A 288,358-nucleotide genomic window follows, 5' to 3' on the forward strand; every position below is an offset into this window, starting at 1 on the left:
AAGTCAGACCGGCAGTGAGCGATGAGCCTGATTCTGGTTCAGCAGTCAAGGAAGTAATTGACTGAACAAACACTCCTTGCCAAGAACCTAATGTGCTATGCTTGGCCCTTGGGATACAAAGATAGAATATGGATCTGTCCTCGGCGTGGGGTGAGGGAAGAGGGGAGACCTACACGTGCTACTATATCCTGGCTTAAAGAAATTATCTGGGGGCGCCAGAGTGGCTCAGTCTGTTAAGCGTATGACTTTGGCTCAGGTCATGATCTCACGGTTCGTGGGTTCGAGCCCGGAGCCTGCTTCGGATTCTGTGTCTCCCTCTCTCTCTGCCCCTCCCTCGCTTGCACTGTGTCTCAAAAATGAATAAACGTTCAAAAAGAAAGAAATGATCTGGCAGGGAAGACACACATGTCAAGACCTGGCCATAAGCAGAATGAGGTGAGGTAGGCAGTAGGTCCTGGATGACAGAGGAGAAGGGATTCACAGGGAGGATTGGAGCAGGCTTCCTGGAGGCGGCAGCACTTGTTTGGGGGCTTATGGGATGAATAAGAGTTCAGGATGTAGAGCAGATGAGGGAAGGACATTTTGGGCACAGGAATCAGAGTGCAGGGTACGTTTGGGGAGGGTGGGGGGCTGCTGGAGTGCAAGGCATGTGGAGGGGGAAGGAGTGAGGAGGAGGCAGAAGTTAGAAAGGGCCAGAGAGTGGAGGCCTTCCTATGCTAAGGAGTTTGGATCTGATTCTGCGGGTGGCTATAGCTGCGACAGGTTCCTAAAAAGGGGAGAAGAACAGTGCCTATAATTTAGAAAAACGACTCAGGTGGCAAGGGGAAGAGTGGGTTGGAGAGGCAAGACATTAGATTTTCCAGATTTTAGGCAGCTCCTAGGGGTTGAATTGTGTTCCCCAAACACCCTAAAACTCTGTACCTGTCATTGTGGTCTCATTTGGAAGTAGGGTCTTTGTAGATGTGATCAAGTTAAGATGTGCCCCTCAGTGTGTATCCTAATCCAGCATGACAGGTGTCCCCAGAGGGGAATTTGGACACAGACACACACAGGGAGGGCGCCGTGTGACAACCATGGGGGCAGGGATCGCTGTTATGCAGCTGCTGCAAACCAAGGAGTGCCAAGGGTCTCCGGTGACAGGAGTTGTGAGAAAGGCCTGGAACGGACGGATCCTCCCCAGAGCCCTTGAGACAGTCTGTCCCCACCTACACCTTGGTTCTGTACGTCTGGCCTCCAGAACTGTGAGAGGGTAAGTTTCTGTTGTGCGAAGCTCCCGGGTGAGGTGATTTGTTATGGTGCCACAGGAGGGCTTCCTGAAAACCAGCCAGGCTGGGCCTCAGCCTTAGAGTCTCACACAGGTGTGGGCCCAACCGCAGGGAGGATTCAAACTCATACTTTCTCCGTCAAAGGAGGCAGTGAGGACCTTCCCCAAGTCAAGCAAGTCCTCACAAACGTGCTGCTGAAGGCGGTGGGGCCAGATCACCTTCTGCCTCAGCAGATGCCATGAAGCGCCCTCAGGAGTGAGGCTGGGAGAGACGATGCTCCCCTGAACCCCAAACTCGCTCCTGGTGCGCAGAGAAGAGTTATAATGGCAGCAGAACTTATGACGCGCTCCGGAAGCTTCTGAGACTTTATAGCCTGAGGGTTGGTCCCTGTGACAACTAAATTCGAATGGGCTTTGCCATGTGCCTTGCACGGGGAGGCTGCCGGTGGAGAGAGGAAGCTCTCGTCCTGCCTTTGGGTTTAAGCTGCCGCCTCCTGTCACTGACTCAGTGACAGTTTAAAAATGAAAGTGAGAACCTCACTCCATAATTAAAGAATGCAAATCAGAGCAACAAAGAGAGGCCATTGTTCATGCATTGAATTGGAGAGAAATTAAATTAAAGTGTTGGGGACAGGGGAGGGAGGTGGTGGGTGGCAGTCGGCCTCAGAATGTTGATGGCAATGAAAACGTTTGCAGCCTCTCGGGAGGATAATCTCATAATGTCTATCAAAATGCTTAATGCCCACACAGGGTCCTATACAGCGTAGGTAAGTTCCTGCCCTGCTACAAATCCACCCTACGATCATGTTCGCAAAAATTTGCCAATTGATATGTGCAAGGATGCTCACTGTAGCAGTTTGTAATGGAGAAAATAGAAGAAAAAAAAACTGGAAACAACTTGTGATGGCTAATTCTAGGGGTCAACATGACTAGACCAAGGGATGCCCAGAGAGCTGGTAAAACACTATTTCTGGGTGTGTCTGTGAGGGTGTTTCCAGAAAAGAATCACATTTTAATTGGTAGACTGAGTAAAGACCGATCTCACCAAAGTGGATGGGCCACATCCGGTCTGGTGAGAGCCTGAATGGAACCACAAGACCGGGGAAAGGTGGGTTTACTCTCCGCTTAACCTGGGACATCCATCTCCTGCCCTCAGACATTGGCGCTTCTGATCACTGAGCCTTCAGACTCAGACCAGGACTCGTGCCATTGACTGTCCTGGCTCTCAGGCCTTAGGAGTTAGTGCAAAACATGCCACCAGCTTTCCCGGGCCTCCAGCTTGCAAAGCAGGTGGTGGGACTTCTCAGTTTCCATAATTGCATGAGGCAAACCCTCAGAATAAGTCTCTTTCTATATATCTGTATAGATCCTGTTGGTTCTGTTTCTCTGGGGAACTCTAATATTCAACTTAATGTTTTTCAGTAGAAGACTGGGTAGTTCTATTATGTGCATCTATACAATGGATTGCTAAAACTAATTGGGAGACTATTCTGGGGTAACTGTTCTGGATGGAGTATAATTCGGTGCCATAACTTTTTTTATGTTTTAAATTAAAACTAACGATTTGAATTGAAAACACAATTCTACAATTTCGAAATCATTTATCAGCATCTACTGAGACTGAGCAGACGCATACCAATATAACCTAGCAGGTCTCCTCCTGCATGCGTTCTCTATAGATTTGCATCATATAATCAACAAAAGACATTAAGAATGCCCCCAGCAGCTCCATTTATAATAGCCCAGTCTGAAACAAGGTAAATACCCAAAAAGTGTAGACTAGGTCGGTAAATTGTGGAATAGGCATATTGCTGGAATACTATACAGCAACGGAAACCAACTGTGGCTCTATGCAACTATATAGGTAAATCTTGCAAGCACAATGTTGAGTTAAAGAAGCCAGACATAAAAGAGAGTATAGTAAGCTCTGAAGTGTCTGAAGCTCAAAGTCAGGGAAAATGAGTGAAATGAGTGATAGAAGTCCAGGTAGGGATGACCTTTGTTGGGGGTAATGACTGGGGTGAAACATGGAGTCCATTTCTTGGCATAGGTGGTGATTAGTTGAATGTGTTCACTTTGAAAATTCATCAAGCTCTACACTGATGACTTTGGCATTTATATATATGTAATACTTCAACTAAAGATTTACTTAAAAATAGATACAACTCAACAACAAAAAAGAACAAACAACCCAATTAAAAAATGGGCCAAGGTCTTGATAGACATTCCTCCAAAGCTATACGAATGCTCAATACACATGAACAGATACTCAATGTCACTAATCATTAGGGAAATGCAGATCAAAATTATAATGAGATACCACTTCATACTCCTTAGGATGGGAATGATTTTTTTTTTTTAAAAAGGGGAAAATGACAGGTGTTGGTGAGGATGTGGGGAAATTGGAACCCTTGTATATTCCTCGTGGAAATGCAAAATAGTGCAGCTGCTGTGGAAAATGGTCTGGTGGACCCTCACAAAGTTAAACATAGAATTACCATATGATCCAACACTTCTACGTCTAACCATACACCTCAAATAATTAAAAGCAGGGACTCAACAGTACTTTTACACCAATAGTCAAATGATGGAAGCAACACAAATGTCCTTCAAGAGACGAATGAATAAACAAAATGTGCTATATCCCCCAATGGAATATTACTCAGTCATAAAAAGGAATGAAATTCTGATACATGCTATAGCAAAGATGACCTCTGAAAACATGCTAAGTGACATAAGTCAGATGCAAAAGGATAAATATTGTATATGAATCCCCAGGTATGAAGTCACTGAAATGGACGAATTCGTCGAGACAGGAAGTAGAATAGCGGTTACCAAGGCCTGGTGGGAGGGAGAATGCGGAGTTATTTAACAGTGTAAAGTTTCAGTTTGGAATGATGAAAGTTCTGGAAATGAATAGTGCTGACGTTGCACATGGTTATGCATGCGACGGTTTGAATATACTTAATGTCACTGAGCTGCATGTAAAAGGGTAAACTTTATGTATATCTTATCACAAAAAAAGTAAAATATAATATACTTAAAAAATAGAGATCTATGTGATATGAAATAGCATACATGGAGAACGTAACCCTGATTAAATATTTTAAAAGAGCATGGAAATACATGCAGTCACATTAATATTTTAACCGAGAGGATATGCAAGAAAAGTTGATAGTGGTTATCTTTGCAGAGGACAGGAAGTAGCAGGGACAGTGAGGGGTCCTTTTTTATTTAAAACCTTTGTCTGTATCCTCTGAAATCTTCTTTCCCTGGACATGCATTGTCTTTATTCAAATTACTATAAAATCACAAGGGAAGGAGGCAGGGGGCGGAAGTTCCCTTGTACTCACTTTCTCCAGCTTGCAGGCCAGTCCCCTGGGGAGCAGTCCTGAGCCTGGGGTGGCAGACAGGCCAGCAGAGCCACTGGCTTGTGCGCCCCCGGTCCTCCCCAGGATGGCATGACACACGGCAGGCTGATCACTGCAGTTACTTCCTGGAAGGGGCAAAACCTGTTAGCCTGGGGTTCCAATTTATGGAAGACCCGGTCCATTTCATTTTTATAGGCCAAATTACAGAACGATTCACCTTTGTTTTATATAGTTGTTTCAATAATAGAAAAAGGGCATCGAACACGTAGTGAGGTAGCTTGCCCAAGAGAGTAGGGGAGAGGGAACTGGTTATGTCTTTGAACAATAACTGGTATATATTTAATGCCTGCAAATCACTGATGTTAGCAGAGTAGTTTCCTAGAGGAAGCGTCCATGCTTTGGACTCTCTAGAGACTCAATGGAGCTGTTTGCATTAGTATCACTGTGAAGGACAGTCATTATTCCATCTAATCTGTGACGATTGTGACCATGGAGTGGGGGCTTGCTATCCCCCTACTTGGCTTCCTAGTGAAAACAAATTTCTTGGGCCTGAGCTTTTTGGGCCAACGAGTTGTTTATTAAAGTGTATGACAACTGGACAGGAAAGAAATCCCACATTTTCCTAGAATTCAAGGAACATGGTTGTCACTTGCATCAAAGAGCTGTAGAATGGTTGTCCCCTAGAGCCTTCGAGCATTTTCACACTGTCAAGTGGTCCCAAGAGACAGGAGACAGACAACGCTCCAAAACCATGGGATGGGGTGGTAAAGAAATACCTCATTACTGAGAAGTTTCTAGTTGATTCAAAAGTTTAACTCCCCCTTGAAGGAGCACTGCTAGTTTAAAAAATTAAAGTGTAATCAGGTGGGAAAACAATCACGTTTTTCAGATTTCAAAGCTGGGTTTAGCAAGAAAAACATTGCTTAAACAGAAAGCCTTCCTTGTCCTCAACCAAGGATATTTCACAGCATAATTTTGCTTCTGTTTTATGACAAAGAAATCTCTGGGATATGATGTGGTGGCTTCCCTGAACAATCTCACCATAAAGTTAGTTCCAGCAAGATCCTAGTGTAGTCTCCAGCCGTGGTTCCACGGCTGCTTCCATTAGGTTGGTTAATAACGGAGCTCGCATCTGCTGAAAACCTAGTTTGCAGCTAATAACGCTCAGATGCGTAGGCTTTTCTGTGTGGAAGGAAATGCTCATTTGTTTCATTTGAGGAGGCATAAACACCAAGCAATTACGACTTCTCCAGTTCTGCTCCACAAGGAGAGTGTCTAATCATCATTAATCCCTCTGGGATGTGCACTGTGGCACCAGCCCTGTGATGAGCTGGTTTGGAATCAATCTGGACGTAACATGCCATCCTTATCATTTAGCATTGGTTAATCTCCTCTCTCACAGCCAGAAGCCCTGAGCACATGCGACTGTGGAACACAGAGGGAATGGACTAGGATCTACATCTGAGTGGATCCTGGAAGATACACAAAACAAAGACTCCGAGGATGTCCCAAGTGCAGGCTCGGACTTGCGTCATCCCCTCCTTATGAGTGAAGCCAAGATGGAATGGGAAGAAGGTACTTGATGACTGGGGTGGATGGGAGTGTCGTAGACTCTGGGTCTAGAGTTCTTTCTTGTCTAGCAAGAAATCAGGACGCAGGATTAAAATGTGAGAGATGGGGGTGCCTGGGTGGCTCAGTCGGTTGAGTGTCCAACTTCAGCTCATGTCCAACTTCAGGTCATGATCTTGTGGTTCACAAGTTTAAGCTCCACGTCAGGCTCTGTGCTGACAGCTCGGAGCTTGGAGCCTGCTTCAGATTCTGTGTCTCCCTCTCTCTCTGTCCCTCCCCCGCTCATGCCCTGTCTCTCTCCATCTCTCAAAAATAAATAAAAATGTTTAAAAAGATTAAAAAAAATGTGAGAGATGGCTAATGTCGGGGAGAAGACAAGAGCCCCGATTAAGGGTGATTGCTCTGTTTTTTATTAGGATCAGAAGGCTTACAAACATGGTGAGGGACGTGCACAAAAAGACAATGAAACTGTGAACGTGAGGGAAAAGTGGTCTTGAAGATATGCGGGGTTAGGGGTTTGGGTTAATACAGCCGGGAGGCCAGGAACAAGGTTGTTTACACCAGATTTGAGGCAACACCTCTGTTTATCTAAACTGGTCTAGGGGATGAGAAAGAGTGTGTAACCTCAGGGTGAACAAGGCACCTTTCTCTTTTGTTAATTAGCTCAGCTCTGGGCAACTTCACCCTGCAGAGTCTAGAGCCCTATTTACCTGTTTACCTAATTTGGTCCTTCCTTCCTGTGAAAGCAGATTTCTGCTTTAGTACTAAATTGGGGGGCATTACCGCCCTGGATACCTAATCTTGTTTCCTCATATATCTTTGTATAGGGCCTCAGCCCCAGCCTCTTGATCCTGGGGCCTGGCCCATCCTCTCTATACTTATTTACCTAATCTTGTTTACCCAAACTTGCGTGTGAGCATCCTATGGCTTTGTAATTCTTTTTGCCTTGTTAACCCATCAGTGCAGGCTCAGGGAATTTCAGAGCTTATTCCCCACATGGGAGGGCAGACAGACACTCTTGCTAACCAGACCTAGCCTGGCCTTCCCTGCCAGAGCCATGCAGGAGTTGATCTCATCTGGGATGAGAATGACACAATGAGCCTATTAGCGAGCATAACTTAGACTAACATGATAATGACTGTCTGCCAGTGCTTTTAGGAATTATACCACGAGAGAAGCATTATATCCTTGTTTTAGTAGAATAAGCTGGAGACAAATCATGATTCATTTTCATGTGCAGTTTCGTCAACTGTGAAGCTCCTTCCACCTTAAGCATCTCGTAAACTGTAATTTGCATCATTTCCTTGTTTTTATTAGCCTTATTTTACTTCAGACTGAGCAGGTTTGTTTGCTCACTGACTCAACATTTTCCCAAAAAAGAAAAATGGAAGAGCAGACACTTCTAAGGCTTAGATCCACAGGCTTGAGGCAGTGAGCAGTCTTCCCCATCAAGCTGTCCTGGGATCACCCTTCCTGATCCTACCCAGGTGCCTTTGCACCTGCTGATCTCCTGAACAGCCCTGTCATCAATTTGCACACCTGGGGATCCTGCTGTTCCTTCTGATGTCTTCTCTGCAAAGCCTTCCTTGCTCTCCCCAGCTGTCTATTCATTCAAAAAATAAAATGTTTGAAATTATGTGACAGTAGGGGCGCCTGGGTGGCTCAGTCGGTTAAGCGTCCGACTTCAGCTCAGGTCATGATCTCGCGGTCCGTGAGTTCGAGCCCCGCGTCGGGCTCTGGGCTGATGGCTCAGAGCCTGGAGCCTGCTTCCGATTCTGTGTCTCCCTCTCTCTCTGCCCCTCCCCCCCCGTTCATGCTCTGTCTCTCTCTGTCTCAAAAATAAATAAACGTTAAAAAAAAAAAAAAAAAAAAAAAAGAGGGGCGCCTGGGTGGCGCAGTCGGTTAAGCGTCCGACTTCAGCCAGGTCACGATCTCGCGGTCCGTGAGTTCGAGCCCCGCGTCAGGCTCTGGGCTGATGGCTCGGAGCCTGGAGCCTGTTTCCAATTCTGTGTCTCCCTCTCTCTCTGCCCCTCCCCCGTTCATGCTCTGTCTCTCTCTGTCCCAAAAATAAATAAAAAAAAAAAAAAAAAAAAAAAACGTTGAAAAAAAAAAAAATTTAAAAAAAAAAAAAAAAAAAAAAAAGAAATTATGTGACAGTCACTTGCTGGGGCACTGGAAATACCATGGTAGACATAGCAGATTTAGGATCTTAGAGTTTAGTGAGAATATAAGACAGAAAAATAAGCAAATAAGCAAACACAATTATTTCAGCAGTGGTAGGTTATATAAAGATAACCGGACACGAAAGATGGAAATGACAGAGGAACTCCCACGTAAGGAAGTGAGAAAAGCCCTCTTTGAAGAGGTGGCTTATAATTTGACCCTTGGAGGAAGAGAAGGAGCCAGTCAACCTTAGAGGAAGCGAAGATAATTTCAGAACACATCAAAACGCAAAGAAGGAGGAGGGCAAGTTTGAGGAAATGTAAAAAGCCAGCAGGACCGGGGAGAACATTGATTAAGGGCTCCCCATCTGTGCCCTCAAAACCTGTTGTGCATACTCCCGGTACAGGGTGCCTGTGGTTCTCTAAGTGGGGGTCTGGGTGTCTGTCTCCTGTCTCTGCTTTAATCATCTGCATCTCCAGCAACTTGGTCCCTGAGGGGCACGCAGTAGGTATACAGCATGTGTTTGTTGAATAGAGGAGTCAGCAACTCTGGTCTTGTCTGCACTGGGTGCTTGTTATGTGTCTCCGTGTAAGCTGGTACACGGGAAGGATGCTTGCAGGGTGTGAAGATTGGGCAATGGCATCAAGGGGCTGTGGGCCACGGTTTCCGATTGCTGGGATCTTCCCTGGGACTCTCTCTAGGCACAGAATTGCCCAGACTGTGTTTCATGGCTGGCATGTTGATATTTCCAGCTGTAGTCCTTGCTCTGGTTAATTCTGGCTGCTTGAATAACCAACGGCAATACCTTTAGCTTAATGCCATAAACGAACACCATAAACGAACACCATAGTCAGCGGGGTGGAGAGCCCAGGCTTTGAGGAGGGAACAGACATGAGAGATCATCAATCCAGTCTTCTCATTTTATGAGGATCAGAGGGAAAAACGACTTACCCAAGGTCACACAGCTAGCTAATGATTGGAAGGAGACTAGCTAGCACCTGCAGCCCTTGACTCCCAGGCTTTGTTATGTCCACTGTCCATCTGGTCTCCACTTATGTCTCACCCCTGTGGCTTCCTCCACATACCCAAGGCTAGGAGGGTGGAGTTGGGGCCGGGGCTCCAGAGTCAGGCTGCCCCACTGCAGATGTCAGCTTCACACATTGAGCAATGCCTCAGTTTCCCCATCTTCAAAATGGGGTAACAGCTAAATTTATCTTTTAGTGCAATGATAATTAAGATAAATTAAGTAATTCATGCAAAGAACTGGCACTTAGTAAGAACTTCATAAATGTCAACTCTTATTGTCTTTTCTCTGAATACTATTCTAGGGTCAGCACATGCTCAGCACACATTTTCAACAATCTTTTCCTTTATGTATTTTTTTTCTATTAGCTACTGAACTGGATTTTATTTATCCATCTCTCCCCAGACAAATGTCTCCACTGTTGGAGAAATTATAAATCCCAAGCTATTGTTTCCTTATTAAATTTTAGGAAACAACACCACAGCGCTTATGATGTGCTCTTGCCCAATGCTGACAGTGTCGGAGGGAGGCTTATTATGATTAGAGAAGTTAATTAGTCATGCACAAGCAATGCAAACAGTGTGGAGGAGAAGGGGCCTCTATGGGGAGGGAAATGGCTTGAATTGTGGTCTTGAAGATGAAATTATAAATGAGACAAGGGATTTCCATGCATAAAATACATCCTCATAATGAGAAATGGAGATGGAAATGAGAAAGTTTGGAAAGGCTTCAGTTGTCTAAATGAAACGCTAAGCTTCACGTCTTATATTTATCAGATGCTTACTGAGGATTTAAATGGAGGGGTAATTGGGTGAGTAGTAGGCGGATGGATGGACAGACAGGTGGATGGGGGAAGGGTAGGCAGGCAGCTGGATGCATGGGGGCTGTGGCTGGATTTGTGGGTGATTTGATGGATGGCAGGACAGATGGATGGGGGATGGATAGATGGAGAGGTGGGTAGGTGGATTAGAGCAAAAGCTTCACCTGAGTTTTCACATGCGCTCCTGTGGAGCTCCATGAAAAATTACAAATAGTATCTCTGTGTGAAGTTAAGTGTTTTATTTCTTCAACTATCAATAAGAAAAACACCAAGTACCAATCAGCCTTGTTAGAAGGAAGGTAGAATTATCCTTTTATTCTCTGTATAGAAAATATACAAAATAATTGTCACATGAATAGGCAATATACACACACACACACACACACACGTGTGTGTGTGTGTGTGTGTGTGTATATATATATATATATATATATATATATATATATATATGTATGTATATATATATTAGGAAAGAAAGTAATCCAAAGTTGTATCAGGCAGCTAATTAATAACAAATCATGTTACTCTTCTGGATTTTGTGATGTTAAAATGTATTTGTTATAATTTATTTTCTCATTCTAAAAAATATTTACCTTTAAAAATTTTTATTTTTTGTGATACTGTAAGCTTTTTCTTAAAGAGGGCACCCAGAAGTGTTTACATTTCAGACCCACAAAATGTGGATTGATGCCAAAGCGTAACTCTTTTTTTGTTTTAATTTGATATAAAGTGAAAGAAAGAGAGAGAGAGAGAGCTAGCAGGGGAGAGGGACAGAGGGAGAGAGAGAGAGAGAGAGAGAGAGAGAGAGAGAATCTTAAGCAGGTTCCATGCTCAGCGCAGAGCCCGACATGGGGCTCAATCCCACGACCCTGGGATCATGGCCTGAGCCAAAATCAAGAGTCTAATGGTTAACCAACTAAGCCACACAGGCGCCCCCAAAGCATAACTCCTAACTCTATGGTCCCCACTCTGCCCTTCTTCACTCACACTTGCCAATATTCCAGCCCTGATTAAACCAGAGCTCCTGTCTCTGACAACCCAAGCCCCTGAAGGTGGCTGGAAGAAGATATCCAACCAGGATGGCAGTTTCTGGTTTCAAAATGGATCCTTGGCACTGCTCTACCCTGTGCTGTTTTCTCAGTAAACACACCTTCCCATGATTCTCCACGACTCTTGTCACACCTGTGCTTTCCTCAGACCTCCAACATCTTACCCTGTCTACTCTCTTAGCTGATGACTTCTGTTATTTCACTGAGAAAATAGACAGGAACTGCCCACCTTCCCCAGTCTATCAGTCTGACTCCTCTGGTGCTCTTCTCTTCTTCCTCGGTCACAATGGCACTGTTCGTGTTACTCTGTAAGGCAGCCACCTCCCTGCCCTGGGCACCAGCCCCATCCCTTCTGGAAGATGCAAAGAACTGAGAGTAACAGGTGCTTGGGTGTCCCCACCCATTCCCCTTAGACCATCCTGGAGGCCACTGGGAACAGTTCTCTTTCATGCCAACTCCGCCTGGTCCTCTGCCCTAGGGGGTACTTTGCCCATGGGTCTGGGGGCTTCTGGAAGGGTTGAGGAGCCCTCAGTCAATAGAGGATGAGACTCAGTGGAGAAAGCTCACCCTTTGTGAAGCAGTTCCGATTCCTAGAGGTGCCAGCTGGACGGAGCCCCAGCGTCTACAGCAGCTAACGCATGCACCCTCTGACTTTCTTCCCTTTCCTGTCTCACTTTCCCACACCCGCACTGTGCTTCTTAGGATCCACCCCTCAAGTAAGCTGCTTGCTTCCGAATCTTTGCTCAGGGTCTCCTTAGTCTTCAAACCACATCCCAAACCCACTGGGTCCTTACCCTCTTCGCCGGTCTACCCCACCCTCACCTTGCACCTATAATTTCTTACAAAGCTCTCTCTTTCTCTGTTTCCACGGCTACTCCATGTGGTTATTCTACACAGAGCATCCCGAGGACCTTCTTTTTTTATTTATTTATTTATTTTTTAATTTTTTTTTTTCCAACGTTTTTTATTTATTTTTGGGACAGAGAGAGACAGAGCATGAACGGGGGAGGGGCAGAGAGAGAGGGAGACACAGAATCGGAAACAGGCTCCAGGCTCCGAGCCATCGGCCCAGAGCCTGATGCGGGGCTCGAACTCACGGACCGCGAGATCATGACCTGAGTCGAAGTCGGACGCTTAACCGACTGCGCCACCCAGGCGCCCCGAGGACCTTCTTTTTTTTAAAAAAATTTTTTTAATGTTTGATTTATTTTTGAGAGAGAGAGAGAGAGACAGAGCATGAGTGGGGGAGGGGCAGAGAGAGGGGGACACAGAATCCGAAGTAGGCTCCAGGCTCTGAGCTGTCAGCACAGAGCCCGATGCGGGGCTCGAACTCACGGACCGCGAGATCGTGACCTGAGCCGAAGTCGGCCGCTTAACCGACTGAGCCACCCAGGCACCCTGGGGATCTTGATCTTTCAAGTGCAAATCATGGGATGCCCCTGCTTAAAATCCTGTTGCCCATCAAATGTTGAGTAAAATCCAACCAGCTCCCCACGGCCCCTCCATCTCCTGTCTCTGCCTCATTCCCTGTCCCCGCCCCCAGCCAAGCTCTGTCCCCACGGGTCTTTGCTCCTGAATGCGCCGCACTCACTCCTGCCTCAGACCCTCTGCTTCTGCCTCTACCTCCCCACCTTCCTGTGGCTGACTCCATTGCAGAAGTCAAATCTCTGCTCAAGTGTTTCCTCCTCAGAAAGGTCGTCCCTCCGAGATAGCAGAAACAATGGTCCCCTAAAGGTGGCACATCCCAGTCCTCAGACACGGTGAATATTTACCTCACAGGGCAACAAGAGATTTGTAATTAAATTATGGATCTTGAGATGGAGATATTATCCTGAATTGTTTGGGTGGGTCAATGTAGTCACAATGTAATCCTTAGAAGAGTAGGCAGGAAGATCAGGGTAAGGACAGAAGAGAATGAGGGAGAGGGTAAAGGAGTGGGAGAAGCAGGAGCCAGGAGCCAGGAGAGAGGAGAGGGGAGGACGCTATGTTGCAGAGGATGAGGTCAGGAACCAAGGAAACGGATTCTTCCCTAGAGCCTCTGGAAGGAATGCGGCCCTGCCACCATTTTGATTTTTGGGCTTCTTTGCCCCGCCCCACACACACCCACAATGTAAGAGAACAAATTTGTGTTTATTTCAGCCACTAAGTTTGTGTCCATTCATTACAACAACAACAGGAAATGAGCACACACTTTGTGAATTGCCTTGTGTTTTTCTCCCCATTGTGAGCACAATCTGATTAGCGCCATTTATAATTTGTGTGCTGGTTTATTCCCTATGACCCCACCAGACGTAAGCTCCAGGAAGGCGGACACTCCGTTTTGGTTACTACTCTACGCCCAGCAGCACCGGAGGTGGCACCGTGCCTTTGTAAAGTCTGCGTGGTCCTGCAAACGGCCCTTCCCGTCCCATGCCTGACACTACTTGTATGTGTGATGACGACTGTTCCCCAACATGACCCTTGAAATACGCCTTTTCTTTACCGACAGAGACAGACTCTCCCTTGGCCGCACATGCATTTGAGTTGTTCTCCCCAGTATTGGTATGTTTGCCCGGAGCCAGCCATACCTGCTACCTGATTTTCTCATGGAGCCAATGGCACTGGAGGAGGTTTTACGCTTGACCAGACACATTCAGGTTATCCCCAATAATGGGAATGATTGGAAGTAAACTTCCCCAAATTAGATAAATCAGTGGTAGAGCTGGGCCCCATCGGGTGACCAAGAAGACATTTTCATTCTCAAGGCCTCATTATCACACCCCTCACTCAAGGGGGCCATTTGCCACTCCCTTCCCTGGAGCTCAACCCTCATGGTAACAATGCCTTCTGCCTATTTTTCTACCACAAACTTCCGTCTACCCTACCATTTCTGCTTCCTCATAGCTTCCGTGAACATGGAATTTTTACCAACTCCTGGTTTCTACTACCTTCTGATTGCTACACTCTGCCTTTCAGAGAGGAGTAAATGCTCGATTTATGTACCCCAAGCTGGTTCCTCGTTGCCAACAGTACAAGAAACATGGGTTTTGTAGGTTTGCAATGTAAACTACTTTTGATCAGATTAACCCATAAGTGACCGAGGCTGCGACCTGAACACCAAACAATTTACATGGGGGGGTCAGAAATTTATCCTAATTAAAGGAGAAGTTACCCTGAATAGCAGCCACAGGCTTCCCAATATTAGCATTTTAAAACAATTGAATGCATTCTTTCATCTTTTATGCTGTTATGGACTTTAATGGAGTAAACATAGCAGGGGGAAAAAAGTTAGTAAAATATGAAAGGGAGAAATTAGGCAGACTGCTAATCCTTTAGCAGAATTAAACACCAACGTCTCAAAGGTATTTCTGGGCTGCTTTACAGAAAACAGCTAAATAATTAATTCATTTTATGTATCCTCATGTGGCGGCAAATGCCAAATCTCTTTAAAATGTTGTTACATTTGTTTCTGAGTTTCCCTGGAAATTTACATGAGGAAGGGCTTTTAGGTGGTGGACTTCAGATTCTCTGAAAGGTTTTAGTGCCGTCATTCAGAGAGAGTAAAAATTATCCTGGCTGCCTAGGCAGCAATCCCTGGCTCTGGGGGGATTGGGAGGTCCAGGAGTGGAGAGCAGATTGCCATCACTCTAGTTCCTTGGGAGAAATGTCTTCCGATGACAGAAAGGAGAAGATGTGTTGAATCTCTGAAGCCATCAGCTTGGCTCTGGACACAGGGGTCTGTAGGTGGGGAGATGGGAGAGTTGCCAAAAGCAATCCCAGGGAGGGAGCGGGGCCCCCTTACCTGACCTGGGTCATTCACTTAGGGCAATGCAGTTGTTCATTGACAAACGTCTCTGTACCTGGTGTTGCGCAGAGTACTGGGGTCATGTGAGGGTCAGCAGGCCAGACCTGGTCCCGGCCCTTTGGGACCTGCATTCCTTTGGGACGATAACTGAGCCCAAAAAACACGTTTTGGGAAGTGCTGGGGAAACAAACTGTGTTGTGACAGACAGCAGCAAAAAGGACGCAAACATAATACCAGCATTATTATATACTGTGAATGGGCTTTTATTCACTAAAATAAGAAAGCCTCAGCCTCAGCTGTTTAAGAATTCCAGTTTTATTTTTTATTTTTATTAAAAATTTTAACGTTTATCTGTTTTTGAGAGACAGAAAGACAGAGTGTGAGCAGGGGAGGGGCAGAGAGAGGGAGACACAGGATCCCAAGCAGGCTTCAGGCTCGAAGCTGTCAGCACAGAGCCCAACGTGGGGCTTGAATTCATGAACCATGAGATCATAACCTGGGTCGAAGTTGGGGCTCAACTGACTGAGCCACCCATGTGCCCTGAGAATTTAAATTATTACATGGAAGTCATCCAAAATAGGTGATTTGATGAGGCGAAAAGCAAAAGGCTGAACAAAGATATTGAGCAAAGATTAGCAAATGGTACTAACATCACACGAGGTTGAATTCAAAGCGAAGGATTAAAACAAGGCAAAGGTAGCACTTTGTTATAAAGGATATTATTCACAATGGGACCATAATGATCACCCATCTGGATCTTCAGATTCCGTGGCAGGCAGAGCAGTGGTCCCCCCAAAGATGTCCGTGGACGATTCCTGGAACCTGTAAAAATGTGGCCATGATGAAAGGGACTTTATAGGCGTGTTTAAGTGAAGGATCTTGAGATAGGTTATCCTGGATTATCCCGGTAGGCCCAGTAATTACAAGAGAGCTCCTAAGTGAAACAGGGGGGCAGCAGAGTCAGAAAATGGGAATATAATGAGTGGTGGAGTTTCTGGCTTTGAAGATGGAAGAGGGTCACAAGCCAAGGAATGTGGCAGCCTCTGAAAAGAGGAAGGCCAGGAAGCAGATTCTGTCCTGGAGCCTTCAGGAGACATGCAGCCCTGCCAATTCTTTGATTCTAGACCAGTGAGTCTTCTGACTTCCAGAACTTGAATATACCACACGTGGGTTGTTTACGTGCTTACGTTTGTGGTCGTTTGTCACATCAGCCATAGGAAACTAATACATGTACCAAATGACAAAGTGTCAAGTTATGTAAAGAATAAAGGGCGGGGACTACAGTGAGAAATACATAGAATCATGAAAGAGATTTTAACTCGTTCACACAGAATTGGGTGTGAGATTGCACGATGTCCATCAGAATCTGTGTTCTTCTCTTCTTCCCAAGAACACTACTGGACTACATTTCCCAGCTTCTGTTGCAGCTAGATGTGGCCATGTGACAGTCCCAGCCAATGTGATGTAACACATTTCTGGGCCAAGACTTTTATGAAGCTCACTCTCCCCTCCCTCCCCCAAGGTAATGATGAGGCCTTGGGAGATGGAGAGGACTCGGGGTAGAAAGAGCTGGGTCCTTGAATCACCTTGTGACCAGTACAATTTATGAGAGTGAGAAAAAAACTTCCATTGCATTTAAGTCATTGTATATTTGGGGGTCTTTCTGATATAGTAGCCTAGTTGAAGGATCAGGAGATATGGAAAAAAATATCTAAGAATTAAAAAGGTTTTAAAAATTATAATTAAGCAAAGGAAACAATCAATAGAACTAAAAGGCAACCTACCGAATGGGAGAAGATATTTGCAAATAACATATCTGATAAAGGGTTAGTATCCAATACATATAATGAACTTATCAAACTCAAAACCCCAAAGCCAAATAATCCAATTTAAAAATGAGCAGAAGAGGGGCGCCTGGGTGGCTCAGTCGGTTAAGTGTCCGACTTCAGCTCAGGTCATGATCTCACGGTCTGTGAGTCCGTGAGTACGAGCACCGCGTCGGGCTCTGGGCTGATGGCTCAGAGCCTGGAGCCTGCTTCCGATTCTGTGTCTCCCTCTCTCTCTGCCCCTCCCCCATTCATGCTCTGTCTCTCTCTGTCTCAAAAATAAATAAACGTTAAAAAAAAAAATTTAAAAAAAATGAGCAGAAGACATGAACAGACAGTTCTTCAAAGACGACATACAGATGGCCAACAGACGTGAAAAGATGCTCAACATCACTCATCATCAGGGAATGCAAATCAAAACTACAATGAGATATCACCTCACACCTGTCAGAATGACTAAAAATAAAAAAGTGCAAGAAACAAGTGTTGGTGGGGATGTGGAGAAAAAGAAACCCCCTTGCACTATCGGTGGGAATGCAAATTGGTGCAGCCACTGTGGAAAACAGTGTGAACTTCCCTCAAAAAATTAAAAATAAAAGTACCCTATGATTTAGTAATTGCACTACTGGGTAATTACCCCCAAAATACAAAAACACTAATTCAAGGGGATATCTGCACCCCTATGTTTATTGCAGCATTATTTATAATAGCCAAACTATGGAAGCAGCCCAAGTGCCCATCAACCGATGAATGGATAAGGAAGAGTTGGCATATATATGGAATGGAATATTATTCGGCCATAAAAACGAATGAAATTTTGCCATTAGCAACAACATGGATGGAGCTAGAAAGTATAATGCTAAGTGAAATAAGCCAGTTAGAGAAAGACAAATACCATGTGATTTCACTCATGTATGGGATTTAAGAAACAAAACAAACAAAGGGAAAAAGAGAGAGAGAGAGGCAAACCAAGAAACAGACTCTTAACTACAGAGAACAAACTGATGGTTACTGGAGAGGAGGTGGGTGGGGGTATGGGGAAAATAGATGATGGGGACTTAAAAATATACTTACCATGATGAAAAAAATTAAATTTAATTAAATTTAATTTTAAAAAAGATCTAGGGGCACCTGGCTGGCTCAGTTGGTTAAGCCTCCAACTCTTGATTTCTGCTCAGGTCATGGTCTCATGGTTCATGAGATCGAGCCCCACGTCAGGCTCCACTCTGACAGTGCAGAGCCTGCTTGGGATTCTCTCTCTCCCTCTCTCTCTCTCTGCCTCTCCTCCCCTCTCAAAAAATAAAAAAGTTAAAAATTAGAAGATCCAAAAGTTATAATTAATATATAATTATAATTAGTTACTATTAATCAAAATAGAATTAATAAATTATAAGGAATAAGATTAATAATTATAACCTAATATACATTGGCATATCAGCTGATGGAGACTACTCCTTATTTTCAAATAGTTTTTTGACATTTATAAAAATTAACCGAATGAAAGTTCATGGAGAAAATCTCAATAAATTCTTCTTGGTCAAAAGTATAAGATGACGGGGCGCCTGGGTGGCTCAGTCGGTTAAGCGTCCGACTTCGGCTCAGGTCACGATCTCGCGGTCCGTGAGTTCGAGCCCCGCGTCGGGCTCTGGGCTGATGGCTCAGGGCCTGGAGCCTGTTTCCGGTTCTGTGTCTCCCTCTCTCTCTGCCCCTCCCCCGTTCATGCTCTGTCTCTCTCTATCTCAAAAATAAATAAATGTTAAAAAAAAAAATTAAAAAAAAAAAGTATAAGATGACATTTTCTAATCACAGTAAAATAAAAATAACTGACAGAAAAAATATATAGGCCTTCACTTTTCCTCCCAAGGCCAGTACCTTCACAAAGAAAGAGGAAAAGATTTCTTAAGTTACCCTTTATTTCTCCTCTCATACTTTGCCATAATATTTGAAATTTCTGACTTGATTCTTACATTATTTCTTAAGAATTGGGGCAATACAACTGTAGGGGTAGGAATCGAGTTGGTGATTGCCAGATGGAGGAAATTGACCCATAAAAGGCATGAGGGAACTTTTTGTGGTGATGAAAATGTTCTGTATCTCAATCATGGTGATGGTGACACAGCCTTACAAAGTGCCCTGATCCATAACACCCAACACAGCATAAACTTTACTGGTTGTAGACTATAACATAATAAAACTGAGTTAAAAAAAAAAAAAGTCAAAGTAAATTCAGAGAAAAGAGTAAACTTATGGGCAATAGAACCATGGATTATTTTCTTCTTCTTTTTTTTTTGTATGAAAAACGCACTCATGTGTTGGAGGATGCCTGTTTGTATCGAGTAGTGTGCTGAATCACCGGGTTTTTCAAATCCGGCTGTGTTGTACTTAGAATTACCACGCAAGTTGGAAAGTCATCCATCATATCAGTATCTGTCAGAACGCTGCCACACCAATACCCAGGCTGTCCTGCAAAATCCCAATACCAAGGAACATCTGGTCGTTCTCTCATTTGAAGAGAGAGACAAATCACGTCTGCAGTAGCACATTCCAAACACGAGATTCAGTAGAATCATCTCCAAGCTCTGCATGTACCTCCTTAGGACTGACAGCCGTGTCAGCATGCGGGAGGCTGCCCCTGAAAAGCAATCATCCTGGCAGTCATTACCTAGAACTTTCTAAAAGGGGACCCTTTTATTTTAGAGAAGAATGTCCACAAGGGTCAAATACAGTTGTTTTTTTTTTTTTTTAATTTTTTTTTTCAACGTTTTTTATTTATTTTTGGGACAGAGAGAGACAGAGCATGAACGGGGGAGGGGCAGAGAGAGAGGGAGACACAGAATCGGAAACAGGCTCCAGGCTCCGAGCCATCAGCCCAGAGCCCGACGCGGGGCTCGAACTCACGGACCGCGAGATCGTGACCTGGCTGAAGTCGGACGCTTAACCGACTGCGCCACCCAGGCGCCCCTCAAATACAGTTTTAACCAACACTTAACAAACGTGACATCTCCCTCCCCTGACCCATTTAAATGCAACAGGAGGTTGCTAAAAGGATACTCAGTGCTTTGGAGAGTCGGTACTGAAACGCCAGTTGGCAAGCTCGAATGCAGTGGAAATAGTGTGAGGTGGTGCTCTGGGCCTCTGTTGCTGGGTCCTGCCTGTCTCTCCTGTGCCATCTGCTCCCAGGGCCACATCGATTATCGCTAATGCTTAAGCGATGCCAACCTGCTGGCTTCACATCTCCATGCGTTGGCTCATGCTTCACCCTTGACATCCATAGCTTTGCCCGGATACCCTTACTCATCCATCTGCCTCCTCCGGGAAGCCTTCCCAGAATCTTCTGGCTAAGCTAGGACCCCTGATTTTTGTATTTATTTCCCTGTGCATATGACAATTTTTATCACTCACCAAACAGTACTGAGATTATGTGTTCCTGGGTCAATCTCCTAAGTTGGCTTGGAAGCCCCAAGAAGGCACGTTCTCTGTCTTACTGGCTTCGTCCTCCAGGCCTTAACACAGGTATGGCTCTCATCACCTTATTGAACAGGAATGGGAAATGCTTCTCTCTTCACTCCCAGCCTGTTCTTTTCCTCTCTTCTCGCTGACCATGTGGGATGGGCTCAGAGTTCCAGGTGCAAGTCCCAGATGCTGCTGGGACAGGTGAGGAGAGCAGGGGTCAGGGCACCGAGGGAAGGGTGAGCCTGAGAAGCAATCATGGCTTTGCCCAAATACCTTGTTAATTATTTTATCAATGCCACTAAAAATTTAACCAACCACAGGTGATTTTGCCCTCTTCTCTGTTGAGCTAATCTATTTTTGAATCTTGGAAAGAAAACTAAAACCACATGGACAATGCAGCGTGCATAACAGAATAAGGAGAGATTCCAGCATTAAGCTTGACGGTAATCTTGTCACCAGGTGATGCTATGAATATGCCCTTGTCTGGTCTATAGATATGCTGAGTTTCTTTTCAGCTCTGAGACCAAGGGGTTGAGGAGGACATTTTACCTTACTTCCCAATGAGGGAGTGAAGAAGCCTGTGGAGAAGGAAAACCAAACTACATTGGTTGAAAGCAGGTCCAAGGTTGAATGGTGGATATGCACAGGCAGGCGTCCTGAGCCTTGGATAAAGCCCATATCCAGAGTCAGGAGTAAGCTGAGAGTCAGAATCTGAGAACCACTGACCTGAGTGAATGAGGAAGCAAATTAGGGTAGGCTGGAAATTCTAGGAAGATGGTCCAGGTCGAGCTGTGGGGTTGGTAGGGTTTGCGGCAAGGTATATCAGAATCTTATTTCTATTCCTTGTCCCAAGATATCATGAATAAGAATCAGCTGAATGTTCTTTCAAAACATCCCAAACCTTTCAAAACGTGCATTTTGTATTTGTGTGTGTATATGTGTGTGTACCGTGTGCACACATGCATAGCTTCTGTTTCACCCCTTTTTTTAAAAAAATATATACATGGAATCATTTTTAAAGGATTTGTTTATTTATCTTGAGGAGGGTGAGGGGCAGAGAGAAAGGGAAAGAGAGAATCCCAAGCAGGGTCTGCACTGTGAGTGCAGAGCCCGACGTGGGGCTTGATCTCACAAACCTTGAGATCATGACCTGAACTGCAATCAAGAGTTGGAGGCTTAACTGACAGAGCCACCCAGGTGCCCCTAGGATCATTCTTGACACAATGAAGTGTTACTGGAATTTTTTTTCACTTGGCATTATGTCTTGTAGATCTTTATATGTCATTGCATCTTGATTGAAATCATTAAAAAAATTATTCCAGAATATTCCACATAACATGGTCTACCAAATGTATTTAACACATTCTCCTATCGATTAATATTTGGTTTTTTATTATCCAATTTTGGGCTATTTGCAGAGCTGCGTGTTTTATATACATACCTCTCTACAGCTGGGCAAGTATATTGGTAAGCAAGATAGTTAAAAGTGAAATCGTTGGGTTGAAAACAGGGTATATCTTAAGTTCTGCAAGGTGTTTACAGATAGCATGGAATCTGCAAATTGCCTTTGAAAACACTAATTTTCGCTCTTACCTTGGTCTCTACTCTGCCTGTTTCTCCACATCTTCACAAAGAGATATCATGCTGAACCTGAGGTCTGACACTTGTGTTCAGCCGGCCTTCTGTGTTTCCAGGGTTGCCAACACATTATCTGATGCATAACCTTCTTCTCCCACTGACTCCCCTCCTCCCTCCACCCTGTCGCTTAAATAAGTGTCTCTCTCTCAGGCGGGTCTCGCCGATGCTCCAAACGAGTCTTGATCTATTACATGCTTGCACCATAGCCTAGGCTTCCTCGTATTTATGGAGGTGTTAAATAATTATTCGTCTAATGTTTGTATTCCACCCTAGATTCCTTCATTCGTTCTTACATTTTTATTCACTCATTCATTCAAAATGCTGACTGATAAATCGAGTGCTGGTCTAGTGTAGGGGTTAAGAGCACAGACATTGGAATCAAACTTCTTGGGTTCGAAAACCAACCTTGTCTCTTACCACCTGTACGATCAAGTTATACGCTTTCTCTATGCCTCTACTAGTACTTCATAGGCTACAGGGATGGTTAATTGGGAAGGTGCACATAAAACACTCCAAAGGGCAACCGGTATACAGTGAGTGACAAATACATTCTATTATGTCTTATTATATGCCAGGCGGTGTGCAAGTGCTGGGGACCCAGCAGGGAAGGAGACAAAGAACTGTCGAAAAATTAGAATAATTTCACATTATCCATAAAGGAAAGAAATGCAGGGTGGACTGGGGAGGGGAGATTCCTCTTAAAAAGTGTGGTCATGGGAAGCCTCTCTATAAAGGTGACTGGTCAATTGAGGCCAGAAGGAAAGGGGAGGCATGAACGCTACAAAGAATCAGGGGAAGATCCTTTTAGGCAGAGGAAACAGTAAGTGCAAACGTCCTGGGGCAGGAAGATGGTGTAAGAACAGAACCTACATGATGGAATAATGGAGAGCAAAGGTGAGAGGTCAGGTCTGGGGCCTGTTGACCATGGTATTCCAGTGCTTAGTATATGGCATACTATTGTGTAGGTATTCAACACATTCATGGAATAAACAAATGAGTAATGAATGAGTGAAGAAAGGAAGCGATATGATATGAGTGTGTTAGAGGCTTTGTTTTGTTCTCAGGTACCATCTGCCCACATTTGTTCATTCCACCTTCTGGAGATGAAGCAAGTGAGTATGATTTTTGACATCCTTACCTGTTGGAGAGTGAGACAGGTAAGTGGGCACCTTAGTCTGAATGGGATTTGAAGATCACACACGGCACCCGGTACAGTCATTCCTGCCAAAAACCCGAGAGCTGTCTGAAAGAAGGAATTTCTGCAGATCAGGTATACAGGAAAGGTGACAATGGACATTTCAACCAGGGAAGCCTGGAAGAGTTTCCAAAGAAACCTTCCATTTCCAATAGTGGAGTCATTTACCCAGAGGTCAATGGCCAGGCTTTTGCTCACTGTGCTAGCCTGGACTGGCTTTTCCCCTCAGTGACAGGTGTCCTGAGGCCATGTTCACCCCCGCGTAACCACGTGCAGCCAAGTGCCCGTAAACATACCCACTGTACAAACTTCACACTGGTCTGACCCTCTGGTTCGATGGGATTGCCTAAGGCAGCAGAATAGGCATATTTAATACCCATGTAAAAGAGAAATAGGGTCCAAATGAGCAGAAACGTAAAAAACCTGGGTCTGGTGGGATGGGGTTAAAGAAACACCGCGAGCATTGGTTTACCACTGCAGCTTCTCAAAACTGTTCTTGGGGCGCCTGGGGGGGTCAGCCAGTTAAGCATCTGACTTCCGCTCAGGTCATGATCTTGCGGTCTGTGAGTTCGAGCCCTGCATCAGGCCCTGTGCTGACAGCTCAGAGCCTGGAGCCTGCTTTGGATTCTGTGTCTCCCTTTCTCTCTGCCCCTCCCCCACTCATGCTCTATCTCTCTCAAAAATAAATAAATGTTAAAAAAAAAAAACAACAACCTGTTCTTAAGCATAGACTGTTTTATTTATCATCATGACCATTCTCAAGTGAAAAAAAAATAGCTTACTAGTGGCATATGATCCTAGGCCAAAATCCCAAGCCTTTCCCTCTAGTCAGTGTTGATGTTCTAATCATAAATTACAGTGCGTTGGAAAATACAAACTTCAGAGCTGTTTTATTTTTCTAGGCGTTTTTATGGTGCAATGAAACACATCTATATCTATATTATATCTATAAAAGAAGTTGATTTTATTTTTAAAAGTTTTTTTCTTTATTCATATATTCAAAATATGTTTTTTGAACCAGCTGCGTCCCAGGGCAAAGGTTTCTGAGGGTCATAAATCCTGAATTAGTGCAGGTGAAAGTAGTTTTTGCTATTTTCCTGTTCATATTTAGCAGGCTTCAGAGTCTTTTTATCTTGTGGCTAGCTTTACAAGAGACGTCCTCCAAGGAAAGTATGCTCCCCCGGGGGGCTGAGTTGGCCTGGTTTTGTTGTTGTTGTTTGTTTTGTTTTTGGTTTTGTTTTGTTTTTTGTTTTCATGAAAAGGGTGATCTTATGCATGTAACTTTCCAAATTTGAAGGGCAAGGTTGCCATGGCAACTAGCGTAAACCGACAACTCCTATACCTGGATGTTCTAGCTGCCTAGAACATTCCTCCCACTGGGGGCTGCCTCGGCATCCCCAGCCCTGCAGCCATTGGCTTCTTGGGGTTTTGCAAGAGCTCAGGTCTATATTCCAACCCCAACAAAGGTCACACCCAAAGCCCCTGTCATTGGCAACCTTGGGACAAAATCTGTGAAAAGACTTATGCCTAGTGTCTTCACTACAGTTTTTACCGGCATCGTGATAGAACTTGCCGACAAGGTCAGAGACTTGCATGATGGCAGGATTAGTGTTCTACATAGAGAGATGGAAAGAAAATCTTTTCTAGACCTGTAGGAGTCTGAAGAACCGGAGAAAAAGAAGAGCAGAGGTCATATTTTCTTAGGCTTTACCTTTTACAAGATGGATGGTTCCAGAAACACTACCAACTCTACTTGCTGAGAGGTGGTATGGCGTAGGGGCAAGAGCATCACTACTCTCTTGGTTAAGTAACAATCACTCACTTAACAGGTACTCTTGATTGAGTAACAATCACTTAACAAATGTTTATTAAGCACCTACTACATGCTAGATGCTGGGGATTCAAGGTGCTGGAGTCTCCAGTTAGCACCTTGCTAACCATGTGCCAACAAGGATGCTTTATGACTTGCTCAGGGGAGAGCGTGCCCTGGAGTCTATCTTGCATGGCGTCCTGTACACAGTAGGTACTTAGCAAACGTTGTCAAGGGTGGGGAGCAGGAGGCTGAGATAGAAGGAGCAATGAATTTCAAACCGGGAGGCCTTGGGACCCCAGGCAAGTCACTTTGGCTTCTCTGAGCCTGCTTCGTTGCGAAAAAACGGGAATAGTAATATCTCCCTTGCAGAGAGGTGTTGAGAGAGTTTAATAAGATCGTGTCCCTGAAAGGGTCTAGTATGGTGGTTCGCATGGGTGAGTTCTCCGGAAGAACGTCTGGAAGGCTAGAGCAGGTGTGGGAGAGGAGGATGGAGAAGTAGCAGGGGCCACAGGCACCTGGGTGGCTCAGTGAGTTAAGCGTCTGACTCTTGATTTTGGCTCAGGCCATGATCTCATGGCTTGTGAGTTCAAGCCCTGCATCGGGCTCTGCGCCGACAGCACAGAGCCTGCTTGGGGTTCTCTCTCCCTCTCTCTCTGCCCCTCCCCTGCTCACTCGCTTTTTCTCTCTCTCAAAATAAATAAATAGACTTAAAAAAAAAAAGAAGTAGCAGGGGCCAGATTACACAGGCTGCCCAAAGGGTCGTATTAGCCATTTTGCTCTTTCTCCTGAAAGCAACAGGGAACCCCCAGAGGGCTCTAAGTGACAGGGACAGGCATGTCTCTGCCATTTTGGAAGCACCTTCTGGCTGGAGCCTGGACCTGGGAGGGCCAGCTGGCAGGCTTCTGCCCTGCTGCTGAGGAGTCGTGAGGCCGGCCTGAGCAGGGAGGTGTGGCCAGGGCCGGAAAGCAGCGGGTGTGTGTTCAGGGGGGTGCCCGGGGGGTGGAATTAGCGGGGCCTGGTGTCTGTTAGATGAGGTCGAGACGAAGGGGCTGTTTCACCGCCGAGGCGTCAGGCCGGCATCCTGACTTTTTGCTTGTACGACAGGCTGGAGGGGGGCGCTCCCAGTCCCAACCGCGGCATCGTGGAGGAGAAATGAGTTCGTTGGCAAAGCGTGCACGGAGCGCGAGGGGGCTGCAGGCTGGCCCGAGCGGGGGACCCTGGAGCTCACACCAAGCCTACGAGCCCTGAAGAGAATGTGCTTCTCCAGCGACTGTGGAGAAGCTGGTCGGTGCTGCTGTGGCTCAGTCACGTGCCTTACGGCCTCCTCGCCGGTGGTTCCAGACATACTCATTGAGCACCAAGCCCGGGGCCCACGCGGGTGAAGGGGACAGAGACAGACCCGCCAGTTTCCATTCCAGTGCGGGGGACGTACAGCAACCACGTGACCAGGATGTGGCCAGGATGATTTGCTTCCATTTGAGCAGCGGAGGTCAAGAGGCTGGAGTGGTTGACAGTAGCTGGTGTGGGTGGGTGGGTGGCTTTATGGAAGGTCGTCAGGGAAGACGCTTAATGTCAGGTCAGAAGATTGCAAGACGCTGGGCGAGTCACATTGTCTCCTGGAGCCTCAGTTTCGGCATCTTGCAGATGGGAATGCTGGCGCTTTCTTTCGGACCAAACGATACCATCCATCAATGCAACCTGAAGCTCCACAAATGTGAGGGGCTGTTACCAGGTAACAGTGGGGGCGTGGGAAGGTTTGGGCTCTGTCCTAATGTCCTTGACTAAGAAGAGAGAAGGGCATTTACTTACTGCCCAGCATTTTCCTTAGAATCAGAGGGTCCTAGCTTGGTGAAGGAGTCGGGCCTGGTGCTCAGGGCCCGGCCCCCAACTCCGCCTCCTCTGGGAATGGGGAGGGGTTTGGGGGTGGGAGTGGAGGGGTGGTCAAGACCTTGGCTGTACTGTGCCTTGTGGCCACAAGAGGGCTCACAGCCCACAAACTTTTCCTCCAATGAGTCCTTCATGTTTTCCTTTCTGACACAGTGGCTCACTGGATGGGGAGTGGGGCCCCATCCAGTAACATTTAAAATTGCTATTCAATTATGCACGGTTGCCAGACAATTATAAGCATTGCTGTAATAGCTGAACATTCATTTTAGCATCTTAATTTTATAAATGTTTAAATGTGTTTCTCATGCAGAGCTATTCAAATGCAGATGATGAAGTCAAATGATTGCATTTGTAATTTTCTGGAAGTTTTTCCTTTGAAATGAAATTTCCCCACTAAAAGTGTCCTTTCGTTGTACCCTCAATCAGCTGTTGGGTTCACGTTCACGGTGGAATTGTTGTATCTCGGCCACGTGCATGGTAGTGCCTTCCTTTCAGCTGCGGGATTTGTTTGGTACCGGGGCATGTGGCTGGAGCCCTGCTTAATGATTCACTGTCCGATCCGCCAGTGGCAGGCTGGAAACAGGCACGAAGGGGAATCTGCAATGGTAGGAACTTTCAAAGCTTAACAATGTGCTTCACCGTGTTAGAGTTCACAGTGAGATTTTCAGGTGGGCACAAGCATAGGCAGGGATAGTTGGATGCAGATCCAACCTTTGCTCACATGGAAAAAACATCCTATGTTCGTGGTGACTCCTTGTGTTGACAGGTCAGCAGACAGTTCATTAACTTCCCTCTCTCTCGAGCAGACTTTGCTGCGGTAGTTCCCCTGAGCGTCGGTCACACTGAGGGCTGGGCTCAAGGCAGTCATCAGGTGGAGAGGTTTCCAGCCCACTGACTCCAGGGCATCCGATCATCACTATCAGCCCCAAGACATCCATCACTTACAGTAAAGGGCCTTGTCATCTGGATGAGACCGGGACATCAAGGTCTCAGAATCCTCCCGAATAGAGGGGGCTTTTACGCAAGGCTGGTGACGCTGACCCCAAGGAAAAAGGCTTCAAGAGGAGATGTCTTTTTTTTTTTTTTAATTGAAGTATCGTTAACTTACGATGTCACATTAGTTTCAGGTGTGCAACACAGTGATTCGACAACTCTGTATACCCCAAGTGTAGTTCCCAATTGTTACCATAGGATGCTGCAACACACTGACTATATTCTCTCTACTCTACCTTTCATCTCCATGACTAAGTGTTCCATAATGGAGCCTGTACCTCTCATTTGGCCCATCCTCTCCCCCCCTCCCGCCCCGCCCCAGCAACTACCAGCTTGTCTTCTATATTTACGGGTCTGTTTCTACTTTTTTGTTTGCTTGTTGGCTTGTATTTTACATTCCGTATGTAAGTGAAACCAATCACTTATTTCACGTAGCATGATACTCTTTAGGTCCATCCATGTTTTTGCAAATGGATAGTTCGGTTACTTTCATATTTTGGCTACTATAAATAATGCTGCAATAAATATAGGGGTGAATATATCTTTTGGAATTCGTATTTTTGTTTTCTTTGGGTACATACCCACTGGTAGAATTACTGGGTTGTATCGTATTTTCAATTTAAAAATTTTATTTTATCTTATTTTATTTTATTTTATTTTATTTTATTTAGAGAGAGAGAGAGAAACAGAGAGAGGGAGAAAGAGAATCCCAAGCAGGCTCCATGGTCAGTGTGGCATCTGATTTGGGACTCGATCCCATGATTGTAGGATCATGACCTGAGCTGAATTCAGGAGTCAGGCACTTAACCAGCTGAGCCACGCAGGCATCCCAGCATTTCCATTGTTAATATTTTGAGGAACCTCCATTCTGTTTTCCACAGTAGTTGCACCAATCGACGTTACCATGAACAGTGCATGAGGGTTCCCTTTCCTTCACATCCTTGCCAACATGTGTCATTTCTTGTTGTTTTGGTAAGAGCCATTCTGACAGATGTAAGGTGACGGCTCACTGTGGTTTTCATTCCCATTTCCCTGGTGACTCAAGAGTCGAAGGTTCTGAAGTTAAACTATCTCATGAAAGAGGCTTGTTGGTACCCCTCTATCTTGGACACCTTGCTGGTTGTTTCTATTCTTGGGCACCCAGGCTAGCTAGTCTTCAGGACCTCTGTCGACCTGGCACAGTGGGGTATACTTGCTCAGGCTGGCCTCAGCAGCTCCTGCAGATGTTGTGGATTTGAAGGGGAAGGGAGACCATTGTGTGAATCATGCTGGCAGAGAAGATTCTGTCCCTGGCGTGCACCCAGCCAATCTGATACCCCCATGTGAAGTTCTGACACACCGAAGAAGGGACACTTTGAGGTAACTCACAGTCAGAGGCGGCTGAGTCAGGGATAGGGAGCCGTTAGGGGTCCAAGGACAGTGATTAGCCAGACTGTCCTTTGGGTGTGACAGTATGTTTTCCGATGCTTGGGTCTCATTTGTTCTTGCTTAGAATATTTTTTTATTTTTTTGAGCCTGGTCCTTTGTCTTTCCTGTCAGTGTTATAAACCCATCTAAAGAATTGCTTGTTAGGTTAGCTAACTTTGGTTTCTGTTCTTTGCAACCAAAACTCTTGATGTAGCTGGGGATAGAATACCGCATTTAAAAAAAGATCTTTTTTTTAACATTTATTTATTTTTGAGAGAGAGAGAGAGAGTGCATGCGCACGAGTGGGGGAGGGGCAGAGAGAGGGAGACACAGAATCTGAAGCAGGCTCCAGGCTCTGAGCTGTCAGCACGGAGCCCGATGCAGGGCTCAAACCCACTAACGTGAGATCATGACCTGAGCCGAAGTCCGACGCTTAACCGACTGAACCACCCAGGAGCTCCTTAGAACATCTCATTTTATTCACTTACCACTTTTTTTCTCATCTGAGACTGAGACTTCTTTTTCATCACCTGCTGCAGTCTCCAGGTTCTAGCCTCTTTTTGTCTCATGGAAGTCATTTCCTGACCCTAAAACCACAACACTTTCCCAGCCAACACCTGCCCCCTGGCTCTCCCTGGATAGCTGTTCATCTTCAGGCCTCTGTGCTCCCTCTTCCTAGAAACACAGTGCTTGGGAGGGTGGATTTTTAAGTCAGAGTCCCAGGGGTCATGTCCAGCTTCTGCTATTTCCTTCTGTGTGGTGTTGGGCCCAATTCTTAATTTCTTTTTATCTCAAAGCCCTCATCCGAATGATGGACAAAGTAATATGTAGCCCCTACAGTTGTAATAAGAATTAAATTCATGAAGACATATACAGTGTGTAGGACAGTACTTGGGACGCAGGAGCGCCCAACAACAATAGCTATTATTATTAACATTGCCTGTCAGTTTGTTGTGAGGATTAATGGAGGTGAGGGATGTGGCATTCAGCAGTTCCCGGAGGAGTCCTCAGTCATGGTTTAATTGTGATCATCCTTTATTTGATGGATCTTTCTCATCCTTCTGATGTGGTTCAAGTTATCTCTGTGCAAAGAGTCCTGACTTTACTTGCCACTGGTTGACTTAGCCCAAAGGAGCAAGTCGGAAGAAAAATAAAGAAATGGTGGTTTGGATCAGAAATTCAGATGACATAGGAAAAGACCCTGCCCATGAACTTGGGCTCCCTTTGGCTGATGATGTTTGTACAGAATCCAAAGTAGGCTCCAGGCTCTGAGCTGTCAGCACAGAGCCTGATGCAGGGCTTGAACTCACGAACCATGAGATCATGACCTGAGCTGAAGTCAGTCGCTTAACAGACTGAGTCACCCACGTACCCTGACATTTATCTTTAGATGGCCCTGTGATTCCATTTTAATGGAAAAAAGAAATCAGTTAGCAGGTGCATGTTGAACTGTTATTGAGCTGGGTTTTGGGGGTTTGTGTTTGTTTCTCTGTTTCCATCAAACTTATTTTCCTGTTTCTCCCACCTTCTCTGTCCTTTGGTTTTAGTACAATTTTGGTTGGAAAATTCCAGCCTGTGTAGAAGGATATAAGAGAAAGGTGTGTGTCTCGCAGCATGAGAGTAGCATATTTTAAAGGTCAGGTCAAGGTGCTATGGAAGGGCAGAGATGAGGAGCTTGGGGAGTGGTGGGGTTGGAGGGAGCGCTGGGATCTGCCTGGGAATCCTTCCTCGGCCCTGTCCTGTCTGAACCATTCTCCTTGCTCCCCCATGGCCTCCCCCACTGACTCTCTTCAAAGATTTCCTTGGTTGGAGAAGGATCTGGCTGGAAGTATCTACTGAGGGGGTCATCTCTACATTCTAGGGATCTTCAGAGCCAGGGATGGGGGTGCTCTAGGATAACAGTAGGTCTGTGAGAGGACGAGTTTGGGCAGTGGGCAGGCAGGAACACATTGTGAGCATGATGGGCTTGGTCTACAACCTTTGCCTAAGTACCCCCTGGCCTGCAGACTTGGAATACCTCTTTCTGTCTTAGAATTCCTACCTAGGACACAATCCTTTCCCTTTTAAATACTGCTGACCAAATGCTATTGTATCCATAAAAACAGTGGCAATAATAATACCAGCAGAGACCTATCCCGAGCATTCATCATGGTCTATGGACCGTCAATGTTCCAAATGTGCTTTCACTGTTTAGTCCAGGCAACACCCTATAAATTAGTCTTTGTATTCCCATTTTGCAGATGAGAAAACAGATTTCAAGAGATTCAGTGACTTGCCCAAGGCCCCATAGGCAGTAAATGGCAAAGCCAGGATTTGATCCCAGAAAGAATCTTGGAAGTCAGTCTAACTGATGGCATGGAATGGACATACAGTTTTTACTGTGGTGTATGCTGTATCCGGCTATTCTAGAAAGTAATTTTCTAGAATTTGGAGTTCTTGTTAAAGCACGGAATACCTGGCCCTAGTCCACAGTTTTAGATTCAGTAGATCTGGACTGGGCCAGAAAATGTGTGTTTCTTACAAGTCCTCAGCTGTGCCTGCTGGTCCAGAGACCACATGTTGAGAACCACTTCCTACAGCAATATCAACCCATGACTGTGTGTTGACTGGAAAATTCAACCATAAAGACATTGTCAATTTAGATCCGACTCATAGAGATTTTCCAATCATGTGACTAGGGCCAAGATGTCATTTTGTACAGAAAAAGTAAGGTCTTTTCAGTGAGTTCATAGCACACATGGTTATCAAGAAGAGGTTTAAAACGGTGAGAAAACAAATTGTCCTCTGGTATGCCTAGCCTAGGTGTGCTAAGCACAAAGCAAAAATGTGCCAACAGGTTGGTTTCCTAAAAGGAACCCTGATTATTCCTTTTGTGACATTAAGTGATATTGATCCACAAAGTAAGAAAGTTACTTCTTTTACAATCTCTTTCAGTTCTAGTGATGTCAGCGAGAAAGCTTCAGTTTTGTGCTATTTCCCTTGAACACTTTCAAAAAATCTTCCTTAATCTCCTGTTGCAACAAAGAGAGAGTTAAGCCTGAGGACAGGCAGTAGTAACCAGAAGTTAATACACAGTTTTTACTGATGTCCTTTATTTTGCCATTAACTCATACATACCCTATTTAAATAGCTTAGGAGAAATTATGAGCACAGACTGTGTTGGCCTGAATGGGCACTGCAATTTACCAACTGTGTAACTGTGGGCAAAGTTCTGAACCTCTCTGTGCTTCAGCTGTCTCAGTTTTTTTTTTTTTTTTTCAACGTTTTTTATTTATTTTTGGGACAGAGAGAGACAGAGCTGAACGGGGGAGGGGCAGAGAGAGAGAGGGAGACACAGAATCGGAAACAGGCTCCAGGCTCCGAGCCATCAGCCCAGAGCCTGACGCGGGGCTCGAACTCACGGACCGCGAGATCGTGACCTGGCTGAAGTCGGACGCTTAACCGACTGCGCCACCCAGGCGCCCCCAGCTGTCTCAGTTTTAAATGAGGATAAAAATAGTCTTGGCTTCAGTGTTGCTATAAGGATGAAATGGGTTAATATTCATAAAGCACTTAGAAGATTGTCTTGAACACAGAAGTGCTACATAAGTACTTGTAAATAACTAAATCGGTAAATAATTCATTGAGGCATGAAAAGCATTATCTTAAAACAATTTAAAGGCAGAGACCACATACTGGAAACCCAAGGCTGTCCGGCCCCTCTCAGCCCATGTCAGACACTAGAAATCCATGAAGGCAGGTCCCTGACTCAGTTTTTCCCTGGCCACAGCCATCAAGATATCCACAAACAATGGTTGATATTTAGCACCCAAGATGAAGATCCATTTGTCTAGCCTAGTCTGGCCAGTCTGGTGGACCTGGGATGGGGATTCTGGTCGAATGAGGGGTGAATTGGCAGACACTTTGGTCAGGGCAGCCCCCACGGTGGTGAGGTCAGAGAAGCTGAAGGAGGGCAGATGCCAGCATGAGGTTGGCCATTACTGTTTTGTCCTCATTAACGAAGGGTCCTGAGGGAGCAGTGATCTGCTGTGCCCCTCAAAGCCAACCAATGGGAGTGTCTAAGAGCACTGGAAGTGGGGAGTAGGGGCATGTTCACTTGTCACTTAGAGAGCCTTTTGGTATGTGACCCTACTGACCAAAAATGAACTTCGTCTTGTCCACCATCTTGCCTCAGTCAGGCCTTCCCTGACTGAGTTATTGAGTTATCCAGTTATTGAGGGGGCTTGTTTAATTCAAAAAAAAAAAAAAAAAAAAAAAGCAGATCCAGGGCCAGCTTTCCTAGAAATTCTGATAGTGTAGGGCATTTGCATCTTTAATAAGCACATTAGTGATTCTGATATAGGTACTTCATGGAACACACTTTCGAAAATCTTGCTTCTGTCTCTTTTTAAAAGGGAGCTATTCCTTTGTTTTTATTGTTTTAAAATCTTCTGTGTAATTCTTTGCTGGCACAAAAGACCCCTTTGAAAGGAAGAAAGTGAAAAAACGCTGCAAACAGATAAGAGTGATGACATCAAAACAAAGAATGAATGTATCGTGTGTAGATAACTCCAAAACATTGTACCTTTGTCTGATTGGCCTGTTCAATTAAATTGAATGCAATTAAATTGCTCTTTGGTTATTAGCAGAAAGTTACATGTGCCTAAAATCTTTCACTAACAGAAATCAGAGCTTTTATTATTCAGTATTAAAAAGTTCAACCCAATGAGTTTCTATGCCAAATTTTTCAATTAGGAAGCCTACAGTGTTGGAATATCATGCCCAGTTTTCGTTTTGATTTCCCCCTCTAACTTCTTACATCTAGTGCAAAGTCTGCTCTGTGGTGTTTCCAACTTAGAAAAAGTCAGTGGCCAAGAAGGGCAACTGTCGGCCACAGAAAAGAGGAGGTGAGTATGCAAATTAGAATGCAAATGAGTGCAAATAAGAATCTGAAAGATAAACAAGATGAGTTTTGGGAGATGCTGTGAATCATTGCTGTGCTTGGTTCTTTGGCTGATGTAAAGGCATTAAGACAGGAAGTTGTTCCCGCAGGGGATTTTTTTTTTTTTTTTACTGTGGTAAAATTTAAATTACACAAAATTTACTACTTAGATTCTTTTTAAGTGTACAGTTTTGTGGCATTGAGCATATTCACACTGTTGTACAACCATCACATTATCCGCTCCAGAACCTTTTCATCTCCCCAAACTGAAACTCCACACCCATTAAACACTGACTTCCTTTCCCCCACCTCAAGTCCCTGGAAACCACCATTCCTTATTATTTAAAAAAATTTTTTTATGTTTATTTTTTTTTTCAACGTTTTTTATTTATTTTTGGGACAGAGAGAGACATAGCATGAATAGGGGAGGGGCAGAGAGAGAGGGAGACACAGAATCGGAAACAGGCTCCAGGCTCCGAGCCATCAGCCCAGATCCTGACGCGGGGCTCGAACTCACGGACCGCGAGATCGTGACCTGGCTGAAGTCGGACGCTTAACCGACTGCGCCACCCAGGCGCCCCTTTTTTTTTTTTCAACGTTTTTAATTTATTTTTGGGACAGAGTATTTATTTTTGATAGAGGGACAGAGCGCAAGCAGGGGAGGGGCAGAGACAGAGGGAGACACAGAATCTGAAGCAGGCTCCAGGCTCCGAGCTGCCAGCACAGAGCCCCACACAGGGCTTGAACTCACAAACTATGAGATCATGATCTGAAGTCAGCCGCTTAACGACTGAGCCACCCAGGCACCCCTCTGGCAACCACCATTCATTCACTCATCTGAGTGGCATCAGATAACACTTATCCTTTTGTGTTGGCTTATTTCAGGTAGCTTTGTGCCCTCAAGGTCCATCCATGCTGTGGTGTGTGTATTTCCTTCTTTTGAAGGCTGCGTAATACCCCATGGTGCGTGTTCTATCCATTCATCCCTGTGTGGACACTTGGTTCCCTTCACCTTTTGGTTATTGCGAATAGTGCTGCTCCGGAAGATGCAAAGTCTTCTGGCAGTGGATTTTATTTTTTTGTTTTTAGTTTTTTTATACTTAATGTAGTTTTAATGAGTTAAGCACAGGGCTGTCCCATATCTTTCTACACATATGTTTATAAATATGTATATCTTAATGAAAGAAGATTTTACTTGCAAGATGGATCATATATAGTGTCATTTCAATGAGGTAAGCACACGACAATTTCCATATGCTTCTACACTTAAGTTTACGGACACTTATATCTCAATGAAAGAAGATGTTACCTGACACAATGATTATACACAGTGTAGTTTCAACGAGTTAAGCACAGGGCTATTCCCATATAGCAGGGGATTTGAATAATAAAAAGCAATGACCCTCTCCCACCTCCCTCTACTAAGTCTGGTCTGATATCCAGAGCTGGCAAGGGACTGTCTGTTGTTTGAGAGACACTTGGCAGGAGATGGGCTGAGCACATGGCTAAACTTCCAGCATCCCGAGCCACGCTCTTCATAATTTTTCTTGAGGCCACATCTTCTCATGAAGTCCATCATGTTAGAAACTCACACCTTCTCCCCCACAAGGAGACAGTTAACAAATCATGTCAATGGTGATTTTTTTTTCAATTGAATGATATCTAAAAATTCTAGCACGTGAGAAAAAGAATCCATCATATGACTTGAAACCCCAGAAAATAATAATAATGGGGGTGGAGACCATAATAGGGTGGGCATCACTCTTTTGCATTAAATGTCACTCCTTGTCTGCGTGTTGCATTTGCTTTGCTTACGGTATATACTCACAGCGAAACCATGGCAGAGTGGAAGACAACTTCTGGGAAATTTTATATGAAGTGCAAGAGGGAGGCATACGCTGCTTGCTAACTGTCTGACAGATTTATAATGTTGTAGAGATGAGAGTCGCTAGGTAGCTTGACCTGCATCCCAGAGGTGGGACTTGTTTCTGAGCAACAGGTAGGGATTTTCCCCTCCCAAATGCTCATTAATCTGAAGGAGCAAGAAATCAGATGGGAACCACAGCATTCTGTGCCTCCTGTTTTCAAGGCTGTGATGGAAGGGAATGGTCGTCAACCTATCCCCTTTGAAGGGCAGGTTTTCAAAGTTGTAGAACTCTCTGGAGCAGTGGTGGGTGGTCAGCCCAGAGGACCTGCTTTCAAAAATTATTTTCCTTCTGGTTTTGGCCCCTTAGGGTGCCTGGGCCTCATTCTTCCCTTTAAACACGCAGACAAAAGCCCCCCCCTAGACAGCACTGCCCAGGAGGCTGGCTGTTTTGGAATTCAGGTTTTGACAAGGGCTTTGAAGATAAAAGGAGGTACCTTCTCTTGCCTTGATTCAATCCCATCTTGCAGCCTCTCCCTAAAAGCAGCCTGTCTCTGCAGCTGAGATGCTGAAGGCCTATCCATGCAGCCCTCTGCCTGGCGTGGGGCTTGGCTAATCCAAGAGGCCAAAAGAGCCTTCCTCCCAAAAGGATCGGCTCAGCCCCCCAGACATTGCTTTGTATGGGTTCAGCTCATCCAGCTGACTTAGAGCTTCCGGAACGAGAGCAACCTAAGACCTCATTTCCCCAGCTCTGCCACGGCATGGATAATCCAGATCATTGAAATAGACTCTTCCAGAGAGCAAACCTGGACATCGCTCACGAAGCTTGTTGGAAGTCTTTCAGAAACCACATTACATGCTTATGTTCCTTTGAAAAGAGGAAGCGCTGAGCACAATGTAAGCTTTGTGCCATTATCTTTGTTGGACCTTCCTCAGTAGGCGGAGCGGTGCCACAGAGAGGTTGCACCTGCCGTCCCTGAGCGTGGAAACGTGGCTGCTGCGTATCTCTGGCATTTTCTTCGTCTAATCTGCCATGGGATTAAAAAAACAGAGTAACCGGTTAGTTAGCCTTGTACATGAGAATGAAGAAGACTGACATTTGCTGAAGCAACAAGGGCAGAGACTTGAAGTCCGGTAGCTCTGGGTTCAGGTGCGGGGTCTATCTATGGTCCATTGGATGGCCTCATGGGGCTAGTCATTCAACCTCTTGGAGCCGGTTTTTTCATCTGTAAAATGGGGATGAGGCTGGTGTGAGGATCACACGAGGTGTCGTGGGCAAAGTGTGTGGCACCCAGAACTGTTATTAAAATCAGTGGAGGAGGTGGGGAGCAGGTACCGTCCCGGCCCCGCCCACACCCCTGCATACCCATCACGTCTTATGTAGCCATCCCCCACCTTCCAGCTGCAGACACCTGCAACTTCGTGCTGAGGGCTTTCTCTGGTCATCGCCCCCTGCTTGGCTGGAGCTCAGAGAAGGCCAGAAGTTCCCAGAAGCATCCCCTTGGTGTCCCAGGAGTGATGCTCAACAACTGACAGACAGTAGAACCCCGGCTCCCAGCTGCAGTTGGGGTGGGGGTGACTGAGATGGGCTCTCCTTGTTCCCCAGTGGGACTGTCCACAATGTCACCTGCTTGATGGCACCCTTGTATTGGCTGTCCTTCCCATTCTGTCCCATGTCCTCACTTCTCCTGCAGGGCCTCCTGGGATCACTTCCTAAATAAACTACGAGTCCTCAGACCCTTGTCTTGGGTTGGCCTCTGGAGGAGCCCAGACCAAGCATTACGACCAGTAGGTGCTGCCTCGTGTTCTTCTCAGCTTCCCATTTTCACCCTGTGCTGTTTGGATTGCATGGAAAAGACAAAATTCTATTTTCACACAGGTACATAGTTAATTTGAAGATCTCACTGTGCAATCGCAGTACATATTCTTCAGTTAAACTTCCAGAACCATGAGATGGGCAGTACTTGTTTTCAGAACTGAGTCATTACCAAGAGCTAACAACCACTTGTTGGGGAAGGTCGTCGGGAGGCATGACCTCAGGCTCTCCCGAGAGCTGGGCCTAGAAGGCTCCTCACCCCCTCGCCTGTCCTTGGAATGCATGATCTGGCTGCCATCCTCACAGCGGGATCCATTCTCAAGAACACAGCCTTGAGAGAAACAGCATATGTGCCTGAACCCAGTTCAGGCCTCTATATAAACTTTTAAGATCCTGACGGGCAGGTCTGGAGATCTGCTCATCTTCCTGCAGCCAAGGCAAGCCCGTATGTAAGTTCCTTTGTTCATTACACCTGCCACCCATCAACCTGGAGTGGCCTGCCTCTTCCTTCTGTCTCTCCCAGCCCTCTGTGTATAGGGGCCAGTTTCAGGTGTCACTCTGGAAGCTCCCAAGCTTTAGGACCAGCACCACTTCCATCGCAGAAATCTTAGTCAAGCAAGAAGCCATAGAAGCTTTTGGAAAAATAGAAACCTACCACCAGCACCCAGTGTTCTCTCGATGGGACGGCTGCCCAGTTTGCGTGGTGTGAAGGCCCATACGTTCACCTGTCGCTGCACAGCAGACTGCTTCAAAGTGACAAGGGCATGCACTGGGCCGACAGTGGTGTCCTCGCTTGTGCATTTGATGCAAAGGAATGTACAGAGCCCAGAATCTGTAAAACGACCAGCACGGAGTGCAGCACTCCTAATCGTGGCCACCTTCACGTGAGGGTCAGGCCTATGCAGAGATGGGAGATAGGTTTTATTCCCCCAAAGTCTGCACAAAAATGAGCTTATGTGCCTGTACCCGTTCGCGCACTGGCAGTCTTAGATGTGTTAAGATTTAGTATGTCACCCAGGCAGGTGTATGTTCTTCTTTATTACGGCTTTTGAAGTGGTTAAAACATATTTGAAAACAATACCCATTTGACTACAGCCCCTGAAGCAGAGCCAGGTTTCAACCCCCGACATTCCGGCACGCAGCCCCTCCCCCACCTTCAGTCTGCAATACCTGCAGATTTTCCCAGGGGCCACGTGCCATCCACGCCACTCAGCGCCCACATGGTTCATCTCACTGGGCCCCCCAAATGCTCCACGAGGCGGCTATAATTACCATCACCATTTTCTTTTTTTTTTTTTTTTTGAATTTGTTTAAATGTTTATTCTCGAGAGAGAGACAGACAGAAGACAGAGTATGAGTGGGAGAGGGTCAGAGAGAGAGAGGGAGACACGGAATCCGAAGTAGGCTTCAGGCTCTAAGCTGTCAGCACAGAGCCCGATGCAGGGCTTGAACTCATAAACTGTGAGGTCATGACCTGAGCCGAAGTCGGACCGAGCCACCCAGGCGCCCCTACCGTCACCATTTTCTAAAGGCCGTAGCACAGACAGGTTAGGTCCCTTGCCCAAGGCCACACAGCAAAGGAGGGGCAGAGCTGAGGTTCAAACCCAGGTCTGTCCCATTCCAAGGATTTCACCAAAACCGCATCCCCAATGAGCCTAATTGCATAGGCTGTGCTCTTCCTCCTTCACCCCGGGAGTTTATTAACTGCTCCTAATGGCACAGATGACAAAAGGCTAAGGTGAGGGACTTTCTCTCCTGGGAACAGAGTGTCTTTCTGTCTACATAACTCTGGTAGGCGTTGGCAAACACTGGTAAAGAATTGTGTACAATGATGTTTCCATTTTTTAAAAACAAACCATTCCACGTGTCAGATGTATAGTGTCTGTCTCCTACAGAGGTCCAGTTTCCTCTAATTTTTGTCTATTACCAATAATTCTTTGGAACTGTAAGTGTTTACAATAAAAACAACAGGGCAGTTTTTGCTGGTGCAGGTACACCCCCTGTGAGGTGTTTCTGTTAGTGACCAGTGGCTGGTCTGCTCACCTGGCCACCCATTCCCCAAGGGCCCTCCTTTAGAGATGACCTTTGGTGGTTACAGTGATATTTGGCTACCCTTCCTGCTGGGACAGCTGGGACCTTTATAGACTTGCTTCAACTTACTAGGACAAGATCAAAGAAAACCTTCTGGGTTGTGGGCATCTCCATATTGCTTTTCCCTGCATAGATTAAAGAGTTGTTGGTGTTTATATCTAAAGATGTAATTTAACTTAAAAGAGAGGGAGGACTATCATCTTACTACTTGGACAAAGGTTGGGAAGAGGGGAGATATGGCACCCATTTTCATTAGCACCCTTTGCATAGAGACGGGGAAAACATCTTGTGAATATCACTTATTACTCAAGTGTCAGAACATCTCGTGTCCTGGAAAGTTATACAACAGACCTGTGAATTGAATGAGGAGATGAGGTTCAGGTAAAATGGGAAGGGGCCAGCTTTGTCCCGGCGACACCACTCTCTCCTACTGTCCTGTGCTGACAACTCCGGGTCGTGCACATGATCACTAGAGGCCAAGGAGGGATGGAGTCATTCTGGAATGGAATTTTATTCTATGGCTGGGGGGTGGACAGACAGAATGGCCACTTTCAACTATTGTCCCCAGTGTGTACCATTTAATACAGCACTTTAGTCATCAGCTTCTTGCTTTGTGAGTGGTGATCTTGCTTTCCTAACTAAACCCTCGTAGCCTCTATACCTTCTGTGTCCCCCGCATATCCCTCAATGGTGTTTGGCACGTGGCAGATATTTGGTAAACACTCTGTGATTGGCATATTAGATATAAGGATTCAGTCAGGTCTCAATGACAGAAAAAAATCCCAATGAAGCTGCCTTAAGCAAAACCAGGAAGGTAGTGGCCCATGTAACTGGGGGAGTCCAAGTGTCAATGGTAGTAGCCAAAGCTTGCCTCGGGGCGTCATACAATGGCAGTGGTGCCGGATTTGCCCAAATCTTACTTCTGCTTTCCTCCATTTCAACTTAATCCTCAGGATCTGTGTAATGGTGAGATGCCAGCTTTCTGAGAGTCAGGTAAAAATTATGTACCCTTATAGGAAAATCAACATATACCCCACACTTTGCAAACAACTTGTGGGAGTTTCACGTACCCACTAAAATCCCAGCATTATTAGGGAACTTTATAGCTTTGGGAGTCACATCTGGAGAAGTTAGTAGAAAGGCAGATAAGGCAACCTTTGTTCTCAGGACGGAGATAGTTTTATGTTCCATGTCTGAAAAGACTGTACATATATAGGGCAATAGCTCTGGAAATCCTGACGCCTGTGCTGTGGTCACAGGCAGAGAGTTGTCTGGGGCCACTGGGTCATGGCCTATGTTTATCTATCCATCACTGTTCCAAACACATTATCCACCTGCAGTAGACTCTTCTAATCTCTTTGAGGGAGAATGAAGAGTGGGAAGACTGTTTTTAGAAGCTAAGATCCAAAATGCAATATACATACATATATATATGTATGTATATATATATGTATGTATACGTATATATATGTATATATATACATATGCTAACTTGTAAAACTCATCAATGTCACCTATGCCATGCTAGACAATAACGTGTTGTCTCCTTTAAGCTCAAGTGGCAAATGGGCTTTGAGACAGGTGAGACAGGTATAGCTGCTGGATGTAGTTGTGGACCCAACTCTTTCCTAAAATCTTGTTTGGATGAAGGAAGAGACGAGCAAGACAAAATCACGTAATACCATTGTTAGCAGATTCCCCCAATGCTTAACGTTTCATTCACTATTTGTTCATACGACAAATACTAATATTTACTGAGTAGCTACTCTGGGCCAGGTATTTTTCAAGGGGACATAGCAGCAAATGTAAAAAACGGTCCCTTAGTAATAGTGATTATCTTCTAGTGAGATCCATGTGGCCGGCATCTTGTGTGGTGGGCATATGGTATTTGTCTTCCCAATATCTGTGCACCCAAAGTAACTGACTTTAGTTTAGGGCATGAATCCTTTTCCATTCTCGATCCTCTTGGTTTGAGAGATGGGTCTATGACCCAGAGTGATCCCAGTCAGCATAATTATACCCCAAATCCTCAGCCACAATGGTCACATGACCTATACTGGTCTGATCAGAGCAAATGTCAGGATTTTTACAGGAGCTATTGAATTGCACACACACACACACACACACACACACACACACACACACACTTTCTCTTTTATCTCTGCTGAACATGAAACTGAGAGGCTGTAAGTTGGAGCTATCAGTCAATTTGCACACAAAGAAGAATCTGAGCATGAAAGCAATAGAAATGTAGCATTGAGTGCTAGTGCCAAAGACATCGAGGCTTCATACGTTGTTTGAGTTCTTGATCAAGCTGAGCCTGACTCTAGAATTCCCCTCTGGGTACCATCATCCAGGTCAACTTGAGTGGGGTTTTCTACCAATTGCTGTTAGAGGAATCATAATTGATGCACCTGCTGACCTTGAAGACTTGATGTAGTTTCAGCTACAACCATGTTCTGAGTACCTGGCATATGCAAGGTTCTCTGAGAACAGATATGCCAACCTGTGGGGAAGGTGAAGGTGAGGTGGGCTTCATCGCCCCTTCCTTCCTATCATCAACCCCTACTACTCATGCCCCAATACTCCACCCCGGGCACCCTTCCTCCCTTCCCCAGGCACGGGTCCTGGGTTCCACGTCTGCTCTCCTAACGGTCAATCAATCCCTGGAGAGGGCAGGTCAGGGGTGTGTCATGCCAGGAAGGGCACTGAACTTTAATTGGAAGAGGCCCTTTGCTTCTACTCTGTGCCTTACCATCTAGATGGTCTGGGTGAGCCATGGAACTGTCTGAGCTTTATCTTCCCAAAAAAGCAGGGTGGATATAATAACAACAACAACGACAACAACAACAACAACAACCCCAAAACATTCTCTTCCCCATAAGCTCATGCTGAGGATCAAAGGAGTCGATGTAAGGGGCAGGGGCAGTGTGCTGTAAATAGCAGACTGACAGATGAAAAAGAAGACATCTTTGTTCACAAATTGCCTAACGTGTGAGTTCACCTGGGAGACTTTGCTCTTCAAAAGGGGATCTCTGAAGAGGAAAAAACTTCACTGCTGCACGAATTAAGCTGGAACCTGAAATGACAGCCCTCAGCAAGGGCTGATAAGGGTCAGAGGCCCTGCCTGCCTCCCCCGTCATCCTGTGCAGGCACCTCTTCCGCTGGTCCTTGCGGAGTGAGCCCTGAGACTGACTCCATCCCCAGGATAGTAGTTAATGACCTGGAGCACCTGGGTATTTAGAGAACATTTTCCTTTCCATTGGCGCATATTTCTGCAGCAGTGACAAAGCAGAGATGGCGTTGTGGGAAAAGGACCAATGAGGTGGACAGGTGGATTCCCCGGACCGGAGAAGACGGTGGTGGAGATGTGCTGTCCGTGCCCTCCTCTGAAGGTAGAAAGGCGGCCAGCACGGGAAGATACCAGGACGAGGATTTCCGGCTCTGGGGGCTAAGAGCTTGAAAATAAATGAGGAGTTTTCCCCAAAGAATGCCGGGGGAGTAGTGAGCTCACTGGTCCGATCTGATCAGCGGTGGGGAGGAAACAACTTTTACTGTTATCTGAGTGCCTCCTTGCAAGGAGCATTTGAGCAGCTTCCAGAGATTTCCTAGAAGTGACATTTCCGTTTGGGTCTTCGAGACACAACCTTTGCGGGGTTTGCTGAGTGCGTCTGACCCCATGGCAGGCAGCACACTTGGACAAATGAAGGGGTTGGCATGGTTTGCTTGAGGGTTCCCACGGAGAATTTCCTCCACATCCTGTGACCTGTTGTTTTTCTTTGGTCTTCCACTTAAAACAAAACAAAACAAAACAAAACAGAGCTGTAACGTACCCACGATTAAATAAGTACACAGACTTAAAGCATACAGTTGGATGGATACTGGCAGCTGTATGCACCCATGTGTCCAGCATTTCGGTTAAGTATAGAATGTTTGTAATACCTCAGAAAGTTCCCTTGTGCCTCTTTCTTGCCTCTACCCAGAGGTAACCACCAGGTGGAGAATAGAACCACCTATTCTAGAAGCTCATATAAATGGAATCCTATGGTATGCTCTCTCTTTTATGTCTGGTTTCTTCTGCTCAAAATTATGCTTTTGAGACTTACTCGTGTGTTTGCATGGATCAGTAGCCCCTTCCTTTTTATTGAATCATGAATATTCCCTCGCGTGAACATGCCACGATTTATCCATTCTCCTGTTAATGAACATTTGGGTTGTTCTCAGTGTTGGGTTATTGTGAATAAATCTGCTATGAGCATTTGCACACGTCCCTTGGGCTTGGCTAGCACAGAGCAAAGACCCCAAGGAGATAGAAGACATGGAGAAAATGAAAATGAAAAGAACCGAGGGGGCCCACACAAATCATCAGTTCTTGACAAAGCTGCCAAGGCAATTCAATGTGCAAAGATAGTATTCTGTACGAACGATGCTGGAGCAACCAGATAGCCTAAGGGGAAAAAGAACCTCAGCCCCTGCTCCTTGGCACGTGCAAAAATTAATTTGAGATAGAATATAGATCTAAATATAAAAGGCAGTATTATAAAGCTTCTGGAGGAGAACGTAGGAGAAAATCTTCACAGATGTGGAATAGGCAAAGATTTCTTTGGGTACAAAAGGAATAACCATAAAAGAGGAAGTTGATAAGCGGGTCTCTGTCAAAGCTAATAATGTGCACTCTTCGAAAGGTACAGCTAAGAAAATGCACAGTTTAGGCACAGATGGAGAGAAGATACTTGTAACATGTATAACTAACGAGGGACTAATATTCAGCCTATATTAAAAATTGCTTCAAATCAATAATCAAAAGGAAGAACCCAAGTTTAAGAATAGGCAACAGACACGCATAGGTACTTTACAAAAGAAGGTGGCAGAATGGCCCAGACATACATGAAGAGACGTTCAACATCATGAGCCACCAAAAAACCGGAAATCAAAACCACAATATGATTTCATCCAGGATGCAGGCAGGTGTCATCAGAAGGGCACAGGACTGTGAGTCAGGGACTTGAGTTCTGGTCCTGCCCCTGGCCCTGCCCCTGACTCCTGGGGTCTTGGCAAGGCCCTGGACTTCTGATGAGCAAGAGATAAGCAGCAGCTATGCACTGAGTACATAGGTTTCTTCATCTTCAATTTGTTTTCTTGCACTAATATTCCGGGATTCTGACTTGTGCCACAGCATTTACGCCAGTGAGAATCCTGCTGGTGGCCCCCGCACAAAGATTTCTCTTTGGATGAAGTAAAGGTAGCGATATTCTGACTTTTCACATGATGAGTTTGAACATAATAGACAAAGTCCTGCAGGGAAAAGAAAGTTCCTAGCTTAAATCCTCTTCTAAGAAGCGAAAGAACATTTTTATTTTCCTGAAAATGTCATAAATTCATATGTTTTCCTCCTTGGATGGAATAACAGCTAGTCTAAAGACATGAAGGGGTTAAATCATGTTCAATGTACTTTATACGTTTCCCAGAATCAGGAAAGTTGTTTTTTATTAGGTACAATTTGGCTTAATGTACTTCAGTGTGTTATCTATAGTGATATATCCTCAAAGGTCTTATAAATACTACAACTTGAAGAGGCGAAAGAACCGAGAATGCTTAGTTGGGAAAAGAGAAGCTTCTCTCTCTTTCTGCCTCTCTCTTTCCCTCCCTCATCCCACTCCGTCTCCATGTCTCCATTTCTTTTCAGTCCCAGAATAATTAAAGGACTGTTATAATGTAGAAGAATAGGCATTAAATATACTCTGTGGCCCATAAAACACAACTTGGACCTAGGGATATAGGCTACAGACAAACCTGTTTCTCCTTAAACAACAACAACAACAACAAATCTCTCCAAAAATGGAATGAGCAGTGAGTTCCACATCCCTGGAGGTGTTCAAGAAGACAGATACTTATTAACTATTTAGGAAGACATTCATGGACAAGGCTGAACTTGATGACCTCTCTTGAAATTTCTCTTGGATTTTGGTGTTTTAGGCACATCAGCAAGTTTGTACCAGGCAATCATGGTGGAAAGCCTGAATGTGTGGGTCTCGGAGGTTAAGGGTCACCATGCTGGCCACCTGTTGCCAGGTGACGCTCTTAGAGCACTTAGATGGGTGTCATTGAGATACAACGTGTAACTTTTGGAAATGAGATTATAAGAAATCGTTGCAAAGTTCCATTCTCCAAAGGTGGCTTTGGTTTTCGGAAATAGCTGAAAGTCTGGTCAATATGGGATCACCATACTGTACAATGCTGTCTGAGGATCAAAAAAATATCCAACAGCAGAGGCATGATTATGGAGGGATGACAGGGACTTTCTTGGCATGCTCATAAGCTTGGCATAAAATATGAGAGATTTTCCCAGAGTGGCACTTGGAAAATGTGTGCAACCACAGAAGCACTAGGGGAAGCTACAGTCATTTGAGTGTTTACATTCTGATGTGAGTTTTCAAAGATCAGTCTCGCGCATTACAGCTATGGTGCTCATTATGTCTCCGTGAGGGATGGACACGTTTATGTTATTTCTGATGACTGGGTGAGACTCCAGCGACTGCTCAAGTCTCTGAGCTTGCTGAAGCTCTGACCCCTGATTCCTTCCCTGGGGAACACGTCACATTCCACAAGAGTCTTACAAAGACCCAGTGGGAGCTGCCGAGCTGGACACCTGGGTGCTCTGGCTGGAGTGCTTTATCTACCCTGCTTTTATTTCTTCGCTCCCTCGTCAATTCATTTATCTGCTGGGGTAGCAATACAGCACTTCTGGAGAGCTCTGTTATTTGGCACGTGTTTACAGCTGCACCGCTTCTGGAGCCAACCACCTCCACACCCGTGGAAGTGGCTGTCTGCTCTGTGGGATTTGGGACACCAAGAATGTCCTCTTCAGTCCCCTTTCACTGGGAAGAGAACCCGCCTGCCCTTCAAGAGTGACCTCCCTTAAATTAGAAACTCTTCCGTGAGAGAGAGCCCACAAAATATCCTGATCCAGGTTTATACAGTAAAGAAGGCTAGAGCTTTCCCTGGAAGCCAAATCTGGTAAATGAAAAGGAACATCATTAGGGCAGATGACAGGCTTGCTGATCAGAGTAAAGAAGGACGAGGGGAAGAGACTGGATAGCAAAGGGCAAGCCTTGGGTGACATCACAGCTTTGTTTAAAGTCTTGCATATTTGTGTTGACAAAGTGGTGCTGTCTTACCAGGGAGTGCCCAGCATAACTCATTCACTGGTGAAAGACCTTGGGCGTAGACAAGAATTCGGTGGTAGGGGGTGGGGTACATGCCAGTTGTCTTCAGTCTGCCTGGGGGTGTCCTGGCCCTTGTTTGTTTGCTACACATCAAACAATTTCCCTACTCCAAAGTATCAGCCCCTATTTGTGGGGCTTTGGGTGAAGGTTTCATTCCCTGCTTAGGGATCAAGCATGTGACCCAGGCTTGAGACAGTCAGTCCATCAGGATTCCCTGGCCACAGTGATGGATTCATGTCCTGCAGTGCCACTGACATTCAATGACACTTTGGCTGGGAGCTCTGGGATCAAGATCAAGGTCGTTCCCGCCAGATTTGACTCTGAGAGCCTGCAAAGCTGGGATTCTTGCAGCCAACTTGCAACTACCAGGAACCTGAGACTGAAGCCAATACAGTGCAGACAGAACAGAGAGAAGGGAAGAACCAAGAGAATGGATTCAGGCAATCAGACAAGAAGTTGAACTGGGCAGCTCTTTAGATGTGTTTCAGAGTCACTTCTTAATGACTACAGCAATGAGATCACATGCCCTTTCAAACTCCCTCCCAAGGCATCTCTAATACAAGCAAAAATGATAAACACATTGTGGCACAAAGATTCTAATTCCGTAATCTTGGTAACAGACTCTGGTGGGCAGGGATATTAGAACTAGGTCTCTGCCATGAACCTACGCTTGGTTTTGCTCTTCCGGGAAGGTGGACCGACTGTGCCCTCCAAACCTCTTCCAACCTTCTGCACCTCCCCTCTTACCTTCACCCAGAATTTCCTCCCTTTGTGTTTTCCTACTCTGCCTTACAAGAACCAACTGTCCTCTACAAGGCTAGTCCCTGGCCATCCCAGACCAAAGGAATGACTCGAACTTCTGACCTCTGACTGATCCAGTTTTCTGAAGCACTACTTTGGACTTACTAAGACTGCTTTGCATGGCTTCTTGATGTTTCTTCACGACTCTTTGGCTCCCCATCCTCCCCATAATTATCCAGGTTATGAATCCTAACACCTAGCACACGGCTTTGCACAGGCTGCACTCAGTTGATGCTTATAACAAGGGATATTTTATTTTTTTATTTTATTTTAAAAAAAATTTTTTTTTAACGTTTATTTATTTTTGAGACAGAGAGAGACAGAGCATGAACGGGGGAGGGGCAGAGAGAGAGGGAGACACAGAATCGGAAGCAGGCTCCAGGCTCTGAGCCATCAGCCCAGAGCCCGACGCGGGGCTCGAACTCACAGACCATGAGATTGTGACCTGAGCCGAAGTCGGACGCTTAACCGACTGAGCCACCCAGGCGCCCCAACAAGGGATATTTTAATAACATGGGCTCTTGTTAGTGTCCCCTCCTGGAATATGGCCACCTGCCAGTCTCAGATCTGGGTCATTAGAATTCATTGGGTTGACTATAGGATCTCCTATACCACTTGGCCAACCTGCGTGAATCCAGTTGTGTTCAAGGCCCAAGACACAGAGGAGACGGAACCATACCTCTTTCCCCCAAGTTCTTCCTTCTCCACCACAGCCGACACCCCACATACCAACTGAGATACATAGTCCATTCATTAATTTGCCAAAAACTCATCAAGCACAGTGTGCCAGGCATTGGGTGTACAGAGATGGGCAAATCAGAGGAATTTGATTCCTCTGTGGGTTTTTTAAAAATTTATTTTTATTTATTTTGAGACAGAGAGAGAGAGAGAGAGACAGAGAGAGAGAGAGAGAGAGTGTCTCAGGCAGGCTCTGTGCTGGCGTGGGGCTCTATCTCAAAACTGTGAGATCATGACCTGAGCCGAAATCAAGAGTCAGATGCTTAACCGTTGACTGAGTCACTCAGGCACCCCACTGCCTGTGGTTTTGATGTGAAGCCTCTTCCACACAGAGCTAGGATTGTTCTTCCTCTGTCTGCCTCTCTGTCCCTAGACCCTGAGATGTCTGGGCTTAGGTATCTCGGGTCTGTCATGTGTCCCCTTGGAGGCAGGGTCTGTTTGTCCTTTGCTGGTGCCGAAGCCCTCCTCCAAAGCTCTTCTCTCCACCTACTCCCCCTTTTGTCCAAAATTGAGATATGGTTCCTCATTCCCAGGGACTACCCTCTAATCCGTTTCTCATACTCATAAAATCCTGGCTGGGTCTCTCCTAAAACCCATGAGATCTGGTCTCCCCAGGGACAAACTAATGGTTAGTGTGAGCTTTGTATCTTGAATGTCCATTTGGCTTAAGTTAATAAAGCTAAAGGAAATACTCGCAGTCCTGACAGGGGATGGGAAAAGCAAAGCCAAATCCCCTCTGGGCTCTGGCTTGAGGTCATGACCCCCAGGCCAGCAGCCAGTGGTGAAGGTCTGGCCTTTGACTGTGAACCCTAAGGATGACACTCCCGGTCTTACTGCCCCAGGGGCTCATGGCTGACCCCAAGGGCCTGTCCTTTTCGCTTTTCACAGCGCTGCAGCCCCAAAGCTGCTGAAGGTGGGGGTCGGAGGAAGCCCACCCCAGGGGCTGCCTGGCGCTGGTGGGTGGGTGAAGAGCCAGGCTCACCTTTGCCCTCAGTCCGTGTGCCAGGACTCTGGAGCCTGGCTGGCGGTTCCCGAGCGCAAAACGAAGCCTACTAGGGCTCTCGGGGTGGGTGGTGGGAAGGGGGCGGGGGCAACTTTATAGACAATAAAGGGAAGAATTTCAGGTTGGCAAAGGGTAGGGAGAGCAAAAAAGCGGGAGGGAGGGTGCGGGGCTCCGCAGGAGCAGAGGGTGCCGGGGCTGCCTGGGCCTGAGAATCCCCAGGCGCGTCTCCGCCACCTGCCCACGTGCGTGCGTGCGCCGGGAGCCCGAGGCCGGTCAGCGGGGGTCGGAGGCCGAGCCCGGAGCCGCAGAGCAGCCGCAGGCGGAGACCCAGCGAGCGCGCTGCCCCGGGAGCCGAGCGCAGGGGCCGCCCACTGGCGGAGGAGCCGGGGAGCGCGCAGGGGAGGCGGCGGCGGCCGCGGCGGCGGGGCTTCCCCGGGCTTCCCCTCCCCTCCCCGGGCCAGGGCGCGGAGGCGGCGCTCGGCGCCAGGGCGCGGGGAGTCCCCAGGGCGCCCCCAGCTCGGCGCGGGGCCGCGGGGCGGGGAGCGGCGGGCGCGGCGTCCGCGAGCCCCCGGGCCCCGCGGCGGGAGGTTCGGGCCGAGCCCTCCCCAGCGCCCGCCCGCCCCCGCCCGGCGCCCGCCTCCCGCCCCCGCCCGCGGCCTGGAGCGCGCCTCCCTCGCCGCCCCGGGTCTGGCGAGCCGGCGCCGGTCGAGCTGCGGGAGCCGCCGAGAGCACCAGCCGCCGCCGCCGCCGCCGCCGCCGCCGCCCCGGGAGCTGCTCCGGCCGCACCATGCGGGAGCTGGCCATCGAGATCGGGGTCCGGGCCCTGCTCTTCGGAGTGTTCGTGTAAGTAGTGGTGCGCCGCGGGCGGGGGCGCGCGGACGCGGGGACCCACGGACCGAGCGTGTCTGCGCCCCAACTTTGTTTGCGCCACCGCGTCCCTTCGGGGCCTGGATTCGAGGTCTCCTCCCCGCCCAGTGCCCGGGATGTGTCCTACGGGACCGTCCTGGTCCCCTTCCAGGGACCCTGGGCGCGGAGGGACCCACGTACGCCGGACCAAGACTCGCTCCCGCCACCCCCATCGCGCCAGGGAGCGGGACCGGCCGCCGCTCGGGTCCCCTCGCCTGCGCTTGTCGCCGGCTGCGCACCAGCTGCCCGGGGACTCAGGTTGCACCCCTGGAAGCGGGAGCGCAACCTCGCTCGCGCACTCGGGAAGTTTCTCTTTCTGTGCGATCTTCTGAGCCCGACGTTTGCAGTCCTTCCTCCTGGCCCATCTCCCGTCGCCGTGCGCAGGGCCAGGCTGGCTCTCCTTCCGTGGCCCTGGCCCTGGCTTTGGCGACCGGGTTTCAGGTGAGCGTTTCCCCCAGGAGACGTTTGCGGTACTTCTCTGGCTAGAAAACTGTTGCTGCGGAGGCTGGGGAAGTCGGGGGCCGCAGCCCGAGGTACGGGATCCGTACGCCCCGAGCTCAGTGCGGAGCCCTTGTCCGCGTAGGGTGCGGGCGGGCGCTAATGGGGATAGCAACGAAATGCCTCTGGTGGCTCCGAGCGGCTGGTACCTGGAAATAGCGATCTTGGAAAGGGGAGGGGGCTCCGGGCGCAGGCTCTTTTAGAGACGTCTGAACCCCAGGGCGCCTCAGGGACCCGCTACCCGCCGGCCCCCGAGGCCCAAGCAGCAGAGAGCTGTTCGCCGTCTCTGCCTTTCAGATCCGAGCCTTTTAACACCAGCTCAGACCCACTCCACAGCCCCCTGTGATCTCTTGCCAGGCAGGCGACGGCACCTGCGCTTGACCCTACGTTAGCTGGTCAGGTTCTCTTTGCCCCTCCACCCATGACTGTTTTCTGACACATTTGAAATATTAAAGTTGCATGAACTTTCTGGACTTGCCAGGTTCTTTTGAAAAGCCCATGCATGCAGCCATTCCAAACAGGAGGCCCCTCTCTGGATTTCTGCCCCAGTCTGGAGTCATTGATGGCAGGTGGGAGGCTGTGAGTTGACTTCTGTTTCGTGCAGCCCAGGGTATACACATGGAAAGAAAGACCCTTTCTTGCATGTTTTTCTTTACTAGGGATTAAATTCATCCAGAGTATTGATTCACACCATCATAAAGGGTGATGAGTTCCCCCAGATGCAGGCAAGCCCCCTCTCCCAGCTTCTGACTAAACACTGCTGTTATTCAGTGTGAAGAAGGAATTAGAAGAACTTCAGTTGGGTTTTGATGCATTTGGAAAAACAAAAAACACTTTTCCCTTCTCTTACTCCATCTTTCTACCTTTGGAACATATATTAAAACTAGAGATTGCTGTGTGATCAGATGGGGCCAGATCTGACTGGCAGATAGGCTAGTTCCATTATATTATTATATGATAGAAATGATAAAATAGTGTTCAGTGCACAGGATTTACCAGACGTTTGTTTGGTAAATGTGAGTGTGCGTAATGCTGAAATAAAGTGAGGTAGGCTGGTAGGCTTCCTGGTCTGATTGTTGCTGGAAATTGTCAGATAATGAAAGGGTCCAACGGTATGCAAATATTTATATTGTTTTCAGATTTCAAATAGCCCCCAAAACATTTATGAGATGTTTACAGATACATGACGCTCTGTGCAGTGGCTTTGAAAATGTGATAATTACTGCTTTGTGTGCTTTTTTGCTTCCTCAAGGAACGTTATGTAAAAATCAGGCAGTTTTATATTCTTTTCTCCAAAGTTCCCCTTTGTATTAATTAATGGGGGATCTGCCGTTACCCAAAGGGAAACATTTGGGCACTGATGGTGTTTTGGGGTGATTCCCTGATTTTCTATCAGTTGGAACCAGTACAGTGGATCCAACTTGTGGCTCTTTTACCTGCAAAGACCAGCTTTGGTATCGGTGTGAGACTGCCTGGGTGGGAATCTTGGATGTTCAGATGCTGTTATCATCAGGCAGAGATAACGACTTCCGGAAGGACAGGCTAGGCGCACATAGATACAGATGACCCTTTGTTTTCGTAGATAAGCTTCTGGTGGGATAACAGAGGCTGGATTTTGGGGGAAGGTTTGTTCTTCCTTTCTCCAGCGCTGGTCTGATGGCAAGATTTCAGAGGTTTGTACCCACCTGTGCTCATGAAGGTGGTGGTCTCCGTAGCAGAGTGGGCTGAGAAAATCCTTCTGGGCAAGCTGCATCCACTTTCTCTGCAGCTGGGTCCAGTGTAGCTGATAAAAGTCATCATCTGCTTCTGCTCGTTGTATGTACCCTATTTCTCAGGATAAGAGAACAATCTTTTTGGGGGGGAGGGGAGACACCTTGCTTCTTTGCGAACTTGTGCCTCTGGGAGGACGTCACCTGTAGATGCACCTGTTCTGTGATGATATTTTCTCTGAGTGAGAGCAAGACCCCACTGCCTGAGGCCCACATGCTCCTGTGGACTTGAAGTGAGTGCTAATGAAATGCAGTTTTGGACCTTGAGGTTGTAGGGTTATATGCTTTTCCTTTCTACTCAGGGAACCACTTCTCTGTCTCTAGGCCAGGTTTAGTGCTGAGGTTTGGCGATTCAGGATCCCAAGAGCATGCCCTCCAGGAACCCCCCCATAGACCATCCAAGAGGTGTGCAATGTCCTTTGGGCAGCCCTGACCAAGAAGTTCAAACCACCGGGAAGAAAATTAGTAACGAGTAACACAAATCAGGGCTGGCACAGCAGGCTTAACCGAACAGGGAATAAAACGGTTAGAGGAGGCCAGTGTTTAGGAAAAATCAAAGTACAATGTGTAGCTTTGAGGCTGCATTTAGTGCTCTGAAGCTTGCCCGGAGGCCCCTTTGCTCTTACTTATGGAGTGTGGGCAGAGCAGAGAGGAGGAGCTTCAGTGGGCTTCCTCCATTTTCCTGCCACCCAAGGCTCCGGCAGATTCTGTGAGCTCGCGTGTACCCGCAAAGCCAGCACCGGACCTCGGTGAGCAAACGCAGTGTGGATACAAGGTGGTCAGTCAACAGCCTTGCAGCCAGTGTCACAGTGTTGGTAGTATATTGCCTGCAGTTCTACTGCTGTCACCAGTACAGTAAGTGCCATTTATTGAAGGTTTATTACGTGCCAGGCAGTAATGAAGATGATCACACAGATTTAACCCTTACACACACTCCACGAAGCGGGAATGTTGGCATTTGTGTTCACGCATGAAGAGGCCGAAGCAAAGACAGGTTAAGGAACCGCCCAAGTCACAGAGCGAATATGGGAAGCCCCGAGATCCAAATCTAGATGGTCCTTCTGCGTCATCTGGACTCTCAGTCACCTCGCTATACTGCTTCAGGAAAAATAACAGCCGGTGCGCGGCTGTCAAGGGTTGACTATGCATAAGACATTCAAACAAAGAAAGCAAGATTTAGACAGGGTAAGTAGCTGGCCTGAGGACACTCAGGTAGCAGGAGGTATAATCTGGATCTGAACAGGCAGCTGAACCCCACGTCCCACGGCCATCAGCCGCTGAGATAGAATGTGTCTGGCACCAGACTTTGGAAACTAGAGCAAAAGTGACTGCATCCTAGAAGCGATCCCCTTACCGTGACCTATTGTCTCCAGAGAAACAAATGAATGGTAGAATGATGTGTGGGAAGAGGCGTCACTCTGGTTCTCCGAGCAGACTCTTAGGATGACATTTCAAAGGGGGTGGGGTGGTAGTTATGGGTCCCATGCCCTAAGAGATGGGATTAGGATATGTTACAGATTTTGCAGGGTCTCCCTTAGTCTCTGGAGCCCAGAGGGTGAGGTGTGGGGAGAGAAACTTGCAGGTCAGAACCTAATTGGTAGATTAAAGAACTGGAGGGTGTGTATACTCTCTCTTGCACCTTTTGGCCCTTGCCTCCAGGACATCAGTTCATCCGGAAAACCCTTTATTTATAGCGCTGCAGAAAGGGCTCTGGAAATAAGACAAACAATCAGAAATACAGGTGGAGGGGGAAGGCGATCTACCTGTTTCACCTGTGAGCCCAGGTTCCCTGGGGTCCTCAGTCCCTCTCTCCACTACCGGCTCTGAGTGGCCCCCTGTCTGGGATGTCCCTCTGGGAGCTGTGGGTTGCTCAGCGAGTGGATGACATTTGCCTCAATTCAGATCAATCCTGTGTCTTTCTTGGAGCACTTCCTGTGCAGGAGACCTGTGCTGGGTGCGGGGGGTGGGGGGGGGTTGTTTGAAGAAGGAAGGCTGGGGGGCCTCCTGGCAGCTCACAGGTTGGCCGAGCAAAAGCACACAGTGGACACTAGTGATTTTCCCCAGTGTAATCGCTTGCTTTGGAAGTTTTTCCTCCCAACGTTTTTATCATCCATCCAGGTGACAGATGCTTATTTGGCACCTTCTAGGGGCCAGCACTGTACGAGTGCTTTTCCTTCCCCTTCGTTGGTGCACTCTGGTTGGTATCATTCCAAACAGACACAGGGAAACTTGGCGCCTTTGCTGGTCCAGGTGATTTGCCTGAGGGCACTGGCTGTCAGGTAGGATTTTTGGAGTAGTGACGGAAACCCCGAAGAGTCCCGTCCGGGGCTCGAGGCCAAGGACAGTTGTGGTAGTTGGAGCAAAGCGCTCAGTTTACTGAGGAGGGGTTAATTAGCCCCGGGAGGGATGGGAAGATGGGGACAGGTGCCAGGGAAGGCTGCCCAGAACTGGCACCTCACCTGAGTCTTGAGTATCCAGAAGCAGGCCCGAGGACATTCCTGTGGACAGAGTGGCCTGGAGCAAAGGCCTAGAGGTCTGGAGGCACATTTTGGATGGGGATCAGGTCTCTGGGTGTGGCCTCAGCATGGAGTGTGGGTCTGGAGGTGGCTGGTAGGAGGGGCAGGAAGTGAGTCTGGGACAGCAATGTGGGTGGTCTCAGTGCCCTGCTGGGAAGCGTGGACATTCCTTTATAAGCAGTAACTGGGGAGCCCTGGGAGATTTGAAACAAAAAAGCATCATGGTAAGACACTTGCCTGGTGGTGGAAAGCGACAGCTCCCTCGGGCATGTAGGCCCTGTTTACGTTTGTAAGTGACAGTGCCCAGCTGCTGTGCCCCACGGTGTGTGCGCTCTGGGGGCCTGGGTTGCGGTCAGCTGTCTCCGTGGCTGGCTCCATACTGCCAGCTGTTGGATTGCGGGGGCCGGCACTGTATCATGGTCTCCTTTGCTTTCTCTGTATTCCCAGCCAGGCCTGGCCACCAGCGTGGTCTGTGCCTCTTGAGTGCTCACCAGATTGCGTTCGATTTCTGATGGCCGTTTCTGATGGTCACATAGACCCCAGGGCGATCTGCCTCAGTGCAGAATGAGGCTTCCTTAAAGGTTTGCTGACCACGTGCATCAGACTTTCCTGGGGCCCAGCTCAGACTTCACTGAATCAACATATGGAATGGAGCCCTGGGAATCTGCATTTTCAACAGGTGCGCCTTCTGTCCACCACATTTGGGAACTACTGACGTGCAGCCTACCCCTTCTTGTGCTGGAGGGTCTCCTCTGGTTCTTTTCTGGCTGCACAGACTACCCTTCCCCAACTCCTGCCGTCAGGTGGGGCCATATGGAACGTGGGTGTTCGACAGGTGGTGAGCTCCGGTTGGGGCAGCGTAAATTTAGTGGCCTTTAGTGGCCTGTCATTGTCCTCCTCTGCTGGGGACGAGCATGCAGCTGTGTGTTGAGATGGCAGAACTTCTCCACGTGAGCAGAGAGACAGCTTCCCTGGAGAGTCATAGCATTGGCAGTGGACTTTGTGGGCCAGAAGGAAACTTTTTGCGTTAATGGCGATTTTGGGGATTGATTAGCTACTGTAGCACAAGTCTGTTCCATCTGGCTAATACACTTGGAATAATTTTGCTTGCTCTCTAGAAACAAAGTCATTTGAGGCAAAGTGGTATGATGAAAGACCATGGACTTTGGAGCTAGACAGGTCTATGTTTGGATTTCGGCTCAGCCACTAACCAGCAAGTTGCCTAAAATCTCCGAACCTCGATTTCTTCATGTGGGAAAGAACAATACTTACCTCACTGGATGTTAGTAGATAAGATGCTTTTTTTTTTTTTTTTATAACCCCTGTCCTTAAAAAAAATTTTTTTTAAATGTTTACTCATTTATTTTTGAGAGAGTGTGTGAACGGGGGAGGGACAGGGAGAGAGACAAAGAATCTGAAGCAGGCTCCAGGTTCCGAGCTGTCAGCACAGAGGCCGATGCGGGGCTGGAATCCACAAACTGTGAGATCATGAGATCATGACCTGAGTCGAAGTTGGACGCTTAACCGACTGAGCCACCCAGGTGCCCTAGGAGATAAAGTGCTTTAAGCACCTACAGTACATGGAACAAAAATTAGATGCCTTCTCCCCACTCTTGTGAATCTCTATTATGTATAGTTGGTGTCTGAGAATAGCCGTGTAGCACAGTGGTCATGACCATGGCCTTTGGCATTGGTTGCTGAGGCTTGAATCCAGATTTTGACACTTATTAGTTGCATGAGCCTTTGGGGAAAGTATTTATCCAGCTTAGATCCTTGTTTCTCCCTCTGTTCCACAGAAAAAATAGCAGTACCCATGAACGTAAGGCTTGGGAGTATTAAATGAGAGAGTATTCGGCTCATCATGGGTGCTCAGTAAATGGAAATGTTATTACCATTGTCCTTTTGTTAAGATGAATCCATAATGTATGCTAAAGAGAAACGCTGTAGGTAGCTAGCAATACTCTGATTACAAATGATTTACTACGGGATTTCTATAAACTAGTAAACTTCTTTAAATACATTTCACATGATTCCTTTTAGTCCCCGTGAGGCAAGTATGTAACTTGAGCTCATGAATGAGCTCATTCAGTGAGCCGTACCCCCATAGAGCAGCGTGGCTGGCTCGCTGTCTAATGGACGGGTGGTCCCAGTACTGTCGTTTCTCATATGTGACTTACATTGCTGGCCGTTTACAACAGTGATTTTAGGACATCAAATCCGAAGGGGCATTAGCATAACTGCATTGGACCATGTGAAAGGAAAATGCTGCATTCCTATCATTTTCTTCCGACACCCAGTGTCCGAAGCCCTGTGCAGGGAGTTTTCCATCAGACACCCTCCCGGGGCCCTGTCCACCCCCAGTCGGGGTGGGTGGAGTGCGGTGAGCATCTCTTCCCTCCCTGGGGAGGCTTCTGCCTTGTCATCTGATCAATGGAGCAGCCTTCTGCTTGAAATATTATTTGCCACTGTAAAGTGAGTCTGCTGAACCCAGAATTCTGAGAATTGATGATGTTCTGCCACAGGGAGATAAATGCTTATAACACGACAAAAAGGAGATCATTAGTTTCATAACTTGTAGACAAAGTTATCTCAATTAGTTATAAAGATGATGCCTTTTATGACCCACACAAGGCTCATAAAAACACCATACCTCCCTCTATTTTCCTATGATAGTGTTCTTAAATATGAAAATCATCATAGTAATACTTGTTTCTTTAGTAAATATAACCTGTGGGCGAGTCAGAAGCACCGGTTGACAGTGCGGAGGTGGACTGACACAGAACCATACCCTCCAGTGCCATCATCAGCCAAAGGCACAAAGGTGTAGAGGGGCTTGGAGATGTCCCGGGATGGACGAGCAGGAGGCACAGAGAATCTGGGAGTCTTGAGCCCAGGGATGGCCGCATCACCAGCTTTCAATATGTGACCGAAAAACGGTCCTGCAAAGGTGAGAGACTAGTTGTGATTCGGTCTCCACTGCAGACAAAGGAGCAAGAAACAGGGTCAGAATCCGTAGGAGGAGCATTTAGGTTGGTTTTCAGAAAAGTAGGCAGTCTGCCAGTCACTGGGAGACATTTCTTTTCTCCTTTTCCGAAGGGTTTTAAAAACATTTTTATGAAAGTGTTAGTTCGAACCATATGCAGTGGCTGATATTTGACGGTTTTGACCTACAAAAGCAAGAGTTTCATTTAATTCAACCTAAAAATAAAATACACAAGGAAACAAATGCATGATTTATAATTGCACAGCTTCCCAGAATACCCTCTGCCCACCAAGCCCCATTTCCCCCGCCCCCAGGGTTCAGTTCTAAGCTCCATACAAATGGAATCATACAGCAGGTACTTTTTCATACGGCTGCTTTGCTCAGCGTGTTTTTGAGATTTATCCATGTTGTACTTAGTTGTAGTTTGTTAATTCTTATTGCCATAGAGCTTTCATGGCATGACTTGCCTCTTGCTTTACTCATTTTGCTGTTTATGGATATTGGGGTTATTTGTGATTTGGGCTAATGCCGTTATTGTCTGTCTGTCTTCTTTCTTTCTTTCTTTCTTCCTTTCTTTTTTTTTGTGAACATATTTGTAATTTCTGTTGGGTATATACCTAGGAGTGGAAATGCTAGGTTGTTATTCACTTGAGGTTTTTAAAGAAGGATTTGGCCTTTCTTTGTCTAGCTCCGCTTCTGAATTAGGGATGTGTGCTGCTTTAATCTCCATCTGTTGAGCAGTTACTTTGTGAAAGCCCGTGGTGGCCCCGAATGCCCCGAAGAAGCCACGAGCTGGGTCCCCACTCTACAGGCAGGCCGGCAGGCAGGCAGCCTGGCCACCGTAGTCAGTGCAAGGGCTTTGGAATTATTTTCTGACTGCTGATTGCAAGGGTGTGCCCTAGCTTCCTCATCCGTAAAGTGGGGGTAAGAAATAACACCTGCCAGGGGGCTGTAAGGATGAAATGATGTGTAACAGGTGCCGGCTACAAAGCTGGCACATAGTGGTAAAGCCACTCTGTGTCCCTGGCTCCATCATGCTTCCTGTGGGCAGGTGGAGATGAAGGTGAGTGAAACCCCCCCCTAATGTCACAACGTAATAAGAAGAAGAAGAATGCAGCTCTTAGCACCACAGGAGAGCTGCGCCTTGAACTAGGATTTCAGAAGTCTGGGGGAAGCATTCTGAATAATCATCCAAGAAATCACTGACAAAATGAAATGACCAATACCTATGTATGTGTCAGTATCTTTTCATTGACCTGTGTCTCCACTTTGGTTACAGAGGGAGGAAAGGAGACGAGCTTTAACACGTACTGTAGATCAGCTTTGTTCTTGGCACTTGTCACACCTTAGATGATTTCATCTTTGCAAGTCCCCCGGCCCCCCCCCCCACAAGAGGTGATATTGTTGTCCTGATTTACACAGTAAAGAGTTAACACTCCTCATATACAGAAAGCTCTTGCCAATCAATGAGAAAAGAGCAGAGCTCTTAAAGAGAAAAGTGGGCAGCAGAACTAACAGGGAACTAGTAATACAAATAGCCAATGCACCTTTATAAATCAGTGATTTCCATAGAAAGGCAAAATATCCATCTGAAAGCAGCAAAATGACATTGCATATAGATCAGCACACACTTTTTATTGTGCTGGGACCAAAGAATGTGGAGCCATTGAAATTAGTAACATAGACGACTATTTGTTGACTTGTGGAAGATACCCATAAATTGTGAAGTGGTAAAAAGTAGGTTATGTAAGTGTGCACGATGCTACTTTCATATGGTAATGTAATGAAATCAGTTTGTGTTGATATCTATAAGGAAAATGGCTATAAAGATATACAACAAAATTGTAACAGTGGTTATTTTAGCCGATGGAATGATCTAATATTTGCTTTTTTCTTCATGCTATTTATTGTCTACATTATTTTACAGTAAACATTTATTACCTTCATATAGAATCAGAAAAATCAATGTAGAAGTTTCCTGTTATGGGGAGGGGAAGAACCTAATGAAATATTCTTAGATGGGGCTGTGTGATCTTTTTGTGATTGCTTTAGACATATCTGTAGCGGGAATGTGTCAAAAATCAACCTTTCTGTATTTAATATCAACTAAAATATTGAAAGGAAAACCAGAAGGTAAAGATTAACACCCAGATGTGCAAGGTTGTGGTGAAACAGATGTGATCTGAGGCTGCAGGTGGAAATGTAAATGGACATAAGCCTTTAAAGACATTTTTTTTAACGTGTATTCATTTTTGATAGAGACAGAGCAGGAGTGGGGGAGGGGCAGGGAGAGAAGGAAACACAGAATCTGAAGCAGGTTCCAGGCTCTGAGCTGTCAGCACAGAGCCTGACGCAGGGCTTGAACCCACCCATGAGATGGTGACCTGAGCCGAAGTCAGCTGCTTAACCCACTGAGCCCCCCAGGCACCCTGGATATAAGCCTTTTGAAGAGTGGTATTTCAGTGCATAGACAGACAGACCTGAAATTATTCCTGTCCTTTGACTTAGAAGTGTTAGAAAAATATGTTGAGGCACTGATGTAGAGGTGCAAAAATATCCTCATGAATAAGATGTTCACTGCTGTGTTCCATAAAAGGAAATATATTTGTCAAGTAAAACTAAAATAAAAGTCAAATGGTCAACACTGGAAGAATAGTTTGATAAATTACGGACACGATAAATTGGCTATTAAAACGATAATTTTGAAAATTGGGAAGAAACATGGTAACATTTTATGATGTAGTAGTTAAAGGGAAAAAGGACTCTCCAAAAATAGATGTCAGAGTTAAACTGTGGGCAGCATGTTTGATTTGGGCAAATATTAGAAAGGATTTTACACAGAAGAGCATGTATGTAGTGGGAATGAATGTTTCTCTTCACTTAAACATTTTCTTTAAGATGATGAAATAGGGGCGCCTGGGTGGCTCAGTCGGCTGAGCGTCCGACTTCAGCTCAGGTCATGATCTCTCGGTGTGTGAGTTTGAGCCCCGTGTCGGGCTCTGTGCTGACAGCTCAGAACCTGGAGCCTGGTTTGAATTCTGTGTACCCACCTCTCTCTGCCCCTCCCATGCTCATGCTCTGTCTCTCCCTGTCTTTCAATAATAAGTAAACATTAAAAAATTTTTTTTTAAGATTATGAAATAGTTGGAAAAATTGAAACAACAGAGAAGGGTAAGGATGGCTTACCTCTCTCAGGACTGCTTCACCTCTCTGCCCGTTCATTCCCTTCACTTTTTAAAGTCAAACTTTTAAACAATGTGTACTCTTTTGTGGGACTATGTTGCCTGGCACGTTTCTGAGATTCATCTATGTTGTGCTCAGTTGTAGTTTGTGTGTGTGTGTGTGTGTGTGTGTACATAAAATATACATTTTGAATATATTATGTATTTACACATAATAAAAATATAGGTAAATATATTAAATAAAATATATAAAATAAAATAAAATATAAAATAAAATATAATATATAAATATATATAAATATATAAAATAAAATATATTAAATAAAATAAAATAAATAAAAGTTTAATAAAAACTGAGACATCCTGACAAAGTTTTTTTTTTTTTTTTACTTAATTTAGATCTACTTGATTCTTTTTATTGGCTGTGGGTATTTCATCATATTAACCTACTCAGGGAATTTTAGGGTATTTTCTTGTCTCAGTACAACAGACAACATTGCAATTGTGCTTACACTGTAGTGCACCTGTTAAAGTATTGCTGTGATAAGCTTTTGCAAACGAAATTTCATGGTCAAAGACCATGTGTGTTTTAAATTCTGATGGATGTTGCTCAGGTGTCCATCCAAAGGGCTGGCTGTCCATGTTTACATTCTGGTTTTCGACATCCTTGCCAATGCTGGGTGTTCGTAATGTTTTATATTTGTACCGTAGGACAGAATATAACATTTGCATCTTTTTATTGTGTATTGGCAATTTGTATTTCCTTTTTAAAATTAGGTTTTAATTTTGGGGTGCCTGGGTGGCTCAGTTGGTTAAGCATCCGACTTTGGCTCAGGTTATGGTCCCATAGTTCATGAGTTCAAGTCCCACATTTGGCTCTGTGCTGACAGCTCAGAGCCTGGAGCCTGCTTCAGATTCTGTGTCTCCTTCTCTCTCTGCCCCTCTCCTGTTCATGCTCTGTCTCTGTCTCTCTGTCTCTCAAGACTAAAGAAATGTTAAAAAAAATTTAAATTAATTTCAATTCCATTATGGTTAATATATAGTGTTATATTAGATGCAGGTATACAATATAGTGATTCAACAATTTCATATATCACCCAGTACTTATCAGGACAAGTGCACTTCTTAATCCCCATCACCCATTTCACCCATCCCCCACTCATCTTCCCTCTGGTGACCATCTGTTTGCTCTCTATAGTTAAACATCTGTTTCTCAGTTTGTCTCTCTCTCTCTCTCTCTCTTTTTCCTTTGCTTGTTTATTTTGTTTCTTAAATTCCACATGTATGTGAAATCATATGGTATATGTCATTCTCTGACTTATTTCACTTAGCATTATACTCTCTAGTTCCATCCACATTGTTGCAAATGGTGAGATTTCATTCCTTTTATGGCTGAATAATATTCCATTGTGTATGTGTATATATACACACACATATATAAACACACATACACACACACACACATCTTTTTCATCCAATTCATCTATTGATTGACACCTGGGTTGCTTCTATAATGTGGCTATTGTAAATAATGTTGCTATAAATGGGTACATGTATCCCTTTTCAGTTAGTGTTTTTATATTTTTTTGGGTAGATACCCGGTAGTGCAATTATTGGATCTGTTTTTAACTTTTTAAGGAACCTTCAGTCTATTCCACAGTGGCTGCACCAGTTTGCATTCCCACCAACAGTGCACAAGGGTTCCTTTTCCTCCACATCCTTGCCAACACTTGTTTCTTGTGTTTTTGAGTTTAACTATTCTGACAGGTGTGAGGTGATATCTCATTGTGGTTTTGATTTACATTTCCCTGACAGTGAGTGATGTTGAGCATCTTTTCATGTGTCTGCTGGCCAATTTGTATTTCTTTAGTGAAATATCATTTCCCTTAATCCATGCTTCATCTTACTGAAGTGTAGGAGTGCTTTATGCCTTAAAGATATGAATCTTTTCTTTCATATGTTGCAGCTATCTTCTCTGTGTCTGTGGTTGACTTTTAAATTTCTTTGCAGTTTCTATTATGCACACATTTTAATTTTTGTGTAGTTAAATCTGTCAGTCTTTCCCTTTATGGTTTCAGAGTTTCTGTCCTATTTAGAAAGTCCTCTTTCATCTAAAATAGAAACGTTCTGTATTGTCTAGTATTTGATGCTTTGTTCTTTAATTTTAATTCTTTAACGTATCGGAAATTTATTTTTATGTATGGAGTGAGGTAGAGGATTTTAAATTGCTGTTTCTGTATAGTTTTCAGTTGTGGAGTAGACATTGTCTTCTCCATGATACCGTTACCAGTTACAAATTCCCATATGTCCATGGAATTGCAAGTGAATCTTGTTGCAATTTCAATTCTAAGGTATATGGCGCCTTACCTCTGGGAACCAACATAGCATGGAGGTTAAGACTGCAAGCTCCAGAGTCAGGATGGCTGAGTTCAAAGCACTAATCTTCTGTTACTATCTGTGTGAACTTGGAAGTTGCTTTATCTCTCTGTGCTTTAGTTCCCTGGTCTTAATAATGATATGGATAATAGTGGATACTAATAATAATAATGGATAATGGTGCAGTAATTTCATTGTATTGAGATCAGAGAGAGCGGCTTGTGCGATTTTTGTGTTTCATAACTTGTTCTGATTTTCTGTGTGGCCACATATGTGGTCAATTTTTTGTAAATTTATATAGCTTGAACATAATGAATAGTTTGTGTTTGATAGGTACAAAGCTCTGAATATATTAAAGCAAGCTGACTATACTATTCAAATCCTCTATATTCTTACTATAAAAAAATTCATTCTTTATAATTTGGTCTTTTTTTTTTTAAAAGTAATCTCTACCCACAACATGAGGTTGAAACTCATGACCCTGAGATTAAGAGTAGCATGCTGTACCAACTGAGCCAGCCATGTGCCCCTAACTTGGTCTTTTTAATGTGAAGATATGCTATCTCTCAAACTATGGTAATTAAAGCATTTACATTTTTGGAAGAAGTAACTAATATTTTGTCATACTACTGCCAGCTTATTTTCTGTTTTATTTTTGTGGTGCTTCATTTTGCTTTTTTACCCCCTAATTTCTTGCGTTTAGCTGAATAGCTCAAGTTTTCTTTGCCACCCTTCTTTTTTTCCTTTAGTGATTTGGAGGTCAGAATTCCTATGTCTGCATTTCAGATTAGTATTCTTAAATTTTATCTCCCTCTGATAAACCTTTTATCATTAAGAAGTTTTCATCTTTGGGTTAATATTCCTTATCTTGAAGTACACTTTATCTAATACAAGATATAGCTAGCTACATTATCTTTTTTGAGGGTAATGCCTGAATAGAATATATTTTCCATCCTTCTACTTTCAACCTACCTGTATTTTATGTTTAATGTATGTGTCTTATAAACAACATTTAGTTGTACCTTTTAATTTTATCCAGTATGGCCAATCTCTGCCATATGGTCAATCTCTGCCATTTATTTCAAGTGGTTAAGCCATTTACATTTAATGCAATTATTGATGTGGTTGAGTTTAAGTCTACCATCTTATTTGTTTTTTATTTGTCCTGTTATTTGTTCCTTTTTTCTCTTTTCTTTAAAATTTTTTTAATGTTTATTTTTGGGAGAGAGAGAGAGAGAGAGAGAGAGAGAGACAGTGTGTGAGTTGGGGAGGGGCCGAGAGAGAGGGAGACACAGAATCAGAAGCAGACTCTAGGCTCTGAGCTGTCAGCACAGAGCCCGACGCGGGGCTCGAACCCAGGAACTGCAATCACCTGAACTGAAATTGGACGTTTAACAGACTGAACCACTCAGACACCTCTCTTTTCTTTTAGATTAACATTTGTTAATATTCCATTTTATCTCCTTTATTGTAGTTTTAGCTACACCTCTTCAAAAATTTTAGTAGTTTCTCTAGAGATTACAATATGCATTTTTTACTTGTCACCATTAAGTCAATATTTCAAACAGATTTCAAATACAGCATAAAATACAGCATAAAAACATTATGACAGCACACTTTCATTTCTTCCCTTATGCCTTTGAAATACTGTCATAGATTTCACTTCTATGTATGAATCACATAAAACATTTGTTTTTGTCTTAAACAGTCCATATACCTTTATAGAAATTACATTGAAAGTATTTACCCACATACTTAGCATTTCCAATGTTCTTTGTTATTTCTTTCAGATTTAGTGTTTTCCTTTAGGATTATATCCCTTCAGCCTGAAGAACTTCCTTTAGCTTTTCTTTTTTCTTTTTTAAATTTTTTTAACATTTACTTATTTTTGAGAAAGAGAGAGAGTGAGCGAGTGAATGGAGGAGGGATACAGAGAGAGGGAGACACAGAATCTGATGCAAGTTCCAGGCTGTAAGCTGTCAGCACAGAGCCCGATGCGGGGCTTGAACTCACAAACTGTGAGATCATAACCTGAGTCAAAGTCAGATGCCTAACCGACGGAGCCACCCAGGTGCCCCCCTTTAAGCTTTTCTTGCAGGGCAGATTTGCTAGAAATAGGTTCTCTTGGACTTTGTTCTATTGGGATTATCTTTATTTTACTTTATTTTTGAAAGATACTTTTGTTGGATGTAGAATTCTAGGTTAACAGTTTTCTTTCAGCTATTTAGAGATGGCTTTGATTGTAGATTCCATTCTTTCTGATGAGAAGTCAGCTGTCTTTGTTATTGTTGCTTTTCTGAATGTCATGTGTTTTCCCCTCTGGCTGCTTTTAAGAATTTCTCTTCACCTTTGGTCTTTTGCAGTTTGACTATGATGTGTCTAGGTTGGTCTCATTGTACATTTCCTGCTTGGGTTCATGGAGATTCTCAGAGCTATGGTTTGATGTCTTTCATCAGTTAAATATTGATAAGACATTAATATTTTTTCTGCCCCATTTTCTCTCTCTGTTTCTTTTGGTTTTTCATTTACACAGGTATTAGTTTTATTTTATTTTATTTTATTTTTATTAAAACTTTTTTTAATGTTTATTTTTGAGAGAGAGACAGAGTGTGAGTGGGGGAGGGGCAGAGAGAGAGGGAGACACAGAATCTGAAACAGGCTTCAGGCTCTGAGCTGTCAGCACGGAGCCGGATGCAGGGTTCAAACCCACAAACCACAAGATCATGACCTGAACTGAATTCTGACACTTAACTGACTGAGCCACTCAAGCACCCTTATTAGACAGTTTTATATTATTCCACAAGTCTTGGAATGCTGTGTTCTATTTTATTTTTGTTATTTCTTTCTTCCCTGTGGCTCAATTTAAGGTAGTTTCTATTGGTTTATCTTCAAATTCACCAATTCTTTATTTTCTACTATGTCTATTCTGCTGCTAAGCCCATGCAATAAATGCTTTATTTCAGTTCATTTTTTTCCAGTTTAGAATTTCCATTTGATTCTTTTTTAGAGTTTTAGTTTCTTTGCTGATGTTTTCCACTTGTTCATTCTATTCTTCTTTCCCTATAATCTTTTAATGTATTTATAACAGAAAGTCCTTTTCTGCTAATTGTAACATCAAGGTGATCTATGGTTCTGATTTTTTTTTCCTGATGATTATGGGTCACATTTTACTGCTTCTTTTGTATGTGTAGTAATTTTTTATTGCATATTGGAGCTTATGAATCATACATTATGGAGATGATAGATCATTATTGTCTGCCAAAGAGTGTTGAGGTTTGTTCTTGCATGAAGTTAATTTATTGCTGGGTCGCCTTCATCCTTAGAATCTTGGTTCTAGGCTATGTTTGTATAAGTCTATCTTGGTTTTGCCTTTGATCCTAGGGTACATCCTTTAGTTCTGGGAGGTGCTTTTTATTACTATAATTTGGCTCTTCTGAGGTTTCAGTAGAAAGGCGAACTTGGAAAAACTTCAACTCCAAACTCTTATCTCCTGGCACTGGCTAGCTGCTGGAATTTCCTGTTTTACTTTTAGACTGTGGCTGTTACTTTCCAATGGGATCCTTGGAGTCCTGTCCTGCACATTGCAATGTCTGAGTTACCCAGTAATTTGAAGGGAATTTGTACACAGAATTTTGGGTTTCCCTTCTCTGGCTAAACTCTTTTTCAGGGAGGTTTCATGTGTGTTGTATTATCCGGTATTTTATTTCCACTTGCTTTCTCTTTTCCATAGTTTTTCTCCCCCGCTCTTCTGCTTTACTGATGGACACTCCTGGAGGCTCTAAAACCTGGCTATGGATTTCTTAATGTTTTCTTTCTTTTCAGTTGTGTTTTTTGAGAGGGAAGAGAGACAAAGTGAATGGGTTGCATCAGCCATCTTGAATTAGATACCTCTTTAAATAGATTTTTCAATTTTTTCGTGGACACAATGTTTATGTTTTTTAGTATATAAAATTATATTTTAAAAATTCACTGATTCTTACTTTTACCTGTGAATATTTTTATGGCTTTTGGAGTCATCATTCAAGTGACCTCTCCTTTATGTATCTAAAGTCCTACCTATTTTCTAAGACTTGGCTCAGAATTTGCTTTTCTCTGTTACCTTGTCTGAGCATATCAGCCCTGAATGAATGTACGTGATATTGATGACAGTGTTATATAGAAGGTCCCTGCTTATCTTTTTATTTAATGACGGAAATACTTGGTTCCTGAATGTGTTGTGCTTTAATTCAGTTTTGTGGACCAGTGCAAAGATTTTCAGCCATGGAATGAGAACATATTAAATTGGACTTTAAACATATGAACAGCTTACTCACGGAAAATCGTGTGAAACACAGATGCCTTGCTTTGATTTTTTTCCTAACACAAAAGATCCTTTTACTGTTTGCTGGAAGTAGCAAACTGTGGTGGTTTGACGATGACGAAGATGACGATGATGTTAGTGATGATAATTCATATTTATTGACCACTTACTATATGCCAGGCACTTTGCTCCTGTGAGATAAGAATTTTATAATTTTTCATATTTTTGGATGAGAAAACCAAGGCTTAGAGAGGTTAAAGAATGTGCCCAGTGTCACACTGTTAATAAGCAAGATGAAATGCTTTCCGTGAAACATTTAAATTGAGTATTTTATGAGTTGGAACAATTCAGAGCAGATTTGGGTGGGGGTGGGGAAGAGGAGGGACTGGTAGTGAGGCTTCCTGATAATGAAATGACCCTGACAACCTCTGCAAAATCATGGACATGACGGGGATAGACACACGACGAGCAAATGGAATGTTGACATTTTACTGGAAGGCACCACCGAGTGAATTATATTATACCCAGTGTCTGGCCTGACCTGGCTCTAGGCGTTGTCTCATCCATCACCCTCTGCCTTGTTTCCCAGAGGTCCTTACTGAGATCCTCCTTGTTGTTCAGGGGCAGAGCTGAGTCTAGAACCTCCGTCTCTTGACTCCTGGCCCCACAGGCTGCTGTAGCAGGTGACTTCCTTTGCTTCTCTTGAGGCGTCAGTTCTGCACGTTAGGGCTCGTCCTTTCAAAATCCTGTTGGGATCATTTGAATGCAGCTCTGTTTCTAGACAGCCTCTGTAGGGCAGCTAGTGAGGAGAGCTGCTTTTTATCAAAACAAACTCTTGCTCAAAAGGAAATCCCAGCGTCTCCTCCTTTTCCTCACCAACGTCCAGGTATCAGAGGAATAAATTCTAGAAATCTAATGGACGGCATAGTGACTGTAATTAACAGTACTGTGTTATGTATCTGAAAGTTGCGAAGAGAGTAAATATTTTTTTAAGTTTGTTTATTTATTTTGAGAGAGAGAGAGAGAGCGCGAGTGCATGAGCAAGGGAGGGGCAGAGAAAGAGGGAGAGAGAATCCCAAGCAGGCTCCTTGCTGTCAGCCCAGAGCCTGATGCCGGGCTTGAACTCACAAACTGCAAGATCATGAGCTGAGCCAAAATCAAGAGTCGGACGCTTAACCAATAGAGCCACCCGGGCACCCTACAAAGAGAGTAAATCTTAAATCTTCTCATCACAAAAAAGCAATGGTGGTTGAGCGCCATGATGGAGGTGTTAACTCACACTGTGGCAGTAATCCCTTTGTAGTATTTAAGTGCATCACACCAGTACATCACACACCTTAAACATACACAGTGTCAATTAGATCTCAGTAAAGCTTTTCAAAAAAGAAGTCCTGACAGTTCTCCTACATGTATTTGCCACACCTCTGCACCACGTGTAGGAGAGACGTGTCCACAGGCCCAGAGCATGCGAGGTGACAGGTGAGTCCTGCCTTTGAGCGCTGTCCTCTCCTCGTGGTCTCTTTGACCTGCAGTTGCCTGTGGACGTTGTTTTAAGTATCAGGAAGAGGGATGGACCTGAAGTTCAGGGGTGGGTGTTTCTGGAGGGGTTTTCTTTGTAAAGCCCAGCTTTGAAAACTGGAGGGCAGCCCTTGTCACACTGAGAATACCTGCATTTGGGGCAGAATATTTGCGGATGGTGACACATCATTTTCCTTGGTCCCATTCCCTTGTCCTGGGAGCAGAGGTAGATGACTTGGGGGTGGAGACTCCACTCCCCTCCCTTAAGATGGTGCAGGAATCACCTCTACGCCTTCAGGAGCATTGGCAGTGCATTGACTATGTCCCATTGTGTGAGATGCCGAGCCGGGCCCGGGAACAAGAACCGAATGCCACAAGCCCGCCTCACTAGCCAGAGTCGCGTCAGCGGCAGAGAGCAGGGTCCTTGGAGATCGGGATGCCGTGGGGCCAGTCTTCTTGGCATGGAGGACTGGCAGAGCAGGAGGGCTTGCCAGGAGTTCGGGGTTCCAGTGGGGTTGGGGTTTGGGTGGTAAGAGCCACAGCACCCAGAGGTGGGACACAAAACTGAGTGGAGGACGTCGGGGAGCAGCTTTGTCTGGGGCCAGCTGTGCCCTCCTTTGTGCAGACCTTGCTTCTGGGTCTCCAGCCCCGGGGCCTGCCTTTTGAATTGATTTTGCAGGAATAGCTTCTTTCCTTTTGAATGCTTCCTCTGTGCCAGGTGAGATTCTTTTTTAAAAAAATTATGATTATTATAAGCCCATTTAATTCATCTTAAGAAAATCTAAAAAGTAAAAATTGATGCCTGAAATCAGAATATTCATGCTGAGTGTGACCTCATTAATGGATGTATTAAGAACTGTATTCTTCAACATCAGAGAGTGTATTTACCTTTGCAAAAAAAAAAAAAAAAAAAAAAAAGAAATTCAACAGGAGTAGCCTGAGAACAGCATAGTCTAATAATTTCACTGACTACATTTTTCATTGTCAAGTGAGTTTTGCAAAATATAGTCTACCTGTTATTGTTCCACATCACCGTTTTGGATGACCTAGAGAGTTCTCTTTGTAAAACAGTGGAATGGTCTGATATAGGATAGTTAAAAGAAAGGCAGTTTTGTTACTTTACGGAAATTCAGGAATAGCAATCCTAAATTCACACTGTGCACGCAGGTGAGTTTCTTATGCTTTGTGTGCAATGAGCTCGTCTGGTCCTTCCGACACCAGCATGAAGTGAATGCTGTTAACTTTCTCGCTTTCTGGGAGGGGAAGTGCAGGGAGGGGACAGTGATCTGTCTGTGGTCATTTCTATAGGTGGCAGAGGTAGAACGGGGGTCCAGGCCTGCCTGGCTCCATAGCTCTCTGTTCCCATTGCTGTCTTGCTGGGGTTGGGTGGGGGTGATCTCTTTGTCCCCAGCTGCCCACCCTCTGGCCTCCTGTGCACTGTGCCTGCAGTGGATCTTGGTCATAACAAACCCATGGTCAGGAGCAGTTGAGCCTAGTGCCTAGAGGATCCCAGGATCTGGAGCCCCAGACCCCCTGGCATCAGATGCTGCTCGACCTCTGCTTGAATTACTTCAACCTCTCCTTCCTCAGTTTATGAATCTGCAAAGTAGGGAGAAAAATCGTACCTGTTGGAAACTGTCAGAGAATAAATTCTAGCAGGGTGATGCCTGGCATACAGGGAGCTCTCCGTAAATAAAAGCCATCGTCATCAAAATGGCTGGTGTTCATCTAGAACTTTCCCTACCCTTCTTTTGGCCCCATCTTTACCCCCTCTTGCCTGTGAGAACCATGTGTTTATAAGGTAAACCTGTCTTCATTGACCATAATCCTTGTTTCTTTCTTGAACAAGTGGAACCTTTCTCTGGATGTTAGCAGGCAGTATTGGAAAGCAGTGCAGCTTTAGGAATAGCCAACATAAAAAGCATCAAGAGCCTTGGATGAAGCTTGATTAATTATCTGTGTACTTTATGCCTGAAATGCGAATCATGGTTTTCATTTTCCTCTCAAGAACGTGAGCTCCCTGCTTTGAATTAATCCAGGAGAGCAGTGTTTTAAAAAATTTCCCTACTGCTTTGTCAGCACTTAGAATTACTGCCTGAGGGTTTTCTTTTTCCCTTCTCAGAGAATCTAAAGGCAGGTTGAATACTTTTTGGATTAAATTTAATTAGTTTAAGTTTGGAAAAAAAAAAAAAAGAAAAAAAGAACAGAACTTTGTGAAGGTTGTGCTCCAGAAAGAAGTGTTTCCCTTGTCATTTTTTGTTTGTTTGTTTGTTTCTGAGGTGTTTTGAAAACCACTCTGGGTTTTTCTGCTGGCTGTGTTGGAAATCATGAGCTCCTGCTCACGGGAAATCGGAAAGCAGGTCTCACTCTGGAGTGAACCGTGTTCAGTTTCACAGTGAATGGAGTCAAATCCCAAGAACAAATCCATGTGAGATACAAATGAGTGCAGGTATAATTTTAGCATTTGTCTTGCTCCACTACAAGCATCGTGAGAGGAGGGCTTTGACTTTTGTGTTCACCACTCTCCCTCCCACTGCTGATGTGGCTAGCACATAGTAGGTGCTCAGGAAATAGTGAGCAAAAGACGTAGCTGTAGTGAGGTGACTTCAGATGACGGTCTGCCTACTAGAGGAAGGAGCTCTTCCAGTTGGCATATCCTGGGCCTACAGACAGGAAGATGAGGTCAAGGCTTGCCCTTTAGATGTACAGAGAAGCTCAGAGGAGAAGTCAGGGAAGACATGGGTCACTCAAGTTGGACAACTTTTCCTCCCCAGGAAGAAATGCAATAAGGAAAAGTCCAGGCATGATATTGAGATACCATGTGGGTTCGTGGCTCTGTCAGCTCCCCAGGAAGGGTGACTCCTGATCTTCTCCCATTGGGCTCTGGCATTTAGAGGCTGTGCAGGGTAGCACTGAGCAGGGAGGTGGCAAAGGTGGCAGTGTGATTCGTGTGGCCACGTGTGTGTTTGATTAAATGTTGAGACACACACCATGGTCTGCCAGGTCTCCATCTTCTTCGGGTCCACAACCTTCTTGTGACGGGTCCTCAGTGGGGTCAGGCCTATTTCCCAAGGCACAGACCCTCTGAGCGCTACCTCTGAGCTGAAGCGTACCTCTTTGAGAACCAGAGCTTTTTAAGAAAGTTATCTTTGTTAGAAGTTCTTTCTTTAAAAAAAAAATTAATGTTTATTTATTTTTGAGAGAGAGAGAGAGAGAGAGAGAGAGACAGAGTGCAAGCAGGGGAGGAGCAGAGAGAAAGGGAGGCACAGAACCCGAAGCAGGCTCCAGGCTCTGAGCTGTCAGCACAGAGCCTGACGCGGGGCTTGAACTCACGAACAGTGAGATCGTGACCTGAGTCAAAGTCGGATGCTCAACCGACTGAGCCACCCAGGCACCCCAGAAGTTTTTTTTTTATTTTAAAAAATCAGTGTTTTCAAATTATAAAACAATTGTAGGCTCAGTGTAGGACACTTGCACAATACAGAGAGAAAAATGGGAAAGAAAGTGAAATTATTTATGGTCCTACTAGCCAGAGAAAACCACAGTTAATATTTTGGTCTGTGTTCTTTTATTTTTTTTTCTCCAGTACTTTTCTACACAAAAGCTATGCCTTGTCTGAAAGGCAGTTTTGTAGCATGCCTTTTCCACTTGGCATAACACCCTCAATATTCTCCCTATGACAATAAACATTCCTCCCCAATATGTTTTTGTGAAAGTTGTGAAGGTTGGCAGAATACACCACCCCAAAATGTGCCACTTTGGCATAAGGATGATTTTGAGCTGACAGCAGTCAAGAGGAGGCAGATGAGGAAGTCTCCCTGCCTTCCTCCGCTTTGCCTAAAAGTGGAGCACAAATTTTCAAGTTGTCCCTCCTCCCTTCTGTACCAGGAAGGACAGAAATTGGTCAATGGAGACAACTTTGGACCCTATCAGCCTGGAGATGGCACTGGAGTAATTTGCAATAACAAACTTCACTGACTAGCCTTTATGTGCCATTAGTTTCCTCTCATATTTGACCTTCCCACAGTTAGCTACCCTTGGAAGTGCTAAAACTCTTCCTTTCTCCTGTCATTCCTTCACAGATTTATTATCCTTTACTGGGGATGCTGTATAAGCTGGAGTTCTAAGCCACTGCTTTGAGTTACTCATTTTTCCTTGGGTAGTTCCCATGTAACCATGTGGTACACCTGTTAATAAACTCTTATTTGTTCCTCTGAATCTGTCTTTTATTATAGGGATACAGTTAAGAACTCAGAAGGGTAGATGGGAAATAATTTTTCCTTTTCTACAGCTACAGTACATTAAATGAAGGCAAATACTTAGATGCAGTCAGCTTGCTGGTGTTGGACATTAGCAGGGCATCTCTGGGTTTTAGCTGATGTAAACAACACTGTGTTGAACATTCTGGCTCATGTGTTGCCATGAATATCTCTGATTATATTCTTAGACTTAATTCCTGGATGAGGGATTTCTGGGACAAAGCATTTTTTTCCCCTCTACTTCCTCCTAATAGCAGAAAGGTTGTACTTTCTGTACAGTGCCTGATTTGGCTGGTTCTTCTTATCCTTCCTGCTCAAATATCCCTTGCTGGAGAAACCTTTACTGAGGATTTTGTTCAATGTCTCATGCCCCACCATGCTGCATTACTTATCCCCCCTTTTTTGAATAGTTTTTGAATAATATTTATTTTATAATTTTTTAATGTTTATTTTTGAGATGAGAGAGAGAGAGAGAACAAGTGGAGAAGGGGCAGAAAGAGAGGGACACACAGAATCCTAAATAGGTTCCAGGCTCTGTGCTGTTAGCACAGAGCCTGATGTGGGGCTTGAACTCAGGAACCATGAGATCATAACCTGAGCCAAAGTCAGACATTTAACTGATTGAGCCACCCAGGTATCCCTTTAATAGTATTTATTTTAATCTCAACTGATGCTGTCTATTATTTATTGGCGTCTTTATTGTCTGTCCCCACTCAGCAGGTTGTAAGCTCTGTAAGTGCAGGAACCTTGCCTGTTGGGGTCACTGCTGTTGGGCAGAGCCTTTCCAGCATTCCATTTCAACCCTGCTTGTGCATCTTGGTGTGCAGGACAAGTTTACTGAGTGAATAAATGCTTACCCACACTGCTAATAACTTGCATTATGCATTTAAAAAAAACACTTGTTACCATTATTCTAAACTATTTTTTTAAATTTATTTGTTTTGAGAGATAGAGAAGGGCAAACAGGGGAAGGGCAGAGAGAGAGAGAGGGAGGGAGAGAGAGAATCCCAATCAGGCTCCACACTGTGAATGCAGAGCCCGATGCAGGGCTCTATCCCATGAACTGTGAGATCATGACCTGAGCTGAGATCAAGAGTCAGACGCTTTGACTTAGGCTCAGGTCGTGATCTTGTGGTCCATGAGTTCAAAGCCTGTGTCGGGATCTGTGCTGATGGTTGGAGCCTGGAGCCTGCTTTGGATTCTGTGTGTGTGTCTCTCTGTCTCTCAAAACTAAACAAACATCAAAAAAAATTTTTTGAAAAGTCAGGCACTTAACTGACTGAGCCACCCAGGCACCTCTCTAAAAATTGTTACCTTTATTCTAAAACAAAGAATGACAAACATGATTTAACTTACTGCTGGCAATCAGTGGCCCTCAGGTGGTCCTGTGATTCCTTTTGGTGTACTGAGGTGTAAGGAAGGCATCTTTCCCACGCACTGACTGGGGGTTTTAAGTATTGTGGTTTGTTTCTCATGGTTTAAATGCTTTTCTTTGTATGTAAGAGGCCATAGACGGTGGGCTTACTTAAAGCAAGTTGTGTTTCTACTACAGTTTGCAGCTGTTAATCTGTAGCGGGCCTTGAAAGGAGATAGTCGCCTTATTAGAATGGTGTGTGAAGTCAGAGTGAATAGGTTTTACTTGAGGGTCTGAGTAGCTGTCCTGTGTTTTGGTGCTTGAGTATGCTACATGCCTAGAGGCTTTTTAAATTGCTGACTGGTTCTTATAGAGGGGTGATGTTGATAGTTGAGTTCTGGATGAGCAGGGTATTACAATTCTTATTACTGAGTTAGTGTCCCCTTGAGTACAGCCGAAGACTATGTCATCAGGCTGCTGTAGCAGTCAGTCAGAGGCTGAACGAGTAGCTCATGTGGAGAATACTGGCAGTGGCCGTGCACCTGGGGCACAGCTGGGGGATGATGCCAAGGGCCATGCCTCAGGACTCTGAATCTGACCCCCTCTGTCCAAGGTTTTAGCAGCAACTTGGATAAAGACACAGACAGTAGGCTTATCAAATTTGTGCATGACACAAAACGGGGATGGAAGTCTAATACGTAGGATAATAGAATCAAGATTCATAAAAATCTTGGCAGGAATGATGGGTCTGAGACTAACAAGGTAAACCCTAACAGGATTACATGTGAAGTCTTGCAGCTCACTTAGGCAGAGCCAGCCAGCAGCTGCCAGCACTGGCCGAGGCCTGCGTTGGAGGTAGTTTGTGTACAAGAAACCAAGTAAGGCCTGTGGGCTTCCTCGAGGCTATTTTTTAAAATTAATTACGCCTTATATGCTTTTTAAAATTAATTACGCCTTATATGCTTTTTAAAATTAATTACGCCTTATATGCTATTGGTCACAGTAGGACCTCCAGATCTAGAGGATGCTAAATTGCTTCATAGCCCTTCTTTCCTGGAGCACGTCTTCCAGTGCCCCTCTCCCAACCTGGACTGATTTCCAGGCCCCAACTGAGCTCTTGCTTTCTCTGGGGAGCTTCTCCTGGGCATGCGAGCTGGCCAGCAGCCCTTCTCCCCCATCACAGTGCTCACCAAACTGTGTGGCTGTTGTCTGATCATCTGTCTTCTGCTTTGGACCCAAGACTCACAGGGCCTGTGTCTGCCTTAATAGGTGCCCCGCCCCGAGCAGTAACACGGTGACTGTCACACGACAGATGCCCAGTGGATGCCCTGCCTGGTGGTATGAGCACTCTCAGAGGATGGGGTAGGGTTCAGGACTCCATACCATTGGATCTTATACCTTCTTGCCGCCAGGCAGTGACAGGCTTGCAGACCCTGGGCTGTGGGGAGCAGGTGACTCAGTTGTGGATGCTCAGCCAGACCATGCCCAGGTGTGGATCGTCCCAGGGGGGCTCCAGGGCAGCCCGGGGGATGTCAGGAAGAAGACAGTGCAGTTCCTTGAATGAAAGAGCTTTAAACCAAGTGGAACTTTCTGACCACATTCGGACTGCTTGCTTGGCGGGAATCACCGCTTAACCGTGACAGCTGAATTCTGGAGAGGATTTTTTTTTTTTAAGTATATATTTTAAAATTTATTTTTGAGAGAGATAGAGAGCAAGCAGGGGAGGGGCAGAGACAGAGAGGGAGACAGAATCCCAAGCAGGCTCTGTACTGTCAGCACGGAGCCCGATGCAGAGCTTGGACTCAGGAACCGTGAGATCATGATGTGAGCTGAAGTCAAGAGTGAGACACTTAACCGACCCAGGTCCCCCCAGAGAGGATTTTTAAATGGAGGGGGAGGAGTTGAAAGCTAGTGAAACAATAGCCAGGGCTAACCCTGCCTAGGGCTCTCCCTGGATGCCAGGCTCTTTATGTAACAGCCCCTCCTCTCCCTCCCTCCCCCATCCGGTGGGGTTCCGTGCCCCTGTTGTCTCCCTTGGACACATCAGGACACTGAACTCTTCTTCTAAGTCAGCTAGTGAGCAGCTGATCACTAAAGTCTGTTCCTCCTCTAAGGGCCACCGATGCTACAATTCTGCTGTCTTGGGGTTTAGTGACAGCTCTTCCAGGGTCTGTAGGGTAGGAATTCAGTGGCCAGGGACTTTGTGCCTGCCTCGGAGAAGCTCTTTCTGCCTCCTTTGTCTGTTTGCGGGTCGGCAGCTGACCCATCGGTGCCTCTGTGTATGGCCCTGGGGACTCTGGTGGGGGAGTCTCCTCTTCTCCCAGGACAGCAAAGAGGCCAAGGTCGTCTGTGTGAACACGCAGACACGGGTCCTCTTCAGGCCTGGAGGTGGTGTGGGGTGGTGGGAGGCCTTCACGGGCTGGAAGTCAGACAGCCCCGGGTTCGAGTCCCCGCTGCCACTTATTGGCTGTGAGGCCGCCATCTGATTACTTAACCTCTCTGAACCTCAGCTGTGAAATGTAGCATTAGTCTCCAGGTCTGTAAAGCACTTGACCCAGGGGCCCCCTTGACAGGAGATGGCTGATGTCCTCATCTGCCTTCAGGGCCTCAGCTGTGTTGCCTGCGCTTGAGGCTGTTAGAAATCTGTTGCCCAGGTGAGCTGAGCATTTCTGTGAAAACCAACTGACTTTAGATTTCCACACGTGGAGGTGCTGGATCTTTCCTGCCTTATGGATGTCAGAGGCGGGGAAGGGGGAAGGGACAGAATCAAATCGTCAAACTCTCCCAGCCTCATGTGGCCTGGGGTGGGGTCTGTATCCAAGCCTCTCTGCCCTTGGTCATTCTGGCTGTGCTTGGCCTTCCCAGTTGTCTGGTGTGCCTGGTGTGTGTGTGTGTGTGTGTGTGTGTGTGTGTGAGTGATGACCCCTAACTCATTTTCTACAACTCTCTCCTGCAGCCAGAAATAGGATTACAGACCATTTGTTGGAGGGAGGGGATATCACTAAATGTATGTGTGGGTTTTTCCCCCAGAAATTATGCAAAGGGAGCATCCATTCCTCAACAAGTTCTTTTGAACCCCTTTTAGGCTTCAGGCACAGCTCAGGACCCCGGAGACACAGCAGTGACAAAATGGATAAAGTCCCTGCCCCCATCAAGCTGGTCCACCAGTCTGGTGAGAGAGGCTATAGAGAAGCACACAAATGAAAATACAGTCTGTTGGTGGTGACGCCCAGTAGGAAAAGATGTGGCCGAGAAGGAGAGGAAGGGCTGGTTTGGAATGAGGTTTTGCTATTTTATGTGGAAATAATTCGAGAACACCTGCCTGAAAAGATGCTGTTTGAGCAGAGGCCTGAAGCAAGAGAAGAGCGAGCCTTGCAGGTGTCTGGGAGGAACATTCCGGGTGGAGAGAATGGCAAGGACAAAATGCCCGGCGTGGAGGCACGCTTGGTGAGCTCAGGGCCCCTCGGGGGAGCCAGCGTGGCTGGGGTAGAGCGAGAGAGTCCCATACGGTAGCGATGCGAGTGGCCGGGCGGTGGATTCCAGGCCCCGGGCCGAGCTGCTCACCTCCTCCAGTTCTCACTGCTCAGAGACCCTGGTCCCCGAGGGAGACCCAGGCTGGGTGCGTGGCACCTCCAGGGATCACAGCTCCAAGACGCAGGTTATATTCTGGTACAGATCCACGTGGCTCCGAAGTCCTCGCGCTCCCACTGGGCTGGGCTGGTGGAGATCTCCCCCGTCCGTGTCCCTGTCCCTGTGTCCATCCTCACTGTCCTGGCGCCCTGCACCCCTGCCTCCAGCCTACAGAGGGGTCCACTGGCACTGACCGGGAACAGAGCCCTGCTCCCTTCTTTCCTGGGGCGGGAGGGGGGGGGTCCTCCCTGCCAGGCTTCTGCCTCATCTTCGTTGAGGTCAGAAGCGAGATAAATGAGAAATTGCTGTTTGGGTTCAGGATACGGAGTCGGTGCGGGTCTTCATCGGCCGAGGAGGATGAAAGTGCCAGTGACCTTTCCAGGGTCCCTGGGGGGTGGCTTTGAGCGAGGTGGCCTGGAGGAGCTCGCTCCGGTGCAAACAGTGGAGCTTAAAATAACACTGACCTCCGTGGAGCCTCGCGAGGACCGAGTTAACGCGTGTAAAGCACTTAGAATGTGCTAGCCCACCTGGGAGTCCTCTGTCAGTGTCCACCATGGTCACCACTGTGAGCCAGGGATGGAGGGAGAAAGACAGACTCTGTTCATGCCGCTTCCGGCCTGGCGGGCTCCTCAGCGGTCCCTGTGTGGTGCTAAGTGTCCGTGGGAAGGTGTACACATGTGACTGAGCAGATACAACCAGTGTTAACGTTTTGGGGATTTTCTTCCCGCCTTTTTGCCCACTGTATGTTTGCATGTAAACACCACCAACAGCCACAACACAGGAGAGCCCAGGATTGTCCCTTCACCTAACAGCGTGTCCTCACAGCCAGTCACTGTAAGTGGTCAGCGTGCGGCAGAATGATGTCCCGCAGGGACGTCCGCATCCGGATCCCTGGGATCTGTGGACGTGTCGCCTTGTGTCGCAAGGGGGTTTAAGGTCCCAGAGGTAACTAAGGTTGCTCATCGGGGAGGTTATCCCGGATTATCTGGGTGGGATCAGTGGAATCACGGGAGTCTTTGAACTCGCTCTGAAAGTGGAGGAAGGAGAGGCAGGAGAGGGGGCCAGAGAGATGCAGGGTGGACAGATCCAGACTTACTCTTGCCGGCTGTGAAGTTGAAGGGGGTCACGAGTCAAAGAATGAGGGACACCTCTAGAAGCTGGAAAAGGCAAGGACGGATTCTCTCCCAGAGCTTCTAGAAGGGAATGTAGCTTTGCTACACTTTGATCTGAGCCCAGTGAAATGTGCATCAGACCTTTGACCTCTGGAACTAGTGTTGCTAAAGCCACTTGCCGTTTGTTACGACAGCAATAGGAAATTAATACAGCGGCTTTTTAGGCTTGTGCCTCCCCCTCTCCCCACCTCCCTCCCACCAGCCACGCTGGGCTCCCTGGGACACGGGCTGTGCCTTGTTCGCTCTGGCTGGATCCCTGCATCTGGCACTACTTCAGGCTCAACGGACATGTATTAAACTCTTTGCACCTGCTCAGGACTGGCGCTTCCAAGTTCAGGGCTGGAGTGGTATCGTCTCCCTCTTTCCAAATCCAAATGGTTCTTCATGCTGCCCATTGGGAGTGGCGTCCAAGGCTGAGGGACCTGCGGCCAGCCCAGGCTAATCTCGGCCGAGGCCAGGCGGCACAGACACGGAGTGCTGGCCACCGGCCTTGCCCACAACTGGCGAGGCCTTCGGAGGGGAGTCCCTGTGAAGTAGGACTCGTGGGCAGAACACAAAACAAGCACATGTTTTTCGATGCCAGATGCTATGGGTTCCTTGTCGCATTTTAGAAAGGACCACTTTTGATTCATTCATCAGGGAAAGGAATAAGAGAGGTGAAGACACAAATCAAAGGGAAAATCCACATGAAAGAGAAAAGAACAGAAGCGGAAAGAGAAGTGTCCTGTTGACCCCAGAGCAGGAGTACCGCACCCGGGACGCCCAGGGATCCACACTTGTTTGGTCCGGGGCAGGGCAAGGGCAGTGATATTTTTAAAAGTGTCTCCAGTGAGTGTGCTGTGCAGCTAGGATTGAGAAGCGCGGTCCCAGGGCATTCTTGGCCCTGCTCTGTTCTCACGTTAGAAGCCCTTCAAACCCTACAAGTCACCGGTATTGCGTAGGGCCGACCCACGCCTTTTACAAGTGGAGAAACTGAGGGTCAGAGACACAGGTGTCATCTGCAAAGTCATGAGGCACGTGGTGGCCCAGTTGAGACCGGGACCTCCACCCGTGGACTTTCCTACAGGCACTGCCAACGGCCTCAAATCAAGATGGCCCCCCCCCCCCCCAGCCTGCATCTGTGGGTGGCTTCCTTTCCGTTTCTTTAAAGTTTTCCTGTTTCTTCCCAAATCCCCCTGTAAAAGATGAGCTGATCCTTCGATGTGAAGATAAACCTCTCTGTCTCCACCTGCTCTTTGTTGAGTCGGGACCCCTCAGTGAGTATGAGCACAGCGCACAGGCTCGGAAGGCTCTGGGATCTGGCTACGCTGTTACTATGCGGCCTCTGAGGGCCTCAGTTCGACCGTCTGTAAAATGGTCGTAATGCCAGTAATACTCCGTAGGGTTTGTGAAGTAGAAGAGGTACGTGGTGCATGGAGAGTGTCCAGAACAACATGTGGCTCGAGAATGCCAGATGGTACAATACTGTTTCAAATTACTATTGATATAGGCAGGGGGGTCGCCGTTCAAGTGTCGGAGCCGGTAGCAACCCTCAGTGGCTGCGTTTTCCACTGTTGAATTTGGACTTGCTTTGGAATGCGCCTGGTGGTGGTCAGCCGCGTCCACTGGTTGACCTGACAGGGAGCCAGTCCTCTCTCAGAGGGTGCTAAGTGTGAGTTTCCAAGTTAGGGTTCAAGGAACACTAGCTTTGGAGCAGAGGCTCTTTGGGCATTAGCGCCTCATTTACACTACCTGCCTTGAGGTCAGCCTGCCTGGGGCCGCCTCCTGGAGGGGCCCAGGGTCCTTGGGAAGAGCTGAGCCCCTCGCTCACTGCGGGATTCAGGGGATCCGCTGCCTTTGCCTGCATGTCTCTATTACATAAAAATTTTCCATGCAAGTAATTGCAGAATGGGGTAACAAGGAGGATAATAGGGGGAGATAATTGTGGATAAATCAGCTTGATTACACTTTTTTTCCAAACTCGATTATCCAAATTCGCAGTGCTGTGCAAAATCGCGAAAGCCAATTAAGACCTTCCCGTAATGACTGCAGAATCGGGGGAAGCCTCTCTGATAAGTCCAGCTGGCTGTCTGACAGGTTGAGGGTGGCAAGTATAAGCCTTCTGCTTCTGCTTTGTTATATTTTAGAGACAGCCAGGGGGGTTCACTGTTACGTTTTTAAACAAAGGTATTGTGTCTACAGGGGAGAAGGTACCGTCCCTGCTGCTGATTGTGTAGATGGCGATTGAGAGGCACCTTTAGTATTCTGCAAGGGGGTCATTCTGATTGGTAATGTTGCCAGTCGCACTGGGTACGGATTCATTTGGAGACGCGATACCACTTATAAAATCACAAGTTAAAGGACTCTGGGGAATCATTTAAGGCAGAGAAGCAACGATTGACTTCTTTAGCAGCATCCTGTTAGCCTCCTTTTACCAGTATTACTTGATTTTTATACCCAGTTGTGTGTTTTTTTTTTTTTTCCCCCAGCTCTATTGGGACATAACTGACATATAACATTGTGTAAATTTAGGGGCGCCTGGGTGGCTCGGTCAGTTAGGCGTCCGACTTCGGCTCAGGTCATGATCTCGCGGTTTGTGGGTTCGAGCCCTGCGTCGGGCTCTGTGCTGACAGCTCAGACCCTGGAGGCTGTTTCGGATTCTGTGTCTCCCTCTCTCTCTGACCCTCCCCCGTTCATGCTCTGTCTCTCTTTGTCTCAAAAATAAATAAACGTTAAAAAAAAATTTAAAAAAAACATTGTGTAAATTTAAGGTATATAATATGTTGATCTGATGCACTTGTATACTGAGAAATGATTATCACTGTAGCATCAGCTAACACCTGCAGCGTGTCACAGAGTTAATATATCTTTTTTTGTGGTAGGAACATTGAAGGTCTGTTTTGGAAAACTTCAAGTGTAGGATACAGTGTTACTAACTGTAGTCACCATGCCATATATACATTCGGTCTCTGGAGCTTACTCATCTTATAGCTGGAAGTTGCTACACTTTGACCACTATCTCCCCATTTTTCCTCCTTTCCACCTGCAGCCCATGCTGGCCACCATTCTAGTCTCTGTTTCTATGAGTTTGCTTGTTTAGATTCCACATAGAAGTGAGATCATACAGTATCTGTCTCTGTCTGACTTCATTTAGCAGAATGTCCTCAAGGTCTATCCATATTGTCACAAATGGCAGATGTCCTTCTTTCTTACGGCTGAATAATTTTCCATTGTATGTATACAGCACCTCTTCGTTATCCATTCATCCACTGATGGACACTTAGGGTTGTTCCTGTATCATGCGTTTGGTGAATAACGCTTGAAATGAACACGGGCATGTAGGCATTAGGGATGGGGATGTCAATTTGGAAAGGCCGGAAGTTGGGCTGATGGGGCCCTGAGAACACAATGTGGTCCCCACTGTTTCAGCTCCAGTCGTAGGATGGGCTCTTGGGCCAACATTATTTAAAAAAAAAAAAAGTTTTTTTTAATGTTTATTCATTTTTGAGAGACAGAGAGAGACAGAGCATGAAGGGGGAAGGGGCAGAGAGAGAGAGGGAGACACAGAATCTGAAACAGGCTCCAGGCTCCGAGCTGTCAGCACAGAGCCCGACGCGGGGCTTGAACTCACGAACCGTGAGAGCATGACCTGAGCCAAAGTCGGACGCTGAACCGACTGAGCCACCCAGGCACCCCCCAACATTATTTATGAAGGGTCTGGAGGCAGGGAGAGGAGCTTAAGAAAGACAAAGTGAGCAAGGAGAGGGATCAGAGAGCAGGAAGACGGTGCCCCAGGAGCCCAGGATCAACACTAGCCCCTTTTGAGTAGGGTGTTGGCGGATGTCAGTGCTTGTTGAACACATGACTGCATGAATGAATGAATGAGGAGAAAAACTGAGCATTTATCAGGCTTGCTTACTATGTGCCAGTTATCTCATGGATAGTAATCCTTTTACAGATGAGAAACAGGCACACAGAAGTAAAGTGATTGGGCCAAGGTCCTTTTACTGCCTTGCTCTACTGCAGATGAATGAATGAGACAGCGAATGAATTTGCATTATACTGATCAGGAAGTAACAACACTGAAGGACCGATTTTCCTGTGGTCACAAGGTAATCAGTGGCCGCTAGCTGGCTCCGGTCCAGTGAGCTGCTGTCCAGCACCAGCCTGCATCCCTGTACTACCCGGGCAGACCCCGGATCCTCCCACCGCTGCCTGTACCGAGTGGAGTTGTCTGCAGCCCACCCGTGGTTTTGCTGTCACTTCAGTGTACCCTTGCCCACCCTCCCAGAAACGGGGGCTGTGGAAATAGCCCAGGGTTATGGTTAGAAGACCTGGGTTTGAGCTTCAGTTTTGCTGTTTGTCCTGCTGAGTGAATTTGGGCAGGTCAAAAACAAAAACAAAAACAAAAACACAACACCCTCTGAGCCTCAGTTTCCCTCCCTGGACATTGGGGACGGCAGTGCCTACCTTTTCGTTGTGAGGAGTGATTGAGGGAAGCTGTAACATGTGCCTAGCAGGCTCCTGGCCTATAGGAAGCACTCAGAAAGCGATCAGCTGACCCATCTTCCCTCACTCTGCTTCCTCTCTCCCCACTTCTCTTCCTCTCCCCTTCTCTTCCTTCTGGATGTCTCTGAAGATGACATCTCATTTACTGTGTTACTAAGGAGCCATTGAGATGACCGGGGACGCATCAAACCCAGTTCTCAGCAGTGCCTCGGGGCTGGGGGGTCTCTTGTCACTTGGGACAGAGTTGAGAGCAAGGTTTGCAGGGGTGGGTAGGTGCCTCCAGTGCTGCTGGAGGGGAGCACCCAAGTGCTGTGGGCCGATGCGTCCTAACAAACCAGGCAGCAGACGAGCTGTCTGCAAAGCCATGCTCCCTGAGAAGAGAGAGGTGCACTCGTCCACTGGGGGCGCTGGCCTCATAGACTGGGGGGGTCCTGGAGACTGTTAAGTGCCCCCCACTCCTGGGCCAGCCAGCAGCCAGGCTGCAGCAGCCACAGAGAAGAGCATGTGTCATATTGCACGGTCTAGCCGGGGGATTCACAAGCACAACGGGCGTGGCCAGACCCGAGGCAGGACTTGTCCCTCCCAGGCGGGCGGCCCTTTCCTCGCTCCTTCATCAGTTTGCTGCCCTGGCGGGATGTGGGCCTGAGGTTTCCAGACCAAATTCTTCAACGGAACCCAGAGATGCAGATTGTGCAGTAAGAGCTCCTGGTTTTTAAACATTGGCCATGAATTATACATTAAAAAAAAAAAAAAAAAAAAAAAACCAACAGCCAAAAAACACAAAACACCGAGCAGCCCAAAGCAAATGTAGTAGCAAGAAGCTGCTTTCAGTCCAAGGGCGGCCAGCTGCCAGCCGCCGACTGAAGATTCCATGTGGCAGAAGATCCCATCTTTGTTGAAATAGCGGCCGTGGATTTGTTTAGTCTTGGTGCAGTAGGTATTTATTGAGCACTTGCTTCATGCCAGGCACTGCTCTAAGCCCTGGGGCTATGGCTCCGATCGAAAGCAGACAAAAGTCCCTGGTGCCCATTTGGAGCTGGTGTTTGGTTGTGGCCCTTGCATTCAGCCTTGAGATCATCACTGTGTCTTTGCGGCCGTGGTGGTATGACCTGGCTTATCCTTGATTCTTTTCCTAGGAAGATTTCAAGTCAGCAGACGGATCCCAGCCACAGAGCCTAGTCGTACCAACAGGCAGCCATTGCTGGGTCCTTCACTCGGGAGCTGGCTGTCACTGGGGCCACGGAAACCGGCCCAGGGAGCCTGCAGTTACGCACGGCCTAACCCGGGTCCACGGGACTGTGTCCCAACTTGACTTTGCATTAAGGGGTTGAGGGCTTGTAGTGCCGGTGATGCCGACAGCAAAAAACTTTGGGGGCAAAAATGAGGGTTCTTGATCTGCTTGAAAACCACAGGCCTGGCCATTCCTCAGGGTAGAAGGGGGGAAACTTCTGCCTCCTCCAGACCTTGGCTGCTGAGCAGGTTTTCATGCCAAGGGGAGATGTACCCCAGCGTCTTGTCTCACATCCACATGCTCTCAGCCCTGACCTGGCCCCTGCCCATCAGCCTCTTGTCTGATCATGGCCGTCCCTGGCCCTGGGCCTTCTGATCTGTGGCTGTGCAGTCTCAGGAATCTGCCTCCTCTCACCTACCAGCCCAACTGAAGATCATTCTAGAACATGGAAAAATAAGTCATGGAGAAAATGATCAGGGGCTTCATTCAGGTCAGGGCTTTGCTGATATCTGCCAAGGACTCGGGGAAGAAGGGCCTGTTGCTAGCTGGACCCCTGCTAACTGCCACCGGGGAAATTCAGATGAGGCTATAAGGGAGCAAGATCTCGAAGACACTTGAGGGCCCCATTTGGGAACAAGTGCTCTCTCTGGCTGATGTGTTTTAATTAAAATTATAGCTCAGAAACCCCTTCAAATTAAGTTCTGTCTTCACTGTGTTTTGTCCTAAGCATTGAGTGGCATTCTGTGCTGCCCCAGGACTCTGCTCAGTGGTGTATTCTGGGGTCTTTATGTGGCCTGGTGTGGCCACATACCACATATTCCAGGTGTGGGTACGTAGAATGTTCCAGAGTGCTTTCAGCTGTGGCTAACTTCCTAAAGACTTATTTAATCCAGGAATGAATGGTTCCCTGGGCATTCTAGAGCCAAAGATTAATTGGAGACTGAGGTCTGTTAGCAAAGAGATACGAACTTTCCTCCCTCGTCCCCTTTCACTACATTTTTTTTTTTCCTTTGGAGTGGTTTTTGTTTGCTTGTGGCTCAGAGACAGTCTGGTGGTCCCTGCAACGTTTTCTGCTGGGAGATGTGTCTGGCCCAGAGGGCTCTGCATTGCCGGCCCTGCTGGGAGAGCTTTTCTGAGCCTGGGCCTGGGCTCTGAGCTCTGGGAGGCCCGACAGCCAGTGGGAGGCAGATTCCATAGGTTTCTCAGCTGCCTGGCTCTGCCCATAGTCACCTGTCACCCACATGTCACCGCCTTAGTTATGAAGCACTTGCTTTCCGAGGCGTCCAGTCTGGGCAGCATCTGAGCCCGGGAGAGGACTCCTCATCGCCTCAGGCTCTGAGGCGACCTCGGGGTCTTGACCTGAGGGTCTTCAGAGAGGTCTAGGTGTGCAGGTTTTGGAAGGGAACTCCTTCTGTGAGTCAGCTGACCTCTTCCCTTGTCTCTCCTTTCTTCTTGCTGACTTTTATTCATTCCTCTTTCTGTCTGTACACTTGACTGAAATAATACTTTCCAAGAGCATCAGTTGCTTTGGCTGAGAAAACACTTAATTTTGGAGTATCTTTCTGGCCAGTGAGCAAAGTCATTTAAAAACAAACAAACAAACGAACTTCATGTTGTGGAAATTGTCACAAACCCTCCACCAGTTATCAGGACTTTGATTTCATCTGGTCCCCTCTCCCCCTTTATTGGTGGAGTATTTTTCCTTACTATTTATTTCTTTACTTACTTACTTACATTTACTTACTTACATTTATTCCTTTTTGAGAGACACAGAGTGCAAGTGGAGGAGGGGCAGAGAGAGAGGGAGACACAGAATCCGAAACAGGCTCCACGCTCTGAGCTGTCAGCACAGAGACCGACGCGGGCTCAGACCCACAAACCGTGAGATCATGACCTGAGCCAAGTTGGATGCTTAACCGACTCAGCCACCCAGGTGCCCCTATTTATTTATTTTGAGAGAGAGAGAGAGCAAGAGAGCATACAAGTGGAGAGGGGCAGAGAGAGGGGGAGAGAGAGAATCCCAAGCAGGCTCCACGCCATTAGTGTGGAGCCCAATGCAGGGCTCGAACTCACAAACCATGAGATCGTGATATGAGACAAAATCAAGAGTTGGGTGCTTAACCAACTGAGCCACCCAGGTGCCCCTATTGATGGAGTATTTTAAAGCAAAGCCCAGTCATAACATCATTTCATATGCCAATACTTCAAAAACTTTAACCGATGAGAACTGAAGAAAAACAAAAACAATGAAACAAAAAACTGAACAAGCCCCCCCGAAGAGCACAACACCACTTGTAAACCCCAATCAAATGAACACCTAATTTCTTTGAATCAGGATCTAGATAAGGTCCCCACGTTGTTTTGTGGGATGCATATTCTTAGGATTTTTTTTTTTTTTTAATTTGTGATTTTTCAGTGAATAGTAGCATTAATGGCAGTTGTTGGGTGCTTCTGATGGACCCTGACTGAACTCAGATTCTTACATTTCAGCAGGGGTGCTTCCCATTTTACAGATGGGAAGGGGACTTCGCCAGCTTGCCCCCGGTCACAAAGTCCTAGCTGGACCTGATGCATTGGCTTTTGCAGCCCACGTGTCTGTAGACCAGGATTTTCTGTTTGAAGTCAGACAGTGAAATGTTTTCAGGCTTCCGTTGACTTCCAAAGGGAAGGCACCCTCTGTAGAGATGTTCAGAAATTGTTGGATTAAATGTTTGGACTTTTGGGCTGATGCACATGATTTTGAACGTGGTGCTGCTGCGAAATATGCTTCCGGGTACGCCCCCGCCCCACTGCAGGCATGTTTGGGTGTGTCCTGCTTTTTCTGTGTGGTGGTTTGAATATGCCGTTGGCTGCAGGAGCTGCCTGATGGGGAGGGGGCATCTACTGAGCGTCGCACAGCCTGCTCTGTGCTGAGTCCATTATGCGTTTCCTCCCCATCCATTCCTCACCACGGCCCTGAAGGTAGTTTGTGTGGTTATCTCCACTCGTGGACAAGGCAACCAGGGCTCAGAGAGGAGGCGTAACTTGCCCAGGGTCACACGGCTTGTAAGTGGCAAGGGTAGAACATAGCCTTTTCAACTCCACAGCTGTGGCTGCCAACACTTTACTTTCATGGCCAACATTACCTTCTGTCCTAGTCCCCCCACTTTAGGGGCTCCTGCTCCTGGACCTCACTGTACCGACATCTCATCCTGGACATTTTCAAATATGCGGAAAAGTAGAAACAGCAAAATGATTCCCCCGTATACTCCGCCTAGACTTAGCAATTAACATTTTAACTTATTTGCTTTATTTCTGTATTTATATGCTTTATGTATAATTTTCTGAACTATTTGAGAGTAAATTGCTGGTGATTATCCTAAGCTCCCTAAATGCTTCTCCAAAAAATAAGGCATTCTTCTAGATATCCATGTTCTTACCACACTGAAGGAAATGAGTACCTTATTATCACCTGATGTCTAGTCCGTTCCCGTCCCTGTACTGCCCTGCTCATCCCCCAAGTTTCTTTTTAATGGCTTTTTAATTTTTTTGACCCAAGAGCCAGTCAAATGCATGTTACATTTGGTTGTCTTGTCTCTTCAGAGTCTTGCAATCTGGAACATTCCATCTAGCTTTATTCCTAGACTTGTCTAATTCGTTGCTGGAGGGCATTTGACTTATTCCTCTGCCCCTGTGTTTCCTATAAGCTAGAAGTTGGATCCAAAGGCTTGATTAAGTTCAGAGTATACATGTTTGGGAAGACCAAACATCCATGGATCCATCCGTGGTTGGAGGTGTCGTGTACTTCATGGAGCATGTGTCAGAGGTCCGTGTGTGTCTGTGGTCCCAGTATTGGTGACCACAGGTATAGGGGAGGCAGGTTGGGGCTGTTCTTTTTCTTTTTTTTAATTTTTTGTTGACGTTTTATTTATTTTTGAGAGACAGAGAGAGACAGAGCATGAGCAGGGGAGGGACAGAAAGAGAGGGAGGCACAGAATCCGAAGCAGGCTCCAGGCTCTGAGCTGTCAGCCCGGAGCCCGACGCGGGGCTTGAACCCACGAACCGGGAGATCGTGACCTGAGCTGAAGTCAGACGCTTAACCGACTGAGCCACCCAGGCACCCCTAGGGCCGTTTTTCTAAATGCTGAAGAAGAGCCAGTGTGAGCAGGTAGTCTTTGGGTCGGCAGCTTTGTTTTATCCACACTGCCCACCCCTGGTCCTTTCTCTTCCTTCCTGGAGCTGGATAGATTGAAGACATTTCCAGGCTCGGCCCAGATGTTTCCACCCCTGTCCCACCCCATCATGTACAGAGGGCCTGGCCAAGGAGTACATGCTCTGATCGTCCTATCTTCACACCCTTGGTGAGGAGGGATTCCTTCCCTAGGGGCCATGGGGGTGGCCATACATGGAGGTTGGGACAGAGAGATGGATGGAAGTTTATTAGTCACATATGCGCACAGCAGGGGAGGAGGAGACTGCCAGCCAGCAGGGCCTGTGGGAGGCAGGCTGTGTAGCTCCAAGAGGGAGGGGTGGCCCTGGTTCCTACAGGAGGATGTGATCGGCCTGTTTGTGGGCTGGTAGGGGACCAAAACCCCATACTCAGGGATAATAAGCAATAATTTCACCTGGCCCCTTGATAAAGAGGGTTGTTTGGCCAGGGGATCTCCCCTGAGGGGGCAGAGCAGGGAAGGGAGCTTGTGGTCAGGCTGGTCGAAGCCTGTGTGGTTTCAGACGCGAGGGCAGGACCCAGCGTTAGGCTGTAATTTGAGGCTTTTGGCTGCAGCGCGGTAACACACGTACAGAACGCGTGCTATTCGCAGGTGCCCTTCTAAGAACTTCACACCATCACCTTAATATTCACACCAGCCCTCTGACGGAAGTGTGTAGGTGTCATCATCAGCAGTAGTTTGCAGATGAGGAAATCAAGGCCCAGGAAGGGAAGCGTCTTGCCCAAGGTCACGCAGTCAGTGAGGGTGAGTGCAAATCCAACCCAGGCTGTCCCTCCGGAGTCAGTGCCCACAGAGTTGGGAGGGCATGAGGGCTGGAACCGGGGGAGGAGGAGTGGAGCCCGCCTGTGCCTGTGCCTCGGCCCCCGGGGCACGGCCACCCTCGCTAAGCCTGCCTTCCCATCCTTTGTGAAGCTTGCTGCAGAGAAGAGGGGCCATCCCCAGGATGGGGTGGGGGCCATGGGAGCTGTTCCTCATCTGGTCCAGGGCTGGTCTCCTGGATACAGTGCAGGTGAGCGGCCGACAGCTTTGCTGCACGGCACCTGCTTCTCTGGGGGGCGGGGAGGAGGGGGATGGTGGGGGCAACTTCTTGGGGTCTTCACTTCTCTTGCCACCTCCTTCTCTGTGCATTGTTTCTTCCCTTCCCTCCTTCACAACAAACATCCGACTGCCCTCTGCAAGAATCTGATTTTAGCCTTCACAGTGAGAACTGAGATCAACATGTTGCATTTCCCAAGAGCAAGGTTATATTTCTAATTGTGGAAAATTGTGTCTCTTATTCAAATAATTTCAGTTGCCACTACACTGGTGGGCAGTGTGTGTGTGTGTGTGTGTGTGTGTGTGTGTGTGTGTGTGTGTATTTGCATGTTCTTTCCTTAAAGTTCCAGACTATGTGCTGAGGAGGATGTGCATTAGTGGACATTTCCAAGGCACATAGAGCTGTGACGACTTAGGCAAGAGACCCTTTGTCTTGTAGCCTCAGTGTTCTTGTCTATAAAATGGGAATAACAGCAATTTCTATCTCATAGGCTCTTATGAAAATTAAATGAAATAATGTTGGAAAGCACCAGGTCAAGGGCATGGCACAAGATGGCTCCAAATGTAATAACCAGTTATTATGAAATTTGTTACTCTTGTCTTTGGGATGGCCAACCACCGAACTCAGGAGAAGGCTGTATGTTCAGAGACAGGTCACGGGCTTGCTGGCTCACAGAGATAATTCATCAGTACATTCTGTCCGTGGCCTCATCCCACCCTTTGCCCTAGGACTAACAGTAAGTCTGACACACCTCCTCCCTGCCGGGCCTGGAGCGACTTGCCTGTCTACTGACCGCATCCAGTGCCCATTTGTAAGTGTTTTCCCTCTCTCATGGGAGACGCCCACCCGTGGGGCAAGTCAATAGTTCAGTTAAGGAACAGGCTTTACTTTTTGCTCTTGCCTGGAAAACTTCTTTATCACACTGCAAGGTTCAAAAGGGACTTCCTGGGCCATTGTCGCTCACAGAATGGTCAGATGATGAGTGACAGTTGTCATCGTTGTCTGTCTGACCCTCTTCCCCCGGCATGCAACCTCCCTGCCCCAAGGTTGGGGAGAATGGGGGTGGGGAGTCCTTCTCAGACCCACTTTGTGTCCTCAGCAGTGTTGATGTTCACATTGGAGGAACAGCAGCCACCTTTGATGGAGGCCTTCAGTGCCCTAGACACTTGCCAGACCCTAACTTTTCTTACTGCTGATGATTGCAGTATTATTACTGCTTTGGAAGGTGTAGCCATCCTGGGGGTGGGGTGGGGGGAAAGATACGAAGTCTCAGAGAGGTTAAGTGACTTTTCTCAAGCCCCTCAGCTGGCAAATGCCAAAGCAGGGATTTGAACCAAGTTTAATGGTCTGGTTAGGTTCATATTTCAGTACAATCTTGTGTTATTTTTGGTTGTGGGAAAAGGAGGTAGAAATTTGTGTCTAGTATGTGACTGAAGTGTTAACCTATTTTGAAAAAGCTATGCCATCAACGTATGTGATATGATTAAAGGGGGGAGATTGCAGAGCTTTGAGAACTTGGCTTTGAGTTAGAAGAAGCATGGGGGACAGAGGCTTCACTGTTCCTTGCTAGTGTGATGTCAAGATGGGCCATTCTTCTGGGTTCCTAATTCTGAATGTTGCCCCATTCAGCATGTGGACAGTGATAGGTCCACACCCTGTGACATTTCCGGGGGTTAGGATCCTCATAAGCAGCCCTAGATTAGAGGCCATCTCATGGGTCCACCTACTGGAACACTCCTAACCCGACATCTCCTGAAAGCAGAGTGGGCTGGTGATCTGTGTAGACAGCTCTGACACCTGTAACCGAAGACCTTGACGTCTCATTCCCCAGTCAGTTGGCACTTCACGGTCCCTTGACTGTAATCTCTGCAAGAGGGGGACCACGTGTGTTTTATTCCCCAGGGTTCATAGGGCAGTGCCTGGCACATCGCAGGCACTCAGTACGTGATTGTTGAATGAATAAGCAGAAGGCAAAGGTGATGATGGTCCACTGCCTCTCCCCTACTGCACCCTTCCTATATAAGCAGATACCGTATGCTGCTTAAGAGTCAGGCTGGGCTGTGAAAACAGGACTGGCCATGAGGAGACAGAGAGACAGAGACGGAGAAAGAGAGTATGGATAGGAACCCAGCCTCAGGAGGATTTATGCATGAATTAAAAAGAATTGCTCAGCATAGAGTTAGAATAATGTCTCTGAATTTTCATTGTGTATGTTTTCCAAGTTCTTCGAACCGCACCGTCGGAAAACTTCGGGAGAAAACAAGAACACTCTTCCTCCTTTGCGAGGAAGAAATCGGTATATGGTTAGATTGAGACAGTTGTGCGATTCGAGCAGCAGAGAAATTAAAGAAGCCTATCTCAGATCTAGATCCAACAGCAAGCCAAGTCACCTGGCTCTGGGCAGGTACAGTTTTCACAAAAGAAAAGCTAGGTTGCCTTTAGTGGGAACTCTATCCTTTCTGCATCAAAACGTTTTGACCTGCTTCCACGACAGCAGCGGTGCTTAGAGATGATTTTAGGGGCTGTGCGATGTGCGCTTAGGTTACACACAGGTGAGAGCCCCCAACTCCGCAGTCACGGAGAGGGTCGCTCACCCCCCTCCCCGTTTCCCCTTCTGTCTTTCCCCGCCTTGCAGGGGACGGACAGACCAAGGCGATGGACAGGGGACAGACGCTCCCTGGGCCTTCACAGGGAGGGTGGGCTCCTCTCAGAGGCAGTGGCACCAAAGAATTTAATAACGGTCTTTTGTTTTCATTGCGTTTATGTTGACATTTACCGGATATTGACGGAGGGAATGTTGACTTTGTAATTAAGCAGTGACATGAAGTTTCTTCTAGGCTTTTAGTTTACCAAGTCTCAAGGAAAGTCACAGTAGGGGAGGAAGGGGGGATAAGGCAAAACTTGGCCAACTTGGTTCTTTTTTTTTTTAATCGTTACTTATTTTGAATGAGAGACAGAGAGAGAGAGAGAGAGACAGGGGAGGGGCAGAGAGAGAGGGAGAGAGAGAATCCCAAGCAGGCTCCTAATGGTTAGTATGGAGCCTGGACGCAGGGCTCGAACCCATGAACCGTGAGATCATGGCCTGTGGCAACACCCAGAGTCAGACGCTTAACCAGCTGGGCCCCGCAGGTGCCCCTTGGTTCTCAAATGGCTGAAGCTGGGAAGCACCGGCTTTCCGTCCCTGGGAGCCTGTGTGTCCACCCTTAGTGCTCACATGAATCCCCTGGGGCTCCTGCTGAAAATGAAGATTCTGATTCAGTAGATCTGGGTGAGGCCCCGGGACTCTGCGTGGTTAATAGGCTCCCTCCCTTTGATGCCAGTGCCTCGGCCCCTTGCGAATCGCGGTTTGATTGACAGGTGGGCAGCGTGGCACCACCTGGAAGCTTGCTGGGGATGCCAGCTCTCTGGCCCCACCCAGGACTGGTTGTTCCTGTTAGCACAAGACCCCAAAGTGGATCCTGGCCACGTTAATGTTTGGGAAGCACTGATCTAGTGCCACTGGGCTGGGGGGGGGGTCCCCAGTGCCTAGTGAGCCCTGGTGAGCAGGTAATTGGAGGTCGTGCTTGACCTGCTCAGCAGAAACCGGGTTTCCACTTCCTGGCTCCCAAACCACCTACAGAGAGCTCATGGAAGGGGGTTTCTGGGCCTGGGCTGCCCTTTCTTGGAAATACCCTGTCTTGTCTCCAGACCTGTCCGTTCTGCCTCACGCCCACCTCTGCCCCCATTTGCCCTCTGAGACCCACGGTCCTCTGCGTAGCTGCCTTGCTGTCTGGAATCTCAGGGGCAGGCACTGGTGGCTGGAGCGTGGCTGGAGAAGGGACATCTATCTCTCTAGGCTCTGCTGCTCCCAGGGAATATAATTTGCTTGATAGATGTGTTCTGGCTGCAGCTCCTCGGGGTGGGGTGTGGAATTGTGCAAAAGGCTGATTGCAGGCTTTAAAAAATCGCCATGATGGTTGTAACACGCGGGGGACAAACGAGGTGAGGCGGGACGGTGCCGGCTGCGTGGGGAAGAAACGGGGATCAAGGTTCTGGGGCCTCTGAGAGCGGGGCTGTGGGCACATTAACACTGCTGATGGCCCGTGGGTGGCAGGTTGTTATTTTAAAGCCACCTGTGTCATCTTACTGGCTTCTTTCTGACGGGACCTTGTCACATCCCTGCCGAGAGGCGGAGTCCAGGCCCCTCCCTGGAACCCAGGCTTGACTTTCGGACTCTTGTGTAACCAGATAAGACCACAAGACTCTGAGACTAGGTCAGAAAAGACAGTCAGCCTCAGCCTGGCTCTGTCGGACCCCCATCCTGAACTGAGTTCACCAGGTACAGGACCGGGTCCGGAGGGTCCGGAGGTGGCCTGATGGCCGTGAGCTGACAAAGCAAACCATATCCCCGCGGACTCAGCCCCCTTGCTCCCCGTCTTTCTCTCGGTGATGACTGGGTTCCGTCCGCCTGGGTGTTGTGGGCTCCCAGGGTGTGGGAGGGTTTGGGAGGCTGACAAGGTGAGGAGGGGAAGCGGTCTGGTTTCCTCGCAGCAGCCCCAGGATGCACCTCACTGCCCCCCGCTTTCCCTCCCTGCCTGCCTTTCTCTCTGCTTTCCTCCTGCCCAACCTTCTGTCTTCTCTCAGAAGCTTTTCTTGCTCACTCTGCCCCCTACTGGTGGCGAGGTGTCAGCACGCCGTCCGGGGTAAGGGAGGGGAGGGAAGAACCCGACGTTTTCCCCCTGGTGCTGCCCCGGTGGCTCTTCAACCTTTGTTCCTTCTCCAGCCTGCTTCCTCCCCGGAGCCGGCTGCCGGCCTGGCCTCGCCCCACTCCGAGCCCCCATTCTGCCCTTCGGTTTTCAGTTCACTTCGGAGCCCCAACTTCCTAGGGTCTTTACAACTATTCTTTTATGCCCAGAATTGGTCCTCGGTGGCAGAAAGTTGTACAGTGTCTACCATGTCTCGGTAATTCTTTCGATCCATTTTACCCTGTCATCCCCTTCTCCTTCCCCAGAGGCTGGATTCTCCACCGAGGGCGTGAAGGAGTGGCCTTCTCGGGAAATACAGGCAACAGATGAGAGCGCTCACACATCTTTCTTTGTTTTGTTTCAGTTTCACAGAGTTTTTGGACCCATTCCAGAGAGTCATCCAGCCAGAAGAGATCTGGCTCTACAAAAATCCTTTGGTGCAATCAGACAACATACCTACCCGCCTCATGTTCGTAAGTACCACGATTTCATGGCTGATTTGACCACTCTCCCAAGTATGAACCAAATGGGTTTCCATTTCTGCTTTGCCAACCCCTGCTGAAGACAGTGAGCAGTCTCAGAGAAAGAGGAGGTGAGCAGCCCATGGCATTAAAACTCCATTCCAGATCATGACGGGCGCTGCTTGGCCCTATGGAACCAGTAATTGCCTGACACCGTGGAAAGAGGAGGGACTGGCTTACGTGAGCTGTGCCGAGTTGTTTCCATATACTTACAGTAAAATAAGACCAGAAACGGATTTTCCTGCTCCATCTCCTTCTGGAATAAACCTGTTTTGCCAAACTCAGGCCGTATATAGATAGCTCTGTCAACCACTCGTCTGGTTCTAGCAGGTCCGTTGACTACTGATGCGATACCTCGTATGACTCAATCCCCAGATAGTGTTTTGTGCCTTTCTACTTCTAGAATAAATGGGCCAGCATCCAAATAGCTGGTGGATATAGCAGGATTATTTTTACCTCTTCACCCTTCCCCGTGGCTATTGAAGCCATTTACATTTCACTTCCTATGTGCCGGCCCGGCCCGGTGCTGAGAGCTTAAGAAAGGATTATCTCATTTAATCCCACCCAACATTACAGTGAGAAAAATGTCCGTCTTGTTCACATTTGCAGATGCAGAATCACATTCTGGAGAAAGGAGGGAACTTGCCCAAATCCACACAGCAAGTGAGTGGTAGAGCCAGGATTGAGATCCAAGCAGCCTGCTCTGAGCCCAGGCTCATCCCTGAGGCTGCCATGTAGGTTGGGAGCTGAGTGTCCAAGACTCCTTGCTGATGCTAACGGCCTCCTGGGGAATTGCCATCAGGCCTTTCTGTAGCAGAGGAAATATTTAAGCTCCTCCTTGTCACGGAACAGTAATGTAATTTTTGGTTGAGCTAGTCTTCTAGCTTGAAGGCTATTCCTGTTGACCAGCCATTGTGTCTTTGTGCCTCTGGAAACTTACGTGATTGTTCTAAAGATTTCATAGAGCACATGAAGAATATTTTTGCATCTTGAAAGAAATCCCTCTGATTTTATGAAAGAAATCTTAATTCGTGATGATTAGAAAGATCTTTGTCTGAAAACATCCCGAAATGCCCAGCACATTACAAGAGCTTTGAAATCTTATTTTATTTGCCTTTTAATAATTGCTTTTCCACCGGAAACTAAACTGGATTTTTGTAAATTTCAGGGGGGGAATTGAAGGGTTCAGGCTTTACCTAACACTTGAGTATTAAAATTAGACTTTTTCCATTTCTGCTCTAACTCAAATCTTCCATAAACCCTAGAAATAAAGGAACTAGTGTGTGTCTGGCTAGTTTATGCCATGGTTTTGAAAGGGAGAAGCTCTTATCACTTATCCCCACTCTTCAAAGATTTCACATTTTACGTGCTGTAAGACACAATTTGGAGATGAATGCTCGTATGGGATATTGTGAGAAATTTGTGGCTGTGTCCTAGATTTGTGAACAATGGATTGTTTTGAAGTCTAGATACAAATGCCACAAATACCCTGGCTGCAGACACACATAGGAGGGGGTACATTTGCATGTTGGCAGAGGTGGATAGGAGGCAGTAAAGGAGTTATTCAGTGCTGTGAGTCTCAGAGAATAGAAGTGTATTCAGCCTCAGATCCTGATTCCTACCCTCGAATCTCCTAAGGAGATAAGTTCAACCTTTTGTTTTGTTAGTGGTAGTTGATGTATTTCATTCATTTGGTCACAAGATTTAATGCAGGCTCCATAATAACATGAGGAAAGCAGCAGATACATTTATAATACACGTAACACAAAGAGGAAAAATATTTTGTCACCACATAAATCAGATTTTTTTTTTCTTCTGGATTTTATTAAGAGTTTAATATAAAATATCATCTGTTTGCTTTGATCCATTAAAACCTTCAGGTGTTTATGGAAGACTGTAATAAAATATATATTTTCAATGTTTTTTAAAACAAAGTTGGTTTCTTTAGAAGGCTCAAGTTTTATTGTTTAATACATAAAAAAAATCTTGGGGTCTGTTTTACTTATGGTTGGAGTGGGTTTTTTGTTTTGTTTTGTTTTTGAGAGAGAGTGCATGTGCATGTGTGTGAGTGGAGGAGGGGCAGAGAGAGAGAGAGAGAGAGAGAGAGAGAGAGAGAGAATCTCAAGCAGGCTTCATGCCCAGCATGGAGACTGTTGGGGCTCAATCTCATGAATCGTGAGGTCATGACCTGAACTGAAATCAAGAGTCGGTCAGACACTTACCCAACTGAGCCACCCAGGTGCCCCTTGGTTGGAGTGTTTTAATCTAAAGGCAAACTTTTTAACTTCCTAACCAAAGTGTTATTTAAAGACAGCTTGTAATAAACCACATGTCTTTTGATTGGGAAATTAGTGCCTCTGGAGCGGTGTGTGTGTGTGTGTGTGTGTGTGTGTGTGTGTGTGCGTGTGCGCACACGCATGTATGTTTTAGAGGAGCCACTTGGTCAGAGGTCACAAAAACAGTATTAAAATGGTAGGGGATTGAGTTAAGTACAGAGTCAATGGTGATAACATCACCAGGAAGCCCCTCTCATTTTCTCTGTCTTTGGCACTTTCAGCTACGGTGACGATGGAACTTCTACCTGGAAGTTGGGTGTGGTTGGATTGTTTGATTCTGAGAGTTTGTATCCCTTGATGACTCTGGGCTCCTGTTGACCAGAGAGACAGGCTGAGAATTCTTTTCACATATACTGAGTCTTGAATTAACATTTCTGGGAAGTTCCCAAACTTTTAGCTGTCTTTATGGAAAGCTGCTTCCTTATTCAGAAGACGTCATGGTTCCCTCCTGAGTGTGTGGGGTTTATCATAGCATCTTTGAAAACCTGCTTTTTGCTGTAGGAAGACTTAGTTTGTGTTGTTTTTTGCTTTTTAGTATACTCTTTGTTTCTGTCTTAGTAGTTGTGTCTTTGTAGATTCAAGGAACATTTCCAGCCTGCTGTGGGTAAGAAAAGCCATAGGAGCTTCAGGTGATGGGAAGTCAAATCAGATCTGGGGGGTATATCCTGCATATAGGGGTCCTACAAGCTTCTGGTGGAGATGGTACTCTAAAGAAAAATAGAATCTAGAAAGGGCTAGAGGCTTGGGTAAACTTGCAGGGAGCTTCCTCATCGCCATCATCACCATCACCATCATCATCATCATCATCATCATCATCATGATGGCAGTACCAACAACAAGTAACATCTCTGGAATACAGGAGTTGTGCTCACCACTTTACAGTGGCATCTGAGATAATCCCTGTCACAATCTGTTGAGGTCATCACTTTTGGAATCCCATAATTTCAATGGAGAAAATGGCAACTGCAATGAGATTCAGGAACTTGTCCAAGGTTATACAACCAGCAGTTGCTAGACCCCGATTTGAATGCCAGCTGCCAGAGGCTAGACCCTCATGGACCCACTCAACTGTGATGTCTCCTTCGGGGCTCAGGTGATGTGGAAAGGTGGTGAGAAGCCGATCGCATGCACAAGAGCTGGTGTGTCAAGGCACAGACACAAGCAAGCAGGGGCCATGTGGGCCCAGTGAACAGGGCCCAGGGACACAGACATGAACATGATTGGATGGACCCAGGAAAGCTCTTGATAGGTAAGCTCAGGTAGTGAGTTGATGGGATGATTGGTGTTCCCCAGTTGCTTTACTTGGCTTAAACAAACAAACAAACAAACAAACAAACAAACCCTACCCAACACCTGTCCTTTGCCCTTGTTCTTTCTGCCCTGGCCACAATGAGTCCAGAAGATTTACTTCTGTAAAATATTACTGATACCGTGTTGATTCGATAACAGTGTTTCCTATTCTAGTATAGAATGCTTCTAGGGAAGACAGAAAGTTAATTTTGGGGGGAGGAGGGAAGGAAAAGAGACAAAGCTGGCTCATGATAGACAGTTTAATTTTTAGACTCTTTGCAAAAGTCGTAGACAGCTCTTTTCTCCGTGATGGGCTGTAATTTCTTACCCACAGCAAGGCCCTTTCCAGGTGTCTGCACTGCATGTCCTGGGTTGTCTCTATAAGCACTTTTCAGCACATCTGTCAAGTTCCAGAAATTAAGGCACTCGGCGCCTGTTGTTTGTCTGATATGAATGAACTCCGGTGACAAGCTCTTCTCTGGTTAACATCCTGACATCAGAGTTTGAGCCCTTTCGTTGTTAAAAGTTCTCGGTATACTTGTGCCCCTCCCACGTCAGACACACTGGGCCTGCTTTGTCATTTTCCAGAAGCATCCTGGAAGTACCGTGTCTTGTATCAGTGCCGCAGGTGACCCACCTTCTGGAGCAGCAGTGGCCGGGAACTGACAGTACTTCCTGTGTTGGTTTCATTGGTGGACGCACAAGGCCGGTTCCCCGGTGGAGACTCTGGTCGCTGGTCGTGTAGGCAGTGGCAGGTTGCCTGGATGAATTAGGCTCTTCCCTGTTCCTGACTTCCTCCCGGCACTGCTCAGACTCAGGGCATAGGGGACGGGAGCTTCAAACCGCTTTGTTCCCAGTAGTGTGGTCACGGGATCCTGGTACTCCTTTACTGGTTTGGGTCATTTGTTAACACTTTTCCCTGGGGAAATAATGACATCGCAGCATCCAGTGGATGCTGGATGCTAACTGCTGGATTCTCTGGGTCGGGCTTCTCTGTACATTCCAGACTGGATTGCCTCAGATCCCCTTTCTAGCCATGTGACTTGGAAGAATCACCTACCCTCTCAGTGCCTCAGTTTCCTTACTTGTTTAAAGGGCCTTTGATAACACTCTTCTCCCCCTCCTGCAGTGTTGAGAGCATCAAGTGGGGTGATAGACTTCCAGTGCTTTGTTTAGTGTGTGGTACAGAAGAAGCATTCAATAACTGCTGGTGAATTTAAATCCCAGTAGCAATATTTATTATGGATGGTATTGTTGCACCCATCTTAGAGATGAGAAAACTGAGATCCAAAGGTGAAGAGGTTGAGTGACTTGGTCATGGCCACAGAGCTGGTAAGCGTCAGAGCTGGAGCTTGAACCCAGCTCTCCTTAATCGGAGTCTGTTCTGCACATTGTGTTTCTCAGCCTGTATAATAGCACCAGGCAAAACCAGCCACAAACTGGACCCTGCCTGATGAGATATATTATCTTGATATTTGGGTTCTGTGCACTACAGTTAATTAGTAGCTGACAAAGCCATTCTTTAATGCAAGAATGATCTCAGCCTCAGTTTCCTCACCTGTAAGATGAGGCATTTGGACCAAGGTGATCGCTGCAATTCAAGACTCCAGCCCAGGCAGCATATGGAAGTGCAGGTTGGGGTTTCTAGGCCCACCGGGTGCGTGCCTTTGAGAATTCATTTCTTTCTTGGTTTTGTTACCTGTGCGAGGAGGATGTTTCCCCCAGGAGAGTAGTTAGAAGATTAGACAAATGTGAGGAAAGCCCGGCACACATAGTAGGTGCTGAATCCATGACAGCTGTCCCTAACATTTCTGTGACTTACCCATGTTCCTGGATGTGAGCCCCCTTACTTCCCCCTCCAGCTCCAGAGAAAAGGCATTTACCATGTTTTATTAATGCTTCTTACTTCTAAGGTGAGAACTGCTATAACACCATGGCTAAAATCCCAGAGCTTGATATAAAAACAGTCTGGGTATAAATCTCCACTTTACCACTCAGTAGCTGTGTGCCTTTCAGCAGGTTGCTTAACCTCTCTGTGCCTTAGTTTCCTATCCATAAAGTAAACGTGTGTTAATATGTTAATTTGCATGAAATGCCCAGAACATACCATGGTCCTAATTAAGTTTTCAGAGCACGTTAGTGCTGTTTATCACCCTTACGTCCGTACGCGGGGCAGCCCTGTTCTCGTAACTAGTGAGGGAAACTCAAGCATGGAGAAGGGTTCAGTCTGTTTTCCGCGTCCTGCAGTAGTGGTTGGCTGGAATTCATCATTATGGTCTCTCTCCGGTCCCTCTTAATAAGCACTCAGCGTTCACTGTCTTTCCACTGGGCTCATTCCCAGAATTTAAAAAACATTCAAAGCTTGGAAAAGTTAACCTAAGGGAAAACAATAGCAGGGGAAATTTTGCCTGCCTTTGTCCTACATGTCCACATCTGTTTGGAAGTAGAAGTGGTCACCCCCACTTCCTGTCTGTGTGTCTTTGTCTCCAAGGGCTCAGGCAGTGGAGCAGCCGCCTTTAAAGGCTTTTGCAGGAGCGGTGGAAGGGGTGTGCCCTGGATTTCATTCAGTCTGGTTTGTTGGGTGAAAGGGGGGTACCCATTCTTGTTTCCACTCCTCTTACTCAGTTCGGGGGTGCTTCCGCCCAGAAGGAAGTTGTTTTCCTAATGGGTTGGCTTCTGGGGCTTAATCTCTTAAATCTACCTTTTAGTTGGAAAATCTTGGTAAAAAGGGGGAGAGATGACACATGTAAATATGTCTCCGGCTATGCTGACTTGAAGACTGTGCTGTCCAAGGATATGGCAGATATGTTTCCAGGAAGAAGAAGTGGGATCGGAGCCCAAGTGTCATTAGGATGAGGGGAGGAAAGAAAGATGGCTACACCCTCAGGCACAGACATTTCTGTGGCCGCCTGGGTGATGGGTGCTGTGGTTCTTCCTCTGATGCATTCCCTCATGTGAAGCTCATGAGCTGGGGAGCCCTCGCCCTCCTGGGTGACTAGCATAGGCCTAGGAAGTAGTTTCCTGGTGGTTCTAGAAAACAGACCAATGTGCATCTACGTAGGAAAGTTGTAGAAGGGGTGAAATTAAGTGATGGCTCTGGTTGGGCCATCAGAGTTGGGGGGGGTGCTGTTGGAAGTAGGGGAGCTGAGACAGGAAGCGGTGCTCAGGGAGATCCCCTTGGCCATCAGGCTGCGAGCCTGGAGCCACTGGGTGGTCCTGATGCCTTCTCCGGCTCCTGCTCACGGGCCTGGAGCTATCGGTCTCCCCTGTGGTGTCCCTGTCTCCTCTTGGTTGGTACACTCCGGCTCAGGATCTCCTGTAGGCAGCCTCTGAGGTAGGCGAGGTCTTGCCAACTCGTATTTTTTCTGGGGTTTTATGTCAGTCTTACCTTAGAGTATTCCATCCGGGATTGCCTTGTAATGTTGTCTCTAGTCCTGCGCTATTCTGGTACTTAAGGTTGAATATCAGTGGGGTCACTGTGCGCCATTCACTGTTGAGTGAGCTGCTTTTCCCTATTGGGGAGTGTGTGGCCTCGTCTGCGTGTCTGATGTGAGAGGAAACAGGGAGCTAAGGACTTCTTGGACCTTGACTGTAACTTTGGACTTAAGTAAGCAGGGGCTTCCATCATCACTCTTGAAACACTAAATGCGTGAGTCAAACCTCTGACACCAGCATCAGTATCATTTGAGACACCTGGTACAAAATGTAGATTCCCAGATGTGTCTTGTAAGGCTACTTGAGCTTTGTAATGAACCCGACTGTTATTCAAGTGTGAGAGCCACCCAGGCACCCCTGGGAACTTCCACAGATGTCGCTGGAGGTATTAATGCCCAAGTGAGCATTGCCTTTTCCAGTCGCCCTTGGGGAAATCTTCTGCTTCTCTGCTCTAGTTCTGAATCTCCTCTTACACAGCTGCCCTTAGACTGGTGCCACATTCTTCTGAATACCTTCCATGGTGATAGGACTTGCTGATTTGGTGTTTAAACAGCTAAGTCATTCAGGGCCACAGCTGATAAGGAGGCGCATCCAGCTGGTTACTGCCATTGTAATGGGAAAGAAACCAGCCAGCAAGGGGAGGGGTTTTCTCATGTCTCGTGAGCTGCCTCTGAAGACGGTTCCCAGAGAGGAGACCCCAGGATGTGCCGAGCTCTTGCAATCTAGTTGTAGCAAGTGTGTAGAGCATCTCCGGTCGTTTTGAAAGACTGTGTTCATTTGGGTGAATTGTTTTTATAAAAGAAAAGTGTCTTCTAGCCAAGCCTATCCCCATTAGAAAGTCCCTTTCCAAAAAGTGGCATTACATTACAGGTGGAGATTTCCAAAGGTGTGACCACTATAGTCAATAGTCACCAAACCCCACCCTTCCTACCACTGTGTATTAGGTCAGTTGTGAATTTGTGAGATAATTAGTCCCTTCTGATATTGTTTTCCTGAGATGTTATAATCAGTAAGGAAGTAACTTCAATACTGTTCTCCTGGTTGTTGGAATGTTGAAAACAACTAATTGTAGAATGCTGAATAAAGGCTAGATATGGCAGGCAGAAAACCTGGTCTCCAAAGCCTGGCCTTGCTACTCACCAGCTGTATGTCCTTGGGCACATCATTTAGTCCCCAAGCCTGGCAAAGATAGTCACAGAGTCATCATGAGGATTTAAGAGACGCCGGTGCCTGATGCTACCCAAACATAGTTCCTGCCTCATAGAGTGCTCTGTAATCAATGTTGCTTGCATCTGAATCCCACCAGCTTGATTCATTAAACACTTATTGTACTCTTCTGTGTGCTTTGGGCCAAGGCAGGGGAGGAGATGGAAGAAAGGAAGGGAGACGGTAAGCAAAAGTATTAAACTCTGCTTTGTGGAGGAAATGAAATTCAGTAAAAGAACACCAAAGAAAATGAATCGATTGACTCTAAGCAAGTCCAGTGTGTTGCCAGAGAGATGGGGATGGGAGGCCAAGGGTTCTTTCTGCAGTGGAGGGTGTGAGGGGGTCCTCTGGCAAAGATGAGTCATCATTATAGGCTATTCTTTCCTGTTTAAAAAGCCACCACTCTGGGGCACCTGGGTGGCTCAGTCAGTTGGGTGTCCAACTTCGGTTCAGGTCACGATCTCTCAGCTCGTGGGTTCGAGCCCCACGGTGGGCTCCGTGCTCACAGCTCAGAGCCTGGAGTCTGCTTCGGATTCTGTGTCTCCCTCTTTGCCCCTCCCCTGCTCACACTCTGTGTCTCCCTCCCTCTCTCTCTCAGAAATAAACATTTTAAAAAAAATTAAAAAAAAAAAAACAAACTAAAAAGCCACCACTTTAAAGGTGGCTCCCAGCAATTGCAAATCAATTATAACCCACAATCAGACCTCCAGTTTTTTTTTTTTTAAGTCGTCAGAGCCTCTAAGTATAGATATAAATCCTCCTTCTTTGAGGTCAGGAGTTCAGTAACATCATTCAACTAGTGAGTCTAAATGAAACTAACTTGAACTAATTACCAATCAGCCCTCTGATAGCAAACTGCTGTCCTCATAAGGGATTATTTGTTATTTTTTCCAGGCAATTTCTTTCCTCACACCCCTGGCTGTTATTTGTGTGGTGAAAATTATCCGGCGAACAGACAAGACTGAAATTAAGGAAGCCTTCTTAGGTAGAGTATTCACAGTTCTTGCTCTAGGGGATGGGGCTGAACTTAATTAGATCAGTAGATTTAAAAAATCTCTGTTGGACCCAGCTGATTTTTCTCTTGGTTAAATTAAACTTGGGAGAAACAAGAGAAGGTAAACTTTTAGCCCTAAGAAGAGCCAATTCGCAGATGGTAAAAAACATCTTAACCTTCAGTGGCAGCCTGGCTGCTGTCCATTGTGCTGAATGTGAATGTCCGTCTGTACATCCCAGATCTGTGCTACTCAGGCACAGGAGCAGAGTAGCTCTTAGTGGTAAGGCAAAGATGATCTGAAACTGTCACTATTGACTGCCAAATCCCACATTTGTGACTAATAAATTACAGGCAATTCAGAAATCAGGCACAGATTTCTTGACCTGTCACCATTGGCTGGAGGCACAAATGGGCAAAAGCAGATGTAAAATATAACAGAATTCGGAAATAAACTCTATAACTCATCTTTTTGGGGACATTTCTAAAATTAAGCAATTTTTATTGTATAGAGAGTGTCGTAGTCTTTGCCATCTTTTATAAGACCGTTGTAACAAATTCTCCCCAAGCTAAGCTGTATCTGCATGTGACGCAAGTTTGACATTTTTAAGATTAAATCCGTTTTTATGATCTGCATATTAGTTAAAGGACTGAGTAAATGACAATATTAAGAGAAAGCAAAGGTAATTGGCTTGCTGAGTAACCCAAATAAACTTGCCAACAGCCAGGTTTTCAGCTTTCTGATCCTTAGGAAAACTGAATTATGTTTATTTTTTGACACCTCATAAAAGCTCTCCAAACTCTTACATAAACTGTGTTTTTGATGTGTTGTATGGACTTTATTATTCAGTTAGATAATATATCTGGAAAAATGAGATATTGCCCCTCTGAGGGTATGTTTGTAAATTATTAGGCTTTGAGGAAATGAAAAGGTAGCAAAACATGGTCTTCTCTTTTCTTGGTACAAGAATGAGTATAAGGGCAAAATCTTGGCTAGGCAGAACAGTTAAGGGGCTTTGTGCTCTGACACAGGACAGGAAACATTTCTTACATAACCAGGCTTTGGTTAGGCTCTAATTGAACAGAACAGAATCTCTCTCCAATTAGCTCATATAAATTAGGGGTTTAGTTACAGGGTTATATCAGCAATCTCACAGATAGCCACGAATAGGGGGAAAAGGGACAGAGGAACAGTATGGGAACTAGAATAGGGAGCCGGGCCATCGGGGCGGGAATATAGACATGCTTCTCTCTGTAATGTGCCTTCCCTCTACTTCTCAAATGTCCTGCCTAATCCTCCAGTGGGCCCATCATTTCTGCTGCCCCATACTTTTGGTTTCTATGGGGTTCGAGCTTGCAGCGGTAGGCGCTCCTGCCCCACACCCATAGGACTGTCACCTCCAATGCCTACCTCCAAGTACCTCTGCATCTAATGGACCAGACTTCCTGGGCAGACCCTCTGGCTCAGCCCATTTTTCTTACCCGGACACAAAAGTCATGAGTCCCTGGCCAGCCTATAGGTGCCCTATCTCAGGTCAAGTGTTTACCCGGCTGCTTATCTGTGGATTGGGGATTTGGCAGTCATATGATCTCAGTCCCCTCAGCTGATGTGGCAGAAAGGTCAGTTTTTCCAAGGAGGGCATAGTGCCCTCCACATGGGGGTGGAGCAGCCAGGGCAGTGTTTGGATAAATATTCCCATGGTCCCTGAAACGTCCTACTGGGAGTCGTCTCAGTTGACCTGGCAATCCTTTGCCTTACTTTTTATTCTAGTTGTTCCCCTGGAACCGAGTCCCAAGGTAATATGACTGTGGGTAAGACCTGTCTCTCATGGTTATGGTTATAATTTACTGCCAGCTTTTGGAGTTGTGTGTTGTTATGGCAGTAAGTGACTTCTCTAGACCTTTTCATTTTCTGCTAAATCTCCCTTAGAGTGACATTTAGAAATTGCACACCATATCCTGCCTCCTATATGTTAACACAGAAGGTGGAGTTATTGGATGTTCTGTTTGCCTAAATAAATGAGAGCTTGCCCTGTAAAAATGATAAAGAGCCTCCTGTTGTACACAGGTGTTTTTTTTTTTTAAATAACTTCTTTTAGGAAGCCTTGGAAGTAGGGGGCTGGAAGAGTAATCTTTAAAAACCAAGGACAGAAAATCACGTGTAGTGTTTCCAGTGTTATCTGGAGTTCAGGACTTTCTCAGTGAGAGTGGTTTAGTGTTCAGGTCCCTTCTTTAGCAGACCTGAATCCCGAGTCCTTCCTTTATCTGCATGTCCACAGTGGCCACCTTTGTGCGTGTGCCGTGGAACAAGATGGGTGAGGGTTGCCCCCATGCAGCATCCAGCTTTTAGGGGTTTGGCTGCAGAACAGCCGATTGGTATAACAGAGACCCCTGTTATGGAAATACCACAGTGCTGAATTCCCAACAAGCAAAGTAACAGCAAAAGCCCTCTAATCCTTTGGGATGCATATAAGCAGTATTGTTCTCAATACAGGCCTCTCGGAGGCTAACTCACTGGATACTTCACTTTGAATTTCTTTATCGGACATAGTCTGGTTTTTCTTTGGTTTTGTTTGCGTAATTCTCTCAAACCCACTGTGCTGTGGGATGTTGTAAACACAGCCCTTATGAAACAGACCCACTGGGTTATTGTTAGTCAACAAACATCCCTGATTGGGGCCATTCATTTCCTGCTCAGCCAGCCTTTCATGCGTCTGATCTGGGCGCAGCCTACCCTCTGGTATCAGTGAGAGGCCCCCATATTGGTCCCCCAGGGGTTGTACTATTCAGACAAAAATAATCAGTTCAGTTTACTTCCAGAATGCTGAGATGACTTTCACCCTAAATAGCACCAGTTAGGAGCCCGATTGTCTTCTGTCTCCTTCAGGCTTTTAGATCAGAGAGTGAAGTTGCCAGCTGTTGGTGGTTACATCTCATCTACACATTTTCTAGTTCAGCTACTTGAAACTTTTCAAAGAACTGCCCTGTGTTACAATAAACCCAGCCGGTGCTGAGGCTGGGGACATGTATGGTGTTCTGGATCCATGAAATTCCCTAAGGGCGTTGGGAGATCAGCTAGCAATGCTTGTTTCCGGAGACCTCCTCGGTGCTGAGGCCATGCTAGGACCCGAATAAGAAGGAGTCTGACCCAGCTGGGAAAACCCAGCAGTGAGTCTGCCAAACCAGCTCTAGCAGGAAAAGATCCCAGTCCTGCAGGGTGATCCCACAGCCTGTGAATTGTTATAGCTCTGGGGAGAATACATCAGTGAAGATAGCTCAGGGCATTTTCCCTCCTCTCTGCAAAGGAGACCTCTCAGCAGTGTTCTGAGGTGGCAAGAGAGGAGGGAAGCCAGCATTTCAGAAGGAAGGGTCTGTGTGTACAGGATGTAATCAGCGGGATCTCTCTGAATTCCCCCATGCCCGGTTCCGATTTATACATCCCAGTTGCCTGCTTGGTGTGTTAATGGCAGTGCGGGGCTGTCACTCTTGCTCTTCACACTGGTGGCCCATCCGTCCTTTGCTGCCACACTCAGACATGGCCAGTTGTTGCATGTCTCGCTCTTAGGTAATTTGTTTCCCTTTGACAAAAGTATTCATTTGAACCGGTCCCTCCCATTCTCTCTGCTTCCCATGACTTGTTAAAAGCAGATAGGTTTTGTATCAATCTCCGTGGCCGGTGCCCTCAGTGACTGTGTCAGCCATCCCATAGTACTTTCTGCTTGTAGAACACATTTGTCTCCCTTGATGACCATGAACTGGTCCAGGCAGTTCCTTCCTGGAAATGTCCCGCCACTGCTATTTTCTTCCATAAATCTCAGCTACTGTTGAACAGTTAATATTTGCCAAAGGGAAACGGTAGCTTATATGTTTTATTATTCAACAAAACAATGGAATGGGGGCATCAATAGGTTTTTATTGCTTATGCACGGTATTTGACCTTCCATTATGTTGACTTGCCTTTTGTGAGGTCTTGATAAATATGGGAGAGACCTGGGAGGTCCTTGCAGGGAAAGCTCTCTCCCTTTGGATGATCTGTACTTCAGCCAGCAAAATCCTTCCAAGCCACTTAGAGAAAGTTTCCATGCTGTATATTTTTTAAATAATGTATTCCAGAAGTTCCTACTGCCTTAGATGGCAAAAAGGTACCACCTGGCCAACCTTCTCAAAACCCAGTGAGGTGTTGGGACTGTTTACTTTCTCAGAAAGTGATTTGTTTGATAACGAATGGACAGCTGTCAGCAGGTGAAGAGTCAACAAAGAGATAATCACCAAGTGGGAATGTCCCACTCCGAAGACGGATACCAGCAGATGCTGTGATTAGAATTATGTTTGAGAAGATTGCCAGAAAGAAAGAAAAATGTTAGTTTCTTGCTACCACTAAGAGGAATTCTATATGCTGTAGTATTAAATCTGTTCCTATCAGGCCAGAACATAATGGATGTGTTCCTTTCCAATATTAAAAATATTAAAAAGTCAGGGAGGAGAGATAAATTTCATGTCATAGGGGCTTGGCATTTTATGAGTCACTCTCCGGAGTCTTGTCTTAATTATATTTTACTCTAGCCATGCAGACTTACCTCTGTTTTTTTAAAGTATTGGTTCATATTTCTATGGTCGTAAATCGAATAGTATTATCATGGAACGGTGATGTTGATGATGATGTTGATGATGATGAGGATGATGATTGTGATTGGGAACCAGCTCATTATTTTTCTGTCTGTTGGTTTTGTTTTGTAGCAGTATCCTTGGCTCTTGCTTTGAATGGAGTCTGCACAAACACTATTAAGTTGATAGTGGGAAGGTAAGTTGCAAAAAGAAACAAATGGCTTAGACTCTCAAGGTCATCTGTGGATTGGCACATGGGAAGCGATTCCTCTTCTCCATTATCTTGCCTCTCTATTGACTGCTCCAGCAGTGAGCTAGTCTCCATAGAGGTGAACGGTCGAAAGACCTGAATTTGAGGCCTGACTTCAGCCTTGACTAGCTGTTGGCCTTGGACAGGTTAGCTCCCCTCTCAGAACCTCAGCATTTACTGATTATCTACCTGGTGGAGGGTGCTGGCCAGGTAGCAAGAGGGCAGAAGGTAGATACAGATTGGGCCATGCATCACCTGGGGCTGTGGTATTCTTCCAACTTTCTGTTTAGAGTTGCTGTGAGGCCCCGATAAAATGCTGGCTCCCAGGCCTTGTCTGCTCTAAGGTTCTGGTTTAGTAGGTGAATAACTACATTTGGAGAACATGAGCCGATAAGGGGAGAGAGAGTACGCCAGCAGCTCTGATAGATTATTGATTCTGATTATTGATAGGTTATAGATATTGATAGACTATTATTGGGCCTAGATCCGAGAGCTGGGAAGATCAGGAAGTCAGAGTGACCCAATATGTGCAGAAAAGGGCCCTAGCGTTTATAGAACTAGCAGAGCCTTGCCCATGGCTGGCCTTCAGCAAATATTAGTTGAATTAATGGGAAATGATCGGCTATCACCCATCTGTGTAAAACTCCTCACCTGAGGGAGACAAAAAAACATGGGGTGAAGTGTGTTGGTGCAAGAATCCAATTGCTTGCTTTTGCCACTTACTGGTTGTATGTGACCTTGGGCAGGAGCATTACGTTTCTCAACCTTCATTTTTGCAGCTATAAGATGAAGGAAGTCCCGGGGATGGCATAAGAATCATACGTTATGATGCTCATGCAGTGCCCAGCACTGTGCGTGGTCCCCAGGAAGGGCTCAGTCAATGCTGGCTATGTCTGCGACAGGTGGCTTGACCTCAGGGGGCCAGCTTCCGCCCACTTCCTGTGAGGTCTGCCTCCCTTGATGTGGGCCAGAGAGGCCAGCCTGGATGGCCATGAGCTGTGCATCATGGAGCTGAGTTGTAGGGTCCTCCCTCTCAGTGAGGTTAGGTGAAGCCTGCTATTCAATGAGGGGCAATTGGCCATCCAAATTCAAGATGTAGGGATGTGAGAAACCTGGAGTCTGGGGTCCTGAGAGCAGCCTCTGAATGGGAGCTGTGGATGGAGGCAGGAACCACCTTCTATTTCTCTGGCACTGTGCTTAGGGCCTCCTATCTAGTCATCTCCTCTGAACCTCACGACCTCACCTCTGGGTGGGTATCGATCTCCCCCTTTTACAGATGTGGAAACTGAGGCTGGGAGAGGCTACACCGCCTTCCCAAGGTCAGAAAACTAGTAAGTGGCCAAGCGGGAGTTCCAACTCAGAGCTTTCTGACCCTGAAGCCTGAGCTTCTCCCAAGACCCCCGTGGTCCATGGGGAGCTCTGTTGTCAGTGACAGGAGGAGCTGGGGGCAGCAGGGAGTGGTGGGGGTCAGCTTGGGGTTCATTTGTGACGGCAGCATTTTATATTGAAAATGTCCATGGTGTCTTTTGTAGACCTCGCCCCGATTTCTTTTACCGCTGCTTTCCAGATGGAGTGATGAACTCGGAAATGCACTGCACGGGTGACCCCGACCTGGTGTCCGAGGGCCGCAAAAGCTTCCCCAGCATCCATTCCTCCTGTAAGTTCACGGTGGCTGGGACCCTCTTTAATTCCGGGTCGTGTTTCCTGACCACTTGCCTTGAGATTTTCGGTCGAGAGGAAAATGCCGGGACATGAATGTTGAGCACAGTTCATTCTTCTTCCTTGTAGGCTTAGAAACAAGAATTTGCCAGCAAGTAATAAGCCTGTGGACGAGGCTCTAGAGTTTACAAGACATTGTATGTGTTGCTTTTATGAGCTCAGCAGAGTGTGACATGTGACACTTTACCCTTTGGCAGTGCGATTCAGGAGCCTGACAGTGCAAGGGAATTTATCATGTTCTCTGGGACCTTAAGCTTTTCAGCTCTGTGTTCTTATCTAGCTCATTCTTTCAGTGATGGTATTGTGTGTGTACCAATCTATAGCCCATACATACACATATACAAACACATAAACACACACACACACACACACACACACCAATATATAGTCTGGTTATAGATATGCAAGCTGGGACCAGCCTTAAAGCCAACACTAAGTAATACGAATCAGGTGCAGGGCGGTGTAGTGCAGAGCACATAGGTCTTTGAAGTGTGACAAACCCTGGTTCAGTCAGATATTAGCTCTGTGATTGGCCCTCTCCTGCCTCAGTTCCCGCTGTGTAAAATGGGGATGATAATGCTTCCATGATTGGTTGGAACGAGAGTTAAAATAAGTAATGATGATTGCTGTCATTTCTGGAGCAGCCACCAGGACAAAATGTGTAGGTGCGTTATCTTATTGAATCCACTCAACGTATACGTGAAGTACTCAGTACATGCGTTAAATCAACGGTACTCATCCATATTATTGTTTGTAGCCAGAGCTGAGGTTCCAGAATACGCGGGCTCATTCCGGCAATGTTTACGGAATGACTAAGTGCCAGGCACTGTGCCAGGTGTGGGGGACACAGAGGTAAATAAGACACAGCTCGTGTCCCGGGGAGTCCGGAGGCAGTGGCATGCTGTATATTTAGGTTGGTGATCCTGGGATCATTGGAGAAGCACTGTGGCCACCGGTGACCACTTGAGAGAGGCCACTCTTGTTACCCGAAGTCCTCGATTCCTTACAGGTCTGATGTTACTTGCCTTTGGCAGGTCTGTTACCTTAATCTTTCCTGTTTTCTCTAAGTACTTAAGACTGAGTACTTCTCCCTGATAGTGGCTGGATCAAGGAGTAACTATCCTGAGGTGCTTGTGGACATTTTGCTCAGAGCCCTTAGAGGCGAGAGCCCTGCCAACAAGATACTGGGGTTCCAGACACTCTAAGTGAGTTGCTGTTAACCTGTATAGTGGCCCCCCCACCCCAGGTCGGATTATCCCCATTTTACGCATAAGGACAGTGAAGCTCAGACAGGCTCAGTAACTTGTTCAAGAACCCTTTGTTGACCTTCATGCCAGCCTCTGACTCCATAGTGTCTCAGGGCTTTCAGTGTTTAAATACAATGAAGATTTATGTATGTATGTATGTATGTATGTATGTATGTATGTATGTATGTATTTATGTATTTGGCATAAATGAGTGAGGGACAGAGAGTCAGAGAGAGGGAGAGGGAGAGGGAGAGGGAGAGAGAGAGAGAGAGAGAGAGAGAGAGAGAGAGAGAGAGAGAGAGAGAAGAGGGGCTCACCAAAAGTGGGGCTTGAGCTCATCCAATGGGGAACATGAACTCAGGAACCACGAGATCATGACCTGAGCCGAAGTCAGATGCTTCACCGACTGAGCCACTCAGATGCCCTCCATGTTCATTTAAATAAATAACTCGTACTCTTGTCTGGTTTGTTGGAGACTACAGTGGGTTGAATAATGTTCCCCCAGAAGATATGTCCAAGTCTTAGCCCACAGAACCTGTGAACATGACCTTATTTGGAAAATAGTCTTAGCAGAGGTAATTAAGGATCTGGAGATGGGCTCATCCTGCATTTAGGGTGGCCCTAAGTCCAATGACAAATGTTCCCATTAGAGAAAGACAGAGGAATATTTGAGACACAGAGACACAGGTGAGAAGGCCACGTAAAGTTGGGGGCAGAGATCAGAGTGACACAGGGAGCCACCTGGAGCCACCAAATGCTGGAGAAGGCAAGGGAGGATCCTCTCCTGGAGGCTTCATGGGGAGCATGACCCTGCCACACCTGTTTGGGCTCCAGAACGTGAGAGAACACATTGCTGTTGTCGTTAGCCATCAGGCTGGTGGTCATCAGTAAGGGCAGCCCTGGGAAAAGAATACAGAGGCTGAGACTGAACACTTACCAGTTAATGGAAGGGGTTTGGCTATAGAGTCTCGGGGGAGATTGAGAGAAAACGCCTACTGAGTGTGCTTCCCTAGAATGCCCATAGTGAGGGCCCCACGGTGCATGAAGGTGGAGGGCCCAAGCTTCTCTGAGGCTACTTAAGGCAAAACATCCATTTGTAATCACTTCCCGCTCTGAGTTTATTTGTCCTTCTGAAGTCTCATTTTTTTTTTTTATGTTTATTTGAGAGAGAGAGAGAGAGAGAGAGAGAGACAGAATGTGAAGCAGGCTCCAGGCTCCAAGCTGTTAGCACAGAGCCCAACGTGGGGCTCGAACTCACGAACTGTGAGATCATGACCTGAGCTGAAGTCAGGCACTTAACTGACTAAGCCTCCCAGGCGCTCCCTCTGAAAGTCTCATTTTAAGTGAGCGTCTGTTTTGGAGGACTTGTGGTGCCAGTGGAGGAATGCCCCACCACATGGTTACCGTCTGCTCGTCATCTGGCATTCTGATGCCAGCCACTGTGTACAGGGCCCTGGAACAGCATGCACCTGGGCTTGACCCCTGTCTGCTCTCCATCTCTGTCCCTGTAGTGTCACTCGAGTTCTCTATTGTTTTAGGGCATGTTCTGTCCTCCCAAAGACTGAGCTTTAAGGGGCTTCCAATGCTAAAAGCAGAAAGAAGTGAACCCCTGTGGGAAAACCTGAACCCTGGCTTTCCGATGGTTGACCAAGGACAGCGGCACAATTTAGTATCCCGTGTTGCATTTGACCTTGGGAAGGAAATAGCTCTGGGTGTGAAGAAATCAACCCAGAAGACCGCTGGTCCTCGAGAGTGGGGGCCAGGCCCCACAAAAGTGCTCATTTTAGAAGCACACCTTCCCTATCAGATGCATTTGTTGACAGAGCTGTCCGCCAGGTGCCCTGTCAAATGCATGGCTGATGTCGCATCTGTGGGAGACCAGCTTTTTGACAGAGGCTGTTACTATCTTTTGCTTAAGACACTACTTAAAAAGTTACAGGTTTTTACTACTTGGCAGACACAGAATCCTACCCTGTGTCTAGGCGTTGATGATAGTATTTTTATCTGCTCTCTTTCTTTGTTGTGACAGGTCAGTGATTGCCTTACAGGGAACTGCCACATCCACTTAGAAAAACCATCAGTGCTGTTCTTTGGATTTCTTACTGTGGCTAACAGGAAGCCTCGTGGTTGGCATGACTCTTGGCTTTCAGAGGAGGTGCTGGGCCTTAGTGGGGTGACGTTAGTGGACCCCAGTTGTGGCACACACACTCCTTCTCCCTTCAGTAAAATCAACTTTGTAGGTTGCACTGGAGTGAGTAGACACAGGCGTTCTGGAGCATGGGATCTCCCGAGATGAATTTTCCAGGCTAGGTAACCATGGCTTTGCTTCTGCTCTGTTTATAGATAATCAGTTGACTAGAAGGTGGTCGATGTCCACATATCATCCCGCAGGAGAGTTGGTTTTCTTCGAACATAAGAGCAAACGGTTTCTTTTGGAAATAAAAGATCTTGTTCCCAATTTACCATAAACAAGTCAGCGCTCCGCTGAAGTGCTCAGCTGGCAAACAGCATGTCCCACGGCAGCCTTCGTATGGGACTCGCTCCGTAAGGCAGCCCCGGCCACCCTTCTGGGCAAAACAGAGATCACAGTTTCAAAGAGCAAGTGTTCCCTCCAGAGTTACCAGAAATTTGGGATTTAAAGCAGAGAAAGGCAAGGGAGCTTCAAAGCAGGGATATTCTGAAAAGGGAATTGTCTTTCACTGCAGTCTCTGCTTCTGACCGGGTATTGTTTCAGGGTTAGGTTTCAGACAGAAAATAGAAGTAAATTATTAATGCCACGTGAAGCTATTAAGAAACTTCGTTCTTGTAAAAATGGTGAGAATCTATCAAGTGACATGGTTGTCAGGCTGTCAGCAAACAACAGCCCGTGGGCCAAATCCAGTGCCTGCTTGTTTTTGTAAATAAAGTTTTATTGGAACGCAGGGATGCCCATTTGTTTATATATTGTCTATGGAGGTCTTCACATTCTAATGGCAGAGTTGTACAGTTGCAAGGGAGACATGGCCCAGAAAACCGAAAACCTGTTGCTTATTCTCCAAACAAGTAGTATGAAAAAGCATTACCATGAGGGCTGGGGTTGGGTGGGGATAAATAGGGAGAGAATAGAGGAGTTTGGGGGCAGTGAAACCTACTCTCTATCATACTTGAATAGTGGATATGTATCATTGTGCATTTGTCAAAACTCATAGAACACACAACAGCAAGAGTGACCCCTAATGTGAACTGTGGACTTCGGGTGATTTGTCCGTGTAGGTCCATCAGTTGGAACAGATGACGGGGGATGTTGATAGTGAGGGGGCCTGTGCGTGTGTGGGGCTGGGGGTCCTGTGGGAAGTCTCTGTGTACCTTCTTCATTTTGCTGTGAACCTAAAACTGCTCTAAGAAACTTAAATTAAAAAAAAAAATTACTAAAGCAAGACCAGGGCACTGTAATTGTGCACACAGATGTTTCAGTTTTTAAACAACTATTACATTTTTTAAAGGGGGCATTTATAGGATAATCGGTGCTCGTGGGATACAGTTCTTTACATGACAGACAAGATTCAAAAGGTGTATTTGGCTGATGGTGATCTAACAGATTCTTCTTGAGCACTGACTGTTTTGTAGGTACTGGGTTAGCTCCTGGGGAGGGTACAGGATGGTCAGACGTGGTGGTGTCTTCTTTAGGGAAAGAACAAATACCAGGTGCATTGCCACGGTGCTGTGGAATTGGGGAGCTGGAAATTCCAAGCCAGGGACAGGGAGAACTCTGGGAGGAAAAGCACCTGTTCCTATCATTTCCCAGCAGAAGACATTGGAGCTGAACGTTTTGAGATATTTATACCAGAAGTGCCTTTATCTGACTCTTTAGCTGGGTGCGGAATTCTAGGTAGAAAATCACTTCTGCACAGGATTCTGGTTTACAGTGCGTTTGAGACAAGCCTTGTAGTCTTCCCTTCCTTGGTTTTGTTTTTCTTTCCCTGTCTGGAAGCTCTTAGAATCCTTTCTCCGTGTCTGGCCATCTGAAGTTTCACATGATGTACCTTACTGGGATTCTTATTTAAGGTGGAAACACTAAGCTAACTGGGCAGACCTCGTTAATTAATCTTCACTGAAGGATGACTGGGGAGCGAGCTGGGTTTTCACTGGTTGATTCTGAGTGCTGCCTTCTGGCCTTTACTTTGAGCTCTTCCATTTCCCAGGGAGGCGCCTCTGGCTCTCGCCGGGTGTACCTGAGCCTGGCGTTCTGGGTGCCAGGCTGAGGGGCTTGGGTTCTTACAGTGACCTTGCAGACATCCCCTTAGCCCCCTGGTTCTCAGCCTGGTTGTTTGGCCCTGTTCTCTACTTGCCTGCTTTTCCTTCGCCGGGTGTACCTGAGCCTGGCGTTCTGGGTGCCAGACTGAGGGGCTTGGGTTCTTACAGTGACCTTGCAGACATCCCCTTAGCCCCCTGGTTCTCAGCCTGGTTGTTTGGCCCTGTTCTCTACTTGCCTGCTTTTCCTAAGTGCAGAGCCTCAGATAGTTGAACTATCTTCTTCAAGAGTCAAGGATGTGATGTTTCCTTTCTGGTTTGTAGGTTGGGGTGGAGACTTAACTGCTCTTAATAAGGTCTTTCCACCTGTTCCCTGTTTCCATCCCGTGCCTTCCCCCTGCCTCCTGTAGTACCTGGGGCCTCCAGTTCAGAGCTTTGCAGGCTCTTGTTGGTGGGTAAGCGGCTTCTCGTCAGCACCGCCCTCCGCAGATCGTAGACTTGGCTTTCCTGGCTCTGAGAGGTATTCTTTCTGCCACCTGCTTTTTCATTGGCATACGGTGTGGACTTAAATGGACTAGCTCCATTTAAGGTAGAATCTATGTTCCTGTTTTCATTAGTCATGGTTTTCCAGAGAAACAGAACCAGCAGTGTGTGTGTGTGTGTGTGTGTGTGTGTGTGTGTGTGTAGAGGGAGCAGTTATTTTAACGAACTGGTTTGCATGGGTGTGGGTCTGGCAAGCCTGAAATTTGTAGGGCCAGCCCGCAGGTTAGAAGCTCAGGTATCCGGTGACGTTGCAGTCTTGAGTTTAAAAAGGGCAGAGCAAGCCAGCAGCCTGGAAAGTCAAGCAGGATTTCCATGTTTCAGTCTTGAGGTAGGATTTTATTTGGGAAACTTCAGTCTTTGCTCTTAAAGCCTTCAACGGATTGGGCGAGGCCCAGCCACATTGGGGAGGGTGAGCTCCTTGACTTAAAGATGGTAAATGGTCATCACATCTAAAAATATCTTGAGAGTAACATTTAGACTGAGGTTGACAGAACAGCTGGGCCCCCTGGCCTATCCATGATGACACATGAAATTAGCCATTGCACTGTTGTTCTATCCTTCTGCTATGATTTTAAAATCAGAAACAACCACTCTAATGCTCCAATACCTTAGCTGCAGAGGTATCCCGTGTTCGAAGGTTCTTGCTCAGCCTCAGTGTTCGTCTGCTGACAAGTCCTTGAGTGTGGCATGCACCTGTTGAAGGGTCTTTGTAAGGCTGAATGTCTGGGAGTTTGCTTTCACTGAACAAATCTAAATGCGTTTTAACTACAGATTGAGAACTGGTCACAAGATCCCATGTATGCTAACTGGCCAGGTGTGACCCTGTCCAGCATGAATATTCAGTATTATAAACCAGCTGGTTGTTAAATGTTAGGCAAGCTTTTGCGTAAAGAAACAGGAAAATGAAAACAGGAAATTGTAAGGTTTGGTCCTTTCGCATCATTGAGTTAATTGAAATTGCTGTCCGGGGGTTTTGCTGAATGGGTTTTGGTAGATGAGCAACTTGAAACGTACTACCTTCTTCTGGTAAAAATGCTATTGGGTGGCGGGGCGCCTGGGTGGCTCAGTCGGTTAAGCGTCCGACTTCGGCTCAGGTCGTGATCTCACGGTCCGTGAGTTCGAGCCCCGCGTCAGGCTCTGTGCTGCCGGCTCAGAGCCTGGAGCCTGTTTCCGATTCTGTGTCTCCCTCTCTCTCTGCCCCTCCCCCGTTCATGCTCTGTCTCTCTCTGTCTCAGAAATAAATAAACATTGGGGCGCCTGGGTGGCGCAGTCGGTTAAGCGTCCGACTTCAGCCAGGTCACAATCTCGCGGTCCGTGAGTTCGAGCCCCGCGTCAGGCTCTGGGCCGATGGCTCGGAGCCCGGAGCCTGTTTCCGATTCTGCGTCTCCCTCTCTCTCTGCCCCTCCCCCGTTCATGCTCTGTCTCTCTCTGTCCCAAAAATAAAATAAAAAATGTTGAAAAAAAAAATTAAAAAAAAAATAAATAAACATTAAAAAAAAATTTAAAAATGCTATTGGGTGGCTCAGTCAGTTAGGCGTCTGAGTCCCTGATTTGGGCTCAGGTCACGATCTCACGGTTCGTGGGTTCGAGCCCCGTATTGGGCTCTGTGCTGACAGTGTGGAGTCTGCTTGGGATTCTCTGTCTCCCTCTCTCTGCTCCCACCTGCTTGCTCTCTCTTTCTTGCTCTCTCTCTCTCAAGATGAATAAATGAACTTAAAAAAATGCTATAAAATGGCAGTTTCGGCTGCTGAGGTCATTGGTTCAGCCAGGGCACACTGGTGGTCATTTGTCTGGGGTCAGCTCAATTAGTGTGGTTTCTAGAACTTAGAGGAAAACGTCCAGTCTCACTAGTGTGTAGAGGGACGGCATCAGATTTGGCAAGAGCCCCTTACAGCTTTTCTCCTAAATCTGTATCATCCTCCATCTCAAGCTTCAAAGACAACTTGCGAGGTTCTGGGAAGCAACTGTGGTTATTTTGCCACATCTTTCTCAAGCAAACAAAGACTCCCCTGCACATTGGAAAGCCTTGCTCTCGGGTTGCCAAACGTGGGGAGGGAATGCTTGCCTTAAGCAGAATCCTAGAGCTCTTCATAGGAGGGCACCTCTTCATCTTTCACAATCACCCCTCCTCCTTGTCTCAGACATCCCCCCCCCATAATTGCTCCTTTCCACTGTGAAATTTTAATGCCAACAATATTCTGTATCTCTGCGTGTGTGTACTGTGACCCTTTGCAGGGCCACAAGCAATTATAATACCTAAGACTTTTTCATCTCCCCAAGAACCAGTTTTCATTCCCCTTGGTTGGGGGGCGGGTGATGCTGTCCTGTTTGAGGATGCATGTTTTGGGGTGGTAGTTCTCAACTGGACGGTTTTGCCTCCTGGGGGACAGTTAGCAATGTCTCGAAGGAAGTTTCGGTTGTCACAAATCGGGGGGCAGACTACTGGCATCTAGTACATAGAGGTCACCGATGCTGCCGTGAACAGCCTGCAGGGCTCGGGACAGCCCCGCAACACAGAGCTATCTTGCCCCAGATGTCAACTGTGTCCAGGCCGAGCAACCCTGTTTAGGGTAATTAGGCAGATGTGTGGAAGAAGTTGATCACTCGTGTGTTAAGTTCATCCACTCTCCAAGTTCCCGGTTTGACCAAATAGGATTGATTGATTGATTGATTGATTGATACAGTTTATTTATTTATTTTGGGAGAGAGAGAGAGAGAGAGAGCAAGCGAGCATGAGCGGGGGAGGTGCAAAGAGAGAGGGAGAGAGAGAGAATCCTAAGCAGGCTCCACACTGTCAGTGCAGAGCCCGATGAGAAGCTCGAACCCACAAAACCGTGAGATTGTGACCTGAGCTGAAACTGAGTCAGATGCTTAACCAGCTGAGCCACCCAGGCGCCCCTCAAATAGGATATATTTAAAATTGATACAGTTCGGGGCACCTGGATGACTCAGTCGGTTCAGTGTCCAACTTTGGCTCAGGTCATGATCTCATGGTTCATGAGTTCGAGCCACACACCGGGCTCCGTACTGGCAGTGCGGAGCCTGCTTGGGATTCTCGCTCTCTCCTCTCTCTCTGCCCCTCCCCTTCCTGTTCTTTCTCTCTCCCTCAAGATAAATAAATAAACTTCTTAAAAAAATAAATAAAATGGATACTGTTTAATTAATATAAAATACTCTCCCTCAAAAACTCAACTCACTATTTGCTTTCTGTGAAGAAAGCACCAGGGTAAGGTTAAAGGTTATACATGAGACTAACGCCTTTTTCCGTCTTTCTTTTTCAACTGTTTATTATGAAAAGTTTCAGACATATAACCCAAACCAGGAACCTACTGAATACCCGTGGCCCAGGTACAACACCTTGCCCTTCTTGCTTCTTATGTTTCTCTGCCCATTTCCTACCACCATTCAGTACTGACAGTGCTTTTTAAAAAATTATTTTGGTATTTTAAGGTAAAATTTGTATCAAAACACATAAATCGTTGTCATTCAGTTCCGATACATGCACATACTATGTAACCCGTGTTCCTGTCACAATATAGAGTATCTCCTTAACCCCAGAAGGTTCATTATGTCCCCGAGTCAGTCTTCAGTTCCTCAGGAGAGCCGCTATTCAGGTTTTTTGCTTTTGTTTTTGTTCAGATTCTTTAGTTTTATCTCGTTAGCTACCATACAGTGTAGTCTTGGCTTCAGGAGTAGATTCCGGTGACTCATCACTTACAGGTAACACTCAGTGCTCATCCCAACAACTGCCCTCCTCAGTGCCCATCACCCCTTCCCACCCCCATCCCCCCCCCCCCCCCCCCCCCCCCCCCCCCCCCCCGTCAACCCTCAGTTGGTCCTCATATTTAAGAGTCTCTTATGGTTTGCCTCCCTCTCTGTATTCCATTGTCATGGGTATTCCCCAAATCATTTATCCATTCTCTCTTTGCTAAACAGATCATTGCCAGTGTTTTCAGTCGTTAATAAAAGCCACTGGGAGCATTGATGTGCCAGAATGCCGTTTATCTTGGTTAAATAGCTGTGAGTGACGTTGGGGGGTAAAAGCGTAGTATGTATTTAACATCGGAAGAAACCGCCAAATATTTTTGCCGAACACTTGTGTCAGTTCGCATTCCCACGGGCGGCGCGTGAAAATTACAAGCGCTCCTTGATCTTCACCAACGTTTGGGTGTCATCAGGCTCTTGCAGTTGAAGCGTGTGGGCACGTGTGCGGTAGTATCTCATTGTACTTGTAATTTGCATCTCCCTGATGACTAACGATGCCGTGTATACTCGCATTTACCTATTGGCTCTTCGCATGTCTTCCTTGGTGCAGGGTCTGAACAAAGTCCTTCGGCCACTAAAAGTTTTTGGGTTTTTTTGGTCTGTTTGTGATTAGTTGGTGAAGCTTCCTCCTATTCTCTTCACAAGCCTTTGTGAAAGAAATGTCTTGTGAATATTTTCTTCCATCACTGGCTTCCCACTTTATATTCATAACGGTGTCTTTTGGGAAGCAATAGTTTTTAATTTTGATTAAGTCTAATTTGCCATTTTTTTTTCTTTCATCATTATTGCTTTCTGTGTCCCGTTTAAGAAATCTTTTCTCAAAAACAAAAAGGGGGAGGGGCGCCTGGGTAGCTCAGTTGGTTAAGCGTCCCACTGCAGCTCAGGTCATGATCTCACAGTTTGTGAGTTCGAGCCCCACATCAGACTCTGTGCTGACAGCTCAGAGCCTGAAGTCTGCTTCAGATTCTGTGTCTCCCTCTCTCTCTGTTCTTCCCCCACTCATGCTGTCTCTCTCCTACGAAAATAAACATTAAAAAAAAATCTTTTCTCACCCTCCAGTTGCGAAGATAACCTTCATATGTTTTTTTCAAAAACGCTGTGGTTTTTGTTTTATATCTAGGCTTTTCTCAAATTGACTTTTGTTCACTGTGCAAGGTAGAGTTTGAAGGTCAGGTTCTTCTGTATTGATATTCATTTTTTCTAGCCCCATTTATTGAAAAGGCTTTCCATTTATCATCCAATAGCCTTGGTACCTTTGTGAAAACTAATACACTGTGTAAGTGTGGGTCTATTTCTGCGCTTTGTATACTGGTCATTAATCTCTGTGCCTATCCTGATGCCAGAACCTCACTGTACTGATTGCTGTAGTTTTCTGGTAGGTATTGAAGTCAGGCGGTTTGAGTTCTTCATCTTTGTGTTCTTTTTCCCGAGGTTGTTTTGGCGATTACAGGTCTCTGCAGCTGGGGCCAGGGACAGTGGCAGGTTCCCCCTCAATGACACCCATATCCCAGGACTTGGGTGATAGAGGGAGGGGACCATACTAGCCTCTGGTCCTCTTGGGGGGTTAAGAAATGCTGATAGCCTGCCTCTCCCAAGAGGGTCCCATTGCCCTTGACTAGGAAGAGGAAGAGGAAGAGGAGGAGGGGGCCCTGTGTTCGGGCTATATCCACCTGGGATGGAGCTTCATCATAGTAGGCTGTGATTGAGGAAGGAAGGAATGGGTCAGGTTCAAATGCCACAGATTCTTACTGTTCTTACCGAGTTTTAGTGCATTTTTTTTCATGTTAAAAATTTTACGTATGTATGTATGTATGTATGTATGTATGTATGTATTTATTTTTAAGTTTATATCCAAGTTAGCATATAATGCAATAATGATTTCAAGAGTAGATTCCAATGTTTCATCCCCTATGTATAACACCCAGTGTTCATCCCAACAAGTGTCTTCCTTAATGCCCTTTACCCATTTAGCCCACCCCCCAACCCTTCCAGCAACCCTCAACTTGTTCTCTGTATTTAAGAGTCTCTTACATATTGTCCCCTCCCTATGTTTATATTATTTTTGCTTCCCTTCCCTTATGTTCATCTGTTCTGTATCTTAAATTCCACATATGAGTGAAGTCCTATATCTGTCTTTCTCTGACTAATTTCACTTAGCATAATACCCTCAAGTTCTATCCACGTAGTTGCAGATGGCAAGATTTCATGCTTTTTGATTGTTGAGTAATACTCCATTATATCTGTCTGTATCTATACCTATATCTATATCTATATCTATATCTATCTATATCTATATCTATCTATATACCACATCTTCTTTATCCATTCATCCGTCGATGGGCGTTTGGGCTCTTTCCAGACTTTGGCTATTGTTGATAGCACTGCTATAAACACTGGGGTGCATGTGCCCCTTTGAATCAACAGCCCTGTATCCTTTGGATAAATACCTAGTAGTGCAATTGCTGGGTTGTAGAGTAGTTCTATTTTTAATTTTTTGAGGAACCTCCATACTGTTTTCCAGAGCGGCTGCACCAGTTTGCATTCCCAGCAACCGTGCAAAAGGGTTCCCCTTTCTCTGCATCCTCGCCTACATCTGTTGTTGCCTGAGTTGTTAACGTGAGCCATTCTGACAGGTGTGAAGTGATATCTCCTTGTGGTTCTGATATGTTTTTCCCTGATGAGTGATGTTGAGCATCTTTTCATTGTGTCTATTAGCCATCTGGATGTGGCTCTTTTCTTTGGAAAAGTGTCTATTCATGTCTTCTGCCCATTTCTTCACTGCATTATTTGTTTTTTGGGTGTTGAGTTTGGTAAGATCTTTATAGATTTTGGATACTAACCTTTTATCTAATATATCATTTGCAAATATCTTCTCCCATTCCATCGGTTACCTTTTAGTTTTGTTGATTGTTTCCTTCAGTGTGCAGACGCTTTTTATCTGGATGAGATCCCAATAGTTGATTTTTGCTTTTATTTCCCTTACGTCCAGAGCCATGTCAAGTAAGAAGCTGCTGCAGCCTGGGTCGAAGAGGTTGCTGCCTGTGTTCTCCTGTAGGATGTGATGGTTTCCTGTCTCACATTTAGGTCTTCCATCCATTTTGAATTTCTTTTTGTGTATGGTATCAGAAAGTGGTCCAGTTTCATTCTTCGGCATGTCGCAGTCCAGTTTTCCCAGCACCACTTGTGAAGAGACTGTCTTTATTCCATTGGATATTCTTTCCTGCTTTGTCAAAGATTAGTTGGCCATACATTTGTGGGTCCATTTCTGGGTTCTCTACCCTATTCCATTGATCTGAGTGTCTGTTTTTGTGCCAGTACCATGCTGTCTTGTTGATTACAGCTTTGTAATGCATCTTGAAGACCAGGATTGTGATACCTCAAAAGCTTTGGTTTTGTTTTTCAGGATTGCTGTGGCTATTCTGGGTCTTTTCTGGTTCCATACACCTTTTAGGATTGTTTGTTCTAGCTCTGTGAAGAATGATGATGTTATTTTGACAGGGATTGAAATGTGCATTTTTTTGTATGCTCTAAGGACCATCCAGAGACTTAAAAAAGTTTTTTTTTTTAAATAATTTTTCCTAGTTTTGCTTTGGAGTGGGTCCACATAGCTCCTAGGGTCACATTGCCATCCTAGGAGTAGAATTACCTTATGTCCGTTTTGATGAATTGTATTTTTAAGGAATTTGTACATTTCTTCTAGGTTGTTGGATGTATTAGTATGAAGTTGTTTGTACTATTCTATGGACTTTGTGATGTCTGTAAGATCAGTGGTAATAGTGCCTCTTCCATTTCTGTTATAGTTATTTGTATTTTCTGTACTTTTTTTTTATTATTTTTACTTGGGGTTTATCAGTTTTACTAATCTTTTCAAGAAAAACAACTTTCATGTTTATTTCTTTTCTCTCTCTATATTTTTTCTATACCATTGATTTTGGCTCTTCTTTGTATTGTTTCCTTATTTTTTAGGATACCTTTTATTTATTTATTTATCTAAATTTTTTTTAACATTTATTATTAATTTTTGAGAGACAGAGCATGAGCGGGGGGTGGGATGGGGAGCAGAGAGAGAGGCAGACACGGAATCCCAAGCAAGCTCCAGGCTCCGAGCTGTCAGCACGGAGCCTGATACGGGGCTTGAACCCACGAACCATGAGAACATGACCGGAGCCAAAGTGGGATGCTTGACCAACAGAGCCACCCAGGAGCCTCTATCTATCTGTCTGTCTGTCTATCTGTCTGTCTATCTATCTATCTATCTATCTATCTATCTATTTAAATTTAAATTCAAGTTAGTTAACATACAGTGTAGTCTTGGTTTCAGGAGTAGAACTCAGTGATTCATCTCTTACATATGACGCCCAGTGCCTATTCCTAAAAGTGCCCTCCTTGCCCATCACCCACTTATCCCATCCCCCACTCCTCCCTCCCTTCCAGCAACCCTCAGTCTGTTCTCTATATTTAAGAGTACATAAGAGTATGGTTTGCCTCCCTCTCTGTTTTTATCTTACTTTTCCTTACCTTCCCCTGTGTTCATCTGCTGTGTTTTTTTAAATTCAATAGATGAGTCAGAGAAAGACAAATATCTTATTTTCTTATTTTTGAGTTTTGTTTAATTTGCTCATAATTTTCTAGTTTTCTAAGTTGGAAATTTATATCATAGGTTTTTTTAAAAGACGTTTTGCTTTCTCATGTAGCATTTATAGCAATAACTTTCCCTTAAGCCCTGTATTAGCTGTTTGGTATGTTGTACTTTTATTCCTATTATGTTCAAAATATTTTCCAACTTCCCTTGTTATTTCTTCTTTGATCTTTGATTCTGTCTTTGACTTTCCTATTTAGAAGTGAATTGTTTCACTTTCCAAATGGCTTTTCTAGCTATCTTAATGTTTTGAATTTTTAACTTAGTTTTATTGTGAACAGAGAACAGCATATTCAGTATTTTGAAATGTGTTGAGATTTGTTTGTTGCCTAGTGAATACTTTATCTTAGTGGACCTTCCATGTACACCTGAAAATGTAATTATGTATTTTTTGGGCGTGGCATTCCGTATGTGTTAAGATGCTGTCATTCAGAAATTGTTGATCTTTGCTTTTGTAATTTTTGTCTTAATGTTCTGTCATGACTACGAGTAGGGCTTGATGGCATTCAACTATGACTTTTGTCTCTTTTTCCTTTTAGTTCTGTTTCACGTATTTGGAAGGTTTGTTTATAGGCACATACACATTTATGATTGCTGTGTATTCTTGATATTTCAACTTTTTTTATCATTAGGAAATGTCCTCTGTTCCTCATTTTACCTCTTCCTATATCATGCAATGACTTCTTGTGGATACAAGGCTCTTGGGTCCATCAACCGTGAAAAAAAGTTTATAACCGAGATCTTCCGCACTGTTTGTGATGGAGTGGATTTAAATTGCAAAGGAATTGTTGGCTAGACACCTATTTTGTGTGGGTTCCTTTTACCTCTGTATCAAATGATGGGCTTTTGACACAGTCTTCCAAATATGGGCCCAGAGATCATTCAAGATGGTAGATGTGTTCCAAAACTAGACGTTCAGATTATTGCATGTGGTCTGTAATGAACATCTTTTGGGATGTGTATGTATGAATGGAAAGACACAAAGGGAAAGGGAAAGAAAAAAGGAAAGAAAGAATCAACCAATCAGTCATGAGCCAACACTGCTCCCCAGTCCCCTTCTCTGAAAACTGTCCCAGTCCTCAGGGATGACCCATCTTCAGATGGGGCCCTGCCATAGAAACATTGCCTTTATGGGTTCAGAGCCACTGGCCTTTTTCTTTGTATTTTCTCAGATTCATATCTAGCATGCATATCCTTAGTATCCGTGTATTTTCTTTTCCTTTTTGGGGAGAACTCCTAGAAGTACATACGTTCTTCCCACGGGGGTCTCCACAGCAAACATTTCATTCCGGGCTTGCTTCCTGATGTCTCCCGGTGAGTCGGGCGGCCGCCTCTCCCACCTCTCTTGGCATCTACTTGGGAAATGCAAAGTCATTTGAATGTTAGCGGGAGCCAACTTAATTAGGAAGTTAAGTCTGCCGAAGGAAAATGAAGCAGATCATTCTACAGCCAAATCTGTGCAATCTTTGGATGATTCAGACCAGCGTTTCTTTGCTCCCATCAGTCTCTGGAGTCTGCTAATTAGTGCTAAATAGCACCTTCCTTCTATGCCAACAGTGGATTCAGCTCTGGGGATGTGGAAGTAGAAAAGACATTTCAAGCCTTTGAAGAGTATGGCATTCTAGAATGGTGATGTCAGGACACTCTACAGCTTAAAACCCTTCAGTGGCTTCCAGTGTACCTTAAGGTTAACCCAGCCCCTTCGAGATAGTCTTCAGACGCTTGCATATGCTCTGGCCCCTGCTGCCTCTTCAGCCTCGTGTCCTGCTCCCTGACCCAACCGTGCTTCCTGCGTTCCAGCCACTCTGTCCTTGTGATGACACTGCAAACAGCTATCATTGATCCAAAATGGGAAATGGGGCAGGGACTGTGTTAACGGCTTCCAAGGACTTATCCCATTGAATCCCCACAACATACCTGTGAGGTCGGTACTGTTATTAGTCCTCTTGTCCAGATGAGGAAACTGAGGCTGAGGGGGGATAATTATTGGCTCCAACACCACACAGCCAGCATGTCACGGAGCTGGCATTTGGACCCAGATCATGTGACTTCAGAGCCTAACTTTTGACAGCTCCCTCAATGTGAGATGTTCTTTCCTTCCTTGGCCTTTGCACGTGCCCTGCTCTCTCTTCTCAGGGGCTGTCAGGAGCCTGCCTGTCCTCCTTCAGCACCCACTGTGTCACGTGTACCAATCCAGTTCCAGCCACCAGCCCCCACTTCTCTTGGTGCGCTTGGCACCTGGGCGTGCAGAGAATGGACGCGTGTATGTCCCCTGGAGCAGCCCTCAACCAGAAACTAACGGGGCTGCTGTATAAATATCCCAGGTCCCTTGCTGCTTATGTAGAATGTGTCTGAGAAGTGTATTTTACAAGCCCTAGTGGGGTTGGTCTCTTGCCTCCGACAGTGATAACTGGATATTGTGCCTCACTGGCTTCCTTCCTATCTCTGTCTCACCTCCCCACTGGATTTTCTGGAATCATTTTCCTAATAAACTGTTTGCAGCTGAATCTATCTCAGGGTCTCACCCTGAGGGAACCGGAACTGAGGCCTTACCCTGGCTAACTCCTACTACTTCCTTGAGTTTCAGCCTCTATGTGGCCTTATTAAAGCAGCCATCCTGAACACCCCACATGCCCCTGCCACTATTTTTGGTTGTAGCACTTAGTTGCGTCTATAATCATTCTGGTTGTTTACTTGTTTTTGTCTGCTTCTCCTCCTTGAGGGCAGGGACCTTGACTATCTCCAGCACTGGTGTATTTCTGGTGCCCATCATAGTGACTGGCTCATTAGAGGTGCCCCAAATGTTTCTTGAACAAATTTGTTAACTGAAAAAAGACTTTCACTGAAGCTATGTTTAGGCTATAACTGTGTGATCGGGACCCCAAATTCACCATTGATGCTCAGTTCCGAAAACAACCCCCACCTTCCTCTGTTTAGAGGAAGAAAGAGAGACCCGAGCTGTCAGGGTGACATGCTCAGCTGTCCTGCTCCCTCTCAGGGAAGTCTAGCAGCAAACGCTTGACTTCTCAGTCTTCCCCTTGACTCTTAGAACATGAAGGGATCTGGTTGGGCTAGGGTCTCATCGCTTACTCTGACTTAGGAAGCTCTGTGGTTCTGCCGTGAAGTCTTCAGTTTTGTAAGAGGGTTTAAAATCCCAAGCAGAGAAGTTCTTGCGAGAATTGAAAGGCATACAGGTGGGGAAGCACCTTGCATGGTGCCAGGCTCTTAGTCGGTGCTTTGTCAATGCCTGGAAAGACCAAGACGACACCTTGAGTTAGGATCCCTTGTGCCTGGAAGCCTGAGTGGGGCCTGGGGACTTGAGTGTCTGTTGCACGGGGAGTGCGGGAGACAAGCTAGCTGCTGGAGCTTTGACATTCATGAGTCTTTTTTAATAAGCAGGCATTCAGAGGTTAAAAGTTTTTGGGAAGCCTCTTTATGTTCATTTCCACCAGTAAATGGATTCAGTTTCAGGCCACAACTTGTTCTCTTCCATAGGATTATCTCCCTTGGTTTTCTAGGTTATGAGGAGCTCTGCAAGATTTTGTTAGGAAGGAAGGAAGGAAGGAAGGAAGGAAGGAAGGAAGGAAGGAAGGAAGGAAGGAAGGAGGGAAGGAAGGGGAAGGGGAAGGGGAGAAAGGAAGGAAGGAAGGAAGGAAGGAAGGAAGGAAGGAAGGAAGGAAGGAAGGAAGGAAGGGGGAGAAGGAAGGAAAGAAAGAGGCAGTGTTCTTGAGAACCTCCACCTGAGCCCCTCCAGATCCCATGGTGATTAGTAACCTTGTAAAAAGTACGGATCGTATTTTTGTCCTTTACTAATACGGCCTTTTGGTCAAATGTTAGAATATTTTGGCCTGGATATTTACCACACCTTACAAATAAAACCAGATTCCATTTATTAAATCCTTTCAAAATTACTTCCTTTTGGACAAGAAAAGTGACTGGCACTTGCTGACTCTGGCTAGAGCAGGGAAGCCCTACGAACAGCTGTCTTTTTCTCCCGTTTCTCCCCGTTTCTCCATGTGGCTTGGTTCTGTGAACCTGGGCGTTGTCTCCTCCTGCTGTCATACCTACTGTCGTACCTGCTATGACAAGTGAGATGCCGCCATATAGCTCACAATTGGGACTTTGTCATCACATTGCAGGTAAAACTTCCAGGGTTCTCTAAATGCTTTAAAAAGTTTTCACTCACTCATTTCTTTAGAAATTCAGTCATTTATTCCACACACTTTGATCGCATGCCTACTGTGTGCCAGGCTTTTGTGCGTGGTGTGGGAAGAGGCGGTGGTGGATAAGACAGACACAATGCCTGTCCCGGTGGAGTTCACAGGGCAGGGCCACTGCAAGGCCATGGAGGATTCGTGCCAGTTAGGAGAAGGTATCTCTTCCAGCAGGTGCAACACAAGGTACAGGGCATAGTGAACAGAGAGCCTCCCTCCCTTGTCGGCTGGGCACCCTGGGGCCACGAGTGTCCTCAACAGCCATTCTTGGTAGCCCTGATGGACGGCAATGGACACGAAACAAATAGCCATTACAACCCTGGCATATGCTACCAGGAAAAATATATAATACCTAGTAATTAAAGTGGTGTCTCTTACATAATCGGAGGCATGTGAGACAGTTCATTCTAAAGGAATGGTGGGGCAAGACTGGAGAAGAGGGGCCGGGAGCATTTCTGACCAGAAGGATGCTATGCCTACCCATCCCTCATCACAGCACACGTGGAGGAGGGGGACATCTGCCAGCGGGTGATGGAGAAGAGGGCCGGGACACATAGATCTTTTTGTGACTTTTGGATTGCGGCTCAAAATCCCATGAGCATTCATTTATTTCTTTTTTCTTCATATGTTCAGAAGTATGTATTGTTGGTGTCAAAAGAATGTCATTTTAAGACCTAGCCTGGGACTAAACATGATACATTTGCCTTTGTCATCATTAGCTTGCTCTACATAGATAAATAATTTTGTGTCCGCCATTTATGTGTTGACTATGTAGAGAGAGAAGAATTATTTTCAGACTCAGACCTGACTTTGGCCTGGCCCCATTACTTCAGGGATGCAGTCTTGGACAGGTCGCTTCATGACTGTGTGCCTCAGTTTACTTATCTGTAAACACAGTCCCAATCCCTACCTTTCAAGGTGTCAGGGCAGCGGGGGAGGGGGTAATGAGATCATTTATTGCCATTCTGCCTTGAACTCTGACTCTGGGGAAGATCAGACAAAGTCTGGTCTCTATCCCCTTTGACAGATGAGAGAACAAGGAAGAAACAAAATCTCCTGTGCCTACAACAGGTATCCATTTGAACGCGTTTGTGTCTAAGGCAGCATGACAGCAGGCTGCAAATGTGTCACTCAAGTTTATTTCCCTATCTAAAGGTACGTGTTTGATGATTATATTATGAATGATTTCCTTCGTGCCATGCGTTTTGCCGAGAGGGTTGTGGGATAAATTCAGTCAACATATTCCTTTTGTGTTGGTTCTCACGTTTACACCCGCAGTGTTAATTTGATTCTAAGCACAGATACCTGTGCTTCAGAAAGTCAGCGTCTTATAATTTTTCAAAGCAAAACTCAAACATTGAAAAGATCTTTCTCTCAGCACGGTCCCGCTTCGCATTTAAGAATCACAGCGTGCCATTTTTAGATTATTCTCGAACACCATTGTGTGCTTCAGAGAGCCTCCCCTGGGCTGGGCTTCCGGACACGGCACAGCATGGTGCCCTTGCCTGCCAGCCTCAGGCTGAGAGGTCGGGAGGTCTGCTGGAGGTTCATGGCCAAGAACGTCGGTTGACAGTTGTACCCACGCCTAGCAAGGTCACTGAGGTGGGGATACCCAGAGTGAGGTCTGTCCGTGTGTTGGCCGGCGTGGGCCCAGACACAAACTGCCAGAGTCATAGCCTGACCTTAGACAGTGGAGTTCAAAGTCATTATCTGCTGTTCTTCCATCGTGTTTGCTCACTGGCTGTGGCTAAAGCCCAAGAACAGAATTAACAGTCAATTCCCTAAGTGAATAACATCATTTATCAAGGTAGTTTCTGGAGACGCAAAGGAAGCCTCCGGGTACAGCTAGGATGGTTGTCCTCAAAACTTAAAGGCAACTTGGGAACCACGGTTTACTGGACCTCCCTCAGTGTTTGTGAGGCGGGATTTGGAGCAGTGGGGACATGGTGGCCGTGAGCCCTTCGCCGAGGAGCTGGCTGCCTGCCCCAGCAAAGAAGGTGCTGGTGAAGGGCTGCGGCCAACGTAGGGGGCCGTGTACACCTCTGCAAAATGTGATTTTTCTAAAAGTATGCTCAGTTCCTTTCCCCCATCTGGCACACGCACTCATTCCTCAGTTGCTGGGAGAAGTTAACCTGTAGAAGCTTTCCCGTGACAACCACCACAAAACCCACTGTCGCGTGACTCTCAAGGACGCTTCCTTCTTGTCCTGGGCACATGGAACAATTGGACGCCTGATTATTGGTAAATGACACCCTCGTTTTTCAAAGTTGTCAAAAATTCTCCCACGCGTTGGCAACACTCACTGGGATGGAGTTTTTCTTCCTCTAGAGGCAGTCCGTGTGCTGTGTCTTAAGAGAGGCTGCCACAGGCAATGTCCCCCGGACACTGGACCAGTGTGGCTGTGGGCGGGAGGGCTGGGCCCCCTTGCTGGGAAGCTGTGAGGAGCGGCCGAGGGGGCCCCACCAGCACCAAGGACTGCCTGCCACGAGCTGAGTGAGTAATGTCACAGAGTCGTAGAAGCCGCGAGGCTCCAGGGACACCCGGGAAACTGGAGTCCCCGTCTTCAGCACCGTTTTAGAGCCTTCCTGTTCAAGCAGCATTGTCCTTGCCTGTAGATGGTGAGGTGGAAGAGGGCAGAGCCCAGCTGACCCTGGCACCCTCACAGCTGCCTGTCACAGGGTGCCCTGCCTGTGTGGTCAGCCTGTGGTCCCCTACCAAGCTCCAGTGGGAGGGCCAGAGCCTGCGAGGCCCATGAGGCCCAGGAGCGGGTCCCCGGATGTCGTCTCTTTCCCTCCCTCTGCCCTGGAAGTGGCAGTGTGGCACAAAGGTGGGCTGGATGAAGGCTTGGCTTGTCGACAACTCCAGCGTTTCATTTAACTCCTTCCTCCAAATATCAGCCTGGATGCTGCCCCTCCCCCAACCTCCAGAAGCCCTGTATGGGCTTCCTCTTCCATTCCCTCACCCATGGTGGCTCCAGAAGCCCTAAATGCTCCTCATGGTGGCCTGGTGGCACTGCCTTGGGAACATGGGGACCTATATCACTCGCAGTCACTCACCAATTTCTGTAATAATTCCTTGGAGAATTCTAACCTGGGGATTTTCCTAAACCGTGCTTGAACCAATTTGAGCTTCCTCTCTGTATTAGGGTTTTCCAGAGAAACAGAACCAGTGTGTGTATATAATGAGAACTGGCTTTTGTGATCATGGTGTCTGAGGGGTCCCGTTCTGCCGTCTACAAACTGCAGGTCCGTGAAAGCTGGCGATGTAAAATCTAGTCTGAGTTGGGAGGCCAGAGACTAGGACTGATGGTGTGTGTCCTTGTCCGAGTGAAGGAGCAAACTGGTGTCTTCGCTCAAGCTGTCAGGCGGAGAGAAGGCGAATCCCCTCTTGCTCTCTCTTTTATTCTATTCAGACCCTCAGATTGGATGGTGCCCACTGACACTGCAGAGAGCACCCCGCCAATGCAAATGCTAAATCAGAAAGCAGACACACCCAGAAATAATCTTTAGCCAAATATCTGGGCACCTTGTGATCCGATCAAGTTGACACATAGAATTCACCACCACACTCTCCTACCCTCTTTGGGAAGAGCACATTTCTCTCCTCTCCAGTACATACCCTTTAAACCAAGCAGCCTCAAGCCCCCACAATCACTGCCCTAGCCTATGGCTCACTGTCTTCTTCCCGAAATGCCTTCCTGGCTCTTCGCTGTAGCCGCCTCCCCCCACCCCCACCCCCCTCTGGCACAGAATAGTATCGAGAAAGTGAATATACGCCCTACCTACCCATCTTTCGAGGTTGGACTCATTTTCCCAACTCTTCCTGCAAGCCACCTGTGGCGATAAAGACCCTCATTCCCTTCTCCATATCATTTACCTTGTTCCTCCTGGCAGTGTGGTTGGATGGCTAAGGCCAGAGAGTGCACAAGGACACTGTTGTCCACAGTAAATTCAGACGTAAAGGAGAATACAAAAGCACAGTTTTCCGTTTTTAGCCTGGAATAGTTGATACTATGCATTGAATAACAGGTGAAACGAATAGCAGAAGTTCACAAGGAATAGGTCTACCATGTATGTTCAGTTCTTTTTTATTTTGTTATTTTTTTTAAACGTGTTTTTATTATTGAGAGACAGAGCATGAATGGGGGAGAGCAGAGCGAGGAGGAAACACAAAATCCGAAGCAGGCTCCAGGCTCTGAGCCATCAGCACAGAGCCTGATGTGGGACTCAAACTCACAAACTGTGAGATCATGACCTGACCTGAGCTGAAGTCAGATGCTTAACCGACTGAGCCACCCAGGCGCCCCTGTCCAGTTTCTTACTAGAGTTCAGGGATGCTAGGAAGTATGTTCTTTTTTCCTAAAATCGATGTTCCTGAAATAATTTCCTTTAAAAAAAAATCCTTAGGAGTGTTGAGCAAAGATAATGGAAAGGAAAATTATTTTTCTCTCTTTTCTAAAATAAAGAGCTCAATAAGAACAAGTACTGAAATGAGTATTTATAGTTAATCCCTAGTATTTTTTAACTAAGAGGAAATAAATGCCTTTTGAAGAAATGTCTAGAAATTAGAAGGCAAAGCATAACTCAATGAGGGCCTGTTATTAAATAAGCAGAGATGGCATTATTTTGATTAGACATAGCCTGTCATATGCTTGCAAGTGACATTTCCCATTTTCACCAATCATAAGGTTTGAAGTGAAAGTTGAAAATTGTATTTAAAAAAATAATTGGTAAAATGGAGGAAGAAACCCAGAAGAATGATTGATTATCAAAAAGTCAAAAAAGAGCCACGATCATTCAGACTTGGCCGAAGTGTTGCTTTCTGTAATTTCCATCAACAATGGCATTTTACTTAGTACAGTGTGACCCTTCTTGGCCATGTGAAGAAACTGAGGGACATCTTTTCTTTTCATGTTCCTTTTTCCAGCTGCACTTAGCATAGTTTCATGGAGGTTCTATACCTTTCCAAAGCCAGGCTGTTCAGGTCCTGGTAACATGATCCTGAATCATTTACTCATGGAAACTTACTGGGTGAGTGGAAATTACACAGGTGTTGGAATCCAGAGGACATGAGTGTGAATCCATAATTTAGCTTTTGTGACTTTGGTAGCTGCTCATCTCTCTAAGCTTTGGTTTTCTCATCTTTGAAATAGATATAATGCTATTTCACATTATTGTGAGGATTATATCACTGAACTTTCAAATTGTACTAATATTTTTTCATTCGGTTTAGTCACATGCCGGTGAATTTCTTAAGGATAATGACTGCGTATGGACCAAAATGATTGGCGTTAGATTTGGGGGATTGATTTTCATGGCAACAGTTGTTTGGAATACCAAAAGTTTAAGGTAAAGGACTTCCAATTCCACTGGATTTGCCCTTGTTGTTAGTTCTTAAGATTAATAGAATTGATAAACTCCTAGCAAGACTGATCAAGGGAAAAAAGAGAGAACACATAGATTACCAATACCAGGGAGGAAAGCAGAGCTTCTCTTAAGTATCCTAAGTAAATCAAAAAGACTATAATAAGGGCATTTGTGAAAAGTTTCATGCCAACAGTTCAACAATGGATGTGGAATGGTCAAATTCCTTGCAAACCACTGCTCACCAGAACGGATATCGATGGAGTAGAAATATAATTTGTAATTAAAAACCTTTGTAGAAAGAAATTGCTAGGCTCAGATGGTTTCACTTAAAACCATCTTCAAACGTTTATCTTAAATATATAAATAAGTAAATAATCTTAAATAAATAAATAAATAAATAAATAAAACTCAAGTAATTTTTAAATAAGTTATTTCAATAAAACTTTCAATAAAATAAACTTACTTAAATTTATTTTAAATAAATAAACAAAACTTAAATAAATAAAACTTTCAAAAATATAAAAGGGTGCCTGCCTGGGTGGCTCAGTCAGTTGAACGTCCGACTTTGGCTCAGGTCATGACCTCACCGTTTGTGAGTTTGAGACCCATATCTGGCTTTGTGCAGACAGCTCAGAGCCTGGAGCCTGCTTTGGATTCTGTGTCCCCCTCTGTCTCTGCCCCTCCCCTGCTCATGCTCTGTCTCTTTCTCTCTCTCTCTCAAAAGTAAATAAACATTAAAAAAATTTTTTTTAAATATAAAAGAGAAGGGAACACTTTCCAACAAATTCTGTAAGACTATACAGATAAGGTTATAGAATAATCCTGATAACAACATTTGGAAAGATATTACAGAGAAGAAAAATTGCAGGCCAATATCTGTCATAAATATAGACACAAAATCCTTTAATAATTTAGCAAGTTGAGTCCAGAAATACATACAGAGGAATTGGAATTTATCTCAGGAATGCAAAGTTGATTGAAAAATTAAAAAGCAATCATTACGATTTCCCAAATTAACAGAATGTTGGGGAAAATCATATTATCATGTCAGTAGATGTAGAAAAACAACACTCACTCATGATAAAATCTCTTATTAAACTGGAATAAAATGGAACTTCTTCAGTTTGATAAAAGACATCTATGAAAAACCTACTGCTAACTTCATACCTAATGGCGAAAGATTTAATACTTTCCCCTTTAGATTGTGAATATCCTACAAGGTTGTCCATTTTCCCTGTATCTATTAAAAGTTGTATGGTGGTTTTAGTCAGTGCAATTAAACAAACAAACAAAAGACAACAAGTGAAGTTATTTTTATTTGTAGATGGCACGATTATTTAGAAAATCTTAGACAATCTACAAAACATAGTCGGATTAATAAGCAATTTTTAAAATCCTAGGTACAAGGCCAATATAAAATTCAACGTTATTTCTATATAATAGCAAGAAACAATTAGAAAGTACAAATTTTAAAAATACCATTTACAGTAGCATCAACTTATGAATACATAAGAATAAACAACAAAAACTGAAAAACCTCGGGGCGCCTGGGTGGGTCAGCTGGTTAAGCATCCAACTCTTAGTTTCGGCTCAGGTCATGATCTCACAGTTGATGAGTTCGAGCCCCACATCGGGCTCTGTGCTGACAGTGTGGAGCCTTCTTGGGATTCTCTGTCTCCCTCTCTCTGTGCCCCTCCCCCACTTGTGCACACACACTCTCTCAAATAAATAAACTAAAAAACAAGAACAAGAAGAAGAAGAAGAAGAAGGAGAAAAACGTGTATGTTGGTTTTTCTTAAATAGAACCATAGATTCAAAACAATCCTATATAAATTTTTTTTGGTAGGGATTGAAAGTTGATTATAAAATTTATGGGAAAATTCAAAGGACCTAAAATAACAAAATCATTTTGAAGAAGATAAAAATTTGAAGTACTGACAGAACTTGACTTCAAGACTTCATCTAACACTACAGTGATCAAGCTAGTATGGCTTAAGGATAGATAAATAGATTAATAGAGCAGAATAGAGCCAAGAAATAGACTCACACATATATGGTCAAGGTGCTAAGGTAATTTAGTGGTGTAAGAAAAGATTGAAATCAGTGGTACTAGAAAGCCTGAATAAAGTATGAAAAATAAATTAACCTTGACTCCTACCTCATACAGTATGTAAAAATTAAAGTGAATCATCTACTAAAAGTTAAATCTGCAAATCACCTAGAAGGTAATGTAGAGGAATATATATTGGTACTTTGGGATTGTCAAAAATTTCTTAGAAGGAACACAAAAGCACCAATAATAAAAATAATAACTTGAACTTCACCAAAATTTAGAAGTTTCATTCTTCAGAATACGTCATTATGAAAAGAAAAAGGCAAGTCACAGACTGATAGAAAACGCTTGGAGTTCATATATCTTACAAAGGATTTGTATGCCTATATCCACAATACATGAAGAGTTCCTACAGATCAATGATAAAAAGATAACCTAATAAAAACACAAGCAAAAGGCTTGAACAGAGACTGCATAAAGAAAGGTGTGTGAATGGTCAATAAACACATGAAGAGGTGCTCAATTATTGCTTATTAGGGAAATGTAAATTAAAACCACGAGATACCGCTTCATAGCAATGAGCTAATAGTTAAGTTTAGAAAGACTGATAGCGCCAAATGTCGATGTTGAAGGTGCAAGAAGAACTCTCATATATTGCTGGTGGAAATTGGTATAACCGCTTTGTAAACCGGTGGTCAGTTTTTTTATAAAATTAATCATATACTTACCCTGTGACTCAGCAGGCCCATCCTGATGTGTTTACCCAAGAGAAATAACACATGTCCAAGAAAGGACTGACACAAAGTATTGTAGCAGTTTCATTTCCTAATCAGCCCAAACTAGAAACAATACAAGTGTTTACCCTAGGAGGAGAGACAGCAATGAACAGGGATAAACCACTGTGATCACCATATGTGGATTTCAGAAACACTGTATTGAGATGAGGAAGCCACACACAGAGGAGTACGTACTGTGCGTAGTATCCTGTTTAAGTGAAGTTCCAGAACAGTTACAACTAGTCTGTGGAGTAGAAATCAGAGTGGTTTGTTCTGAGCGGGGCATCGCAGACTGGGGAAGAACTGACTAGAAATGGTTGTAAAATCTTTTGGGAGATTTTCCTTACATGAGTATCTGTGTTTTTCAGGGTTTAAGATTTGTGCATTTCACCGTGTGTAAGTTTTATCTCAATAAAAGAAAAGCTAGACCAAAAGCAAAAATTCTCAGAAATGTAAGAGGTACCGTCCAGGTATGAGTGAATCTCAAGGATATTTCAGAACAGCTTGATAATTGATGAAGACATCACATCGTACTTGTTTTAACTTGAAAGGCAAGCAGGCTCTAAATTGTGATTGCATTTAAGTGGTATTTGAAATGACCTTGGGAAATAATAGGGTAACCTGAGTTCAGTGTTGTCCACTGATACAGTGATTCAGACCAGTGGGCTCTTACTGTCTTCCTTCTTCTACTTTGGCTTATCTCCCGGCCATTCACTTAGTAGCCAATTGATTTTTGATTGCACTTCTCTTTAAAAGTCTTGGGATAAAAGTCAAACTCTTAGAATAACCGTGTTCCACAAAACCCTGTAAAAATCTGGCCCTTGCCTAATCCTCTAGCTTCCTCTCGAGCCATGATCTACTCCAGCCATGCTGACCTGACACTCCTGATTGTATCCAGCTCTCTGTCTTTCGGGGCTCCACTGCTATTCCCTACTGTGGACACTCTTCCCAATGCTCTTTGCGTATGTAGTTCTTTCTTGTCTTTCAGATTTATATAAAATGGTGCCCACCTGGCCCCATCAATCACTCTCTTTCAAAAGCCTATTCCTTTTCTTACACGTTCACAGTTTATAATTATTTTTATCTCTAGATCCATAAGACCAAGAACCAAGTCGGTCTCATTGTTCCCCCAAGCTGAGCATAATACCTAGTCAAGCATGTAGCAGGAACTAAATAACTATTTGTTGAATAGCTTCATAATAAAACTCTCAACCTTATAACCCCAGGTGGTGTTGGTGATCGTTATTTAAAGTAATTGTGTGTGTGTGTGCGCATGTGTGTGTCTTGGGAAGTCCACACATTTTTCTAAATCTAGACCAGATTGTTGTTCATTGACAAACACTTGTATTGTCATAGGGAATAAAGTCATTTTTCTTTAAATCCAGACATTTAGCTGCCCACGGTTAGGTGACCTTTCACTGAATTGCGGCGTCTGTATTTAATTGATGAAACATTGACGTTAAAATCAGGGCAATATGTCATTGTCTCTCCTCTGAGCAGAAAGTTGGAATCTGATTTGATTGCAGGGTTTGACACTTTGCATTTTTATTCTGTCACCAATGACCATCAAAGATTGTCTTGGGAAGACTCAGGAACTTTATCATTTCCTGTATTCTGCACGTACATACCTATGCTTATCCCCAGGAAAGCAGTCTGGCTGGTAGACCAGATGAACCATTTGACTGAATTGACAAGTAGCTGCTACTGCTTCTCTGCCTCTTTTTTTTTTTTTCCCTTTATTTTTCTTTCTTAACTGAACTGACTGAATCCATGACCTACTTTGGCACTTCAGAACAAAAACAAGCTTCCACCTCTGGGCCTCATTTCCCCAAAGCCATTGGCTTGCGTCAGTGATTGGCAAGGAATATCAGCTATGCTGATTTCCAGATCTCTTCAAGGAGCTGAGTGACAAGGACTAGAGCTGATGGAATCAGTGCAGGAAAAAGCTGGGGCCCCTGCCCCCAAATCCTCTTCTGGTATTTGGTACAGCATAGACGGAGCACACTGCATTTGGGAAGGGCGCAGACATCAGCGCTCTCAACATCCGGATAATTGTTATCTCATCCTCTGCAATGCTGAGATTTCATGGGGAAGGTAGAGTCAACAAGCCATGAAAGGAAATATACAGTAAGAATCAACCGCCTTTGCAGGTGATCTGCTCTCCAGCATCTACGCCTGCTTCTGGGGCTTCCCTGCCACCCTTGCCCAGGTCTCACTGGTTATTGGGGGTTTTGACACGATGGTACAACGCCCGCGCATGCTGTAAGGTGGTGACCAACGGAAAATCTTTGACATCTGGACAAAGATTCAGGATTTCATGAAGTCAGTGAAAGTGATGTTGCAGAACTGCTGGACCAAAGACTTAGGCCAGTGTTACAATTAAAAAGAAGCAAACCCACTAGGATGAGGCCAGCGGACTTGCTTCAGAAGAGACTGATTTGAGTATCAAAGGATTATGAGATGTAATTGAAAAATGATGAAGACTACTGATATTTCTGTATTTATATATATAAAAAGAAGGATCCTAGTGATTTTGAAGGCAAAATGTCCAGTGTTGCCTCACCCTCTTATGTTTACATTATGTCAAAAACAGTTGGGGCGCCTGATGGCTCAGTCAGTAAGTGTTCAACTTCAGCTCAGGTCACCATCTTACAGTTTGTGGGTTCAAGCCCCGCATCAGGCTCCGTGCTGACAGCTCAGAGCCTGGAGCCTGCTTCAGATCCTGTGTCTCCCTCTCTCTCTCTCCCCCTCCCTCACTCATGCTCTGTCTCTTTCTCTCTCTCAAAAAAAAAATTAAATTTAAAAAAAACATCAAAACTTGATTTATTCTTTGTTCTAGAAATTAGCTTCATTGCCATTGTAACCCATATTGTGTAAAATACAAGATAAAATAAAGTTTCACAAGTTTTAGTTTAATTTTTTGACCTGGCATCTCAATGAAAGATTTTTTTGCAGTATTTAATGTAAAGAGTGGCTTTCTCTTTTAAATAGATTCACTTTAAGTAACTGTTTGCTGTCTGTGAGATTGCCTGTCCTGAGAGTAAGCTGGGTTCCATGGGCCTGGGGCCTCCTGATGCCCATGGGGGCCTGAAACCCCTCGAGAATCAGAGAGAGGTAGAGGGGCAGGTCAGAGAGGCCCAGTGCCATGGCTTGAACTGCTCTCCAGACTTGGCCACTCCTCTCTGTGTTCCCAGCACCTGCTCACCCGTGGATCTGTGTGGCAGCAGGTTCTGGCCTCCCACTCTGGGCGGCATATGACTCCTTGCCTGCCCCCAAACTTGCTTTAGGAAATTTTGGGAGTGCTGATAATTTCCCAGAGGCTGTTGGTTAAACCGAGTGCCAAATTTGGGAAGTAGGGTTGGAAGGGAATGGAGAATAGTGCCAGCGAGGGAGTAATAAACCCAAAACGCCAAAACAAGCAGACCCTAAATAGCAAAGCCCTTATTTTTGCCTCTAGAGAAAAAAAGGAAAACCTGGCTTTTTTGTCATTTACGAAAATAGCACCCCACACCTCCCCCCCCCCCCCCCCCCCAGTCTCTTGCTCAGTCTGGTAAAATTCTCAGGTGAGGTTTTGGCAAATGCCTTAGTGAAATTCAGACTCCCTGAGAGTGTTCTTGTGCGAGGCAGAAAGCATGGGACCTGGGAGGTCTGACTGGCTTCAAGCCTGTTTGAATGAATGAATGAATGAATGAATGAAATTTGGGTCTTATGTCTATCACTTTCGGTGGTGACCTTGAGGAGGATGACGTATCATTCATTCACCTAACTACCATTTATGTCAGGTTGCTTCTTAAGTTCCAGGCACTAAATTGTGTGTTGAGGCTGGAAAGGTGAGTGAGACAGCATCTGTCCTCAAGGAACTCAGTCGGGTAAGGAAGTCAAGACCGTAAAGGAGGGATTCTTCCAGGAGGCTAACCGGCTGTATGTACTCTGAGACCAAAACTGTAGGCGTGGGTATCCCCTTGATCTATTATTTTTGCAGACTAGTGGCTTGTGTGACTAACTCCCTCTCTTCCCTGCCTTGGGAAAATGGTGAGCGCTGTTAGGAGATCACCCTCCACTCCATGAATATTCTCAGAGACTGACAGCAGATGTTTCGGTCTTTAATTTCCAAAATTCCAATTTTCTCTTAAAAAATTTTTTTTTAAATTAAGATATTTTCTTGTCCTCAGGCTTCTGGCACCTCTTTTGTTTTCCATGTTTTTGCATCGATTCCTGGAAGTAATTTTTGATCTCATGAGGAAAGGCTCTCAGTGTCCTGGGGAGTAATTGTTCTCTTTCTCATGTTGGAAATCACAGTGGGAACAGAACAGTTAAATTATTTCTGGCCCAGGCATCTGTTTGTAGGTACAGGTTGTGTTCAAATTTCATGGGTAGGATGTCAAGTGGTGTGGACATGGGCATAACATTTAAGCTTGCGATTCACAACAGAAGGGACACAGGGCAAGTTCGGTCTCCTGTGGAGTATATTGAACAAAAGCATAGAAGCTTTCTACTGACTGTGTATAGCTAACATTTATTGAGCATTTACTATATTCTGGGAATGCACCAAATTGTCTTGTAAATGCATTGTCTTGTTTAATCCTCAGAAACAGTCTATGAGGTAGATATTCTTATAAATCGTATTTTGCAGGTGAGACCCAGAGGGTTAAGTATCTTGTCCAAGGTCACACAACTAGTAAATAGTGAAACTAGTATTTAAACCCAGGCATTTAGGTGTTCCTTTGCATCAATATCTGCCTGTCTTCTATTTCGTTTAAGATGCTAGTGAAGAAAACTCCAGTTTGATCATGTATGCACAGAGTAGCTATTTCCTTCTGAAAACTTTGTAACAAAAGTATTTTATGTTCATGTTTGTGGGGCATGCTTCATTGCTAATAATTTTTAAAGAAAAGAAACAATCCAAGTCCTGATATTTCTTAGCCTGTGCAAATCACACAAAACATGACAAATGACACAGGATTGCAAGTTGTGTGTTGCAATGAACAGGAAAAAAAGGGACGAGGTGTTTCACCCTTAAGAAATAGTTACATTAGAAAAATAAAGTAGCAATGAAGCTTGAAAAACATCCTAGTGTAAAATCTGTAACAGTCAACCTGGCCAGTTTCATTTATTCTGTATTTATTCTCATGACAAGCTTTGAGTGCGCCCTGGTTAAATCAGTGTTTTCAGAATTCTCAGTGGCTTGAATTTTATAATCTGAGAAATCAATCAAGTGCCTCCGGAGAATGCCATGTCTTATTTACTTGCAGCCTCCAAACGCCTCTTGTAATTAAGTATTAGTTGGAGTTCATTGCACTTGAATAATAAGGTGATGTTTGGGTAGGCTTCCTTTGTTGTTTTTTCTTCAGGAGCATTGCTTCTGTTCTCTGGTTAAGCAGATTACTGTCGTCATAAAAATGCACTTTAAAGTCTCCGTAATTATGATTCTTAGCGTCTCCTGAAACCAAAGCCGGTGCTTTGTGTTCATTAGTGTGTTGCTGCAGCTGGCGTGCGTAGCCCCGATGTGCACACTGCCTGCCCTGGGATCATGGAGCTTTTACAGTCAACCTTTACGATGAACGAAGACCAGCGCTGGGGGACTTGAACTTGGTGTTCTTTTATTTAAGGGGCCTGACTTGCTCGATGACCTAATGAATGGCTGAAAACTCCCTGATATAGGTAGGGCAAACAGTTTGGTGACTGTCTCTATCTAACCTGCACTTCCTCCTGGACTATATCATTTTCTTACTGCTTTTTTTTTTTTTTAACAGGGACAGGGACAGTTAGTTAACAGTGAAATATATGTACAAAATCACATATGAAACATATCTGTATGGTTTACATAATAATACTATTAAAGTAAATAATGGTAATAGTTATAACAGTAGTAGGAATAGTTAAATAATAGTATTAATAATAGTATTAAATAATAGTTAAATAATAATATTAAATAATAACAGAAAACAGACCCTCATGTACCCACTACTTGGATCAAGATAAATTAGAATGTAAATATACTCTTAGAAATCCTAAATAACCTTCCATGGTGACTGTTCTCTCTTCCACTGTTGCCATTATGTTGAGTTTTTATTTTATTTTAAATTTTTTAAATTATTTTTTTAATCCTTGTTTTTGAGAAAGAGAGCAGAAGCAGGGGAAGGGCAGAGAGAGAGGGAGACACAGCATCTGAAGCAGGCTGCAGGTTCCGAGCTATCATCACAGAGCCTGACACGGGCTCAGACTCACGAACTGTGAGATCCTGACCTGAGCTGAAGTCAGACACTTAACTGACTGAGCCACCCAGGTGCCTGCATTATCTTGAATTTTCTTTTTAATTTTTTTAAATGTTTATTTGTTTTTGACAGAGAGAGAGAGAGACAGGGTATGAGCGGGGGAGGGGCAGAGAGAGAGGGAGACACAGAATTCAAATCAGGCTCCAGGCTCTGAGCTGTCAGCACAGAGCCCGATGTGGGGCTTGAACTCACAGACTGCGAGATCATGACCTGAGCCAAAGTCAGACGCTCAACCTACTGAGCCACCCGGGCATACCCTTGAATTTTTAAAAATAAGTTATTTGCTTTTGTGAGTAGTCTTACACACACACACACACACACACACACACCTAAACAAAATATTGGTAAGTTTTGCCTATTTTTAAAATTTTTTAAATGTTTTTGCTTTTGTGAGTAGTCTTACACACACACACACACACACACACACACACACACACACCCCTATACAAAATATTGGTAAGTTTTGCCTATTTTAAAAATTTTTTAAATTTTTTATTTTTGAGAGAGAGAGAGCGAGCGAGCAGGGGAGGGGCATAGAGAGAGGGAGACATAGAATCCAAAGCAGGCTCCAGACTCCGAGCTGTCAGCACAGAGCCTGACGCAGGGCTCCAACTCATGAACCGTGAGATCATGGTCTGAGCTGAAGTCAGACACTTAACCGACTGAGCCATCCAGGCGCCCCTGGTTTTGCCTATTTTTGAACTTTACATAAGTGGCTCATATCCAGTCATACTGAGTATATTTTTGTCATTTGATACTTTTGCTTACCATTGTTTTTGAGATCTGTTTATTAATGTATATGGCAGAAATTCATTCATTTTTATTGCTGCATAATATTCCAAGGCATGACTATACCAGTTTTAAAAACAATCATTCTGGGGGCGCCTGGGTGGCGCAGTTGGTTAAGCGTCCGACTTCAGCCAGGTCACGATCTCGCGGTCCGTGAGTTCGAGCCCCGCGTCAGGCTCTGGGCTGATGGCTCGGAGCCTGGAGCCTGTTTCCGATTCTGTGTCTCCCTCTCTCTCTGCCCCTCCCCTGTTCATGCTCTGTCTCTCTCTGTCCCAAAAATAAATAAAAAACGTTGAAAAAAAAAATTTAAAAAACAATCATTCTGTTAATGGACACTTCGGTCATCTCCAACTTGTACCAGTTATGAAGAGTGTTGCTATGGACTTCTGGTGCACTTATTGCAAAACCAATTCTCAGATGTGTTTCCTGGCAGTAAGAGTTCTGGGCATTTGCTTATTTTCAACTTTAAGAAATAATGCCCAACTGTTCTTATATGGTCTCACCAGCAAGTTATGAGGGTTCCTATTGCCTACAGCCTTGCTGGCACTTGGGGTCATCAGGATTTAGTTTTTGCTGGTCTGGAGGGTGCAATGGCAGCCTCAGTTATGTATGGTCTGTGTCTTCCTGATGACTACTGAGCTGGACCTTGTTCTCATGAGTTTAATGGAGTTTAGGTTTCTGCTTTATAGGACATTACCGTTGCGTCTTTTGCCTATTCGGTTAGGTTGCCTGTTTTAATTTTGCTTACTTACAGGTTTTTTTAAAAAATATTCTGGATATTAGTTCCTTGTTGGCTATTTGTGCAGCAGACATTTTCCTCTTGGCGCTTGTCTTTTTCATTATCTTTACGTTTGTTTGGTTTTGCCTCCCACGTTGAATTTGTGTATTCATTCTCTTATTTATTCATTCATTTATTTTAATAACTGTTTTATCCTCATAGAAGTGTTACTTCCTACTGCCCAGAAGTCACCAGCATGAACACCTTAGTGCATATTCTTCTGGGTTGGACGATTTGTGTGTGTGAGCGTGAGAGTCGGAGTTTGTGTATGTGACTCTGTGTGTGTGATCAAACTGAAAATTCAGTCAATAATTTCCACCTTTCCATCTGAGTAAATTTTCATCACATGATGTATACAAACCATCTCCAGATTTTCCCAATGTTCCTCTTACAGCTGTTGTCAAGCCAGTATCCAATGCAGGATTTATTGTGTATTTGGGTGAACCAAATTCTCATTAATAAATGCAGTCAGTTTCATCAGTCCTTTCTTTATGGTTAGTACTTTTGGTGTCTATAAAAATATGTCTCCCAACCTCAAGGCTGTGTTACCTTCCAATTGCTCTAAAATTTCATTGTCTCTTTTAGGTCTGTAATGTATCTGGACTTGATTTCTGGGTATGGTATATGCTATACAGTAGATGCCCAATTTTATTTTTTTTCCAAATGGATATCCATCTTTCCCAGCACTATTTATTGACTTACACTGATCTGTAACATGACCTCTGCCATATCGCCTGTCCACACAAGGATGGGTCTTCTCCTTGGCTCTCTCTATTCTGATCTATTTGATAAGCAAATGGATCTAATTTGTTTGTTCCTGTAGCAATGCTGCAGTGTTCTAATCATTATAGCTTAATAATAACTTGAGATTAAGTAGAGCAAATCCCCATGTTAGCCAGGCTAGACTGGGCTATCTTTCAGTGGCTTAAAACTTTTTTTAAAAAGTTGTGTCTTGCTTATTACATGTGTAATTGTAGTCCCTTGGGGGCTCTGTTGGGTCATCTCAACATGTGCTTCCCCGGAGGGAGAAGAGAGTATGAAGAATCACACATCATCCTTAAATGCTTAGAAGTGACACAAGTCAGTTCTCATATTTCATTGGCAGAACTAGTCACATGACCACACCTAGTTTCAAGGGTGTTGGGGAATATAATTCTTTTATCAGTAGAATTAGATGGTCGCCTACCACATCTCTGACCTTGTTCTTCAGTAATGTTTTGTCTCTTCTCAGCCCTTTGCTTTTCCATATGTAGTTTAGAATCAGCTGGTCAAGTTGCATGAAAATCCTAATTGACATTTTGATTGACATTTTATTGAATCTATGGTTCAGTTTGGAGAGACATAATATCTTCCTATCCCAGTGCACGGTATAGTTGTCTGTTTAGGTCTTAATGTCTTTTAGTAGCTTTATACTTCTATATTTAAAGAATTTCCACGTTATTCAGCACATTAATTTTAGATACTTTATATTCATGTTATAACTATAAATTCTATTTTTAAATTATATTTTCTATCAGATTGTTTTCTGGTATCCAGGAATATAATTGACTTTGGTATATTATGGTATATTAATTTTTTTAATGCAGAAATTTTCCTAAACTCCTTAGTAATTCTGATTACTTATCTGTAAATTATTTTGGGTTTTCTACAAAGAAAATTCTATTACATACAAATAATGACAGTTTTGTTTTTTCCTTTCCAATTCTTAAAAGTTTTTATTTCCTTCCCTTACTTCACGAGCTAGGACCTCCCATACAATGTTCTAGAAGTGGGATAGAGGCGTCCATGCCTTGTTACTGATATAAAGGGGATGTTTTAAACATTTTCCCATTAAACATGATGTTTTGGGTAGACATTTTTAAAATCAGGTTCCTTTTATTTCTAGTTTCTAAGAATGAATTTGGTGCATCTACGAGTTGGAGTTTTTCCCCTCTACTGTGTTAATGTAGTGATTTATAGTCCTTAATTATTACAATATGAAACAGGTGTTAATTGCTGTAATTAACTCGCTTTGGTTAAGCTGTTTTCCCCCTTTTTACTTCATGCTAGATTTCATTAATAGTATCCTGTTTAAGATATTTATCAATATTTTTTGAGTGATGTTGGCCAATAATTCTCATTTTTGTAATCACTGGTTTTGTAATCACTTATCAAAGTCAGACAGAAGTACACAAAAGAAACACAAGACCTACATAATCCACCAAAATGGTTGGAAACATTATTTATTTCAGTGGCTGACAGATCAAACATAAGTGGGAAAATATAGAAGATTGAAATAACAAAGTTAAGCTTCATACGATGAGTGTTGCCTCATTTTTAATCCTTTGTAAAGAGTCTGTGTAAGATGGTTTATCTCCTTTTGGGATGTCTGGCAGGTATGCCTGTAAAATATTTGGTCTTAGAATTTAAAATACTGAATCAATTTAAAGTTACAAAGCTCTTGTGTTTTAATTTTTTTTCTTGAGGTATTTTTGGTAATTTGTATTTATTTTTAGAGCTTAGTTCTTTTAGGTGAACTTTCAAATGTATTGATATAAAGTATTTTGTAATATCCATTTGTTCTCAATTTAATATCTGCATTACTCAGTTTTTTATTGTTTATAGGCACCTTCTCTCTCCCTCTGTCCTGAATTTTTTTGTTTATCTTGCCAGAGCTTAATCTGTTACTCTTTTCAATATGCCCTCTTTTGCTGGAAGCCTCTGTGCTGTGTATTTGTTTTACCTTATTTCTGTTGCTATCTTTATTATTTCCCTCTTTCAACTTTGAATTTATTCTGTTCTCTTTTTTTAAACTTATTGAGCGAATTTAAATGCATTGCTCAATAATGCTATTCTCTCTTTTTTTTCTAACTGGAACAATTTGAGCTGTAAATTTTCCCGCAAATGTGGCTTTGAGCTGCATTCTGTAAGTTTAAACACATATGTTTTCATTAAATTTACTTTTGAAAATTTTCTAATTTTCTTTTTTTTCCTGTGACTCCTCTAAGTTGATTAGAAGAGTCTTAAAAAAAGAAGAAATCCTAAACATAGGATATCTTTCTTGTTATAGTTTTGAAATGACTTACAGTGTAATTCCGTGGTGGTCAGATAATGTGATATGAAAATTACCACTCTTTTGATCTTGAGGCTAGCTTTATGGCTTAGCATGTGGCCTGTTTTCCTAAATATTTCTCATAGCTTCAAAAGGATGTAAATTTTAAAATTGCAGGACATAAAGTTGTACATATGTCCATTAGGCCAAACTTGTTGTGCTGTCCAAATCTTAATATATTTAACCATTTTCTGTTTATGCTTAATTTATCAATTATGAAAATGTGTGTTAAAGTGTTTCACCCTTATTAGATGACATAGTTCCATGGCCTTTGTAACTTTGTTCATTTTTGATTCATATAATTTTGAAGTGATGTGTAAACACAGTTTAGAATTATCATACTTCCTAATGTATCTTCTACTATCTTTATAAATAAGTCATGAGCATCTTTATTTCTAACGCTGTTTTTACAATAAAGAATATCTGATTTTACTACTAAAACCAGCTTTCTATTGGTTAATATTTGCTACTTATATCTTTTCCTATTCTCTGTGCTCTGTGTTTTATGTATGTATTTCTTGAACTTTTAGCCGGAGCTAATTTTAATTACAGTTGTTGCCATTACTCATATGTGAGGGTTTATTTTTATCATTCATTATGTACTGTTTTCTCTTCCCTTCCTGCATGATTTTTTGTTATGATTTTTCATTATTTTCCTCTTTTCTGTTTAGAAGGTCTATCAGATCTCTAGTTTAGCACACACAGTGAGCACAGTCTCAAGTTATTTAATATCTTTGTTTTTCCCATCTGAACGTTTATTTCTATTATTTTTTTAATGTTTATTTATTTATTTTGAGAGAGAGAGAGCATGAGCAGGAGGGGGGGCAGAGAGAGAGAGGGAGAGAGAATCCCAAGTAGGCTCCACTCTGTCAGACCCGAGCCTGATGTGGGGCTTGATCTCACAAACCATGAGATCATGACCCGAGCTGAAATCAAGAGTCGGATGCTCAACCAACTGAGCCACCCAGGTGCATTTCTGTTCTCAACATTGAATGTGAAAACCCTGAATGTTTTTCCTCTGATAAATGGATTCTCATTTATCTGGTAGATCTTTGGTCTTCACTCTAGCTTGAGTCCTTTTCTCTCTCCCCCAGCAGAACCACCAACCCATGCATGTGTAACCCATGTACAACCTGTGCATGTGTAACCCCTGTGCATACCAGCACCTCTGCTCACCGTCGATTTTCTGTCTCAGCCTGTCCACCTTCTGCCTCAATGAGAACCTTTAAATGTCCTTCTCTGATATTCTTTTTTTGGTAAATGCCCTATTTTTTATTTTTCTAAATTTTCTTCGTTTGATCTCGTTCTCGGAAGATGGCTTTACCAACAGTGGAATTCTAAGTTGACGGTTCCTGTCTCTCGGAACTCTGAAGGCACCATTTTGCTGTTATCTCGCTGCGGTGCCTCTGGCATGTTTGAAGTCAGTTGTAAGTCGTACTGCTGCTTCTGTGTTAGTATTGTTTTTCCTTTCTGGGTGCTTTTAGCCTCTTGCTTTTCTTCTGTGTCACCAAGTTTTATTATTCTGTGTGTTGGCATGGGTTTCCTTTCACGTATCTTGTGTGAGATTCACCGGGCTCCCTAAATCTCAGGCTTGTGTCTGTCACCATTCTGAGATACTCCAGCCATTATCTGGTTGAATATCTCTCCTCCCTTTTGCTCTGTTGTCTTCTTCTCCACTCTGGAACTCTGGTTAGACTTTCTCACCGTATTAGCCACATCATGTGACCTCTCCATATTTTGCCTGCCTTCTTCTAATGGCACTTTGGAAAAGTTTTGAATCTGTCTTCCAATTTATGGATTCTCTATTCAGTGTTGTCTCACATGTGTATTTAATCTATTGAGCGTTTAAGTTCAATTACTCTATTTTTTTATTTATAGAATTCTATTTGGTCTTAAGAAATCTGCTTCATTATTTTTTATGGTGCGTGTTCTTTGTCCTTATTTTCATGCCTCCCTATGATTTCCTTAAACACATCGCAAATAATTATTTTATATTCTGTGCCATATATTATCTGAAGTTGTTATGAGTCAGCTTTTCCTCCAGAGGCTCTGAAATCTTTTCGTGTTTAGAGCTTCCTTAGTCTGGGCTTTTAATTTTTCCTAGAGCTTTGTTTAGGGGAATATTTTCATGTCTGGGTTGAGGACGAATTTTGCCAAAGAGCCCTACCTGCTCCGGGGCCATCCAGAATCAATTCTCCACTTCAGGTTTTGTGGGGGCCATATGAGGAGCGTGAATTAGGCAGCAGAGATCTGTGAGAGAGGTGTTAGAGTTGTGAGATCTCGCCACACGGCACAAAGATGAAGACAGGGAAGTCTTACTGTTTTCCTCCTTATTTACTCTTAAGCCTTTGAGATCTAAGGTTCATCCAGGAGGCTGCTGTTATGTTCTCTACCTCAGATAAGCCTGAGACCATGTCCCTTCACCCCTGTGCCTCATGGCAACATCAGAGCAGAGGCTCGAGGTCTGCAGGTTTCCGTGAACACATTCAGGACACAGGCTGGCTTTACTGTATCTAACGTATCTTGTATCTAAGACCCGGGCTTTCCTGGCATTTGGGGGAACCTTGCTTTCATTAATTCTCTTTGCGTCAACTCGGTGATAGGTTTAAAAGATTGTTGCCTTGTCCTTGTATTTCATTCAACATGGAGTTATTTCAGTCAGGATATATAGTCTGCCACACTACTGGAAATAAAATCCTGGACTTGGGAAGTGTTAGCTATTTCTGTACCGGTAAAGGAGACCGAAGTCGGGCTGACAAGCAGACAGATCTGGGTCCGAGGCCAGCTGCGAGTTTTCTCATCTGTTTCCTCAGCGTTTCTAATTCTCCCTTTCATTTGTACATGGAATTTGTGTTTACGAGGTACTTTTGCAAAAGTCATGGTTTTGAGACTCGGGTGAGGCAGATCTTGTCCCCATTTGGCAAATGGGAAAGACCACTGTGGGGGACACCACTCTGCCCTGGTAACACCTGGCAGAGTTCTATTTTAGTTCTATTTTGTGCTGTCTTGGATTAAATCACCTAAAAGAAGCCAGCTACTGGATTTCAATTTGTTGCATGGGGCGAGTTGGTACTTGGACAGGTGTCTTCAGGAAGATCCTGAGCCCCACGCTGGCTTCTTGATAGAGTCCCTTGATCAGTTAGCAGTGTCTGCTAAGGTCACAGGAGATGAAAAATCAGCATTTTTGCTTTCCCGAATTTAAATGGCCCTTTTAGCTTAATAATAATAAAAAAAGAACCCACAATTCTTGTATGAACATAAACAAATCTTTTTAATTTGGATGGGGCCAGCAACAGGGGGACAGCCTTTGCATACATCAAATAAATGAGGCTCTTGCCATATTTATGGTCAGTTTCCTTAGGGATGTAAGTGAGAAATTAACATGGATCGTGATGGAGGCTTGTTGTCAGGGAAACCAGGACATGAGGGAAGCTTGGGAAGCCATCTCCTCCGGTACCCAGTCACTTCTTCGGCCCTGAGTCTGGGAGGGGCTGCAGTGTTCTTTAGTAACCAGAACAACACCCTTGCCGGGCACAGGATGTCACATGAGGTCCATGTGCCTTCCCCTCGCCCCTCTCCTGCAGGGCTGAGAAGATTCAGTTGGTCGTGGTCAGCACCCATCATGGCCAGTCTGCGGGGCAGCATTTGAGCCAAACACCTCGGGGCCTGCAGATCTTAACGCGGAGCCCATTTGGGCCTGTTCTGTGTACAAAACCCAGGTCTTTCCTCCTGCGTCCCCACTCTTCTTGCTCTGCTGTCATGCTCACGGCACTGCTGGTACCAGATGTGGGGGGGTCTTCCCCAGCCAAGCAGTTCTCTGCCAGGGGGCTCCGATTTAAGTCAGTTCTGACACTCTACCTGCAGATTGCCTCTGATCCCGTGGGTTAAGGGCTCGGTCTCACAAAACTGTCCCCACCCAACTTCAGATGCCAGTCACTAATCCAGGTTGTCGCTATGCTCCTGGCCGATTGGCCACGAATCTGAGGGTCCCATGGTCTGCTCCTTGGCTTTGATTGATTTGCTAGAGCGGCTCACAGAACTCAAGGAAACACTGAACATTTACCAGTTTATTAAAGGATATGATAGAGGTTACAGACGAACAGCCAGATGAAGAGATGAGGCAAGGTCTGGAACGCCCAGTGCCCAGGAGCTTCTGTCTCCATGGAGTTGGGGTCATCCTCCTGGTACAATCACCAGCCTGGAAGCTCCCTGAACCTTGGACTTTGGGGATTTTTGTGGAGGCTTCATTACACAGGCATGATCGATCATTGACTCTGTTTCCAGCGTCTCTGGAGAATGCGAGATGGGGCTGAAAATCCCAAGGTTCTGATCATGGCTTGGTCTTTCTGGTGACCAGCCCCCATCCAGGAGCCCGCCCAGAGTTGCCTCAATAGAACAGAAGACACTCTTGGTACTTATCACTTAGGGATTTACAAGGGCTTTAGGGGCTATGTGCTCGGAACCAGAGGCAGAGACCAATGTGTACGTTTTCTTTTGTCTCACACATTGTCCTCCTGTGTGGACTGAGCTCCCCAGTCAGAGCTAGTGGTGGGGGCAGGTTAGAAGGGTTGTTTTTCCCTAACAAATCATATGCAGGTGGTATAACAACTCGTAGAAGGTCACTTCCTTAAGCGTGGCTGGGCGGTAGCCATCATTCAGACTTCAGAGGCTTCCCCTGAAGCCCGTGCACCCCACAGAGAGGCTGGTCAGACGGACGCACTGGGCATATTCATGGCCACTGCCTACTTAGTTGCTTGTCAAACCATGCACGTTACTACTGAAATTTCACCCTCAAATTTCTGTGCTGCCAAGGCCTTGGGAGGGAAAGTAAAATGATTTCTCATTGAAATGTTATCTTCATCTGGCCCATGTTTTTATCAGCTTCCCTAATGGTATTATGGCAAGAAGTGATCTCTCCCTTTTGAGGGCGTATTTTCATATTCATGTTTCAGATCATTGTGGCGTGTATAATCACGACTGAAAAAAGCAAAAGTTGTCTTGGCGATTTAGACCTTCTGGAGATTAGGATGCTGTGGTAGGCAAACCACTTCCATCGTGGTAACTCCTCATAGCTCTCTCTAGGGCGAGGAGTAGCATTTATGATTCCTAACGAGACCTGGTCATCAAGCAGCGTGGGGTGGGGGGTCGGGGAGCCAGAGTGGCTTTTGTCACCTAAAAAATCCTTAATCCTCCTCTGCGGATGCTTTCCCTGTTCCCGGGATCTTGTCTCCAGGGACTGACTGAAGAACCATCACCTTCTTCCCCCAAAGCCACTTTCTTAGGAGCTCCCTCTGTACCTTTTTTGCACATTGTGCCTGAGCTGGCTGTTGATTCTTTCTTTCTTTCTTTCTTTCTTTCTTTCTTTCTTTCTTTCTTTCTTTCTTTCTTTCTTTCTTTCTTTCTTTCTTTCTTTCTTTCTTTCTTTCTTTCCTTCCTTCCTTCCTTCCTTCCTTCCTTCCTTCCTTCCTTCTTTTTTTTTTTTTTTTTTTTTTTTTCCCAGAACAGAATCCTATTTGAAGATGCAGACTGGGGTTTTGCAAGGAGCTTACAGTCTGCCTTTTCTGTTTGCCTTTCCTGCCTCTGACATTTGCTTTACAGACTAATTATGAGCTTTGTGATTCCCTTTCCTTTTCCCCATCGCTCAGCCTCAAACAAAGCTGCACACTCATTTCTACCGTGAGATGGAAATCTTGTCTGGCTCAGGAAGCTTGAGTATCACCCTGCTTAGAAGTAGGGGATGGAGGGCATGACCTTTCATGGCCATGATGTTTTTCTGTCCCCAAGGACCTTGGCCTGTTGCCAGAGTACCTAATAGAGTCCAGTTACATTTGTGAAGTGAATAAATGGTCTCTACCATTTACATATTCATTCAGTTACTATGTATTGGTTACTTTTCTCACCAGGCGACATGCTGGGTCCTAGGGCTTCCGTGGTGACCCTGAAAGGTACATGCCTACAGGGGGTGTGAAACACAAATAGGCAGTTAACAGTGCCATGACCGCAATTATGCTAAGAAACTCTGTGGTTTCTTGCTCTATTTAGAAATAATTCACTGTTTCTAAGGGCTGCCTTAACCTTCAGTAAATATTTCGACCTAGCTGAGCCTCCATTTCTCATCCATGAAATGGGCCGATTACCTATGTCTCTGTGTTGTTCTGGGGATGAGGTAAGGCTAGATACTGAACACTTCTAGTGCAGTGCCTGGCAGATGGAGGCATCCCACGCCTGAGCGTCTTGCTGTCCTTCTGATAGAACATTCCTAGTGCCTGCTCAAGTCCTCACTATTTCCTCTTTCCTTCTTCTCTAGTTTATGGAGACACCACTCTGCCTGTCCATCCTTCAGGCCCTTGGAATCTCATGTTGCTTCCCTTTCTAGAGCTTCACCTCTATCTGAGAACTCTGCGAGCATCCGAGCATTCCCGGTGTTCCCTGGAATCCAGCCCGGATATCTGGGGGCTGGGTGTCAGTCCCTGGGGAAGAGAGGGGCTTCTATTCTGAAGATCCCAGGAGGATTCTGGGGCCACTCTTGTAGGATGAACCTTGTAGGAAGTATGCATGTGCGCTCATGCGTGTGTGCAGGCGTGCGTGTGTTTGAGGGGAGGGGGGGTGCTAACTGTGGATATGTCTGGAGGGTGGGATGTGGCAAGAATGAACACCCCAGCTCATCTCCACCCCATATGTTATTCTGAGCCAGTGCCTGACTCTACCCCTTCTGTCAGTGGGCACATCCCTCCCTTCTTTGTGAAACCTTCCCTGCTTATCAGATCTTCAGCCATTCATTCACTATGCACATTTGTTGAACATCTGGTGAGTGCAGGTGTGGGGAACACAGCCTCTGTCCCCATAAAGCTTAGGATCTAGTAGAAGGGAGATAGATGCTAAACAGTCACAAGAATAAGCATATTGGGTTAAGTGTTATGAAGGGCAGGTACAAGGTACAGTAAGAGCCTGTTACACCTGCTGGTGGGGCTAGGGAGGGCCTCTGAGGAAGTGACATTTAAACTGAGACATGAGCGAGTAGGAGTTAGCTAGGCAGAAAAGGGATGCTCATCATTGCGTTCCCATAGCGCCCCCGAGAATATACATCATCTGGTCTAGCTTCCATAACACCACCGTTTCTTCCTTTCATTAATTTGTTCATTCACGTGTATTTATTGAGCACCCGTGACTCGTCTGGCGCTATTCTTGGTGTGGGGCATATAATGGCAATGGATCAGACACCATCGTGTTCGTGGAACCACTGAGTTTGCATCTTCGTTATCTTTGCACGTGTGTCTGTTTCATTTCCTCCTCCACACTTTCAGGTTCACTTTGCGGGGAGGCAGCAGCATTTTGAGAAGAGCGTTAAGTAGGAAAGGAGAGGGAGGGTAAAAGGGACCAGACCATCGTCGACAGCCTAATGCACGCCGGGCACTTTGCCCAACGTATCATGGACACTCTATCGTTGGTTCTCCCAATCACTCTATTGGACAGCTGCTGGCATGTCCATTTTCTAGATGGCAAGCCTGAGTTTTAGAAGTTAGGCACCTTGTCCTAGATCACACACATAGGAGGTGGTGGGGTCAGAATGCCCATCTAGGTCCACCCGGCTGTGCTACAGAGCACTTCTCACCTGCGTTTATTAGATCCTACCTCCATCTCTGATCTGCTATAGGTTCTCAGTTAATTTCATATTTCTGGAGTCTCAGGTCCGCTTGGCCACCTGGCTCCCTACAGTGGGTCAAGATGGTTTTCTCCATCCCTCTGGAGCAGTCCAGTGGTGTTGACTTCAACAGTCCCAGGCTCAGCCTACCTTCCGCAAGGTGGTTAGGGTCTACCCAGTCTCCTCTGGTCTAACAGACAGCTTTCAGTTTCTCATCAGCACACTAATTCTTGTTAAGTCTTAGGGCTGATGGTGCTAGAGTTAGCAATTCTGTCTGAAGCTGACAGGCACTGTGATCATGCCTAGTCACAGACAGTTCTACCACAGGGTTGAATGACTTGAAGCCCTGGATTGCAGATAACTGAGGCGGTTTTTACAGCCCAGTTCTATTTCCTCCTTGGAGCTTCCCTTGTTTTTCCCAGTTTTCCTCTCACAAATAAAACTTCTCCAGGGCAAGAACGGGGTCTTGTGCATCTTCCTATCGCTATGGCCCAGCAAAGTCCCTGGATCCGAGAGGCCATTAATAAATATGCGTTGAGAGAGTTAATGAAGGAATGGATGGCAATAACATACCTTTGGGCTCAGTCCTTTCTTCATTCAGCGCATGTCTATTGGGGCCAGTCAGTTTGTAAGAGTATACAGATGTGAGGGTGAAGAAGGTATTGTAAGTCCTGCCCTCATGGAGGTCATAGTCTAGTGGGATCTATGTCTACCGGGTTATAAAAGCAAAGCAAAGCACTTATGTATAGATGCTTCCTAAGATAAATCAGGACCTAAGTCTTTTCACCTAAGTCATCTAGTTGAGCTGATTGATACTTTTGAGGCTCTGTTGAATTATATTTGTCATGATGAACTCTTGTTCTTAAAAGAAATTTTAGAAGAATCGTTGATTGATGTAAGATTCAAAAGATTTCAGGGATTTTGAGAGTTCTCTTTCTTCCAGCAAAAATAGACTTTTTTGTTGCCTCCTGCATCAGAGCAGAGTAATCTCAGTTGTTCCTGAACTGGGGAGAGGCAGGCTGTTTTAAAAATCACAGTGTGTCCTGAGTCTCTTCTGTGGTTTTCATCAAAATTGACCCTTGAAATTGTAACTCTGGTTGGGTTGTTAAATCAGACGCGAATGATCATCTGCCAATAATTTCAGGCGAAATAAATAGCTGTCATTCCTTAAACTCTGCGGAATGGTTTTAGGCTACAGATGCACTCTCGATCCACATTCTCACAAAGATTTGTGGTGATCTTCTTTCTTCTTTTTTTTTTTAAGTAAAATCTCTTAACCAATAGCTTAGAATATTAATGAATCTCACTTGTCCTAAAATAGAAAACAGAGCAGGCATCTTGGCTAGGCTGAACTGTAAATTGAGAAACTAGGGATTTGGGGCCATGGGGACATTAGAGCAGATTCTAACACAGTGAAGCTTGTTACTGTGGAATCCTAGGAAAAAAGCTACATGATGGGTCACTTAGCATGGGGGCATGGCCTCCTGGCTCTCCGATCCTCTCATCTGAGAGCTTCAGGCATTCCTCAAAGTGGGATCAGAAAGATATATCCACTGACTCATCTCACTGAGTCTTCAGGTTTGTTCATCTTACCAGCTAAGATCATTTTATCTCCGCTGAGAGCCTTGGAGGCTGCAGAATTGTAACAGCCTGAATACCCAGCCCCAGAATTCTCTCCAAGCAAGCATGCAGTTATATAACTAAAGAGCTGCAGATGACAAAGTAGACTTGGGGAAGGCTTCTCTTGCAGAATGGACCATTCCTGTGCAAGGCAATGCACAGCAGCTGCTGCTGTAGCCAGCAGGCTTAGGCAGGAGATGGCTTGGGGGCAGGTGCTACACGAAGCATGTTACAGTTCCTCGTTAACTGACTTGCAAGATCACTTTGTAAGTCGAGTGCTGCAAATCCTATTGCACAAACAAGGAACCGGAGACCCCAAGAGGTGAGCTTCTATGGGAGTTAAGTGGCAGAGCCGAACACCACATGGGTTTGCCTCAAAAGCCCGCACTCTTCAACAGCACACAATACAGCCTTTCCTTAACTTATGATGGGCTTATGTCACGATAAGCCCGTGGTAAGTTGAAAATACCATTAAGTTGAAAATGCACTGAATGCACCTGACTTAGTAAAACCTCATAGCTTAGCCTAGACCCCCCCCTCCCCACTCCACTCCCCTTGAATGTGCTCAGAACACTTATATTAGTCTACAGCTGGACAAAATCATCTAACACAAAGCGTATTTTGTAATCAAGTGTTGAATATCTCCCGGGATTTGTTGAACACTGCACTGAAAGTGAAGAACAGGATGGCCGTGTGCCGGTTGCTTGCTCTGGGGAGCGCTGGGCTGACCGGGCGGCGAGCATCACGAGGGAAGATCATATCGCATGTCACAAACATGGGGAAAGGACAACATTGAAAAATCAAAGTACAGTTTCTACTGAATGCATATCTCTTTCCCACCATTATAAAGTCAAAAAAATATAAGTTGAACCATTGTAAGTCGGGGACTGTCTGTAGTCCCTGCTGTTGAATGGATTGTCTAGTCCCCAAATCCCCTGCCTAGCTTAAAATGGTGTTGCTGTTGGTTTAAACGAAAATCATTGCGGGGCGCCTGGGTGGCTCAGTCGGTTAAGCGTCCGACTCCGGCTCAGGTCATGATCTCGGGGTTTGTGAGTTCGAGCCTCGCATCGGGCTCTGTGCTGACAGCTCAGAGCCTGGAGCCTGTTTCAGATTCTGTGTCTCCCTCTCTCTCTGACCCTCCCCCGTTCATGCTCTATCTCTCCCTGTCTCAAAAATAAATAAACGTTAAAAAAAAATAAACAAAAATCATCGCAAACTCAAGTGCTTCTTTGCTGTGGTGTGGGGAGCAGGGACAAGTTGACTTGTAATTTTCAGCTCAGGCTTCGAGGGTCATTTAACAGTAGACCACTGGTGCTGGAAGGCAGCGGTCAGGTGAGCCATCAGACCAGTAGTCTGTGGATCCTGCCCTGTTGGCCCACACACCAGGCTCACTTGGTCTGCACCGTCGTAATTTTTGATGAGTTGTTCATATTTTAAAATGGAGACATTTACCGTCAACTTCGGGATTTCCCTCCTGTGCTAGAAGATCGAAACTTCTAGGAACACAGAGCCCACGTCTCTACGTGGCAGACACCGGCTGCTGTACAGGGAAGGCTGCATCTCTAAACAGGCAGGTGTTCTCCCATTTTCTCCAGTCCTCCCCACTCCCAATTGTCGCTCAGTAGTGAGGCCAGGTGTTAGTTGGCATTCACCATCACAATGAGCCGTTGATTTTTTCAGAAAGTGAAGTGTTTCTTATCTGAGTATCTAGCAACAGTAGAATAATAAAAGACAGACCAGGAAGGTTTTCTGCTGCACAAAGTCACCTCTAATATCCAACTACTTTACTCATGTTTCCTCTCTGACCTGGTGGCCCCTGTGGTTCAGTCTCTCATTTTACAGAGCAAACCGAGGCCCAGAGAGGGAAAGTGACTTGCCCAGGCTCGTGTATTCAGTTAATGGCAGAGCCACGGTGAGAACCCAGATCTCTGCCAGCTGCACTGTCCTGCTTGTAAGGAGTGTGCAGGTTTGTTCCCACGTGCTGCTTTTGGATGGTCTTGTAGAGATGGTCTTGTAGGGGTGCATTCTCCTCAAAGCACCTTTCAGTATTAAGATTTATTCAGCCACCTGGTCTTGCCCTTCTCTGTCTTGAAAAAGAAAATACTAACACTTTGAGCATCATAAAATGGAAAATTTGTACAGATGACCTCATCAGGGTGCAATTCCATTTTTGGTGCCAGGAATGATCAGTTTGGGAGAAATTTATTAAAAAGGGCACAAATGGAAAGCACAACATGAAAAGCAGGATCTGTCCCCTTGCTTCTTATCTCATTTATTTTGAAAGATTTTTCTTTTTTTTTTTGGGGGGGTGCCAGTTTTATTTCTTGCAATCATTGGGGTCCAAAGGTCTTCCACTTGGTTTAAAAGTCAACTGGGGAGGAAAGGCAAGCCACATTATTTCATCTAAGCTAGCTAAATAAATAGAACTTTCTTTGCAAAGGGAGACTTATAAACCTATGGCAATTCACCTGTGTAGCCTGGGAGAAGAATCAGTGATTCCTTTTCAAAATCACCAGGCAGGCAGAGAGCCCTGTTCAGGGGATGTGCCTCGCGTCACGTCCTGGACGGGCAGCTTGTATTGTGACGCTTTGCTTATCTCCTCTCATTGACCACAGCCAAGCGAGCATTGAAAGCGCCAGAAACAGGGTCGGGAAATCATCCTCTCTCATCTGCTTCCTAGTTTAGAGGCTCCAAGAACATCTTTGCTTTTCACAGCCAGATCAACATATAAATATTTACAATCGACTATTTCCAGCTAAGAAAACCCGCCACGGGCTCTGAAAGCAAGGGGTGTATGCTCTATCCCATAGATTGCTCTGTGTGTGTGTGTGTGTGTGTGTGTGTGTGTGTGTGTGTGTGTGTGTGTTCAGACTTTGGAAAGTGAATCAATTCAGAGCCCCCAAGGACAGGTAGAGTCTCAGTATCCCCTTGCCCACTGGCTTGGGAGTGTTCTGATCATATTTCTGTTATCCATAATGTTAGCAAAATATGAACGCATTTACCCTATTCTATGATCGTCATCTTCTGAAATGTCCACAGCCTTGAAAGCTCTGTTCTCAGCTCCATTCCTTAATCATGCTAGAAATGGGGGCGATGTCCAAGGGGAAGGGCAGACAGAATGCACAGGGTGTCACCTGTTCCACATGAGCACGAAAGGCTGTCCAGCCCTGCAGTGTCTCAAAAGTGCACGTTTCTTTGAGAGAATAGGGTGTTGGTTGCTTGGCTAGCCTTGGAAAGCATTTCTTTAAAAACTTCCCAGTTTTGTTTTTCTCCCAGTCAAATTGAATCTGAGCCTTGGGGAGCCCCAGGATCTCAGGGCTGGAAGGCTCCCAGAAGATTACATTCTCATCACAAACCCCCAGCCTCACAGGAGGCAGTGCAGAACAAAATGTGGGATCACATGAGTTCAGTGTGATTTCGCAGAACCTGGTTCTTATCCAGACAACTTTTGGAAAAGCAGGAATGCAAAGTGGCCATAGTGTCCGTGGTTCAGATGGGCCTCCCTGGCCGCAAGGTGGAGCCCCAGAAGCTCTCTGCCAAAGGACGTTCTACTGGCTCAACCGCTGTATAAATGTCACTGAGAAAGCGACAAGCATAAAAGGTTTAGCATGAAATTGGAGCCTGCCATGTCACCTAGCAAAGCAATGGCACACAGCGCTGCTTTAAAAATACTGCCCGGGGGCGCCTGGGTGGCTCGGTCGGTTAAGCGTCCAACATCGGCTCAGGTCATGATCTCACAGTTCATGAGTTCAAGCCCCGCGTCAGGCTCTGTGCTGGCAGCTCGGAGCCTGGAGCCTGCTTCGGATTCTGTGTCTCCCTCTCTCTGTGCCCCTCCCTCACTTGCACTCTGTCTCTCTGTTTCTCAAAAATAAATAAACGTTAAAAAAATTTTTTTTAATTAAAAAAAAATACTGCCCAAAGGCCCAGTAGGATGTGTGGAAGAAGAGCAGAGGCTGCTGGGTGGCCAAGGATCTGGACTGTGGAGCCCAGCCTTTAACGATATGCCTTGGAATGGCTGCTCCTTTTCAGAGACGCAGACACTCCAGCACTCCCGAGGGCTGTAGCATGAGTCCCATGACATGGGACAGAGGTCATTTTACCTGCCTGCCGAAGACTGGGTCCCAGCCCACCACTGCTGAAGCTGGCCAAATTTGAGTTCCTGGGGGACAGGGAGGTGGTCCAGTGTAGGCTGAGGGTCTGGCCTAGAGCCACCCACCCCAGTTCTTGACCTTGGAGGGTTTTCAGCAGCCCCTTCCCTTGCCCATCTTGTGCCTCGAGGCATTGACTGCCTGAGCTGGGACATGTCCGTCGTAAAGTCTCCAAACCAGTTTTTTTTTATGGAGACACATACAAACTCCTGCTCATCATTCCCCTCGTACTCGTTGACTTTTTTGTTTTCCGTTTCTTTTCCCAAGAGATGCCAGTTTGGCAGCACGTAGAGCTGCCTCTCTGATTGAAATCTTGGAGACTTTCATCCGTAACTTCACACAGCCCCAGGGCAGTTCTTTTAGGCTCCTGCGCTCAGTGTAATCAGCCAGATAGACTTGCTACACTGTCTGGTTTGAATAAAGTCCATTACTCGCCTGTAAGAATTCAGGATGAGGCCAGTACCCACCAGAGACAACTGTCCAGCATCTCCCTCCTACTCTGGGACCTCAGGGGAGAGTATAAATGAATAGAAGAAACAGCAGTGTGGGCAAGGACAGGAAATTAAGAACCCATTGTGCTTGAGAGAATGGTAGCCAAATGGGGCCACCTTGGAATGTCCATGAATCACTTAAAAACCTTCCACCCCAGCAAAAATGTAGAACAGGCCTGGACAGTGAAGCCCCTTACGTATTCTCATTTCAAACAGAATATTCAGTATGTATTGGCACTGCTTTGTTGTTTATTTAAGTGCTAATCATTATTCAGAAATGTTTAAGTGCTTCATTTTTATTCCTGAGATAAATCTGATTTAATAGTATGTTTAAAAGGGGGGGGACCCTCTTCCCTTCTTTAATTTGGTTGAAAACATTCTGCTTTGGCATAGGCTTGCGTTCGTACCTGGGGGATCCCTTTTAAGAAGACACATTGTTATCAGAGATAATTTGGTAAAGCTGCCGTTCATTTATTTTTACGTGATTATCTTGAACCTACAATTGGAGGTCCTGCTTTTTTCATTTAATGTACCATAAGTGTCGTCTGTGGTGCTGTATTAGTGCCGTGATTTCCTGGGTGCATCGTAGTCCACTGAGTGGAGGTATCTCGGTTTGCTTATCTGTGCTTCTGTGTTCATCACCTTCTCCTTTTCTATAATTATGAGTAACTCGACCAGAATATCTTCTAGAACACTCCATATTCTTGTATGACTCTTAGAGATGTGTTATAAAGAGGATGACTGTGTTTCAGGCCAGGCCTTCTCAGACTTGAGGGTGCACGTAGGTCACTTATGGACCTTACAAAATGCAGAGTCTGGCTCAGCGGGTCTGGGCAGGCCTGATGTTCTGCATCCGTAACAAACTCAGGGCTTCTGCTCGGGCTTCGGGCAGTCTCTCAAAGTCACCGGCATCCTGGCATCCGGAGTGTTTGCAAGTCCCGGTTTTACCAAGTCCCTGTGTGGGCTAGTTACCAAGGAGCTCTGCCCCCCAGGAACATTGTCCCAGCAAGAGGAACGTTTTGATTAGGCTGGTGTCTGGAGAAGGCAGGGGCTGCGGCTTCCACGATAGCGCCCTAAGCACAATCCTGGCTGACGTTAGAATGACTTGGGGAGTATGCACGTACACACTCCCACACTCACGTTTACTCACACACATACTCATACGTATATATACATACACACTCACATTCACATATACACACGTATATATACACACACTCATAATATACACATATACCCCTACTGACATGCACACACTTACACAACACACACACACAGTTGCACACGTGCACACATACACCCTCGTACATATACACATACATGTTTGTATACACTCACACACTTACACTCACATATTCACACGATTCACATATACGCACACACTAATACATACACACATATGTACATACATCCTCACACACAGCACCTATACGTACACACTCATATATATGCATACACTCCCACCTACACATGCACTCTTGCACACTCACACTCATACACATGCTCCAGACCAGTAGACCATCACCAACAGGATATCTGGCAGCAAGACCTGGCGACCAGTATTTTGTAAAGCTTCCTAAGTTTTTCAGGTGACTCCATGAACAGCCAGGGGGTGAGGGCCATTCTTGTAAACCCACAGAAGACCCCCTCTAAACCTCACTGAGTTCCAACTGTGTTTTAAACCTGGCTGGATGAAAAGTTTGGGGATTATATATGCTACACCCGACCTCCACGCTTTTGACCATGGGCTTGGCATAGTCAGGAGTGGTCTTTGCAATTCTAAGTATCAATAACCCTAATTTCTAGACGAAAACAAGGCATTTCTCATCGCCGTCTTCTCCATCAGACGCATCCCACGCAGCTCCATCTCAGTGAACGCCACCAAGCCCCAAATCCCTTCCTTTTCCTCACCCTTCCGATCCAAGCAACCATCACGGTCTTGTGTTCCATGCACCATGTTTTCCTTATGGAACTCAACGCATTATATTAAAATTCTCTCTTAACATGGCTATGTCTTTCAACCAGACCGTGAGCCCCTTGACACGGAGAAAGGATCTGATGCGCTTTGTTGTTCCGCCACCTAGAGTAGTGCTCATCTAGCACACAGTAGATGCCCATTAAATCATTGTTGAGTGAGAGGAAGAGAAAGAAAGAAAGAAAGAAAGAAAGAAAGAAAGAAAGAAAGAAAGAAAGAAAGAAAGAAAGAAAGAAAAAGAAAAGAAAGAAAACAAAAAGAAAGAAAGAGAGAGAGAAAGAAAAGGAAAAGATTTTGATCGCACACAAGCCTGGAAAGCCACTCTGGTTGTTAAAAGTTTCATACCAGCGTGGTTCTAGCAAGAGCACAGATTGCCTAGATGGTGCCTGGTGCCAGCATGCCTTGGCCCTGGGGCGCACAAGATGGTAGATAGGATGCCCGGTGTGTGCCGCGTCCCTGCCACCGTTACCGCCCGCTGGAGTAACACCTGCTGTTTCTCTTTGGCAGTTGCCTTTTCTGGCCTTGGCTTCACGACGTTCTACTTGGCTGGCAAGCTGCACTGCTTCACTGAGAGTGGGCGGGGGAAGAGCTGGCGGCTCTGTGCCGCCATCTTGCCCCTATACTGCGCCATGATGATTGCCCTGTCCCGCATGTGTGACTACAAGCATCACTGGCAAGGTGAGTCCCTGCCCGGGGCCCGTCCCCATGGTTGTCTGACACCGTCCTGCAGGGATGGGTATAGCAAGGCACCTATTCAGGGAGAACCAAGCTCCCACCGTCAGACCAGAGGAGGCTGAAGTAACAGGAGCTGCAGTTTTCAAGAAAACCTGCCTGTTCAAAGGAGCTCTGACCTTCATGCTGCCCTTGCTGGGTACAGACTCGGAGCCCCACCATCTCCTCCGTGCTCAGGTCCTGCCGGGACGGCAGACCCGCGGCCTCAGACCCAACTGTGATTTCCCTGCCAGATCACTTGCCTCAGCCTGCAGACTTAGTGCCAGGTGATTTGGGGCTCCCGTCACATCTCACATCTGTCACGCAAGGACGTATTTCTCACCACGGTGACACTTCCAAAAGATGTGTCCAGCCCGGGCATCCGTGCCAGCCACGTTCTGAGCAGCTGCTCCAAGGATGTGGTGAAGCTTACCTATACATACGACTCCTGAAATACCCGAGAAGAGTGAAAATGACACAAAACAGGTGAGGGACTGGAATAAGACTAAACCACGCCGTCTCCTCCTACAGATAAGCTGCAGCTCACAGCCTACACCTGCCACCGCAAACAGGGAGCAGACACAGAGGTGATGTCCAGAGGACGTGGGGTGGCCAGGAGCGCAGGATCTAGGGCCGTGTTTCCTGCCGGGCAATCCTCACACCACCTGGAGCAGGCCACCCTGAGTTGGGAGGCCGACTCTGGGGGTAGGTCTTTTTTTTTTTTTTTTTTTTTTTAATTTTTTTTTTTTCAACGTTTTTTATTTATTTTTGGGACAGAGAGAGACAGAGCGTGAACGGGGGAGGGGCAGAGAGAGAGGGAGACACAGAATCGGAAACAGGCTCCAGGCTCCGAGCCATCAGCCCGGAGCCCGACGCGGGGCTCGAACTCACGGACCGCGAGATCGTGACCTGGCTGAAGTCGGACGCTTAACCGACTGCGCCACCCAGGCGCCCCTGGGGGTAGGTCTTGAGTGGTGGCCAGGAGTCTGCGTTAGCATGCAAGTCTGTTGTTTCTGATGAAGTCTGAGGAGCTTTGGGGAGGAGCGCCAGTGTGTCAGCTTTAAGCAAACTGAATTATATGTGCCCCAAACCAGATTCCCCATCCGTGTGGCTTTCCACGATTGGCCTGGGGCTTGTCCCTCCTCTTCTTGCCCGGTTCCTGCTGCCACCAGGCGGTTCCCCTCCTCCTCCTTTTCTGTCTCTGCTGCCTGTGGTTCTGTGCCCTCCTCACCTCATCTAGCTATTCATTCCAGTGGTCCTGAGGCAGCAGATGAGGCCAGAGGTGAGGGGGGCTCCTAAATGGACATCTTCTCTGGATTCTCTTGCTCCTTCCCCAACCTCAGCTCCACCCACCACCCTCCTAGAGCTCGCACTCTGGGCTTCATGAGCCTCTAGCAGCAGCTTGGAGCTGGGAGTGAAGAGTGTAGGGGAAACAGAGGCTGATGCGTGGTCTGGACAGGTAGATGCATCAAGTGCAGTTCAGGGTCTTGAGGCCCTCCTGATGGGGAAGCCACTAGGAGCCATAATGCTGGGTCCTGCGCCCTCCCTTGTGGTCTACTTTTATCGATGACTCGGATGAAGTTCTGGATAGCACAGAGCTACATCATGGAAGGGAAACAGAGAGAGAGAGTCGCTGAGTCAACAGCAGAAGGGCATGCCCACGGCGCCCGGGAATATTTTCCAACAGAATCATTGTTGTCCAGATGATGAGGGCATTTCCCCAGGGTCCTTGTGGGTCAAGAACATCATGGCCTGGATGGTGTCTTATGGACTGCTTTTCATTTATATCCCTTGCAAACTGAAGTTTCTTCTTCTGAACTTGGAAACAATAACCCCCAAATATTTCACATGCTATTTCACAGACTGAATGAAATAATGAATCTGAATGTACTTTGTAAGTGAAAACATATTACACAAATGCAAATTGGTATTGTTGTCTCTTCGTGCATTGTTTCTAAAGAAGGATATGTTGTGTTGCCCAAACAAGTGATTTAGAGGCAGATGTATTTTTGGAACATGGTCTATTTCTTTTAAAATTTAAATCCAAGTTAGTTAACATATAGCATAATAATGGTTTCAGGAGTAGAATTTAGTGATTCATCACTTACCATGTAACACCCAGTGCTCATCCCAACAAGTGCCCTCCTTAATGGCCATCACCCATTTAGCCTATCCCCCCAGCCAACACCCTTCCAGCAATGCTGTTTGTTCTCTGTATTTAAGAGTCTCTAATGGCTTGCCTGCCTCTCTGTTTTTCTTATTTTTCCTTTTCTTCCCCTATGTTCATCTGGCATGTTTCTTAAATCCCACAAATGATACTTATCTTTCTCGGACTGACTTATTTCGCTTAGCATAATACATGCTAGTTCCATCCACATTGTTGTAAATGGCAAGATTTCATTCTTTTTCATCACTGAGTAGTATTCCATTGTGTGTATGTGTATGTATACACACACACACACACACACACACACACACACACACACTGCATCTTCTTTATCCATTCATCAGTTGATGGCCATTTGGGCTCATTCCATAATTTGGCTATTGTTGATAGTGCTGCTATAAACATTGGGGTGCGTGTGCCCCTTTGAGTCAGCATTTTTATATCCTTTGGAATGTGCCCAATCCTGTCTGATCTCAGAAGCTAAGCAGGGTCAGGCCTGGTTGTGCTTGGAAGGGAACGTGGTCTATTTGTAAGCTATGAATCCTTGGCGTGCACGTTTATTCAGTCACTTTGGATTTGAGAAACAATTAAGGGTTTCATGATGGAATAGACCGCTGCTTCATCTTGGAAGGCAGGAAGAGCCTTCATGCAGCAATCTTGTCCTGAAACCCGAAGACGTGAGGTTGGCCTCTCTGAAATAGTTTTGGTCCTCATGACCTTGGTATGGCTGGTGCGTCATGGAAGGATGAAGACTCACAGTCCTAGGCTTTGTCAAAGTGGTAGACTCATGACGCAGCTGGTGCATCGAAGGCCTGCTGGCATCAGGGCTTCAGACCCATCTCATCCACCTGGCACACAGAGGGACTTGGAGCAGTAGAAGGAGGATATTAATGCTCTGTGGGCTGATGGGCAAGTGAAGCAATAGAATTTACGTTCCACGACGTTTAGGGCCACACCTGAGGGGCAAAGCAACCTGTCATGGTAGACCTCCATGGCAGTCAGGCAAAACTGAGTGTACATGGTACATCGATGTCCATTGGTACAGGTCATTGCTGTGGGTCAAGTACCAGTTCACCTGTGCCATCATCTGTTCAACTGCTACCCCTAGAATTAGCCAGGAGAGGACTGTGCCCTTCCTTGGATTCTTTAATGGGCTCTGAAACAAGTCCGGTTCATTTTACCTGAACTCCCCTTTATGAGGCCATCTGTCACTCTCTACACCAGTGGTCTCAACAGAGGGGTGACTGCTGTACCTCCCAGGGAACACTTAGCAATGTGTGGAAGTTTCTTTTTGTACAGCTGGGGGTGGTGGTAATGGTGATTGCTCCTGGCACCTAGTGGGGGGAGGCCAGGGACGCTACTAAACATCTTACAATGTACAAGATCATGTCTTCCTCACAACAAAGACCTATCCAGCCCCAGATGGCTGCTGCTGAGGTCGAGAACCCCTCATCTACGGTGTACCTCAGCCCCCTGCTTTTTCCCCCTTATTATATGTTAAGAAGCAGTAGTGTTCGAGGTGCCTGCATGACTCAGTCAGTTGAGCATCCAACTCAGGCTCCATGCTGAGGGTGGAGCCTGCTTAAGATCCATTCATTCTCTCTCTCTCTCTCTCTCTCTCCCTCCCTCTCTCTCCCTTCTTCCCTCCCTCCTTCTGTCTTTCTCCTCCTCTCACACACACACTCCCTCTCCCCGCTCTGTCTCTCTAAAAAATAAAGTAGCAGTGTTCAATGAGTGGGAAATTTTATTCAGTAAACACTCACTTATTAAGGGAGTAATCAAGGAGGCCTCCAAGGTTTCCAGCTTGGAGAAGGGATAGACAGTGTGGGGGTGGCTGTTTGAGGCAGGATTCCTGATGGAGATAAATAGGTTGTTGTTTTTCTTCACAGACTGAGCCTGCCCAGTGACCATGGGCAGGGGCCGTCCATTATGATGGGAATTCACATGGAGCCCCATAGGCACCAGCAAAACATGAATTTCTCTCATTATAGACTTTAGTTAACAACATTAGTATGATGAGATTTTTACGAGTCCATTTCAATTTTGATTTATACAACCGTGCCTAATGGAGAAGTACGTCCAGTTACTCAATTACATATTCTTATCCAATATAGCTCATAATCCCAAATGCCTTACTCTTTTCATCATCATTGTTGTTTTCTGTTGTCAACACCCTTCTTGTCTTTTCTGTCTTCCCAGCTGCACTCTAAATATACCAGCCTGTTGTTTTATTAAGTGAAGAAAATGGAGGGCACGGGCCATGGCAGGAAGGGGCACGTGAAACATTTAGCAGGACTTTTTCAGAAATAAAACCAGCTAGATGGGTAGCAAATCTGTGTGTGGCTGAAGTTCTCCGTGTTTTGTGACATGCTGGCTTCCAGGTCAACTGGAAGCTACAGAGTTTTGTGGGTGATGCTAACTATAAAACCCAGCACCTCGTAAAGAGGTTTACCTTTGTGATTAGTCATGTGTTTTCAAGAGTTAAAATTTATGGAATTCCCATGCTAAGAAAAATATATGTGGAAAAAAATATAAAGAAGGAGAAGAGCATCTTACTGAACTTCCTTCTGCCTCAACTCATAGTGTTGTGTGTTCATGTTTTCTAGTCAGTGAAGTATGACAGCTGGGAGTGGCAGGAATTATAGTTTGTTATGTGAATGGGCATAATACGCTGCCCTCAAATTCCTGTATCTGGATCCAGGCTTTCCTTATGTGACTCCACCTTTGGGGGTAACCGACACTGGTTTCTTTAGTTGTAATGTCATTCTCAGCAGCCCTGCTTACTTGTATGGTGTTTCGTTCTAAGAAAGAGCATCTCCCTCTGAATGAAATACAGGAAAATGGGTCTCCAGGGGAGAAAGGGCCCTTCATTCCCAACCAGCCCAAGTTAGAAAGCATCCTTGTCAGTCACGGATGCCATATTTGAGCGGGCTGAAGTTTTCAAGATGGCTGCCACTGCCTTCACGACATTTCCCTTACTGGGCTGTGAAGCGTCTGTGATTTGAAATGAATTTTTGTGTAGTTACCAGACTTGAGGTTATTAGATGTGAAGATGAGGTGGTTGGGAGGTGGGGGCACTTTGCTGGACTATTCAGGTGTCACACTAAAAAGTGAGGCAGAGGCTGCTACCTCTGCCCCCCATCCCCCACATACACATAGTTGAGGGATACACGCTCTTAACCATTTGTTTCCTTGGGCTGTCAGAAGCAGTCTCTGAGCAAAGTGACTTGAAAAGGACCCCTTGGAACTATATTACTATTCCTACCAGAACCCCACCAGCCTTCCATAGGACAGAAGCACTGATACTCTCCCATGCGTATCCTTGGTCTGGAGTGAACTGATCTCAGCTCCTTTTCCCTCCACTGTCGGCTACCCTCTGTAGTGGGGTCTGCATTCACATTCCTCATCAGCTGCTGAACGTTGGTCGGGGTCTGGGAGCCTCCAATCCTCAATGGCTTATGAGTCTGCCCATCTCTGTCTTCCTACCCTCGCTGCCCCGTAGGAGGGCTGGGCAGTCTGCAGCCCCAAGTCACCCTGCTCCCTCCCATCAGAACCCACTGGACAGCGTTTGGGCCAGGCCAAAGGGAGTGTGAGTCAGGGCCTCCAGGTTAGCCCTGGCCTTCCCCTGTTGTTCAGGTCCCGGGGAAGATGGATGGTGGCTGCTCAAAAAGGCTCACTGATAACCTTGCTTTACTTCACTCCAAGGAATTCTTCCCCCCTCTGCTTTCTCTCACTGTCTCTGGTTTCTCTTATGGGCTCTGTCTTCAAAATATTTCTAGAATCCAACTTCCTCTGTAGATGTGGCTTGTTCCCTTCCCCCTCCTGACCTTGACTCAAGCATTACATTCTGGCTGAGGACGTCTTGTGATGGTCACTCTGGTGATTTGGCAGCCCTTCCTCCGAGCTTCCTAGCGCTCTCATCTTGCTCATTTATCACTGCCTGATGAACTAAGTAGTTTATTATGTATTGATTATTGTCTGTCCTTATCCACTAGACCAGAAGTCTGCAGACTTTTTCTGTAAAGGGTCAGATAGTAAATATCTTAGGCTTTAAGTAGGCCATACACTCTCTGTCCCAGCTCCTGGATTTGGCTGTAGCAGTGTGGAAGCAGCTATGGACAATATATAACTAAATAGTTGCCCTAGTTTGTGGACTCTGCACTGGAGTCTGATCTCCATGTGGGCAGAGATTTTTGTCTCTTTCGTTGGCATGGCACATGGTGGGTACTTGTGTTAGGTTCCTAGGACTCTTGTAACAAAGTGCCATAAACTGAGTGGCTTAGAACAATAGAAAGTGTCTCACAGTTCTTTCTGGAGGCTAGAAGTCCAAAATCAGGGTGTGAGAAGGGCCACACTCCTGCTGACACCGGTAGGGTAAGATCCTTCCCCTCTTCCGGCTTCTGGTAGCCCCAGATGCACCTTGGCTTATGGCAGCATAATTCCAATCTGTGCCCCCAGTGTTTTCCTTGTGTTTCTTCACACTCTCTTCCCTTCTGTGTGTCTGTCTTTGTGTCCAAATTTACCCTTTTACCAGAACACCAGTCATATTAGGTTAGGGCCCGCCCTCATGATCTCCTTTTAACTTGATGACCCCTACACGGACTCTGTATCCAAATAAAGTCACATTCTGAAAACTGCAATGAGGACTTCAACATATCTTTTTTTTTTCCCGCAGGGTGGGGAGCCACCAGTTCAGCTCATAACAGTGTCCAGTAAATGTGTTGAATGAATGAATGAATGAATGAATGATATTAACTAAATCATGTTCCTTTCTTACCAGTACCATGTTTTTCTTCACACTGGTTTTATTAAAATTAACCTTTCCTCTGCAAGTTCTTTTCCTTTAAAAATTAACCAAACAATTACACCTTAAACATTCACTCATTCATTCATCCGGCCTCTTGTGCCTGTGTGCTGGGCATGTCCCCCACGGGAGGTGTGGTACTGAGGGAGACCACACCGCGGCTGTCAGCATACGGATGGAACACGCATCCTCTGTGCTCTGAAAGTTCTTTCTTAGAGACTCAAAGTCACAAAAACGGGAAACTTCATTCCACAAGTCCATTGTGGCAGAATGGCAGAAATTGTCATGTGGGCTTGTTGAGTTTGTCAGAGCTAATTTTTACCCTGGTATCCTGGGTCATACAGCCCAAGGCATACAAGGGCCCAAGTGAGGCCAGCTTAGTGAGCTTGGATGTTGCCATGGCAACAGAGAGATGTGTTTGCTCCCCCAGGGGGCTTGACAGTGCATCTTCAGAAGCCTTTCTGCTTATTTGTGCCAGACCAAGTGAGCACGGCCAGGATGTCCTGGCACTTCCATTTGCCAGACCCAGAGAGAGCCTGTCCTGTTCTTTGACCTCATGAGAAGGGGGTGGGGGCCCATTTTATGAGTGGGAATCATATCCAGGTTGCCTGATTTCTACCACCGTTGGAGCCCATCTGGTGTTGCTTCCCTCCCCCGACTTTCTAAAGAGTTTTGTTGACGTATGATTCATAACTTGTAGTTCATTCCCTTTAAAGTGATTTTTAGTATGTTCAGAGTTGTGCAGCCATCACCACTATCTAATTCCAGGAAATTTTCTTCACCCCAGAAAGAAACCCCTACCCCAGCTTCTGGCAACCACTAATCTTCCTTTTTTTTCGATGGACTTCCTTATTCTGGGCATTGTGCATTCATAGAACCACAGTATATGTGGCTTTTTGTGGCTGGTCATGTCGATTCTCTAGTGCGTCTTGTCAGTGCTGTTCAGCACATGTCCATTCACCAAACATTTACTAAGAACTGCTGGCCCCTTGGAAACGAAGATGAGGGAGGTTGTCAAGGGGAAGTCAATACTGGGTGGTGGGTATAGGTTAAGAAGTATGCACACACGGCAGCCCAGAAAGCCCGTGGGGTCCCCGCTCCTTGCTGAGTGTCCGTATTACCTGAGGGTATGTGAATACCTCACGGTCAACTTAGTTTTTTTTTTTTTTTTTTTTTTTAATTTTTTTTTTTAATGTTTATTAATTTTTTGAGATAGAGAGAGACAGAGCATGAATGGGGGAGGGGCAGAGAGAGAGGGAGACACAGAATTGATAGCAGGCTCCAGGCTCTGAGCTGTCAGCACAGAGCCCGACGTGGGGCTCGAACTCACGGACCGCAAGATCGTGACCTGGCTGAAGTTGGACGCTTAACCGACTGCTCCACCCAGGCGCCCCTCAACTTAGTTTTCTTAATATTTGTTTTTGTGAGAGAGACAGAGCACCAGTGGCGGAGGAGCAGAGAGAGAGGGAGACAGAATCTGAAGCAGGCTCCAGGCTCCGAGCTGTCAGCACAGAGCCCAACGTGGGGCTCGAACCCATGAACCGTGAAATCATGACCTGAGCCGAAGTCGGACGCTTAACCGACTGAGCCACCCAGGCGCCCCTTATTCTTTTTAAGTTTATTTATTTATTTTGAGAGAGCAAGTGTGAGCTGAGAGGGGCAGAGAGAGGGAGAGAGAGAATCCCAAGCAGGCTCCATGCTGTGAGCATGGAGCTGGACACAGGGCTCGAACTCACAAACCGTGAGATCATGACCTGAGCCAAGATCAAGAGTCAGTCACTTAACCAACTGAGCCACCCCCCAGACACCTTCCTGCCTTTTTTTTTTTTTTTTTTTTTTTGAAGTTGGAATACCTCATGGTCGTATGTCCTGCAGGATTACGAAGACACCACCAGGTAAAAGATAATCCTTCTCTCAGGTACCCAAATTTGCCAAGCCCCTTCCTTCTTTCCTCTGCCTGGAAGACTGCAGGTGCCCTCCCTGTCTCCACTGCCCACTTCCCCCCGGGTCACGCCTACTTATCCTGCACGGCTGGCCCGTGGGCCATGTCCTTGGTGAGACTCCCCCGGTCCAGACCAGCCCAGGCTACTCCACTGGGCGATCTCACAGACCCTCACTTCTCCTTCATGGCATATGGCACAGCGGCAGCTCACTGATAAGGCTGTCACTGTTTAGTGTCCATCCGGCTCCTTAGGACTGTGGATGTGTACATTGTATTCAACCTCGTGCCCTGGGACCAGACGTCACGCCTGACCCCTGATACCTGTGCAGCACATACACATGACATTGATGCTGAGTAAAGAGACTCCAGTATTTCGTACTTCAGGGACATGGAGATTCATGCATTCCCCTTTCGAACCCTCTGGTCCCGTGCTACCATAGTTAGGGTAAAATCCATCCCAAGTGGTTTTTCCCTTAATAAAGGCCTGTTTGTCTGCTGCCCGCTTTTCTGTCAGCACATGCCCTACAGGACGTGAGTGTTGATTTCATCAAAATACCAATAACCCACTCGAGGCACTTGATGTCAGTCTCCCTCATAAAGTAAGTCCTTTTTTGGCCCTTGTTCACCACCTTTGTAATAAAGCCCCAGATGGCTTGGCTGAGAAGGCGGCTTGGCTGAGAAGGCGGCTTGCCTAGACCTTGCGTTGCCCTTATTTTTTCTAATGACTCTGGCGGACCTGTGATACCCCTGTCCGCTCTTTCAACGAAATGGGAAGACAGCATGGCCGGGACTTGCCACTCGCCTTGCCGTCAGCCTAGGGCACCCATACTCAGAACGATTCGATGTCCTGTGGACAATGGTGTACCCAGGGGGATGCTGCGCCCCGGAAAATGGAAAGCCAAATGACATTATCTGTGGGTTTTGTTATTTGGTCCGTTCAGCAGTCAGAGGCTCAAATGCAGATGTCCTGGGTCATTTCAGACCCTGATAAAAATAATGCCCCCGCGGGGCTCTTCCCTGGGGTTAGAGGAAACACAAAACAATAGTGCCAACTCTCTGACCTTGAGCCCTTGAGTCCTGGCACATTTTTAGAGGCTGCCGGTCACAGGCAATGTGAAGAGCTTCTCCTTTTGAGGAACTTGATTTAATTCCGTTAATTATGCCTTGTGACCCCACTCAGGAATTCACGATGCTGTCTGCCTATAGGAGGTGTGTGCAGTCCAACAAGATGGTAAACGCGGAAGTGGAAACCCCCAGGCAGCCTCCGGAAGGGTCTGGGGTCTTTTTGGCAAGAATAATCTATAGACACAGTTTAAAGTGCAACGCACATGCATACACACACCAAATGAGGGTTGTTGGGGTGGGCTGCATTCATGGGGTCGCTGTGGATCATCAGCTGAATGCCTTCTTTTTTTTTTAATTTTTAAAAAAATTCTCATGTTTATTTTTGAAGGAGAGAGAGAGACAGTGCGAGCAGGGGAGGGGCAGAGAGAGAGGGAGGCACGGAATCCCAAGCAGGCTCCAGGTTCCGAGCTGGTCAGCACAGAGCCCGACATGGGGCTCGAACTCATGAACCAAGAGATCGTGACCTGAGCCGAAGTGGGACGCTTAACTGACTGAGCCACCCAGGCACCCCCAGCTGAATGCCTTCTTAGCAAGGGGGCTGCCCCAATCGTGTAGGTACCTGTTCTGCCTGTAGATGGTTTTTTGTGGGGTTTTTTTTTTTTTTTTTTTGCCTCCTCTGTCCCCCTCGGCCCCTCAACTTGACGAGATGTTAGGGGGATTGGGATTCTCACACCAGAGATCTGTTGAGTCGGCGATCCTGGTGTGTCATAAAATGTTTTCTTCACTTTGTGACTCAGAAGGTTCATTTCTTCCCTGGAAAATCACTTCCCACGAGGCAGAGACTGCCTGCTCGACGGGTGTCTGTAACACGCCAGCGATTCTGCAGGTCTCTAGTGGAAACTTGCAGAAGAACCAGAAATCACAGGTATCTAGATCCTGTAGAGGTGGCTGGACTCCTTCCAGAATCTAGAATTGATTTCGAAATTCGAGAATGCAAATCTGAGTTCCTGCGGTGCTCAAACGCATATTAAAGACATCGGAAGGAATCAAGTGAACATTTTAAAGGGATCTTTAAGTTCTAGATGTGAAAAGATCTGGAGAGGCCACCAAGATCTGTACCTCTAGCATGATTTCTCTTTCTTGTGGTCTTTCAGGGGGTCCGGCAAGCAAACCAGTCACCGCAGCAGGTGGGAAAAGCGCTTTCTGGAAAACGTAACTGGCCACATACGAATGAATCGTAACACGTGTCTCCCGTTTTGCTCTTTCTGCCTAGATTCTTTTGTGGGTGGAGTCATTGGCCTCATTTTTGCGTACATTTGCTACAGACAGCACTACCCCCCTCTGGCCAACACAGCTTGTCACAAACCGTACGTCAGCCTCCGAGTCCCGACGTCGCTGAAGAAAGATGAGCGGCCCACAGGGGACAGCGCGCCCAGCATGCCTCTGGAGGGCATCACCGAAGGCCCCGTATGACTGCGGTCTCGGGAGGATGGACGCTGAGCCCAGGGCACACTCTTCCACCCCGGCATCACAACGCAGTAGGAGAGGTTTTCTGTAGTGTGTTTTTCATCAACTGTTCCTCAAAGTTATCCCTCTGCTTCCATCTGGCCGATGGCATTCCTGCTACTTTCAATGTCTCCTTTCAACTTTCTTGAGTTTGCAAAGGAAGGACGCAGGGACAGTCTCTGAGAGACGTGGGGAAGGAGGCTGCCAGGGGAGGGTGGGTGCAACTCGGTCCATTCCTTTGTCCTCAGTGTTTGCTGTAATAGCCACCGTCCTGTGTTTTCATGGTCGTGAAACGTAATAAAGCCTCCAAGCTGGAAGACGTGGTGTCAGCTGTCCAGGGCAGCAAAAGTCATTCCAAGACGTGGTGTGTTTCACAACTGAGGCCAGCGTGGGCAGCTGGTCCAAAGCCAGCTCTGGCTGTAGGTCATTCCAGGTGCTGAACTTGGAAACTTTCTGAAAGGTCAGCCTATCATAGCAGACGTCTCTGAAATGGAGCTGAAGCTTAGGGCTCCTGTCTTAGTCTTTCCAGGGTTCTTCTTCTTCTTTTATTTTTTTTAAGTTTATTTATGTATTTTTGAGAGAGAGAGAGAGAGAGAGGGAGCAAGCAAGCAAGGAGCAGAGAGAGGGAGAGAGAGAGAATCCCAAGCAGGCTCCACGCCCTCAGTGCAGAGCCTGGTGCGGGGCTCGAACTCACGAATCGTGAGATCATGACCTGAGCCGGAGTTGGATGCTTAAAGGACTGAGCCACCCGGGCGCCCCTCCTGGGTTCTTAAATCATTGAATTTAGAAGGAAATGAGGTGAACGGCTTCACACAAGTGACTTCACCCAGTATAGTGAAAACAGAGATGCCTGAGCGCCAATATGGAGAGGGGGTCGCTGCAGTTGTCTGAGGGCTGGCGAGCACCAGATCCTTTCCAGGGGATGGCCGGGTGACCTCTGGCAGTAAGAAGCAGCTTCAGGGTAGGACCTTTCCCCTTGAGGACCCGAGTGTGGCAGGACTCTGCCAGAAGGTCTTCTTTAAACAGCGGCGTGTTCCCCCCTCCTGTCTGGCAGGTGGCATTTCCACATGACGGGGCTCCGGTAGAAAGCACCGGAACAGAGTCAAGAATGCCCTGTTTTAGCTCAGCCAGCCGAGGACCTTGGCCATCCGAGGGCAGACCGTGCTGCTCCTTGGCCAGTTTGTTCTTTTCAAAGCAGTGAGCCTTCCCTCCATTCGGTTCTGCTCAGACGCACCCCGCAGTTCTCCCGGTTCCTGGGCCTGCTGCGAAGGGGTGCGTCTTTGATGACTAAAGACTGACACTTTGCAGCAGTTGCAGTAACAGACTGCCTCTGTCTGCAAAGACTCGAGTGGCTGTACAAATTATCACCCGAGCAGCTCTGGGCTGAGTGTGCCAGTTAGAACCATCAGGATGTTTTCGATTAGCTGTCTATACTGTGAGCTCAGCCCCCGGGTGCACATACCGCCTTGTGAAGACCTTTTACAAATGAGCCCCTGTGCAGCCCTCTCCAGCTGCGGTCCTTCCAAATTGGGGTCAGCACAGAGCCGTGGGGTGACCCTCCCGTTGTGAGGTGGGGTGGGGGTAGGGAAGGCTTGAGTTGCCTTTCATCCACAGCCAGACTCTTGATTTCTAAAAACCACGGCAGCTACGCTCACAAGCAACTCAGAAAACACATGCGATATACTTTAGAAGCGAAACCATAGCAATCTATATGACATGATTTAAAATCCGGGGCTAAAATTCATGTAAAATTAGGAAATCAAATAATCTGATTCAACTAAGTGTTTACAATCTTCAAAAATATAGTCACAAATAACAGTGCAAGAGAAGGATCCTTTGATGCTATTAAAAAAAAAGTTATGGTTCATATATATATATTTTTTAACGTTTTATTTATTTTTGAGACAGAGAGAGACAGAGCATGAACAGGGGAGGGGCAGAGAGAGAGGGAGACACAGAATCTGAAACAGGCTCCAGGCTCCGAGCCATCAGCCCAGAGCCTGACGCGGGGCTCGAACTCACGGACCGTGAGATCGTGACCTGAGCTGAAGTCGGATGCTTAACCGACTGAGCCACCCAGGTGCCCCTCATATACTTCTTTGATTCTGTAGTTACCAGAGCTCTGCTTAACAGGTGGGACAAAAGTGAGAGTTACACTTTACTACTGATGACTTCAAATGCTGGGCCATGAAATGGAAATTTAATGTAAATAACTTACATTTACAGATAAATGGAAGGATTCTGAAAAGTAACAAAGAACAGAGCACTGTTAATGCTGGTAATTGAAGGGAAAGTCCTACCCCAGGCCGTGTAAAAGCTTTCATGAAATTATAAAGTTACAAAGGACGTAATGATGTGAAGCTGTGGCAGGATTCTTAGAAGCCATAACGAACCGCGTACGTTCACAAAAGGCCGGTGTTTTTGTGGATCCACACATTTTAATTTCATGCTCTATTAACATGAAGGAAAAATAACACCATAAGGCACTAACGAAGTGGCCGTGAATGAAGGCACTTCTGCGTGCCCCTGACCCCTTCTGGGTGTGAGGGGTTACTAATGTAGGCGCTCTGGCAAAGCAGGTCGCACACAGCGCAAGCAGTCAGAACCCATCCTGGCGGCCGTGGTCTGTGAGACCTTTCCTTCCTTCCCTAGTGAACCTGCTCAAAGTCCAATTAGAGATCAGCAGGCACAAGGTCAGACACCTGGAGGCAACAGGGGAGGGAATGGAGTGAGCAGGGCAGGAGGGAGGCAGGGGAGGAAGCCGAGCCCAGCTGAAGAGCACCCACCCCAGGTAGAAGGTGGCAGGGTCTCTTTAGTTCCAGATTGCTGCCAGGTAGGAAGGCGAGCCCACTGCCGGATCTTCTGATTTTTCAAGAGAAGTTCGGAATCTGCCTTCTTATCTAAAAATGCTTGATTTTACATCACATAGCTGTGTCTGCTGAGATCCTTTAAGATGCAAATAATAAAATACCCAGTTGAAAGCAAGTTGACCAAAGAGGGTTTATTAATATTATAGATAATAAGAAATTGGGAAGTAGGTGGTCTCAAAGGCCTCCAGCCCTTTCCATCCTCCTGGTCCACTATCTTCAGGATGTCGGCGATACCCCCCTCATGATCACAAGGTGGCTGCTGTATCCCCAGGAATCACATCTTCATTGAATCATGCTGGAATGCAGGAGTAAAGGAATCCAATCGTGTGACGAAGTAAATGCACTCCGGGAGTCTCTCTTTATAAGGAAGTAAGTGTTTCCCAGTACCCCTGAAGAATTCTCTTTGCCCACCTTGGCTAGAACTATGTCACATGGCAATCCCTGGGAGTAAGGGGGGCTTGGGAGGGAGAGTAAGCAGCATTTTCAGCCTCTGGGGTGCTGGGAGACACACTTTTTTTTCCCACTAGGGTTGTTTTCTGTTACTTATGACCAAAACTGCTTCTGAAGAACTTTTCATCACCTCACTACTCTCCAGAATTGGAGGGACAATTTACAAGGACTTTACAGATATTGTACGGATGACACCAGGCTTCAAATTCCACTCCCTACTTTCAAAAAACTGCATTCTTCAAAGGTGAGCCCGTCCATCATGCAAACCCCAGCCGGAAATTTCAGAGACTTCCTGGCAGGTAGTAATCTCAACTGGAATGTTCCCCCAAGTCTCTAGTGGCCAGTGGTTCCAAACTCCGGTGAACACATCGAACAAAGTACCCAGCACAGCAGCTAAGACAAGGAAGGACTGATGGGGTGCTTTGATCTTGCTCTCAGTCCCCAGTTTAAAACAAAACAAAAGCCACCAGCTTCCTCAGTTTTAAAAAGTGAATTGCTAATTTCAGTGTAAAATTTACATGAATTTTTAAAGATAATGGTGCTTCTCTGGGGAGTCTCCTTTCCCTTGAATGTGTGTATTTTTGCCTTCAGAACTTTGATGGGCAGGGGCTAGCTCTTCCCAGCATGCCTCTTGCTTGGGGACATGGTGACCCTGCTTTTGTCAAACAGAACTATTAACATACTGGAAAATGACCTTGCCGCCTGTGACTATAACCATCCTAGTGCAAAGGAATCCATCTTAATTAGGGTTAAAAGTCAGTGTGGTTTGCACCAGTGCTGCTATCTGGGGAGTAGAGATTTAGTACTGGAATTTCAGGGGAAATTCTTTTGTGAGGGGAGAAAAAGAGGAGAGACGAGCTTATACTAGTGTTTCCCAAGGAGACTTTCCCAGAACCTGTCTGGCTTTGCAAAAATACAATCTGATACGATAATGCAATATAGTACAGTATAATACAGTGCCGTGCAATACAGGACAAGACCGTATAGCACAGTACAATGTAATATACGGTATATAGTGTAGTACCATGTACTATGTATTATACTATACATATTGGATATGTACAGTATAGTATAATACAGTGTAATGCAGTACAGTATGATACAATGTAGTAAAGTATGATACAATATGATATAGTTAGGTATAGTACAATGTAATATACCGTGTGCAGTATAGTATAATGCAATGTAGTACATAGTATAATAAAGTACGGTATGATACAATATGGTAAAGTATAATGTAATACAGTATAATACAGTATACTATGTGTATATGCAGGTGGCTAGCATATTCTAAACTCCCCTCTTAGAGATCCAAAATGCACAATAACATACTAAAGGCTCTGAGAAGTCCTGCACTAAAGGAACGGACCCATTTTCATTCTCGGAGACATTTTTTATTTCCAGTTCTTCCTGCCATGCTACCATGACTGTCTGCCAATGGATTTCTGCCGATAATCAGGAATACTAGTGCTCCCCGGGACAATGCGGGTGACACCTTCAGACGATGAATGCTGTGTGGTGGGTGAGCCCCGGCGATGGCCCTGCTACTCTGGTACAGCGTCTTCTCTCGATCTGCCCTAGAACGTTCCCCAGGCTGATAACAGACCACCGTCTCGGGTGGTCTTGGGTGCCTTGCACACTGTGATGCTGGACACCTGCTTTTGTCCACATACTTGTGCTTAGTCATCAACAGACGCTCACTCCTCAGGGTGCTGCAGGGAGAGTGGGAAACACGCAGAACGGGGCCAGGCAGCCCTTGAGCAAATGGGTTCCTCCCCATGAGCCTCATTGTCTGCATCTGCAAAGTGAGGACAACCGCGACCTTGTAGGACCTTGTAGGACTGCTTGGTAATCAAGAAGGTAAGATGTGGGGCCATGACAGTTGTAGTTACTGCAGAAATCCTGGGGTGTCTGAGCAAGCACTCTGGGACTACAGAACTCCCTGAAGACTATAGGATCATTCTAATGCAAATAAGGAGAGTTTCTCCCGGAACACTGTGATGATAATCTACTATTAAAGCCCCGACTTATGATCCCTCCACTAATTGCTGCCACCAGAAGGCAGTGATATAGTTTATCCTCTTAGGGGAGCCCAGATCCTCACTCTAAGAAGTTAGAATTAATATTACAGTAAATTTCACTGTTGACTTTTATAAGAATTAATATCTCAGAGAGGTGCTCGCAATAAGCCAGATGTTGCTGCAGTGGGAGAGGGGGGCCTGACTGTGGCCAAGGCAGCACCGGGTGGTAGGGTGTGAGAGGCTTGTGGGGCCCCCCGAGAAGGGAGAGGAATCAGAAGGGGCCAGGAGGACCTCCTACTACCCAAGGAAGAGGAAGCAGCGGAACTGACAAAGCTGGTGGAATTATTGGGAAAAAAAAGTGTGGAATCGGAAAAAGCCATGAAAAGGCTCAGAGACTCAGGAGCTTCTTAAGGCCTGTGGAATGTGAATCAGAATCTAGTGCGCATGGAGACAAATGGTGCTTGTACCTGTGTGTCAGGTACCAGGTGCAAAGGGTAACCTGGAGCTATAGAGGGTGATGTGTCTGCAGAGAGGGCAGCGCTGGCTTCAGTGAAAGGGGAGTTTTGTGAGATGGCCAGCCCAGGCTTATTTTAAAATAAGAGTCAGACCCCCTTTACGGTGCATTTGGGCACCCCGCCACACACACACACACACACACACACACACACACACACACACACACTCACACTGGAGATTGCCTGCAGGTGTGACATTTTCGTATGCCTCACCTGGGCCTGCCACTGCCTGAGGCAGACTTTACAGAACATTCTGATCTTTGGTTGGTCACCCTGGCCTGCCTTGTGACCCTGCATCTGCCCCCTGGACCCAAGAAGGACACTTGAACTTCTGGCTCATGGCCGACAGCTCGGAGGGGAAACTGAAACCAAAGCAAGGGTTGCCTTATGAGGCCGACTTGATGAACAGGTGCCGTCTCAACACTGTATTGAGTTCCACGCACGTGGCAGGTAAGAGTCGGCTCTGGGCTGTGCTTGGCTTCCCATCTAGCTTGAGCACCTCCTTGAACAGGTCACAGACCCCTTTGAAGACTCCGTGTCCTCCCGTGTAAGATGGGGGTTTTGTGAGGAAAGCGTGTACAGAGAGTGCTTACTGAGCCCAGGGCTTGGTACATAGTAGGTACTCAGTAATGTCAGCTGCTTTTGTTCATGTCATCCGGCATTGTGTTGTGGAGGACAGGATATTCCACGGGAGTGGATTTTCCTGAAAAATTGCATCAGAAGCCTTTCTCACATGTTGACCATTTTCATTTAAAATCTTTGATAGATGAGACGCCCCTGGGTGGCTCAGTTGCTTGAGTGTCTGACTCTTGATTTCATCTCAGGTCATGATCTCATGGTTTGTGGGATTGAGCCCCGAGTTGGGGTCTGCACTGACCATGCAGAGCCTGCTTGGGATTCTCCCTCTCCCGCTGTCTTCCCCTCCCTCACTTGTGCGCATTTGCTTTCTCTCTCTCTCTCTCTCTCAAAACAAACTTTAATAAAAAGCTTTGATGAGGCGCCTGGGTGGCTCAGTCAGTGAAGCGTCCGACTTCAGCTCAGGTCATGATCTTGAGGTTTGTGAGTTCAAGCCCCGCGTCGGGCTCTGTGCTGACAGCTCGGAGCCTGGAGCCTGCTTGGGATTCTGTGTCTCCCTCTCTCTCTGCCCTTTCCCACTTGCACTCTCTCTCTCTCTCTCAAAAATAATAAACATTAAAAAAAAAAAAAAGAATACCAAAGACACTTAACATCAGCGATCTTTGAGGAGGGAAAGCAGGTAGCTGGGAACAGAAGCGAGAGGAGACTCTTCAAGGAAAGCCACTCTATTTGTTTTAAATCTTGAACCACACATAGGATAACCTATGCAAAAATATGTAATTTTTTTTAACCTAAACTACATAATACACATATCTGTATACACCTGCACATGGAGGGAAGATCTCTGGGAAGATACACAAGAAAAGGACGACAGGAGTTCCTCCAGCGAGGGAAGGAGACGTGTGACTGGGCGACAGGGACGGGGGACAGTTACTGTCACTGCTTTAAAAATTAAACACACGGGCGCCTGCGCGGCTCAGTCGGTTGGGCATCCGACTTCCGCTCAGGTTATGCTCTCACAGTCCATGAGTTCGAGACCCGCATCGGGCTCTGTGCTGACAGCTCAGGGCCTGGAGCCTGCTTTGGATTCTGTGTCTCCCTCTCTCTCTGCCCCTCCCCCACTCATGCGTCTTTCTCTCTCTCTCTCTCTCTCAAAGGTAAATGAACATTAAAAAATAATTTAAAAAAAAGCTTTGATAGATGAGTTCTATACCCCAAACTCTCCTTGCCCAGAAATTGCTTCCTAGAATATTACCTTCGTTTGAAGAACCCAGTGCCATGATTTTAAAGACTACATAATGGGTAATGGGGTCAGTCGTATAATTTCTATTTTATAGATGAACAAACTAGGGATCAGAGAAGGCAAGCCATCCACCCAGGGTCACACAGCTTGCAAAAGGAAGACACTGGCATCCAGGCCTGTGTGGCGGCTTCCTGCGGCTCTGCGGGAGCAAGTGCAGGGTTGTATCTCTGGTGGGGGTTTGTTGTCTTCCCCCTCAGTGTCAGGAGGAAGGGCCAGGCCCCTGGGTCCCAGTCCCCTCAGATTCCAGGAGGAGCAGAGAAAGCAGAGATGGTCTGGAGGCCCCGGGAGGCCCCAGGGGCTGGGCTGGCAAGTGCCTTCTTTCCCCGGAAGCCTCCAAGTTTGCCAAATGTACTTCCAGAGAGGGCCAGCCGCGGGCGGATGACCAGAGGGAGGGGAGGAAGCAGGTTCCGGGTCTCATCAGCCCAAAGAGCTGAGCCGGGATTCCTCAGCATAGAAGTCGGGGGCCTTGTCCAGCCTAAACTCTGCACTCAGGAAAGGCCGTCCAGCCGGCGACAGCCGCACACCCCTGTGTCCAGCGCTGCCCCGCCCCCTGCCGCCGCGTTCCCCCAGTCACAGGTGCAACCGCTTTGTGGGAGAGGCACTGTCCCCACTCTCCGGGGGCTGGTGGGGAACGGGAGGCACAGAGAGGTTCGGACACTCGGATGTGTCACACAGCAGTGAGGACGGGAGCCCAGCAGCCTGCCCCAGAGCCTGCACGTTTCCTCCCTACACCCACTGTGGCCTGCGGCAGATCTGCCTGTCCTTCTCCCCGGCTGGCCAGTGAATTCGCAAGCCTTTCCCGGGTCCTCGTCAGCTGCTGCCATGCAGGCACCCAAGGGAGCACAGAAAGCTGAAGCTGTCTTCTGTCTGAGTGGTGAGCTTTCAAATGACTGCTGAGCTCCACCTTCCTGCGCTGTCTCCTCCTCTCCCGCTTCCTCCCACGGTGGCTGGTCTGGGACTTTGCTCTCATGGTCGTGGAGGTTCGGGAGGGAGCGGGGTAAGCACAGCTGCCCAGCTGCGGTGCGTCCCGGGAGCAGCCTTAGTACAGGCCGTCCACAGCCTCTGCTTGACTCCTCTGTGTCCCCTGCTCTGGAAGGCACCTGGCACAGGGGACAGGCTCAGGTAGTGTTAACTGAGTGGATGAAACCGAATAGAAACAGCAGACAGCTCCCTTCCTTCATCGCCTCTCCTTCTTCACGTTCTGCAGCCCATTAGAGCCTCGTCAGTAGATTTTTGTTCCAGAAGCAGAAGGACGTGTTCTTTCTAGGACAGTGATATGTAGGGGAAAGGGAAGTTGGGAAATCACTAGGGATGGAGATTTGGGGAGAAGGGGGGGTGCTGGGAGGAAAAACAGCTGGGATGGGGGAGCCAGGAGGGAGCGTTCCAGGCTACGGCTGATTGGCCCTGGCCCAAGGGCTCCCAGCCCACCAGGCGCTACCTCTCTCCCCCCTTGGAGCACAGCTGGGCATCGGGGACTCACCAGTTGGTGGCCCAGGGCTCAAGACCCTGCTGGAAGGAAAAACAGTATCTGGGCATCCACCCCAGTCATCCCCCCAGGGAAGAGGCTGAAATCCTGTCCTGGGGGACTGAGGGCCCCTCGTTCTGGGCTCCACGCCACCATTTCCAGCCTCAGCTTACAGCCTTGCATCCGGATTTCCTGGGTCCTAACCATACGCTCGGGCTGGGGTGCTGTGCTGCAGCCTCACACTCGGGGCGCCTCTCTGATGGTCCCTTGGGGCAGAGGCGCATGTCCCGAAGGACCAGTGACCCCCACGGGCAGCCTGTGTGTTCTCAGCAGGAAGGCTGAGCACCCGATATGGGGAAATGGTTCAGCGCATCCGGACCAGAGAGGCACTGGGGGTTCGAGGCCTCCCAGCCCCCTGGCTTCAGGTGAAGACAGAGCCCGAGACTGATCCCAGGTTCAGCCGTAGGTTGAAGGTTCAGCATGACAGGGGTGTACAGGGACAGGGGCCACTGTTCCCTTTCTCCGGGTCCTCAGGTTACCTGGGCCCAGGGTTGTGGGTGAGTGTGGATGGTTTCTTTTTCCTCTGATTGCCGATTGCTAGGGGTTACCCCGGAGCTCCCGAAGTACACGGTGCAGTGGACACGCACCTGGGAGCAGTCCTTGGGTGCCCCCCACCCCCGGCCAAACCCCTGCTTCTGTCTCCTTTCTCCCTCATGGACAGAATGGAGAAGAGGCTAGTGTGTAGAGCTCTTCTTGGGGTGTCTTCCACCCAGGGAGGGAAGGGTCTCAGAAATGGTGATGTCTGGGGCGCCGCCTGGGTGGCTCAGTCGGTTAAGCATCCGACTTCGGCTCAGGTCATGATCTCGCGGTTCGTGAGTTCGGGCCCCGCGTCGGGCTCTGTGCTGACAGCTTGGAGCCTGGAGCCTGCTTCGGATGCTGTGCCTCCCTCTCTCTCTCTTTCCCTCCCCTGCTCGTAATCTGTCTCTCTCCCTCTCTCCTTCAAAAATAAATGAACATTAAGAAAAAGAAAAAGAAATGATGTTTGGTTGGGGTTGATATTTCGCAGGCAGTGCTGTGTACTTATACTGTGTGACCACTATCGGCTCGTCTGCCTAAGCCAGACTCCCAGACATCGCCCCTCCCGGTCTGTCTCCTCGGGTTCCCTTCATCAGATCCGTCGGCCGCTCCCCTTGGACCCACCTGCAAAATACAGCCCACATCCACTCCTCCCCCCTGTGCTATTGTCACCTTACCGCAAGCTGCCACCTTCTCTCTCCTAAAGCACTGTGACATCCCTAGTCACGTTTCCCCTCTGTCCCCAGCCCATGTTCCGTTTAGGAGCCAAGCGCGCACCTGTGTGTGTGGGTGCGTGTGTGAGTGTGTGGGCACGGGCAGTCCTTTTTATTAAGGTATTATTTACATAGAATAAACTTCACCCATTCCACATGTCAAGGGGTTGTGAATTTTGACCCCTGTAAACCATTATATAACCACCACAATCAAGACATAAAAGTTTCCGCATTCTAGAAGTTTCTTCCTGTGCCTCTGTGCCCCATGCCCTCCTCCTGTCCCTCGTGCCAGGCGACCGCAGATCTGCTTTCCGTTCAGCATCTGGGCAATGAGGACGAGCAGCCGATAGCGAAGATATTCCTTCTTTAAGTGGCTGAGCCTTGAAGCAGGGCTGCAGTAAGACAGTCTATTAAGTGAAATTATTTTTTCTAAGCTGCCTCAGTGGCATAGCGACTGCTTTCATGCAAAGTTAGTTCACTTTGGGGAATGACAGACAGGACACCTAATTTGCAGTTCAGCACTGGGGTGTTCTAACTCTCGCTGTTTCCTCTTTCGCGGTTTCTTTTCTGTCTCTGTGTCCTTCCGAAGTGTCTTTTTTGGGGTCTCTGTGCATCGCTGTGTGTCTGTGACGTCTACGCTCTGTCTGCTGTCTCTCCCCTTCTGCCAGCGTGTCTCTGCCTCCTGACGTGTCTCTCTCTAGTCGCGATACCCGCCCGCAGGTGCTGAGCTGGGCAGGTTGCAGAGAACTTCGCCAGCCTCCCCACACCGAAAGCTGCACTGTGGTGTGCAACAAGAGAGTGCTGAGGGGAAGAAAAAGCCCTTTAAGTGTGCGCACGCGCTCATTATCCCGGGGCTGGAGAGAGGAGCCTCTCAAACTTTGCCGTTTCAGTAAGAAAGGCCTTTGAAATCTGCACAATGACCTCACACTTGTGTCTTTTTTTTTACGACAGCTAGAAGATGGGTAAATAGTGCTGGATGCTCGTTGGCTGGTCCACGAAGGGTAGGGTGATTTATTGAGATTAGCATGGCTTCTGTCTTTGCTGCCGAAGAACTAGAAGGAATGAGCGGCTTGGCTGCCCCGTTCTCTGGGTTCCTCTCCCTTCCAGGCCTGCTGGGCGAACCTGCTTTTCTTGAGAGCCTGAAGTCACTGTGGGGATGGTGCCGCATAGTCTGGGGGTGCAGAGAGGCAGGAAGGGCCTTCTGGAGGGGCCCAAGGAGCACAAATCTGCATGCCAAGCTCTGACTTAGGTACTGAGGAGACATCAGCGCACAAAACAAACATTCCTGTGCTCGTGGTGCTCATGCTGGGGAGGCAGCTGTGAACCATGATGGTCTCAAGGAGGGGAAAAGGACCTTCTGGGTGATGTGGGAGGGAAGCGGAGGTTTAGTTGGGTGGTCTGCCCTGCAGAGGAGGGACCCCTATGGCTTGGAGCCCTTCGCTTCAAGAAAGATTGAGGGGTACAAGAGTGGCAAGAATCAGCAGAATTTCTGCTTCTGAATAACAACGTGGGTTTGGGCTGTAAGTGGGTTGGCAGCTACGGGGGCAACCATGAGGCCCCCCCCTCGAATGTTCTCCACATAAGACCCCAGAGCTCTTCCACAGTGCTGGGTAGGGACAGGCCCCCAGTTCACTGAGCCAGGCCAGTAGGATTGGGGTGGGCACTCAGAGTCACAATTCGATTTAAAGAAAATGAAGTAACTTGACATGCCTTGCCCACTTAAGTTTGTAATTTCCAAGTCTTAGCCAGACTATGATGGAAGGTGTGTGCTCAGTGGCGTTGGGCAGGTCGGTAATTGTTTTGCTCCTCAGAGTACTGTCCCTTACTCCTCATCTGTGTGTTAGTTCTGGAAAAGGAAAGCTGAGTAGGTGGGTAAGAGTGACAGCTTTAGAATAATTGAGATCTTAGCTCAAACACAGACTGAGACCCACAGATTTATATCCCAGGTCTCCCATACGGCCCTGGGCAAGTTCCCTGGATTCTCCTTCTCTCAGTTTGTTCGTCTGAAAATGGCAGGCATAGTCAAAGTGGCCAAAATGAACAAATCAGGAGACTACAGATGCTGGAGAGGATGTGGAGAACGGGAACCCTCTTGCACTGTTGGTGGGAATGCAAACTGGTGCAGCCGCTCTGGAAAGCAGTGTGGAGGTTCCTCAGAAAAATAAAAATAGACCTACCCATTGACCCAGCAATAGCACTGCTAGGAATTTACCCAAGGGATACAGGAGTACTGATGCATAGGGGCACTTGGACCCCAATGTTTATAGCAGCACTCTCAACAATAGCCAAATTAGGGAAAGAGCCTAAATGTCCATCAACTGATGAATGGGTAAAGAAATTGTGGTTTATATACACAGTGGAATACTACGTGGCAATGAGAAAGAACGAAATACGGCCTTTTGTAGCAACGTGGACGGAACTGGAGAGTGTGATGCTAAGTGAAATAAGCCATACAGAGGAAGACAGATACCATATGTCTTCACTCTTATGTGGATCCTGAGGAACTTAACAGAAACCCATGGGGGAGGGGAAGGAAAAAAAGAAGAGGTTAGAGTGGGAGAGAGCCAAAGCATAAGAGACTGTTAAAAACTGAGAACAAACTGAGGGTTGATGGGGGGTGGGAGGGAGGGGAGGGTGGGTGATGGGTATTGAGGAGGGCACCTTTTGGGATGAGCACTGGGTGTTGTATGGAAACCAATTTGACAATAAATTTCATATATTGAAAAAAAGAGATTAATCACAGTTTAGTAAAGGTAATGGGTTGCTTAAAAAAAAAAAAGAAAGAAAGAAAGAAAATGGCAGGCATGACCGTATTCACCAGAGAGGGTTACTCTGAGAATTAAGTAAACAATGCGTGTAAAGTATGTAGAAAACGTGCTTGGCTGCTGACAAGTACCCGAGACATACTGGCTCTTATTTTTTCTACTTCTTACTGACTAATCTTGGAGAAAGGAACTACTAGCTTCAACCATGAAGCTTTGAACTAGATGATTTCTGAAGTTCTGTCCTCTGAATCCCAGGACATAGGGCTTAGTCTCTTTTCCACCTTTAATTAACAGTGGGTAAAAGCCAAAATTGCAAACTGGACTAATGATGCAGTGGCTTAACTCTTAAAGAGAACGATCTGGGGTTCACAGAAGACCCACTGACAATCCAAGTCATGTCAGGGAGCAGATAGGGCGGGGCTGGGTTGTGTGCACAGTTCACGAACACATCTTTCCTCCTTTGGAACACCGAGCTGTCCAACAGGTAATGAAAATCATCCCAAAGACTGAGTGATGAAGAAAGGAAAAAGATGAATAAAAGAAAAGAGAGACATTGAAGCAAAGAAGTTGGTTCATTATTGCACAGAAGAAAATTTGCTAAAGGGTGGCTGGTGTCTTAACAAAGTCTTTCACTTGCATAAACTCTGGGTCTCTGTTGGCATGGGCATATTCGAGGGCCCTTTGGCTACCTTACATTTTGGTTCCCTGGGAGGGATAAGGAACAATGACTTCAAATAGGCCTAGAATGTGAGACAGAGCTATACAAAATAGTGAGGGCAGGGTGGTAGCTACCCTGAATCTGCAAATGATTTTGACTGATGGGAACCTGCAGAGCGGACTTTCAATCTCTACAATCCCTCTGAGATGGATTCCTCAAGCATTAATTAGTAGGTACTGGATCCAAGATGGCAGTGTGAGCCTTGACAAGGCTCGGCTTCACCCCTGCCCTGTTTAACTCTCAAAGGGATTATCAAGCTTGTAGGGGAGGGGAAATATCTTTCCCTTCTGCCCTTCTAGGTTCTCAGCTGGAGTCTATAACAAAATACAGACTAAGAAGGGAATAACACGTTTCTTAACATGTGTATTACACGCATTGCACTTGGGAGTATCCAGAGATGAGTAGCTCAAAGAGATGACTTTGAGTTCAGGCATCTGTAGCACCTTCAACAAACAGTAAATTTGTAGAGAAATGACAGGACAAAGGAAAGCAATTTTAGGTTGTTTCCAAGGGAAGCAAACTGTGGGAAGGTCAATAAATTGAAAACTAATGTTAGATAAAGCCTAGCTAATAAAGTTTTTAAGGTAGATTCCTCTGGTTGGTACTGTCTCCACATGGATAAGGGTCTAAAGTTTTCTCCCTTCCTGACAGAGAAAGGGGGATAGACACTTTGTAAATGTATGTACTGCTTTTACGCAAATGAGGGAGGGCAGAGATGTTTTTTTGGTTGTTGTTTTGGTTTGGTTTTGTACCTGCTTTGTTAAAAAGAAAGCTACAGGCCCAAGGTGTTGTCACGCGCCCCCAGGACAGCAAACCAAGACTTAATTGCAGTTTCAACCTCTCCAGTAGAATTTTAAGCCAATCAATCTGGAATTTTCTGGTCGGCACCAATGAGGTAATCTGTCACATGGGTTCTGTCCACCTCCCCGTGGAAGGTGAGGTGATCCACTTCCTAAGACCCCCTGCCCTTACCCCTAAGGGAAAGTGACCTTGCCCGAAGCAATCCTTTCATGTCTTTTGCTATTAACTCCTTTCCATATTCTTCTTCCTATAAAAACCTTCCATTTTGTACAACTCCTCAGAGCTCCCCTTACTTGCTAGATGGGATGCTGCCCGATTCATGAATCAATGAACGAAACCAATTAGGTCTTCACATTTACTTGGTTAGATTTTGTTTCTTAATAGTCTTCAACCCAAAATAGTTTTTATGCCAAAGTATCATATTTTAGGGTGACATTTTGATTTCCTTCAGGCTCATGTGAGACAATGAGTGAAAGCATAGGAATATGATCAGAGAAGACTGGATGTTCTTGTGTATGTGTGTGTGTGTGTGTGTGTGTGTGTGTGTGTGTTTAGAGAAAGAGAGAGAGCACACATACATGAGCAGAGGAGAAGGGCAGAGGGAAAGAGAGAGAGAGAAATGGAATCCCAAGCAAGCTCCACACCATACTCGGATCCTGACTCGGGGCCTGATCCCATGACCCTGGGATCATGACCTGAGCCAAAATCAAGAGTCGGACATTCAACTGACTGAGCCACCCAGGCGACCTCCCCCCACTGCCTTGTTTTTCATGTTCTTTCTTACTCACTCGTGGTCCAACATTTGCAGAATGAGTGGCTAGATTAGGAGTGGAGCGGGTAGTCAGCAAGAAGAGTATGGAAGTTAAAATGACACCCTTGGTGGTGCCAGCTAGGGTTATGCCATGGCCAAGACTGGTCTCTGATTTGCTGCCTGGAAGTCACAGGACCTCTTTGCTGTATGAACATCAGTGAATTCTTCTATCAGTTGAAACAGCCATATGGTGGGGACTTGCCTCAAGGGAACTTCTGCTCAGAGAGGGAATTACTGTGAGTCAGTAGGAATGACTAACAGATTCTAGAGAGAAGACATTGCCTCTTGGCCTCTTAAATGAATCCACCAGCCAGAAGGCTCTTGTCTGCTCTCTGTGACTTTCAGAACAATCTCTCTCAGTTCTCTAGTATTAAGGGCAATCAAACACTCGGGAGAGGCATCAACATAACCAACAAACTTAGAAATGATGATTCTTGGCACTTTTAAAAAAATAACAGAAGCATCTACAACGTTTGTAAGTTCACATTAGAAAATTACTTCATTAAATAATAAGCTGTAACAGTGGTTTCACTAGTAAGTCAGCAAAGAAAACATGAAAACTTAAGCTGCCAAGAATAAAGGCAATCACTATATATTTTTAAACATGATCAGTCCTCGAAACCTCTGACTGCCGATGGGGCCAAATTCATTTCCATCCTGGAAAATCTTATGCTTTTATCTTCAGACAAGACCAGGTTGGGAGCTGCTGTACTTTGACAATGGCAGTGATCAAAATGATGGCTGGAAGGAGCAGAACCCTGACTGGTTAGAGAATCCCCACAATGTGTAGGTTCTTTGGGGACGACGGCCACCATTTAGTGTTATACATAGCCGTCCCTTGCCATCCATAAACCCTGCCCCAACGCGTTCTACCAATTTTGTTACTTCGATGTGGTTATCTACTTTTGTTTACATCCTGCACGCTTTCTGCCTGATAACATTTAACTTTGGGAGGCGCTGGTGGGGGGGGCGGGGCGGGGTGCGGAACTAGCCACGCTTCCCTCCGTCCAAGCTGTAAACGCTCAGAATCCGAGGGGGAGCATGTGACCTAGCCTGGCCAATCAGCATATCAAATCCCTCTGCCCTTAGTGATTGGTTGAGGGGTGGGCCAATCAGAGACGCTGAGCCTCCATTGCAGGACTCGTGTGGGCACCCTGGAAAAGGAAGCCGTTTCTTGCTGAGCGTAGCTGAGAGGCTGGCATGGGAACCTCGAAGGGTGGCTGCAGCTGTCTCACCAGCAGAGGAGACGCATCTGCTTGTAGGTGGAGCCCACACAGAGGAAATCACAGCCCCCAAATGGAGAGAATGAAACGGATGACGTCACCGGCGCCCCCCTCCCCCCATTTGTGCCAGAGACCCCTGACTTTTCGGTTACTTGAACCAGTGAATTCCCTTTTCCTCTGTCGCCAGGTTGAGTTTCCTTTTGCATTTCCCGCGACCAAAAATGGACACTGCTTTCAGCAAGTGCCAAGTAACAGTGCGTCCAGGCCCTAGAAGACAAGCCATGCTCCGCTGGTTTCCTTTCTCTCGAGTGGGAGTCTGCCCGGGCCCTGCGTGTTCTTTGACGAGTGTCTTTTGCTCCCCATCCCTTCGCTTGCTGTCCTCCAGCCCTGGAACCACCGTGGCCCCCAGTCGTCCAGCTGATGCTTGGAACCCGTGGAGTGGAACGTTGTGTTATTCAACTTTCTCCAGCGTCAGCCCACTGGTTTTCTGTCTCGGGTGACGCGGGCTGAACGCAAAACACTGCAGCCTGCCGGTTTGAATTCCACCGCCTGCCTTCATCGGCCTGACTGTGTACATGTAGCTGGGCGGCAAATGCCGTATCCGTCGATGGCTCCGAGCCACAATTTCACCCTGTCACTGATACCCATTATGTCATTTTGGAAAATGCAGGGATCCGGGTTGTCCAATCTCTCCAAATATGATTATAAACAGATAAATACACATTTAAAATCCATTCTTACTTTGGCGGGATCTGAGAAGAAAATGCGGTCTTTGTGGTTGTTTTCCCATAGAAACGAGAAGAAAGCCAGATGGCACACCGTCAATATCACAAGCAACAATGGAACACAAATACCGTATGTAAATTATCTTTGCAATTAACAATAATACTGCTTCACAAGGGTTGTAACGGTCCCCTCCTTTTGTGAATGACATATCCCTCTTCAGGCGGGTGGCGGGTGGGGGGGGGGCGGTTCTAGAATCTCAGTTGATGCTTATGGAAGGAGAATCACCACAGTTTAGTGGGCAAGGGGGTCACTGAGTTTGGTGGGCGCTCAGAGGTTGTGTCTTCATGTTGTGTGATCATGTGGAAGCTGATCAGAGGCCCTCATGTTCAAGAAATACGTTTTCTTGTGTCAGTTGCTACATTAGACTAGGAAGTTTGTCGTCTGAATTGAACCAAGTAAGTGTCTTGACTCTCAGGCCTCTGTGGTCAGATGATGTGTAGTGTAATGAAAAGCTGAGGTCTGAGTCCAGCAGATATTGACACTCTGGCAAAAAATACGATGCTGAAGCAAACTTTTCACCATGATTCCTTGGGTAAATAGGACCCCAAATTCTGTTTTTATGGAGTAAGAGAGCTGCCCTTATTCGGAGCAGATCTGAGTGTAGTACTTCGACAGGGACTGTGGGGAATAGGGGATGCATGTATGTAATTGTGTTTCTGGACAGTGTTTTGATTGCATGGGTTTTTTTGATAAAAGGCAACAAAGGGAGGAAGGAAGAAAGGGAAAAGGAGGAGAGGAAGGAAGGGAGAATGAAGGTAAAATCGAAAAGCAGAAAAAGAAGGAAAAAGAAAAAGAAACAGAGACGGTTAGAATTCTATTGCAGTATCACTGGCTGGAGGGGAGGACACTGGCGGTTGACAGCATTTGGGCAGTGTTGAAGGGGCAGGAGCCGAGTGTGACACAGAAGCCATCATTTGGAGATCAGAGTAGACTCGTTTTCTTGAACGGAGGAAGGAAGAATTAGAGCCAGTAAAGTAGGTGAGTGACTTCAGTTCAATTTTAAGAACTCTCGTCGTGAAGAAATGGGCTTCCAGGTGGGGTAGTGAGCGCCCTATCCGGAGATGTGCAAAGCAGAGACCGGACACATAATTTCCTTGTGTGTTGACAAGGAAATTCATGCATTAGGGAAAATGTTAGACTAACTACCAAGAGTCTGTTGTTTCACGTTTGACTGTTGGAAATCTAAATGGTGATCTTGATGGAATACCTCAAAGGAGCTCAACCCATTCGGGAGCAATAACTCCTGAGCTCCCGGAGAGCCCAGAGGAGGAGACAACTATGGCAGCAGCAAAAAAACACACCAAGTCACACTTTGCAGTAATGAGGAGGTGATTACTTCTCTTCGAAAACCCCACAGGGAACATTAGTAGGTAAAAGTTAAATCACAGGCATTTCCCCCTCGTTATCTGGTAAATAACTTGAGTTGCCTTTCTAATTAGCCCTGTGCTGTCAGCTCTGGAGAACTCTCCAGAACCTAGTGAGATGGTTATAAACGTCGCTCAGTCCCAAACTGTGCACGGTCATTGTTGGCCAGAACACTGCCACCCACACAGTGACATGAGCAAGAGGCACGGCAGAAGCCACTTACACTCCAGGACATAAGGCGTAATAACATTTGGAGCTACTTCATAGCCCTGCAGTTTTTTTTATGAAGCTAAGCAAAATCTAAGTTCCTGAACTACTACTTAGAAGTCCAGATGGAAAAAATTTCCTTCTCCCACCTGTTCTTGGCGCCGTATATTCTATGGACACGATGGCTGCCACCTTCCCCAGGCTGTGCTAGGTAGCTATTGGTAAATCATAGTTATTAAATGTTGGGTCACTTTTTAATGCACCTGTTAAAGAAAAGAAAGCTGGCGTAATTCCCAAGGAATAATAGAGAAAACCAAAGTACCATTGCAACAGAGTCTCACTTCTACATTTCCCAACTTTCACCTTCTGGGGGTGGCGAGTATTCACGAGGTGAATTCTCATCCACTGGCTTTGAGGTCACTGTAGGGGTGGGGATGGAGGAGTAGTGATGGGAGACAATTTACAAAGCCCAGAGAAACTGGAAAGGAAATGGGCACATCACCCCTCCTGGAAGGAATTCATCTAGTGTTTATTATTCTCCTGTGTCACGGTTAAGCAGCTTTTCCGTATCCCGTTCAAGCAAGCTCACCCTTCGGCTCTTCCCAGACAGCGGCTGTCAGCTGGCCTCTGAAAATTTCTTGTAAATATTGAGTTAATTAGATGTCAAGCACATCAGATGGTGGATAAACAGGAGTAGCTGCATAGTCAAAGAATCTGACAGGAATAAAAGCAGTTGCTAATTATGAGAAGAAAAAAATTAGACGAAAGACAAAAATACTCAAAGACTTAGTTTCTTAACTCTCTGTTTCTATGGACTAATTCAGATCCTCAGCAACATTTAATATTGTCAGTCTTTTTAAATATTAGCCATTCTAGTGGCTGTGTATTTTCACATGGTTGTGATGTTAATTTGTACCTCATTTCTATGGCAGTTGACGCTGAGCACTTTCTTGTGTACTTATTGGCCATTCTTGTGTGTATATGTGTGTGTGCATGCATGTATTTGTGTGTGTGAAACGTGTTCATGTTTTCAATATTTTCCCCATTTTAAATTGTGTTATTTGTCTTGGGTTGTAGGAGTTCTTTATATATTTTAGTTATGTGTCCTCTTTCATATCAACGTGTTGCATTTTATCTCTCCCAGTCTGTGGTTTTCCTTTTCATTTCCTTAACAATGTCTACTAAAGAATAGATGTTTTTAATTTTAATAAAGTGAATTTATTAATTTTTGTCCTTTAATAGGTACATTTTGTGTTTTAACAAATCTTTGCTCTTCTCTAAGGTGGCAAAAATTTTCTCTCATGTTTTCTTTTAAAAGTTCTGGGTTTAAATTTTACATTTAAATCTGTGACTCATTTTGAGTTACTTTTGTTTAAAGCAAAACTATTATTTACTATGGGCTTTATAACGTGTGGGAGAAAAATATGATACAATAATAGCACATAAAACAAACGGGTTAGAGGATTGGGAGTACATAGCTCTTAGGTTATTCTTGAAGTTTTGTGATGCTATTTGGGTAGCCTGCAGTGAATTAAAAATACATATTTTAAATCTTCGAGCAATGACTTAAAGAGATAGAGCTGATAAGCTAATAGAGGAGATTTAAAAAAAAAATGAATGCTAAAAATACTCAATTAATAGAAAACCAGAAACAAGGACCAAACACCATATTGGACAAATAGAAGACAAAACAAGATGTAGATTTAAACCCAACCATATCTATACTTACATTAAATGTAAATGTTATAAATACTCCAATTAAAAAGTAGAGATTGTCAGAGTGGATGAAAAAAATAAGACTCAATTATATGCTGTCTATAAGAAATTCTCTTTAGATATAAAGGCAGATAAGTTCAAACTAAAGGATATATCTTTATACATATATATGTATATATATATGTATAAAGATATATATGTATATATGTACATATATATCTTTATACATATATATCTTTATACATATATATATACGTATATATACATATACATATGTATACATATATACATGTATATATACGTATATATATATGTATAAAGATATATGTGTATATATATGTATATATATATACATATATATACATATATATACGTATATATATATAAAGCAAACAATAGTTGTAAGGAAGTTGGAGTATTCATATTAAACAGACTAACGATGAAAAGGTTGATTTTTCAGGAAGGTATTTAGATCTTAAATATGTATACACCTGGTAACAAAATTTCAAAAATGCATTAGGCAAAAACTCATAGAACTGAATGGAGAAATAGACTGGCCCACAGTTGTCAATAGAGATTTTTGCACTCCTGTCTCAGTAATTCATAGAACCAGTAGACAAAACCAAAGAAATAGGGATAAAGAAGGTTCAAATGACACTAGCAATCAACTCCCTCAATGAGTGGTGCATTTTTAGCACTGGGACTTGCAGGGAGAGAGGGCAAGAATATATTACATCACCCTTTGCTAGGTACCATCTACATTTGTTCTGTCTGGCTTGCAGGGCTCAAACAGGTCATGTGAAGTGAAGTGGGGCCATGGCAAAGAGAGTATGAGCTTCTAAAACATTAGAACATACTCCATCCTCTCTGCTGTCAAAACCACACTTCTAGGACTAGCTCAGTCTTGATGAGACCCCATGGACATGTTCTGTACCCATTTGGGTACATGTACCATTTGGGTACAGTCATGCCCAACATGACTCCCAGGCAGTGCTCTTTCCCTCATTCTGGGCTGTGGCCTAAAAATCTGTGACCTGTCATCTCTTCCAGCTCAGGAGATGGGCAGGTGCCCATTCTGTTACTTGAAGGCATCGTGATGAGGAAATTCACCCTTCCCTGGGCTCCTTTCCATTGCTTCCCTAAAGCATGTTCATTTAATTACTCAGCATGTGAGACATGTACATCCCCTTTATAATTACAGCCTCTTTCCCTCTCTTTAGAATAATAGTGTCTCCATTTCCATCCTCCTTCCAAACACAGAGCCACACCCCCCCATTCAGCTTCCAAAATAGCAATACTTCTTTTATTTTAAAACCAGTCCTCCCCTCATGTCTTTCCCAGCCTACTCCTCTCTTCTCCTCTCTCCTCTTTTCAGATACAGCTAATGGTCTGTCTTTAGTACTTTTTCCAAATATTCTGTATCCCTACTTCTTTTCAGAAGAGGAGCCATTGTCTCTTTCTGGAATGCCTACTTGTAAGTAACTCATGTCTGTTCCCATCTTCCCCTTAACTAGTTATTAGCTTAGGTGCTCAACTAACTTCTAATAATAGGTCATGATAATAACCTGAAATTTACCCAGTACTTAACTATGTGTGAGGTGATCTGCCACTGTATCTCATTTCATTTTTACAACATTGTGAAGAAAATATTACTTACCACCCCCGTGGCACAGAAGGGAACATTAAGAAATTATTTGTCTAAGGTTGTACAAGGAAAACTGGCAGAGGCATGACTCAGATCCAAATCCAAGTTATTCTGACCCCCAAACTAGCAGTTGATGCCATCCCCCAAACCATGTCACCAGTTACAACATATAGTATTTCCTGTGGTTGCCGAAACAAATTTCCATAAACTGGGTGGCTTGAAACCGCAGGAATTTTCTCTTTCAGAGTCTGGAGATCAGAAGTCTAAAATTAAGGTGTTGGTAGCGTTGGTTCTGGAGGAGAATTCATTCCGTGCCCTGTCCTGGCTTCTGGTGGCCACTGGCAATCCAGATGTACCACTCTCCTCTCTGTTTCTGTCTTCATATCATCCTCTCTGTGTGTTTTCTCCTTTTCGCTTCTCTTGTTGAGATACTTGTTATTGGATTTATGATTCACCCTGATCCAAGATGGTCGCGTCTTGAGATCCTTCCATTAATCACTTCAAAAAGACTTTTTTTCCTAAATAAGGTCACATCATAGGTTCTGGGTGGACACCCTTGGGGGCTGAGGGGGGTGAGACACCATTGAACCCACACAAAAGCGAAATCGATGTAGGGCGTGTGGTTTCCAGGTCAGGCTGCAGAGACTTCTGCCGAATGCAGATCCAGTCTATCACTTGACGGTAACAATAGCCAAGATGCCTTTTAATTCTAGAATTTTATGAGGATAACAAGAGTCACTGAAAATGAAATTCACATTGTAGAATAATCTACATAAACACACGCATGTGTTAAGTAGATATGTAGTACGTTTAAATGCCAAGCAGATTTAATTAAATTAATGCATCTAATTGGCAGTCTCTACCCAATGAAAACCCCAGTAAAGTGTTGGGGGTTCTGCCTCCCCTTTGGCCTGGCTCCCTTTCTTTCTTCATTCTCCTGGTCCCAGATCTCCCACCCTCTCTGCTCAGTCGCCCCCCTCAGCCTGGCTGGTCCCTTCCTGGCACCAAATCTCACACCCTCACTGCAGAGTTCCAGCCTGAGTCTCTCACCTAACAACACTTGCCCGGGGGGCTGTTTTTCCCTGCCATTGTCACTGCAGCATAATGAGTAATTCCCAAACCCCTGCCGTGGATGTAACAGCCAGAGGTGCACTCCGGGCTTCATGCTGCTGACATAATGCCCTCTGCCACATGCCACGGCAGCCAGAGGAGGGTTATGGCCCACTGGGGACATCGCAGGAGATGCATCCCCTCCCAGCTGCGTGCTACTGCTGGATTGATTTTTACACTTTAATTATAGCCGTACTTAGTGCCTTATGGATTGTTATAGAGTCAGACCCCGCAGAAATGTCTGTGAAGTTTGGCAGCAGAATAGGGGAGTCAGCAGCTCAGGGTATATTATGAGGCTCTTCCCAAAAAGGTGTCACAGCTGGCCTTCTGTGGAAAGGAAATCTGCAAGGGTATAGTGTTGTGGGTTATCTCTAGACCCCATCACTTCCTGAAGAGGGTGGATGTCTAGAGCTTGAAATGCCCTTCAGGGTCCTTTGGAAAGCTACAGATGCCTCTGTGAGTTTGTAGGAGGCAGGCAGAGTCAAATTGTACTCCCTGGAAGGAGGGGGGAGATTCGGGACTGTTATCCCCTGGTAAGACCTCACCAGGGCTGTAACACTGAAATACTCCTGTACCTGTGGGAATGGTCCCCGTCCCAGGGACCCAGACCTCCATGTGAATCCGCCAGGAGCAAATTAACACCTGACCCAGCAGGGGGCCTCCAGGCACCTGTTCTAATTAATTGGTGCATTATAGCTGCTTCCTAAATGTTTGAATACTGCCCATAGGAAAGACAGGAACCACTGAAACTGTGAGGTCCCTGGGAGGGAGGATTGGAGGAAAACTGCCAAGGGGTTGCAGCCAGAAGCCCAGGGAGGAGGAGCGATGTGTCAGTGGTGGTTTCTGAGCTTGTGCTTCTGAGCTTTGCTGCAGCTTCTGTTAAACCTGTCATAGATTTGGTCAGGATTCTTGCTGGGGAATGTGAGAGGGGCTGAGCCCTTGAACAAGGCAAAGCTGACCTGCAAGGGCGAGGAGAACAGCATGTGCTTTGGACAGTTACCCATGTGGTTAGCTTCCAGGATGTCAGTGAGCTCGGAGCCCCAGAGTCCTGCTTGTCTTGGGAAGGGATGTGTTCCATCTGGCCAGTCCAGCAGGCGGGTTGGGGCAGACAGTGGCAAAATACAACTTATCTTACTACCCTGGGTGTGTGGATCATCCAGGGGAAGAAGAGTGTCATATGTAGCCATGTTTTTTTTTTTTTTAACTTTATTTACTTTGAGGGAGAGAGTCTCAGAGAGACAGCAGGAGGTGTGTGGCGGGGGGGGGGGGGGGCGGGGAGGGCAGAGAGAGGGAGAGACAGAATCCCAAGCAGGCTCCATGCCAGCAGCACAGAGCCCAATGCAGGGCTCAAACTCACAAACCTTGAGACCATGAACGGAGCCAATATCAAGAGTCTGATGCCCAACCAACTGAGCCATCCAGGTGCCCCAGCCATACATCTCTTATAGAAAGAAGGAAGACTGGAACAGTAGCTTTTCAGAATACTCTCTCTCCTCCTGGACAGCCTGCCCTTTCCCCTAGGAGGGCTTTCTGCTTCTGCCCCAGAGGGTCTCCACTGTCAGCAACATTTTTGCTCAGGACTAGGCTTTGCTGTGCTTGTGCTCTGTACCAATATGGGCCGGGCATCAGTCCCAATGGCCACATGGATGCGTCAGACACTGGCTTTGGATTTGAACTGAGCCGAGCAGTCAGCTTCAGCTCTTTCTTCTCCAGGGACATTTCCTGCCTGGTCAAGTACATGCCATTCTCCCTGCTCAGTCCATATCTTTCATGAAGGGTCTCACTTTTTTATCTTACACCTGCTTGCAATTTGGCTTGTGCTTCCTTCCTCTGCTCATGGAAGGGCTCTTCTCCAAATATGTGTTAGATATTTCCATCTGATGGTCAGGTTCCCCGAAGAGCATTAACTTCTCCCTCCACATCTCAAGTTTTCTGCTGAAGTTAGAAACTGATGGATTTTCTCACAATCATCCTTCCAGAATTCCATGGAAAACCTCAGTTTTCCAATCTGTAAGCCTGAAGGAGTTGGGCTAGATGAATTTAACGTCTGACATTACCATTTTTTATGATAATGTCTGCTTATCATTTTTTCATGTTGCTAATAGAAGCTAGCCCACAAGTCACCCGCATGTGAGTTCTAAAGTGGTGTCTTTCTCCAGGACAGGCCTCCTGTAGGTTTTTTGGCTTGGCGAGCAGAGCAAGAACTGGAGATTAGTTCTTCTACACCTTTGGCCGGGTGCTCTCATGCAGTGAAGGACCCGTCCATCCATACATGGCAGTCTCGTTTTCCAAATACCAGCAGGATATACAGTTGCAAAGAACAAGGGCACAATAGTCATAGTCTTTGTCCGGAACAACGGTTCTCAACCAAGAGCAGTTTGGTCCTTCTCCCCCAGGGGACATGTGGCAATATCTGGAGATATTTTCTGTTGTTCCAATGGAAGGATGGGGTGAGAGAGCAGTGGGGGCGCCACTGGCATCCAGTGGGTAGAGGCCAGGGCTTCTCAACATCCTACAATGGACAGGACAGCGCCACAACAAAGAACTACCCAGCCCCGGAGATCAGCAGTGCCGAGGTTGGGAAACCCTTGTTCAGATATTAGCCATATCAATCATCAGACATTGCATAAACAAAATAAGTACTTATTCAGGAGGCGGTAGCAAAAGTTTAAATCAGGAGTAACTTTAGCAGCTATTTCTGAACAGTGTGTTTGAACGTCTCTTTCTGTACCTCTTTGAGCTTTATGCCTGCTCCTGCAGTGCTCTTATCTTTGTTAAGAAGGCTACGTTTTCATTTGGGAAACCAAAGAGAAACCTGAGATTTATCGCCCCCAAGGATATCTCGTTCAGTTCTTTCCTTCTTGTTTTATTTATTTATTTATTCATTTATTTATTTATTATTTATTTTTTGAGAGAGAGAGAGAGAGAGAGAGAGAGAGAAAGCAAGCGCAAATGTGGGAGGTGCAGAGGGAGAGGGAGAGACAGAATCCCAAGCAGGCTCCACACTCAGCACGAAGCAGACACTGGGCTCATCACAGGGCCTGATGTCACGCCTGTGAGATCATGACCTGAGCTGAAATCAGGATGGGACACTTAACCAACTGAGCCACCCAGGTGCCCCGCCCTTCTTGTATCTTTCTAAACTTCTAGAAGCCCCTTGCCAAATTGCAGGTTAGAATTACAAAGATCATTTCAACATTAATACTTAGGGTCGTCTAGGTGGACCACGATTCGTGGACTGGAGCCCTGCCTTGGGCTCAGCACGACAGTGATGAGCCTGCTTAGGATTCTCTCTCTCTCCCTCTCTCTTCCCCTCCCCTGCCCACTCTCTCTCTTTTTCAAAATGAATAAACTTAAAAAAAAATAAAATGAATCCTTAGGTTTTCCGCTGTGAATTCAACTATAAATTAACCTAAAATGGAGTCTACAGTTTGCGTATTCATTCTATACAAAAACACAAGGGAAGAATTTTTTTTTAATCTTTATTAATTCTTTAGCTTAAATAGTAATTGAAGGGTTATTGACCCTCAATAGATACTGAAGAATAGCCATGTGTGGTGTTTTATTTTTGAAATCACAGTTTACACAAATGAAAAGACGGAGGAAGTAGAACTTCCGATTCTAAAATGGAAATCAAGTCGACTCTTCACTTGTTTTGCTCCAATGGGTCTTGACTTGAAAGAGATTGAAGAACCGAATTGTACTTAGGATGTAGAAAGATACACCTAACGATGAGAAAAAGCCAGATCGTATAAGTCATCTGCCAGCAGGAACTTCCGTTTTGTTCAGTGTCGTATCTCTAGCACTTAGAACCTGGCTTGACATATGGTGGACACTCATTCAGTGTTCGCTGGAGGAATGACTAAATGGATTAATGAATCTGGCATTATTTTTTAATTGTTGCCTGTCAAAAGGACATTTAGGTCGTCCCAAGATTTTGTGATTATAATGGTGCTGTGAATTACTCCCTACACACATTTCCCCAAGAGCTAGAGCATTTCAGACCATTGCTCTCTAGGCTTATTAAATGGATTAATGAGAAAGAGTGGATGAGGAAGGAGGGACATTATTTATGTCTCACAAAATGGTATTAAAAAGCCTAGGGAAGGCTAAAGAGACAGAGGACAATCACTTCTTCCACTTGTCTTTGTGTTCAGCTCAAGGGCGGCCCATTCCAGGGAGCCCCTCTGCAGTCCCCCCCTCACCCTTCATGCCGTTAGCACCCATGGGTACTTCTCTGGTGGCACATACCACCCTTAATTGAAACTATTGGATTATCGGTCTCTCTTTGTCATCTACACAGGTGACCTCCATGAAGACGAGTTTTGTGACTTTCTGTAAACCACAGGCCTCAGTGCCTGAAAGAGGTATGTTTCATTCCAACAAAAAATTATTAGCATAATAATAACATAAACATAACAGTGACTATGCTCACTGTTGGAAGTCACACAAATGTAGTAGTCCCTTCCCTAAGTGGGCACAGTCTAAATGAGGAGACCTCCTACCATCACTACAAGTTCGCAAGCTGCAAGCCGCAACTCCGTTTGTGTCAAATATCCACCAAGTAATTGACAACAGAGGCATATTCTGTGAAATCATGAAACTTGTATTCAAAAAACACACAAGAGGGGCGCCTGGGTGGCTCAGTTGGTTAAGTATCCGACTCTTGATTTCAGCTCAGGTCTAAGGGTTTGTGGGTTCCAGCCCCAGGTCGGGCTCTGTACTGACAGTGTGGAGCCTGCTTGGGATTTGATTCTCTCTGTCCACCTCTCTCTGCCCTCCCCCCATCCCTGCCCAAATAGATAAATAAATAAATAAATAAATACACTTAAAACACACACACACACACACACACACACAAGAACTGGACCAAGAAGTTTTAATGACGTAAGTGACAAATGGTAGGTAATAAAGTGCTGTTTATACTGTTTTGCAACCCTGATCCAGGTTCAAGGCCACGCAAAATAACAATTCAGGCACCAAGTAAAACTTAGGGTAATGAGCTTGGGTTATTAGAGACCGGCATTGGAAATCAATTTATACTTCTGTCTTAGGGTTTTCTGTAACCAGCAGCGGCTACAGCAAACAGAATCAATCTCCCACTCAGATATATCCATTTGATGTCCTTCCTTCCTTCCCCAACTGTACTTTGGAGCAGCCGTAGTGCCTGAAGGTATGAGAAGGGTTGAGAACGGAGAGAGGGAATGGATAGAAATCATAGGTTCATCCACTGAAAAATAAAATACCCAGTGACTTCACAAGACACCTGATACTTAACTTCTTTGGTGAACCGCTCCCTCACCCCCCACAAGGAATCTGACAAACCCCTCTAGATAATTTAGGCTACCTTGAGAAACCAGGATATTTTTCTTAAAAGCTAAAATAAATCTGGTATCGTCATAAAGGACAAAAGTTCAGAGAAGGGGGAGTATTCAGGTGTCTGAAGTCCGAGAAGACAGTGAGGCTGACACGGGAAGAGATGAACAATTGCAGAGCAGAGCTGACAGCCCTTGGGTGGGGGGAGACTCCTCAGCACCTGCCTTGACCTGTCTCCTGGGAAGGCTGCCTGGAAGAAGAGGCATTCCTCTCATGAGGGAATTGACTTCTTACTTCATCAAGTGTGGCATCAAAACATTGCTTAGATGGAGCTCAGGGCCTTCCCACGGAATATTTTGCCAGATCTCCTCGCTTTCAACTGATAATGATGCCGGCCATGCAAACGCACCTCTTAGATCACAACTGCAAGGAGGAACGTAATTGGCAGTGGTCCCAGCTGAAGCCCGCCTCCCTGTTTGCATCATGCTTTCCACTCAGCGCTCTTGGCAGGTGCCTGAGCTTGGTGGGAATTCTAAGGAAGGCCGTTCCTGGAAGGCACTTCGTCCTCTGGCGGGAGGACTTGGTCTCCCCAGGGGCCTTGGCAAACCTTTCTTAGAATGGCTCTGCGGACTAAGACTCTCCCTCCCCTGCTCCTTCGGCCCTTTCTCCTCCACACCTGGGACATGCATAGCTACCTCAGGGCCCTCCCAGCTTCCTCTGGCTATATCCCTATTTTCTCTCTAGGCACTTCCCCCAAAGAATCTCCTACACAACTGATCCTGTTTTGGTATCTGATTATCAAAGGACCTGAACTAACGCAGAACTATACTTTCTGAAAGTCGGTAAATTTGCTTTTGTTTTTGTTTTGTTTTTGATTGTGCATAAGGTTCTTTATATGGCAGATAGTGACGTGAGGTGGGAAAAGCTTAGTTAGGAGCGTGGGCTTGTAGGTCCGAAGGCCTGAGTTCACATCCCCTCCCTGGCTCCTTCCATTTCTGTGTCCTTGAACATGGTATTTAGCCTTGCTCCCTAGCTAAACCTGTTTCTTTATCAGCAAAATGGAGATGATAAATTACCTACTTCATAGAATTGTTTCAAGATTAAAAGGATATTATGTGAATGCGAGATTTCAAGTGCACGTGATGAGAGTTGCTCTTCATTGAGGGCTTTCTACGTTTACTACGATTACTCACTTAACCCTCACAATTTTTATATGGGGTATCCAACTTTACCGATCAGAAAAGCAGGGTGCAGAGGGGCTGAGAGGCAGAGCCAGAATTTGAGGCCGAGTTCCAGAGCCCGAGGTCTCTAACTGTGCCCCGTGTCCTTCCCCAAATAGCAAATGCTTGGGAAATAGCTCGCTGTGGTTTCATCATTACATCGGGGGGAGTTTTCCACTTTCTGTTCCTGTGACTTTGACAAGAGTCTTCAACCAAAAACAAAGCTGTGACTTTGCAGAGGTGACCTGAGGCAGGGTCTGTACAAGGCCCAGCACCACGCCTGGTGTTTCGTATGCGCTCACTGAATTGTAGCTATTATAATTACCACTATTATTCCTCTCTCTTAGCAGTATCGCCGTGAAGGAACGATGGGCTGTGTGTCCCTCGCTTCGGAGGGGGCGTCTGCCAGGTGGGAACTGAAATGCACTGGGAAGGGGCGGAGTTATCACTGCTCCTTCTGTTACTATAGCAGATATCTCAGTCTATCTTTTGCAAGCCTGCGTCCCTTTATGGGAACTTTGCCCCGTTCTCACTCCTCCCTGTCTGGCTCAATCTGCTGCCTGCCCAGGGCCATCAATAATATATGTCCCCGTGGGCGGCCGAAAGACATTAAGGACACATGGTGATGGATCAGAGTGCTGGTCGCCCTCTGCATGCAGACTGCGTGGGAGACTGGGGCTGGAGGCCGTCATGGCCAGCCTCCAACTGGGGGGCAGCGGGGGGCAACTCCACCGACAGCAGCTGCTGGGGAGCCCAGATGTGTGCGTGGCGGCCTCGTCTTTGTATGCTTATTCTAGCACAAACATGCACATGTTCTTTTTTCCTAAAATAGCAGGGAGGAAATAGAAAATGCATGTTGCGTAATTCTTTTTCACTCTCCTTTCCATTCTGTGTCATGCTTAATTAACACGGTCAAACCGAAATCAGACAGGTGTTCGGGGACATCATAGGCTAGGTTGTTAACAGGCCAGGTGTGTTCTTGGCCTTGCCCTTCTCTCCTCGTTGCCCCTTCAGTGCCTCTCGACATCCTCGTCCCCACAGACGCACCTCAACATCCACCTCCCTACTTGGCTTGCAGGCATATGGGATCTGCGGCTTACTCTCTCCGAGTTCTGGTTAATACTTAATCCCTTCCACTCACTCATGAGATTCAATTGTACAAATGTACGAACACCTGGAGTGTGGAAGGACACGTGCGCTCCCCGCCTTCCCGGGACTTCACACTGGTGGTGCTCTGGCTTCTGCGGGCAACAGAATCGCCTGCAGGGCTGGCTTTGAAAACACACACTGCTGGGCTCCACCTCCGGAGCTTTCCATTCAGTGGACGTGGAGTGGGTCTGATCTTTTGCTCTTCTGACGTTCCCCAGGGGCTGCTGTGCTGCTAGTCCTGGGGCCGCACGTCGAGGCCACTGGCTGGTCTGAGACCCACACACGTCCGCAGGCATTGAGGTAACTGGCACCATAGAGGCTGTGTGGCTGCGTTGGCAGAGGCCGATTTCTGAATGGGTCATCCCGGAGGGGGTGACCTCTTTGCAGGCTCACGGGGGGCTCCTGCAGATGGGATGGTCGAGAAGTAGTTTTCATGAGGTACATGCAGATACTGAGGCAGAAGAGGGGGAGTCTGGGGGCAGGCAGCAGTGTTGGCCTTCCTAAAATTCCCTTGTTGACTGTCTCCATGACCTTGGCCAGTACTTACTGTGCCCCAGGAGCAGCCCCCAGCTGGGGATGGGCTTTCTTGCCCCTCAGGCGGGACACCGCTTAGGCGTGCTCTGTGTAGTCTCCTGCGATCCCAGCAGGACAGAAACCCAGTTGCCCACAACGGTAACCTGATTCTTAATGCCTGTACAGGCATCCTTCCTTTCCTTGTCTCAATTCTCCATTCTCCTCGGGGCGCCTCCTGGGATCATCTCTCAAATAAATTACTTGCACTCACTAACTTATCTCAGGATTTGCTTCTGGGGAAACCCAAATGAAAACACCTGCTAAACAATCAGTTCAGCGTCATGTCAGAAGAAAGACATTTCCAGACGTGCAGAGTGTTTAGGAACCTTTTCAAGGAAGGTGTCAGAGAATGTGCTCTCACAAAATGGGGCCACGCATCAAACAAGAGGAAGACCTGCCATACAGAAAGCAGCTCTCAGTGAAGGAAGGGGGGTGAAGAAAGCCCTGAGGGTGCAGGTGTGTACAGCTGGGTGACAGCTGGGTGCCAGGCACACAGGGCCACCGGGTCAGCCTGGAGCACAGCTGAATGCTCTGGGAGAGAGCGTCCTTAGGCAGAGAAACTTGACAAAGTTCTGAATGCATTTGGACTCCTTGGGAAGGGTGTTTAGACAATTGTTTGTCAGTTTGGTCTTAAATTAGTGATAAGAACATAGTGTACCAATGCAGACTTTTTAAAAAGAAAAGGACAATTCAAGTCTAGGAAAAACACAAAGTTATGAGTTAGCTATGCTATAAAATGGTAATGTTGACTGATCCAATAGAAACCACAATGAAACTCCTCTGGGAGGCTGGGAGATGTGGGGAGCACACCTGGGAAATAAAACTATAAGATCTTTTTTTGGGGGGGCGGGGCTGGGGGGGCTATAGGACAAAATGAATTTTAAAAAGCCTGAAGCTGAAAAATCAAACGATAGCAACTCAAGCATGGTGTTTATTTTATTTTTAAAACGTGTTTGTTTATTTATTTTGAGAAAGAGAGAGACAAAGAGAGTTCGAGCAGGGGGAGGGACAGAGAGAGAGAGAGAGAGAGAGAGAGGGAGGGAGGGAGAATCCCAAGCAGGCTCTGTGCTGCTAGTGCAGAGCCGGACGCCGGGCTCAAATCCACAAACCATGGGATTGTGACCTGAGCCGAAATCAAGAGTCGGCCGTTCAACCGACTGAGCCACCCAGGCGCCCCTCAAGCACAGTATTTAAAGACATGGAGGTAAAGGGGCGCCTGGGTGGCTCAGTCGGTTTAGTGTCTGACTTCAGCTGAGGTCATGATCTCACGGTTTGTGAGTTCGAGCCCCACGCCCTGACTCTGTGCTGACAGCCCAGAGCCTGGAGCCTGCTTCAGATTCTGTGTCTGTGTGTCTGCCTCTCTCTCTCTGTCTCTGTCTCTCTGTCTCTCTCTCTGCTTCTCCACCACTCATTCTCTCTCTCAAAAATAAATAAACATTACAAAAATTAAAAATAAACAAAGACATGGAAAGAAAAATAAAAATACTCAGAGCTAAAGCAGGTAGATGTGGCTGACTTCCGATGAACAAAAGATGGTGGGCAAAAAGAGGGATCCACGGCTTTCCACAGATTGAAAACACTTTGACTCTCTACACTGTGTGACTGTGTTTGCCTTGAGGAAGACGAACAAAAAATTCAACACAATACAATACACAACCTCAGCTGAAGAGTCCGCTTTTCAAAAAGGCAACTCTGACCCGGTGTCTGACTAAGAGCTGCTTTCTAGTGATCTGTCTGTGGGAGAGACATTAAAAGTCGTAAATCTCATCTTGGGTCTTCCGGTTGGTCTCTCTGGTCAGACTCCAAGCTCTTTGGTCTCAGACACGGTGCCCCCATTCGCTCTGCATGTCCAGCATATAGTTGGTGCTATACTTTTTAGTTTTTGAGAGAGGATGAGAGGGAGCGCGAGCAGGGGAGGGGCAGAGAGAGAGGGAGGCACAGAATCCGAAGCAGGCTCCAGGCTCCGAGCTGTCAGCGCGGAACCCAACACGGGGCTCGAACTCACGCACCATGAGACCATGACCTGAGCTGAAGCCAGAGGCACCCCCCAGGCGCCCCCGGTGCTACGCTTTTAGGGACAGAGTGGCGTGGTCCCCATCAGGCTTTACTGGGGGGAAGAGGGCAACGGAGCCCTTATAGGCCACTTACAGGCCACTGAGGCTTCTTGTGTGTGAAGATCGAGATTCCCAAAGCTGACTTCTCATCAGCATCACCACGGGAACATTTTTGACATACGTGTTCCTGGGCCCCATCTCAAGAGATTATTAGAGCTCTGGGATCAGACTTAGGAAACTGCATTTGTCAGAAGATGGATGGCACAGGATGAGCCAGGCTTGGGGACAGGCTTGGGGCAGGGGCAGTGTCTTAGTTCAGGCTGCTGTAACAAATATACCATAGATTGGGTGGCTTTAAAAACAAGTATTTATTTCTCACGGTTCTGGAGGCTGGGTATCAGCCTGATGCAAGATCAGGGCATCAAGGTGCTGGGAGATCTGGTGTCTGACGAAGGCCTGCTTTCTGCTTTGCAGATGGCTGTCTGTCTGTCTGTCTGTGTCCTGGGTGACGGAGAGTGGAGAGAGCAAATACACTGTCATGCTTCTTCCTGTGAGAGCATTAATCCCGTTCGTGTGGGCTCCACCCGTATAGACCCAATCCCCTCCCCAAAGCCAGCTTGCTAAAACAATAACCTCGGGGATTAAGCTTCTACATACGAATTTTGAGGGGGGGACACACACATTCAGTCGAGAAGAGGGAGGAAGTGGAGGAGGACCAAATCAGGGCTGGAGAGTCAAGAACCACATTGGAGACAGTTCCCAAAAAGCCAAAGCTGATGTAGTTTGATCTATTTGAATCAGAACAAAATGAATAACACCTTTGTGTTGATTTAAAACACAAACACTGCAAAAGAGCTACATGGTGAGCCCTTCATTATGACTAAATCTACATGTTATTTCTGAAGTGAGGAGATTTGAATATGGAAAATTAAGATCGATTTCTAGATGACCTACTTTCATCACTGGAATATAATGAGGTCTTTAATTTTCCTTCTTATGGAAATTAGTAACAGTGAAATAAGTCCAAAGGTAAGCTCGTGTATTTCACATCTAATATGGGATGTTGGTGCTGTTCAAAGTGTCTAATTTTACTGAGGGAAAAATGCTTTAAAAATACCCTAAGGGAGGGGCGCCTGGGCAGCTCAGTCAGTTAAGTGCCCGACTCTAGATTTTGGCCCACGTCATGATCTTGTGGTTTGTGAGGTCGAGCCCAGCAGCAGGCTCTGCACTGACTGGGATCCTCTCTCTCTCCCTCTCTCTCTCTGCCCCTCCCCTGCTCTTGCTCTCTCTTTCCAAAAGAAAAAAAAAATACCCTAAGGAAACATCTAAGGAAACACCATTCCCTAAATATGCATAGTTTGATTCCTGTCCGGATGTTCATTTATTTCAGTCTTGTCTTCCTTTAAAATCAATCAGTATCCACTGAGTTCCCACTCTGTGCAAGACCTAGATTTGGGAAGCAAGGAGCTTAACCGCTGTAGGGAATATAAGAAAACATGAGCCATGAGCTCTGTTCAAAAGTAGTTTACAAGCTAGCTGGGGAGATAAATGCATGACAAAATTGCTAATGATCCGAAGCAGGTGTATGCTAAAATCAAGTCAATGGTGCAGAGGACACAGCTATAGGAACGCAGATGAGGGGGAGGGAGTTGTGGTCACGGAAAGGAAAGCTTCTTAGAGGAGGTGTGATCTGGGCTGACCTTGAAGTCTTGGTGAGATTTCACTGAAGGGAGTTGAGCAGAGACTCCCAAGGCAAGGGGAAGAGAGGGCACGAGTCCAGAAGGGGGAAGATGTAAGACAGGCTCAGGAGACAATGCTAGGTTGAAGGAAGGTGCTTCCTTGGGAATCACTAGAGGTGAGACTGGACATGGTTAAGGGGTGACCATGAAGGTCCCTGAATGCCAAGGTTCAAAACAGTAGGCAGTCAGGGGCAGTTGATGAGCTTTGATCAGGTTAGAGAGGCAGCAGATGAACACAATATTTGGGGAACATCATCTGGAGGAAGAGTGTCCATGGATTAGGAAAGTGATGAGCCACTTAGGGGACTGTCATCATAGGGTACATCTGAGGGGATGGGATTCTGAGTCAGACCGTGGGATCTGGATGAACCAGAGAAGGAAGATGGCCTTGTTCAGTGAAGAAGGAAGGAGCTCAGTGACAAGAAGAAGGAAGAAGGTCCACAGAAGGAAGAAGGAAGAAAGAAAGGAAGGAAGGAAAGGAAAAGAAAGGAAAGGAAAGGATAGAAGGAAGGAAAAGAAGGAAGGAAAGGAAAGGAAGGAAGGAAGGGAAAGGAAAGGAAATGAAGGAAGGAAAGGAAAGGAAAGGAAAGGATAGAAGGAAGGAGAAGAAGGAAGGAAAGGAAAGGAAGGAAGGAAGGGAAAGGAAATGAAGGAAGGAAGGAAAGGAAGGAAGGAAGGAAAGGAAGGAAAAAAGAAAGGAAGGAAGGAAGGAAGGAAGGAAGGAAGGAAGGAAGGAAGGAAGGAAGGAAGGAGAGGAGAGGAGAGGAGGTGGCCCCACGGTCGGGTGAATGGTGGCTTTGCTGTCAGAAACAGGAAGATAGATGTGGCAGGGATGCTGGTGTGGAGAGAAAGCAAAGGACTTTATTGCAATCATGTCGAGTGTGGGCAGACAACAGAAGGAAATGCAGGCCGGTGCCTGAGATGCGGGACTTTGTGTAGGAGAGAGTTTGAGGCTAGAGTTGTCCCCACAGAACTGAGAGTTCACGTTGAAAAGTGGAGAAGGTTCTTTCATGCCACCATCTGGTCTGTGCCTCTTATGCGCCACACCTCTGCAGCGCTGGGGACACAGGAGGTGGGGGGGGGGAGGAGAGAAGAGCAAAGCAGACCCCTCCCTTGTGCAACTTGCATTTCACTGGGGGAAGCTGACCTTACACCCAGAGTTTCACAAAGATCTGGGGGAGGGGAGCTCGAAGAGAGAGATGGCAAGCAGACAGAGGTCCATTGTTAGGGGCGAAAAACTAAAGCAGAAGTATTGTGGAAGCCAGGACTCTTATGAACTTTAGTACAGAGAAGAGAAGTCAGAGAAGGTTGAAACTCGGTATCATCTGCTCAGGACCGTTGTGGGGCCCTGCCTCGCTGTCCCATGTGCTTGTGATTTTAGGCAGAGACCACACGATCACTTCCAAACTCACATTGTGGATTCACTGACGAAGCTGGTGTGACCAGTGTCTCCCTGTGAGCTGCCTGGAGGGACCAGAGAATACCACCAACTAGCAGGCACTCAGTATTAGCCTCGAGCATTGAAAGGGAACCAATGAAGCGGTTGGAAAATGAATCAATTAATAGTGTTCATCGCATCAGTTCCTCACTGAGTCCAACGATTCCTTCCGAGCGGCCAGGGATGCTTCGTAATGAAAGCCAGGCTCATGTTCCCATCAGCTAAATGAGGCCTCTCGTCACATGGTTCTTCTCGGAGGGAGAGCCAGTGATGTTGATGTTGATGTGACTGATACATATGTATCGACCAATTAGTCATAATGGCAGAGAGCTGAGGCCTTGTCTGCATTTCGTGTGAACCCAGAACAGCGCTAGAAATCAGTGGTGGGTTGTAGCTCTCCTCTTAGCAGGTCAGTAGAAAAGGAGGGAGCCCCCTCTGCCTCTCTGAAGCCTGTGTGACATGCCTCGCTCGTATGGCACTTGGTCCACAGTGAAGCAATGATCTCTTCACTTGCCAAGCTTCTGTTCTGGCCTTGGAGTTCTTGAGGTCAGGGGCTGTGTTTTGTCAAACGCTGTGCCTTCACTACTTAGTCCAGTATCCGACACATGGCCCGGGTGCTCGCCAAAGGTCTGGAGCAGGTGTGAGCCCCCGTGGACGCCTCTCATGTGGAAGGAGTATGTGTGGAGGCAGTCGCAGGTACTATTAAGCAGTCAAAGCCACCAAAGGAATTCTGGAGAGCAAGGAACCAGTCCTTCTTTTCAGATTCAAAAGTTACATTTCAGCCCAGCCGGAGGAATATGCGAGAGACAAGGGACACAAATGTGCAGGAGGATATCAAATGCTGTGTAGCCCTGGGACAGACAGCTCAGCTTCTAAAGTCCTGGTGGGGGAAACGGTATAAAGTCCAGGAAGTGAATGGACTCAGCTGTCCGCAGAGACTCCTGGGTAAATCGGGACGGACTGAGCGCCATGCACGGGCCAGTGACACTAGGGGTGGTACAGGAGACTCAGGGACCCTCCCTAACTTTCCTCTTGTCTGTTACTCAAGCTCCCTGCCACACCCCACAACACTAAAATGGCCTCGTATAAGCCATGTGCCTCTCCCCCTGCCCATCCTCCCCCCTCCCCCCCACCTCCCGGGCCCCGGCCAGGCTCCTGGGTTACAGATAAATGAGGCTGGAGACCCAGATGAGAAGTGCATAGTAATGGAGGCCACATGGATGGGAGGAAGCAGACAGACCATTCTCGGCACTACCCGGAGAACGACGCTAACAGGGTGATAGGGGAGAGAGTGTGGGTGCCAGGGGAAGGTCTGCCTAGGACTTTAAGGCAGGGAGTCCAGGGTTCTCCGTGAGATCCAGGGGACTGAGGCAAAGCGTACAGTTTCATGTTAGAGATTTAGCAGAAAAGAAAAACAGAATCAAATGCCCCCTCCCTTAGAATATCTTCCACTCTGTCTTGGGCTCAGCAAAGAGTCGTCTTAACTTACTGTGCCTTCTACATTCATTTGGAGGCACCCCACATTCTCTCACTAACTAATACAGTATCTTGATGTATTCATTATTGTGCATAAGAAGGCAGCGATGTGGATGGTGTAGATTTTAGCAGGTGATTATCAAAGTTGATATTTAAAAACAAAACAAAGGATTCCTCTGTAACAGTACAGTGATACACAGCTTGGATTCTTTGCTTACAATGAAAACAAACCAATTAAAACAACGTAACACAAAAGCAGGAATGGGGTAGGGATGCGTATTCCCTGGGAAGAAGAATAGTGAGACCAACGGGCTCCACGCAACAAAGGCCATCGCCCGGCTCCAGAGGTCTGGGGGAAGCAACTCAGGGACTGTCGTAAGGGTCCTGCCCTCGGAATGACCCAGCCCCACTGGGCTTCCTGTTTGTATCATTTTGCCTCAGAGTAGGGACAGAGCCAGTGGTTTGGCTTATATTAGGTGTCCTTCCTCTGTTCACTGACATCATCCAGGGAAGAAGCCACTGTGGTGGGCAGCGCCCCAGCCCACACCAGGGGCCATCCTGGAGAGCGGGGGGAGGGGGGGGGGGGAAGAGCCAGGCTGTGGTCTGAGGGGCTGGGCTGGGAACGCTAACCCTCCGGAGGGCCTGTGTGAGCATCATGGGAAGATAGTGCTTGTGAGAAGTCTGTTCTAGCTCCTGGCGTGAAAGAGCTACTCCAAAATGGTAGCTTTTAATCATAAGATAAAAATTGCCAGGGCGCCTGGGTGGCTCAGTCGGTTAAGTGTCTGACCTTGGCTCAGATCATGATCTCACGGTTCGTGGGTTCAAGCCCCGCATCGGGCTCTGTGCTGACAGCTTGGAGCCTGGAACCTGCTTCGGATTCTGTGTCTCCCTCTCTCTCTGCCCCTCCCCCACTCACACTCTGTCTCTGCCTCTCAAAAATAAATACACATTGAAAAAAATTAAAAACAAATAAGATAAAAATTGCCATACGCTTCCATTAGCCTGAACGCCCCATTCCATGGGATTTCTGGCAGATTGCTACTTTACTTTTCAAACTTGTTTTAATTGTTAGAATTTAATTGTAGCTTCCAAAACACACTCGAGACCACAAATAAAGCATTTTAAGATTCTTTGAAGCCAAAATGTTCAAGCTGATGAAAAGATAAATTGCCCTCTATGGTCCTTACATGATTCACATGGGGAAAGAGCTTAGTCTGCCCCACCCCATCCCACTCCACCCCCCGCTAGGCCTCGGCTTCCAGGCGAGACTCTGCCCTTCTCCTCCTGGTGACTTCAGGCACATCGGTCCCCTCCGTGGGCTTCAGTTTCTTCATCTGTGAGAAGGGCTCTGAGCTGATGAGGAGCTTGAACTGGACGGCCCCAGGTAATGACGAACAACTCTACCCTACAGTTCAGGACCGAAAGCTCTTTGCCGTCTATCATGACATTCGATTCTTCAAGTGTAACACTCAGTCGTTGCATAAACTTTATATGAGCCTCTGCAACCACCATTTATCAATGAGAAGCCCGTGCCTTGCTGTTCCAGTGGTCCGTGGGCATGTGGGGTAGGGCCATTCTTCTCCATAAACCTACAGACATGACAGCCTCATCTCCAACACATAGAATGGTGACCCGGGCGGGAGGAAGCTGAGTGCAACAGAGCCCTGGAGAAATCAGTCTGAACTAATTGGCTTTCCATGCATGCCTTCATCAGGAAATGAGGCGCCATTATACTATTTTATTATAATTACTATAATATCTTAGAAGCAAGACTCTTTAGCTCCCCCCCCCACACCCATAATTAGTAATAATGAGTTAATTCGCAACCGGATCTGTTTCATTTTTCAGGTCGGAGGGCATGTAGCATCTAACTTCCTGTTTTCTATCAAAATTAAGTTTACCCTTGTAGCTTTGCACATTCCTGAGTGGGTTCAATTGTATTGGTGGTGAATGGTAGTGTGAATTTGTCCTTGGAGACTATCGGGGTATAATTCACACAGCTCAGGGATGCCTTGGTGGGCTAGTATTTCCTCCTTAAGCTATCCTTGATACCCAAATGCTCCATTCAGTGCTTCCACAGGAAGAAATTTCAGTTTCCCCTACCATTATTGTTTGTCAACATTTCCTACTTAAGGCCATAGATTTGGGGGCTGCAAGTGATCTTAGAGATAATCCACGCCCATATTAATGCAAGTGAATTGGATTCCCGAAAGGTTAAGTGAATTGCTCAAGGTCACAGGGCTCAGAATTCAGGTTTTCTGGTACTCATCCGGAGCCCTTGACACTTCATGGGTCTGCCCGGGAGGAAGATTGCAGGAATGTTTTTTTTATTACCTTGGTGTCATTTCATGAACAAATAGTGACAAAGAGGCAGAGACTGGAAAGAGGGGAGCAGTGGAGGGAAGGTGTGGGAAGGAGCGCAGCATTAGAGAGTCAGACACAGGTTATAAATTACCATAGGGACTGAGGAACACTGTTAGGAAGTTGGCTTTGTAAAACCCTCACCCAAAACAGCAGTGCGCAACGAAGATGATTTCAGCCACAGCTTTCTTAAGTTTCTGCAATGCGTTTTTTAAATCTGCTTCTGAATCCCAGCACCACATTTCTAGACACCCATATTTGAAACTAATCAGCGAGGCAGTAGGCTGAGAGTCGCTTCAGGCCTGCCGTGACCCTGACCATCCTAATAGAGATGTGTTATTTCTCTCCTGGGCTGGTGGCAGATGCCGTAGCCACTTTCTGTTCTGGCCCTTTCAGGAAGGGAGGAAGTGGATGGAGGGCTGGCCTGTCCCCACCCAGTCCTGTCTGAGGGCCCCAGCTCAGTGGGAACTCCTTCGGAGGGAGAACATGGCCAAGTCCCCCTTCTGTGCTCAAAAAACTGTGGGGCTTTGCATCTTGCAAGGGGCCTGGTGGAACTCTAGTAGCTTCCCTGCACGAGGAATTTCGCCATCCAGGTGACGTCTGGTTCCCATTCCTCCCCGAGCCACCAGACTCCGGGGGGATAATTTTGAGATCCCGGTCACCTGGAATCGAACTTGTCACCACTGGTTGCCATGCATTCGTTGTTAGCATAGAAAATCAACCCAATCAGGGGCGCCTGGGTGGCTCAGTCAGTTACGCGGCCGACTTCGGCTCAGGTCATGATCTCGCGGTCCGTGAGTTCGAGCCCCGTGTCGGCTCTGTGCTGACAGCTCAGAGCCTGGAGCCTGTTTCAGATTCTGTGTCTCCCTCTCTCTGACCCTCCCCTGTTCATGCTCTGTCTCTCTCTGTCTCAAAAATAAATAAATGTTATAAAAAAAAAAAAAAAAGAAAATCAACCCAATCAATGTGAAACTACAAAGCTTTTGAATCTATAAAGAACCTACCACTGACAACCAGACCGAACCACAGATGTCATCTGTCTGTAGCCAACCCCACACCCCTCAGGCGGTGCCCCAAACATCCCCCCACCAATAGAAAAAAAGGAAATGGCATCCACACCTCTCATGCCGCAGAGAAGGCCCTTCTGGGCTGCTGTTCTTGGGTCATCTGACAGTTGGGGGTGGGTTAAACGATTTGGGGTCTGTCCACCTGTCCTCTGCCCATGGTTGACCTTCCCTACAGGGACTCCCCTTAAAAATTACAGCAAAGGATGACTGGTGACGAGAGCGTGGCTGCACAGTCCGCAATTTACTGGGGTCATCTTGGATTCTAAACTGGCCACAGAAGGTTGGAGGAAAGAGGGAAGGAAGGGCCATCCCTCCCTGGGTGGAGGGATTCCTTAGCCCGTGAAGGTACTGGGGGTCTGAGGAGCTGGGGTTGTCCTGTTGGCTTAGGGGCAGTAGAGCATTTCTGTCTGGGAACAGGCCCTGAAAGGCTTCCTTCCCGAGCTGCTCACGGTGATGGCCTTCTGGTGGCCAAACTGTGGCTCTTTTTTTATGGGGGATCTTTTCCCTCTTAGGGGCTGAGAAGGAGCCCAGGCTGACAGAAGAAACCAACTACTTTTGCTTTTTTCAAAATATAACTGTTAGAACCCATACGACTGCTTCAATACTGAAATCATCTGAGAAACACTCGTAATCAAACTCTTTATACTTGAATTTCGATTCCTACCAGCGCACAGTTTGAAACCTCGCTTTAAATAAAACAATGTGTTTATAACGATCAAGGCTGCTAATGGGGAAGCAGGCAACACTTGCAGGGGAGGCCGAGCCAGCCCAGCCAGGAGCTTTCCATTACTGGCCACGAGGGAGAGGTGAACCCGGCTACACAGAGGGAGGGAGGAGCTGTTTTCTTCTTCCCACCCCTCCCAGCTATGGCCACGGGCATTACACGACCCACTCCAGTGGCAGCTGGGCCTGATGGAGAGGTCGCTATAATCTGGACTCTTGGAGACTTGAGGTGAATCTACTGACTGTCTGTGGAACCTTGGGCAAGTCCCTGCCTCTCCCTGAATCTTAGTTTGCTTCTCTACCGAGTAGGAACAACACACCTGCTTTGCAGGCTTGTGGGGACGAAATGAGATGAGAAGTATAGTCTCTCAGGCACAGAGTCCAAACTTGGTAATGAGCCCCTCTTACTGAAATCTAACAGGCAGGGGTCTGCAAAGATTTTCTGTCAAGGGCCAGACAGTAAACATAATAGGTTTTGCAGACCACAGCGTCTCTCAGTCAAGCTACTGAGCAGTCGAGCTACTCAGCTCGGTCTTGTAGCGAAAGCAGCCGTGTTTTCTCCCCATTTTACAGTTGAGGTGACCAAGAGGGTAAGCAGTTTGTCTAAGGCCCCAGTAAATGGCAAAGACACGATTTGAAGGTAGGCAGAAGTGGATTTACCGTAAAGCTAACGAACCTTTAAGCTTCAGGGCCCCTCTCTTGTATATACTACTTCTAAAGCTCTGGAATATATTCATGTGTTCATACATTTTTTTTTTAAATAAAACTTGCAAAAGTAACATGTGCTATTTGCAATCAGTTAAGACCACCGTCTCTCTGCATTCCAGCTTCCCACCCACCACCATTCACCCTTACTGGTCTGATGTTGGAGTGGCTGTGGGCATGGTTGGGTCTGGTTATGGGGACGGTGAATTGGGTAATGTTTGGTTTAGTTAGTGGGATTTGTGTGTGTGTGTGTGTGTGTGTGTGTGTGTGTGTGTGTGTTTGTGTGTGGTTTGCAGTCACCTCTGCATAGAGTTAAATTATTATTTGCCTTCCGGATGTAAGACTGCCTCTAGGAATGCTCTTACCATTGATTGTGTCAACTCACCTGAAATCATGACAGATTGTATCTGGTAATTCACACCAGAATCACCTAAGAAGCGCATGAAGCTATAAGGCTGGTCTATGGAAAATTCCTCCCCGAATGTTACGTCTCATATATATATACACACGTATATATATATATATATATACGTGTGTATATATATGTATATATATGTATGTGTGTATATATATATGTATGCGTGTATATATATATATATATATACACGCATACATATATATCTATAAAGAATATGATGGAATTGGCCCAAATTTACCAACAATCCTAAAAATTGCATGATATTACCACTAGGTTGTAAAGCTAAAAAAAATGTTTCTGTTATCAGGGCATCTGGGTGGCTCAGTCTGTTAAGTGGCTAACTTTGGCTCAGGTCATGATCTTGTCATCCCTGGGTTCAAGCCCCACATTGGACTCTGTGCTGATAGCTCGGAGCCTGGAGCCTGCTTCAGATTGTGCTTCCCTCTCTCTCTGCCCCTACCACCCCCCACATGCTGTCTCTCTCTCTTTCTTCCAAAAATAAACATTGGAAAAACAAAAATGTTTCTGCTATCAGCAAATTAAAAAAAGTTAATAAATTGTGTGAGACCAAAGGTCTGTTTCTCTATTTACTGTGTAGAAAGTGTTACAAAACCATTGTCACATAAAAGGGAAATTAGAGAGTAAGTAGTAAAAAAAAAAAAAAAAGTAGCAATGTAGGGTAGATAATAAAATTACCATGCTATTTTCTGGATATTGAGACTGTGGTATTTATCAAATTTAAAATTTGCTGTAATTCCTTTTCCCATTCCAAATAAACTTTGTAATCATATTTTCCTTCCTTCTTTCCTTCTTTCCTTTCTTCCTTTTATTTGAGAGAGAGAGAGAGAGAGAGAGACAGAGCACAAGCAGGGGAGGGGCAGAGAGAGAGAGAGAGAAAGAGAGAGAGAGAGAGAGAATCCCAGACAGGCTTCACGCTCAGCACAGAGCCTGATGTGGGGCTCAATCCGACAATGCTGGAATCATGACCTGAGCTGAAATCAAGAGTCAGGTGCTCAACTGGCTGAGCCACCCAGGCGCCCCTCTTCTCTTTTTCTTAAACAATGCTCAAACATTATGGGAGTTTGGGGACCTCCCCAAAACTTGTATGTGACTGGAATCTAGGGAATCTGAACACAGAGTATACACTCTGGATGCCAGAACCTTATTACACTACGGTTGGTCACAATTGTTCACATGCACCCACAAAAAAACACATTTGCTCACATTCACCTGCACCTTCTCCAATTGCTTTTAAGTTTATGGTCAGGCCTCTTCATCCAACCCTAATTCACAAACCTCTGGCTGAGGTGCCTGCACACTCTGTTTCTGCATTCTCAAATCATACATCGTTGGATTACTGTTTTGTTTTGTTTTGCTTTAAAAAAAAATTACATCCAAGTTAGTTAGCGTATAGTGCAACAATGATTTCAGGAGTAGATTCCTTAGTGCCCCTCCCCCCATTTAGCCCATCCCCCCTCCCACAACCCCTCCAGTAACCCTCAGTTTGTTCTCCATATTTATGAGTCTCTTCTGTTTTGTCCCCCTCCCTGTTTTTATATTGCTTCCCTTCCCTTAAGTTCATCTGTTTTGTCTCTTAAAGTCCTCATATGACTTCACTCATATGATTTTTGTCTTTCTCTGACTAATTTCACTTAGCATAATACCCTCCGGTTCCATCCACATAGTTGCAAATGGCAACATTTCATTCTTTTTGATTGCCAAGTAATACTCCATTGTATGTATGTATATATATACATGTAGATATATACCACATCTTCCTTATCCATTCATCCATCGATGGTCATTCGGGCTCTTTCCATACTGTGGCTATTGTTGATAGTGCTGCTATAAACATGGGGGTGCATGTGTCCCTTCGAAAGAGCACACCTGTATCCTGTGGATCAGTGCCTAGTAGTGCCATTGCTGGGTCACAGGGTGGTTCTATTTTTAGTTTTTTGAGGAACCTCCATGCTGTTTTCCAGAGTGGCTGCACCAGTTTGCGTTCCCACCAGCAGTGCACAAAAAACCCTCTCTCTCTGCATCAGATTATTGTTTTTTAATCTGTACTATCTCCAGAATTTATGAGGCTCTAGGAGGCCTTTGGTCTTCATGGGGGAGATTGCCCTGCGTGGTGTAGGATTTCTCAGCAATTTCAAGGCTCCTCAGGTAGGGTCACCAGCCGCATGGGGGTCTCTGGAGACTCCCAACCTTCTCCATTTCCCTACATTCCCTCCATTTCCAAGCCTCCCCTGCACCCTGAACTTTACTGTCCTCCATTATTTTACTTGGGAAAGAAGAGCGAGGGAGGAAGGTGTTTGGCACATGGGCTCAGCCAGCTTTTTTATCATTTGTTCTTGTTTTTTCACAGGTGAAGGTGAACTTAAATCATTTACAGTTACTGAGGTAATTTTTGCATGTTTGGTCTTCGTTCTGTTATCTCTTGTTCTATACTTTTGGGGATATTTTTGGATGGGGAGCTCTATCTGGTTTTACTTCTTGCTTGTCCTTGGTTTTATTTTTTAGCATATTCATTGTGGCCTGCCTTTAGTTTTTAGTGTGAATGAAAGTTGTACATCTTGTTTTTAGTCTTTTAAAGAATATTTAAACTACAATTTCTATAATGATCAAAGTCAACAGTGAATCTGACATGATCTAACATAAAAAGAAAACTTAAGGATGCTTTAACTTACTCCGTCCAAGTTTTAGTAATGCAACTTAGAAATGAGAGCTGGTACTTAAAACAATATTTGTATTCAAATTCCTCGCATTCATTCTTCGGGAAAGGTCATCTTCATAATTACTTGAGCTACTTTTCCTCTCTTTAACGTCTTTGAGATACAGCACTTTGGGAATCTGGGTATCATGCTTTCCCTAGAAACATATTCCTCCGCCCCAGGGCCTCAGTGACATAATGTCAGGGTGGTTGTTTTCTTCAACATGTAGCTGGATGTGATCTTCTCTAGGCAGAAATGTACTGTACTGCTTTTTTTTTTAATTTTTAAAAAATGTTTATTTATTTATTTATTTAGAGAGAGAGAAAAATTGTGAGTGGGGGAGGGGCAGAGAAAGAGGAAGACACAGATTCTGAAATAGGCTCCAGGCTCTGAGCTGTCAACAGAGTCTGACATGGGGCCGGATCTCAGGAAAGGCGAGATCATGACCTGAGCCAAAGTCAGATGCTTAACCAACTGAGCCCCCGCCCCCCCCTTTTAAATGTTTTTTTGTACTGTCCTGCTTTTTAAAGGAATTTTTTAAAACCGAAATCACAATAAATGTGGCACTTAAAGCTATGAGATCCAACTTACATGACGTTATAGACCGAATGTTGGTATACACCCAAAATTTATATCTGGAAACCCTAATCCCAATGTGATGGTATCTGAGCAGGGGCTTTGGGGGTTAATATTAGATCCTGATGATGGATCAGCGTCTTTATAAAAAGAGGTCAGAGAGCTAGCTCGTTCTCTTTCTTTTCTTTTTAATGTTTATTTATTTTTGAGAGAGAGAAGGAAACACAGGATCCAAAGCAGGTTCCAGGTTCTGAGCTATCAGCACAGAGCCCAACGTGGGGCCGGAACTCATGAACTGTGAGATCATGATCCGAGCCGAAGTCAGACCCTTAACCGCCTGAGCCACCCAGGCGCCCTAGCTCTCTTTCCACCATGCGGAGTGACGGTGAGAATCAGCCAGCAACCAGGAAGAAGGCCTGCACCAGAACCTGATCATACTGGCACTGTAATCTCAGACATTTAGCCTCCAGAAATTTGAGCGTTAAATTTCCGTTGTTGAGAAGCCACTCCGTCTCTGGTATTTTTGTTATAGTGGGCTGGATTGACCAAGATGTATGAGGCGCCTAGAGAAGTCTAATTCATAGTGACAGAAAGTTGAATGGTGGCTGCCGGGGGCTTTGGAGGGGGGGGAAGCGGGGAGTTATTGTTCAGGGGGCACGGAGTTTCAGTTCCGCAAGATGAAGAGTCCTGTGGATGGCTGGTAGTTGGTGGGTGTGCAGCTCTGTGAATGTACTTAATGCCTCCAACTACACCCTTAAAACTGGTTCAGATGGTGAAGCTTATGTTATGTGTACTTTATTCCAGTTAAAAACCTGTGATGTCAAATGCCCAGCCGTATTACTTACTGAATTGGAGTCAGATTTATGTATCTGAGGGTTTTCACTGAGGCCATCAGTGACCTTCACCAAAGATTTGGGTCTAGTAGATCTAAGATAAGCATCCAGATCAAGGATAGGCATCTGTGTATTTTAAGAGATTTAGGTAATTCTGAAGCTTCCTGGTTGAGAATTTCTACTCTCTCATTTGATAGCGAATGGCGCCTTTCGCTTACTTTCTGTCTTGCCAACGGTGAGCTCTCTGAGAGCAAATGCATCTGTTGCTCACCCCATACGTAACCTACAGCATCTAGTAAAGCCCTTCGAAACAGGTGTTCAATGAATAGCTATTGAATTGAGGAAAAAGTAGAGTATAAATATTCCCCACAGGGTGGCGTTATCCAATGACTAATCAAAGGCCACCATCCTCTAAGCTCTAGGAATCAGAAGAAGGTGACCTTTAGACTGACTCCCTGTAGGACACTAGTCAGTCAACTGCGCTCTATGGCCAGATTTCTTTGGCCTCCCAGGATAAAATACGCCTTTGGGGTGTGGGGGACTTAGGAGTTCACACTGACACAATCGTCGTGCAACTAACATGTGCAACCTCATATAAGGGTATAGTTTCTGTTTTGTAAACGTTTAGAAGCTGTACAACAAAAACAAGACAGATTTTTCTCCTCACCAAATTCTTCAGTAACTTGGCTCTTTCTAGTCTAAACAAGACAGAGTAAGTGTCTCCTATGATGAGGGTGTCAGATAAATACAACTCTCCCTAAGGAGGACTCTCATGCGGTATGAAAGAGATGTCCAAGGGCTTTGAGGAGCGGGAGGCAATGATGAAATCAGCAGATATGTGAATAAGTGGATTGTGTGCATCAGGGTTTCCCATGTTTGTTATAGAGAGGAGACTTTCAGGAAAATAAACAAGGACACATCAGTTCAAAAACTGTTCCTCTACTATTCCCAAACTGTCTATGATAAGTAGGTTATCATCAGAATCAGAAACAAGCATTTATTTTTTATTTTTTAATTAAAAAAATTTTTACTGTTTATTTATTTTGAGAGAGAGAGAGAGAGAGGGCGCAGGTGGGAGAGGGGCAGAGAGAGAGGGAGACACGGAATCTGAAGCAGGCTCCAGACTCTGAGCTGTCAGCAGAGAGCCCCACATGGGGCTCGAACTCATGAACTGTGAGATCACAACCTGAGCCAAAGTCAGACGCCCAACCGACTGAGTCACCCAGGCGCCCCCCAAAAACAAGCATTATTTTTAAATCAGCATCCCTGGTGGCAAACCTCTAAGGTATTATGTCATGAGCTGTGGAAATGCTTATCTTTTAGTACCAAGGTGAGAATAGCCAACTGGGTTCTTTACAAATCATTAGGACCAAGCACTTTGACTTGACAATAGAAGATGTAATGAGATCGGGGCTCCTGGGTGATTCACTCGGTTAAGTAACTGGCTCTTGAGTCCGGCTCAGGTCATGATCTCACAGTTTGTGGGCTCGAGCCCCATGTCCGGGCTCCATGCGGACAGCCTAGAGCCTGCTTGGTTGGATTCTCTGTCTCCCTTTCTCTCTGCCCCTCCCCCACTCATACACACACTCTCACTCTCTCAAAATAAATAAGTAAATAAAAATTTTTTAAAAAGATGCAATAAGATCAAATCTTTGCCTTCACTAGTCCACCCATTAGTGTATTCAACAAATATTTATTGCATGCCTATTGTGTTCCGGGCACTGTACTTGATGCTGCAGGTACAGCAATGAACTAGATCCCCCCAGGCCCCACCTACAAGCTTTTGTCTCTGGAAGAGACACACACTGAACATAATTACACAATTATTATTTTTTGATGAAAAAAATGATAAATTATCGGTATGTAATTGATATGCAATACATTGCACATATTTAAAGTGGTTTCGATTCGGTAAAACTTTACACATGGAAACACTTGGGACACCATCACCACCATCAAGGTATTGAACACATCCATCATCTTCAAACTGCAAGTATGCTGAGGTTGTGTAAGTGGAGAACAAACCTCAGCTATGCGGGTGCCTTGTCTCTGCAACACTCATTATCATACAGGTCCCAAAGTGCCAACCCCCTGCCCCCATCTTTCTGGTGCATGTAGTCTTTGGATGAACTTGACAGTCAGAAATAATTTGACCTTTGGCTACTCTCAGTCTCTCTTCTACAGTCTGGTGGTGGTCACCATTTGGATGTGGGTAAGCCTGACTATTTCTCTAAACTGGACCATTTCCAGCTCAGTGAGTTTGTGGGTGTTTAGTAAATGACTGAGATTTCCTGGCCCCCACCCTGCCCCTCACACTCCACGGGTGTCAAACTTTCCCAAGAAAAGGATGCTCAGAGCCTTTTTCTTAAGCGAGCACAAGGACCAGGGTGAAATCTTGCCGTTGTGTCATAATGTTGACAACGTGACAAGATCGCTGGCCCAAAGAGAGAGCTGAAGACAAGCAGGAAGCATAAAACTTGAGTCATAACTGAGGAAAGGAAAGGCGACACAGAGATGGCTCATCCCGTCATGTGTACTCAGGCCCCTATTGCTATATCGCAGAGTGGTCCTGCTCCCCTGCCCTACCCCCCATGGTGCAAGACCTAATCAAAGGGAGCAGGACGCAAAGGGTCGATTTGATTCTGTGAGTCAGCGAGACAAGGAGCCAGACGGCTTAGCATCTAGGGTCTTCCCTTGCTCCTGGAGTACATTTTCCGTAGCTCCCTAAGAGGCAGAAAGGAAAAATACACATGGCAATAGAGCAGAAAGCTGACTTTTCACTGGTTTTTATCGTCTCCTCTGTAATCTCTATAGGTTGTTGTTCCTTGGTCAAAATGAAAATTCCATTTCTCATTTCTTCAAATATTTAGAATGTTTTCCTACGTGTGGCCAAATGGAAATTTTTAAAGAAGAGAACCAAGAACAAAAATAAGTGAATGTCCATTGGGGATATTTGCAGGAAGAACGAAGGCAGTAGATGGTCCCAAGAGCCATTCTGAGCTACCCATTTAAACCAGGGCCTCAGCAACAGGGCAGTTAGAACACTTCTCTGGAGAGCTTCTTTTGCTTATCTCCTCTCTGTCCCAGGCAGTTTAGCTGTTGACAGTACAGGGCTTTGTTCCTCCTCCCCTCTCCCCAGCCACATGACTATATCTCTTGTACCTCCAAGATGCCTATGACAGCACTGCGTTTATTGGCTTTCTAGATTTAGAACGCATTGTCCCTGGTCAAATGCTGCAATGCCTTTCTCCTCCCTAGGAATAGGCTGCTACAAGTATTTACTTTTAGAGTGATGAATCTACAGTGATTTTATTTGGAAATCCTTTCCCCAATTTATTCCCCAGTTCTTCATTTCTGACGTTTTAGGGTTTTGAAGTGGTCTCTGCTTTCCAGATGACACCAGCTCATCCACCAAATTGCATCCAGCACTGGCCTCGGATGGCAACTGCGTTGCCAGAATTATCCTGGTTGTCAGACATGTTTGTGGAGTGCCATGTAAAAATTATACGGAATGAGCTCACCGTCAAGCAGCTATAAGCATCAACTTTTATAATTCCCGTCTTCCCTCAGGGATAGATAGTATCATTGGCCCAATATCATGGATGAGGTCAAGTTACTTGCCCAAGATTAAACAATGGGTCAGAGGCGGAACGAAAAGTCTACCCCAAATTCATCTAGTTCCAAAGCACAGGCTCTGAAGCACCGTGCTGTGACACCTCGCATCAGTTTCTGATGATCCCTATATGGTTCTATCACATCTGAATAAGCCACTGTCTTTCTCCATCTGGCTCTGACAACAGTTCGCAGCAAATTTATCACATGCGACCTCAGCTGACTTCTCCAATTCTTGCTCCTTTGCCTTAAACGTCGTTGGTCTCTGGACCACCTTTCCGCTCCTAGGAAGATTTTGCAAGTCGTATGATAGGCCATGCCCAAAGGAAATAGAAACGAAAGAACATACCCGAAGCTGTTCTCCAACACCCCTGTCAATAATCTGGGGTAGGACACAAGGAGTCCAAGTGGACCCCGTCTCAAGCTAGCTTGGAATGTTAGATTATGCTGCACTCACTACGCTGCAGCCTTTTTAAAAAAAATATGAAATGACAAGGGTTCCATTTCTATCTTGATTTGTATGATAAGTGGCTTTACTTAATTATTTGGCACCATATTTATTGATAAAGCTTTAAAGGTTGTAGTGTCATTTTGGGGATGCATATTGGTAATACAACTTGCTCTCTGTCTCCAAAGAGAGACTGCAATTACTCAGCTGTGTTAAAGTATCTCCCCTCATTTTATATTACAAGGAATATTCATGAGTACGCTATCAATATCCAAACAGGATGCACTAAATTCTGCTCCTGGGGAAAAGCTGTGAAGGGTCAAACAGGCAATTAAGATCTTGTCTGCTCTTTGAAAGGACGATGTTTACTCCCCCCCCCTGCAAGAAAGATTCCAGATGGAAACCGAGATTTACAAAAGATGAAACTGTTTCCCGATTCATTTCTTCAGGGCTGAAGTCGAGCTCTCGTTAAGTCTGAAAACGTTCAGAAGATGCTTGTTCAGATCTCTCAAAGATTTATGTCACTACGAGCTAATCTCTGCCTTTCCCCAAATCTGGGAGGAGTAAGTGAATGTTTTCTCTGCTGAAGCATTTAGAATGGGTAATTGCTTTCACGCCAGGCATTTTTATGAAATCAAATAATAAACAGGGTCTTAAATTCTTTGTTTTCCTCAAGTTTCATGAGCTTAAAAGAATTTCTGTGGAGAATTTTATTTCCTATGCTGCAACTTTAATAACTCCATTAAAGCTTTTGTTTTTTTCCCCCCACCAAATCCCAGCTGTGTATATTTGGGTGTGGAATGCAGTTTTCTCTGGCCACAACTCAGAAGCAGCTTCTTAAAATTTTTAATTTCTTCGAAAATGTGAAACACAAACAAGTTTCTCCTGGGAAAATAATAGGTAGGCACCAGTTCAGGGATCTGCAGACTTTTTCTGTCAAGGGCTAGATAATAAATACTTTAGGTGTTGCTCTAGGGTGTCAACTTTACCCACGTAGTGTGGAGGCAGCCCCAGGCAATTCTAACCAATTGAGGATGACGGTGTTTCAATAAAACTTTACTTATGGACATCGATAATTAAATTTCACATAGTTTTGGGGCACCTGGGTGGCTCAGTCGGTTGAGTGTCTGGCTCTTGGTTTTGGCTCAGGTCATGGTCTCACGGTTCATGAGCTCGAGTCTCATGTTGGGCTCTCTGCTGATGGGGCAGAGCCTGCTTGGGATTCTCTCTCTCCCTCTCTCTCTCTCTCTCTGCCCCTCCCCCACTCATGCTCTCTTTCTCAGAATAAACATTAAAAATTTTTTTTTAATAAATTTCACTTAGTTTTTACATGTCATAAGGTATTTCTTTTTCCCCAACCGTTTACAAATGTAACAACCATTCTTTGCCGTTGGACCATATGAAAAACAGGCAGCAAACCAGGTTTGATGACTCATAGACTCATTTATTTTTTTTTAAAATTTTTTTTAACGTTTATTTATTTTTGAGGCAGAGAGAGACAGAGCATGAACGGGGGAGGGGCAGAGAGAGAGGGAGACACAGAATCGGAAGCCGGCTCTGGGCTCCGAGCCGTCAGCCCAGAGCCCGACGCGGGGCTCGAACTCACGGACTGTGAGATCGTGACCTGAGCTGAAGTAGGATGCTCAACCGACTGAGCCACCCAGGTGCCCCTCATAGACTCATTTATTGAGTCAGTAAGTGTTTTTTGAGCATCCGATATGTATGGAGAGCAAAACAGGCACCATACCTGCCTTATATTACTTATGGAAGAGAAAATTATTTGGAAAAATTGAAAAGGAGGACATTTTCAAGTATGGGGGAAATGATGAGATTACACTAATCATGTCCCAAGCAACATCTCTGGAAATCTTAACCATAAGCAGTTCTCTAAAGTTACTCTGAGTGACATGAAAAACTGAGGTTTGACTTGAACTTGCTGTTATCTCTGTACTGCCACAGCACACACTTTTTTTTTTTTTTTTTTTGGTCTGTGAAATGTAGAGATTTACTGTCATTCAACAGATTCCTACTAAAAAGTGTAAGCTTCTAGAGAGCAGGGCATTTTACTTGATGCATATCCCTCTCGTAAACACAGCTCAGCCCAGTGAAAAAAGACCAACGAGTAAATGCACTCAGTTTTCCTTAGAACTGCCCTGTAAAATACAGCGGCCACCAGCTCCTGATCTATTTAAATTTAAACTCACTGTACTTCAGCCCCAATTAAATCAGGCACAGGGATGGAGCTCAGGCTTACCGGCCTTTAAAGTAAAGACCCCCAGGTAATTCTCATGCACAGACAGAGCTGAGCGGTACCAGCCACACCGTGGTTCTTCGAGCCCTGGAATAGGAGCTTCAGGATCACCTGGGAAGATTGTGAGGCCTGCACTGTCCTCACCTGAGAACTTGCTAGAAATGCAAATTCCTACCGCTGCTCTCCCCACCAACTCAGAAACTCTGGTGGTGGCTGTAACAATCTTGTTCTAACAAGGCTTCCTGGTGATTCTAAGGTAACCTCTAGCTTGAAAACCGCTGGGCTACACCAAACAGGGCTTCCTCCGATTTGCCAAGACCCGCGCCTGCGCAGGGATGAAAAGGCCAAGGTTTTGGAACGTGTTTGGGTCAGCTATGACGTTAGATGGAATTCACCCCCCCCCAGAGAGGCCCTCGGGCCTGCCTTCCCAGCACAGTAAGTACCAGAGGGAATACAAATGCATGTTTGGGCTCTTTTTTCAAATTATGGCAATCTGGCAGGTCCTCTCTGCCCTGATAATATAATATATGGAGATGATGATTATTGCTTTAGAGCAGGTATATTTTCATCCCTAAGCTGGTTCCATTACTGAACCGTAATGAATCTTAATGGTAACATCACTGAAATCTGTATGCAGATTTAACACATGGAAATTATCCTTTTAGAACAACTAAACAATAACAAACCATCAAACTGTGCTCGTTAGCGCTCTTCCAACATGGCCTTCTCTGACCCCATCAGGAGGTGGGCACAGGAGAAGCTCCGGCCCCACAGACTTAGGGTCTTAGCCAAAACGCCAATTCTTTTTTGTTCGTAAATGTTGGGGCAGGTTTTACACAACCTTCCTCTGAGCAGGTGTGCGAGTGACAAAGTTTGAAAATTACTGTTCTTCTCTCAAAGTGCCTTTTAGACGGGTCTCTAAAACCAAGCAGCATTTGATTATTTGCAACGGGAGATATTTTAAAAGTGATGTCAGGGAAGGAATCTAATTACTCCCTCTGGGTTTGCCTTGGTTCTCTGTAGTGATTCACCAGCAAGGATTGGATGTGCTCTGTTGACCATGCACTAGAAAGGCACAGGTTTTGTGCGATTTCTCCGGGACTGAGAGCTTTGCACTCATCTATCAGGAGTCCAGAACTCTTCTGAGCCACAGCCTTCCTACCCCAATCTTAGTCTGAGCTGGAGCACACCTGTGCCAGGGTGTGTGTGTATGTGGGGGGGGTCCTGAGCCCCAGCGGGTGCCAGTGCCTTCTTCATAGCACCTGCAGGTGCCGGGATGCCCTTTCCAGAAAGGATGATAACACATCAGGGAGGCAAATGGCTTTCTCTAGAATCATCTGCATGTTTGTTTCCTGGCTCCCGAGATCAGGAGCATTAACTATATCAACACATACTAACCAGGTACCTGGAGTATAAGATTTCACAAAGGTCTGGGGATAGAGATGATTCCTGGCCTCAGGGATCTTGCCACGCAGTGGGTTAAACAGAATCGCTAAAACAAGAATTCAGTGTGGCCATCGCTAAGGGTGGCTGGTGCCTCAGTTCAGAAAGAATGTTGGAGAAGGGTCCCTCCTAGGGGAAAACAGGAGGCTTCACTAAGACACTGACTCCGAGCTGAGGAGTTTGAGGGGCAGAAAGGTAGTGGAAGGGTGCTCCAGATGGAAGGATCAGTGTTGAGAAAGGAATCTTTATGCAGAGCAGCCTCTAACCCCCTGGTTCAGTATATTTGGATGTGCCCTGCAAGATGAGGGGCGGCAAAGATAAAAGGATGAGAAGCTTCCGCAGCTGAGTTAGTTTTAGTCCAGCATTCCAGAGGAGAGCCTTTGAGCCAGGGAAGAACATGAAGATAATAGTTCCTCCCAGCAGCATTGTGAATATTTACACCTGTCATGTGCTCGGCACTACACTGAAGCAATTCCGTTGAACCTCACAACGACTTTAGGAAATGAGTATTAATTTCCTTCTACATGTGAGGAAGGGAATTCAGAGAAAATAAGCGGCTGGTGTATAATCACTATTTACTAAGTGGTAGCCAAGTCCTGACTAAGACCCAGTTTGGTCTGACTCCAAAGGCTACGCTTATAAACCCTCTGGCAGCTCGGGGTAAGTGGAGGTGCCCAGACTAGCGAGCCAGGAGAATTGCTGCATCAGGGTGCCAGGGTAGAACCACTACAACTAAAGATGCCTGAATCTAGAATTGGACGAGAAAAATTATGTCCTTCTGAGCTATGCAGAAATTATATCCCAGCAATCATTCACCCAATCTACCGTATGCCAGGCTCTGTACGAGGTCCTGGAGACTCAGAGGGAACAAACCACGTTTGGCTGCCCCCACCCCTCTCAGAAGCCTCCATGGTGATGGAGAACTCAATCACTAATCATGTCCTTACACAAATAAGGTTCATAACAATGACCATGACTTGTACTCTGAGATCAAGCCTTTCTGAGCTTTAAGACCAGATAATAGGTGGGAAGCGGCAGGGCGGGGGGTGGTGGTGGCGTCCAGTCTTTGGTGGGAGAACTAAAAAGACCTTCTTGGGGCGCCTGGGTGGCTCAGTCGGTTAAGCATCAGACTTCGGCTCAGGTCATGATCTCATGTTCATGGATTCAATCCCCACAACAGGCTCTGCGCTGACAGCTTGGAGCCTGGAGCCTGCTTTGGATTCTGTGTCTCCCCCCCCCTCTCTCTCTCTCTCTCTCTCTCTCTCTCTCTCTCTCTCTCTCTGCCCTCCTCTGCTCGTGCTCTGTCTCTCTCTCTCAAAAATAAATATTTTAAAAATTTAAAAAAGAAGAAGAAAAGAAAGAACTTCCAAACATAAGGTCTGAGGACCGAGCAGTAGTTAAAAGGTGGTGGAATGGGGAGGGAAGGATGTTCCCGACAGAGGGAGCCGCAGTGTCTGGTGAGGAGAGGGGAGATGGTAACTGAGAGACAGAATGAAAGCTGATGTTGCTGGACAGTGAGTAGAGAGAGGGAGAGTAGGAGTGGAGAGGAAGCTGGAGGGCGCGTAGGGGCTCTTCCTTGAAGGTCTTGACCCGAGGACGGTATTGAGTGTCAACCTTGGTGCACATTGGTGTACCTGGCAAGTTCTAAAAATGCTGAGTCCTGGGCCCTGTCCCCAGAGGTGGATTCTAATTGATCTGGGGTACCGCCTGGGAATCAGGATTTTAAAAGGTGGTCAGTTCTAATCTGAACATAAGCTTGTGAAACACTGGATTAAAATGTTTTAAGTGTGTATACATCCTCTGATTTCCATTTTGAGAGGTCAGTCTGGCTGTCGTTGGAGAACGGATGGGCCAGGCAGGCCAGATGAGCAGCATTCTTGGCAGCTGGTTAATCAGGTCCTTTGAGGACATTTTATTGTCTATGATGGCAGCCGGCAATTTGTCTGAAATTGCTAGAAAGTTGGGAGGGGTACTTTCCCATCTGTCTGTCTTCAGTTTGTTCCTTTTATTTAAAAAAATACTAAGTCCAATCTGTCTCCTTAAAACTTAAAAAATTGGTCTAATTTCTGTTCCTTGGGACAAGAGAAACAAACCTTCTTCCCCTTCTGTGTGACAGCTTTTCAGTAACAGAGGATGATGATTATGGTTCCCTAAAGCCACCTCTTTTTACACAAGATGCTTGAACAAAGCTTTGATTTAAGAAAAGTTACCCATTTGTTTTCTACGACAAATGATATTTAAACTATCAACTTTTTTTTTAACGTTTATTTTTGAGAGACAGAGAGAGACAGAGCACGAAAAAGGGAGGGGCAGAGAGAGAGAGGGAGACACAGAATCCGAAGCAGGCTTCAGGCTCTGAGCTGTCAGCACAGAGTCTGACGTGGGGCTTGAGCCCACGAAACGTGAGATCATGACTAGAACTGAAGTTGGATGCCCAACCAACCGAGCCACCGAGGTGCCCCTACAGCAAATGATATTTAAAATGATGTAAAAAGCACTGCAGGTTTTACTCTTGGCTTTGGGAAGAGCTGAAGTCAGCATTTTAAATTCTAATTTTCCTATTTGTTTTGCATACTTAATAAACATAATTTCTTTTTTTAGCAAGAAAATGGAAACTGCAGGGAGTTTTCCCCTTCATTTCTGCCCCTCCCCAGATTTAAAGCTTTTTCCATTGGAGAATTTGGCTCAGCACAAATGTAATCTTTTTTTCTCTGTCTCTCCAAGTATGGAAAAGTGATACTGTTAATTGGTGTCACTCCCATTGATGGAGTTATTACTGTAGAGGGCACAGAGCTCATTAGTTTGCATATGTTGGATATCTCATTTAATCCCTTTCACAACTCAAGAGACAGACGTAATCCCTCTCTCGGTTCCTTAGGTGAAGAGAGAGGAGTTAGAGTTTGCCCAAGATCACACTTGCCCCTAGCCCCTGGACATCAGTCTTCCCCACATAGCACAACATCCCTTTCCTATCCTCCTAAGTCCTCCACTCCCACCTTCAAATGCAAGTTTACACCTTGATTAAAGAACAAGGGCCAGCTTGGATCCATGTTCCTTCTGGAAACTTTCCAGATGACCCGACTTGCGTGACCATTGTCTTCTCTGTATATCATGACGTGTGTCTGTACCTGAGGAGGAAGTTATAATGGAGCCTATGGCATCCATCATCACGCACAGTTATTAACCACCAAGGTATTGTTTATTCCTGATCTCTGAGTGGCTTATTTTCTCTACCTAGACTGTAAGTGTCTCGGGGGCAAAGACTGTGTATTAGGAGTCTTTGCTCTCCCATAGCGCCCAGCACCTTTCTCTCTCCATGAGACCATCAATGTTACTTAAATAAATGAATGAATGAGTAGCCAGTTCTGGGAAACCTGATGTACAGACCTTGGAAAAATCCCTGGAAAGCTAGGCGTGGAGAGGAGGAGAGCTGGGTGCACAGGCATACAGGCATGAGCGCTGCCCGACTCTGGGCTCAGGTTTCGGGGGTGCCGCCTGCCAGCCTTGCGCTCTGAGCCACGTCAGTCACCTCCTCTGTAAAACCTGGATGATAATGTAACACCCGGCTCAGAGGATTGTTGTATTAAATGAAATAATAGCCGTAAATCCCCTAATTCCTGGCCTCTAGTCTCATTCACATACATAGTAATGACTATTGTTGTCCCGAGGGTCTGAATAAATGCTTTACCATTTCTCAAGGTAATTCCTGGGCTTGATCGCATGGAATCACTGCCAGCTGTTTACTGAGCTCTCTGATGTGCAGGCATGAAGGCTGGTGTGTGGTACACAGTGGTGAGCACACAGGCATGGTCTCTGGCCCCACAGGGCCTTCCCCGTGCAAAAGGGGAGATCTGTAGGACAGCTCTGGTCCTTTCCTTTCCACTGATGTGAACAGAGGGGCTGAAGGGCAGGCCCAAGGCTGGCCACTTGCTGACCTGACCTTGGAGCTGCGCTCTGTCTGCATCGTGGGATGGCAGCCAGGTGGGCATGAGCGCATTAGTCTGTGGTCAGAGCTGTTTACAATCGAGGGATGTGGTGTTTATTTTAAATACATTCATGCGCATGCATGTTGATTTTGCTACAGCCATTAGCTTTGATTGGTTTGATATTAAACGAGCCTGAATAAACATGAAACAGTGTAATATTCAGCCCCGTTTGACTCCTCAATGTATTTACTGTTCATGAGTAACTATGGATACTAACTTAAAAGGACTGAGATGCATTATTTGTATTTATATGTCAGGATTGGTAGAAATGCAAAATACTAAAACTGCTTAAGGTATTCTGTAGGTCTACTGGCAAGGTAATTTGTTTTTAAGAAAAAAATCCCACTGCCAGTGTCTTCCCATCATCTACCTGTGAGATATGCTAGGTACCTATTTTATTTTCCTCTTTTAAAATTCTTCATAACACGTCGTATCTCGTATTCTTATTTGGTTTAGGTTTCATCCTTAGTAGTCTCTTGGCTTCATGACGTTTACAATTCTGTAGATAAAATTGACCTGTAATTATGTTTGATTTTAGCAAGGACCCTTGCAAAGAACTCAACTTAGATTCAGATTTGTTTGTTTGTTTGTTTGCAAACTGCCCATTTGGAAGTTCCTTTCTTAGCACCTAGGCTCTGATGAGCCGTCCTTATAACCTCTCTACAGCCAACTCAGATACCAGGGTCTTGAAAATATGGACCAATTTACTTGGGGGTACATTCATTCTAGGAACTTGTGACCACTAACAAATAAATTTAATCCAGAGATAGCTACACACTGCCCAGATTACAGTTTAATCATGGAAAGAGGAATCAGACAATCTAGCTGTGCTATTTACCGGTCCTCCAATGACCAACACATTTGAAACTCTTGGATTCTTGATTTCCCCATCTGCAAAATGATACCTCAGAGGGCCCATGTGAGGGTTGGATGAAATCACACCCTTAGACATGCTTGGTGGTGTCCTATCACTGGGACAGATTGGCTGAGTCTTACACATCACCAATTCTTTATTTTATCACTTCCATGAAGATGGGAAGGTTCCCGTGTAGGTGTGACCCTCCTCTGTCCATGAAGCACGGAGCCCACACACTACGGAGATGTGACTGTACATGACAGTCTCCACAAAGATGATGGAAACCAGCAGGCCAAATGCCTATTAAAAAGAAAAAAATCCAAACAATTGCCCATGAAGGGAAACACTAGGGACTAAAAAGGTATGACTTTGGGATTATTCATTCCCCCAGCTGTTTTCCCAAATCACAGAAAACAATTCACAAAGATCCTAAGACCAATAGTTCCTCCATCTTCCCATCTCTCCCATCTGTGGTGGGTTTTATGGATTAAAAGACTCACTAAGCGAGGACACGTGATCAAGGCCTCATGGACGAGCTGTGACTCCTAACCGTGGCAGGGACAGCAGTCAAACGAGAGCATCAACACAACCTTACCCTCAGAGTCTATTCAGGGGAACACCAACGGGCAGTTCTGCATGGCGCATGGCGCACATCTGTCCCACGATGGGCCGAGGCAGAAGACCATGAGGCCGGGAGGTGAGTGTGGCTGAGAGCCCATCTGGAGAGGATCCATGAGGTGAGTGCCTGGCAAGCCAGGGGGCGTGCAGCCCGGGGACTGAGGGCTTTGCTCCAGGGCTGACCTGGGGCCAGGCTAGCACGGCCACATCAGCACCCTGAACTATATTGCGCCTCTTGGGCTCCAGCCTAGCTTGCCTCCACCCCCAAGTACGCTCCGATCTCTTCTCCATGCAGTTTTAACAAGGTGGATTTAAAATTATTCATGTGCAAATATAATTTCTGGAAGAAAATTTGGAAAGGACAGGAAAGTCCAAAGGAATGTCACTTGTATTACCATGCGAACATTTTACCATTTCGCTCTATTCTCCATTTGGTCTTTAAAACTTGAGGACAGAGATTTTAAAACTCCTATTGGAATTCCCATTTTCTATCTTAATTTTACTTTTACTTAATCATGTTTTACTTAATCATTCTTCAAAGTCACTAAGAATTCTTCAGAAACTTGATTCGTAAATGTATCACAGGGCCCTCTCAGGGAGGCAGCTGGCATGAGGAGGGAGAACACTGTTCTATGGGCTGCGCTATTTCCAAATCAGGCGAAGCGATGATGTTCACATTAAGTGTGTTCATGGGCCTGGGTATTAGTGTAGCTGTAGCCATTAGCCTGATTGGTTGAACGCACAGTCATTCCCTATATGAATGTATCTTTGTTAGCCATTCCTCTATTGTTGCTTATTTATATTGCCTCCAATTTTTCACTGCAAATAAACACTGCTATGTTCTATTTAATGTCATAAATAAAAATGGAACAGATTAGGCTTTGTCCCTCCTGCAAGTAACCTATACCTAAATACATAAACATTAAAACTGGCTGTGCTATAAAAATCAACCAACAGAGCAATGAAATAGAACAGACAGCCGAGGAAAAGGCCCTAATATATAAAATGTGTTGTATGACCAAAAAGAAAGAGAGAGAGAAAAATACATCTCAAAGCAGTGAGGAAGGAATGATTAGCAAGTGGTGTTGGACAACCTTAACCTCTTACTGTAACTACAGAATACATTCTTTGTAGATTAATGAACAATATCTTTAAAAATTGAAATCCTAGGGGCGCCTGGGTGGCGCAGTCGGTTAAGCGTCCGACTTCAGCCAGGTCACGATCTCGCGGTCCGTGAGTTCGAGCCCCGTGTCAGGCTCTGGGCCGATGGCTCGGAGCCTGGAGCCTGCTTCCGATTCTGTGTCTCCCTCTCTCTCTGCCCCTCCCCCGTTCATGCTCTGTCTCTCTCTGTCCCAAAAATAAATAAAAAACGTTGAAAAAAAAAAATTGAAATCCTAAAAACCCTGGAATAAAACCTTAATGACTTCAGTTCTGGGGGTTTAGAAAGAGTAAGAATTAAAGCATTGGAAGCAATCAAGAGAGAAAACAACACGTTTGCCTACATAAATTTTTATGACTTACAACATAAACAGGTATTTGTTTGGTTCTGTCAGTACCATGGCTACGCAGTGAATAAAACAAGTTCAGTCTTGTCAGGGAGCTTATATTCTATTGGAGGAAAACAGACAAGAAAACTTCAGAAGAAAACAGTGGCATGGGGGAAAAAAAATGGACATAGTTTCTTTGATCAACTGCAGTCATCAGGAAGGGATACCCTCTGATTTTAATTGTATTGGTGGCGACCATCAAGTTTGTAAAAGCCATTTTTAAGCTATGGTTTTCTTATTACCAAAGATACGAGTGACCTTTTTGTTCCTTCTTGCTTTAGAAGGAGAAGTTATCATGTTTTTTCCTTTTTCTTTTCTTTTTTTTTTTTTTTTTTTTTTTAACCATATCTTTCTTCCTACTTCCTGTTCTCCATTAACGTATGTTGTGGTTGGGTACCTACGTTACACGCAATTTTTGTTTTGTATTTCTTTTCAATGACTATATTTGAAAATTTCATGTGTAATAAGCTTTGAACTCTTTAATTAATGTTAGGACTCCATGCAGGCACTTTTATTCCAGGATTTCCCCATACTGAGTACTTTTCATTCTTGCTTTAAACTGCCGTCCATCAAGTTTTTTTTTTTCCCCCCCAAAAAATTAAGATGTATTTTCTTTCTCTCTTTTTTTTTTTTTTTAAAGATTTTATCTTTAAGTTCCCTCTACACCTAATGTAGGCCTCAAACCTACAACGCTGAGATCGAGAGTCACACACTCTACTGACAGAATTAGCCAGATGCCCCGAGCTGTATTTTCTTAGTTCTTGACTTTGTGGTATGTCTTCCTCTTAGTTTTCCACATAAGCAGCAACTTGTGCGGAAAATCCTTGGAAACAGTCTTTTGTTCGTATTTCTTTTTTGTTATTCCTTTATTCTTTAGCATTGTAGAGGACAAAACACATGCCAGCGTAGTTTTTAATCCTTTGTTGATAATCTGCAGGCATCTAGTTTAGTTTGTTTTCCTGTTTTAGATACCTGTAGAATTAAAAAAAAAAAAAAAAAAGACTTAATTTTGAGAGTGGTTTTAGGTTCACAGCAAAATTGAGAGGAACATACAGAGATTTCCCGTGGACCTTCCACTAGCCAGATGCACTGTCTCCCTCATTATCAACATTCCCCTGCGGGATGGTATGTTTGTTACAACTGATGAACCTACACTGACACATCATTACCCAAAGACCACAGTTTACGTTAGGGGTCACTCTTGGTGTTGTGCATTCCGTGGGGTGGGACAAATGTATGATGACTTTTGTCTGCCATGATGGTATCATACAGGATAGCTTCACTTCCCTAAGAAAATAAGCTTCCCCTATTCATCTCTCCCTTTCTGATAACTTACTTTCTATCCCTTTGCACAGAAGGCATGAAAAAGTAGAGTTTTCCATAGACCTTGCTACCAGGGCCTCAGTCTCTGACCAACTGCTGCTTTACCCAAGAGAGAAAAAATTCTCAGGATATAAACACTTCCTTTTTTAAATTTTTTTATTTATTTTATTTTTTTAATTTTTTAAATATATGAAATTTATTGTCAAATTGGTTTCCATACAACACCCAGTGCTCATCCCAAAAGATGCCCTCTTCAATACCCGTCACCCACCCTGCCCTCCCTCCCACCCCCCATCAGCCCTCAGTTTGTTTTCATTTTTTAAGAGACTCTTGTGCTTTGGCTCTCTCCCACTCTAACCTCTCTCTCTCTTTTTTTTTTTCCTTCCCCTCCCCCATGGGTTAAGTTTCTCAGGATCCACATAAGAGTGAAAACATATGGTATCTGTCTTTCTCTGTATGGTTTATTTCACTTAGCATAACACTCTCCAGTTCCGTCCACATTGCTACAAAGGGCCAGATTTCATTCTTTCTCATTGCCACGTAGTACTCCACTGTGTATATAAACCACAGTTTCTTTATCCATTCATCAGTTGATGGACGTTTAGGCTCTTTCCATAATTTGGCTATTGTTGAGAGTGCTGCTATAAACATTGGGGTACAAGTGCCCCTATCCATCAGTACTCCTGTATCCCTTGGGTAAATTCCTAGCAGTGCTACTGCTGGGTCATAAGGTAGGTCTATTTTTAATTTTCTGAGGAACCTCCACACTGCTTTCCAGAGCGGCTGCACCAATTTACATTCCCACCAACAGTGCAAGAGGGTTCCCGTTTCTCCACATCCTCACCAGCATCTATAGTCTCCTGATTTGTTCATTTTGGCCACTCTGACTGGCGTGAGGTGGTATCTGAGTGTGGTTTTGATTTGTATTTCCCTGATGAGGAGCGACGTTGAGCATCTTTTCATGTGCCTGTTGGCCATCTGGATGTCTTCTTTAGATGAAGTGTCTATTCTTTAGAATAGAAGTGTCTATTCATGTTTTCTGCCCATTTCTTCACTGGATTATTTGTTTTTCTGGTGTGGAGAGGATATAAATACTTCCTGTCTCTTCCTGTCCTACCACTTTGTGCCCTGTTGTTGTTGTTGTTGTTATTGTTATTATTATTACTGGAAGTTTTATTTAATTCTTTGCTCATAAGTAAGGAGTGTTGAGGCTGAGGGCAGGAAAGGGGCCCACGCTTGACTACCCCCAAAGGAGTGTCTGCACAGGAGAGGGAGGACCCCGACTTTCTGATGGGTGTAGATCTGTGCAGCCTCATTAGTGGCCGCACGTGGTGATGGAATTAAGTTACATTTGAATTGTATTTAAATTAAACTGAGAATTCCATCCCTCCCTTGCACTAGGCACACCTCCAGTACTCCATAGTTCCATGTGGCCAGTGCCTAGCGTGCTGGACAGCACAGATTGTAGAACATTTCTATCATTGCAGAAAGTTCAATACTTGCAGCAGAAAAGAAAATATCTATACTTTTTAAGGTTGATAAGTTTTCTCCATTTAATGCAACACAAAAGCATATGTTGGCTCAGATTGTGGATATCCATCCATCTCTATGTCTTGTAAGTAGCAGGACGTTCTCTCATATACTTATAGTAGATTGACTGCTATTCTCTTTAAATGTTTGTTACATTTTTTCATTTTTCACTTGTGCTTTCAACGGTCTTTTACCAAGAGGTTGGGAGAGGCTATATCTGGGGTTGCTGGACACACAATGTATTTATAGAAACTCTGCCCATGTAGTACTTTTCTTTAAACTGAATGCTGGTAGCAGAAATTTTGGAAACTAAAATAGTATATATCCAGCCTCTCTAGCTCCATGGGAAATTTTCTTCTAATTCTGGGCCATTCTGTCTTGATCAGGGAAAGGTCCTTCCTTTGTGGAACTATCTCCACACATGGAAAATGTGAGGCTTTGCCAGGGACTGGAGAATAGATTCACTGGGCACCAGCATGGATTTCATTTAGGAAGCAGGGAGAGAGGATGTTGCTTTAAAAGCTTCTTCCAATAGGGATGTCTGGGTGGTTCAGTTGGTTGAGCGTCCAACTCTTGATTTCAGCTCAGGTCATGAGATCAAGCCCCACGTTGGGCTCCACACTGAGCATAGAGCCTACTTAGGATTCCCTCTCTCTGCCTCTGCCTCTCCTGTGTGTGCACTGCTCTCTCTCTCTAAATATACATTTTTTAAAAAGTTGGGGGGGTGTGCCTGGGTAGCTCAGTCATTTGAGCAGCTGACTCTGATTTCAGCTCAGGTCATGATCCCAGGGTCATGGGAACGAGCCCCTCATTGAGCTCCATGCTGAGCATGGAGCCTGCTTAAGATTCTCTCTCTCTTTCTCTCTGCTGTCTCCCCCACTCACACACTCTGTCTCTGTCTCTTAAAAAAAACACCTCTTCAGGTAAGAGTGTAAGAGTGTGCATGCAGGTGCAGGATGGCTTGGGGAGGGGTGAGGCTAAGGCAAAGGGACAGAAGTCCTTTCCGCCATTGATCTGATGTAATGAGGGCCCTAAAAAATGTTGGGAGGAGGACTAGGAGTTTGGAGGAGAGATCACATCTTAGTGATGGGCTGGCCTTGAGGAGCTGAGAGACGTGTGGAACAGTCCATGCTCTGTGTCAGGCTGATGACTCCACAAGGTCAGGGACCACATCTGCTCTAGCGACCTTTTGCATTTCAGCACCTGGCACAGGTCCCCTACATAGGGGCGCTCAATACATATTTCTCAATGAGTAAATGATCTTGTGGCAACTAGGGGTGGGTCAGGTCCCAGATGACTCTTGGTTCCAGATGTGAGCCACTGTGGTGCTGTTATACTGGGAAGAAGAATCTGAAGCAGAACGAGAAGTGGAGCTTTCCAGGAGGAGAAATGACAAGGTGCACCTCAGGCAATGCGTTAGATGGAGTCTGGCGAGGTCAGAAAATGGGGGCTGTGTTACCAGGACTTCTGGTCTCCTGAACGAGGTGGATAAGAGGTCGGTGATAGGCGAGAGAAAGAATAAAATGGAACAGTCAGAGTAACACTTGGATAAGACTCGGGAGAACCAAATTTGATGTCAACCTTAGCCATCAGCCTGCTTTCCCATTCTGGGGGTTTTCTCATCTATACATTTCCAGGTTGTAGCAGGTAGACTCTGGACACCAGTTTAGGGCTAGGATTATACATTGTATGGGATTCTGTGTCTCAGTGATGCTCGGGATGACACCTGGGGAGTAGGCAAGCAGCGACCAATAGTGAGCCCAGCCCTGCTTTCATGTGAACGCGGATGACTCCCTCTTCTGGCTGTCCCTCCTCAACAGAACATCATAGTGTTCTAGAGGTGGGGTATCAAAGGGTGTTTTACACATACAGCACATACAAGATTCTATGTTCAAATAAGCTTGAAAGCATTTAAATAAAGCTAGACGATTTCTTTATCGCTGTGCTTTTTAATAGCCTTTAATGCGCTCATTGTCTCTCTGGCAGGTTAATGTATTGGACACACTTCTTTAAAAATGAAAGGACGAAAATTATAATCAGGCAAATCTCAGCATGCGGGTGGAGTGGGGGCAGCTGACTTCCTGCAGGCTTGTTGAGAGCCCTTGAAGATGCCCTTTGGTGAAACGGCTCTTGCTGGGGTCTTTGAGGTTGAAGATCAGTAGAGTAAGCCACTCCATTGTCTCTTGGACCCAAGTGCCTCTCAAAGGCTGAAAGAAGCTTCTATGGATTCTGTGTGCACATCTGCCCCCTGCATCCTGCGAAGAGATCTGGACACACACAGGTGTCCCGGTTTCTGAATATATTTGGCTCCCATCGGTCCAGTGGTATTAACCACTTAGCCGTATTTGCCCATAAGCCCGTTCCTTGCTTGTGTCTTGCCTTGTGGGCACTTAGATTTTTTGCAGCATAAAATAATGAGGACCCTGAGGACTTTCAGCTCTAAAAGCTGGGGTTGCTTCCGAAAATTTATCACCAGGCGGGAAAAGTCCCAAGTGGTGTGGATGCTGTCCTCTCCCATTTATCAAAAGGCCTCTCTACTCAGGAAGTGGTCTCCTATGCCTCCAGCATGGGGGGAGGGTGGTGGTTAAGGGGCTGGGCACCTGCCTGCTCTTTGATTGCTGACTGTGTCCCTGGTTCCTGATTCCTTTGGCATGGGGTGAGTGCCTTTAGCCAGAAACAAAACTTCCTCCGTGAGAGCCATTTGCTGGGTCCAGTCCACGAGCCCTGGCCAAGCACTGGGTGAAGTGTTTCTACTCTCTTGTCTCCCTCTCATCCCTCCCCTCTGCAAGACGCTCTCTCTCCCACTTTATGCAATTCCAGAGGCTACTTATTCTAGTCCCCCAGGACTCAGAGGGGAGAAAGCCTCCGGGTCAAAGATTCTCTGAGGCTGGAAGGGCTGAAAATTACAGAGAGGGGCAACAAGCAGCTGTGGCCTTCCAGGTACGACACATGGGCGGGCAGAGGCCTGAGGGAGGAAATCCCACGCAAGTCCTAAAATGGCATCTGAAGTCTTGGTCCTAAACAGTGAGAGGCCTTATTTGATATGGCTCCCACTTGGTAACTGTGGGCTCCCTGAGGGGACATGTGATTCACCTCTGTGTCCCCTAGCATCACTGCTTAGCAGGAGGCCAACAAATATTAATATGAACAAGGAATTAATAGCTACCACTTTCCACACACTGCGGGCCAGGCTCGGTGCTAAGCACATCCTCACTTGACTCTCCTATTAACCCCAGGCAGTGGTATTCTCTTCCCCGTGATACACGTGAGGGAAGAGGGGACAAGAGAGCTGGGTCACCTTCTGGGGACACAGCAGCTGTAGGTGGCAAAGCCAGAGTAGAGGCTGGGTCCCGAAGTACAAAATGAGAGTTCTTGACCACAAGCTATAGACAGAGCAGGTGGGGAGGAGATATCTGAGACACAGGATTGGCTGGGAAGGGGAAGTCTCGTCCTCAATGCAAGTTAAGGGGCACCAGTGGGAACACAGTAAACAGGAGGAGAGTTCCCCCCACGAGGCAGATGCTTGAATCTTCGTCCCCAGCCTGCCTCCTGGCACCTTTTTGGAAACCGTCCACATACTGGCGTTCCGGTGTCTGGGCTGGACCCCTTTCCCCATAAGTCAAGCCACCCAAGCACACGGTATTTTGAGCTCCGTCGCCAGGGTCTGTGTGGTATCGGCCCTCCCTATTTGACCACAGAAGGGAGACGGTGCTGATTCCGGGGCCCAGGGGCGAGCTCCTTCCAGAAGGAAAGCTGTTAACAGCATGCCTGTCTGAAATACTGATGGATGTTTTTAATCACCTTGGATGTAGTATATTTTAAAGTCAGTATTTTCAGCAGTAAATATCAAAAGAAAATGTAGCCAAGTGGAGATTTCTGCCTACAGACTTCATACCTGTCAGCTGGCAAACAGCTCTTGAATTAAACAAATTCAGCAATTCATTTTTCTCGACTAAAAATACAATCATGGCAATCAAAAAATTATCCTTTCCATTTTCACTGAGTTCATATGAGGGCATTCAAACTTTGTTAAAAGGTATATTATTATTATTATTATTATTTTTTTTTTTTTTTTTTGTCTATGGGTCTTACCTGCTTTTGGGAAATCTCCCCCCACCGCTAAATGTTTTCCGGTTGTTGTTTTCATGAAGGCTCTGTCTTCAGTTGTATTTTAGTTTTGTTAAATAGAATAGTCTTAGAACAGTTTTGTTTTGGTTTCATTAAAACTTTTAGTTTACTTCATTAGAACACTTAGCTAATAAAGTCCTTTCCCCAGTGGAAGAAAAAAGTTTAAAATGGTAATTAAAGTCCAGAAGATGGAACAATGAACTGATAACTTGGAAGGCCCTCTGGCAGGAGAGTCTAGGACACAACGGTGATTTTTCTCCCCAGGTAGAAGGAGTCTGAAGCGGAATACCAAGGTGAAATGGGGAATTTTTCTATTTGCATCACCTCCGTGGTTAAGGGCTTCCTGCTCTGTTCTCGGCAGCAGCTTCCTATTTCAGAGGGAGGGGGAGAAACTAATTTTGCTACAGATATATCTCTGCATTTTAATTTCGGAGCTTGTATCCTATCCCGTCCCTACTTGGAAATGTATTTGGTTCAAGAAGTTGCTGTCAAAATGAGTCACGTTAATTTGTCTTTCTGGATGAAGGTGTTTCTAACAGAGCAATTATGTGTTTGCCTACCTAAACATTCACCTCATTTCCATCCAGAGACTCTCCCGCTTTGCTGTCAGATGGAATATACGAAATTGGTTATCTCAGTTCAGAGAACAGAGGATGTGTTTAAATTACATAAAAGATCCTTCAGGCTGGGGCATCTCGAATGCAAAAGCAGAACAGCCAGAGGAAGGAGTGAGTATCCTCTCATTCACCATCTCAGAGTAAATTTTATTCTGTTTCCTCTGCCTGTTAGAACCTTTCTCATGAAAAAGAGTATCTTGAACCTCCACGTTCAATCTACCCTCATTCTGATTGTGTGGCATTCTCGTGACAAAAAAAAAAAAAAAAAAGTCAAGTATATACTTCTGTTTCTTAACATTATAGGAACTGAAAATAGCACGGGGTGATTCTATTTTTAAGATCTTTTAAATTATCCCCAGAAGTATGAATAGGACAAAATGAAATTGGTTTGGGGGGGACGAGATAAAATCTCCATTTCTCCACTGTTACACACGAGGTAAAGTAGTCCGGAATACTAGCAGAATTAGATTCACCACTTCAACTCAGGAAATCCTGCTAGTCCGTATTCTCTGGCTCCTGCAATTTGGGATCATACTAAAGTGCAATTTGATGTTTTATAATTACCGCTTAGAGATAACCGAATTCAGACTCACCAGCGATCTTCATCAGGTGATGACACTTCTCAAATCATTAAGCCTACAAGGCATGTACATGACACTCAGGAATGACGCTCAGTTGTGAAAAAAATTTTTCCCATTGCTTTTTTTTTTTTTTTTTGAAAGGTTAATGTTGATTTTTTAAAGAGTGGTAAAACCTACTCAGAATATACAGGTAATATACATTGTCGCCTCCCACGCGCCATCTCTAAAGCTCTTTTCCTAGAGGCAACTACTCTCAACCGTTCTAGCTATATATTTTTTTATACTTACCCATCTTTTCCCAACTAATATGTTTCCAGTACTCTTTCTTCACTGACCAGTTTTAGGCAATACTTACTATTTGGTGTGATGGTTGAACATTTAGTTCTTTTACCATCACTACTAATTAGCTACCTTCAGTTGCCCCAGTAGAGTTATTTACAATTCCTGATAAAATCATACACTTAAAATGTTTATACTGTGGCCGTGAGCACTGCTTACTTCTGCATCGAGCGGTATACGATGACTGTTTTCTCTCTTGTAGAGTGTTGTCTTTCTGGGAGTGGAGGATTTGTATAGTTTTCTACTGTTCTGTTGCCAATTTCCTGGTAAGCTTGTCTAAGGATTTGTCATTAGTTTTTAAACCTACTGGATAATGGTCTTAGCCAGTTTGGGCTGCTCAGACAAGGTTCCAAAGACTCGGTGGCTTATATACAACAGCCGGAGGCTGGGAGCCTGTGGTCAGCACGCCCACAGGGCAGGGTTCTGGTGAGACCCATCTCCTGGTTTGTAGACTGCTTTCTTATTGTGCCTTCACATGACGGAAAGAGTGGGAGGGGGCTCTTTCTGCCCCCCCCCACCTTCGTAAGGGCACTAATCCTATTTCTGAGGGCTCCACCCTCATGACCGAACCACTTTGCCAAGGCCCTGTCTCTTAATGCCCTCACACTGGGGAGGCATAAGATTTCAAGAAATTTTATGAAAGATTTTGTGAAATTTTTAGGGACACATTCAGTCCATAATAATTATCAGTCCCAGTTTTCCTTGGTGACCTTCTTCTGTGTCTATGTTCTTGTTCCCATGTCCATTGATAATTCTCTAGGACTGTGCCCAGACTGCCCTTCACCATTATCCTGTATTAGAATCTCTGTTTCTGACATCTTTCCCTTTGATTTCCTCTCTCATTTTGTGACAGCACATTCCCCAGTTGCTTCCTAAGGACTTGTGCATTTTAGGTAAATCTTTGAGTCCTTCACATTAAAAAAGTCTCTGGTCAACATTCCCTCTTGAGTTGGTACAGAACTCTAGGTTGAAAATCATCTTCCCTCATTGGTTCTAAAAGGAATTTCCTGTGGTGCCTACTCTCCAGTTTGCTACTGAAAAGTTTGACAATACTCTAATTTTTTTTGATGTTTGTTTATTTTTGAGAGAGAGAGAGAGAGAGAGAGAGAGAGAGAGACAGACAGCACAAGAGCAGGGGAGGGTAGAGAGAGAGGGAGACACAGAATCTGAAGCAAGCTCCAGGCTCTGAGCTGTCAGCACAGAGCCTGACACGGGGCTCGAACTCATGAACTATAAGATCATGACCTGACCCGAAGTCAGATGCTTGACCAACTGAGCCACCCAGGTGCCCCGATAATATTCTAACACTTGCTTCTTGGCATGCAGCCTGTTATTTTTCCTTCCTGGAAGCTTTTAGGGTTTTCCTTTTACTTTAGAGTTCAGTATCTGGTATATCATGATAAGCCCTGGTATGGATGTCCTGCCTTTCACTGGGCTGCATATTCAACAGGCCTTTGCAATCTGAAGACCCACATTTAGTCTTAAGAAGCTTTCTTGTGTTATTTCATTAATAATTTCTTTCTGCTTTCTCTGATCTCTCATTTTACAAATTCTAGTGCTTGGACTTTCACAGATATATTCTCTAATTGCATTTCACTCTCTTTATCTTACATTCTGTTTGTTCTTCATTTTGTCCTCAGGACACCTGGGTGGCTCAGTCGGTTGGGAACCCACCTCTTGTTTTCAGCTCCAGTCATCATCTCACGGTTGTGGGACTGAGCCTGCATTGGGTGTGCTGGGCATGGAGACTGCTTAAGATTCTCTCTCTCTCTCTCTCTGTCTCTCTCTCTGTCTCTCTCTCTGTCTCTCCCTCTCCCCTCCCCCGCTCATGAGCTCACTCCCTCTATCTCTCTCCCCCCTCCCCTGCTCATGAGCTTGCTCTCTCTCTCTCTCTCTCTCTCTCAAAAGAGAAAAAAAGAAAAGCATTTGGTTCTTGTTTTATGGATGGAATATCTTCTTCCTCTGCTTGAGGATAGTAATCTAGTGAGATGTCTGATGTTCTGCTAAGACAAAGAGATGATGACATTATGAATATAATCCATATTCTGTTTACTTGTTGTTTTCTTTGGGGAAAAAATAAAAACAAAATTAAATGCAAAAAGAAATTTCTTTTGGTTCTTTGCTTCCTTCCACCTTTATTTTTCTTCGATTGTTTTCTTTCATGTTAGAGGCTTTCTTTAAATTTCTCTTTGTCCACCTTATTTTTAAGAGGTTAGCTTTAAAAACACTGGTTTGGATCTCTGTTTGGAGGGCTAGTTAATAGAAGGCTGGTATGTTAAAGTGTTTTCTCTGGGACCATGAAATGTTTTCCGGAGTGAATGTGCCAATCTTCTGCTGAGGGAAGTGTGTGCTTTGCTTTGAGGTCGTGAGTCTGGAATTTGGGATGGGGGCTGGGCATTCCAGTGCTCAGAATGCATGCACACTTTGACTTAACTCACTTTGTCCTATTTTTATCCCTGTGTCTCACTCCTTCCTTCTTGGTGTCCCTGAGCTTGGAAGTTTCTAGACACATTTCTTTAAGTACTAGACAGTCTATTTTCTGTAGGAGGAAGGTAGGTAAGGCTGTGGTGGTGTGGGATGATGGAAGAAATTGGTGGGGAGGAGGGGACAGCTGCTCTACATAAAGATGACTGAGGGACACCAGGATGGCTCAGTTGGTTGAGTGTCTGACTCTTAATTTCAGCTCAGGTCATGAGCCCAAGTTTATGGGATTGAGCCCCGTGTCCATGCTCAGCACAGAGACTGCTTAAGATTCTCTCTCTCTCCCTCTGCCCCTCTCCCCCACTTTCACTCTCTCTCTCTCTCTCTCTCTAAAAAATAAAAGACAGCTCACCCACCCTTTTTTCGTTCTGCTTCTCACCTCTGCCTTTCACAGCCTCTGGTACTGAGCTCACGCTTCTTGAGGGTTCTACAGGATGAACTGGCTTTTGTATGGTCAGCAACCTCCGCTCTCTGTGCATCTTCCTTGCAACACACACGTAGGCTGCAACTTCCTGCCTTCTGTTGTCATGATTTCATCTGTGTCCGGCCTTCCAAAAAACACATTGACATATTTCACCAGCGATTTTCTCCTCTCCCAATCTCTCAGAACTTGTGGCTTAATATCTGTAATTTGAGCGAATTTGGTGGGACTTAGAGAGTGACAGGAGATGAGTAACACTTCTGTGTCACGTTCACGCAGAATTCCCTCTGGTTTTCTAAATCAAATGAACATGGACTCTGAGGTGTCCACAGTAGAGACCCAGCTGACCTCAGCCTGTGTTGGGGCCTCTTCCTTTCCCTGGGGCTTAACAAGGCCTCAAGCGCTTCCTTGGTGCCTGGTAAACAGAAACCAACTGCTAGACTTCTGTTCTTTGTGGTCCCCCTGGGATTTGCTTCTTTTACAACATCACGATGCATAATCACTTTACTTGCTTTTTTCATTATTACAGTTCTTAAATTTTCACTGTTTTCCTCACTAAACAACATTCCAAGAGGGCAGGGATGATGTCTTCCTTGTTTACTGTTTTGTTCTCAGCTCCTTTCTTCATGTTGGTCACATATGTGGAGTCAATACGTATTTGTTCAATGAATGAATAAATGAATGGATGTTTTTAAACAAGGCTTTTATGTGATTCTAATGCAATCTGTCCACTGACCACACTCTGATAAACACTGCAGAGTATTTACTTGCCCTCTTTTGAAATCAATAGTCCTCAATTAAATTCAATTTGATTCCATTCTATTCAATTCACATTTTGAGTAGCACCAGAGGGGAGGGGCCCAACCCTGTTAATCTCCTAAAAAGTGGGTCCTACGCCCTTCTATTCCACCCCAACAGACTTTCCGTTGCAACAGGATACAAGCACACACCTCCCAACCCTGACACACCAGCAAAATGGGTATCTAGCAAGTGTGACTGTTTGTGACTTCTAGGTGCTCATTCTTCCTTACTAACAGCACCGTGGATTGTTTTAAAGGAGGGAGGGTTTCCGTTCCACACTTGGGTGGACCTGCTTCGGTGATCCCATCGAATTGCTGTCCATCTAAGCTGGAGCAGCTTCCTCGTCCACATGTGACCACTGGGACACCTTTCCCAGCCTACATCTCAAGCAAGTCAATCTCAAAGCCTGTCATCTCATTCCCAGCCTACATCTCAAGCCTGTCAATGCCAGGACAGGCAGAGTCAGCCGAGGGCCTCCATTCCAGCACCAGCACCCAGGGGAGATAGTCAAGCAAGGAATTCTTCCTGCCCTAACACCCCGGAACTCCCTGCCTCCCATCTTACCTCGGTGACTTCTATGTGTGTGGTCTCTGGTTTCCCACACGTGCTGTCTCTCTCTGTCTCTCTCTCTCTCTCTCTCTCTCTCTCTCTCTCAGGGACTTCCAGGTAGGTTCTTAGTGTCCTTGTCTCAGTAGCAGCTGGTTGAATTGAGGGTGACAATGTATCCTCCCCCAAAGTGACATTTCCCCACTTTTCTACCCAGGAGCCGCAGTTCTAACCAATGGGATGTAAGCAGAAGTTGTTGGGTAGATTTTCTAGTAAAAAGAAGTGGCCTGCCTCTCCAGTGTTTGTATCTCTGCCTCATTAAGTAAAAGTTCCTAGGTGAGGACAGATGCCATGTTTCCCCTTCAGCCCTGGCCATATAGGCATGCCTCATCAGGAGAAAATGGACAGATGCAAAAATACTAACTTCTGCAACAGGTGATTCCATACATCTGAGACACTGTTCGCGTGGTTTCTTTAAATATCTGCATCCCTTTCTAACTCAGTTACATTTAAAATAAGATTTCAAATTGATGATTTGAAGGAGCACATGCACCCCAATATTTATAGCAGCACTATTGACAATAGCCAATTTATGGAAAGAGCCCAAAAGTCCATCAACTGACAAACGGATAAGGGAGATGTGGTGTGTGTGTGTGTGTGTATGTATGTGTGTGTATATGTATGTATATATATATATACATATATATGTATGTTTATATATGTATACACACACATGAGAATATTACTCAGCAATCAAAAAGCAATTAAAAAGAATGAAATCCTGCATTTGCAACAGCATGGATGGAACTAGAGTGTGTTATGCTAAATGAAATATGTCAATCAGAGAAAGAAAAATATTATATGATTATCTTATGATTTCACTCATGTGTGGAATTTAAGAAAGAAAACAGATGCACATAGGGGAAGGGAAGGAAAAATAAGATAAAAACAATGAGACAAACCATAAGAGACTCTTAAAAACAGAACAAACCAAGGGTATCTGGAGGGGAGGCAGGTGGGGGGGATGTGCTAAATGGGGGATGGGCATTAAGGAGGGCACTTGTTGGGATGAGCACTGGGTGTCATACGTAAGTGGTGAATCGCTAAATTCTACTCCTGAAGTAATTATTACACTGTGTGTTAACTAACTTGGCTTTAAACAAAATGTAAAAATTAAAAAATAAAGTAAAATAAGATTTCAGAAGCTTTATATTTTAGTGCTATATAGTGTTCAAGACTCAGACTCTGGACACAGAGACGGACTTGAACCCTAGGTCTGCTCTTTTCCTCAGGCAAATAATACAGCCATTCCGAGCTTCAAGGTCCTTATTGAGAAAAGAGGGAAGGGGAAGCCATTACTTCAGAGGCCACGGTGGGGGAAGAAATGAAATAACACTCATAAGATGCCTGGCTTATGGAAATGGTAAATCATGTTAGCTATCATTATAATCGGTATTATTGATCACAAAGCGCAAGCTATCCATCGATTCAACCCGATGCATGGGCTGAGAGATTCCTTCTAATTTTCACCACTGGGGACAGTATTAATGGTGCTTTTCCAGTTTCTGAATGCATTTTCAGAATCCTACTTGGGAGACGGAAACATTTTCTCACTCTTGCTTTCAAACTATAATTCGGACTACCCCTAAAATACTATATACATCTTTGTCAGTTAACCTTTTTATAGTTTTTTAATAATCTTTTCTATAGTTTCCTGGAGAGGTGGGTTCAGTTTTGATCTTTACTTCAAGATACATACTATAAGGTGCACCTGCCGTTAATGTATTCCGTCCAATGAGTTTGGACGGTTGTACAAATTGGTGCAGCCACAACCCAAACCAAGAGGAGAGGTAGGTTTTTAATTGGCTTGGCTTTTAAATATTATTTGCCCCCTTCACTATGATGCTCTCAGTAAGCAATAGGTATGAGACACAAGTAGCCAGCAGTCACCAAGACGAAGACACAAGAGTGAATCTGACAAGTGAGTCTGTTGGGATCCCACTTTCTCCCAACCTGCCCTGCGCCTCGCTGCGCTGACGTCCTCTCGTCTTGTCGCTTCAGCCTTTCTTCCTGTCTGTGCTGCTTGCTTTCAGCCTCCCAACACATCCGTCTCACATTCCGTATAAATCCTCTCTTGAACCGTGTCTGCTGCAGCTCTGCTCCTTCTACTCCCCAAAGAGAGACCTTTGCTTCCTCAGTCTCCACTGCAGTCTGCACCCCAGCTCACTGCAGTCTGACTTCTACCCCCATCGGGTCACCTCTCCATAACAGTTGGCCCTTGTGACCATCCCAGCCAGGGAAGGGCTTGTCCCTGCCTGAGACTTCCAGGGCCCAGCTGCTAGCGAGCTGCTGCCCTCTGGTCTGCCTGATGGCAAGTTCAGAGAGTCGACGGGGAGAAGACCAGGGGTAGCTGGCATCATATATTTCCTTGCCAATGGTGTAGATAGCTCGAAATGTGAGAAAACACCACTGTTCTGACCGGTGCCGTGTGTTCTGAGGAAGCCTAGATCTGCTGTTCCTTTGTGGGGAAATCTCTGATCTGAGCTTTGCCTGGGCCAGCCAGATTCGGCAGTGGCTTAGGTTTCCTTTCCGCTGGGAGGCCAGGATGGTCCCTGCAGAAGCAGCTGGAGGGGAGAACGAGACCCCGCCCACCTGCCTACGGCCCACAAAGCTCACTGTGATGGCCAGTTGCCGGTGCCTCCCACTTGTCACGTAGGAAGCCTGGGTACACACATAAAATAAGAATAAACACATAAAATTCGACCACAAAAATCAGAAAAATAAAATAAATGAAATTTTATAAAGAAATCAATGATACGACCAAATAAACGTTAAGGCTGAGAAGATCAAATGGTGGAAAATACTAGAAGTACTTTTTATATTGAACAGCGTGGGATGGATTAAACACAGGGAATGAGGCTGGCTTTTCATTCACAAGCCCAGCTCTGCAAGAATTGTCATTTCCTTTATTGAATCTCTCTCAAGCTAATTTTGGATTCAGGCCTTCCAAACCTCCAGGCTGGTGGAAAAGTGATCTGGGTTCTTTTGATGGCACCACCCACCTGGCCTCCTGATCATGACAAGACCCCGACCCTGTCTTCGCTTCTCTGGGGGAGAGGGTGGCGCGTGGGGCGCAGCGATTACAACTGTCTTTCACGGCAGTGACCGGTCGGCGTGCTTTGCCCTGGGGGGCTCTTACCGACCCTGAACCTGGGCCACCCGGCAATGAAGTCTCTTTGCTAAAGCTAGAAGCTTCTGTGTGTCTCCACAGCCTGTCTTTCTGGACACATCATCAGCCCATCCCTTTCAGCTCCAGCCACCTCCTTGGGCTTGTCTCGCAGGTACCAGAGACCTCTTAGTACCCGACACTTTTGTTCTCTTCAGGTCTCTCCAAAACCACCCTTGCAGCCGATGTTTTCCAGACTCACCTGAACCAACAACCCCTTCACTGGGCTGGGACTTTTAGACACAAAACCCAGGACAGGTAACATTTTGCTGGCAGTTTCTGTTTGGCAATAGGCCCCTGCTGGGACAGGGAAACACAGAGCTTACTCTCTGCTTTAAAGGAGGGAGGACAGGGGTAGAAAGAACAGGAGGGGAGGAGAAACCTACATTAATTAAACATAAATTAATCTCTGAAAATATCATCCAGCTTTGTACATTATGTGCACGTGACGCCAGTCACTAAAGTTAATGATGTGGGGAGATGGTCAAAATTCACGAATTGTAAAGAGGAGGGTCAGATGAGCCTGTGTCCAGGAGAGCATTTCTGAGATACATAAATAAATGCATAGACAAAAGACAGGCAGGAAATCTGCTCATGTTGTCTATAGGCAGTAGGATAGCAGATTCTTTTTCTCTTTTGACTTACCTGCTTGTTGTTGTTGTTGTTGTTGTTGTTGCTTAACTTTTCCATGGTGAACTTGCTTTAGTTGTGTGAGCAAACAGAATAGATGAGAACAGCCAAACGTATATTAGAGAAAAAGAAAATAAGCCTCATGATACTTTTCATTTTTGTCCGTGCCCCCCATCGTTTGAGGAGAGGAGGCAGGAGGCTAGTCTAAATGTCCTGCAGGGTGGCTGTCCCCGGTAGATCAGTGTCCTGTGTTCTGAGGACTCTGCTGGTGGAGGAAGGGACCCCTGGGTCTCTGGCAGCCACATGAGGCCTGGCTCACCACCTAGGTCTAACATGCCCATCTGTCTTTCCTGCCTGCTTTAGGAAGGACTCCTACCCCACCACAGACTGCAGGCCAGGTGGAATTTGGGCAGGAAGGGGGTCCTGCCTCCCTCAGTGGTGAGGACTCACAGTGAGTCAGCTGGCATCGGGCCCCATGGGTGTTTAATATCCACCTGTGGGCAGCTTTGACTTCCTGGGAAGTGAGATTGCTCGGGGCTTACATCAGGAAGACAGCTCTGCAGCTGTTCCAACCTCACCTTGTGACCCCAAAAAGCCATGCCATGAAGCACAGCTCCTGTCCTGTGAACACTCTTTTGCAGCTAAAAACAAAGTGGCCTCCAGAAGAGAGTGATGGAAAGAACAGGCAAATCGTTTTTATGCTGTGCCTTGGAGCAGAAGCCGCTAATGAGTCTAATCCATCCACCTTCCAGATGCCTTAGCTGTCGGCGACTCGGCCCAGAGAGACAGCCCATGTGACCCTCCCCCCACCTCTTAGGGTGCCCATTCATTTACCTACGGAACCATCAAACCCAGCTCCCCAGATTACATTTCAAATGATGGAGTGTTCCAGAAGGCTTTCTGCAAACCAAACCAGGCTTTGTAAATGTGAGCGGTGATTGTGGTTGGCATCGCAGCTCAGAGGGCTCATTCCTAAGTTGTCAGGTTCTCTGTGTCGCAGGTGGGTGGATATTGTGCTCCGCTGCAGCCAGGGCCTCTGAATGCAGGCAGCATGATTAATGGGAAGCTCTGATGAGAAGTACTTTCTTCCAGAAGCACTAGAACCCACCTCCCTCTGTCTTGGACTGAAGTGCAAAGAAAGCAGAGGCTAGGCTGGCTTACTGTCTGTTCCTAGTTTAGCATCTTTGTGATCTCTCCTTATTGATTTCCTTTCACTGGAAACTCCGTTGCCTCTCTGATGAGTCAATTTCAAGTGGATTTCTGTCTGTACAGCGTGTGCTAGGATTACCCACTGTGTATCAGCAATGGCTTGGAGCCTGGGTGTCACTGTAGCTTTAAAAACATCTCGAACAGCTGCCTGGATTGTCGGTCACCTTAACTCTCCTGAGAGCCACTTTGTTGAGAATACAATAAAGGAAATGAAAATTAACCTCGTGTTAGGACAGCTGGTGTCAGCACATTCAGTTTTGTTAAAAAGAAAGAAATGGATTCATAACTAATTCCTGTCAGACAAGGAATTTAAAAATAATTCCTGGAATGCCTAAGGCTAGAACTTTTTGAAAATTCTACAAGTAGTTTCTGACAATTACGAGCTCCGCTTTACATGCCACCCGGAGTTCACTCCGGATGATCATGGCTCTTCCATCATTTGATTTGTGGTTCCATTGGATGCTTGGGATGTGTCCTTTTGCCCCACAAGTTGTTGACAGGGCTCTGTGGGGCAGCTAGAATCTGTGGGAATGAATCAAGAGTCAACAAAACACATTTTCACTGTAGTCCCGCTGCTTTTGGCTACAGTGAACCCTATCCTGGGCAAATGTGTGTCCCAGTCCTAGTTCCCACATTTTTTACATAACTCCTTCCCTCCCCTGACCACATTACCATACATTTAGCAACTTCTCTTGAGTATCCTTGAATCTGTACCAGTCAGCCCAACTTGATTGGTCAAGTTCCAAATTACAGGTGCTCAACCTATGCCCATCAAAATTACATGGGCAATTAAAACAATATGTTCAGGCATAGTTTTAAGCCTGGTAGGGCCCTATTATGATTCTGCTTAACCAACTCATACTACAGATCAAGCCATTTCTCCCAAAGGTACACCTCCTACAACCAGAGGAAGCTTCGTGGCACATAGTTATCTGGGAAGGGCTCATCCATCATTTCCGCAATGCCAGTGGGCCCACTGGGCCAAAGATAAGGCCATTTTGGAATACAGATGCTTATGATGAACATCCCCTCCTGGGTGAGAAACATCACATCAAGCCCATCACTTACTCTGATTAAGGCAGTGGGGGAGAGGACACATTGAAGAGTCCTGGGTATCAGTGATGAGCTTGTGAGGTCAGGAAAATGAGGGCAATGATAAGACAGTGCTGGAAACACTAGGCTTCCAGGAACACTTGCTGCTTGTGTACTGGTTACCAAGAGGCATTAAGGATGCAGAATGCTTATCAAACAACTTCTGGAATAACAAAATCCATCTCCTGCTCATTGTAAAAGATAATTGAATTAATTTTTCCATTTGGGGTAGGAAAAAGGAGAGGAAGTGAGAAACAATCAGGATACAACCTACTAGAGTCTGCAAATGTTTCGTGAAATTATCTTGCATAGGTTAGAACCAAAGAAAATACGCATCTGTCCTTAACTTGTCCAGCAAGGAAATATGTCCATGGAGAAGTCTTTAAAACTGGCTGAATTTCGTTTCCAGAGGATGATTTTAACAAAGCAGTATAACCATCATCATCATCATTTTCCCTTTAGCACCTCGATGATTGATGCCAAAATGAGCTGATAAATGTGGAAAGCTTTATTAAGCTTTATACAGCATACAAATGCAACATCTTATTATGCCAGAGTCATGCCCTTTTCTTCAATGTGCTTCTGTGTATATACCAAAGAACTCACAAAAGGTTTTTTTTCTTCTGAGAAAATACACTGGTGTTCCCACCGTGGCAGCTTATGTTTTGAGTGTGGGCTTCCTGCACACAGAGCCTTATTCTTCTGACATGACTCCTGAGAGCGGTTCCCAGCCACTGCTACGCGGGTAGAAAATCACACAGCACTGTCTTCTGTATTTGGATTTCGTGAGTGGCTCACATGTTCCCTTAAATCAACAGTTTGCAACCGGGAACAAATTTGCCCCCAGGAGATATTTGACAAGGTCTGGATACATGTTTTGGTGGTCACAGCTTGAGGGGGCTGGTGCTCCTGGAATCTAGCGTGTAAGCATCCTGCAGTGCACAGGACAGCCCTCCAAAACAGAGCCAGAATGATCTGGCCCAACATGTCAATGGTGCCATGGTGAGCATTCCTGCCTTAATGACAGGCACCTTGCTTCCCAAACAGTCCTGGTCTCCCAGAGCAGCAGAGCAGGGAAAATCAAGCCCCCAGAACAGCTGCTGTTGTGCTGTGACAAAGTCAGGGCACAGAACCATGTTGTGGGAGATCAATATGAGCCTTTAGCTGGATGGGCGTGACCACCCGGCTTGCAGGGAATGAGGAGACACAGAGCCTGCTTAAGAGAGGAGTCAGCTCTGGAGGAACAAGTCTGAACAGGAGGCTTCTTGCTGCCAAGAAGGCAGCCCACCCTCTCTTCCCAAAGGGGCAGGATTCATGGACCCGGGAGCATAATCGTTAGCATGTGGCACAAAAAGCTAGGTGGTAAGAGGTCAAAAAACTAAAATGGGGGCAGAGAGTTGGTATGCTCCTTTAATGGAATAGTTGCTAAATTAGCTGGAAGGAGTAAAGATGATTTTGAAGGACAAGAAGAACACATGCAGGTTAGCAAATGTTGCATTTGAGGGCTATAAACATTCCTTCCAGGAGAAGACCCCAAGTTTGTCTCAAGGGGAAAGCGGTAGATTTGCGAGTAGCTATAGAGACTCCTCCACAGCTGTAGACCGGCAACCGAATCTTGAGTGAAAACCAGACTTGGGTGGGAGGACACTGAGTGTGCTCGCCCATCACTGATCTGCAGAGCGAAGCCTGTCGATCTTTGGAACTTCAGTATCATTTATGACGTGGAGTTTATCAAACTAAATTTGATTCAGGAAGCTTGTTGCGAGCATTGATCTTATTTAAGGAGGTTATGAAAGACGCATGAGCAAGCAGGACCCCATCCCTGCACGTATGAGACTCAAGACTACGTGATCTAGAAGGTTCCAATTCTTGCAAGTCCTCAGAGAAGTCAAACTCGCATCTCTGATTCCATGGTGGAAATACTCTAGATGATTTAGCATTTGTCAGGTTAGATCTTTAATCCTTAAGAAACTGGAAATCAGGGACTTACAAAAGGGGGAAAGAAATGGCAATCCAAATCTGACAGTAGCAGAGTGTGAAATGACAAATGTCATTAAAACTTTTTTTTTTGGTCCAGATAAATCTCGTTTTTTAATATAAGAAACTCACTGAGTCAAATGAATGCTAATTAAAGCAGAGATAGTGTAAGTAAAACTTATACTACTTTCTAGTGTGAGTAGAAACCTCTGATTGCACAGGAAATGCATGAAAGAATCAGTCTAGGAGGGGCACCTGGGTGACTCCGTCCGCTAAGCCTCTGGCTCTTGAGCTCAGATCGTGATCTCACAGTTTCATGAGTTCGAGCCCTGCCTCGGGCTCTGTGCTGGCAGTGTGGAGCCTGCTTGAGATTTTCCTTCTCTATCTGCCCCTCCTCTGCCCATACTCCCTCTGTCTCTCCCAAAATAAACAGATAAAGTTGAAAGAAAGAAAAGAAAAGAAAGAATCATGCTAAGAGAAAAGAAAGCAAAGACACAAGTCAATCTTGCTACATGAGGGGTGTGCAGGGGCTCTGCAGACTGGTCCCATATCCAGGAGCCCATCAGTGAAATGCTCCCGTAAGTTCCCAGAAGGTCTGTGCAATCACCACACGGGATCAAGCGATCCATCCACAACGGTACTCATCTGTCAGAGTAAAAGGACTCACTTGTAACTTTGTGCCCTCTGAGCTTGGAAGCCACTGTACCCTCCAACTTCACCCAAAGCCCAGAAAGGCAAAGTCCACGGAAGAGGACGATGAGCAAGGCTGGGAGTCCCCATTTCTGTGCGAACGAAAACGAATCACAGATGGTCCAGGAGACCCGCGGCCACTGCGTTTTAGAGGCCTCTTAATGCTCAGGTAGAGTTGATGGGTTTTCCTTTCCAATGCAAGACAAGTTGAAATAGTAAATTGTGACTACTGCGTAGTTCTTAAGTCTCACTAGGATTTGTGTGACCTTGCTCTGGAATAGAAGTTTCTCATTACGGCACCATATGAAACACCTGATGCTTGCAGAGCCGCTGGGAGAAATCTTTGCCCCCAAAGTTATGCAAGTGGTTCTCCAGGAAAGATGGAGCAGGACCTGTCCTTTAACTGTCTCAGATGGGACAACAGAGTTGTCCTTTGTGCCATGCTGCCCCGTAGCACCCATACGAATCTCTGTCTCCTAAAAAAAAAAAAAAAAAAAAAAAAAAAAAAAGTGAGGCCAATTCGACCCAAGACATGAAAAAAATTCACCTATCAGAGGGCTGAAACCTGGGTGCCTATCTCTAAAGGTTGATTACATTGCCTGTATTGAAAGGAGGGAAAAAAAGAAAGCAGAATAATCTTTTGGCAAATCTCTAGGTCTCCTGGTATCATGGGATTTCCTTCTCTTGGCTGGTTTCAAACGAAGAAAAGTAAGTTCAACCCAGAAAAAGGAGGTTCTTTTTGAAGGTCCTTTTTGAAGAAAGCATTTTGTCTAGTGACCTGCTGCCTTAAAGTAAGAGTTCTTTTAGGCTGGGATTTCCAAAGGCCTGGGTCAGGGAGTCAACATCTTTGAGTCTCCTCCCCTTTGCCCCATCGCACATAGAAATGGCAGAATGCATTGAAGTTTATTTGTTTTTTTTTTTTTAAGTAACAGGAAATGATAGAGAAAGGGATGGGAGCCTGTGGAGAAAGTGAGCATCTCATCCAAATTAGGGACGTAGTAAAAGACCATGTGAGAAGGTGTGTTGTTATATTTGGAGGGCTCCAAGGCTCCAGGAAGGACCTAGAGTAAAAAGACTGCGGACTGAATTGTCATGATTTTTGAGAACTGTTGGTCAAGAGAGGATTTATTTCAATTGTCAGTGTTGATACATCCCCATATGACTCTTCTCCCAACTGGAGTAAAGCTTTAGTTCTTCAAGGTTTGACAATTAATACAAAGTTTACGGTGATACTGAATGCAATTGAATACTTGAAAAAATTCCATCTATACATAAATTATATGTATATTAAAACAAATACCGAGATAGCAGACTTAAACCCAACAGTATCAATAGTTACATTAAATGCAAATGGACTAAACACTCTAGTTAAAAAGCAGAAATTGTCAAATTGATTTCAACAACAAAAGATTCAATTATACGTTGCTTACAAGAAACAGATTTCAAGTCCTTTTAAAGTTTGGGGAAATATTTTATGCAAACACTAAGCCTAAGAAAGCTAGTGTGCTAGTTAATATTAGATTAAACAGACTTTGAGAAAAAGAGTATTAGCAGATAAAAAGGGACATTTTCCCCATGATAAGAGGATCACTTCATCATGATCAGATGGAACTTTCCAGTGAAGGAAGATGACGGAGTGAACTTTTCAATAAACTCCAAAGCAAAGAGCATTTTTAAACACAAGACACTAGGATAAATCCATATTCCGTTGCTTAATCTTGGGAGTGAATTTGACCAACCTAGAAGTACTTGAAGGAGCAGAAAGTTCCAGAAAGAAAGGATCCCCTCTCTCTGACCCAAATTCAGGAGGTGAGAATATAAAGGGGATTATGCCAAGGAATTGCCCCGTATCCAGTACTTTCCAGTCTAATTGGCAAGACTTTCTAGAGGACTGATAAATACTCTAATCCGTAAAAGCAACAAATGAAGTTCTGTCGAACAAGAATAACCCAAGTTAGCTAAGTTAGAAAGAATGCAGGCTGGGGTAGATTCTAGCTGACCCACACAGAGATGCAGGGAAGGTAAGAGCAGAGAACACAGAAGCGGAGGGAGAGACGGAACCCAAGAGCCAAGGGGACAGAAGAGAAATAAAGTACAGGCGTCAGAGTGGAAGAGGCTCTAGGAGAGAAGGCTAGTGGTCAAGTTGGGCGGGAGAGTGTGTGACGAGCCTGGCACACATGAGACCCCAGAGCTTGTACCAGCTCAGGACTGATGAAGACAATGGCGACCGATGTCACCCAGGGGAAAGAAAATTGATGGAGGCATACAACTAAACCCTAGGTTTCACCCAGGGTACTGGTTTTCTGGGGCTACTGGTAACAAAAGACCACAAACTAGGTGGCTTAAAACAACAGAAGTTTTCCCTCTCATGGTTCTGGAGGAGAGATGTCCAGAAGCAAGGTGTCTATATACCTGGCTGCTTTCAGAGGGAGGCTCAGTTTCATGGCTCCCTGCTAACTTCTGGTGGCCATCAGCAATCCTTGGTCCTTGGTGTGCCAGTCATGACTCCAGTCTCCACCTGCCATGGCAATCTCCCACATGGCTCTGCATCTCAGGGGTGCCTTACCTTCCTCTTATAAAGACATCTGTCGCTTCATCAGTTCCTGAGTTTGAGCCCCACATCGGGCTCTGTGCTGACAGCTCAGAGCCTGGAGCCTGCTTCGGATTCTGTGTCTCCCTCTCTGTCCTTCTTCCACTCATGCTGTCTCTTTCTCTCTCTGTTTCTCTGTCTCTCTCTCCGAATAAACACTAAAATTTTTTTAAGAAAAGATTTTTAATTATATCTGCAAACACCCTTATTCCAAAGAAAGGAACATTCTGAGGTTCCAGGTGAACATGAATTTGGTGAGGGCGGGGCGGGGCACAGTTCAACCCACTACACCAGGTACAAGGAACCGAATTACCTCATACTCTAGACAAGCACTTTTCAAACTTTATTGTGTCTGTAGTCACCTGGGGATATTGTCACCATGCCGTTTCTGATTGCGTAGTGCTGGGCTGTAGCTGAGAATCTGTGCTTGTATCAGATTCCAAGTGATACCCATGCTGCTGGTCTGGACCATTTGGAAAGGCAAAGCTTTAGTGTCTATTTGGAAATGTGTGCAGTTAGTTAGCCATGTTTAATCTAACTCCCAGTAAAGCTGGTATGTCCACAAATTGTTTAGAAAAATAAGCTATCAAGTCTTTTTTTTTTAAAGGTCTATTTATTTTTGAGAGAGACAGTGCATGAGCAGGGGAGGGGCAGAGAGACAGAGAGAGAGAGAGAGAGAGAGAGAGAGAGAGAGAGAGAGAATCCGAAGCAGGCTCCAGGCTCTGAGCTGTCAGCACAGAGCCCGATGTGGGGCTCAAACCCACGAACCACAAGATCATGACCTGAGCTGAAGTCAGATACTTAACCAACTAAGCCACCCAGGTGCCCCTCAAGTACTTTTCACTGAAAAGTAAACAAAAATAAACAGAGATCTGGGTGTGAAACAAACTGTTTTCTCAAAGTGAAAAGCACCAAGTGTGAGAAGGTTGTATGATTTGTGTTGTCCCCCCTCAGTGTTCATGAAAATCACTAGGCCAGCACAAATGCATCATGCAAGCGAGGCTTTTATGGGAAACTTGAAAGCACGGAGCTTTGAGCCCAGGTAGTTTGGGGAGGGACAAATGTCCATGAGGCAGAAGTCCCTGAGAATTTGCAAAAATTGGGAGAGGGGAGGTATCAGGGCTCATAAATGTTGTGAAATCGAGGATTTAAAACAAGTAAAAATATTTGAAAGTTAGACGCCAGCCAGTACCTGGGTGCTGACTAACTACTTAGGTCCCACAGAATTGGCCTTCTGTAGGACAGGATTTAGGCAACTCTACCCCTAGCTTTGTCATGGTATAGTCTTTATTCAGAGGTCAGAAAAGGGCAGCCTGAAAAAAAAAAAAAAGGATTTTAAAATAGCCAATTGAAAACAGCGGTGGACAGGGCGGCTTGGGACTCAATATTTTGAAATCAGTATTCTGTCCTGGTAGTTGGGACGGACGTGGCAGCCACCTGTCTCATTTCTAGACTTGGTTCAATAAGAGGAGTCTTGCAAAAATATATCCTTCTTCTTAAACACTTTGCAGAGAGGGCTGTGGCGTGGGAAAATGAGGGTTGGCCATTAGATGACGCCAGTGAATGCCTCACCTGGCTCTGACAACATTGACTGTACCTGAATCCTGTGATCCCAGAAAACAGCAACGGTTAAGAAATCCCCCCAGTCCTTTGTGTTCTGGAACGGGCTTACTGCACGGAAACTTCCCTCTCCACAGGGCTTAGATCTGAGTCACGACTGACCCCCTTGTTAAGGGGTCTCCATAATGGCCCCTCCGGAGGAACAGGCTGACCTCTGATCTGCCCCACTGCCCCACACCTCGTCCTTTCTAGACTTGCTTACTTCTCTCTAGAAAGGGAAACCCTTTACTGGCTGATCCCCGTGATGCTTGGAGATCTCCTGGTCAGAGGTCTTGTGGCTGCAATAGCTCCCTTCTGCACTAGCCCCTCCTCTTTGCAATAATCTTTTCGAATCAAGTCTCTCCTTGCCTAAGTCTGGATTTCTTATTTGACAGTGAGAAAAATAAAGAGACACTTGGGCATAGGCCACTGTTTGCCTATGACTTTGACTTGTTAGGTCAGCACAGCCCTTCACCCCCAAGTTCATGAAATGGTCCTTTGGTGCCACTCCATGAGCCTTCTCAGGGTGGCGGTGACACAGTCAAGAGGCAGTCAAGCTGGAAGACAGGACCCCTGGTCTCTATTCCCACACCAGCCAATTACAACAGGAGCCATGTGGCTGTAGGTGCGTCCTGTGGCCTCTGGAACCTCAGCACAAGTGATACCTTAAAGAAGCTCTTGACTCTTTTATTTCATTTCTAACAGCTACAACTCTGTGATTGATTAGACTTCCAACCACTAACATCTTGAATTCTAATGGTGTTTTTTTTTTTTGTCTGAAACTTTCAACTAGGTTCATATCAGTAACTGCTGCTTTTTATTTACTTATTTTTATTCGTATTTATTTATTTATTTTTTTTGAGAGAGAAGCGGGGGGGCGTGCCTGGGTGGCTCAGTCAGCTAGGCGTCTGACTCTTGGTCTCGGATCAGGTCATGATCTCACGGTTTCATGAGTTTGAGCCCCGTGTCGGGCTCTGTGCTGGTGGCCTGGAGCCTGCTTGGGATTCTCTCTCTCTCTCTCTCTCTCTCTCTCTCTCTCTCTCCCTCTCTCCCTCTCCTTTTCTCTCTGCCCCTCCCCCACCCACACTGTCTCTGTCTTTCTAAAAAAATAAATAAACTTTAAAAAAAAATTTTAAAAGAGAGAGTGTGGGTTGGGGGAGAGGGGCAGAGGGAAAGAGAGAGAGAGAGAGAGAGAGAGAGAGAGAGAATCTTAAACAGGCTCCATATTCAGTACAAGCCCAACATGGGGCTCAATCCCACAACCCTGGGATCATGACCTGAGCCAAAATCAGGAGTTGGTTGCTGAACCAACTGAACCACCCAGGCGCCCCAATAACTGCTACTTTTAACTGCTCTGCGTACAGTAGTGTGTGCCTGTGTGTATGTGTGTCCACACGTGCAGATGTCATGTTCTTAGGAGGCTGGCAGTGTCTCGATGCTCTGGGCGACTCATTTGACTTTCCTTCCGCCTGTCACTGGCTTTCACTAAATTCATTTGCTCTCCTTTGTCACCTTCCTTTATGGAGGTCAATAGTATTTGCTTATGTGGGTGTGAAAGTCTAGGGTATTGACGCAGATCTGTAGTGAACCTAGTGGACCAGTCTATGCTTTTCCCAGCGCGTGGACGGACACCCTCTGCCCAGTGTCCGAGGCACTTCTGCCTTCCTACGTAGGTCTCTGGAGTGCTCACTTAGTGTTGACAGATTCCAGTAAAACATCACAGCAAAAGCCCCAGAGATAGAATGACTGTGCCAACTAGTTTGTTTTTTTAATGTAGGTTTTCAAATTCTATGTATCTTATTTATTTTCTTTAGCAAGGGGAGCTTCTGTCAAACAAAATCACATGCTGGGACCCATCTGAATCACAGAACACAGAACAAAGGAGCTTCTTCGCCGTGAAAGGGCTTCGGGGGCCAGAAATCCTGCCCTGGGCTTCCCTCTGATGCCGTCTGGGGTTCCTCAGGGGCCACACTCTCACCAGTGTGAAAGTCACAGATCTAGGTCAGCCCCTCATTTTTTCCCCCCAACAAACAGTCCTTAAATTACTTTTACTTATATTTTTAGCTTTTACTTTTTACAAGTGTTTTTTTTTTTTTTTTTTAATTCTGGTTAGGTAACAGACAGTGTTGTATTAGATGTACAAGAGAGTGTAGGCCAGTCACTCAGTTTATTGGCAGAGAAGCTGCGCCTCGGAAAGAGTGTCTTGCTCACAGCCACGCAGCTGGTGAAAGCGGAGCTGAGGTTCTAGGCCTTAGGTCTTCCTCACGTGGACCCCCTCCCTCCCCCCAGGGGGCCACCGATTCACCTTCTTCACATGGTCCTCAGACCCTCTCTGGAAAGCCACCGGATGCTCCTGGCTCACCTTCCTTTTGTGGGTCCCCAGCCCCGCTGGCTTTTGGCCTGAATTATGCTAGAAGAAACATGTAAAGGCAGGGAAGGAAGGAAGAAGGCCAATCCTTTTTCAAAAGGTGCTGAAACACTAAACATTCAGCTACCTGTGGCTCTCCAATATTTTTAAAAATGCAACTTACAGAAATACAGTAGTGCTGTTTGCCATGTGGTGATTGACGATACACATTCTTTATTTTAGGATCGGCCTTCGGTCAGTTTTAAAATTGGATTTTCGTTTCAAAGAAGATCAATCCTATTTCAAAATTATCAGGATCTCTCTGAAAAAATACCAGAACATGGATCTGTAACAATTTGAATAAAAATGTAAGCTCCGAATGACATCATTAGTAATATACCCCTGCAGGCGAGCATTACTTGGTGGTAAGACATGTATCACTGCCAGCACGTTATGAAGTGAAAAAGGGGCAAAAATTTTGCAGGCTGGTGGATTAAAGAAATCTATCAGGCTGATTTAGTACTATGCCCAAGAGAGACGAGAAGGCCTAAATATTTAAGCTTCTTGTATTTGGCTCGAATGTGCCTGTTTTATAAGATGGTCACACATAAGATTCACTTCTGCTCCCAAGCCCTAAGATGCAGAAGCACCAAATTCTCCACAAGCTCCCAGGGAGTTTCCATGTCTTGGGTAGTTAGGTTGAGACCATGTGACTAGATCTGACCAATGGGCTCTAAGAGGAGCACGTGTCTGTTCCAGTCGGAGGTATTGAACAGCAGGGATAAATCTCGATGTCCCCTCTTCTCTTTTCTAGGCGCTCTGGAAGTTCTGCGGGGGGGGGGGGGGGGGGGAGCACCACCACATGAAGACCACAGAGGCAAAGTGTCACTTTCATTACATGATGTCAAAGGTGCAAACTATCAACGAGACTTACCACTGTTGACAATGACCTTGATCGCATGTCTCGGGAAATGTTTGTCAGATTCCTCGGCCGTGAGGTCACTTTCCACACTCTATGAAGAATTACATTCCCTGAAGGTCGAGCAACTGCTTAAATTACCCAAAATTCGTCTACATGGCAGATGTGTCTATTGCCTCCCATTTATTTATTCAACCATTTATATCAGTATGGACTCATGGATATTTATTTTATGCTTTGGGTTACAATCTGATGTTTCTTTATTTTGTTGTTCCGTGCCCTGGCCACGGAAAGCTCTTTCGGCTGGCTCTGTGTCCCTTTGACGTCATTCTGGATTTCGGTTTTTTAGCCCTTCCTTACATTTTGGCATTATAAGATGTTCCGGGCTCATCTTCTATATTCGCCTCAGCGCTCAGATTAGCATGTCCCCAGGAGCCCTGGTTCCTTTTATTAGAGAATGGTGTTGGAAACCAGGATCTGGGGGATACATGTGCCTGTTGTTCCTGGGGTATGGTAGCCTCTAAGTCCTCTTAACTGACAGAGTAAGGAAATAATCACGTTTGTGTAACCCACGCGCGTCCACTTACCTGTACATACTTCTTTCTATACGTCATGCTTTTGTAGTTTTAATTTTTGTTCTTAAAAAAATAACCTCTTGAGGTGTACATTTCATCCATTGATTTTTTCCCCCAATTCTCTTGGTTTTTGATCATATCTCCGGGAATATGAAATTCACTGAGCAGAGCATTTGCTTTATCTTACAAACTCTGTGTGCATTTTTAATTATTGTACAATTCAAAATGATTTGTAATTCCTACTGGGACTTCTTTCATCTATGGGTCCTTTAGAAGGGCATCTTTACATGTTCACACATGACAACCTCATAGCTACTTTGTAATTGATTTATAGGTTTATATCTTTATTGCGTTATCAGAGGACGCAGTATATGGTTGTAATTATTTGCTTCATGGTACAGCTTAATGCCCGTTTGGGGAAATGTTTTGTGTGTGCTTGAAAGAATATGCACTCTGTGGTTTCTCCATGCAATGTCCTACACCTGTCCATCCGTCCTGGTTTCTGATGATGTTGTGAAGTCTTCCAGATCTTTACTGCATTTATTATCCGCGTGTTCTACTGGTGACCAAAAGACATGTTAATTTCTCCCCCACAACTGTGGATTAATCTTTTGCTGGGGCCCTGTCAAATTTTGCTTTATATTTTGTGAGTTTATCCTACTAGGTACATGCAAATTACTCATAGTTATATCTTCCTGATGACTTGAAAAAGAATATTATGCAATGTCTCCCTTTATCATTTGTGATGCTTTTTGCTTTAAAGTGTGCCTTACCTAATGCGAACACAGCTTTCTTTCTGTAGCGTTTGAGCGGTACATCTTCTATTTTCATCCTTGTTAGGAACTCATAATTTATGCATGTCCCTCACCATTGGGCTCTTCCTGTTTGCTGGTCTGACGGTCCTTCTCTTTTAATTGGGCCATGCAGTCCCCTTCTGGTTCATGTCACTTTCAGATATATTTGGGTTTCTGTCTACCATGTTACTCAGTGTGATTTGTCCCATCTGATTCATGTTCTCTTTTCTCTCTTTTCTTCCTTCTGGATTGATTGAGAATTTTTGTATTGTTCCATTTTCCCCTTTGTTAGCTTGCAAATTGTATGCTTTTAAACACTTCTTTTAACAGATACCCTAGAGAAACAGCCTTCAAACTATAGGGCATGGGGAAAATCCAGCCCATCGCCTGTTTTTGGATAGCTTGTGAGTAACAATAATATTACATGACATGTGAAAATTAAATGAAATTCACATTTGATCATCTATAAATAAAGTTTTATTGGCACACAGCCACATTCACTCATTTACATACTTTCTATGCCTGCTTTCCTGCCGCAATGGTGGAGTTGAGTAGTTGCAACACAGACCATGTGTAGTGTTCTCAAAGTTTCTTTCACAATGTCTAAAGTATTTACCATCTGGCTAGTTATAGAAAAACTTGGCCAAACCTTGCCCTAGGTATTTCACCATACACCTTTGACTTAAAAAAGTTTTTTACTACTGAGTCTTTTATGTCATTGTTACCATGTATGTTAATTTCATTTCAAATCCCTCTGGATATTATCTTCCTTTATACAGTTAATATTTATTTAAGTTTGCCTACATATTTACCTCTTCCTTTGTACTTCTTTCCTTTATGCTTCTTTGACCTTCCATTGGATATCACTGTCCTTTTTGGTGTAGGTCTGCTGACAAGTTCTTTGAGGTTTTGCTAGTCTAAAAATGTCTTTATATTGCCTTTAGTCTTGAGATGTATTTTCCCTACCTATAGAATTCTAAGATGACACTTTTTCAGTGCATTAAATATACAATTCTTGGGTACTCTCGTGTCATACACAGAATTCTGAGGTGGGCCCCAAGATCCCACCAGCTGCTGTACACACACCTTCTTCCAGTTAGTCAAAGACTAGATAGTTTGCGAAGGGATTTTGCAGATGTAATTACGATCCCAAATCAGTTGACCTTAAATAGGGGGACTATCCTCAGTGTGCCTGGGATATGCAGGTGGGCCTGAAAAAGGCTGGGACTCTTCCTAAAAAAAAGAAGTCCAAGTGCGAGAAGGATTTGATGTGAGGAAGATTCTTTCTTGCTGGATTTGGAGATGGAGGGGACCACACAGCAGTGAACGTGGGTGGCCTGTAGTATTTCAGAATGGCTCCCTGCTGACAGCAAAACACAGGGATCTCAGTTCTACAGCCATAAGGAATTGAATCCTGCTAAGGATCAGAATAAGGTTGGAAGTGGATTCTTCCCCAGAGCCTCTAGATTAGAAGGCTAGCCAACACCTTGATTTCAGGTTTGTGATGAGCAGAGGGTCCAGGTAACCCATGCCAGGTCTTCTGGCCTATGGTAACCGTGAAATAATAAACAAGTATTGTTTTAGCCACTAAGTTGGTGGCAAATGGTTATACGGCAATAGAAAACAAAGACATCTGGCTTCTATTATTTTGACATCTGTATTCCAGTTATACTCTTTTGGAGCGTACCTCCTGCCCCCTCCCCATCTGCTTGCTTGCATGATTTTTCTCTTTATCGCTCCTTTTTTGGGCAATTTTACTAGGATGTGTTTACGTGCTATTTTCTTTGTACTTATCCTACCTGGGATTCCTAGAGCTTGTTAAATCTACATATTGATTTTTTTTCTTCAGTTTTGGAAGATTCTCAGCCATTGCTTCTTCAAATATTACTTCTGTTCCACCTTCTCTCGCCTTTACATCAGGAACGTAAAATTACATGTATGACAATTTCGTACTGTGTCTTTCTTGGCTCCAACCTTTATTTTCCATCCTTTGTCCCTCTGTGCTTCCAGATTGATATTTTCTCCTGATCTGTACCCAGCTTCCTATTATCTCTTCATCTGTGTTTAGTCTGTGGGAAATTCACCGAGTCCTTAATTTTATTATATTTTTCAAGCTTAGAATTTCCATTTTTTATAGTTTACGATCCTGCTCTAAAATTCAACCTTAGCCTTTACCTGTGTGAATATAACAGTTACAGCGATTTAAGTCTGTGCCTTAGTAAGCCTGTTTCTATTGCTGATTGTTACTTGTCATTCAGGATGTCTTATCTTGCCAGGTGTCTGATTATTTTTAGTATGGCAGACATTACATTTGCAGAATTGTAGAAATAATTGGAGGGCCAGGATGATGATATCTGCTTCAGAGAGTATTTATGTCTGTTTTTCATTATTGTTGTTGTTTTATATGTCTGAGGGGATCACCACTCCAAAATAATCTATTTCAATTTCATGGGTTGACGTGATTTAAAAGTGAGATGTCCTCTGAGTGCCTACTTCCAGTTTATTTTACTCCTAGAGTAAAAGAGACTAGAGACTTTTGGTTGCCAGTTCAAACCCCATGAGACTATCAGAGTGCTGATAAGGTTCTCGGCATCTCGGTGGTCCCCTCAAGGATTGGCATATGACCCCATGAGAAAAAGCTGACCCCAAAACTGAACTTATTTTCCTGAGCCTCTTTTGACCCCAGGATCTTGACCCCACCCATCTTGTCCTGCCCATCTTGTCAGCACTCAATGCCTTCAAGGAGATTTTAAAAATATTTTGTCCAGGGCACCTGGGTGGTTCAGTTGGTTAAGCCTCCGACTTTGGCTCAGGGCATGCTCACTCAGTTTGTGAGTTAGAGCCCCATATCAGTCTCACTGCTGTCAGCAGAGAGCCTGCTTTGGATCCTCTGTCCCCTTCTCTCTCTGACCCTCCCCCACTGGTACTCTCTCTTTCTCCCTCAAAATAAACAAACTTAAAAAAACATTTTGTCCAACTTTTTTAAGAGAATTGGTCCTATTTACTTTGGGCTTTTATTACTGGAAGCAGAGTGTGGTGCTTCTCTTTTGATTTCTGTGTATGAGATGTTGTACGGGCAGGTAAAATCCCCTAGTGGTTTTCCATCAAGCTTTTTAATCAGTTAAATTGAAGAAAATCCAAGAATTTCAAAACAAGTATTTAAGCTTTTGTTATCTTTTGTAACTATTTCATCTGTACAAACCAAGGATTTTTTTTTAAAACTGCAAACCAAAGTGGTACAGAATAGTTGGGTGATGAAATTCCTATAATTTTTAAAAATTTATTCTTTTTTTTTTTCAACGTTTTTTTTTTTTATTTTTTATTTTTGGGACAGAGAGAGACAGAGCATGAACGGGGGAGGTGCAGAGAGAGGGAGACACAGAATCAGAAACAGGCTCCAGGCTCCGAGCCATCAGCCCAGAGCCTGACGCGGGGCTCGAACTCACGGACCGCGAGATCGTGACCTGGCTGAAGTCGGACGCTTAACCGACTGCGCCACCCAGGCGCCCCTAAAAATTTATTCTTGAGAAAGAGAACATGAATGGGGGAGGGGCAGAAAGAGAGGGGGACAGAAGATCCAAAGCAGGCTCTGTGCCGACAGCAACGAGCCTGATGTGGGACTCGAACTCACAAACCATGAAATCATGACCTGAGCTGCAGTCGGACGCTCAACCAACTGAGCCACCCAGGTGCCCTGGATCACGCAAATCCTAATTTCAGATATTTTTATTAATCAAAGGGTCTTTTTATTCTCATTGACAGGCTTAATAATAAATCATGTTGTAAGTTTGAACAAATGAAATAATGTGTACCAATAAGGTTCCACTTTGGTTTTTGAGTTTCATGAGATTAATTTTGAAAATGGAATTTCCAGGCTCAGAAATTTGAAAATCAATAAATGAATGCAACCAACTAACTTGAGCCAAATAAAAAAAATATTTTGGTTTTAAGTGTTAGCACACCAAATAGCTCACGAACATTGTGTTGGGAGCCTTTCTGGGCCCTAATCCAAAGTAGAGACAGATGAGCATGTCAAGATAATTCTTGAAACTATCTTGAAAAAGATCATTTGGGGTAGACTTAGCTGTCCTTACAGCAGCAGTTTTCAGCTGGTAACTTGTGAACTAGATACATTTTGCCTTTACATTTTATTTTTTAAGTCTTCTGCATTTGCTTCCGGCATTTTTAAATTAGAAGGTTTTATATAGAACAAAATCCATACTTCTGACTTCCCTTAGACAATTGGAAGAAATGCACTAGCATTTGTCACATGGTAATATTGGGTTGGAGTTGAATAGATGCTGTCACCTGTATTACTTTCCTGGGGCGGCCAAAAAGAAGTTCTACAAACTGGATGGCCTAAACAACAGAAGTTTATTGTCTCCTTTCTTAGAGGCTGGAAGTCTGAGATCAAGATGTCAGCCGGCTTGTTTTTTTCTGTTGGCGGCAGGGAGAATCTGTTTCAGCCTCTCTCCTGACTCCTAGTAGTCTGCTAGAAATCTTTGGCATTCCTTGGCTTGTAGACCCATCACCCTGACCTCTGCCTTCATCGTCCTATGGCATTCTACCTGGGTCATGTCTATGTCCAATATCCTCTTTTTATAAAGACACATCATATTGGACTAGGGGCCCACCCTACCCTAGTATGACCTCATCTTAACTAATGGCATCTGCAACAACTCTACCTCCAAATAGGTCACATCTTTGGGTACTGAGGGTTAGGACTTCAATATATGAGTTTGGGGAGACACAATTCAACCCTGACACCCACCTTAGAAGGGCCATGTATTCCTCCATTCCTCACAGTTGCCATCTGATCGAGTATTCATTTCTGTTCCTCACCTGGCCCATGAAGGCATTTAAATTTGCGAAACTTGTCCTAAAAATCCCATGGGTTCAGGAGGCTGTGCACTTGGCACGTGGTCCTAAATCTTATGGAATCATAGGATCATGGGATGTCAGAGCTGGAATGAACCTCAGAGATTAACTATTGTCATTCTCTAGCCCTCCAAGAAATGCTCCAGCTGGCCTATTTCAAAATACTTTCCACAAAGACCCCAGAAATTCCTACTATTTGCCTGAGATTTTATAAAAATTCCATCACATTGCATTTATTTGAGGAGGGAGACAAGTCTGAGGTTCCCCTCTCAGATCCATTACATAGTAAATGAATCCCTTTCCCCTAAACTTTTCCCAGGAACTGGTCCTGTGGGAATTGGTTCATTCTGCAGGGCCTAAGGAGCGTTGTTTATTTGTTTGTTTGTTTGTTTGTTTATTAGAGTATTTGCAATGGAGTTATTTTTTTTTTTAGAAAATAAAGAGGCTTTCCAACTAAATAGGGCCACTGTGTACAAATTAGCTCAGGAAAGGATGCTTCTCAATGGTTCAGCTGTTTCATAGGCCACTTAACATACAGCATGGGTAAACACAAGTTCCCATCTACAAAGGGTTTTTCTAAATTTATAGCTTCTAAACAGCCATTAGTTTTGCTACCAGATGGGTCACAAGAGGCAAGCCGATAAATCTTTAATCTTCAGTGGATCATGCTTTCCCATATGCATGTTTATTCTCTGAATCTATGTGTGTTTCAGCCAGGGTACAGCTGATCTCCCACAAAAAAACATGCTGTCGAGCGAGAAGGAGTCAATAGCATCCAGTGCCCACCTGCTCTTTATAAATTCTGACTCCTTGCATTTTCAGAGGAGAATCCAAGGAGATCCTGATCCTGTATATAATCCCTTGTGATAAATTATTATAAAAGTTGATGCACAATATAGCTTGACTTCTAATGCATCAGTCAATAGTAATCCGCCCTTAAAAGCCGTTAGGAAACGCCCTTTTGTTTCCTCTAAGAAGTTTGTAGTTCATTCTTTTCGCCTAAAATGAAAATGGGATTGAAATATTTTTCATTACTAGCTTATAATAGCCTAAATCAGCCCATTCAGGTACCTGATGCCAAATTAGATTCTGCCACAGAGTAAATATTAAATCACTTAATTTTCTGCTCAACGTCTTCATCATTGACTGTAATTTGCCTGACATAACCTGAATGTAATTTCAAGTATACGGTACAATCAATATAACAGTAAATAGATGACATTTGCAAAAGACGGCAGAACTCATACAAACATTAATGCACTGGTCCCTCCAGGTGTTTTGACAGCGCTTATTAGGAAGACCTCCTTTGCTATGAAGAGTGAAAAAAAAAATGTCTTGCAATTCAAATAATACCTTATAGTTTTCCAAGTGCTTTCATGACCCCTGGCTCACGTTTTCCAAAATGAATAGTAACTCTATGCCATAGTTAAAGCAGTTTCCGTTTTCTGAAAGACACTGATGCTTGAGAAAGCTGATGACCCATCCAAGGGATACAATCCGTATCCTGGGCTCAGGCTCGAGTTTTCTGCACCTGGAGGACAATGTTCTTTCTCCTGTCCTATGTCACTTCTCAAAATATTGTGCTTCGGTATTTCTTTATCCATTAGTTTTAAGAAGCCCCACCCCGGGGCACTCTAAAAACACTGGCACACATTGTTTGCTGTCACCGTTGTAATGCTCTGAGGCCACCAGTCACGGGCTTGGATTTGCTTTATGTTAACTGCATCATGCAGGTGGATGCCTGGGAAATTATCTCCAAGTGTCACTAGCCACCACGTGCATGCATTGCCCTTGATCAAGGGGAAAGGAGGGTTTTGTGTTCAATTCAAAAGGAGAAAGAAGCTGGCCTTTATCAGGAGCTCAGAACACCTCCAAGAGGTCACCATCATCTCTGTACCTTTCCTCAGCAGCTTCTTGAAAAGGACAAACTTAATTCTTACCAGAACATCTTTAAAGAGACTATACTTGTGTTGGCTTCCTTGCATTTGCTCGGAAATTAAAGGAAGACAGTATTTTTGTTACAAAAATCACTTCTTAATAACAGCTTGATATGAACTAATTGCTTGCGTGGCTTTGCAGGCAGTGGCAAGAATTATTACATTGGCTGCGTGCTCTGGCTTCAGGCTTGGGCACACTTGGATGGGGCTCGGCCCCCAGGAGAGCCCCCAGAGTTTTCGCCTTTCCAAATAAATGAACTCCATGCCCCCTTTGCATTGACTTTGAGGGTGGTACAGGCCCTTCCCCAATAAATTGGTAAGATTTGCATTTAGTAATCACGATGTGACGACGGTAGCCATATCTTGCCGTGCGATAAGACACAGATTCTGAAGCTAAGCTACCTGAGTTCGAATTCTTCCTCTTCCACCAACTAGACATGCTACTGTGGTTGGGTTACATCACCTTATTATGCCTCAGTTTATGCATCTGTAAAATGGGAACAAAATACTCCTCTTTTACTTTCTGTTGTTATGACGGTAAAATGAGTCGCCATATGTAAAGAGCTAAGAAAAGTGAGGGCACATAGTTGGAACAGAATGAATTATAGTTTTTGTTGTGGTTGTAACGATGAAAACAATGTTGGCCCCTGAGAGTCGAGAAATATATTTCCCCTGACTTTACTCTTTTTTCCCAACTTCAGAAAACTGAAGGCTTACACAATATTTCCATGACCTGGTCGAGGTCTAACAGCTAGCAAATGTCTGAGCCAAAAGGAGAACTGATTTATGTGCCCAGGACTATCACGTTAACTGGTCAAGTTAGCCAGCCCACTGGCCAAATTACTCAAACAGCCTGAAGTCAATGAGCTTGGTGGTGCACAGAATGGACATTGGATTTGGAATCAGAAGGTCTTGTTCTGACTCCAACTCTCACTAACTCAAGTCAGTTAACTTCTCTGATTTCACTTTCTGCATCTGTAAAATGACCCCGCTCTAACCCACTCTGTAGGAGTGTTCTGAGAGGTGAAGAAATACCATATTCAAGAGCATTTTGTAAATTCAAATGTCATGTAAGGTATCACTCATTAATTTTTGAGATCTTATGGAATGATTTTTCTTTTTTGCTGTTGTTAATTGAACTGACTAGATCACCTGGTTATTTCCTGCCCCATAGATGAAATCTGGCCTTTCTTTAACGTGCAAGCATACAAATCAGCCTTGAAACAAAGGTTGGAAAATGTCCCAGCCCATAGAAATGGGGACCCTGTCCTTCCTCCCCCCTCCCCAAAACTGTGTAGGTTTGTATCCATTAATTGAATAATTCATCCATTCACGTATTGTACTTCCTTCTATGTACCAGGCATTATGCTGGATAATCAGATAAGTAATACACAATCTTGGCCCTTGGGAGGTTAACCGACTTCATAAACAGATAATTATAATCCACTATGTTAAGTGGAGTACCAGATAATTGAATTGCGCTAAGGAAACCTTTATCTAGGAAGGGAATTCACAGAAGACTTCCTGGAGGAAGTCACATCTAAACTAAGTCTTAAACTGGGGGGAAAAAAGTCATTAGTAGCTAAGTATATGGGTATACTTTGTGACCCTCCAGGAGTAGATGGCAACACTTGGTTGATGGCCTGACCCCAGGGTGAACCCAGCCCAGAAATGACAAGAAAATCGATGTCTCAGCTGAGAATGTCCTTCAAAAACCTACTGACTACGTGGGGCTTTGCTGTTGCCAGTGTCTTAGGGCAGATGTTTGCAAACCTAGCTTATTTAATGTGTGAAGTTTCTACAGCGGACCATGCCTGCCTTTAAAGGAGGAACGGGACACTTTTTCTCTTAGAATGACCATAAGCAAGTACTTACCTTTATGTAGTGCAGCTCTGTGCTAAGGCTGAAGATAAGAGTGAATTCAAATGAAACTCTTGCACACACTAAACCAAAATGAAGGGGGTAAAGTAAAATCAGACCAGAATTCATGGGAGTGAATTTCCACCTATGAAGCAAGAGTCAGTCTCATTATCATTTTAAAAGATTTGGGGGTTGGAACACATATGGGTATTGCTCTATAAATATCATTTAGCATGCACTAAAAATAGCTGTTCATACATCAGTTTGAGAGTTTAGCGACTTCTGGAAAGGCAACAGCTTTGGACATCGCAGGCTGAGAACTGTTTGTTTATGTGACTAAAAAATGAAGAGATGTGTTCCCCAAAGACCAACGGTGATAGGGGAGGCTCAGAGGGGACTTACTTTGGACGCAGATCTTAATAATGATCCTGTGCATCCTTGACACCCGACTGCCTATATATATATGAATTTATTCTCTGAATTTTTTTGTACATGATTATGTCGTAGTGTGTGGTGTGTGGACAAACACTGTAATCACTACAAAGAAAATTAGTCACAATACATGCTTTGCGTTAAGACAAGCGCACTCTGATGTTCGCCTTGCAAATTTAGATGCGCCATCTAGTGGAGGGAGTGGAGATTTTCCAGTGATCAAAGGGATCCTTCTTGGGATTATTGCATCTAGATGGCTTCCTAAATACTTTTTCTCCCAGAGAATCAATTCCCCTGTTCAGATGGTGTGTGTTTGAAGCCATTTGAAATCCATTGGTCCCTGCAAAGCTCATCCCCTTCTGGAAATCAGTCTGTCCCAGCTGTCACTCCCTCTCGGCTGAAGCCCATTTAATTCAACTGGGCCTCAAGGGAGGGGTCAGACTTTACCAACTGGAAGACACTGTAGAACAGGGCAAAAGGACAGGAGTGGGAAAGGGATAGAAGAGGGTGAAGGAGCGTCCCTATGCCTGGGACATGGGGTGCTCCCCTGGGACCGCAGAGGGACATTCACAGCCGGCGCCTGGGCCAGACAGACCCTGAAAGGCATTGCTGTCACTGCTGCAAGGTCTGAGGTCTGGCAGCGAGGAACCTACCAGGGGTGTAAGCAGTGAAGAGCTGAGTTGCAGAGGGACAGCTTGGTGTCGTGCAAGGAGAGGCCAGGGGCAGGACACCTGTGTGCTCGGTGTGACAGTGGTCCAGCTGGGAGCGGATGAGGGCCGGGATTACAGACATGCAATGGTGAGGGGCAGGGAGGAATTTCTGAGATGGGTGGAATCTGCAGAACATGGGTTATGGAACATGCCTTCCAGAGGCAGAGCTAAGAGCAGAGTTGTTACCCTTGTGTCCTGGTGCCTTTCACTTTGACGTGGCAGCAGCCTTAATTTGTTGGCAGGTCGGGAGTGGCAGATGGGGAGCCCCTGCCTGATTCCCTCTATTTTCTTCATGAGGAGGAAGGGAGTCGTGTGTAGTCCGGAGCTTGGGGATGGCTTGGAAGGGGAGTCTGAGAAGTGGAATCCTGGCCAAGGACCCACGAACAAACACTGCCCAGTGATGTGGGCGTCTGTGCAGGGGCGTGGTATGCCATTATCCCTGGTTACATGGGGCTGCCAAAGCAGAGGGAAAGGGTAAGGTGTGAGGGAGGGTACAGAGGGAGAGAATACAACCCCATCACCACTATCAGCCCTATCCTTTCAAGATGAACCATTGACTGCTGTCAGTGCTTTGAGTCATGGCAGCTTTGTGGTTAAGAACTGGTCCCACCTGCAAGTCAGTCCTTCTCCTCTGCAGGCTTCAGTTTCCTCATCTGTAAAGCAGAGATAGGAACAGAAGCTATGCCATATACAGTGTGTAATACAATGGGATCATTTATCCACGGTGCTTGGCAGAGAGCCTGATGTCCTGCTGGTGTTACGTTGATAGTAGCTATTATTTAGGGGGAGAATGAGTATCTCTCAGAACACTCCATATATGGCCTATAAAGAAAAGGAACTTACCACATCGTTCCAGAATTTCACATTTATTCCACCACTTGGCTGTCTGGGTTAGGACCGAGTTCAGGTGACGGTCCTACCACGCCGCCTCCATTTCTGGTTTTTGAATTGAATGATGACAGGGAGACCTCTCTCATTCTGAATATTTAGACAGGCCACATTTATCTTATCCAGTCTCTTTACTCAGCAGCTGGGTATTTTGGCACCGAGGCAATCTACACAACCAAAATATTAAATTCAACCTTGGCTAATTTGGTAGTTAAGGAACAAACTTCTTTAGGCTTTTCATGGAGGACAAAAACCTTTTCACTTCTTTCTTTGTGTGCCTGTTTGCATGCGGAGAAGGAATTACTGTCACAAATGCTGGCTTTTAAAACACCAACGTGGGAAGATAGCTAACATCGTCCTGAAAAGGTGTGAGTCAGAGCCTGGGACACGATAAGTTGTTTGGATAAATGGGATCTGTTACACGCACGCACACACGCGCGCGCACACACACACACACAAAGGCAACACATAGAGAAATGAAGCCACACAGCAGCATGACAATTGCAAGCCACCCCGGGGACCCTGCTGGGGACGGGGAGTTTGTAACTGTTTATGAAATCGACATATTCGTACCAAAGAAATGTCACAGGTGTTGACCTCTATGATTTCTACCCTTCGTGACTTCTGGGCCCCATTTCGATATTTGTACTTTTCTGACTCAGGTGGTGTTCCTGGGGGCCGTGCTTTGGAAAAAGCTTGTAGTTCGAAAATCACTAGACGTCCTCCTCCTGACTCCTGGAGCATCCTGGAGAGTACGAGTTGAAGAGTCTCAACTTCACAGTGCTCTGGGTCCACGCCCCAAACACAGGAAAGACCACTGGTGGGTTTTTTGGGTTTTTTTTTGTAAGTTTATTTATTTATTTTGAGAGAGAGGGAGAGGGAGAGGGAGAGAACGAACAGGGGAGGGACAGAGAGCAAGAATTCCAAGCTATCAGAGCAGAGCCCTGTCAGGGTTTGATCCCACTAACCGAGAGACCATGACCTGAGCTGAGGTCAAAAGTCAGTCACTTAACCGGCTGAACTCCTCAGGCACCCCGTTTGTGGTTTTTTAAGGCCATTTTAAGAACAATCAAAAGAAGTTTCAGGGGGAAAATAGCCATTGAAAGAGTGCAAGCTAAAAAACTTAATAGAAGACAAAGTAAAAGATGTGGGTAAAGGAATGGAAACAAATCCTAGAAAAGTTACAATTCATCAGGACTGAAGGAAGGGCCTTTTCTGCTGGTTCATGGGTCACTGGTTTGTGAAACAAGAAACAAAGTGAGTGAAATCTGGAGCCAGACACAGTCAGCTGGGCATCCCGGCCCTGCTGTCTGGAACTTCTTGCATGGCAGGTGGGGCGGGGAGAGACGTGGGGCTCCGAGTGACAGAAAAACGAAGGGACGCATTAATCAAAAGGCTCTGAGTCAGTGCTGGTTGGCCCTTTTCCCTTTCCCCTCATTCCTCCCACCCCTTAAGGAGCCTTTTAAGATAGCATTTTCCTACCTGCTCCTCCCCATGAAATGTTAATACCACAGATGTACTGTAGAGCTGTTTACGTACTGTGGCCCTTTGAAGGGCCCCAAACCATTGGAACCTCTAAGATTTGTGCCTTCCAGGAATGACTTTTCACCCCTTGGAAGAGCTATTGCCCTTGGTACTTGCCATATACCCGGCACTGACGCTAGGGACCTCATTCGTAATTCCCATTTGGCATTCGAGACGTAGAAGGGTAGGGAAACATGTTCCGGGGCAGAAAGGAGTCTCACAGCCTCTTCTCTGAACCACCACACCCAGGCTTCTATCAGGATCCCCATATGACCTGCCATAACTATCATGTTCTGCTCCTCTAAGATGTCAAGACCATCACAGCTGGGGTGCAGAAATAAGGTCCCTGGAGTCGGGGCTCACGGGACCATCACCGGCATCAAGGGTTCCTTTTCTGGGCACCTTTCTCGGGGGCCACGGACAGTGGTTATGAAGACAGAGGCAGACATTGGCGCCTGGTTCCTGAGGACTCTCCATGAGATGCTGTGCTCTGAACTACAGAAAATGGCGGCGAATGAGGTCAAAGACACACTCCCTAAGCAGCAGAGTTACTGACTCCCTAAGCCCAGGAGTTACTCTGCCACCGAGGACGACACAACCATGCCGCAGGGGCACAGACAAGCCAGAACATCCTGTGAGAGCTGGTGGGGCTGGGGACACGGCAAATGGGCCTCTGCTTGTCACTCTACTTGAACCCTCCATACATGTAGATAGCAGGATGCAGCTGAATGAGGCTGGGTACAAAGGACATGGAATCTCACCACCCAGTTAATTTGTCTACAGTGGGGCCCAGGCGTGGGTATATATTATTATGTATATTATATATTGTATGTATATAATTTATAAATTAAATTATAAATTTATAAATTTATAAATTAAATATAATTTAATAATAATTTATAATAAATTATAAATTATATAAATATAAATTATATTATTATATAAATATAAAATATTATAAATATAATATAAATATATATTATATAATATATATAATATATATAATATTTGGAATTATAATTATTTATTATTATTATTATTATTACTATTATTATTATTATTATTATTATTTTGTTCTAGGGAGAGATTCTGACTGCAGCCAGGGTTAGGAGGCTCCAAACTAGACCAAACCTTCCTCCTTTGCCAAAACATCTGATGCATTCCCATCTGCAGCTGTGGCTCACTTAAGTGATCCTCATGGCAAAATTGGTAAGGGACATAGGAGACACTTCGAGGGAAGTGTATGGATCATAAATGCTTTTGACTGCAAATAACAAAGATCCCAGCCAGAGTGATGTGAACAAACACAAGTTTACTTGCTTACTGTTCCACCTCCTGAAAAGTCTGAAGACAGGCAGTGGCTGGCACTCGTTGCTCTCACTGAACAATGCCAGCACCTGAGTGTCTAGAATTCTCTTGGCTTTGATTTCATGGTTGCAGAATGGCTGCTACAGCTCCAGCCATCATGTTTATATGACAGCGGAGAAAAAAGCGCCTGCAGGAAACTTATCGTTTACATCGAATTGGCTACAACTGTGTCATATACGCCCCGTGGCAATAAGAGAAGGGGATTGAGAATTAATTTGGCTGACCTTGTATTTGGCACAGAGGATAACACATCTTTGGTCTTTAAAGGCTCTCGTGGTGATTCTGGCATGCTTCTTTCCAAGTAGGTCATGTAAATTAGGAGTCATTGATCTTCTAGACCAGCGGCTTCAACAAAGGGCAATCTGGCTCCCAGCCCTGGCTGAAAGATAATACTTGGCAATGTCTAGAGAAGTTTTTGATTTATGACTACAGGGATAATACTGGCATTTAGTGGGCACAAGTCAGGGATGCTGTTAAACATCCTATCGTGCACAGACAGCCCTGCACAACAATGAATTTTCTGGTCCGAAATAGCAATATTGCTGAGGTTAAGTAGTCCTATACTAGACCATCACAGAAACTTCCAGACATCACAGAAACTTCCTGCTCAGTGTCTCTGTCTAGAGTTCTGCATCGCAAAACTTCCAACGTTACACCATGCTTCTGAAGCAGTGCTCGAATCCAAATGACCTCTAGCTATTTACCAAAGCAAGGAGCCCAGCCTGTGGATCTTTTCATCCTAAAGCCAAAAAAAAAAAAAAAAAAAAAAAAAAAAATCTTTACAGTATTTGGAGGAGTTATCATACTCTGCCTACACACTTTCAGCTCTGGGGAGCTCCTTCATTTTTTTTTTTCTCCTCCACATGTTCTCCCTCTTTTTCTTCTAATTGAGATATAACGTACATAGGTAAGTTACACAGTTTTTAAGTATACAACTCAATGACTTTGAGTATACGCCACCATGCAGCTATGATCTGGATCAAGATATAGAACATTCCCATCACCCCCAGAAAACTTCCCTGTGCTCCTTCTCAGTCATTATCACCTCCTAAAGGTAAACACTGTTCTCACTTCTTTATCCAAGCATATATATATATTTATGAGTGGTTGGGCCAGATTACACAATGTTTCAATTGCTCTGCGTCCTTGTCAACACCTGGTATTCTCTTCTTAATCTTAACCACTCTGGTGGGTGCATAGTCCTGTCTCGTTGAGGGTTTTAATTTGTTTTTCCTAATAAGTAGTGATATTGAGCACCTTTTTATTTGCGTGTTATCCATCTTTTGTGAGGAACTTGAAGTTTTTTGCCCATGTTTTAATTGGGTTGTCTGTCTTTTTCTTATTGATTACCAAGAAGCCTCTACATATTCTAAGAAACTTCCCTTTGGGTTAGAAATATTGGTTGGAATTGCAAGAATTACTGCTGAAATTTCTTGCTCTTTTCCCCTTTGGAAAGCAGAAAATGTTTGCAAATACAAACTGTCCACGCAAAGAAGTTGAGTGTGGCCTCTTGCTGCCAAATCCTTAATTCTCTTGTTGGGTTGTAAATGAGAAGTTTGCCCTTTGGTTGGGCAGTGAGAGCTCGTGGTTTCTATTAGGATTTTAATGTAGTGTAAGACACTCACTGTACCTCATTACCACTCATTGCGATGCCGTCATTTAGATTTTGACGGGTAGGGAACAAAAAAGCTTGAGGGGGAAAAGAATCACCAATACTGTAGTTAGCGTTTCTGGACCAAGAAATTATTCAAGACATCTATTTTAATAGAGCTGGTTTTAAATAGCCTTTTAGAATAAGAGCAAACGCTGATCCCCTTTGTGTACCAAATGCTTGGCCAGGCACATTACATACCTGATCCCGTTTAAGTCCATTGTAGCCCTGCAAAGTAAAAATGAGGAAACAGAACCACGAAGAGGTTGGAAATGTACCCAAGGCAAAACTGGGATTCCTGACTTCAAAGCTCATGCCCCCAAAAGAAAAGGTTATACTTTTACATAGAATGAAGTTCATAAATTATCTATACCTGAGAGTACTCTTTAAAAAATAATGCCTATCCGGCCCGTGTGCTTTCCTATAAATTTCCCTTTCCAACAGAGCGACTTGGAATCTAGGTGCTATAAGCGGCATCTAGGAGCATCTTGAACTTGCTCTGTGCACCTAGCGTACAAATGGCTTATCTAAAGACCTCCTGCGTGGAGCTGGGCTGGGGCCGCCCAGGCAGCAGAGTGAAAGGGCAGGGATACAGCCTCTCAGCCAAAGTCAGCTCCCGGTGAACCTTGTCTCTCCCTTCAGGGCCTGTGCCTAAAGGCGTTTCTCTCCTAATACCACGCCCTTCATTCTGCTCCAACTGTCATTGGGAGCTACAGTCTTCCTGCCACTTTGTTATCACCATCATAAAGCAAGACTTGTGCCTCCAAACTCTTTCCCTGGGGGACATGAAATTCAAATGAAGGTCACAGATAATTGTAGCTTCTGGCCCCATGAAACTGCGCTTCTCTGTCTTCTTCGAAGGAGGGAGAGATTGGTCCCGATCAGCAATGCACAGGGAAGAAAACAGAAGTCCCAATAATGCTATTCTAATGACTGATGGGGAAACTTCAAAACATTTCCTACTCTTCCCTTAAGTTTTAAAAGGATTTTTCACTACAAGGGAAACATATGTATGCCGACTCTAGGTCGTGCCCATTGAAAGTTATTCAGACGGGGGCACCTGGGTGGCTCGGTCAGTTGAGCGTCCGACTTCGGCTCAGGTCCTGATCTCGCAGCTTGTGAGTTTGAGCCCTGTGTTGGGCTCTGTGCTTACAGCTCAGAGCCTGGAGCCTGCTTCGGATTCTGGGTCTCCCTCTCTCTCTCCCCCTCCTCCACTCATGCTCTGTCTCTCTCTGTCTTAAAAATAAATAAACATTTAAAAAAATAAAAAAAGAAAAAAAAGAAAGTTACTCAGACGTGACTAGTGCTTTATCCGCAGTGCATAGATCCCTTGAACCAGATGGGATGTGGAAATTACAATTGAATCGCGTCCTATCTTTCTCATGTGGTTGGAGAAATGGCCTAGGATAAACCTTGGGCTCCATCTGTTATGTACCTATAGTAACTATTTCTTTTTTTTTCTCTTAAGTTTATTTATTTATTTTGAGAGAGAGGGAGGGGCAGAGAGAGGGAGACAGAGAGAATCCCAAGTAGGCTCTGCAGTGGCTGCACAGAGCCCAACTCAGGGCTCGGACTTATGAACTGTGAGATCATGACCTGAGCCGAAACCAAGAGCGGGACACTTAACCGACTGAGACATCCAGGCGCCCCTGGTCCTTCTGATGTCTTCTGAGTGATAGGTAAAAGCAACTCTGGACTTGGAGTCAGACCCTTATGTGATTGTCACCCCTATATCACCTTTCCAACTTCATCTCCTGTACTTGGCCCCTTGCTCACTCTGCCCCAGCCCATGGCCTCCTCTCTACCTTGAACATGGCAGTCATGTTCCTGCCTTAGGCCCTGTGCACCAACGGTCTCCGCCACCTGGAATACTCTTCCTT

At 45.6% G+C, this 288,358-nt stretch overlaps 1 protein-coding gene and 1 long non-coding RNA gene across 3 annotated transcripts; both read left to right on the forward strand.

Moving 5' to 3' along the window:
- Positions 1–50,383: 50,383 nt before the first annotated feature.
- On the forward strand, positions 50,384–178,373 carry PLPP4 (phospholipid phosphatase 4). 2 transcript variants are annotated; one of them, XM_058697955.1, is made up of 7 exons: positions 50,386–50,559; positions 96,231–96,339; positions 105,549–105,639; positions 110,383–110,446; positions 112,033–112,157; positions 166,369–166,539; positions 177,824–178,373. In XM_058697955.1, the coding sequence occupies exons 1-7, from the start codon at positions 50,504–50,506 to the stop codon at positions 178,021–178,023; spliced, it is 816 nt and encodes a 271-aa protein (XP_058553938.1). In that variant the 5' UTR covers positions 50,386–50,503; the 3' UTR covers positions 178,024–178,373. The 2 variants fall into 2 exon arrangements, with proteins under 2 accessions (XP_058553939.1, XP_058553938.1); XM_058697956.1 differs by lacking the exons at positions 105,549–105,639; positions 110,383–110,446; positions 112,033–112,157 and having other exon boundaries at positions 50,384–50,559; positions 177,824–177,936.
- Positions 166,558–168,502, forward strand: LOC131493471 (uncharacterized). The gene is made up of 2 exons (XR_009252692.1): positions 166,558–167,281; positions 167,537–168,502. It is a non-coding gene; the product is annotated as an uncharacterized LOC131493471 (long non-coding RNA).
- Positions 178,374–288,358: the final 109,985 nt, after the last annotated feature.

The sequence above is a fragment of the Neofelis nebulosa genome, chromosome 13 (genome assembly GCF_028018385.1).
Source record: "Neofelis nebulosa isolate mNeoNeb1 chromosome 13, mNeoNeb1.pri, whole genome shotgun sequence".
Classification (NCBI taxonomy): Eukaryota; Metazoa; Chordata; class Mammalia; order Carnivora; family Felidae; genus Neofelis; species Neofelis nebulosa.

Bases quoted from the DNA above. Each gene is read 5' to 3' on its own strand.
- PLPP4 (XM_058697955.1), top strand. From the start codon at position 50,504: ATGCGGGAGCTGGCCATCGAGATCGGGGTCCGGGCCCTGCTCTTCGGA. The intron at 50,560-96,230 runs GTAAGTAGTGGT...GTTTTGTTTCAG, and splicing joins CTGCTCTTCGGAGTGTTCGT to TTTCACAGAGTTTTTGGACC. The intron at 105,640-110,382 runs GTAGAGTATTCA...TTTGTTTTGTAG, and splicing joins AATTAAGGAAGCCTTCTTAG to CAGTATCCTTGGCTCTTGCT.